This window comes from Hypanus sabinus, chromosome 8, assembly GCF_030144855.1.
Source record: "Hypanus sabinus isolate sHypSab1 chromosome 8, sHypSab1.hap1, whole genome shotgun sequence".
Lineage (NCBI taxonomy): Eukaryota > Metazoa > Chordata > Chondrichthyes > Myliobatiformes > Dasyatidae > Hypanus > Hypanus sabinus.
The window spans coordinates 85357859-85646216 of record NC_082713.1 but is presented as its reverse complement, the minus strand read 5'-3'; the positions used below and the strand labels follow the sequence as shown (position 1 = coordinate 85646216).

Sequence of the window (288358 nt, the reverse complement as noted above, 5' to 3'; positions counted from 1 at the left end):
GGAAAACCTCCAGCACGCATGGACTGCAGATCGTACACCACAGTTTCTATAGAGGAAAACCTCCAGCATGCATGGACTGGAGATCCTACACCACAGTTTCTATAGAGGAAAACCTCCAGCACGCATGGACTGGAGATCCTACACCACAGTTTCCATAGAGGAAAATCTCCTGCACGCACAGACTGGAGATACTACACCACAGTTTCTATAGAGGAAAATCTCCTGCACGCACGGACTGGAGATCCTACACCACAGTTTCTATAGAGGGAATCCTCCTGCACTCACGGACTGGAGATCCTACACCTCAGTTTCTATAGAGGAAAACCTCCAACAGGCATGTACTGGACATCCTACACCACAGTTTCTTTACAGGAAAACCTCCAGCACTCACGGACTGGAGATCCTACACCACAGTTTCTATGGTGGAAAACCTCCAACACGCATGGACTGGAGATCCTACACCACAGTTTCTATAGAGGAAATCCTCCTGCACGCATGGACTGGAGATCCTACACCACAGTTTCTATAGAGGAAAACCTCCAGCATAAATGGACTGGAGATCCTACACCACAGTTTCTATAGAGGAAAACCTCCAGCATACATGGACTGGAGATCCTACACCACAGTTTCTGTAGAGGTAAACCTCCAACACGCATGGACTGGTGATCCTGCACCACAGTTTCTATAGAGGAAAACAACCTGCACGCATGGACTGAAAATCCTGCACCACAGTTTCTATAGAGGAAAACCTCCAGCACACATGGACTGGAGATCCTACTCCTCAGTTTCTATAGCGGTAAAACCTACTGCACGCATGGACTGGAAATCCTAAACCTCTGTTTCAATAGAGGAAAACATCCAGCACGCATGGACTGGAGATACTACACCACAGTTTCTATAGAGTTAAACCCTCCTGCACACATGGACTGGAAATCCTACCCCAGTTTCTGTGGAAGAATACCTCCAACACGCATGGACTGGAAATCCTACACCACAGTTTCTATTGAGGAAAACCTCCAACACCCATGGACTGGACATCCTACACCACAGTTTCTATATTGGAAAACCTCCAACACCCATGGACTGGACATCCTACACCACAGTTTCTACAGAGGAAAACCTCCAATGCGCATGGACTGGAGATACTACACCACCGTTTCTATACAGGAAATCCTCCAGCACGCGTGGAATGGAGATCCTACACCACAGTTTCTATAGAGGAAAATCTCCTGCACGCACAGACTGGAGATCCTACACCACAGTTTCTATAGAGGAAAATCTCCTGCACGCACGGACTGGAGATCCTACACCACAGTTTCTATAGAGGGAATCCTCCTGCACTCACGGACTGGAGATCCTACACCTCAGTTTCTATAGAGGAAAACCTCCAACAGGCATGTACTGGACATCCTACACCACCGTTTCTTTACAGGAAAACCTCCACCACGCATGGACTGCCAATCCTACACCACAGTTTCTATACAGGAAAACCTTCAGCACGCATGGACTGGAGATCCTACAGCACAGTTTCTATAGAGGCAAAACCTCCAACACCCATGGACTGGACATCCTACACCACAGTTTCTACAGAGGAAAACCTCCAATGCGCATGGACTGGAGATACTACACCACAGTTTCTATACAGGAAATCCTCCAGCACGCGTGGAATGGAGATCCTACACCACAGTTTCTATAGATGAAAACCTCCACCACGCATGGACTGCCAATCGTACACCACAGTTTCTATACAGGAAAACCTTCAGCACGCATGGACTGGAGATCCTACAGCACAGTTTCTATAGAGGCAAAACCTCCTGCACGCATGGACTGGAAATACTACACCTCAGTTTCTATAGAGGAAAATCTCCAGCACGCATGGACAGCAGATCCTACACCACAGTTTCTCTGGAGGAATACCTCAAACACGCATGGACTGGAGGTCCTGCACCACAGTTTCTATAGCGGAAAACCTCCAGCACGCATGGACTGGAGATGCTACACCACAGTTTCTATACAGGAAAACCTCCAACACGCATGGACTGGAGATCCTACACCACAGTTTCTATAAAGGAAAACCTCCAGCACGCATTGTCTGGAAATCCTGCACCACAGTTTCTATAGCAGAAAACCTCCAGCACGCATGGACTGGAGATCCTGCACCACAGTTTCTATGGAGGAAACCGCCGGCACGCATGGACTGGAAATCCTACACCGCAGTTTCTATAAAGGAAAATCTCCAGCACGCATTGTCTGGAAATCCTACACCACAGTTTCTATAAAGGAAAATCTCCAGCACGCGTGGACTGGAGATCCTTTACCACAGTTTCTATAGAGGTAAAACCTCCTGCACGCATGGACTGGAGATCCTACACCACAGTTTCTATAGAGGAAAACCTCCAGCACGCATGGACTGGAGATCCTACACCACAGTTTCTATAGAGGAAAACCTCCAGCACGCATGGACTGGAGATCCTATACCACAGTTTCTATAGAGGTAAAACCTCCTGCACGCATTGACTGGAAATCCTACACAACAGTTTCAATAAAGGAAAATCTCCAGCACGCGTGGACTGGACATCCAACCCCACAGTTTCTATAGAGGAAAACCTCCAGCACGCATGGACTAGAGATCCTACACCACAGCTTCTATAGAGGAAAACCTCCTGCACTAACGGACTGGAGTTCCTACACCTCAGTTTCTATAGAGAAAAACCTCCAACAGGCATGGACTGGAGATCCTACACCACAGTTTGTATAGAGGAAAACCTCCAACAGGCATGGACTGGACATCCTACACCACAGTTTCTATAGCGGAAAACCTCCAGCACGCATGGACTGGAGATCCTACACCACAGTTTCTATAGAGGAAAACCTCCTGCACTCACGGACTGGAGATCCTACACCTCAGTTTCTATAGAGGAAAACCTCCAACAGGCATGTACTGGACATCCTACACCACCGTTTCTTTACAGGAAAACCTCCACCACGCATGGACTGCCAATCCTACACCACAGTTTCTATACAGGAAAACCTTCAGCACGCATGGACTGGAGATCCTACAGCACAGTTACTATAGAGGCAAAACCTCCTGCACGCATGGACTGGAAATACTACACCTCAGTTTCTATAGAGGAAAACCTCCAGCACGCATGGACAGCAGATCCTACACCACAGTTTCTCTGGAGGAATACCTCAAACACGCATGGACTGGAGGTCCTGCACCACAGTTTCTATAGCGGAAAACCTCCAGCACGCATGGACTGGAGATCCTACACCACAGTTTCTATAGAGGAAAACCGCCAACACGCATGGACTGGAGATCCTACACCACAGTTTCTATAAAGGAAAACCTCCAGCACGCATTGTCTGGAAATCCTGCACCACAGTTTCTATAGCGGAAAACCTCCAGCACGCATGGACTGGAAATCCTACACCACAGTTTCAATAGAGGGAAAACTCCAACCAGCATGGACTGGAAATCCTACAACACATTTTCTATAGAGGAAAACCTCCAACACGCATGGACTGGAGATCCTGCACCACAGTTTCTATGGAGGAAACCGCCGGCACGCATGGACTGGAAATCCTACACCGCAGTTTCCATAAAGGAAAATCTCCAGCACGCATTGTCTGGAAATCCTACACCACAGTTTCTATAAAGGAAAATCTCCAGCACGCGTGGACTGGAGATCCTTTACCACAGTTTCTATAGAGGTAAAACTTCCTGCACGCATGGACTGGAGATCCTACACCACAGATTCTATAGAGGAAAATCTACTGCACGCACGGACTGGAGATCCTACACCACAGTTTCTATAGAGGGAATCCTCCTGCACTCACGAACTGGAGATCCTACACCTCAGTTTCTATAGAGGAAAACCTCCAACAGGCATGTACTGGACATCCTACACCACAGTTTCTTTACAGGAAAACCTCCAGCACTCACGGACTGGAGATCCTACACCACAGTTTCTATGGTGGAAAACCTCCAACACGCATGGACTGGAGATCCTACACCACAGTTTCTATAGAGTAAATCCTCCTGCACGCATGGACTGGAGATCCTACACCACAGTTTCTATAGAGGAAAACCTCCAGCATAAATGGACTGGAGATCCTACACCACAGTTTCTATAGAGGAAAACCTCCAGCATACATGGACTGGAGATCCTACACCACAGTTTCTGTAGAGGTAAACCTCCAACACGCATGGACTGGTGATCCTACACCACAGTTTCTATAGAGGAAAACAACCTGCACGCATGGACTGAAAATCCTGTACCACAGTTTCTATAGAGGAAAACCTCCAGCACACATGGACTGGAGATCCTACTCCTCAGTTTCTATAGCGGTAAAACCTACTGCACGCATGGACTGGAAATCCTACACCTCTGTTTCAATAGAGGAAAACATCCAGCACGCATGGACTGGAGATACTACACCACAGTATCTATAGAGTTAAAACCTCCTGCACACATGGACTGGAAATCCTACCCCAGTTTCTGTGGAAGAATACCTCCAACACGCATGGACTGGAAATCCTACACCACAGTTTCTATTGAGGAAAACCTCCAACAGGCATGGACTGGAGATCCTACACCACAGTTTCTATAGCGGAAAACCTCCAACACCCATGGACTGGACATCCTACACCACAGTTTCTACAAAGGAAAACCTCCAATGCGCATGGACTGGAGATCCTACACCACAGTTTCTATAGAGGAAAAACTCCAACCAGCATGGACTGGAAATCCTACAACACATTTTCTATAGAGGAAAACCTCCAACACGCATGGACTGGACATGCTACAGCACAGTTTCTATAGAGGCAAAACCTCCTGCACGCATGGACTGGAAATACTACACCTCAGTTTCTATAGAGGAAAACCTCCAGCACGCATGGACAGCAGATCCTACACCACAGTTTCTCTGGAGGAATACCTCAAACACGCATGGACTGGAGGTCCTGCACCACAGTTTCTATAGCGGAAAACCTCCAGCACGCATGGACTGGAGATCCTACACCACAGTTTCTATAGAGGAAAAACTCCAACCAGCATGGACTGGAAATCCTACAACACATTTTCTATAGAGGAAAACCTCCAACACGCATGGACTGGAGATCCTGCACCACAGTTTCTATGGAGTAAACCGCCGGCACGCATGGACTGGAAATCCTACACCGCAGTTTCCATAAAGGAAAATCTCCAGCACGCATTGTCTGGAAATCCTACACCACAGTTTTTATAAAGGAAAATCTCCAGCACGCGTGGACTGGAGATCCTTTACCACAGTTTCTATAGAGGTAAAACATCCTGCACGCATGGACTGGAGATCCTACACCACAGATTCTATAGAGGAAAACCTCCAGCACGCATGGACTGGAGATCCTACACCACAGTTTCTATAGAGGAAAACCTCCAGCACGCATGGACTGGAGATCCTAAACCACAGTTTCTATAGAGGTAAAACCTCCTGCACGCATTGTCTGGAAATCCTACACCACAGTTTCAATAAAGGAAAACCTCCTGCACGCAGGGACTGGAGATCCTACACCACAGTTTCTATAGAGGGAAACCTCCTGCACTCACGGACTGGAGATCCTACACTTCAGTTTCTATAGAGGAAAACCTCCAACAGGCATGGACTGGTCATCCTACACCACAGTTTCTTTACAGGAAAACCTACAGCACTCACGGACTGGAGATCCTACACCACAGTTTCTATAGAGGAAAACATCCTGAACGCATGGACTGGAGATCCTACACCACAGTTTCTATAGAGGAAAACCTCCAGCATACATGGACTGGAGATCCTACACCACAGTTTCTATAGAGGAAAACCTCCAGCATACATGGACTGGAGATCCTACACCACAGTTTCTGTAGAGGTAAACCTCCAACACGCATGGACTGGTGATCCTACACCACAGTTTCTATAGAGGAAAACAACCTGCACGCATGGACTGAAAATCCTGCACCACAGTTTCTATAGAGGAAAACCTCCAGCACACATGGACTGGAGATCCTACTCCTCAGTTTCTATAGCGGTAAAACCTACTGCACGCATGGACTGGAAATCCTACACCTCTGTTTCAATAGAGGAAAACATACAGCACGCATGGACTGGAGATACTACACCACAGTTTCTATAGAGGTAAAACCTCCTGCACACATGGACTGGAAATCCTACACCTCAGTTTCTATAGAGGAAAACCTCCAGCACGCATGGACTGGAGATGCTACACCACAGTTTCTATACAGGAAAACCTCCAGCACGCGTGGACTAGAATTCCTACCCCAGTTTCTGTGGAGGAATACCTCCAACAGGCATGGACTGGAGATCCTACACCACAGTTTCTATAGCGGAAAACCTCCAACACCCATGGACTGGACATCCTACACCACAGTTTCTACAGAGGAAAACCTCCAATGCGCATGGACTGGAGAGACAACACCACAGTTTCTATACAGGAAATCCTCCAGCACGCGTTGAATGGAGATCCTACACCACAGTTTCTATAGACGAAAACCTCCACCACGCATGGACTGCCAATCCTACACCACAGTTTCTATACAGGAAAACCTTCAGCACGCATGGACTGGAGATCCTACACCACAGTTTCTATAGCGGAAAACCTCCAACACCCATGGACTGGACATCCTACACCACAGTTTCTACAGAGGAAAACCTCCAATGCGCATGGACAGCAGATCCTACACCACAGTTTCTCTGGAGGAATACCTCAAACACGCATGGACTGGAGGTCCTGCACCACAGTTTCTATAGCGGAAAACCTCCAGCACGCATGGACTGGAGATCCTACACCACAGTTTCTATAAAGGAAAACCTCCAGCACGCATTGTCTGGAAATCCTGCACCACAGTTTCTATAGCGGAAAACCTCCAGCACGCATGGACTGGAAATCCTACACCACAGTTTCTATAGAGGAAAAACTCCAACCAGCATGGACTGGAAATCCTACAACACATTTTCTATAGAGGAAAACCTCCAACACGCATGGACTGGAGATCCTGCACCACAGTTTCTATGGAGGAAACCGCCGGCACGCATGGACTGGAAATCCTACACCGCAGTTTCCATAAAGGAAAATCTCCAGCACGCATTGTCTGGAAATCCTACACCACAGTTTTTATAAAGGAAAATCTCCAGCACGCGTGGACTGGAGATCCTTTACCACAGTTTCTATAGAGGTAAAACATCCTGCACGCATGGACTGGAGATCCTACACCACAGATTCTATAGAGGAAAACCTCCAGCACGCATGGACTGGAGATCCTACACCACAGTTTCTATAGAGGTAAAACCTCCTGCACGCATTGTCTGGAAATCCTACACCACAGTTTCAATAAAGGAAAATCTCCAGCACGCGTGGACTGGAGATCCTTTACCACAGTTTCTATAGAGGTAAAACCTCCTGCGCTCATGGACTGGAGATCCTACACCACAGTTTCTATTGAGGAAATCCTCCTGCACGCATGGACTAGGGATCCTACACCACAGTTTCTATAGAGGAAAACCTCCAGCACGCATGGACTGGAGATCCTACACCACAGTTTAAGTGGAGGAATACCTCCAACACGCATGGACTCTAGATCCTACACCACAGTTTCTATGGAGGAAACCTCCTGCACGCATGGACTGGAGATCCTACGCCACAGTTTCTATACAGGAAAACCTCCAGCACTCGTGGTCTGGACATCCAACCCCACAGTTTCTATAGAGGAAAACCTCCAGCACTCGTGGTCTGGACATCCAACCCCACAGTTTCTATAGAGGAAAACCTCCAGCACGCATGGACTGGACATCGTACACCACAGTTTCTATAGAGGAAAACCTCCAGCACGCATGGACTGGAGATCCTACACCACAGTTTCTTTACAGGAAAACCTCCAGCACTCACGGACTGGAGATCCTACACCACAGTTTCTATGGTGGAAAACCTCCATCACGCATGGACTGGAGATCCTACACCACAGTTTCTATAGAGGAAAACCTCCTGAACGCATGGACTGGAGATCCTACACCACAGTTTCTATAGAGGAAAACCTCCAGCATACATGGACTGGAGATCCTACACCACAGTTTCTATAGAGGAAAACCTCCAGCATACATGGACTGGAGATCCTACACCACAGTTTCTGTAGAGGTAAACCTCCAACACGCATGGACTGGTGATCCTACACCACAGTTTCTATAGAGGAAAACAACCTGCACGCATGGACTGAAAATCCTGCACCACAGTTTCTATAGAGAAAAACCTCCAGCACACATGGACTGGAGATCCTACTCCTCAGTTTCTATAGCGGTAAAACCTACTGCACGCATGGACTGGAAATCCTACACCTCTGTTTCAATAGAGGAAAACATCCTGCACGCATGGACTGGAGATACTACACCACAGTTTCTATACAGGTAAAACCTCCTGCACACATGGACTGGAAATCCTACACATCAGTTTCTATAGAGGAAAACCTCCAGCACGCATGGACTGGAGATGCTACACCACAGTTTCTATACAGGAAAACCTCCAGCACGCGTGGACTAGAATTCCTACCCCAGTTTCTGTGGAGGAATACCTCCAACACGCATGGACTGGAAATCCTACACCACAGTTTCTATTGAGGAAAACCTCCAACAGGCATGGACTGGAGATCCTACACCACAGTCTCTATAGCGGAAAACCTCCAACACCCATGGACTGGACATCCTACACCACAGTTTCTACAGAGGAAAACCTCCAATGCGCATGGACTGGAGAGACAACACCACAGTTTCTATACAGGAAATCCTCCAGCACGCGTTGAATGGAGATCCTACACCACAGTTTCTATAGACGAAAACCTCCACCACGCATGGACTGCCAATCCTACACCACAGTTTCTATACAGGAAAACCTTCAGCACGCATGGACTGGAGATCCTACACCACAGTTTCTATAGCGGAAAACCTCCAACACCCATGGACTGGACATCCTACACCACAGTTTCTACAGAGGAAAACCTCCAATGCGCATGGACTGGAGATACTACACCACAGTTTCTATACAGGAAATCCTCCAGCACGCGTGGAATGGAGATCCTACACCACAGTTTCTATAGACGAAAACCTCCACCACGCATGGACTGCCAATCGTACACCACAGTTTCTATACAGGAAAACCTTCAGCACGCATGGACTGGAGATCCTACAGCACAGTTTCTATAGAGGCAAAACCTCCTGCACGCATGGACTGGAAATACTACACCTCAGTTTCTATAGAGGAAAACCTCCAGCACGCATGGACAGCAGATCCTACACCACAGTTTCTCTGGAGGAATACCTCAAACACGCATGGACTGGAGGTCCTGCACCACAGTTTCTATAGCGGAAAACCTCCAGCACGCATGGACTGGAGATGCTACACCACAGTTTCTATACAGGAAAACCTCCAACACGCATGGACTGGAGATCCTACACCACAGTTTCTATAAAGGAAAACCTCCAGCACGCATTGTCTGGAAATCCTGCACCACAGTTTCTATAGCAGAAAACCTCCAGCACGCATGGACTGGAGATCCTGCACCACAGTTTCTATGGAGGAAACCGCCGGCACGCATGGACTGGAAATCCTACACCGCAGTTTCTATAAAGGAAAATCTCCAGCACGCATTGTCTGGAAATCCTACACCACAGTTTCTATAAAGGAAAATCTCCAGCACGCGTGGACTGGAGATCCTTTACCACAGTTTCTATAGAGGTAAAACCTCCTGCACGCATGGACTGGAGATCCTACCCCACAGTTTCTATAGAGGAAAACCTCCAGCACGCATGGACTGGAGATCCTACACCACAGTTTCTATAGAGGAAAACCTCCAGCACGCATGGACTGGAGATCCTATACCACAGTTTCTATAGAGGTAAAACCTCCTGCACGCATTGACTGGAAATCCTACACAACAGTTTCAATAAAGGAAAATCTCCAGCACGCGTGGACTGGACATCCAACCCCACTGTTTCTATAGAGGAAAACCTCCAGCACGCATGGACTAGAGATCCTACACCACAGTTTCTATAGAGGAAAACCTCCTGCACTAACGGACTGGAGTTCCTACACCTCAGTTTCTATAGAGAAAAACCTCCAACAGGCATGGACTGGAGATCCTACACCACAGTTTGTATAGAGGAAAACCTCCAACAGGCATGGACTGGAGATCCTACACCACAGTTTCTGTGGATGAATACCTCCAACAAGCATGGACTTGAAATCCTACACCACAGTTTCTATAGAGGAAAATCTCCAGCACACATGCACTGGAGATCCTACACCACAGTTTCTATAGCGGAAAAACCTCCAGCACGCATGGACTGGAGATCCTACACCACAGTTTCTGTGGATGAATACCTCCAACACGCATGGACTTGAAATCCGACACCACAGTTTGTATAGAGGAAAATCTCCTGCACGCACAGACTGGAGATCCTACACCACAGTTTCTATAGAGGAAAATCTCCTGCACGCTCGGACTGGAGATCCTACACCAAATTTACTATAGAGGAAAACCTCCAGCACGCATGGACTGGAGATCCTACACCACAGTTTCTATAGAGGAAAACCTCCAGCACGCATGGACTGGAGATCCTACACCACAGTTTCTATAGAGGAAAACCTCCAGCATGCATGGACTGGAGATCCTACACCACAGTTTCTGTGGATGAATACCTCCAACAAGCATGGACTTGAAATCCTACACCACAGTTTCTATAGAGGAAAATCTCCAGGACACATGGACTGGAGATCCTACACCACAGTTTCTATAGAGGAAAACCTCCAGCACGCATGGACTGGAGATCCTACACCACAGTTTCTGTGGATGAATACCTCCAACACGCATGGACTTGAAATCCTACACCACAGTTTCTATAGCCGAAAACCTCCAACACCCATGGACTGGACATCCTACACCACAGTTTCTACAGAGGAAAACCTCCAATGCGCATGGACTGGAGATACTACACCACAGTTTCTATACAGGAAATCCTCCAGCATGCGTGGAATGGAGATCCTACACCACAGTTTCTATAGACGAAAACCTCCACCACGCATGGACTGCCAATCGTACACCACAGTTTCTATACAGGAAAACCTTCAGCACGCATGGACTGGAGATCCTACAGCACAGTTTCTATAGAGGCAAAACCTCCTGCACGCATGGACTGGAAATACTACACCTCAGTTTCTATAGAGGAAAACCTCCAGCACGCATGGACAGCAGATCCTACACCACAGTTTCTCTGGAGGAATACCTCAAACACGCATGGACTGGAGGTCCTGCACCACAGTTTCTATAGCGGAAAACCTCCAGCACGCATGGACTGGAGATGCTACACCACAGTTTCTATACAGGAAAACCTCCAACACGCATGGACTGGAGATCCTACACCACAGTTTCTATAAAGGAAAACCTCCAGCACGCATTGTCTGGAAATCCTGCACCACAGTTTCTATACAGGAAATCCTCCAGCACGCGTTGAATGGAGATCCTACACCACAGTTTCTATAGACGAAAACCTCCACCACGCATGGACTGCCAATCCTACACCACAGTTTCTATACAGGAAAACCTTCAGCACGCATGGACTGGAGATCCTACACCACAGTTTCTATAGCGGAAAACCTCCAACACCCATGGACTGGACATCCTACACCACAGTTTCTACAGAGGAAAACCTCCAATGCGCATGGACTGGAGATACTACACCACAGTTTCTATACAGGAAATCCTCCAGCACGCGTGGAATGGAGATCCTACACCACAGTTTCTATAGACGAAAACCTCCACCACGCATGGACTGCCAATCGTACACCACAGTTTCTATACAGGAAAACCTTCAGCACGCATGGACTGGAGATCCTACAGCACAGTTTCTATAGAGGCAAAACCTCCTGCACGCATGGACTGGAAATACTACACCTCAGTTTCTATAGAGGAAAACCTCCAGCACGCATGGACAGCAGATCCTACACCACAGTTTCTCTGGAGGAATACCTCAAACACGCATGGACTGGAGGTCCTGCACCACATTTTCTATAGCGGAAAACCTCCAGCACGCATGGACTGGAGATGCTACACCACAGTTTCTATACAGGAAAACCTCCAACACGCATGGACTGGAGATCCTACACCACAGTTTCTATAAAGGAAAACCTCCAGCACGCATTGTCTGGAAATCCTGCACCACAGTTTCTATAGCAGAAAACCTCCAGCACGCATGGACTGGAGATCCTGCACCACAGTTTCTATGGAGGAAACCGCCGGCACGCATGGACTGGAAATCCTACACCGCAGTTTCTATAAAGGAAAATCTCCAGCACGCATTGTCTGGAAATCCTACACCACAGTTTCTATAAAGGAAAATCTCCTGCACGCGTGGACTGGAGATCCTTTACCACAGTTTCTATAGAGGTAAAACCTCCTGCACGCATGGACTGGAGATCCTACCCCACAGTTTCTATAGAGGAAAACCTCCAGCACGCATGGACTGGAGATCCTACACCACAGTTTCTATAGAGGAAAACCTCCAGCACGCATGGACTGGAGATCCTATACCACAGTTTCTATAGAGGTAAAACCTCCTGCACGCATTGACTGGAAATCCTACACAACAGTTTCAATAAAGGAAAATCTCCAGCACGCGTGGACTGGACATCCAACCCCACTGTTTCTATAGAGGAAAACGTCCAGCACGCATGGACTAGAGATCCTACACCACAGTTTCTATAGAGGAAAACCTCCTGCACTAACGGACTGGAGTTCCTACACCTCAGTTTCTATAGAGAAAAACCTCCAACAGGCATGGACTGGAGATCCTACACCACAGTTTGTATAGAGGAAAACCTCCAACAGGCATGGACTGGAGATCCTACACCACAGTTTCTGTGGATGAATACCTCCAACAAGCATGGACTTGAAATCCTACACCACAGTTTCTATAGAGGAAAATCTCCAGCACACATGGACTGGAGATCCTACACCACAGTTTCTATAGCGGAAAAACCTCCAGCACGCATGGACTGGAGATCCTACACCACAGTTTCTGTGGATGAATACCTCCAACACGCATGGACTTGAAATCCTACACCACAGTTTGTATAGTGGAAAATCTGCTGCACGCACAGACTGGAGATCCTACACCACAGTTTCTATAGAGGAAAATCTCCTGCACGCTCGGACTGGAGATCCTACACCAAATTTACTATAGAGGAAAACCTCCAGCACGCATGGACTGGAGATCCTACACCACAGTTTCTATAGAGGAAAACCTCCAGCACGCATGGACTGGAGATCCTACACCACAGTTTCTATAGAGGAAAACCTCCAGCATGCATGGACTGGAGATCCTACACCACAGTTTCTGTGGATGAATACCTCCAACAAGCATGGACCTGAAATCCTACACCACAGTTTCTATAGAGGAAAATCTCCAGGACACATGGACTGGAGATCCTACACCACAGTTTCTATAGAGGAAAACCTCCAGCACGCATGGACTGGAGATCCTACACCACAGTTTCTGTGGATGAATACCTCCAACACGCATGGACTTGAAATCCTACACCACAGTTTCTATAGCCGAAAACCTCCAACACCCATGGACTGGACATCCTACACCACAGTTTCTACAGAGGAAAACCTCCAATGCGCATGGACTGGAGATACTACACCACAGTTTCTATACAGGAAATCCTCCAGCATGCGTGGAATGGAGATCCTACACCACAGTTTCTATAGACGAAAACCTCCACCACGCATGGACTGCCAATCGTACACCACAGTTTCTATACAGGAAAACCTTCAGCACGCATGGACTGGAGATCCTACAGCACAGTTTCTATAGAGGCAAAACCTCCTGCACGCATGGACTGGAAATACTACACCTCAGTTTCTATAGAGGAAAACCTCCAGCACGCATGGACAGCAGATCCTACACCACAGTTTCTCTGGAGGAATACCTCAAACACGCATGGACTGGAGGTCCTGCACCACAGTTTCTATAGCGGAAAACCTCCAGCACGCATGGACTGGAGATGCTACACCACAGTTTCTATACAGGAAAACCTCCAACACGCATGGACTGGAGATCCTACACCACAGTTTCTATAAAGGAAAACCTCCAGCACGCATTGTCTGGAAATCCTGCACCACAGTTTCTATAGCAGAAAACCTCCAGCACGCATGGACTGGAGATCCTGCACCACAGTTTCTATGGAGGAAACCGCCGGCACGCATGGACTGGAAATCCTACACCGCAGTTTCTATAAAGGAAAATCTCCAGCACACATTGTCTGGAAATCCTACACCACAGTTTCTATAAAGGAAAATCTCCAGCACGCGTGGACTGGAGATCCTTTACCACAGTTTCTATAGAGGTAAAACCTCCTGCACGCATGGACTGGAGATCCTACACCACAGTTTCTATAGAGGAAAACCTCCAGCACGCATGGACTGGAGATCCTACACCACAGTTTCTATAGAGGAAAACCTCCAGCACGCATGGACTGGAGATCCTATACCACAGTTTCTATAGAGGTAAAACCTCCTGCACGCATTGACTGGAAATCCTACACAACAGTTTCAATAAAGGAAAATCTCCAGCACGCGTGGACTGGACATCCAACCCCACTGTTTCTATAGAGGAAAACCTCCAGCACGCATGGACTAGAGATCCTACACCACAGTTTCTATAGAGGAAAACCTCCTGCACTAACGGACTGGAGTTCCTACACCTCAGTTTCTATAGAGAAAAACCTCCAACAGGCATGGACTGGAGATCCTACACCACAGTTTGTATAGAGGAAAACCTCCAACAGGCATGGACTGGAGATCCTACACCACAGTTTCTGTGGATGAATACCTCCAACAAGCATGGACTTGAAATCCTACACCACAGTTTCTATAGAGGAAAATCTCCAGCACACATGCACTGGAGATCCTACACCACAGTTTCTATAGCGGAAAAACCTCCAGCACGCATGGACTGGAGATCCTACACCACAGTTTCTGTGGATGAATACCTCCAACACGCATGGACTTGAAATCCTACACCACAGTTTGTATAGAGGAAAATCTCCTGCACGCACAGACTGGAGATCCTACACCACAGTTTCTATAGAGGAAAATCTCCTGCACGCTCGGACTGGAGATCCTACACCAAATTTACTATAGAGGAAAACCTCCAGCACGCATGGACTGGAGATCCTACACCACAGTTTCTATAGAGGAAAACCTCCAGCACGCATGGACTGGAGATCCTACACCACAGTTTCTATAGAGGAAAACCTCCAGCATGCATGGACTGGAGTTCCTACACCACAGTTTCTGTGGATGAATACCTCCAACAAGCATGGACTTGAAATCCTACACCACAGTTTCTATAGAGGAAAATCTCCAGGACACATGGACTGGAGATCCTACACCACAGTTTCTATAGAGGAAAACCTCCAGCACGCATGGACTGGAGATCCTACACCACAGTTTCTGTGGATGAATACCTCCAACACGCATGGACTTGAAATCCTACACCACAGTTTGTATAGAGGAAAATCTCCTGCACGCACAGACTGGAGATCCTACACCACAGTTGCTATAGAGGAAAATCTGCACGCACGGACTGGAGATCCTACACCACAGTTTCTATAGAGGAAAACCTCCTCAACTCACGGACCGGAGATCCTACACCTCAGTTTCTATAGAGGAAAACCTCCAACAGGCATGGACTGGTCATCCTACACCACAGTTTCTTTACAGGAAAACCTCCAGCACTCACGGACTGGAGATCCTACACCACAGTTTCTATAGAGGAAAACCTCCAACACGCATGGACTGGAGATCCTACACCACAGATTTTATAGAGGAAAACCTCCTGCACGCATGGACTGGAAATTCTATACCTCAGTTTCTATAGACGAAAACCTCCAGCACGCATGGACTGGAGATCCTACACCACAGTTTCTATACAGGAAAAACTCCAGCACGCATGGACTGCAAATCCTACACCACAGTTTCTATAGAGGAAAACCTCCAGCACGCATGGACTGGAGATCCTACACCACAGTTTCTATAGAGGAAAACCTCCTGCACGCATGGATTGGAAATCCTATACCTCAGTTTCTATAGACAAAAACCTCCAGCACGCATGGACTGGAGATCCTACACCACAGTTTCTATAGAGGTAAAACCTCCTGCACGCATTGTCTGGAAATCCTACACCACAGTTTCAATAAAGGAAAATCTCCAGCACGCGTGGACTGGAGATCCTTTACCACAGTTTCTATAGAGGTAAAACCTCCAGCACGCATGGACTGGAGATCCTACACCACAGTTTAAGTGGAGGAATACCTCCAACACGCATGGACTCTAGATCCTACACCACAGTTTCTATGGAGGAAACCTCCTGCACGCATGGACTGGAGATCCTACACCACAGTTTCTATACAGGAAACCCTCCAGTACGCGTGGACTGGAGATCCTACACCACAGTTTCTATACAGGAAAACCTCCAGCACTCGTGGTCTGGACATGCAACCCCACAGTTTCTATAGAGGAAAACCTCCAGCACGCATGGACTGGACATCGTACACCACAGTTTCTATAGAGGAAAACCTCCAGCACGCATGGACTGGAGATCCTACACCACAGTTTCTATAGAGGGAAACCTCCTGCACTCACGGACTGGAGATCCTACACTTCAGTTTCTATAGAGGAAAACGTCCAACAGGCATGGACTGGACATCCTACACCACAGTTTCTTTACAGGAAAACCTACAGCACTCACGGACTGGAGATCCTACACCACAGTTTCTATGGTGGAAAACCTCCATCACGCATGGACTGGAGATCCTACACCACAGTTTCTATAGAGGAAAACCTCCTGAACGCATGGACTGGAGATCCTACACCACAGTTTCTATAGAGGAAAACCTCCAGCGTACATGCCCTGGAGGTCCTACACCACAGTTTCAATAGAGGAAAACCTCCAGCATACATGGACTGGAGATCCTACACCACAGTTTCTGTACAGGTAAACCTCCAACACGCATGGACTGGTGATCCTACACCACAGTTTCTATAGAGGAAAACAACCTGCACGCATGGACTGAAAATCCTTCACCACAGTTTCTATAGAGGAAACCTCCAGCACACATGGACTGGAGATCCTACTCCTCAGTTTCTATAGCGGTAAAACCTACTGCACGCATGGACTGGAAATCCTACACCTCTGTTTCAATAGAGGAAAACCTCCAGCACGCATGGACTGGAGATGCTACACCACAGTTTCTATACAGGAAAACCTCCAGCACGCGTGGACTAGAATTCCTACCCCAGTTTCTGTGGAGGAATACCTCCAACACGCATGGACTGGAAATCGTACACCACAGTTTCTATTGAGGAAAACCTCCAACAGGCATGGACTGGAGATCCTACACCACAGTTTCTATAGCGGAAAACCTCCAACACCCATGGACTGGACATCCTACACCACAGTTTCTACAGAGGAAAACCTCCAATGCGCATTGACTGGAGAGACAACACCACAGTTTCTATACAGGAAATCCTCCAGCACGCATGGACAGCAGATCCTACACCACAGTTTCTCTGGAGGAATACCTCAAACACGCATGGACTGGAGGTCCTGCACCACAGTTTCTATAGCGGAAAACCTCCAGCACGCATGGACTGGAGATGCCACACCACAGTTTCTATAGAGGAAAACCTCCTCAACTCACGGACCGGAGATCCTACACCTCAGTTTCTATAGAGGAAAACCTCCAACAGGCATGGACTGGTCATCCTACACCACAGTTTCTTTACAGGAAAACCTCCAGCACTCACGGACTGGAGATCCTACACCACAGTTTCTATAGAGGAAAACCTCCAACACGCATGGACTGGAGATCCTACACCACAGATTTTATAGAGGAAAACCTCCTGCACGCATGGACTGGAAATTCTATACCTCAGTTTCTATAGACGAAAACCTCCAGCACGCATGGACTGGAGATCCTACACCACAGTTTCTATACAGGAAAAACTCCAGCACGCATGGACTGCAAATCCTACACCACAGTTTCTATAGAGGAAAACCTCCAGCACGCATGGACTGGAGATCCTACACCACAGTTTCTATAGAGGAAAACCTCCTGCACGCATGGATTGGAAATCCTATACCTCAGTTTCTATAGACAAAAACCTCCAGCACGCATGGACTGGAGATCCTACACCACAGTTTCTATAGAGGTAAAACCTCCTGCACGCATTGTCTGGAAATCCTACACCACAGTTTCAATAAAGGAAAATCTCCAGCACGCGTGGACTGGAGATCCTTTACCACAGTTTCTATAGAGGTAAAACCTCCAGCACGCATGGACTGGAGATCCTACACCACAGTTTAAGTGGAGGAATACCTCCAACACGCATGGACTCTAGATCCTACACCACAGTTTCTATGGAGGAAACCTCCTGCACGCATGGACTGGAGATCCTACACCACAGTTTCTATACAGGAAACCCTCCAGTACGCGTGGACTGGAGATCCTACACCACAGTTTCTATACAGGAAAACCTCCAGCACTCGTGGTCTGGACATGCAACCCCACAGTTTCTATAGAGGAAAACCTCCAGCACGCATGGACTGGACATCGTACACCACAGTTTCTATAGAGGAAAACCTCCAGCACGCATGGACTGGAGATCCTACACCACAGTTTCTATAGAGGGAAACCTCCTGCACTCACGGACTGGAGATCCTACACTTCAGTTTCTATAGAGGAAAACCTCCAACAGGCATGGACTGGACATCCTACACCACAGTTTCTTTACAGGAAAACCTACAGCACTCACGGACTGGAGATCCTACACCACAGTTTCTATGGTGGAAAACCTCCATCACGCATGGACTGGAGATCCTACACCACAGTTTCTATAGAGGAAAACCTCCAGCGTACATGGCCTGGAGGTCCTACACCACAGTTTCTATAGAGGAAAACCTCCAGCGTACATGGCCTGGAGGTCCTACACCACAGTTTCAATAGAGGAAAACCTCCAGCATACATGGACTGGAGATCCTACACCACAGTTTCTGTACAGGTAAACCTCCAACACGCATGGACTGGTGATCCTACACCACAGTTTCTATAGAGGAAAACAACCTGCACGCATGGACTGAAAATCCTTCACCACAGTTTCTATAGAGGAAACCTCCAGCACACATGGACTGGAGATCCTACTCCTCAGTTTCTATAGCGGTAAAACCTACTGCACGCATGGACTGGAAATCCTACACCTCTGTTTCAATAGAGGAAAACCTCCAGCACGCATGGACTGGAGATGCTACACCACAGTTTCTATACAGGAAAACCTCCAGCACGCGTGGACTAGAATTCCTACCCCAGTTTCTGTGGAGGAATACCTCCAACACGCATGGACTGGAAATCGTACACCACAGTTTCTATTGAGGAAAACCTCCAACAGGCATGGACTGGAGATCCTACACCACAGTTTCTATAGCGGAAAACCTCCAACACCCATGGACTGGACATCCTACACCACAGTTTCTACAGAGGAAAACCTCCAATGCGCATTGACTGGAGAGACAACACCACAGTTTCTATACAGGAAATCCTCCAGCACGCATGGACAGCAGATCCTACACCACAGTTTCTCTGGAGGAATACCTCAAACACGCATGGACTGGAGGTCCTGCACCACAGTTTCTATAGCGGAAAACCTCCAGCACGCATGGACTGGAGATGCTACACCACAGTTTCTATACAGGAAAACCTCCAACACGCATGGACTGGAGATCCTACACCACAGTTTCTATAAAGGAAAACCTCCAGCACGCATTGTCTGGAAATCCTGCACCACAGTTTCTATAGCAGAAAACCTCCAGCACGCATGGACTGGAGATCCTGCACCACAGTTTCTATGGAGGAAACCGCCGGCACGCATGGACTGGAAATCCTACACCGCAGTTTCTATAAAGGAAAATCTCCAGCACGCATTGTCTGGAAATCCTACACCACAGTTTCTATAAAGGAAAATCTCCAGCACGCGTGGACTGCAGATCCTTTACCACAGTTTCTATAGAGGTAAAACCTCCTGCACGCATGGACTGGAGATCCTACACCACAGTTTCGATAGAGGAAAACCTCCAGCACGCATGGACTGGAGATCCTACACCACAGTTTCTATAGAGGAAAACCTCCAGCACGCATGGACTGGAGATCCTATACCACAGTTTCTATAGAGGTAAAACCTCCTGCACGCATTGACTGGAAATCCTACACAACAGTTTCAATAAAGGAAAATCTCCAGCACGCGTGGACTGGACATCCAGCCCCACAGTTTCTATAGAGGAAAACCTCCAGCACGCATGGACTAGAGATCCTACACCACAGTTTCTATAGAGGAAAACCTCCTGCACTAACGGACTGGAGTTCCTACACCTCAGTTTCTATAGAGAAAAACCTCCAACACGCATGGACTGGAGATCCTACACCACAGTTTGTATAGAGGAAAACCTCCAACAGGCATGGACTGGACATCCTACACCACAGTTTCTATAGCGGAAAACCTCCAGCACGCATGGACTGGAGATCCTACACCACAGTTTCTATAGAGGAAAACCTCCAGCACGCATGGACTGGAGATCCTACACCACAGTTTCTATAGAGGAAAACCTCCAGCATGCATGGACTGGAGATCCTACACCACAGTTTCTGTGGATGAATACCTCCAACAAGCATGGACTTGAAATACTACACCACAGTTTCTATAGAGGAAAATCTCCAGCACACATGCACTGGAGATCCTACACCACAGTTTCTATAGCGGAAAAACCTCCAGCACGCATGGACTGGAGATCCTACACCACAGTTTCTGTGGATGAATACCTCCAACACGCATGGACTTGAAATCCTACACCACAGTTTGTATAGAGGAAAATCTCCTGCACGCACAGACTGGAGATCCTACACCACAGTTTCAATAGAGGAAAATCTCCTGCACGCTCGGACTGGAGATCCTACACCAAATTTACTATAGAGGAAAACCTCCAGCACGCATGGACTGGAGATCCTACACCACAGTTTCTATAGAGGAAAACCTCCAGCACGCATGGACTGGAGATCCTACACCACAGTTTCTATAGAGGAAAACCTCCAGCATGCATGGACTGGAGATCCTACACCACAGTTTCTGTGGATGAATACCTCCAACAAGCATGGACTTGAAATCCTACACCACAGTTTCTATAGAGGAAAATCTCCAGGACACATGGACTGGAGATCCTACACCACAGTTTCTATAGAGGAAAACCTCCAGCACGCATGGACTGGAGATCCTACACCACAGTTTCTGTGGATGAATACCTCCAACACGCATGGACTTGAAATCCTACACCACAGTTTGTATAGAGGAAAATCTCCTGCACGCACAGACTGGAGATCCTACACCACAGTTGCTATAGAGGAAAATCTCCTGCACGCACGGACTGGAGATCCTACACCACAGTTTCTATAGAGGAAAACCTCCTCAACTCACGGACCGGAGATCCTACACCTCAGTTTCTATAGAGGAAAACCTCCAACAGGCATGGACTGGTCATCCTACACCACAGTTTCATTACAGGAAAACCTCCAGCACTCACGGACTGGAGATCCTACACCACAGTTTCTATAGAGGATAACCTCCAACACGCATGGACTGGAGATCCTACACCACAGATTTTATAGAGGAAAACCTCCTGCACGCATGGACTGGAAATTCTATACCTCAGTTTCTATAGACGAAAACCTCCAGCACGCATGGACTGGAGATCCTACACCACAGTTTCTATACAGGAAAAACGCCAGCACGCATGGACTGCAAATCCTACACCACAGTTTCTATAGAGGAAAACCTCCAGCACGCATGGACTGGAGATCCTACACCACAGTTTCTATAGAGGAAAACCTCCTGCACGCATGGATTGGAAATCCTATACCTCAGTTTCTATAGACAAAAACCTCCAGCACGCATGGACTGGAGATCCTACACCACAGTTTCTATAGAGGTAAAACCTCCTGCACGCATTGTCTGGAAATCCTACACCACAGTTTCAATAAAGGAAAATCTCCAGCACGCGTGGACTGGAGATCCTTTACCACAGTTTCTATAGGGGTAAAACCTCCTGCACGCATGGACTGGAGATCCTACACCACAGTTTCTATAGAGGAAATCCTCCTGCACGCATGGACTAGAGATCCTACACCACAGTTTCTATAGAGGAAAACCTCCAGCACGCATGGACTGGAGATCCTACACCACAGTTTAAGTGGAGGAATACCTCCAACACGCATGGACTCTAGATCCTACACCACAGTTTCTATGGAGGAAACCTCCTGCACGCATGGACTGGAGATCCTACACCACAGTTTCTATACAGGAAACCCTCCAGTACGCGTGGACTGGAGATCCTACACCACAGTTTCTATACAGGAAAACCTCCAGCACTCGTGGTCTGGACATCCAACCCCACAGTTTCTATAGAGGAAATCCTCCTGCACGCATGGACTAGAGATCCTACACCACAGTTTCTATAGAGGAAAACCTCCAGCACGCATGGACTGGACATCGTACACCACAGTTTCTATAGAGGAAAACCTCCAGCACGCATGGACTGGAGATCCTACACCACAGTTTCTATAGAGGGAAACCTCCTGCACTCACGGACTGGAGATCCTACACTTCAGTTTCTATAGAGGAAAACCTCCAACAGGCATGGACTGGACATCCTACACCACAGTTTCTTTACAGGAAAACCTACAGCACTCACGGACTGGAGATCCTACACCACAGTTTCTATGGTGGAAAACCTCCATCACGCATGGACTGGAGATCCTACACCACAGTTTCTATAGAGGAAAACCTCCAGCGTACATGGCCTGGAGGTCCTACACCACAGTTTCTATAGAGGAAAACCTCCAGCATACATGGACTGGAGATCCTACACCACAGTTTCTGTACAGGTAAACCTCCAACACGCATGGACTGGTGATCCTACACCACAGTTTCTATAGAGGAAAACAACCTGCACGCATGGACTGAAAATCCTGCACCACAGTTTCTATAGAGGAAAACCTCCAGCACACATGGACTGGAGATCCTACTCCTCAGTTTCTATAGCGGTAAAACCTACTGCACGCATGGACTGGAAATCCTACACCTCTGTTTCAATAGAGGAAAACATACAGCACGCATGGACTGGAGATACTACACCACAGTTTCTATAGAGGTAAAACCTCCTGCACACATGGACTGGAAATCCTACACCTCAGTTTCTATAGAGGAAAACCTCCAGCACGCATGGACTGGAGATGCTACACCACTGTTTCTATACAGGAAAACCTCCAGCACGCGTGGACTAGAATTCCTACCCCAGTTTCTGTGGAGGAATACCTCCAGCACGCATGGACTGGAAATCGTACACCACAGTTTCTATTGAGGAAAACCTCCAACAGGCATGGACTGGAGATCCTACACCACAGTTTCTATAGCGGAAAACCTCCAACACCCATGGACTGGACATCCTACACCACAGTTTCTACAGAGGAAAACCTCCAATGCGCATTGACTGGAGAGTCAACACCACAGTTTCTATACAGGAAATCCTCCAGCACGCGTTGAATGGAGATCCTACACCACAGTTTCTATAGACGAAAACCTCCACCACGCATGGACTGCCAATCCTACACCACAGTTTCGATACAGGAAAACCTTCAGCACGCATGGACTGGAGATCCTACACCACAGTTTCTATAGCGGAAAACCTCCAACACCCATGGACTGGACATCCTACACCACAGTTTCTACAGAGGAAAACCTCCAATGCGCATTGTCTGGAGATACTACACCACAGTTTCTATACAGGAAATCCTCCAGCACGCGTGGAATGGAGATCCTACACCACAGTTTCTATAGAGGAAAACCTCCAGCATACATGGACTGGAGATCCTACACCACAGTTTCTGTAGAGGTAAACCTCCAACACGCATGGACTGGTGATCCTACACCACAGTTTCTATAGAGGAAAACAACCTGCACGCATGGACTGAAAATCCTGCACCACAGTTTCTATAGAGGAAAACCTCCAGCACACATGGACTGGAGATCCTACTCCTCAGTTTCTATAGCGGTAAAACCTACTGCACGCATGGACTGGAAATCCTACACCTCTGTTTCAATAGAGGAAAACATACAGCACGCATGGACTGGAGATACTACACCACAGTTTCTATAGAGGTAAAACCTCCTGCACACATGGACTGGAAATCCTACACCTCAGTTTCTATAGAGGAAAACCTCCAGCACGCATGGACTGGAGATGCTACACCACAGTTTCTATACAGGAAAACCTCCAGCACACGTGGACTAGAATTCCTACCCCAGTTTCTGTGGAGGAATACCTCCAGCACGCATGGACTGGAAATCGTACACCACAGTTTCTATTGAGGAAAACCTCCAACAGGCATGGACTGGAGATCCTACACCACAGTTTCTATAGCGGAAAACCTCCAACACCCATGGACTGGACATCCTACACCACAGTTTCTACAGAGGAAAACCTCCAATGCGCATTGACTGGAGAGTCAACACCACAGTTTCTATACAGGAAATCCTCCAGCACGCGTTGAATGGAGATCCTACACCACAGTTTCTATAGACGAAAACCTCCACCACGCATGGACTGCCAATCCTACACCACAGTTTCGATACAGGAAAACCTTCAGCACGCATGGACTGGAGATCCTACACCACAGTTTCTATAGCGGAAAACCTCCAACACCCATGGACTGGACATCCTACACCACAGTTTCTACAGAGGAAAACCTCCAATGCGCATTGTCTGGAGATCCTACACCACAGTTTCTGTACAGGTAAACCTCCAACACGCATGGACTGGTGATCCTATACCACAGTTTCTATAGAGGAAAACAACCTGCACGCATGGACTGAAAATCCTGCACCACAGTTTCTATAGAGGAAAACCTCCAGCACACATGGACTGGAGATCCTACTCCTCAGTTTCTATAGCGGTAAAACCTACTGCACGCATGGACTGGAAATCCTACACCTCTGTTTCAATAGAGGAAAACATCCAGCACGCATGGACTGGAGATACTACACCACAGTTTCTATAGAGGTAAAACCTCCTGCACACATGGACTGGAAATCCTACACCTCAGTTTCTATAGAGGAAAACCTCCAGCACGCATGGACTGGAGATGCTACACCACAGTTTCTATACAGGAAAACCTCCAGCACGCGTGGACTAGAATTCCTACCCCAGTTTCTGTGGAGGAATACCTCCAACACGCATGGACAGGAAATCGTACACCACAGTTTCTATTGAGGAAAACCTCCAACAGGCATGGACTGGAGATCCTACACCACAGTTTCTATAGCGGAAAACCTCCAACACCCATGGACTGGACATCCTACACCACAGTTTCTACAGAGGAAAACCTCCAATGCGCATGGACTGGAGAGACAACACCACAGTTTCTATACAGGAAGTCCTCCAGCACGCGTTGAATGGAGATCCTACACCACAGTTTCAATAGACGAAAACCTCCACCACGCATGGACTGCCAATCCTACACCACAGTTTCTATACAGGAAAACCTTCAGCACGCATGGACTGGAGATCCTACACCACAGTTTCTATAGCGGAAAACCTCCAACACCCATGGACTGGACATCCTACACCACAGTTTCTACAGAGGAAAACCTCCAATGCGCATGGACTGGAGATACTACACCACAGTTTCTATACAGGAAATCCTCCAGCACGCGTGGAATGGAGATCCTACACCACAGTTTCTATAGACGAAAACCTCCAATGCGCATTGTCTGGAGATACTACACCACAGTTTCTATACAGGAAATCCTCCAGCACGCGTGGAATGGAGATCCTACACCACAGTTTCTATAGAGGAAAACCTCCAGCATACATGGACTGGAGATCCTACACCACAGTTTCTGTAGAGGTAAACCTCCAACACGCATGGACTGGTGATCCTACACCACAGTTTCTATAGAGGAAAACAACCTGCACGCATGGACTGAAAATCCTGCACCACAGTTTCTATAGAGGAAAACCTCCAGCACACATGGACTGGAGATCCTACTCCTCAGTTTCTATAGCGGTAAAACCTACTGCACGCATGGACTGGAAATCCTACACCTCTGTTTCAATAGAGGAAAACATACAGCACGCATGGACTGGAGATACTACACCACAGTTTCTATAGAGGTAAAACCTCCTGCACACATGGACTGGAAATCCTACACCTCAGTTTCTATAGAGGAAAACCTCCAGCACGCATGGACTGGAGATGCTACACCACAGTTTCTATACAGGAAAACCTCCAGCACGCGTGGACTAGAATTCCTACCCCAGTTTCTGTGGAGGAATACCTCCAGCACGCATGGACTGGAAATCGTACACCACAGTTTCTATTGAGGAAAACCTCCAACAGGCATGGACTGGAGATCCTACACCACAGTTTCTATAGCGGAAAACCTCCAACACCCATGGACTGGACATCCTACACCACAGTTTCTACAGAGGAAAACCTCCAATGCGCATTGACTGGAGAGTCAACACCACAGTTTCTATACAGGAAATCCTCCAGCACGCGTTGAATGGAGATCCTACACCACAGTTTCTATAGACGAAAACCTCCACCACGCATGGACTGCCAATCCTACACCACAGTTTCGATACAGGAAAACCTTCAGCACGCATGGACTGGAGATCCTACACCACAGTTTCTATAGCGGAAAACCTCCAACACCCATGGACTGGACATCCTACACCACAGTTTCTACAGAGGAAAACCTCCAATGCGCATTGTCTGGAGATACTACACCACAGTTTCTATACAGGAAATCCTCCAGCACGCGTGGAATGGAGATCCTACACCACAGTTTCTATAGACGAAAACCTCCACCACGCATGGACTGCCAATCGTACACCACAGTTTCTATACAGGAAAACCTTCAGCACGCATGGACTGGAGATCCTACAGCACAGTTTCTATAGAGGAAAACCTCCAGCATACATGGACTGGAGATCCTACACCACAGTTTCTGTACAGGTAAACCTCCAACACGCATGGACTGGTGATCCTATACCACAGTTTCTATAGAGGAAAACAACCTGCACGCATGGACTGAAAATCCTGCACCACAGTTTCTATAGAGGAAAACCTCCAGCACACATGGACTGGAGATCCTACTCCTCAGTTTCTATAGCGGTAAAACCTACTGCACGCATGGACTGGAAATCCTACACCTCTGTTTCAATAGAGGAAAACATCCAGCACGCATGGACTGGAGATACTACACCACAGTTTCTATAGAGGTAAAACCTCCTGCACACATGGACTGGAAATCCTACACCTCAGTTTCTATAGAGGAAAACCTCCAGCACGCATGGACTGGAGATGCTACACCACAGTTTCTATACAGGAAAACCTCCAGCACGCGTGGACTAGAATTCCTACCCCAGTTTCTGTGGAGGAATACCTCCAACACGCATGGACAGGAAATCGTACACCACAGTTTCTATTGAGGAAAACCTCCAACAGGCATGGACTGGAGATCCTACACCACAGTTTCTATAGCGGAAAACCTCCAACACCCATGGACTGGACATCCTACACCACAGTTTCTACAGAGGAAAACCTCCAATGCGCATGGACTGGAGAGACAACACCACAGTTTCTATACAGGAAATCCTCCAGCACGCGTTGAATGGAGATCCTACACCACAGTTTCAATAGACGAAAACCTCCACCACGCATGGACTGCCAATCCTACACCACAGTTTCTATACAGGAAAACCTTCAGCACGCATGGACTGGAGATCCTACACCACAGTTTCTATAGCGGAAAACCTCCAACACCCATGGACTGGACATCCTACACCACAGTTTCTACAGAGGAAAACCTCCAATGCGCATGGACTGGAGATACTACACCACAGTTTCTATACAGGAAATCCTCCAGCACGCGTGGAATGGAGATCCTACACCACAGTTTCTATAGACGAAAACCTCCACCACGCATGGACTGCCAATCGTACACCACAGTTTCTATACAGGAAAACCTTCAGCACGCATGGACTGGAGATCCTACAGCACAGTTTCTATAGAGGCAAAACCTCCTGCACGCATAGACTGGAAATACTACACCTCAGTTTCTATAGAGGAAAACCTCCAGCACGCATGGACAGCAGATCCTACACCACAGTTTCTCTGGAGGAATACCTCAAACACGCATGGACTGGAGGTCCTGCACCACTGTTTCTATAGCGGAAAACCTCCAGCACGCATGGACTGGAGATGCTACACCACAGTTTCTATACAGGAAAACCTCCAACACGCATGGACTGGAGATCCTACAGCACAGTTTCTATAAAGGAAAACCTCCAGCACGCATTGTCTGGAAATCCTGCACCACAGTTTCTATAGCAGAAAACCTCCAGCACGCATGGACTGGAGATCCTGCACCACAGTTTCTATGGAGGAAACCGCCGGCACGCATGGACTGGAAATCCTACACCGCAGTTTCTATAAAGGAAAATCTCCAGCACGCATTGTCTGGAAATCCTACACCACAGTTTCTATAAAGGAAAATCTCCAGCACGCGTGGACTGGAGATCCTTTACCACAGTTTCTATAGAGGTAAAACCTCCTGCACGCATGGACTGGAGATCCTACACCACAGTTTCTATAGAGGAAAAGCTCCAGCACGCATGAACTGGAGATCCTACACCACAGTTTCTATAGAGGAAAACCTCCAGCACGCATGGACTGGAGATCCTATACCACAGTTTCTATAGAGGTAAAACCTCCTGCACGCATGGACTGGAGATCCTACACCACTGTTTCTATAGAGGAAAACCTCCAGCACGCATGGACTGGAGATCCTACACCACAGTTTCTGTGGAGGAATACCTCCAACACGCATGGACTCTAGATCCTACACCACAGTTTCTATGGAGGAAACCTCCTGCACGCATGGACTGGAGATCCTACACCACAGTTTCTATACTGGAAACCGTCCAGTACGCGTGGACTGGAGATCCTACACCACAGTTTCTATACAGGAAAACCTCCAGCACTCGTGGACTGGACATCCAACCCCACAGTTACTATAGAAGAAAACCTCCAGCACGCATGGACTGGAGATCGTACACCACAGCTTCTATAGAGGAAAACCTCCAGCACGCATGGACTGGAGATCCTACACCACAGTTTCTATAGAGGAAAACCTCCAGCACGCATGGACTAGAGATCCTACACCACAGTTTCTGTGGATGAATACCTCCAACACGCATGGACTTGAAATCCTACACCACAGTTTCTATAGAGGAAAACCTCCTGCACGCACGGACTGGAGATCCTACACCACAGTTTCTATAGAGGAAAACCTCCTGCACGCACGGACTGGAGATCCTACACCACAGTTTCTATAGAGGAAAACCTCCTGCACTAACGGACTGGAGTTCCTACACCTCAGTTTCTATAGAGAAAAACCTCCAACAGGCATGGACTGGAGATCCTACACCACAGTTTGTATAGAGGAAAACCTCCAACAGGCATGGACTGGACATCCTACACCACAGTTTCTATAGCGGAAAACCTCCAGCACGCATGGACTGGAGATCCTACACCACAGTTTCTATAGAGGAAAACCTCCAACAGGCATGGACTGGACATCCTACACCACAGTTTCTATACAGGAAAACCTCCAACACGCATGGACTGGAGATCCTACACCACAGTTTCTATAAAGGAAAACCTCCAGCACGCATTGTCTGGAAATCCTGCACCACAGTTTCTATAGCAGAAAACCTCCAGCACGCATGGACTGGAGATCCTGCACCATAGTTTCTATGGAGGAAACCGCCGGCACGCATGGACTGGAAATCCTACACCGCAGTTTCTATAAAGGAAAGTCTCCAGCACGCATTGTCTGGAAATCCTACACCACAGTTTCTATAAAGGAAAATCTCCAGCACGCGTGGACTGGAGATCCTTTACCACAGTTTCTATAGAGGTAAAACCTCCTGCACGCATGGACTGGAGATCCTACACCACAGTTTCTATAGAGGAAATGCTCCAGCACGCATGGACTGGAGATCCTACACAACAGTTTCAATAAAGGAAAATCTCCAGCACGTGTGGACTGGAGATCCTTTACCACAGTTTCTATAGAGGTAAAACCTCCTGCACGCATGGACTGGAGATCCTACACCACAGTTTCTATAGAGGAAATCCTCCAGCACGCATGGACTGGAGATCCTACACCACAGTTTCTATAGAGGAAAACCTCCAGCACGCATGGACTGGAGATCCCACACCACAGTTTCTGTGGAGGAATACCTCCAACACGCATGGACTCTAGATCCTACACCACAGTTTCTATGGAGGAAACCTCCTGCACGCATGGACTGGAGATCCTACACCACAGTTTCTATCCAGGAAACCCTCCAGTACGCGTGGACTGGAGATCCTACACCACAGTTTCTATACAGGAAAACCTCCAGCACTCGTGGACTGGACATCCAACCCCACAGTTTCTATAGAAGAAAACCTCCAGCACGCATGGACTGGAGATCGTACACCACAGTTTCTATAGAGGAAAACCTCCAGCACGCATGGACTGGAGATCCTACACCACAGTTTCTATAGAGGAAAACCTCCCGCACGCATGGACTAGAGATCCTACACCACAGTTTCTGTGGATGAATACCTCCAACACGCATGGACTTGAAATCCTACACCACAGTTTCTATAGAGGAAAACCTCCTGCACGCACGGACTGGAGATCCTACACCACAGTTTCTATAGAGGAAAACCTCCTGCACGCACGGACTGGAGATCCTACACCACAGTTTCTATAGAGGAAAACCTCCTGCACTAACGGACTGGAGTTCCTACACCTCAGTTTCTATAGAGAAAAACCTCCAACAGGCATGGACTGGAGATCCTACACCACAGTTTGTATAGAGGAAAACCTCCAACAGGCATGGACTGGACATCCTACATCACAGTTTCTATAGCGGAAAACCTCCAGCACGCATGGACTGGAGATCCTACACCACAGTTTCTATAGAGGAAAACCTCCAGCACGCATGGACTGGAGATCCTACACCACAGTTTCTATAGAGGAAAACCTCCAGCATGCATGGACTGGAGATCCTACACCACAGTTTCTGTGGATGAATACCTCCAACAAGCATGGACTTGAAATCCTACACCACAGTTTCTATAGAGGAAAATCTCCAGCACACATGGACTGGAGATCCTACACCACTGTTTCTATAGAGGAAAACCTCCAGCACGCATGGACTGGAGATCCTACACCACAGTTTCTGTGGATGAATACCTCCAACACGCATGGACTTGAAATCCTACACCACAGTTTGTATAGAGGAAAATCTCCTGCACGCACAGACTGGAGATCCTACACCACAGTTTCTGTGGATGAATACCTCCAACAAGCATGGACTTGAAATCCTACACCACAGTTTCTATAGAGGAATACCTCAAACACGCATGGACTGGAGGTCCTGCACCACTGTTTCTATAGAGGAAAACCTCCAACACGCATGGACTGGAGATCCTACACCACAGTTTCTATAAAGGAAAACCTCCAGCACGCATGGACTGGAGATCCTGCACCATAGTTTCTATGGAGGCAACCGCCGGCACGCATGGACTGGAAATCCTACACCGCAGTTTCTATAAAGGAAAATCTCCAGCACGCATTGTCTGGAAATCATACACCACAGTTTCTATAAAGGAAAATCTCCAGCACGCGTGGACTGGAGATCCTTTACCACAGTTTCTATAGAGGTAAAACCTCCTGCACGCATGGACTGGAGATCCTACACCACAGTTTCTATAGAGGAAAAGCTCCAGCAGGCATGGACTGGAGATCGTACACCACAGTTTCTATAGAGGAAAACCTCCAGCACGCATGGACTGGAGATCCTATACCACAGTTTCTATAGAGGTAAAACCTCCTGCACGCATTGACTGGAAATCCTACACAACAGTTTCAATAAAGGAAAATCTCCAGCACGCGGGGGCTGGAGATCCTTTACCACAGTTTCTATAGAGGTAAAACCTCCAGCACGCATGGACTGGAGATCCTACAACACAGTTTCTATAGAGGAAATCCTCCAGCACGCATGGACTGGAGATCCTACACCACAGTTTCTAAAGAGGAAAACCTCCAGCACGCATGGACTGGAGATCCTACACCACAGTTTCTGTGGAGGAATACCTCCAACACGCATGGACTCTAGATCCTACACCACAGTTTCTATGGAGGAAACCTCCTGCACGCATGGACTGGAGGTCCTACACCACAGTTTCTATACAGGAAACCCTCCAGTACGCGTGGACTGGAGATCCTACACGACAGTTTCTATACAGGAAAACCTCCAGCACTCGTGGACTGGAGATCCTACACCACAGTTTCTATAGAGGAAAACCTCCAGCACGCATGGACTAGAGATCCTACACCACAGTTTCTGTGGATGAATACCTCCAACACGCATGGACTTGAAATCCTACACCACAGTTTCTATAGAGGAAAACCTCCTGCACGCACGGACTGGAGATCCTACACCACAGTTTCTATAGAGGAAAACCTCCTGCACGCACGGACTGGAGATCCTACACCACAGTTTCTATAGAGGAAAACCTCCTGCACTAACGGACTGGAGTTCCTACACCTCAGTTTCTATAGAGAAAAACCTCCAACAGGCATGGACTGGAGATCCTACACCACAGTTTGTATAGAGGAAAACCTCCAACAGGCATGGACTGGACATCCTACATCACAGTTTCTATAGCGGAAAACCTCCAGCACGCATGGACTGGAGATCCTACACCACAGTTTCTATAGAGGAAAACCTCCAGCACGCATGGACTGGAGATCCTACACCACAGTTTCTATAGAGGAAAACCTCCAGCATGCATGGACTGGAGATCCTACACCACAGTTTCTGTGGATGAATACCTCCAACAAGCATGGACTTGAAATCCTACACCACAGTTTCTATATAGGAAAATCTCCAGCACACATGGACTGGAGATCCTACACCACTGTTTCTATAGAGGAAAACCTCCAGCACGCATGGACTGGAGATCCTACACCACAGTTTCTGTGGATGAATACCTCCAACACGCATGGACTTGAAATCCTACACCACAGTTTGTATAGAGGAAAATCTCCTGCACGCACAGACTGGAGATCCTACACCACAGTTTCTGTGGATGAATACCTCCAACAAGCATGGACTTCAAATCCTACACCACAGTTTCTATAGAGGAATACCTCAAACACGCATGGACTGGAGGTCCTGCACCACTGTTTCTATAGCGGAAAACCTCCAGCACGCATGGACTGGAGATGCTACACCACAGTTTCTATACAGGAAAACCTCCAACACGCATGGACTGGAGATCCTACACCACAGTTTCTATAAAGGAAAACCTCCAGCACGCATGGACTGGAGATCCTGCACCATAGTTTCTATGGAGGCAACCGCCGGCACGCATGGACTGGAAATCCTACACCGCAGTTTCTATAAAGGAAAATCTCCAGCACGCATTGTCTGGAAATCATACACCACAGTTTCTATAAAGGAAAATCTCCAGCACGCGTGGACTGGAGATCCTTTACCACAGTTTCTATAGAGGTAAAACCTCCTGCACGCATGGACTGGAGATCCTACACCACAGTTTCTATAGAGGAAAAGCTCCAGCAGGCATGGACTGGAGATCCTACACCACAGTTTCTATAGAGGAAAACCTCCAGCACGCATGGACTGGAGATCCTATACCACAGTTTCTATAGAGGTAAAACCTCCTGCACGCATTGACTGGAAATCCTACACAACAGTTTCAATAAAGGAAAATCTCCAGCACGCGTGGACTGGAGATCCTTTACCACAGTTTCTATAGAGGTAAAACCTCCAGCACGCATGGACTGGAGATCCTACAACACAGTTTCTATAGAGGAAATCCTCCAGCACGCATGGACTGGAGATCCTACACCACAGTTTCTATAGAGGAAAACCTCCAGCACGCATGGACTGGAGATCCTACACCACAGTTTCTGTGGAGGAATACCTCCAACACGCATGGACTCTAGATCCTACACCACAGTTTCTATGGAGGAAACCTCCTGCACGCATGGACTGGAGGTCCTACACCACAGTTTCTATACAGGAAACCCTCCAGTACGCGTGGACTGGAGATCCTACACGACAGTTTCTATACAGGAAAACCTCCAGCACTCGTGGACTGGAGATCCTACACCACAGTTTCTATAGAGGAAAACCTCCAGCACGCATGGACTAGAGATCCTACACCACAGTTTCTGTGGATGAATACCTCCAACACGCATGGACTAGAAATCCTACACCACAGTTTCTATAGAGGAAAACCTCCTGCACGCACGGACTGGAGATCCTACACCACAGTTTCTATAGAGGAAAACCTCCTGCACGCACGGACTGGAGATCCTACACCACAGTTTCTATAGAGGAAAACCTCCTGCACTAACGGACTGGAGTTCCTACACCTCAGTTTCTATAGAGAAAAACCTCCAACAGGCATGGACTGGAGATCCTACACCACAGTTTGTATAGAGGAAAACCTCCAACAGGCATGGACTGGACATCCTACACCACAGTTTCTATAGCGGAAAACCTCCAGCACGCATGGACTGGAGATCCTACACCACAGTTTCTATAGAGGAAAACCTCCAGCACGCATGGACTGGAGATCCTACACCACAGTTTCTGTGGTGGAATACCTCCAACACGCATGGACTCTAGATCCTACACCACAGTTTCTATGGAGGAAACCTCCTGCACGCATGGACTGGAGGTCCTACACCACAGTTTCTATACAGGAAACCCTCCAGTACGCGTGGACTGGAGATCCTACACGACAGTTTCTATACAGGAAAACCTCCAGCACTCGTGGACTGGAGATCCTACACCACAGTTTCTATAGAGGAAAACCTCCAACACGCATGGACTAGAGATCCTACACCACAGTTTCTGTGGATGAATACCTCCAACACGCATGGACTTGAAATCCTACAACACAGTTTCTATAGAGGAAAACCTCCTGCACGCACGGACTGGAGATCCTACACCACAGTTTCTATAGAGGAAAACCTCCTGCACGCACGGACTGGAGATCCTACACCACAGTTTCTATAGAGGAAAACCTCCTGCACTAACGGACTGGAGTTCCTACACCTCAGTTTCTATAGAGAAAAACCTCCAACAGGCATGGACTGGAGATCCTACACCACAGTTTGTATAGAGGAAAACCTCCAACAGGCATGGACTGGACATCCTACACCACAGTTTCTATAGCGGAAAACCTCCAGCACGCATGGACTGGAGATCCTACGCCACAGTTTCTATAGAGGAAAACCTCCAGCACGCATAGACTGGAGATCCTACACCACAGTTTCTATAGAGGAAAACCTCCAGCATGCATGGACTGGAGATCCTACACCACAGTTTCTGTGGATGAATACCTCCAACAAGCATGGACTTGAAATCCTACACCACAGTTTCTATAGAGGAAAATCTCCAGCACACATGGACGGGAGATCCTACACCACAGTTTCTATAGAGGAAAACCTCCAGCACGCATGGACTGGAGATCCTACACCACAGTTTCTGTGGATGAATACCTCCAACACGCATGGACTTGAAATCCTACACCACAGTTTGTATAGAGGAAAATCTCCTGCACGCACAGACAGGAGATCCTACACCACAGTTTCTATAGAGGAAAATCTCCTGCACGCTCGGACTGGAGATCCTACACCACATTTTCTATAGAGGAAAACCTCCAGCACGCATGGACTGGAGATCCTACACCACAGTTTCTATAGAGGAAAACCTCCAGCACGCATGGACTGGAGATCCTACACCACAGTTTCTATAGAGGAAAACCTCCAGCATGCATGGACTGGAGATCCTACACCACAGTTTCTGTGGATGAATACCTCCAACAAGCATGGACTTGAAATCCTACACCACAGTTTCTATAGAGGAAAATCTCCAGCACACATGGACTGGAGATCCTACACCACAGTTTCTATAGAGGAAAACCTCCAGCACGCATGGACTGGAGATCCTACACCACAGTTTCTGTGGATGAATACCTCCAACACGCATGGACTTGAAATCCTACACCACAGTTTGTATAGAGGAAAATCTCCTGCACGCACAGACTGGAGATCCTACACCACAGTTGCTATAGAGGAAAATCTCCTGCACGCACGGACTGGAGATCCTACACCACAGTTTCTATAGAGGAAAACCTCCTGCAATCACGGACCGGAGATCCTACACCTCAGTTTCTATAGAGGAAAACCTCCAACAGGCATGGACTGGTCATCCTACACCACAGTTTCTTTACAGGAAAACCTCCAGCACTCACGGACTGGAGATCCTACACCACAGTTTCTATAGAGGAATACCTCAAACACGCATGGACTGGAGGTCCTGCACCACTGTTTCTATAGCGGAAAACCTCCAGCACGCATGGACTGGAGATGCTACACCACAGTTTCTATACAGGAAAACCTCCAACACGCATGGACTGGAGATCCTACACCACAGTTTCTATAAAGGAAAACCTCCAGCACGCATTGTCTGGAAATCCTGCACCACAGTTTCTATAGCAGAAAACCTCCAGCACGCATGGACTGGAGATCCTGCACCATAGTTTCTATGTAGGCAACCGCCGGCACGCATGGACTGGAAATCCTACACCGCAGTTTCTATAAAAGAAAATCTCCAGCACGCATTGTCTGGAAATACTACACCACAGTTTCTATAAAGGAAAATCTCCAGCACGCGTGGACTGGAGATCCTACACCACAGTTTCTATAGAGGAAAAGCTCCAGCACGCATGGACTGGAGATCCTACACCACAGTTTCTATAGAGGAAAACCTCCAGCACGCATGGACTGGAGATCCTATACCACAGTTTCTATAGAGGTAAAACCTCCTGCACGCATTGACTGGAAATCCTACACCACAGTTTCTATAGAGGAAAACCTCCAGCACGCATGGACTGGAGATCCTACACCACAGTTTCTGTGGTGGAATACCTCCAACACGCATGGACTCTAGATCCTACACCACAGTTTCTATGGAGGAAACCTCCTGCACGCATGGACTGGAGGTCCTACACCACAGTTTCTATACAGGAAACCCTCCAGTACGCGTGGACTGGAGATCCTACACGACAGTTTCTATACAGGAAAACCTCCAGCACTCGTGGACTGGAGATCCTACACCACAGTTTCTATAGAGGAAAACCTCCAACACGCATGGACTAGAGATCCTACACCACAGTTTCTGTGGATGAATACCTCCAACACGCATGGACTTGAAATCCTACACCACAGTTTCTATAGAGGAAAACCTCCTGCACGCACGGACTGGAGATCCTACACCACAGTTTCTATAGAGGAAAACCTCCTGCACGCACGGACTGGAGATCCTACACCACAGTTTCTATAGAGGAAAACCTCCTGCACTAACGGACTGGAGTTCCTACACCTCAGTTTCTATAGAGAAAAACCTCCAACAGGCATGGACTGGAGATCCTACACCACAGTTTGTATAGAGGAAAACCTCCAACAGGCATGGACTGGACATCCTACACCACAGTTTCTATAGCGGAAAACCTCCAGCACGCATGGACTGGAGATCCTACGCCACAGTTTCTATAGAGGAAAACCTCCAGCACGCATAGACTGGAGATCCTACACCACAGTTTCTATAGAGGAAAACCTCCAGCATGCATGGACTGGAGATCCTACACCACAGTTTCTGTGGATGAATACCTCCAACAAGCATGGACTTGAAATCCTACACCACAGTTTCTATAGAGGAAAATCTCCAGCACACATGGACGGGAGATCCTACACCACAGTTTCTATAGAGGAAAACCTCCAGCACGCATGGACTGGAGATCCTACACCACAGTTTCTGTGGATGAATACCTCCAACACGCATGGACTTGAAATCCTACACCACAGTTTGTATAGAGGAAAATCTCCTGCACGCACAGACAGGAGATCCTACACCACAGTTTCTATAGAGGAAAATCTCCTGCACGCTCGGACTGGAGATCCTACACCACATTTTCTATAGAGGAAAACCTCCAGCACGCATGGACTGGAGATCCTACACCACAGTTTCTATAGAGGAAAACCTCCAGCACGCATGGACTGGAGATCCTACACCACAGTTTCTATAGAGGAAAACCTCCAGCATGCATGGACTGGAGATCCTACACCACAGTTTCTGTGGATGAATACCTCCAACAAGCATGGACTTGAAATCCTACACCACAGTTTCTATAGAGGAAAATCTCCAGCACACATGGACTGGAGATCCTACACCACAGTTTCTATAGAGGAAAACCTCCAGCACGCATGGACTGGAGATCCTACACCACAGTTTCTGTGGATGAATACCTCCAACACGCATGGACTTGAAATCCTACACCACAGTTTGTATAGAGGAAAATCTCCTGCACGCACAGACTGGAGATCCTACACCACAGTTGCTATAGAGGAAAATCTCCTGCACGCACGGACTGGAGATCCTACACCACAGTTTCTATAGAGGAAAACCTCCTGCAATCACGGACCGGAGATCCTACACCTCAGTTTCTATAGAGGAAAACCTCCAACAGGCATGGACTGGTCATCCTACACCACAGTTTCTTTACAGGAAAACCTCCAGCACTCACGGACTGGAGATCCTACACCACAGTTTCTATAGAGGAATACCTCAAACACGCATGGACTGGAGGTCCTGCACCACTGTTTCTATAGCGGAAAACCTCCAGCACGCATGGACTGGAGATGCTACACCACAGTTTCTATACAGGAAAACCTCCAACACGCATGGACTGGAGATCCTACACCACAGTTTCTATAAAGGAAAACCTCCAGCACGCATTGTCTGGAAATCCTGCACCACAGTTTCTATAGCAGAAAACCTCCAGCACGCATGGACTGGAGATCCTGCACCATAGTTTCTATGGAGGCAACCGCCGGCACGCATGGACTGGAAATCCTACACCGCAGTTTCTATAAAAGAAAATCTCCAGCACGCATTGTCTGGAAATCCTACACCACAGTTTCTATAAAGGAAAATCTCCAGCACGCGTGGACTGGAGATCCTTTACCACAGTTTCTATAGAGGTAAAACCTCCTGCACGCATGGACTGGAGATCCTACACCACAGTTTCTATAGAGGAAAAGCTCCAGCACGCATGGACTGGAGATCCTACACCACAGTTTCTATAGAGGAAAACCTCCAGCACGCATGGACTGGAGATCTTATACCACAGTTTCTATAGAGGTAAAACCTCCTGCACGCATTGACTGGAAATCCTACACAACAGTTTCAATAAAGGAAAATCTCCAGCACGCGTGGACTGGAGATCCTTTACCACAGTTTCTATACAGGTAAAACCTCCAGCACGCATGGACTGGAGATTCTACACCACAGTTTCTATAGAGGAAATCCTCCAGCACGCATGGACTGGAGATCCTACACCACAGTTTCTATAGAGGAAAACCTCCAGCACGCATGGACTGGAGATCCTACACCACAGTTTCTGTGGTGGAATACCTCCAACACGCATGGACTCTAGATCCTACACCACAGTTTCTATGGAGGAAACCTCCTGCACGCATGGACTGGAGGTCCTACACCACAGTTTCTATACAGGAAACCCTCCAGTACGCGTGGACTGGAGATCCTACACGACAGTTTCTATACAGGAAAACCTCCAGCACTCGTGGACTGGAGATCCTACACCACAGTTTCTATAGAGGAAAACCTCCAACACGCATGGACTAGAGATCCTACACCACAGTTTCTGTGGATGAATACCTCCAACACGCATGGACTTGAAATCCTACACCACAGTTTCTATAGAGGAAAACCTCCTGCACGCACGGACTGGAGATCCTACACCACAGTTTCTATAGAGGAAAATCTCCTGCACGCACGGACTGGAGATCCTACACCACAGTTTCTATAGAGGAAAACCTCCTGCAATCACGGACCGGAGATCCTACACCTCAGTTTCTATAGAGGAAAACCTCCAACAGGCATGGACTGGTCATCCTACACCACAGTTTCTTTACAGGAAAACCTCCAGCACTCACGGACAGGAGATCCTACACCACAGTTTCTATAGAGGAATACCTCAAACACGCATGGACTGGAGGTCCTGCACCACTGTTTCTATAGCGGAAAACCTCCAGCACGCATGGACTGGAGATGCTACACCACAGTTTCTATACAGGAAAACCTCCAACACGCATGGACTGGAGATCCTACACCACAGTTTCTATAAAGGAAAACCTCCAGCACGCATTGTCTGGAAATCCTGCACCACAGTTTCTATAGCAGAAAACCTCCAGCACGCATGGACTGGAGATCCTGCACCATAGTTTCTATGTAGGCAACCGCCGGCACGCATGGACTGGAAATCCTACACCGCAGTTTCTATAAAAGAAAATCTCCAGCACGCATTGTCTGGAAATACTACACCACAGTTTCTATAAAGGAAAATCTCCAGCACGCGTGGACTGGAGATCCTTTACCACAGTTTCTATAGAGGTAAAACCTCCTGCACGCATGGACTGGAGATCCTACACCACAGTTTCTATAGAGGAAAAGCTCCAGCACGCATGGACTGGAGATCCTACACCACAGTTTCTATAGAGGAAAACCTCCAGCACGCATGGACTGGAGATCCTATACCACAGTTTCTATAGAGGTAAAACCTCCTGCACGCATTGACTGGAAATCCTACACCACAGTTTCTATAGAGGAAAACCTCCAGCACGCATGGACTGGAGATCCTACACCACAGTTTCTGTGGTGGAATACCTCCAACACGCATGGACTCTAGATCCTACACCACAGTTTCTATGGAGGAAACCTCCTGCACGCATGGACTGGAGGTCCTACACCACAGTTTCTATACAGGAAACCCTCCAGTACGCGTGGACTGGAGATCCTACACGACAGTTTCTATACAGGAAAACCTCCAGCACTCGTGGACTGGAGATCCTACACCACAGTTTCTATAGAGGAAAACCTCCAACACGCATGGACTAGAGATCCTACACCACAGTTTCTGTGGATGAATACCTCCAACACGCATGGACTTGAAATCCTACACCACAGTTTCTATAGAGGAAAACCTCCTGCACGCACGGACTGGAGATCCTACACCACAGTTTCTATAGAGGAAAACCTCCTGCACGCACGGACTGGAGATCCTACACCACAGTTTCTATAGAGGAAAACCTCCTGCACTAACGGACTGGAGTTCCTACACCTCAGTTTCTATAGAGAAAAACCTCCAACAGGCATGGACTGGAGATCCTACACCACAGTTTGTATAGAGGAAAACCTCCAACAGGCATGGACTGGACATCCTACACCACAGTTTCTATAGCGTAAAACCTCCAGCACGCATGGACTGGAGATCCTACACCACAGTTACTATAGAGGAAAACCTCCAGCACGCATAGACTGGAGATCCTACACCACAGTTTCTATAGAGGAAAACCTCCAGCATGCATGGACTGGAGATCCTACACCACAGTTTCTGTGGATGAATACCTCCAACAAGCATGGACTTGAAATCCTACACCAAAGTTTCTATAGAGGAAAATCTCCAGCACACATGGACTGGAGATCCTACACCACAGTTTCTATAGAGGAAAACCTCCAGCACGCATGGACTGGAGATACTGCACCACAGTTTCTGTGGATGAATACCTCCAACACGCATGGACCTGAAATCCTACACCACAGTTTGTATAGAGGAAAATCTCCTCCACGCACAGACAGGAGATCCTACACCACAGTTTCTATAGAGGAAAATCTCCTGCACGCTCGGACTGGAGATCCTACACCACAGTTTCTATAGAGGAAAACCTCCAGCACGCATGGACTGGAGATCCTATACCACAGTTTCTATAGAGGTAAAACCTCCTGCACGCATTGACTGGAAATCCTACACAACAGTTTCAATAAAGGAAAACCTCCAGCACGCATGGACTGGAGATCCTACACCACAGTTTCTATAGAGGAAAACCTCCAGCATGCATGGACTGGAGATCCTACACCATAGTTTCTGTGGATGAATACCTCCAACAAGCATGGACTTGAAATCCTACACCACAGTTTCTATAGAGGAAAATCTCCAGCACACATGGACTGGAGATCCTACACCACAGTTTCTATAGAGGAAAACCTCCAGCACGCATGGACTGGAGATCCTACACCACAGTTTCTGTGGATGAATACCTCCAACACGCATGGACTTGAAATCCTACACCACAGTTTGTATAGAGGAAAATCTCCTGCACGCACAGACTGGAGATCCTACAATACAGTTGCTATAGAGGAAAATCTCCTGCACGCACGGACTGGAGATCCTACACCACAGTTTCTATAGAGGAAAACCTCCTGCAATCACGGACCGGAGATCCTACACCTCAGTTTCTATAGAGGAAAACCTCCAACAGGCATGGACTGGTCATCCTACACCACAGTTTCTTTACAGGAAAACCTCCAGCACTCACGGACTGGAGATCCTACACCACAGTTTCTATAGAGGAATACCTCAAACACGCATGGACTGGAGGTCCTGCACCACTGTTTCTATAGCGGAAAACCTCCAGCACGCATGGACTGGAGATGCTACACCACAGTTTCTATACAGGAAAACCTCCAACACGCATGGACTGGAGATCCTACACCACAGTTTCTATAAAGGAAAACCTCCAGCACGCATTGTCTGGAAATCCTGCACCACAGTTTCTATAGCAGAAAACCTCCAGCACGCATGGACTGGAGATCCTGCACCATAGTTTCTATGGAGGCAACCGCCGGCACGCATGGACTGGAAATCCTACACCGCAGTTTCTATAAAAGAAAATCTCCAGCACGCATTGTCTGGAAATCCTACACCACAGTTTCTTTAAAGGAAAATCTCCAGCACGCGTGGACTGGAGATCCTTTACCACAGTTTCTATAGAGGTAAAACCTCCTGCACGCATGGACTGGAGATCCTACACCACAGTTTCTATAGAGGAAAAGCTCCAGCACGCATGGACTGGAGATCCTACACCACAGTTTCTATAGAGGAAAACCTCCAGCACGCATGGACTGGAGATCCTATACCACAGTTTCTATAGAGGTAAAACCTCCTGCACGCATTGACTGGAAATCCTACACAACAGTTTCAATAAAGGAAAATCTCCAGCACGCGTGGACTGGAGATCCTTTACCACAGTTTCTATAGAGGTAAAACCTCCAGCACGCATGGACTGGAGATCCTACACCACAGTTTCTATAGAGGAAATCCTCCAGCACGCATGGACTGGAGATCCTACACCACAGTTTCTATAGAGGAAAACCTCCAGCACGCATGGACTGGAGATCCTACACCACAGTTTCTGTGGTGGAATACCTCCAACACGCATGGACTCTAGATCCTACACCACAGTTTCTATGGAGGAAACCTCCTGCACGCATGGACTGGAGGTCCTACACCACAGTTTCTATACAGGAAACCCTCCAGTACGCGTGGACTGGAGATCCTACACGACAGTTTCTATACAGGAAAACCTCCAGGACTCGTGGACTGGAGATCCTACACCACAGTTTCTATAGAGGAAAACCTCCAGCACGCATGGACTAGAGATCCTACACCACAGTTTCTATAGAGGAAAACCTCCAACAGGCTTGGACTGGACATCCTACACCACAGTTTTTAAAGAGGAAAACCTCCTGCACGCATGGACTGGAAATTCTATACCTCAGTTTCTATAGACGAAAACCTCCAGCACGCATGGACTGGAGATCCTACACCACAGTTTCTATACAGGAAAACCTCCAGCACGCATGGACTGCAAATCCTACACCACAGTTTCTATAGAGGAAAACCTCCAGCACGCATGGACTGGAGATCCTACACCACAGTTTCTATAGAGGAAAACCTCCAACAGGCTTGGACTGGACATCCTACACCACAGTTTTTAAAGAGGAAAACCTCCTGCACGCATGGACTGGAAATTCTATACCTCAGTTTCTATAGACGAAAACCTCCAGCACGCATGGACTGGAGATCCTACACCACAGTTTCTATACAGGAAAACCTCCAGCACGGATGGACTGCAAATCCTACACCACAGTTTCTATAGAGGAAAACCTCCAGCACGCATGGACTGGAGATCCTACACCACAGTTTCTATAGAGGAAAACCTCCTGCACGCATGGACTGGAAATCCTATACCTCAGTTTCTATAGACGAAACCCTCCAGCACGCATGGACTGGAGATGCTACACCACAGTTTCTATACAGGAAAACCTCCAGCACGCATGCACTGCAAATCCTACACCACTGTTTCTGTGGAGGAAAAGCTCCAGCACGCATGGACTGGAGATCCTACACCACAGTTTCTATACAGGAAAACCTCCAGCACGCATTGACTGCAAATCCTACACCACTGTTTCTGTAGAGGAAAAGCACCAGCACTCACGGACTGGAGATCCTACACCTCAGTTTCTATAGAGAAAAACTTCCAACAGGCATGAACTGGAGATCCTACACCGCAGTTTCTATAGAGGAAAACCTCCTGCACTCACGCACTGGAGATCCTACACCTCAGTTTCTATAGAGAAAAACTTCCAACAGGCATGAACTGGAGATCCTACACCGCAGTTTCTATAGAGGAAAACCTCCAACAGGCATGGACTGGACATCCTACACCACAGTTTCTTTACAGGAAAACCTCCAGCACTCACGGACTGGAGATCCTACACCACAGTTTCTATAGAGGAAAACCTCCAGCACGCATGGACTGGAGATCCTACACCACAGTTTTTATAGGGGAAAACCTCCTGTACGCAAGGACTAGAAATTCTATACCTCAGTTTCTATAGACGAAAACCTCCAGCACGCATGGACTGGAGATCCTACACCACAGTTTCTATACAGGAAAACCTCCAGCACTCACGGACTGCAAATCCTACACCACAGTTTCTATAGAGGAAAACCTCCAGCACGCACGGACTGGAGATTCTACACCACAGTTTCTATAGAGGAAAACCTCCAACAGGCTTGGACTGGACATCCTACACCACAGTTTTTAAAGAGGAAAACCTCCTGCACGCATGGACTGGAAATTCTATACCTCAGTTTCTATAGACGAAAACCTCCAGCACGCATGGACTGGAGATCCTACACCACAGTTTCTGTACAGGAAAACCTCCAGCACGCATGGACTGCAAATCCTACACCACAGTTTCTATAGAGGAAAACCTCCAGCACGCATGGACTGGAGATCCTACACCACAGTTTCTATAGAGGAAAACCTCCAACAGGCTTGGACTGGACATCCTACACCACAGTTTTTAAAGAGGAAAACCTCCTGCACGCATGGACTGGAAATTCTATACCTCAGTTTCTATAGACGAAAACCTCCAGCACGCATGGACTGGAGATCCTACACCACAGTTTCTATACAGGAAAACCTCCAGCACGCATGGACTGCAAATCCTACACCACAGTTTCTATAGAGGAAAACCTCCAGCACGCATGGACTGGAGATCCTACACCACAGTTTCTATAGAGGAAAACCTCCTGCACGCATGGACTGGAAATCCTATACCTCAGTTTCTATAGACGAAACCCTCCAGCACGCATGGACTGGAGATCCTACACCACAGTTTCTGTGGTGGAATACCTCCAACACGCATGGACTCTAGATCCTACACCACAGTTTCTATGGAGGAAACCTCCTGCACGCATGGACTGGAGGTCCTACACCACAGTTTCTATACAGGAAAACCTCCAGCACTCACGGACTGGAGATCCTACACCACAGTTTCTATAGAGGAAAACCTCCAGCACGCATGGACTGGAGATCCTACACCACAGTTTTTATAGGGGAAAACCTCCTGTACGCAAGGACTAGAAATTCTATACCTCAGTTTCTATAGACGAAAACCTCCAGCACGCATGGACTGGAGATCCTACACCACAGTTTCTATACAGGAAAACATCCAGCACGCATGGACTGCAAATCCTACACCACAGTTTCTATAGAGGAAAACCTCCAGCACGCATGGACTGGAGATCCTACACCACAGTTTCTATAGAGGAAAACCTCCACCACGCATGGACTGGAGATCCTACACCACAGTTTCTATAGAGGAAAACCTCCAGCATGCATGGACTGGTGATCCTACACCACAGTTTCTGTGGATGAATACCTCCAACAAGCATGGACTTGAAATCCTACACCACAGTTTCTATAGAGGAAAATCTCCAGCACACATGGACTGGAGATCCTACACCACAGTTTCTATAGAGGAAAACCTCCAGCACGCATGGACTGGAGATCCTACACCACAGTTTTTATAGGGGAAAACCTCCTGCACGCATGGACTGGAAATTCTATACCTCAGTTTCTATAGACGAAAACCTCCAGCACGCATGGACTGGAGATCCTACACCACAGTTTCTATACAGGAAAACCTCCAGCATGCATGGACTGCAAATCCTACACCACAGTTTCTATAGAGGAAAACCTCCAGCACGCACGGACTGGAGATTCTACACCACAGTTTCTATAGAGGAAAACCTCCAACAGGCTTGGACTGGACATCCTACACCACAGTTTTTAAAGAGGAAAACCTCCTGCACGCATGGACTGGAAATTCTATACCTCAGTTTCTATAGACGAAAACCTCCAGCACGCATGGACTGGAGATCCTACACCACAGTTTCTGTACAGGAAAACCTCCAGCACGCATGGACTGCAAATCCTACACCACAGTTTCTATAGAGGAAAACCTCCAGCACGCATGGACTGGAGATCCTACACCACAGTTTCTATAGAGGAAAACCTCCAACAGGCTTGGACTGGACATCCTACACCACAGTTTTTAAAGAGGAAAACCTCCTGCACGCATGGACTGGAAATTCTATACCTCAGTTTCTATAGACGAAAACCTCCAGCACGCATGGACTGGAGATCCTACACCACAGTTTCTATACAGGAAAACCTCCAGCACGCATGGACTGCAAATCCTACACCACAGTTTCTATAGAGGAAAACCTCCAGCACGCATGGACTGGAGATCCTACACCACAGTTTCTATAGAGGAAAACCTCCTGCACGCATGGACTGGAAATCCTATACCTCAGTTTCTATAGACGAAACCCTCCAGCACGCATGGACTGGAGAAGCTACACCACAGTTTCTATACAGGAAAACCTCCAGCACGCATGCACTGCAAATCCTACACCACTGTTTCTGTGGTGGAAAAGCTCCAGCACGCATGGACTGGAGATCCTACACCACAGTTTCTATAGAGGAAAACCTCCAGCACGCACGGACTGGAGATTCTACACCACAGTTTCTATAGAGGAAAACCTCCAACAGGCTTGGACTGGACATCCTACACCACAGTTTTTAAAGAGGAAAACCTCCTGCACGCATGGACTGGAAATTCTATACCTCAGTTTCTATAGACGAAAACCTCCAGCACGCATGGACTGGAGATCCTACACCACAGTTTCTGTACAGGAAAACCTCCAGCACGCATGGACTGCAAATCCTACACCACAGTTTCTATAGAGGAAAACCTCCAGCACGCATGGACTGGAGATCCTACACCACAGTTTCTATAGAGGAAAACCTCCAACAGGCTTGGACTGGACATCCTACACCACAGTTTTTAAAGAGGAAAACCTCCTGCACGCATGGACTGGAAATTCTATACCTCAGTTTCTATAGACGAAAACCTCCAGCACGCATGGACTGGAGATCCTACACCACAGTTTCTATACAGGAAAACCTCCAGCACGCATGGACTGCAAATCCTACACCACAGTTTCTATAGAGGAAAACCTCCAGCACGCATGGACTGGAGATCCTACACCACAGTTTCTATAGAGGAAAACCTCCTGCACGCATGGACTGGAAATCCTATACCTCAGTTTCTATAGACGAAACCCTCCAGCACGCATGGACTGGAGATCCTACACCACAGTTTCTGTGGTGGAATACCTCCAACACGCATGGACTCTAGATCCTACACCACAGTTTCTATGGAGGAAACCTCCTGCACGCATGGACTGGAGGTCCTACACCACAGTTTCTATACAGGAAAACCTCCAGCACTCACGGACTGGAGATCCTACACCACAGTTTCTATAGAGGAAAACCTCCAGCACGCATGGACTGGAGATCCTACACCACAGTTTTTATAGGGGAAAACCTCCTGTACGCAAGGACTAGAAATTCTATACCTCAGTTTCTATAGACGAAAACCTCCAGCACGCATGGACTGGAGATCCTACACCACAGTTTCTATACAGGAAAACATCCAGCACGCATGGACTGCAAATCCTACACCACAGTTTCTATAGAGGAAAACCTCCAGCACGCATGGACTGGAGATCCTACACCACAGTTTCTATAGAGGAAAACCTCCACCACGCATGGACTGGAGATCCTACACCACAGTTTCTATAGAGGAAAACCTCCAGCATGCATGGACTGGTGATCCTACACCACAGTTTCTGTGGATGAATACCTCCAACAAGCATGGACTTGAAATCCTACACCACAGTTTCTATAGAGGAAAATCTCCAGCACACATGGACTGGAGATCCTACACCACAGTTTCTATAGAGGAAAACCTCCAGCACGCATGGACTGGAGATCCTACACCACAGTTTTTATAGGGGAAAACCTCCTGCACGCATGGACTGGAAATTCTATACCTCAGTTTCTATAGACGAAAACCTCCAGCACGCATGGACTGGCGATCCTACACCACAGTTTCTATACAGGAAAACCTCCAGCATGCATGGACTGCAAATCCTACACCACAGTTTCTATAGAGGAAAACCTCCAGCACGCACGGACTGGAGATTCTACACCACAGTTTCTATAGAGGAAAACCTCCAACAGGCTTGGACTGGACATCCTACACCACAGTTTTTAAAGAGGAAAACCTCCTGCACGCATGGACTGGAAATTCTATACCTCAGTTTCTATAGACGAAAACCTCCAGCACGCATGGACTGGAGATCCTACACCACAGTTTCTGTACAGGAAAACCTCCAGCACGCATGGACTGCAAATCCTACACCACAGTTTCTATAGAGGAAAACCTCCAGCACGCATGGACTGGAGATCCTACACCACAGTTTCTATAGAGGAAAACCTCCAACAGGCTTGGACTGGACATCCTACACCACAGTTTTTAAAGAGGAAAACCTCCTGCACGCATGGACTGGAAATTCTATACCTCAGTTTCTATAGACGAAAACCTCCAGCACGCATGGACTGGAGATCCTACACCACAGTTTCTATACAGGAAAACCTCCAGCACGCATGGACTGCAAATCCTACACCACAGTTTCTATAGAGGAAAACCTCCAGCACGCATGGACTGGAGATCCTACACCACAGTTTCTATAGAGGAAAACCTCCTGCACGCATGGACTGGAAATCCTATACCTCAGTTTCTATAGACGAAACCCTCCAGCACGCATGGACTGGAGAAGCTACACCACAGTTTCTATACAGGAAAACCTCCAGCACGCATGCACTGCAAATCCTACACCACTGTTTCTGTGGTGGAAAAGCTCCAGCACGCATGGACTGGAGATCCTACACCACAGTTTCTATACAGGAAAACCTCCAGCACGCATGGACTGCAAATCCTACACCACTGTTTCTGTAGAGGAAAAGCTCCAGCACGCATGGACTGGAGATCCTACACCACAGTTTCTATGGAGGAAACCTCCAGCACGCATGGACTGGACATCCTACACCGCAGTTTCTATAGAGGAAAACCTCCTGCACTCACGGACTGGAGATCCTACACCTCAGTTTCTATAGAGAAAAACTTCCAACAGGCATGAACTGGAGATCCTACACCGCAGTTTCTATAGAGGAAAACCTCCTGCACTCACGGACTGGAGATCCTACACCTCAGTTTCTATAGAGAAAAACTTCCAACAGGCATGAACTGGAGATCCTAGACCGCAGTTTCTATAGAGGAAAACCTCCTGCACTCACGCACTGGAGATCCTACACCTCAGTTTCTATAGAGAAAAACTTCCAACAGGCATGAACTGGAGATCCTACACCGCAGTTTCTATAGAGGAAAACCTCCAACAGGCATGGACTGGACATCCTACACCACAGTTTCTTTACAGGAAAACCTCCAGCACTCACGGACTGGAGATCCTACACCACAGTTTCTATAGAGGAAAACCTCCAGCACGCATGGACTGGAGATCCTACACCACAGTTTTTATAGGGGAAAACCTCCTGTACGCAAGGACTGGAAATTCTGTACCTCAGTTTCTATAGACGAAAACCTCCAGCACGCATGGACTGGAGATCCTACACCACAGTTTCTATACAGGAAAACATCCAGCACGCATGGACTGCAAATCCTACACCACAGTTTCTATAGAGGAAAACCTCCAGCACGCATGGACTGGAGATCCTACACCACAGATTCTATAGAGGAAAACCTCCAGCACGCATGGACTGGAGATCCTACACCACAGTTTCTATAGAGGAAAACCTCCAGCATGCATGGACTGGAGATCCTACACCACAGTTTCTGTGGATGAATACCTCCAACAAGCATGGACTTGAAATCCTACACCACAGTTTCTATAGAGGAAAATCTCCAGCACACATGGACTGGAGATCCTACACCACAGTTTCTATAGAGGAAAACCTCCAGCACGCATGGACTGGAGATCCTACACCACAGTTTTTATAGGGGAAAACCTCCTGCACGCATGGACTGGAAATTCTATACCTCAGTTTCTATAGACGAAAACCTCCAGCACGCATGGACTGGAGATCCTACACCACAGTTTCTATACAGGAAAACCTCCAGCACGCATGGACTGCAAATCCTACACCACAGTTTCTATAGAGGAAAACCTCCAGCACGCATGGACTGGAGATCCTACACCACAGTTTCTATAGAGGAAAACCTCCTGCACGCATGGACTGGAAATCCTATACCTCAGTTTCTATAGACGAAAACCTCCAGCACGCATGGACTGGAGATGCTACACCACAGTTTCTATACAGGAAAACCTCCAGCACGCATGGACTGCAAATCCTACACCACTGTTTCTGTGGAGGAAAAGCTCCAGCACGCATGGACTGGAGATCCTACACCACAGTTTCTATACAGGAAAACCTCCAGCACGCATGGACTGCAAATCCTACACCACTGTTTCTGTAGAGGAAAAGCTCCAGCACGCATGGACTGGAGATCCTACACCACAGTTTCTATGGAGGAAACCTCCAGCACGCATGGACTGGACATCCTACGCCGCAGTTTCTATAGAGGAAAACCTCCTGCACTCACGGACTGGAGATCCTACACCTCAGTTTCTATAGAGAAAAACTTCCAACAGGCATGAACTGGAGATCCTACATCACAGTCTCTATAGAGGAAAACCTCCTGCACTCACGGACTGGAGATCCTACACCTCAGTTTCTATAGAGAAAATCTTCCAACAGGCATGAACTGGAGATCCTACACCGCAGTTTCTATAGAGGAAAACCTCCAACAGGCATGGACTGGACATCCTACACCACAGTTTCTTTACAGGAAAACCTCCAGCACTCACGGACTGGAGATCCTACACCACAGTTTCTATAGAGGAAAACCTCCAGCACGCATGGACTGGAGATCCTACACCACAGTTTTTATAGGGGAAAACCTCCTGCACGCATGGACTGGAAATTCTATACCTCAGTTTCTATAGACGAAAACCTCCAGCACGCATGGACTGGAGATCCTACACCACAGTTTCTATACAGGAAAACCTCCAGCACGCATGGACTGCAAATCCTACACCACAGTTTCTATAGAGGAAATCCTCCAGCACGCATGGACTGGAGATTCTACACCACAGTTTCTATAGAGGAAAACGTCCTGCACGCATGGACTGGAAATCCTATACCTCAGTTTCTATAGACGAAAACCTCCAGCACGCATGGACTGGAGATCCTACACCACAGTTTCTACACAGGAAAACCTCCAGCACGCATGGACTGGAGATCCTACACCACAGTTTCTATACAGGAAAACCTCCAGCACGCATGGACTGGAGATCCTACACCACTGTTTCTATACAGGAAATCCTCCAGCACTCATGGACTGCAAATCCTACACCACTGTTTCTGTAGAGGAAAAGCTCCAGCACGCATGGACTGGAGATCCTTTACCACAGTTTCTATAGAGGTAAAACCTCCTGCACGCATGGACTGGAGATCCTACACCACAGTTTCTATAGAGGAAAAGCTCCAGCACGCATGGACTGGAGATCCTACACCACAGTTTCTATAGAGGAAAACCTCCAGCACGCATGGACTGGAGATCCTATACCACAGTTTCTATAGAGGTAAAACCTCCTGCACGCATTGACTGGAAATCCTACACAACAGTTTCAATAAAGGAAAATCTCCAGCACGCGTGGACTGGAGATCCTTTACCACAGTTTCTATAGAGGTAAAACCTCCAGCACGCATGGACTGGAGATCCTACACCACAGTTTCTATAGAGGAAATCCTCCAGCACGCATGGACTGGAGATCCTACACCACAGTTTCTATAGAGGAAAACCTCCAGCACGCATGGACTGGAGATCCTACACCACAGTTTCTGTGGTGGAATACCTCCAACACGCATGGACTCTAGATCCTACACCACAGTTTCTATGGAGGAAACCTCCTGCACACATGGACTGGAGGTCCTACACCACAGTTTCTATACAGGAAACCCTCCAGTACGCGTGGACTGGAGATCCTACACGACAGTTTCTATACAGGAAAACCTCCAGGACTCGTGGACTGGAGATCCTACACCACAGTTTCTATAGAGGAAAACCTCCAGCACGCATGGACTACAGATCCTACACCACAGTTTCTATAGAGGAAAACCTCCAACAGGCTTGGACTGGACATCCTACACCACAGTTTTTAAAGAGGAAAACCTCCTGCACGCATGGACTGGAAATTCTATACCTCAGTTTCTATAGACGAAAACCTCCAGCACGCATGGACTGGAGATCCTACACCACAGTTTCTATACAGGAAAACCTCCAGCACGCATGGACTGCAAATCCTACACCACAGTTTCTATAGAGGAAAACCTCCAGCACGCATGGACTGGAGATCCTACACCACAGTTTCTATAGAGGAAAACCTCCAACAGGCTTGGACTGGACATCCTACACCACAGTTTTTAAAGAGGAAAACCTCCTGCACGCATGGACTGGAAATTCTATACCTCAGTTTCTATAGACGAAAACCTCCAGCACGCATGGACTGGAGATCCTACACCACAGTTTCTATACAGGAAAACCTCCAGCACGGATGGACTGCAAATCCTACACCACAGTTTCTATAGAGGAAAACCTCCAGCACGCATGGACTGGAGATCCTACACCACAGTTTCTATAGAGGAAAACCTCCTGCACGCATGGACTGGAAATCCTATACCTCAGTTTCTATAGACGAAACCCTCCAGCACGCATGGACTGGAGATGCTACACCACAGTTTCTATACAGGAAAACCTCCAGCACGCATGCACTGCAAATCCTACACCACTGTTTCTGTGGAGGAAAAGCTCCAGCACGCATGGACTGGAGATCCTACACCACAGTTTCTATACAGGAAAACCTCCAGCACGCATTGACTGCAAATCCTACACCACTGTTTCTGTAGAGGAAAAGCACCAGCACGCATGGACTGGAGATCCTACACCACAGTTTCTATGCAGGAAACCTCCAGCACGCATGGACTGGACATCCTACACCGCAGTTTCTATAGAGGAAAACCTCCTGCACTCACGGACTGGAGATCCTACACCTCAGTTTCTATAGAGAAAAACTTCCAACAGGCATGAACTGGAGATCCTACACCGCAGTTTCTATAGAGGAAAACCTCCTGCACTCACGCACTGGAGATCCTACACCTCAGTTTCTATAGAGAAAAACTTCCAACAGGCATGAACTGGAGATCCTACACCGCAGTTTCTATAGAGGAAAACCTCCAACAGGCATGGACTGGACATCCTACACCACAGTTTCTTTACAGGAAAACCTCCAGCACTCACGGACTGGAGATCCTACACCACAGTTTCTATAGAGGAAAACCTCCAGCACGCATGGACTGGAGATCCTACACCACAGTTTTTATAGGGGAAAACCTCCTGTACGCAAGGACTAGAAATTCTATACCTCAGTTTCTATAGACGAAAACCTCCAGCACGCATGGACTGGAGATCCTACACCACAGTTTCTATACAGGAAAACATCCAGCACGCATGGACTGCAAATCCTACACCACAGTTTCTATAGAGGAAAACCTCCAGCACGCATGGACTGGAGATCCTACACCACAGTTTCTATAGAGGAAAACCTCCACCACGCATGGACTGGAGATCCTACACCACAGTTTCTATAGAGGAAAACCTCCAGCATGCATGGACTGGTGATCCTACACCACAGTTTCTGTGGATGAATACCTCCAACAAGCATGGACTTGAAATCCTACACCACAGTTTCTATAGAGGAAAATCTCCAGCACACATGGACTGGAGATCCTACACCACAGTTTCTATAGAGGAAAACCTCCAGCACGCATGGACTGGAGATCCTACACCACAGTTTTTATAGGGGAAAACCTCCTGCACGCATGGACTGGAAATTCTATACCTCAGTTTCTATAGACGAAAACCTCCAGCACGCATGGACTGGAGATCCTACACCACAGTTTCTATACAGGAAAACCTCCAGCATGCATGGACTGCAAATCCTACACCACAGTTTCTATAGAGGAAAACCTCCAGCACGCACGGACTGGAGATTCTACACCACAGTTTCTATAGAGGAAAACCTCCAACAGGCTTGGACTGGACATCCTACACCACAGTTTTTAAAGAGGAAAACCTCCTGCACGCATGGACTGGAAATTCTATACCTCAGTTTCTATAGACGAAAACCTCCAGCACGCATGGACTGGAGATCCTACACCACAGTTTCTGTACAGGAAAACCTCCAGCACGCATGGACTGCAAATCCTACACCACAGTTTCTATAGAGGAAAACCTCCAGCACGCATGGACTGGAGATCCTACACCACAGTTTCTATAGAGGAAAACCTCCAACAGGCTTGGACTGGACATCCTACACCACAGTTTTTAAAGAGGAAAACCTCCTGCACGCATGGACTGGAAATTCTATACCTCAGTTTCTATAGACGAAAACCTCCAGCACGCATGGACTGGAGATCCTACACCACAGTTTCTATACAGGAAAACCTCCAGCACGCATGGACTGCAAATCCTACACAACAGTTTCTATAGAGGAAAACCTCCAGCACGCATGGACTGGAGATCCTACACCACAGTTTCTATAGAGGAAAACCTCCTGCACGCATGGACTGGAAATCCTATACCTCAGTTTCTATAGACGAAACCCTCCAGCACGCATGGACTGGAGAAGCTACACCACAGTTTCTATACAGGAAAACCTCCAGCACGCATGCACTGCAAATCCTACACCACTGTTTCTGTGGTGGAAAAGCTCCAGCACGCATGGACTGGAGATCCTACACCACAGTTTCTATACAGGAAAACCTCCAGCACGCATGGACTGCAAATCCTACACCACTGTTTCTGTAGAGGAAAAGCTCCAGCACGCATGGACTGGAGATCCTACACCACAGTTTCTATGGAGGAAACCTCCAGCACGCATGGACTGGACATCCTACACCGCAGTTTCTATAGAGGAAAACCTCCTGCACTCACGGACTGGAGATCCTACACCTCAGTTTCTATAGAGAAAAACTTCCAACAGGCATGAACTGGAGATCCTACACCGCAGTTTCTATAGAGGAAAACCTCCTGCACTCACGGACTGGAGATCCTACACCTCAGTTTCTATAGAGAAAAACTTCCAACAGGCATGAACTGGAGATCCTAGACCGCAGTTTCTATAGAGGAAAACCTCCTGCACTCACGCACTGGAGATCCTACACCTCAGTTTCTATAGAGAAAAACTTCCAACAGGCATGAACTGGAGATCCTACACCGCAGTTTCTATAGAGGAAAACCTCCAACAGGCATGGACTGGACATCCTACACCACAGTTTCTTTACAGGAAAACCTCCAGCACTCACGGACTGGAGATCCTACACCACAGTTTCTATAGAGGAAAACCTCCAGCACGCATGGACTGGAGATCCTACACCACAGTTTTTATAGGGGAAAACCTCCTGTACGCAAGGACTGGAAATTCTGTACCTCAGTTTCTATAGACGAAAACCTCCAGCACGCATGGACTGGAGATCCTACACCACAGTTTCTATACAGGAAAACATCCAGCACGCATGGACTGCAAATCCTACACCACAGTTTCTATAGAGGAAAACCTCCAGCACGCATGGACTGGAGATCCTACACCACAGATTCTATAGAGGAAAACCTCCAGCACGCATGGACTGGAGATCCTACACCACAGTTTCTATAGAGGAAAACCTCCAGCATGCATGGACTGGAGATCCTACACCACAGTTTCTGTGGATGAATACCTCCAACAAGCATGGACTTGAAATCCTACACCACAGTTTCTATAGAGGAAAATCTCCAGCACACATGGACTGGAGATCCTACACCACAGTTTCTATAGAGGAAAACCTCCAGCACGCATGGACTGGAGATCCTACACCACAGTTTTTATAGGGGAAAACCTCCTGCACGCATGGACTGGAAATTCTATACCTCAGTTTCTATAGACGAAAACCTCCCGCACGCATGGACTGGAGATCCTACACCACAGTTTCTATACAGGAAAACCTCCAGCACGCATGGACTGCAAATCCTACACCACAGTTTCTATAGAGGAAAACCTCCAGCACGCATGGACTGGAGATCCTACACCACAGTTTCTATAGAGGAAAACCTCCTGCACGCATGGACTGGAAATCCTATACCTCAGTTTCTATAGACGAAAACCTCCAGCACGCATGGACTGGAGATGCTACACCACAGTTTCTATACAGGAAAACCTCCAGCACGCATGGACTGCAAATCCTACACCACTGTTTCTGTGGAGGAAAAGCTCCAGCACGCATGGACTGGAGATCCTACACCACAGTTTCTATACAGGAAAACCTCCAGCACGCATGGACTGCAAATCCTACACCACTGTTTCTGTAGAGGAAAAGCTCCAGCACGCATGGACTGGAGATCCTACACCACAGTTTCTATGGAGGAAACCTCCAGCACGCATGGACTGGACATCCTACGCCGCAGTTTCTATAGAGGAAAACCTCCTGCACTCACGGACTGGAGATCCTACACCTCAGTTTCTATAGAGAAAAACTTCCAACAGGCATGAACTGGAGATCCTACATCACAGTCTCTATAGAGGAAAACCTCCTGCACTCACGGACTGGAGATCCTACACCTCAGTTTCTATAGAGAAAATCTTCCAACAGGCATGAACTGGAGATCCTACACCGCAGTTTCTATAGAGGAAAACCTCCAACAGGCATGGACTGGACATCCTACACCACAGTTTCTTTACAGGAAAACCTCCAGCACTCACGGACTGGAGATCCTACACCACAGTTTCTATAGAGGAAAACCTCCAGCACGCATGGACTGGAGATCCTACACCACAGTTTTTATAGGGGAAAACCTCCTGCACGCATGGACTGGAAATTCTATACCTCAGTTTCTATAGACGAAAACCTCCAGCACGCATGGACTGGAGATCCTACACCACAGTTTCTATACAGGAAAACCTCCAGCACGCATGGACTGCAAATCCTACACCACAGTTTCTATAGAGGAAATCCTCCAGCACGCATGGACTGGAGATTCTACACCACAGTTTCTATAGAGGAAAACGTCCTGCACGCATGGACTGGAAATCCTATACCTCAGTTTCTATAGACGAAAACCTCCAGCACGCATGGACTGGAGATCCTACACCACAGTTTCTACACAGGAAAACCTCCAGCACGCATGGACTGGAGATCCTACACCACAGTTTCTATACAGGAAAACCTCCAGCACGCATGGACTGGAGATCCTACACCACTGTTTCTATACAGGAAATCCTCCAGCACTCATGGACTGCAAATCCTACACCACTGTTTCTGTAGAGGAAAAGCTCCAGCACGCATGGACTGGAGATCCTACACCACAGTTTCTATGGAGGAAACCTCCAGCACGCATGGACTGGACATCCTACACCGCAGTTTCTATAAAGGAAAATCTCCAGCACGCATGGACTGGAGATCCTACACCACCGTTTCTATAGGGTAAAACCTCCTGCACGCATTGTCTGGAAATCCTGCACCTGAGTTTCTATAGCGGAAAATCTCCAGCACGCATGGACTGGAAATCCTACCCACAGTTTCTGTGGAGGAATACCTCCAACACGCATGGACTGGAGATCCTACACCACAGTTTCGATACAGGAAACCCTCCAGTACGCGTGGACTGGAGATCCTACACCACAGTTTCTATACAGGAATACCTCCAGCACGCAAATACTGCAAATCCTACACCACAGTTTCTGTAGAGGAAAACCTCCAGCTCCCGTGGACTGGACATCCAACCCCACAGTTTCTATAGAGGAAAACCTCCAGCACGCATGGACTGGAGATCCTACACCACAGTTTCTATAGAGGAAAACCTCCAGCACGCATGGACTGGAGATCCTACACCACAGTTTCTATAGAGGAAAACCTCCAGCACGCATGGACTGGAGATGCTACACCACAGTTTCTGTGGATGAATACCTCCAACACGCATGGACTTGAAATCCTACACCACAGTTTCTATAGAGGAAAACATCTTGCACGCACGGACTGGAGATCCTACACCACAGTTTCTACAGAGGAAAACCTCCTGCACGCACGGACAGGAGATCCTTCACCACAGTTTCTATAGAGAAAAACCTCCTGCACTCACGGACTGGAGATCCTACACCTCAGTTTCTATAGAGAAAAACCTCCAACAGGCATGGACTGGAGATCCTACACCACAGTTTCTATACAGGAAAACCTCCAGCACGCATGGACTGGAAATCCTATACCTCAGTTTCTATAGACGAAAACCTCCAGCACGCATGGACTGGAGATGCTACACCACAGTTTCTATACAGGAAAACCTCCAGCACGCATGGACTGCAAATCCTACACCACTGTTTCTGTGGAGGAAAAGCTCCAGCACGCATGGACTGGAGATCCTACACCACAGTTTCTATACAGGAAAACCTCCAGCACGCATGGACTGCAAATCCTACACCACTGTTTCTGTAGAGGAAAAGCTCCAGCACGCATGGACTGGAGATCCTACACCACAGTTTCTATGGAGGAAACCTCCAGCACGCATGGACTGGACATCCTACGCCGCAGTTTCTATAGAGGAAAACCTCCTGCACTCACGGACTGGAGATCCTACACCTCAGTTTCTATAGAGAAAAACTTCCAACAGGCATGAACTGGAGATCCTACATCACAGTCTCTATAGAGGAAAACCTCCTGCACTCACGGACTGGAGATCCTACACCTCAGTTTCTATAGAGAAAATCTTCCAACAGGCATGAACTGGAGATCCTACACCGCAGTTTCTATAGAGGAAAACCTCCAACAGGCATGGACTGGACATCCTACACCACAGTTTCTTTACAGGAAAACCTCCAGCACTCACGGACTGGAGATCCTACACCACAGTTTCTATACAGGAAAACCTCCAGCATGCATGGACTGCAAATCCTACACCACAGTTTCTATAGAGGAAAACCTCCAGCACGCACGGACTGGAGATTCTACACCACAGTTTCTATAGAGGAAAACCTCCAACAGGCTTGGACTGCAAATCCTACACCACAGTTTCTATAGAGGAAAACCTCCAGCACGCACGGACTGGAGATTCTACACCACAGTTTCTATAGAGGAAAACCTCCAACAGGCTTGGACTGGACATCCTACACCACAGTTTTTAAAGAGGAAAACCTCCTGCACGCATGGACTGGAAATTCTATACCTCAGTTTCTATAGACGAAAACCTCCAGCACGCATGGACTGGAGATCCTACACCACAGTTTCTGTACAGGAAAACCTCCAGCACGCATGGACTGCAAATCCTACACCACAGTTTCTATAGAGGAAAACCTCCAGCACGCATGGACTGGAGATCCTACACCACAGTTTCTATAGAGGAAAACCTCCAACAGGCTTGGACTGGACATCCTACACCACAGTTTTTAAAGAGGAAAACCTCCTGCACGCATGGACTGGAAATTCTATACCTCAGTTTCTATAGACGAAAACCTCCAGCACGCATGGACTGGAGATCCTACACCACAGTTTCTATACAGGAAAACCTCCAGCACGCATGGACTGCAAATCCTACACCACAGTTTCTATAGAGGAAAACCTCCAGCACGCATGGACTGGAGATCCTACACCACAGTTTCTATAGAGGAAAACCTCCTGCACGCATGGACTGGAAATCCTATACCTCAGTTTCTATAGACGAAAACCTCCAGCACGCATGGACTGGAGATGCTACACCACAGTTTCTATACAGGAAAACCTCCAGCAGGCATGGACTGCAAATCCTACACCACTGTTTCTGTGGAGGAAAAGCTCCAGCACGCATGGACTGGAGATCCTACACCACAGTTTCTATACAGGAAAACCTCCAGCACGCATGGACTGCAAATCCTACACCACTGTTTCTGTAGAGGAAAAGCTCCAGCACGCATGGACTGGAGATCCTACACCACAGTTTCTATGGAGGAAACCTCCAGCACGCATGGACTGGACATCCTACGCCGCAGTTTCTATAGAGGAAAACCTCCTGCACTCACGGACTGGAGATCCTACACCTCAGTTTCTATAGAGAAAAACTTCCAACAGGCATGAACTGGAGATCCTACATCACAGTCTCTATAGAGGAAAACCTCCTGCACTCACGGACTGGAGATCCTACACCTCAGTTTCTATAGAGAAAATCTTCCAACAGGCATGAACTGGAGATCCTACACCGCAGTTTCTATAGAGGAAAACCTCCAACAGGCATGGACTGGACATCCTACACCACAGTTTCTTTACAGGAAAACCTCCAGCACTCACGGACTGGAGATCCTACACCACAGTTTCTATAGAGGAAAACCTCCAGCACGCATGGACTGGAGATCCTACACCACAGTTTTTATAGGGGAAAACCTCCTGCACGCATGGACTGGAAATTCTATACCTCAGTTTCTATAGACGAAAACCTCCAGCACGCATGGACTGGAGATCCTACACCACAGTTTCTATACAGGAAAACCTCCAGCACGCATGGACTGCAAATCCTACACCACAGTTTCTATAGAGGAAATCCTCCAGCACGCATGGACTGGAGATTCTACACCACAGTTTCTATAGAGGAAAACGTCCTGCACGCATGGACTGGAAATCCTATACCTCAGTTTCTATAGACGAAAACCTCCAGCACGCATGGACTGGAGATCCTACACCACAGTTTCTACACAGGAAAACCTCCAGCACGCATGGACTGGAGATCCTACACCACAGTTTCTATACAGGAAAACCTCCAGCACGCATGGACTGGAGATCCTACACCACTGTTTCTATACAGGAAATCCTCCAGCACTCATGGACTGCAAATCCTACACCACTGTTTCTGTAGAGGAAAAGCTCCAGCACGCATGGACTGGAGATCCTACACCACAGTTTCTATGGAGGAAACCTCCAGCACGCATGGACTGGACATCCTACACCGCAGTTTCTATAAAGGAAAATCTCCAGCACGCATGGACTGGAGATCCTACACCACCGTTTCTATAGGGTAAAACCTCCTGCACGCATTGTCTGGAAATCCTGCACCTGAGTTTCTATAGCGGAAAATCTCCAGCACGCATGGACTGGAAATCCTACCCACAGTTTCTGTGGAGGAATACCTCCAACACGCATGGACTGGAGATCCTACACCACAGTTTCGATACAGGAAACCCTCCAGTACGCGTGGACTGGAGATCCTACACCACAGTTTCTATACAGGAATACCTCCAGCACGCAAATACTGCAAATCCTACACCACAGTTTCTGTAGAGGAAAACCTCCAGCTCCCGTGGACTGGACATCCAACCCCACAGTTTCTATAGAGGAAAACCTCCAGCACGCATGGACTGGAGATCCTACACCACAGTTTCTATAGAGGAAAACCTCCAGCACGCATGGACTGGAGATCCTACACCACAGTTTCTATAGAGGAAAACCTCCAGCACGCATGGACTGGAGATGCTACACCACAGTTTCTGTGGATGAATACCTCCAACACGCATGGACTTGAAATCCTACACCACAGTTTCTATAGAGGAAAACATCTTGCACGCACGGACTGGAGATCCTACACCACAGTTTCTACAGAGGAAAACCTCCTGCACGCACGGACAGGAGATCCTTCACCACAGTTTCTATAGAGAAAAACCTCCTGCACTCACGGACTGGAGATCCTACACCTCAGTTTCTATAGAGAAAAACCTCCAACAGGCATGGACTGGAGATCCTACACCACAGTTTCTATACAGGAAAACCTCCAGCACGCATGGACTGGAAATCCTATACCTCAGTTTCTATAGACGAAAACCTCCAGCACGCATGGACTGGAGATGCTACACCACAGTTTCTATACAGGAAAACCTCCAGCACGCATGGACTGCAAATCCTACACCACTGTTTCTGTGGAGGAAAAGCTCCAGCACGCATGGACTGGAGATCCTACACCACAGTTTCAATACAGGAAAACCTCCAGCACGCATGGACTGCAAATCCTACACCACTGTTTCTGTAGAGGAAAAGCTCCAGCACGCATGGACTGGAGATCCTACACCACAGTTTCTATGGAGGAAACCTCCAGCACGCATGGACTGGACATCCTACGCCGCAGTTTCTATAGAGGAAAACCTCCTGCACTCACGGACTGGAGATCCTACACCTCAGTTTCTATAGAGAAAAACTTCCAACAGGCATGAACTGGAGATCCTACATCACAGTCTCTATAGAGGAAAACCTCCTGCACTCACGGACTGGAGATCCTACACCTCAGTTTCTATAGAGAAAATCTTCCAACAGGCATGAACTGGAGATCCTACACCGCAGTTTCTATAGAGGAAAACCTCCAACAGGCATGGACTGGACATCCTACACCACAGTTTCTTTACAGGAAAACCTCCAGCACTCACGGACTGGAGATCCTACACCACAGTTTCTATAGAGGAAAACCTCCAGCACGCATGGACTGGAGATCCTACACCACAGTTTTTATAGGGGAAAACCTCCTGCACGCATGGACTGGAAATTCTATACCTCAGTTTCTATAGACGAAAACCTCCAGCACGCATGGACTGGAGATCCTACACCACAGTTTCTATACAGGAAAACCTCCAGCACGCATGGACTGCAAATCCTACACCACAGTTTCTATAAAGGAAATCCTCCAGCACGCATGGACTGGAGATTCTACACCACAGTTTCAATAGAGGAAAACGTCCTGCACGCATGGACTGGAAATCCTATACCTCAGTTTCTATAGACGAAAACCTCCAGCACGCATGGACTGGAGATCCTACACCACAGTTTCTACACAGGAAAACCTCCAGCACGCATGGACTGGAGATCCTACACCACAGTTTCTATACAGGAAAACCTCCAGCACGCATGGACTGGAGATCCTACACCACTGTTTCTATACAGGAAATCCTCCAGCACTCATGGACTGCAAATCCTACACCACTGTTTCTGTAGAGGAAAAGCTCCAGCACGCATGGACTGGAGATCCTACACCACAGTTTCTATGGAGGAAACCTCCAGCACGCATGGACTGGACATCCTACACCGCAGTTTCTATAAAGGAAAATCTCCAGCACGCATGGACTGGAGATCCTACACCACCGTTTCTATAGGGTAAAACCTCCTGCACGCATTGTCTGGAAATCCTGCACCTGAGTTTCTATAGCGGAAAATCTCCAGCACGCATGGACTGGAAATCCTACCCACAGTTTCTGTGGAGGAATACCTCCAACACGCATGGACTGGAGATCCTACACCACAGTTTCGATACAGGAAACCCTCCAGTACGCGTGGACTGGAGATCCTACACCACAGTTTCTATACAGGAATACCTCCAGCACGCAAATACTGCAAATCCTACACCACAGTTTCTGTAGAGGAAAACCTCCAGCTCTCGTGGACTGGACATCCAACCCCACAGTTTCTATAGAGGAAAACCTCCAGCACGCATGGACTGGAGATCCTACACCACAGTTTCTATAGAGGAAAACCTCCAGCACGCATGGACTGGAGATCCTACACCACAGTTTCTATAGAGGAAAACCTCCAGCACGCATGGACTGGAGATGCTACACCACAGTTTCTGTGGATGAATACCTCCAACACGCATGGACTTGAAATCCTACACCACAGTTTCTATAGAGGAAAACATCTTGCACGCACGGACTGGAGATCCTACACCACAGTTTCTACAGAGGAAAACCTCCTGCACGCACGGACAGGAGATCCTTCACCACAGTTTCTATAGAGAAAAACCTCCTGCACTCACGGACTGGAGATCCTACACCTCAGTTTCTATAGAGAAAAACCTCCAACAGGCATGGACTGGAGATCCTACACCACAGTTTGTATAGAGGAAAACCTCCAACAGGCATGGACTGGACATCGTACACCACAGTTTCTACAGAGGAAAATCTCCAGCACACATGGACTGGAGATCCAACCCCACAGTTTCTATAGAGGAAAACCTCCAGCACGCATGGACTGGAGATCCTACACCACAGTTTCTATAGAGGAAAACCTCCAGCACGCATGGACTGGAGATCCTACACCACAGTTTCTATAGAGGAAAACCTCCAGCACGCATGGACTGGAGATCCTACACCACAGTTTCTATAGAGGAAAACCTCCAGCATGCATGGACTGGAGATCCTACACCACAGTTTCTGTGGATTAATACCTCCAACAAGCATGGACTTGAAATCCTACACCACAGTTTCTATAGAGGAAAATCTCCAGCACACATTGACTGGAGATCCTACACCACAGTTTCTATAGAGGAAAACCTCCAGCACGCATGGACTGGAGATCCTACACCAGAGTTTCTGTGGATGAATACCTCCAAAACGCATGGACTTGAAATCCTACACCACAGTTTGTATAGAGGAAAATCTCCTGCACGCACAGACTGGAGGTCCTACACCAGAGTTTCTATAGAGGAAAATCTCTTGCACGCACGGACTGGAGATCCTACACCACAGTTTCTATAGAGGAAAACCTCCAGCACGCATGGACTGGAGATCCTACACCACAGTTTCTATAGAGGAAAACCTCCACCACGCATGCACTGGAGATCCTACACCACAGTTTCTTTAGAGGAAAACCTCCAGCATGCATGGACTGGAGATCCTACACCACAGTTTCTGTGGATGAATACCTCCAACAAGCATGGACTTCAAATCCTACACCACAGTTTCTATAGAGGAAAATCTCCAGCACACATGGACTGGAGATCCTACACCACAGTTTCTATAGAGGAATACCTCCAGCACGCATGGACTGAAGATCCAACACCACAGTTTCTGTGGATGAATACCTCCAACACGCATGGACTTGAAATCCTACACCACAGTTTGTATAGAGGAAAATCTCCTGCACCCACAGACTGGAGATCCTACACCACAGTTTCTATAGAGGAAAACCTCCTGCACGCATGGACTGGAGATCCTACACCACAGTTTCTGTGGATGAATACCTCCAACACGCATGGACTTGAAATCCTACACCACAGTTTCTATAGAGGAAAACCTCCTGCACGCATGGACTTGAAATCCTATACCTCAGTTTCTATAGACGAAAACCTCCAGCACGCATGGACTGGAGATCCTGCACCACAGTTTCTATACAGGAAAACCTCCAGCACGCATGGACTGCAAATCCTACACCACTGTTTCTGTGGAGGAATAGCTCCAGCACGCATGGACTGGAGATCCGACACCACAGTTTCTATACAGGAAAACCGCCAGCACGCATGGACTGCAAATCCTACACCACTGTTTCTGTAGAGGAAAAGCTCCAGCACGCATAGACTGGAGATCCTACACCACAGTTTCTATGGAGGAAACCTCCAGCACGCATGGACTGGACATCCTACACCGCAGTTTCTATAAAGGAAAATCTCCAGCACGCATGGACTGGAGATCCTACACCACCGTTTCAATAGGGTAAAACCTCCAGCACGCATTGTCTGGAAATCCTGCACCTGAGTTTCTATAGCGGAAAATCTCCAGCACGCATGGACTGGAAATCCTACCCCACAGTTTCTGTGGAGGAATACCTCCAACACGCATCGACTGGAGATCCTACACCACAGTTTCTATACAGGAAACCCTCCAGTACGCGTGGACTGGAGATCCTACACCACAGTTTCTATACAGGAAAACTTCCAGCACGCAAATACTGCAAATCCTACACCACAGTTTCTGTAGAGGAAAACCTCCAGCACTCGTGGACTGGACATCCAACCCCACAGTTTCTATAGAGGAAAACCTCCAGCACGCATGGACTGGAGATCCTACACCACAGTTTCTATAGAGGAAAACCTCCAGCACGCATGGACTGGAGATCCTACACCACAGTTTCTGTGGATGAATACCTCCAACACGCATGGACTTGAAATCCTACACCACAGTTTCTATAGAGGAAAACCTCCTGCACGCACGGACTGGAGATCCTACACCACAGTTTCTATAGAGGAAAACCTCCAGCACGCAAATACTGCAAATCCTACACCACAGTTTCTGTAGAGGAAAACCTCCAGCACTCGTGGACTGGACATCCAACCCCACAGTTTCTATAGAGGAAAACCTCCAGCACGCATGGACTGGAGATCCTACACCACAGTTTCTATAGAGGAAAACCTCCAGCACGCATGGACTGGAGATCCTACACCACAGTTTCTATAGAGGAAAACCTCCAGCACGCATGGACTGGAGATCCTACACCACAGTTTTTATAGAGGAAAACCTCCTGCACGCATGCACTGGAAATTCTATACCTCAGTTTCTATAGAGGAATACCTCCAGCACGCATGGACTGGAGATCCTACACCACAGTTTCTATACAGGAAAACCTCCAGCACGCATGGACTGCAAATCCTACACCACTATTTCTGTAGAGGAAAAGCTCCATCACGCATGGGCTGGAGATCCTACACCACAGTTTCTATACAGGAAAAACTCCAGCACGCATGGACTGCAAATCCTACACCACTGTTTCTGTAGAGGAAAAGCTCCAGCACGCATGGACTGGAGATCCTACACCACAGTTTCTATGGAGGAAACCTCCAGCACGCATGGACTGGACATCCTACACCGCAGTTTCTATAAAGGAAAATCTCCAGCACGCATGGACTGGAGATCCTACACCACCGTTTCAATAGGGTAAAACCTCCAGCACGCATTGTCTGGAAATCCTGCACCTGAGTTTCTATAGCGGTAAATCTCCAGCACGCATGGACTGGAGATCCTACACCACATTTTCTGTGGATGAATACCTCCAACAAGCATGGACTTGAAATCCTACACCACAGTTTCTATAGAGGAAAATCTCCAGCACACATGGACTAGAGATCCTACACCACAGTTTCGATAGAGGAAAACCTCCAGCACGCATGGACTGGAGATCCTACACCACAGTTTCTGTGGATGAATACCTCCAACACCCATGGACTTGAAATCCTACACCACAGTTTGTATAGAGGAAAATCTCCTGCACGCACAGACTGGAGATCCTACCCCACAGTTTCTATAGAGGAAAACCTCCAGCACGCATGGACTGGAGATCCTACACCACAGTTTCTGTGGATGAATACCTCCAATACGCATGGACTTGAAATCCTACACCACAGTTTGTATAGAGGAAAATATCCTGCACGCACAGACTGGAGATCCTACACCACTGCTTCTATAGAGGAAAACCTCCTGCACTCACGGACTGGAGATCCTACACCTCAGTTTCCATAGAGGGAAACCTCCTACAGGCCTGGACTGGACATCCTACACCACAGTTTCTTTACAGGAAAACCTCCAGCACTCACGGACTGGAGATCCTACACCACAGTTTCTATAGTGGAAAACCTCCAGCACGCATGGACTGGAGATCCTACACCACAGTTTTTATAGAGGGAAACCTCCTGCACGCATGGACTGGAAATTCTATACCTCAGTTTCTATAGACGAAAATCTCCAGCACGCATGGACTGGAGATCCTACACCACAGTTTCTATACAGGAAAACCTCCAGCACGCATGGATTGCAAATCCTACACCACAGTTTCTATAGAGGAAAACCTCCAGCACGCATGGACTGGAGATCCTACACCACATTTTCTATAGAGGAAAACCTCCTGCACGCATGGACTGGAAATCCTATACCTCAGTTTCTATAGACGAAAACCTCCAGCACGCATGGACTGGAGATCCTACACCACAGTTTCTATACAGGAAAACCTCCAGCACGCATGGACTGCAAATCCTACACCACTGTTTCTGTAGAGGAAAAGCTCCAGCACGCATGGACTGGAGATCCTACACCACAGTTTCTATACAGGAAAACCTCCACCACGCATGGACTGCAAATCCTACACCACTGTTTCTGTAGAGGAAAAGCTCCAGCACTCATGGACTGGAGATCCTACACCACAGTTTCTATGGAGGAAACCTCCAGCACGCATGGACTGGACATCCTACACCGCAGTTTCTATAAAGGAAAATCTCCAGCACGCATGGACTGGAGAACCTACACCACCGTTTCTATAGGGTAAAACCTCCAGCACGCATTGTCTGGAAATCCTGCACTTGAGTTTCTATAGCGGAAAATCTCCAGCACGCATGGACTGGAAATCCTACCCCACAGTTTCTGTGGTGGAATACCTCCAACACGCATGGACTCTAGATCCTTCACCACAGTTTCTATGGAGGAAACCTCCTGCACGCATGGACTGGAGATCCTACACCACAGTTTCTATACAGGAAACCCTCCAGTTCGCGTGGACTGGAGATCCTACACCACAGTTTCTATACAGGAAAACCTCCAGCACGCAAATACTGCAAATCCTACACCACAGTTTCTGTAGAGGAAAACCTCCAGCACTCGTGGACTGGAGATCCTACACCACAGTTTCTATAGAGGAAAACCTCCTGCACGCATGGACTGGAAATCCTATACCTCAGTTTCTATAGACGAAAACCTCCAGCACGCATGGACTGGAGATCCTACACCACAGTTTCTATACAGGAAAACCTCCAGCACGCATGGACTGCAAATCCTACACCACTGTTTCTGTAGAGGAAAAGCTCCAGCACGCATGGACTGGAGATCCTACACCACAGTTTCTATACAGGAAACCTCCAGCACGCATGGACTGGACATCCTACACCGCAGTTTCTATAAAGGAAAATCTCCAGCACGCATGGACTGGAGAACCTACACCACCGTTTCTATAGGGTAAAACCTCCAGCACGCATTGTCTGGAAATCCTGCACTTGAGTTTCTATAGCGGAAAATCTCCAGCACGCATGGACTGGAAATCCTACCCCACAGGTTCTGTGGTGGAATACCTCCAACACGCATGGACTCTAGATCCTACACCACAGTTTCTATGGAGGAAACCTCCTGCACGCATGGACTGGAGATCCTACACCACAGTTTCTATACAGGAAACCCTCCAGTTCGCGTGGACTGGAGATCCTACACCACAGTTTCTATACAGGAAAACCTCCATCACGCAAATACTGCAAATCCTACACCACAGTTTCTGTAGAGGAAAACCTCCAGCACTCGGGGACTGGAGATCCTACACCACAGTTTCTATAGAGGAAAACCTCCAGCACGCATGGACTGGAGATCCTACACCACAGTTTCTATAGAGGAAAACCTCCAGCACGCATGGACTGGAGATCCTACACCACAGTTTCTGTGGAGGAAAACCTCCAACACGCATGGACTGGAGATCCTACACCACAGTTTCTATACAGGGAACCCTCCAGTACGCGTGGACTGGAGATCCTACACCACAGTTTCTATACAGGAAAACCTCCAGCACGCAAATACTGCAAATCCTACACCACAGTTTCTGTAGAGGAAAACCTCCAGCACTCGTGGACTGGACATTCAACCCCACAGTTTCTATAGGGGAAAACCTCCAGCACGCATGGACTGGAGATCCTACACCACAATTTCTATAGAGGAAAACATCCAGCACGCATGGACTGGAGATCCTACACCACAGTTTCTATAGAGGAAAACCTCCAGCACGCATGGACTGGAGATCCTACACCACAGTTTCTGTGGATGAATACCTCCAACACGCATGGTCTTGAAATCCTACACCACAGTTTCTATAGAGGAAAACCTCCTGCATGCACGGACTGGAGATCCTACACCACAGTTTCTATGGGGGAAAACCTCCAGCACGCAAATACTGCAAATCCTACACCACAGTTTCTGTAGAGGAAAACCTCCAGCACTCGTGGACTGGACATCCAACCCCACAGTTTCTAAAGAGGAAAACCTCCAGCACGCATGGACTGGAGATCCTACACCACAGTTTCTATAGAGGAAAACATCCAGCACGCATGGACTGGAGATCCTACACCACAGTTTCTATAGAGGAAAACCTCCAGCACGCATGGACTGGAGATCCTACACCACAGTTTTTATAGAGGGAAACCTCCTGCACGCATGGACTGGAAATTCTATACCTCAGTTTCTATAGACGAAAATCTCCAGCACGCATGGACAGGAGATCCTACACCACAGTTTCTATACAGGAAAACCTCCAGCACGCATGGACTGCAAATCCTACACCACAGTTTCTATAGAGGTAAACCTCCAGCACGCATGGACTGGAGATCCTACACCACATTTTCTATAGAGGAAAACCTCCTGCACGCATGGACTGGAAATCCTATACCTCAGTTTCTATAGACGAAAACCTCCAGCACGCATGGACTGGAGATCCTACACCACAGTTTCTATACAGGAAAACCTCCAGCACGCATGGACTGCAAATCCTACACCACTGTTTCTGTAGAGGAAAAGCTCCAGCACGCATGGACTGGAGATCCTACACCACAGTTTCTATACAGGAAAACCTCCACCACGCATGGACTGCAAATCCTACACCACTGTTTCTGTAGAGGAAAAGCTCCAGCACTCATGGACTGGAGATCCTACACCACAGTTTCTATGGAGGAAACCTCCAGCACGCATGGACTGGACATCCTACACCGCAGTTTCTATAAAGGAAAATCTCCAGCACGCATGGACTGGAGAACCTACACCACCGTTTCTATAGGGTAAAACCTCCAGCACGCATTGTCTGGAAATCCTGCACTTGAGTTTCTATAGCGGAAAATCTCCAGCACGCATGGACTGGAAATCCTACCCACAGTTTCTGTGGTGGAATACCTCCAACACGCATGGACTCTAGATCCTTCACCACAGTTTCTATGGAGGAAACCTCCTTCACGCATGACTGGAGATCCTACACCACAGTTTCTATACAGGAAACCCTCCAGTTCGCGTGGACTGGAGATCCTACACCACAGTTTCTATACAGGAAAACCTCCAGCACGCATGGACTGCAAATCCTACACCACTGTTTCTGTAGAGGAAAAGCTCCAGCACGCATGGACTGGAGATCCTACACCACAGTTTCTATACAGGAAAACCTCCACCACGCATGGACTGCAAATCCTACACCACTGTTTCTGTAGAGGAAAAGCTCCAGCACTCATGGACTGGAGATCCTACACCACAGTTTCTATGCAGGAAACCTCCAGCACGCATGGACTGGACATCCTACACCGCAGTTTCTATAAAGGAAAATCTCCAGCACGCATGGACTGGAGAACCTACACCTCCGTTTCTATAGGGTAAAACCTCCAGCACGCATTGTCTGGAAATCCTGCACTTGAGTTTCTATAGCGGAAAATCTCCAGCACGCATGGACTGGAAATCCTACCCCACAGTTTCTGTGGTGGAATACCTCCAACACGCATGGACTCTAGATCCTACACCACAGTTTCTATGGAGGAAACCTCCTGCACGCATGGACTGGAGATCCTACACCACAGTTTCTATACAGGAAACCCTCCAGTTCGCGTGGACTGGAGATCCTACACCACAGTTTCTATACAGGAAACCCTCCAGCACGCAAATACTGCAAATCCTACACCACAGTTTCTGTAGAGGAAAACCTCCAGCACTCGTGGACTGGAGATCCTACACCACAGTTTCTATAGAGGAAAACCTCCAGCACGCATGGACTGGAGATCCTACACCACAGTTTCTATAGAGGAAAACCTCCAGCACGCATGGACTGGAGATCCTACACCACAGTTTCTGTGGAGGAATACCTCCAACACGCATGGACTGGAGATCCTACACCACAGTTTCTATACAGGGAACCCTCCAGTACTCGTGGACTGGAGATCCTACACCTCAGTTTCCATAGAGGAAAACCTCCTGCACTCACGGACTGGAGATCCTACACCTCAGTTTCCATAGAGGGAAACCTCCTACAGGCCTGGACTGGACATCCTACACCACAGTTTCTTTACAGGAAAACCTCCAGCACTCACGGACTGGAGATCCTACACCACAGTTTCTATAGAGGAAAACATCCAGCACGCATGGACTGGAGATCCTACACCACAGTTTTTATAGAGGGAAACCTCCTGCACGCATGGACTGGAAATTCTATACCTCAGTTTCTATAGACGAAAATCTCCAGCACGCATGGACTGGAGATCCTACACCACATTTTCTATAGAGGAAAACCTCCTGCACGCATGGACTGGAAATCCTATACCTCAGTTTCTAGACGAAAACCTCCAGCACGCATGGACTGGAGATCCTACACCACAGTTTCTATACAGGAAAACCTCCAGCACGCATGGACTGCAAATCCTACACCACTGTTTCTGTAGAGGAAAAGCTCCAGCACGCATGGACTGAGATCCTACACCACAGTTTCTATACAGGAAAACCTCCACCACGCATGGACTGCAAATCCTACACCACTGTTTCTGTAGAGGAAAAGCTCCAGCACTCATGGACTGGAGATCCTACACCACAGTTTCTATGGAGGAAACCTCCAGCACGCATGGACTGGACATCCTACACCGCAGTTTCTATAAAGGAAAATCTCCAGCACGCATGGACTGCAAATCCTACACCACCGTTTCTGTAGAGGAAAAGCTCCAGCACGCATGGACTGGAGATCCTACACCACAGTTTCTATACAGGAAAACCTCAACCACGCATGGACTGCAAATCCTACACCACTGTTTCTGTAGAGGAAAAGCTCCAGCACTCATGGACTGGAGATCCTACACCACCGTTTCTATAGGGTAAAACATCCAGCAGCATTGTCTGGAAATCCTGCACTTGAGTTTCTATAGCGGAAAATCTCCAGCACGCATGGACTGGAAATCCTACCCCACAGTTTCTGTGGTGGAATACCTCCAACACGCATGGACTCTAGATCCTACACCACAGTTTCTATGGAGGAAACCTCCTGCACGCATGGACTGGAGATCCTACACCACAGTTTCTATACAGGAAACCCTCCAGTTCGCGTGGACTGGAGATCCTACACCACAGTTTCTATACAGGAAATCCTCCAGCACGCAAATACTGCAAATCCTACACCACAGTTTCTGTAGAGGAAAACCTCCAGCACTCGTGGACTGGAGATCCTACACCACAGTTTCTATACAGGAAAACCTCCAGCACGCAAATACTGCAAATCCTACACCACAGTTTCTGTAGAGGAAAACCTCCAGCACTCGTGGACTGGAGATCCTACACCACAGTTTCTATGGAGGAAACCTCCAGCACGCATGGACTGGACATCCTACACCGCAGTTTCTATAAAGGAAAATCTCCAGCACGCATGGACTGGAGATCCTACACCACCTTTTCAATAGGGTAAAACCTCCAGCACGCATTGTCTGGAAATCCTGCACCTGAGTTTTATAGCGGAAAATTTCCAGCACGCATGGACTGGAGATCCTACACCACAGTTTCTATACAGGAAAACCTCCAGCACGCATGTACTGCAAATCCTACACCACTGTTTCTGTAGAGGAAAAGCTCCAGCACGAATGGACTGGAGATCCTACACCACAGTTTCTGTGGATGAATACCTCCAACAAGCATGGACTGGAGTTCCTACACCACAGTTTCTGTGGATGAATACCTCCAATACGCATGGACTTGAAATCCTACACCACAGTTTGTATAGAGGAAAATATCCTGCACGCACAGACTGGAGATCCTACACCACTGTTTCTATAGAGGAAAATCTCCGGCACGCACGGACTGGAGATCCTACACCACAGTTTCTATAGAGGAAAACCTCCTGCACTCACGGACTGGAGATCCTACACCTCAGTTTCCATAGAGGGAAACCTCCTACAGGCCTGGACTGGACATCCTACACCACAGTTTCTTTACAGGAAAACCTCCAGCACTCACGGACTGGAGATCCTACACCACAGTTTCTATAGAGGAAAACCTCCAGCACGCATGGACTGGAGATCCTACACCACAGTTTTTATAGAGGGAAACCTCCTGCACGCATGGACTGGAAATTCTATACCTCAGTTTCTATAGACGAAAATCTCCAGCACGCATGGACTGGAGATCCTACACCACATTTTCTATAGAGGAAAACCTCCTGCACGCATGGACTGGAAATCCTATACCTCAGTTTCTATAGACGAAAACCTCCAGCACGCATGGACTGGAGATCCTACACCACAGTTTCTATACAGGAAAACCTCCAGCATGCATGGACTGCAAATCCTACACCACTGTTTCTGTAGAGGAAAAGCTCCAGCACGCATGGACTGGAGATCCTACACCACAGTTTCTATACAGGAAAACCTCCACCACGCATGGACTGCAAATCCTACACCACTGTTTCTGTAGAGGAAAAGCTCCAGCACTCATGGACTGGAGATCCTACACCACAGTTTCTATGGAGGAAACCTCCAGCACGCATGGACTGGACATCCTACACCGCAGTTTCTATAAAGGAAAATCTCCAGCACGCATGGACTGCAAATCCTACACCACCGTTTCTGTAGAGGAAAAGCTCCAGCACGCATGGACTGGAGATCCTACACCACAGTTTCTATACAGGAAAACCTCAACCACGCATGGACTGCAAATCCTACACCACTGTTTCTGTAGAGGAAAAGCTCCAGCACTCATGGACTGGAGATCCTACACCAACGTTTCTATAGGGTAAAACATCCAGCACGCATTGTCTGGAAATCCTGCACTTGAGTTTCTATAGCGGAAAATCTCCAGCACGCATGGACTGGAAATCCTACCCCACAGTTTCTGTGGTGGAATACCTCCAACACGCATGGACTCTAGATCCTACACCACAGTTTCTATGGAGGAAACCTCCTGCACGCATGGACTGGAGATCCTACACCACAGTTTCTATACAGGAAACCCTCCAGTTCGCGTGGACTGGAGATCCTACACCACAGTTTCTATACAGGAAAACCTCCAGCACGCAAATACTGCAAATCCTACACCACAGTTTCTGTAGAGGAAAACCTCCAGCACTCGTGGACTGGAGATCCTACACCACAGTTTCTATACAGGAAAACCTCCAGCACGCAAATACTGCAAATCCTACACCACAGTTTCTGTAGAGGAAAACCTCCAGCACTCGTGGACTGGAGATCCTACACCACAGTTTCTATAGAGGAAAACCTCCAGCACGCATGGACTGGAGATCCTACACCACAGTTTCTATAGAGGAAAACCTCCAGCACGCATGGACTGGAGATCCTACACCACAGTTTCTGTGGAGGAATACCTCCAACACGCATGGACTGGAGATCCTACACCACAGTTTCTATACAGGAAACCCTCCAGTACGCGTGGACTGGAGATCCTACACCACAGTTTCTATACAGGAAAACATCCAGCACGCAAATACTGCAAATCCTACACCACAGTTTCTGTAGAGGAAAACCTCCAGCACTCGTGGACTGGACATTCAACCCCACAGTTTCTATAGGGGAAAACCTCCAGCACGCATGGACTGGAGATCCTACACCACAATTTCTATAGAGGTAAACCTCCAGCACGCATGGACTGGAGATCCTACACCACAGTTTCTATAGAGGAAAACCTCCAGCACGCATGGACTGGAGATCCTACACCACAGTTTCTGTGGATGAATACCTCCAACACGCATGGTCTTGAAATCCTACACCACAGTTTCTATAGAGGAAAACCGCCTGCATGCACGGACTGGAGATCCTACACCACAGTTTCTATGGAGGAAAACCTCCAGCACGCAAATACTGCAAATCCTACACCACAGTTTCTGTAGAGGAAAACCTCCAGCACTCGTGGCCTGGACATCCAACCCCACAGTTTCTATAGAGGAAAACCTCCAGCACGCATGGACTGGAGATCCTACACCACAGTTTCTATAGAGGAAAACCTCCAGCACCCATGGACTGGAGATCCTACACCACAGTTTCTATAGAGGAAATCCTCCAGCACGCATGGACTGGAGATCCTACACCACAGTTTTTATAGAGGAAAACCTCCTGCACGCATGCACAGGAAATTCTATACCTCAGTTTCTATAGACGAAAACCTCCAGCACGCATGGACTGGAGATCCTACACCACAGTTTCTATAGAGGAAAACCTCCAGCACGCATGGACTGGAGATCCTACACCACAGTTTTTATAGAGGAAAACCTACTGCACGCATGCACTGGAAATTCTATACCTCAGTTTCCATAGACGAAAACCTCCAGCACGCATGGACTGGATATCCTACACCACAGTTTCTATACAGGAAAACCTCCAGCACGCATGGACTGCAAATCCTACACCACTATTTCTGTAGAGGAAAAGCTCCAGCACGCATGGACTGGAGATCCTACACCACAGTTTCTATACAGGAAAACCTCCAGAACGCATGGACTGCAAATCCTACACCACTGTTTCTGTAGAGGAAAAGCTCCAGCACGCATGGACTGGAGATCCTACACCACAGTTTCTATGGAGGAAACCTCCAGCACGCATGGACTGGACATCCTACACCGCAGTTTCTATAAAGGAAAATCTCCAGCACGCATGGACTGGAGATCCTACACCACCTTTTCAATAGGGTAAAACCTCCAGCACGCATTGTCTGGAAATCCTGCACCTGAGTTTTATAGCGGAAAATCTCCAGCACGCATGGACTGGAAATCCTACCCCACAGTTTCTGTGGAGGAATACCTCCAACACGCATGGACTCTAGATCCAACACCACAGTTTCTATGGAGGAAACCTCCTGCACGCATGGACTGGAGTTCCTACACCACAGTTTCTATACAGGAAAACCTCCAGCACGCAAATACTGCAAATCCTACACCACAGTTTCTGTAGAGGAAAACCTCCAGCAATCGTGGACTGGACATCCAAACCCACAGTTTCTATAGAGGAAAACCTCCAGCACGCATGGACTGGAGATCCTACACCACAGTTTCTATAGAGGAAAACCTCCAGCACGCATGTACTGGAGATCCTACACCACAGTTTCTATAGAGGAAAGCCTTCAGCACGCAAGGACTGGAGATCCTACACCACAGTTTCTGTGGATGAATACCTCCAACTCGCATGGACTTGAAATCCTACACCACAGTTTCTATAGAGGAAAACCTCCTGCACGCACGGACTGGAGATCCTACACCACAGTTTCTATAGAGGAAAACCTCCTGCACGCACGGACTGGAGATCCTACACCACAGTTTCAATAGAGGAAAACCTCTAGCATGCATGGACTGGATATCCTACACCACAGTTTCTGTGGATGAATACCTCCAACAAGCATGGACTTGAAATCCTACACCACAGTTTCTATAGAGGAAAATCTCCAGCACACATGGACTGGAGATCCTACACCACAGTTTCTATAGAGGAAAACCTCCAGCACGCATGGTCTGGAGATCCTACACCACAGTTTCTGTGGATGAATACCTCCAACACGCATGGACTTGAAATCCTACACCACAGTTTGTATAGAGGAAAATCTCCTGCACGCACAGACTGGAGATCCTACACCAAAGTTTCTATAGAGGAAAACCTCCAGCACGCATGGACTGGAGATCCTACACCACAGTTTTTATAGGGGAAAACCTCCTGTACGCATGGACTGGAAATTCTATACCTCTGTTTCTATAGACGAAAACCTCCAGCACGCATGGACTGGATATCCTACACCACAGTTTCTATACAGGAAATCATCCAGCACGCATGGACTGCAAATCCTACACCACAGTTTCTATAGAGGAAAACCTCCAGCACGCATGGACTGGAGATCCTACACCACAGTTTCTATAGAGGAAAACCTCCACCACGCATGGTCTGGAGATCGTACACCACAGTTTCTATACAGGAAAACCTCCAGCACGCAAGGACTGGAGATCCTACACCACAGTTTCTGTGGATGAATACCTCCAACTCGCATGGACTTGAAATCCTACACCACAGTTTCTATAGAGGAAAACCTCCTGCACGCACGGACTGGAGATCCTACACCACAGTTTCTATAGAGGAAAACCTCCTGCACGCACGGACTGGAGATCCTACACCACAGTTTCTATACAGGAAAACCTCCAGCATGCATGGACTGCAAATCCTACACCACAGTTTCTATAGAGGAAAACCTCCAGCACGCATGGACTGGAGATTCTACACCACAGTTTCTATAGAGGAAAATCTCCAGCACACATGGACTGGAGATCCTACACCACAGTTTCTATAGAGGAAAACCTCCAGCACGCATGGACTGGAGATCCTACACCACAGTTTCTGTGGATGAATACCTCCAACACGCATGGACTTGAAATCCTACACCACAGTTTCTATAGAGGAAAATCTCCAGCACACATGGACTGGAGATCCTACACCACAGTTTCTATAGAGGAAAACCTCCAGCACGCATGGTCTGGAGATCCTACACCACAGTTTCTGTGAATGAATACCTCCAACACGCATGGACTTGAAATCCTACACCACAGTTTGTATAGAGGAAAATCTCCTGCACGCACAGACTGGAGATCCTACACCAAAGTTTCTATAGAGGAAAACCTCCAGCACGCATGGACTGGAGATCCTACACCACAGTTTTTATAGGGGAAAACCTCCTGTACGCATGGACTGGAAATTCTATACCTCTGTTTCTATAGACGAAAACCTCCAGCACGCATGGACTGGATATCCTACACCACAGTTTCTATACAGGAAATCATCCAGCACGCATGGACTGCAAATCCTACACCACAGTTTCTATAGAGGAAAACCTCCAGCACGCATGGACTGGAGATCCTACACCACAGTTTCTATAGAGGAAAACCTCCACCACGCATGGTCTGGAGATCGTACACCACAGTTTCTATACAGGAAAACCTCCAGCACGCAAGGACTGGAGATCCTACACCACAGTTTCTGTGGATGAATACCTCCAACTCGCATGGACTTGAAATCCTACACCACAGTTTCTATAGAGGAAAACCTCCTGCACGCACGGACTGGAGATCCTACACCACAGTTTCTATAGAGGAAAACCTCCTGCACGCACGGACTGGAGATCCTACACCACAGTTTCTATACAGGAAAACCTCCAGCATGCATGGACTGCAAATCCTACACCACAGTTTCTATAGAGGAAAACCTCCAGCACGCATGGACTGGAGATTCTACACCACAGTTTCTATAGAGGAAAATCTCCAGCACACATGGACTGGAGATCCTACACCACAGTTTCTATAGAGGAAAACCTCCAGCACGCATGGACTGGAGATCCTACACCACAGTTTCTGTGGATGAATACCTCCAACACGCATGGACTTGAAATCCTACACCACAGTTTGTATAGAGGAAAATCTCCTGCACGCACGGACTGGAGATCCTACACCACAGTTTTTATAGAGGGAAACCTCCTGCACGCATGGACTGGAAATTCTATACCTCAGTTTCTATAGACGAAAATCTCCTGCACGCATGGACTGGAGATCCTACACCTCAGTTTCTATACAGGAAAACCTCCAGCACGCATGGACTGCAAATCCTACACCACAGTTTCTATAGAGGAAAACCTCCAGCACGCATGGACTGGAGATCCTACACCACAGTTTCTCTAGAGGAAAACCTCCTGCACGCATGGACTGGAAATCCTATACCTCAGTTTCTATAGACGAAAACCTCCAGCACGCATGGACTGGAGATCCTACACCACAGTTTCTATACAGGAAAACCTCCAGCACGCATGGACTGCAAATCCTACACCACTGTTTCTGTAGAGGAAAAGCTCCAGCACGCATGGACTGGAGATCCTACACCACAGTTTCTATACAGGAAAACCTCCACCACGCATGGACTGCAAATCCTACACCACTGTTTCTGTAGAGGAAAAGCTCCAGCACTCATGGACTGGAGATCCTACACCACAGTTTCTATGGAGGAAACCTCCAGCACGCATGGACTGGACATCCTACACCGCAGTTTCTATAAAGGAAAATCTCCAGCACGCATGGACTGGAGATCCTACACCACCGCTTCTATAGGGTAAAACCTCCAGCACGCATTGTCTGGAAATCCTGCACTTGAGTTTCTATAGCGGAAAATCTCCAGCACGCATGGACTGGAAATCCTACCCCACAGTTTCTGTGGAGGAATACCTCCAACACGCATGGACTCTAGACCCTACACCACAGTTTCTATGGAGGAAACCTCCTGCACGCATGGACTGGAGATCCTACACCACAGTTTCTATACAGGATACCCTCCAGTTCACGTGGACTGGAGATCCTACACCACAGTTTCTGTACAGGAAAACCTCCAGCACGCAAATACTGCAAATCCTACACCACAGTTTCTGTAGAGGAAAACCTCCAGCACTCGTGGACTGGAGATCCTACACCACAGTTTCTATAGAGGAAAACCTCCAGCACGCATGGACTGGAGATCCTACACCACAGTTTCTATAGAGGAAAACCTCCAGCACGCATGGACTGGAGATCCTACACCACAGTTTCTGTGGATGAATACCTCCAACACGCATGGACTTGAAATCCTACACCACTTTTTCTATAGAGGAAAACCTCCTGCACGCATGGACTGGAGATCCTACACCACAGTTTCTATAGAGGAAAACCTCCTGCACTCACGGACTGGAGATCCTACACCTCAGTTTCCATAGAGGGAAACCTCCTACAGGCCTGGACTGGACATCCTACACCACAGTTTCTTTACAGGAAAACCTCCAGCACTCACGGACTGGAGATCCTACACCACAGTTTCTATAGAGGAAAACCTCCAGCACGCATGGACTGGAGATCCTACACCACAGTTTCTATAGAGGAAAACCTCCAGCACGCATGGACTGGAGATCCTACACCACAGTTTCTATAGAGGAAAACCTCCAGCACGCATGGACTGGAGATCCTACACCACAGTTTTTATAGAGGAAAACCTGCTGCACGCATGCACTGGAAATTCTATACCTCAGTTTCTATAGACGAAAACCTCCAGCACGCATGGACTGGAGATCCTACACCACAGTTTCTATACAGGAAAACCTCCAGCACGCATGGACTGCAAATCCTACACCACTATTTCTGTAGAGGAAAAGCTCCAGCACGCATGGACTGGAGATCCTACACCACAGTTTCTATACAGGAAAACCTCCAGCACTCATGGACTGGAGATCCTACACCACAGTTTCTATGGAGGAAACCTCCAGCACGCATGGACTGGACATCCTACACCGCAGTTTCTATAAAGGAAAATCTCCAGCACGCATGGACTGGAGATCCTACACCACCGCTTCTATAGGGTAAAACCTCCAGCACGCATTGTCTGGAAATCCTGCACTTGAGTTTCTATAGCGGAAAATCTCCAGCACGCATGGACTGGAAATCCTACCCCACAGTTTCTGTGGAGGAATACCTCCAACACGCATGGACTCTAGACCCTACACCGCAGTTTCTATGGAGGAAACCTCCTGCACGCATGGACTGGAGATCCTACACCACAGTTTCTATACAGGATACCCTCCAGTTCACGTGGACTGGAGATCCTACACCACAGTTTCTGTACAGGAAAACCTCCAGCACGCAAATACTGCAAATCCTACACCACAGTTTCTGTAGAGGAAAACCTCCAGCACTCGTGGACTGGAGATCCTACACCACAGTTTCTATAGAGGAAAACCTCCAGCACGCATGGACTGGAGATCCTACACCACAGTTTCTATAGAGGAAAACCTCCAGCACGCATGGACTGGAGATCCTACACCACAGTTTCTGTGGATGAATACCTCCAACACGCATGGACTTGAAATCCTACACCACTTTTTCTATAGAGGAAAACCTCCTGCACGCATGGACTGGAGATCCTACACCACAGTTTCTATAGAGGAAAACCTCCTGCACTCACGGACTGGAGATCCTACACCTCAGTTTCCATAGAGGGAAACCTCCTACAGGCCTGGACTGGACATCCTACACCACAGTTTCTTTACAGGAAAACCTCCAGCACTCACGGACTGGAGATCCTACACCACAGTTTCTATAGAGGAAAACCTCCAGCACGCATGGACTGGAGATCCTACACCACAGTTTCTATAGAGGAAAACCTCCAGCACGCATGGACTGGAGATCCTACACCACAGTTTCTATAGAGGAAAACCTCCAGCACGCATGGACTGGAGATCCTACACCACAGTTTTTATAGAGGAAAACCTGCTGCACGCATGCACTGGAAATTCTATACCTCAGTTTCTATAGACGAAAACCTCCAGCACGCATGGACTGGAGATCCTACACCACAGTTTCTATACAGGAAAACCTCCAGCACGCATGGACTGCAAATCCTACACCACTATTTCTGTAGAGGAAAAGCTCCAGCACGCATGGACTGGAGATCCTACACCACAGTTTCTATACAGGAAAACCTCCAGCACTCATGGACTGGAGATCCTACACCACAGTTTCTATGGAGGAAACCTCCAGCACGCATGGACTGGACATCCTACACCGCAGTTTCTATAAAGGAAAATCTCCAGCACGCATGGACTGGAGATCCTACACCACCGCTTCTATAGGGTAAAACCTCCAGCACGCATTGTCTGGAAATCCTGCACTTGAGTTTCTATAGCGGAAAATCTCCAGCACGCATGGACTGGAAATCCTACCCCACAGTTTCTGTGGAGGAATACCTCCAACACGCATGGACTCTAGACCCTACACCGCAGTTTCTATGGAGGAAACCTCCTGCACGCATGGACTGGAGATCCTACACCACAGTTTCTATACAGGATACCCTCCAGTTCACGTGGACTGGAGATCCTACACCACAGTTTCTGTACAGGAAAACCTCCAGCACGCAAATACTGCAAATCCTACACCACAGTTTCTGTAGAGGAAAACCTCCAGCACTCGTGGACTGGAGATCCTACACCACAGTTTCTATAGAGGAAAACCTCCAGCACGCATGGACTGGAGATCCTACACCACAGTTTCTATAGAGGAAAACCTCCAGCACGCATGGACTGGAGATCCTACACCACAGTTTCTGTGGATGAATACCTCCAACACGCATGGACTTGAAATCCTACACCACTTTTTCTATAGAGGAAAACCTCCTGCACGCATGGACTGGAGATCCTACACCACAGTTTCTATAGAGGAAAACCTCCTGCACTCACGGACTGGAGATCCTACACCTCAGTTTCCATAGAGGGAAACCTCCTACAGGCCTGGACTGGACATCCTACACCACAGTTTCTTTACAGGAAAACCTCCAGCACTCACGGACTGGAGATCCTACACCACAGTTTCTATAGAGGAAAACCTCCAGCACGCATGGACTGGAGATCCTACACCACAGTTTCTATAGAGGAAAACCTCCAGCACGCATGGACTGGAGATCCTACACCACAGTTTCTATAGAGGAAAACCTCCAGCACGCATGGACTGGAGATCCTACACCACAGTTTTTATAGAGGAAAACCTGCTGCACGCATGCACTGGAAATTCTATACCTCAGTTTCTATAGACGAAAACCTCCAGCACGCATGGACTGGAGATCCTACACCACAGTTTCTATACAGGAAAACCTCCAGCACGCATGGACTGCAAATCCTACACCACTATTTCTGTAGAGGAAAAGCTCCAGCACGCATGGACTGGAGATCCTACACCACAGTTTCTATACAGGAAAACCTCCAGCACGCATGGACTGCAACTCCTACACGACTGTTTCTGTAGAGGAAAAGCTCCAGCACGCATGGACTGGAGATCCTACACCACAGTTTCTATGGAGTAAACCTCCAGCACGCATGGACTGGACATCCTACACCACAGATTCTATAAAGGAAAATCTCCAGCACGCATGGACTAGAGATCCTACACCACAGTTTCTGTACAGGAAAACCTCCAGCACGCAAATACTGCAAATCCTACACCACAGTTTCTGTAGAGGAAAACCTCCAGCACTCGTGGACTGGAGGTCCTACACCACAGTTTCTATAGAGGAAAACCTCCAGCACGCATGGACTGGAGATCCTACACCACAGTTTCTATAGAGGAAAACCTCCAGCACGCATGGACTGGAGATCCTACACCACAGTTTCTGTGGATGAATACCTCCAACACGCATGGACTTGAAATCCTACACCACTTTTTCTATAGAGGAAAACCTCCTGCACGCATGGACTGGAGATCCTACACCACAGTTTCTATAGAGGAAAACCTCCTGCACTCACGGACTGGAGATCCTACACCTCAGTTTCCATAGAGGGAAACCTCCTACAGGCCTGGACTGGACATCCTACACCACAGTTTCTTTACAGGAAAACCTCCAGCACTCACGGACTGGAGATCCTACACCACAGTTTCTATAGAGGAAAACCTCCAGCACGCATGGACTGGAGATCCTACACCACAGTTTCTATAGAGGAAAACCTCCAGCACGCATGGACTGGAGATCCTACACCACAGTTTCTATAGAGGAAAACCTCCAGCACGCATGGACTGGAGATCCTACACCACAGTTTTTATAGAGGAAAACCTGCTGCACGCATGCACTGGAAATTCTATACCTCAGTTTCTATAGACGAAAACCTCCAGCACGCATGGACTGGAGATCCTACACCACAGTTTCTATACAGGAAAACCTCCAGCACGCATGGACTGCAAATCCTACACCACTATTTCTGTAGAGGAAAAGCTCCAGCACGCATGGACTGGAGATCCTACACCACAGTTTCTATACAGGAAAACCTCCAGCACGCATGGACTGCAACTCCTACACGACTGTTTCTGTAGAGGAAAAGCTCCAGCACGCATGGACTGGAGATCCTACACCACAGTTTCTATGGAGTAAACCTCCAGCACGCATGGACTGGACATCCTACACCACAGATTCTATAAAGGAAAATCTCCAGCACGCATTGTCTGGAAATCCTGCACCTGAGTTTCTATAGCGGAAAATCTCCAGCACGCATGGACTGGAAATCCTACCCCACAGTTTCTGTGGAGGAATACCTCCAACACGCATGGACTCTAGATCCTACACCACAGTTTCTATGGAGGAAACCTCCTGCACGCATGGACTGGAGATCCTACACCACAGTTTCTATACAGGAAACCCTCCAGTACGCGTGGACTGGAGATCCTACACCACAGTTTCTATACAGGAAAACCTCCAGCACGCAAATACTGCAAATCCTACACCACAGTTTCTGTAGAGGAAAACCTCCAGCACTCGTGGACTGGACATCCAACCCCACAGTTTCTATAGAGGAAAACCTCCAGCACGCATGGACTGGAGATCCTACACCACAGTTTCTATAGAGGAAAACCTCCAGCACGCATGGACTGGAGATCCTACACCACAGTTTCTATAGAGAAAAACCTCCAGCACGCAAGGACTGGAGATCCTACACCACAGTTTCTGTGGATGAATACCTCCAACACGCATGGACTTGAAATCCTACACCACAGTTTCTATAGAGGAAAACCTCCTGCACTCACGGACTGGAGATCCTACACCTCAGTTTCTATAGAGAAAAACCTCCAACAGGCATGGACTGGAGATCCTACACCACAGTTTCTACAGAGTAAAATCTCCAGCACACATGGACTGGAGATCCAACCCCACAGTTTCTATAGAGGAAAACCTCCAGCACGCATGGACTGGAGATCCTACACCACAGTTTCTATAGCGGAAAACCTCCAGCACGCATGGACTGGAGATCCTACACCACAGTTTCTATAGTGGAAAACCTCCAGCACGCATGGACTGGAGATCCTACACCACAGTTTCTGTATTGGAAAACCTCCAGCTCGAATGGACTGGAAATCCTACACCACAGTTTCTATAGAGGAAAACCTCCTGCACGCATGGACAGCAAATCCTACACCACAGTCTCTATCAAGGATTCCTCCAGCACGCATGGACTGGAGATCCTACACAACAGTGTCTATAGAGGAAAACCTCCAGCAAGCATGGACTGGAGATCCTACACCACAGTTTCTAGAGAGGAAAACCTCCAGCACGCATGGACTGGAGATCCTACACCACAGTTTCTCTAGAGGAAAACCTCCTGCACGCATGGACTGGAAATCCTATACCTCAGTTTCTATAGACGAAAACCTCCAGCACGCATGGACTGGAGATCCTACACCACAGTTTCTATACAGGAAAACCTCCAGCACGCATGGACTGCAAATCCTACACCACTGTTTCTGTAGAGGAAAAGCTCCAGCACGCATGGACTGGAGATCCTACACCACAGTTTCTATACAGGAAAACCTCCACCACGCATGGACTGCAAATCCTACACCACTGTTTCTGTAGAGGAAAAGCTCCAGCACTCATGGACTGGAGATCCTACACCACAGTTTCTATGGAGGAAACCTCCAGCACGCATGGACTGGACATCCTACACCGCAGTTTGTATAAAGGAAAATCTCCAGCACGCATGGACTGGAGATCCTACACCACCGCTTCTATAGGGTAAAACCTCCAGCACGCATTGTCTGGAAATCCGGCACTTGAGTTTCTATAGCGGAAAATCTCCAGCACGCATGGACTGGAAATCCTACCCCACAGTTTCTGTGGATGAATACCTCCAACACGCATGGACTCTAGACCCTACACCACAGTTTCTATGGAGGAAACCTCCTGCACGCATGGACTGGAGATCCTACACCACAGTTTCTATACAGGATACCCTCCAGTTCACGTGGACTGGAGATCCTACACCACAGTTTCTGTACAGGAAAACCTCCAGCACGCAAATACTGCAAATCCTACACCACAGTTTCTGTAGAGGAAAACCTCCAGCACTCGTGGACTGGAGATCCTACACCACAGTTTCTATAGAGGAAAACCTCCAGCACGCATGGACTGGAGATCCTACACCACAGTTTCTATAGAGGAAAACCTCCAGCACGCATGGACTGGAGATCCTACACCACAGTTTCTGTGGATGAATACCTCCAACACGCATGGACTTGAAATCCTACACCACAGTTTCTATAGAGGAAAACCTCCTGCACGCATGGACTGGAGATCCTACACCACAGTTTCTATAGAGGAAAACCTCCTGCACGCAGGGACTGGAGATCCTACACCACAGTTTCTATAGAGGAAAACCTCCTGCACTCACGGACTGGAGATCCTACACCTCAGTTTCTATAGAGAAAAACCTCCAACCGGCATGGACTGGAGATCCTACACCACAGTTTCTATAGAGGAAAACCTCCAGCACGCAAATACTGCAAATCCTACTCCACAGTTTCTGTAGGGGAAAACCTCCAGCACTCGTAGACTGGACATCCAACCCCACAGTTTCTATAGAGGAAAACCTCCAGCACGCATGGACTGGAGATCCTACACCACAGTTTCTATAGAGGAAAACCTCCAGCACGCATGGACTGGAGATCCTACACCACAGTTTCTATAGAGGAAAACCTCCAGCACGCATGGACTGGAGATCCTACACCACAGTTTTTATAGAGGAAAACCTGCTGCACGCATGCACTGGAAATTCTATTCCTCAGTTTCTATAGACGAAAACCTCCAGCACGCATGGACTGGAGATCCTACACCACAGTTTCTATACAGGAAAACCTCCAGCACGCATGGACTGCAAATCCTACACCACTATTTCTGTAGAGGAAAAGCTCCAGCACGCATGGACTGGAGATCCTACACCACAGTTTCTATACAGGAAAACCTCCAGCACGCATGGACTGCAACTCCTACACCACTGTTTCTGTAGAGGAAAAGCTCCAGCACGCATGGTCTGGAGATCCTACACCACAGTTTCTATGGAGGAAACCTCCAGCACGCATGGACTGGACATCCTACACCACAGATTCTATAAAGGAAAATCTCCAGCACGCATTGTCTGGAAATCCTGCACCTGAGTTTCTATAGCGGAAAATCTCCAGCACGCATGGACTGGAAATCCTACCCCACAGTTTCTGTGGAGGAATACCTCCAACACGCATGGACTCTAGATCCTACACCACAGTTTCTATGGAGGAAACCTCCTGCACGCATGGACTGGAGATCCTACACCACAGTTTCTATACAGGAAACCCTCCAGTACGCGTGGACTGGAGATCCTACACCACAGTTTCTATACAGGAAAACCTCCAGCACGCAAATACTGCAAATCCTAAACCACAGTTTCTGTAGAGGAAAACCTCCAGCACTCGTGGACTGGACATCCAACCCCACAGTTTCTATAGAGGAAAACCTCCAGCACGCATGGACTGGAGATCCTACACCACAGTTTCTATAGAGGAAAACCTCCAGCACGCATGGACTGGAGATCCTACACCACAGTTTCTATAGAGGAAAACCTCCAGCACGCAAGGACTGGAGATCCTACACCACAGTTTCTGTGGATGAATACCTCCAACACGCATGGACTTGAAATCCTACACCACAGTTTCTATAGAGGAAAACCTCCTGCACTCACGGACTGGAGATCCTACACCTCAGTTTCTATAGAGAAAAACCTCCAACAGGCATGGACTGGAGATCCTACACCACAGTTTCTACAGAGGAAAATCTCCAGCACACATGGACTGGAGATCCAACCCCACAGTTTCTATAGAGGAAAACCTCCAGCACGCATGGACTGGAGATCCTACACCACAGTTTCTATAGCGGAAAACCTCCAGCAGGCATGGACTGGAGATCCTACACCACAGTTTCTATAGTGGAAAACCTCCAGCACGCATGGACTGGAGATCCTACACCACAGTTTCTGTGTTGGAAAACCTCCAGCTCGAATGGACTGGAAATCCTACACCACAGTTTCTATAGAGGAAAACCTCCTGCACGCATGGACAGCAAATCCTACACCACAGTCTCTATCAAGGATTCCTCCAGCACGCATGGACTGGAGATCCTACACAACAGTGTCTATAGAGGAAAACCTCCAGCAAGCATGGACTGGAGATCCTACACCACAGTTTCTAGAGAGGAAAACCTCCAACAAGCATGGACTGGAGATCCTACACCACAGTTTCTATAGAGGAATCCTCCAGCACACATGGACCAGAAATCCTACACAACAGTGTCTATAAAGGAAAACCTCCAATGAGTGGCAAGAACTTCATGACCTCCAGATCATTCTGGAGAAGGAGAATTTTCTAGATAGTAGTTTCAGGGATGTAGTTACGCCAAAGGTTCAGCGCACAGTTAATTGGGTTACCGTCAGGTGAGTGAAGCTGAAAGGGCAGGCAGAGCAGGGCTTCCCTCAACAACTAGTATACCGATCTGTCTACTGTTGGGGCTCATGACTTACCTGGGACAAGCTGCGGCAGCCGGATCTGTGGCACTGGGTCTGGTTCTGCAGTGCAGAAGGGAGGAAGAAGCGGAGAGCAGTAGTGATAGGCCACTTGATAGTTAGAGGTACAGACTGGAGGTTTTGTGCTCGTGACAGAAACTCCTGGATGGTTTGCTGCCTCCCGGATGCCAGGATCAGGGATGTCTCTGATTGCATACACAGCATTTTGAAATGGGAGGGTGAGCAGCCAGATGTCATGGTACACATCGGTACCAATGACGTAGGAAGAAAGAGTGAGGAGGTCCTGAAGAGTGAGTGTTGAGAGCTTTGTAGGATGTTTAAAAAGCAGGTCCTCGAGGGTGGTAATCTCAGGATTACTACCTGTGCCACGTGTCAGTGAGGGTAAGAGTAGGATGCTCTGGAGGATGAACACATGGCTCAGGAACTGTTGTAGGGGCACGGTTTCAGATTTCAGGATCATTGGGATCTCTTCTAGGGCAGGTGGGACCTGTACTAGAGAGACAGGTTACAACTGAACTACAGGGGGACCAATATCCTTGCAGGGAGGTTTGTTGGTGCTACTTGTGGGGGGACCGGGGCGGTTAAACTAGATTTGCATGGGGATGGGAACCAGTGTACCAGAGTAGATAGTCGAGTGGGCATGAAAATAAATGATGTTAAAGGTTCATGCAAAGTCACAAGTAGAAGGGTTGTGTGTGGTGATAATAATCTTCTGAGATGTGTCTATTTCAATGTGAGGATTATTGGGTGTAAGGCTGATGAGCAGAGGGCATGGATTGACAAGTGGAATTATGACATTGTAGCCGTTAGTGAAACTTGGCTACAGGAGGGTCCTATCAAGGGCAGATGGGAGACAACAATATTTAAAGGGGGTTCCTTATGTCTGGTCTATTCTGCAATTTAGTTTTCATTGCATTATTTGCAGAAAACCCCGCTTCGCAGAGATATGATGTTGGAAATGGAAGCATCATTTTCAGTGCTTTCGTGGCTATCTCAGGATGTTCAGCCTTGACTTTGATCCAGAATGCTGGCAGAGATGTTATGTCAAACATACTTTTCAGCCCACCGTCATTTGCAAGCTCCAGGAGTTGATCTTCCTCTAGTGCTGACATGGATGATTCATGCGGGGACATTCACAAATGGGTCACGGACCCATTCCTTTGCACGTCTTGGGTCATTTGCAATTGGGAAGTAACGCTCGAATTCTGTCAACAGCGGAGATAGGTGATCGCGCACCAGCTGTGAGAAGGACAGTGCAGTCTCCGTCTCTCCCAAAGTCCCAGCTAATGTTGGGAACATGTCAAATATGCCCCTATCCACTCGCCATCCCCACAGTTCCAGTTTGGCTTTGAAAGCAGACACTTTATCTGCCAACTTGAAGACCGTTGTCATCCTCCCCTGAAGTGACAAATTGAGTTCATTGAGCAGGTTGACAAGCGGGTTTTGCTATCCACTCCTTGTCACTGAAGTGTGCTGCCAGTGGTGACTCTTTTCCTGAAAGAAATCTCTGTAGCAGCTCTCATAACTCAAAAACCCTGGCCAGGGCTCTCCCCACAGGCTGGAGGATCTCCAACCTAAGTTATACTCCAACACAGAACATAGGCTGGTGGTTCTCTAACTCAGGTTATTGATATGAGGACCACCTCCACTGGTTATGGACAGGAATCCGTATACCAAAGGATATAGCCTGGAGTTCCTCCACTACATGTTATTGACTAGAAATTCTCCACCATCTGTTATATAGAGTGGCTTGTCTACTGCGGGTTATAGACTAGCAGCCCTCCACCACAGGTCATAGACTAGGGGGCCTAATTCCATTGTACAAGTGGAACTCATTCAACACTCTTTGATTGAAGCTGCAGTTTCACTTCCTTTTCAATGGATATTCATTTTCAGAAATATTTCTGCACTGCAGATCAAACACATTCCAGTACACTGAAAAGTGCCCTGTTCTTCTCCAAAGAAACATTGTGGGGTTTACCAATATAGAGAAGGTGGGTCAAGTGGCCTCCTTCTGGCTCATAAACTTTCTATAATTTTCTGTAAGCATAATGGCCAAATGATAACACAAATAGAAGGGGTTTTCCTTGAAGTTTCATCAGAAGGACATCACATTTAACAGTGCAATGATTCCCTTGGTGGGTCAGAGAAATGGCAGACAGAGATTAATGAAGCCAAGTGTAAAATGGTTCACTTTGGGAGATCAAATGTAAAAGGAAAGTACAGAGTTAACACCAGGACTCTCAACAATATTGATGAAAAAAGGGATCTTGAGTTCCACATGCACGGCTCCCTGAAAGTGCCTGCATGGGCTGATAGGGTCGTAAAGATGCAAATGTCATTGAGTCTGAGAATCAGGGAGTTACTTTGTTTTTTTAATTAATTGCTTTAGGCTGCATTAGGTATATTGCATTTGTTTCTGGTCACCCCATTGTAGGAAAGATGTGGAGGCTTTGAAGAGGCAGGAGAGGTTTACCAAGAAGCTGCCTGGGATAGAGGGCATGTGCTACAAGGAGAGGTTAGATTAACATGGTGCAGTGAAGGTTGAGAGGAGACCTGATGGAAGCTTAAATGACTATTTGAGGCCTAGACAGAATAGACCATCCCCAGAATAGAAGTGTCTAATACTAGAAAGCGTTCTTTGCAGGTGAAAGTGGTAAATCAGAGATGTGCTTTTACACAAACCATGGTGGGTGTTTGGAATGTGCTTCCAGAGTTAGCGGTGGAGACAAACGTGATCGAGTCATTTAGGCATCTCTTGGATCAGTAGATATATGGACATTGTGCAGATAAAAAGGATTGGTTCAGTTATGTGTTTAATTCAAGTCAAGTCAACTTTTATTGTCATTTTGACCATAACTGCTGGTACAGTGCATAGTAAAAATGAGACAGCGTTTTTCAGGACCCTGGTGTTACATGACACAGTACAAAAACTAGACTGAACTACGTAATAAAAAAAAACAGAGAAAGCTACACTAGACTACAGACCTACACTGGACTGCATAAAGTGCACAAAAACAGTGCAGGCATTACAATAAATAATAAACAGGGCAGTAGGGCAAGGTGTCAGTCCAGGCTTCGGGTATTGAGGAGTCTGATAGCTTGGGGGAAGAAACTGTTACATAGTCTGGTCGTGAGAGCCCGAATGCTTTGGAGCCTTTTCTTAGATGGCAAGAGGGAGAAGAGATTGTATGAGGGGTGCATGGGGTCCTTCATAATGCTGTTTCCTTTGCGGACGCAGTGTGTAGTGTAAATGTCCGTGATGGCAGGAAGAGAGACCCCGATGATCTTCTCAGCTGACCTCACTATCCGCTGCAGGGTCTTGCGATCCGAGATGGTGCAATTTCTGAACCAGGCAGTGATTCAGCTGCTCAGGATGCTCTCACTACAACCCCTGTAGTATGTGATGAGGATGGGGGGTGGGAGGTGGACTTTCCTCAGCCTTCGCAAAAAGTAGAGATGCTGCTGTGCTTTCTTTGCTATGGAGCTGGTGTTGAGGGACCAGGTGAGATTCTCCGTCAGATGAACACCAAGAAATTTGGTGCTCTTTACGATCTTTACCAAGGAGCCGTCGATGTTCAGTGGGGAGTGGTCACTCCGTGCCCTCCTGAAGTCAACAACCATCTCCTTTGTTTTGTTCACATTAAGAGACAGGTTGTTGGCTGGTTTAATTCGTTCAGAACAACATGATGAGACAAAAGGCCTTTTCCCATGTTGTACTCTTTATGTTCTATGTTCTATGAGGCAAAGAAATCAGTATTAGAACATATTGTCTAAAACAATGACTTCAGAATACATAATTAATCCTCAGTATCAAAGCTCCAACATTGAAGCTATTTCCAAGTTTATGACAATTAACATCTCAGTTGTAATCACTGTGTTGACCTTGTTACCCTTATCAATCTAAATCCTAAATTTTAATAGTTACAGCTGAGCTCCAGCCACAACGTTTTCTTTTGGAGGCAGGGTTAGTTGGATAGAGAGTTCCATTTACCAGTATTCTTTAAGTGGAGCAGTGCCCTCACACACAACTTAAATCTTCATCTTCCTTACACCCCACCTTCCCCGAGCACCCCAACCCTTCTTTCTCCTTTGGCACCACCAAGCCTCTTCCTCCCTCTGATCCCCATTGTAATCCTTGCCTTTTCTTCACCATTCCCTTCAACTGCCCCTTTGGGAGGCAGAATGTCCTGTCCTCAGCGAGGGTCTTAGCTTTGTCTCCCTTCCCCCTCACCTCAGTGAGTTCCACACCTGCCACAATGTCGAAATCATCTGTGCTTCCATCTCCAAGCCGACTTCTTTGTCAAACGTTCCATGCCCCGCACTGATAAACCCATTCTTCCGTCTTCAACCCTCCTCCGTCTTGGACACCCCACTCTGGCTCTTTACCTGTTCTGGATCTTTTCATCTCAAACTGCTCGACTTCTCAAACCTTACCATCTTGGAGCACACTGCTCTACTCACTCTCCATACCAATCCCAACCTTATCATCAAACCCACAGATAATGGGGGTGTTGTTGTAGTGAGGCACACTGACCTCTCCCTTAATGAGGTCAGGCGGCAACTCTCAGACACCTCCTCATACCTACCCCTTGAAGCAGACCTCATTTTGAACCATCAGAAACTGTCTCCGACACCATCACTGACCTCATCAACTCTACAGAACTCCAATCTACTGCCACCAAACTTATGGTTCCATTACCCCACACTGCTCGCTTCTACCTCTGACCCAAGATCCATAAACCCAACTCTCTGGGTAGGTCCACTGTCTCTGCCTCTTCCTGCCCCACTGAACTCGTGTCTCCATACCTTGACTCCATTCTATCCCACTTGGTTCACTCCTTCCCACCGACATTCCTAACATGTCTTATATTCTCAATCTCCTCAGTAACTCAATTCCCTGACCCTGACCACCTTGCTTTCACCAGGATGTCCAGTCCCCATATACTTTTACCCCCGTCAAGAAGGCTTCAAAATTCTTTGCTTCCATCTTAACAAAAGAACCAATCAATTCCGCTCCACCACCTGCCTCATCCATCTTGCAGAAACGTCCTCACACTCAACAAATTTTCCTTTTGCACCTCCCACTTTCTCCAGGCTCGATGGGCACCTGCATAGGCCCCAGCTATGCCTGTCTCTTTGTTGGCTACATAGAACAGTCCAAGTTCGAAGCCTTTGCTGGTAATATTCCCCAATTCTTCCTTCACTATACTTTATTAACTTTGCCTCTAACCTCCACCCTGCCCTTAAGTTCACTTAGTCCATTTCTGACATTTACCACCCCTTTCTTGATCTCTCTCTGTCTCCATGTTGGTTGAAGATGCTGTCAACCAACATTTTCTATAAACCTACCAATCCCCATGGTTATCTTGACTATAAACCTTCCACCCTTTCTCCTGTAAAAATGTTACTCTCTTTTCAAAATTCCTTCACCTCTGCCACATCTGTTCCCAGGATGAAGCTTTCCTTTCCAGGGCATCAGAGGTGTCTCCTTTCTTCAAAAATGGGGATTCCCCTTTTCCCACCTCTGCTTTCTGAAGGGATCACTCCCTCTGCAATTCTCTTGTCCATTTGTCCCTCCCCTCTAATCTCCTTCCCAGCACTTATCCCTGCAAGCAGCCTAAATGTTACACCTGCCCATTTGCCTCCATTCAGAGCCCCAAACAGTCCTTCCAGGTGAGGCAAGACTGCACCTGCCAATTTGCTGGGGTCTTCTATTGTATCTGGGTTCCTGATGCAGACTTCTCTACAGTGGTGAGACCTGTCGTAAATTGGGGGACTGCTTCATCCAGCACCTCCGTTCCATTTGCCAAAAGAAAAACTTCCCAGTGGCCAAACATTTTAATTCTAATATCCATTCCTATTCCAGCATGTCAGCCCACAGCCTCCTCTTATGCCACGATGAGGCTACCTTCAGGTTGGAGGAACAACATCTTATATTCTGTCTGAGAAGCCTCCAACCTGATGACATAAGCATCAATTTCTCCTTCCAGTAATTGTTTTCCCTCCCCTTCCCCTCTTCTTCAATGCCACGCTCTGGCCTTTTTTCTCTTTCACCTGCCTATCCCTGCCCCTGAATCCCCTTCTCCTTCCCTCTCTCCTGTGGTCCACTCTCCTCCCCATCAGATTCCTTCTTCCCCAGCCCTTTACCTTTCCTACTCAACTGGCTATCCTCCTTTCCCTACCCCCACCTTCTTGGCATTTTCCCCTTCCATTTCGGGCGTCTCGGCCTGAAACATCGGCTGTTTATTCATTTCCATAGATGCTCCCTGACCTGCTGAGTTCCTCCAGCACTTTGTATGTAAATCTAACGTTAGGGCTGTGAACCAGACACCATTTATTCCAAATTTCAGGGATAGCTTTCCCCTTCTCATTCCTTTGTTTCCATCTCTTTTAATTACTCTCAACACCACAATTAGATCACCTCAATTTTGTATACTTTTCTCCATCCACAGAAGGTGAACATTATAAGCAATGCCAACATCAGAAATGGGAAAGTATAGCACAGAAACAGGCCCTCAGACCAAGAATGTCCGTGCCAACCATGATGCCAAATTTAACCTGCATATCATCCATTACCCGGCATATTCATGTACACTATTATTGTGTCTGCTTCCTCCACTAGCCTTGGCAGCCCATTCTAGGCACCCAACACTGTGTGAAAACTTGCCCTCTATGTCTTCTTTAAACGCCTTCCCTAGTATTTAGCATTTATGCCCCAGGGAAAAAAATCTGACAGCCTACCCTATCTATACCTCAAATTCCTCATCCATCTCTAATTGCCCTGAAATGTGGAGGCAATTAAGAGCCAACCCTGTCCTGCATGAGGGAAATGTTGACAGTTCCTCTCCTACCGTACCACTGCTCAACCTGCTAAGATCCTCCAGCAGTTTTTTTTCTCTGCTAAGAGTCAACCATTTTGATGGATTGGATGTCATCAGCAGGCCAGTCCTGGTAGGATGGGAGATTCCTTTCCTGAAAAATATTAGCAAAGCAGGCAGATTTTTTGTTAATATGGTAGTTTATAAGACAACAAGACATAGGAGCAGAATTAGACCATTCAGCCCATCAAATCTACTCCACTAATCAATTATGGATAATTTATTTTCCCTTTCAACCTCATACTCCCATAACCTTTGATGCTGTTGTTGATCTATCAACTTCCACTTTAAATATTTTCAATGAGTTGGCCTCCACAGCCACCTCCACAGATTCACCACCTACTGGCAAAAGGAATTCCTCCTCATCGCCTTCTATTCCGAGGCTGTGTGCTCTCTGATCCTAGATTCTCTCACTATTTGAAATACCCTCTCCTTTTAACTTCTGTCTAGGCTTTTCTATATTAAGTTGGTTTCAGTGAGATGCCCACTCATTATTCTAAACTCTAATGAATCAGACTCAGAGCCATTTACTACAACTCACACATTAACCATTTCATTCTCATGAACCTCGTTTGGATCCTCTCCAAAACGATCACATTCTTTCTGAGATGTTGGACACAAAACTGCTCATAATTCTCCATTTTTCCTGACTAATGCCATATAAAGCATCAGCATTACATCCTTGCTTTTATATTCTACTCCACTTGAAATGAATTTGCCTGCCATCCTTACCATCAACTAAATCAGCAACTTAACCTTTAGCTTTTGTGATTATTGTCACAGAATTTAATTTTTAATTGCAGATTTATTTCAAGGATGAAGTTTAAATTCTCCACTTGCCACGGTGGATTTCAACTAAAGTTTCTGGGTCAACATATCAAAAACCAGTCCAGTAAGCAAACCTTCTGTTCCATAGTGGAACCATTCCTTTGGGTTCCATGGCCAGCTGATAGGTTAGATGGACGTGTGGAGGGAAGCTGGATACAAACTGGGCCAGTAAGCTGAAGGAGCTTTCAAAGGGAAGTGGATTATGAAGGAACATATCAACAGAGAAATAAGTTTTGCTTTAATGTGTGGAGGGATAAATGGGCTGCCGTAAAGTTCCCATTGTGATGTGCATTTTTCAGGCTGCAGTGAAGTATTTAGTCACAGCACCAAATTTCAGTTTACAAACAGTTATTTTTCTTTCCCAGCAATGCTTCAAAGAATGCACACAGAACACTAGGAAAACTGCATTGAGTCCTAGAAAAAAGTTATCATTAATCCCCTTCACTCATACCTACTTTGTTAATGTGTCAGTCCAACATTGTTTCACAGTTTCTATTACCTTTAAGAGGCAGATCTTCTTAATAAGACCTGGATATTGTTGGAGGATGGCTTCTCAAAGAAAAGCAGCCCCACCAACACCGGCAGCACCTCCACCAGACCCAGAAGCACTACCAGCACCAGCAGCACCAGAAACACCAACAGAACCACCAACCAGCAGCACCAGAAATACCAACTAAACCACGAACCAGCAGCACCAGCAGCACCAGAAACACCAACAGAACCACGAACCAGCAGCACCAGCAGAACTGGTGGCACTGCAGGTAGTTGATGCATCACAGGAGGGGGAAAGCCTACCCTGTGATGCATTAACCAACCTACTGAGCAGCAGTGGTAGCAGAGTCATTAGTAAGGAGATCTGACAGGTGCTTCTGTGACCGTGAGTAAGACTCCAGAGTGGTCTGTTGCCAGGCTCAGGATTATCTCTGATCGGGTACAGAACACACTGAAAGAGGGAGAACAAGCAAAGGTCAAAGTATTTATTGGTATTAATAACAATAGGAAGAAGGAAAAGGTCCAGCAAAGTAGGTTTAGAAAGTTAGGCTCTCTAAGCTCATAATCTCAAGATTACTCCCGGTGCCTCTTGCTAGTGAGTAGAAATAGAAGAGTAGGACAGGTGAATGTGTAAGTAAAGATCTGGTGCACTTACAGAGAAGTGCAGTGCAGGAGCAAAGGAACAACATAGGGCTACAGTAAGGACATTTGAGATCGACAGTTGTATGAGAGGTCTGTTGAAGAATCTGAAAATTCTACTCTGCAGGATAGAATAGAATTTGTCCTTGAGTCCAGTGGTAGAACAGAAGAGGGGGGCAGAGAGAATGAATGGAGTGGGAGTCCATGGCTATGTCCTTGGCTATGTTGGCTGCTTTCCAGTGCCACTGGGAAGTACAGACAGAGTCAATGGTTTACAGGATGGACTGGCCTATGTCCACAACGCTGCCATTTCTTGTGGCCTTGAGCACAACAGTTGCTACAACAAAATTATGAGGGTTATTAATCAGGTAAATAGAAACATAGAAACATAGAAAACCTACAGCACAATACAGGCCCTTTGGCCCACAAAGTTGTGCCAAACATGCCCCTACCTTAGAAATTACTAAGCTTACCTATAGCCCTCTATTTTACTAATCTCCATGTACCTATCCAAAAGTCTCCTAAAAGACCCCAAACATCCCCTCTGTACCTACTCCCCAGCACCTTAAACCTGTGTCCTCTTGCAGCAACCATTTCAGCCCTGGGAAAAATCCTCTGACTATCCACATGATAGTCAAAATGCTACACACTTTTTTCCAGTGAGATCAGGTGAGACTAGAACTGAGGGGGAGCTCCTTCATTCAGATGGTGGAGCAAGTGTGGAACGAGATGCCAGCATAAGTGGTGGATGTGAGTTCAATTTCAGCATTTGAGAGGTGTTTGGATAGGTATATGGATATGAAGAGTATGGGAGGCTATGGTCCAGGTGCTGGTCAGGGGAACTAGGCAAAATAACAGTTTGGCATGGACTATGAGCTGAAAGGCCGGCTTCTGAGCTGCCATCCCCTATGACTCTACGATAAGGTGTGATGAATCCAGACAGAATGCAGCCATAAGAATTAATTACTCACCTCCTTAGGCCACAAACTTATCTATCAACCCTGATGAGTTATTAACTTCAAACTTTCTGCTCAAAGATCACTCAAAGTGTTGCCCTGCATGTGCATGTAACGAGAGCTGTATAACTCATTCTACCTTAGGCCACAGACTTATCAATCACCCCTCGTAAGCAAATTGTCTCTCATATATTGGAAAGCAATATGCCTGTCGATGGTTGCCTAGGTTGAAATGTCTTTGAATGTTGTGGATTCGTAGAGAGAACAGCACACTGAGTCCACCAAACACCTTTATTACATTTCTCCTACTCAAATCTATTTTATCAACATCCCTTATGCTACTGAAAGTGAGTTGCTGTTTCAGCAGCTTACACTGAGGAGAAACAGCTCTCTAAGTCACCTTGGACCTGCTCACAACCATTACTCCCTTACTCCCGGCTGATGAAACAGGACCCTAAAGTCACAGCCTGAAGATGTTGTTTGCCTAATTTGCATGATTGCTATATATGCACCAAGATCAGAACCAGAAAACAAATGGGCATTTCTCTCCAGCCTTGACCTTTCCCACCAACCTGGATTCACCTATCACCTACCAGTAGCCGCTTTCCCCTTGCCCCACATTTTTATTCAGGCAGCTGTCCCAGTCCTGAAGAAGGGTCTCAGATTGAAACACCGGCTCTACTCTTTTCCATAGAAGCTGCCTGACCTACTGAGCTCCTCCAGCATTTTCTGTGTGTTGCTTTGGATTTCTAGCATCTGCAGATTTTCTCTTGTTAGGAATTCTCCTAAAACAAACTAAAACAGGCAATCTGTTTTTCTACTCAGATAACCCTGCAATCTAAGAAGAATAAATTGCTCATGCATTGAAAATGTTCTGCTATTTACCCTGAAGATATTTTGTGAATCATTACAGACAAACTGCATATTACAGAATGGCAGGCCTTTCTGCTGATGTACTGTATGCCATCCAATTTATTACTGGCTGTCTTTCAGATGAGATCTGAAGCCAATTGTATCTGTACTCTCACATAATGCAAATGATCCCAGTGTACCACTCAAAAAGGAATGGGAGAGGCTCCCTGTCTTCTTGTCAACAGTTATCCTGTAACCAAGCTGTAAACTAACTTCTCATGTCACTATTTCATTGCTGTTTGTGGAAGCTTCCTTTCCATTACCTACCTTAATTGAGGAGATTGAGAGGGGATCTGATTGAAACGTTTAAAGGATTTGATAGGATTGAGGCAGGAAATATGTTCCAGATGTTGGGAGAGTCCAGTACCAGAGGGCATGGATTGAGAATAAGAGGTCAGTTATTTAAAACAGAGTTGAGGAAAAACTTCTTCTCCCAGAGAATTGTGGAGGTGTGGAATGCACTGCCTCGGAAGACGGTGGAGGCCAATTCTCTGGATGCTTTCAAGAAGGAGCTAAATAGATATCTGATGGATAGGGGAATCAAGGGATATGGGGACAAGGCATGGACTGGGTATTGATATTGAATGATCAGCCATGATCTCAGAATGGCGGTGCAGACTCGAGGGGCTGAATGGTCTACTTCTGCACCTATTGTCTATTGTCTATAGGTGCTTAGCATACAGGCATAAAAATGAGAAGCAAGAATAGATGTTTGACCCCTTCAGTCTGCTCTGGCATTTAGTAACATTATGGCCAATCTGACTGTAACCTCCGCTTTGAGCTCCTGTCTACAACCCATAACCTGTCACCTCCTTGATTATAAAATATTGATATATCATGACCTTAAAAATATTCAAAGACTCGGCATTCGCCATTCTTTGGGAGAGTTCCAAAGACTCAAAACCCTCTGAGAGAAAAAAATCATCTTAATGGTGCCTAAAACAGATGAGCCTTTTGTTTAAACATGGTGACCCTCAGTTCTGAATCCCCTCACATGTGGAAACATCTCCACATGTCATGACCACTTCAGAGTCTTATATGATTTGATCAATTCACTTCTCACTTTTTTAAACTTCAACAGATGCAAGCCTAGCCTGTCCAAGTTTTCTTCCTGAGATGATCCACCCATTCCAGGAACTAGGGAATTTAGTAAGCCTTCCCTGAATTGCTTACAATGCATTTACATCCTTTCTTAAACAAGGAGACCAGCCCTGCACACATTATTCAAACTATGCTCTAATGTCCTGCATAATGAAGCAAGACCTTACAACTTATGTGTTCACTTTCCCTTGCAATAAACAGTAAAATTCTGTTAGCTTTCCCAATGATATATTCTAGCTGCATATCATCCTTCAGGAACCATGCACTCAAACACTCGAATCACTCCACATCTCAAGGGTCCAGCTATTTCTCACCATTTAGACACTGGGCTTCACTTAGTTCCCTGTCAAAATCAAGGTTCAAGATGCAAGATTGTTTAATATCATTCCTGTACACAAGTGGAAATGAGAATGAAATAATTGCTCCTCTCGATCTGATGCAGCATAAAAAAGCACCAAAGGTAAAGAACACAATAATAATTTTAAAACACAATAAATATAAGTACTTATGATTGCTGATAGATTGAATGTTTGTCCTTAAAATGACACTAGGCACAGGAGTGACTGCACGTAAGGAAATAATAAAGTCGTGGTGGTGGGGAGCACAGTGGGGCGGTTTAGTGTGTGGATGTGTTGATCACCCATTCTGCTTGAGGAAAGTTACTGTTTCTGAGTCTGATGCCCTGGTGTGGATGCTAAGTAGCTTCCTCCCTAATTAAAGTGAGACAAAGAATACATTGGTAGGCTGTAATCCTTCATGATGTTACCATAAGACCATAAGATATAGGAGTAGAATTAAGCCATTTGGCCCATCGAGTCTACTCCACCATTTCATCATGGCTGATCCATTTCCCATTCAGCCTCAGTCTCCTGCCTTCCCCTTGTAACCCTGCATGCCCTGACCTATCAAGAACCTATCAACCTCTGCCTTAAATATACCCAATAACTTCCCTCTACAGCAGCCTGTAGCAATGAATTCTACAGATTCACCGCTCACTGGCTAAAGAAGTTCCTCATCATCCCTCTAGGGATGTCCCTCTATTTTGAGGCTGTGTCCTCTGGTCCAAGACTCCCCCATCATAGGAAACCTCCTCTCCACATCCATACTATTAACTCCTTTCAACATTCAATTTGCTTCAATAAAATCCCCTCATTCTTCTGAATTCCTGTAAGAACAGGCCCAGAGCCATCAAACACTCTTCATATCATAAGCCTATCAATCCCAGAGTCATTTCCTTGAACTTCTTCTGAACTTCCCCAATGTCAGCACATCCTTTCTTAGATAAGGGGACCAAAACTGCACACAATACTCCAAGCGAGGCCTTATCAGAGCCTTTGTTTTTATACCCTCGTCCTCTTGAAATGAACACTAACATCACATTTGCATTCCTTACCAATGACTCAACCTGCAAAATAACCTTTAGTGAATCCAGCACAAGGACTTCCAAGTCTCTTTGCACCTCAGATTTTTGAATTTTCTCTCATTTAGAAAATAGTCTGTACTTTCATTTCTTTTACCAAAGTGCATGACCATGCATTTCTTGACACTGTATTCCATTAGCCACTTCTCTGCCCATTCTCTTAATCTATCTAAGCTCTTGTGTAACTTCTCTGCTTCCTCAACACTGCCCCTTCACCTATCTTTGTATCATCTGCAGACTTGGCCATAAAGCCATCAATACCATCATCCAATAGAAAAGGCACCCATCATCCAGAAAAGGCACCCTTTATTCCTACACTTTACCTCCTGTCAAGCAACAAATGCACTATCCATACTAATATTTTTCCTGTAATACTGTGGGCTATTAACTTGTTAAGCAGCTTCATGTGTGGCACGTTGTCAAAGGCCTTGTGAACATCCAAGTGCCCAACATCCATAGACTCTCCTTTATCTATCCTGTTTCTTATTTCTTCAAAGAATTCCGAAAGATTTTCCCTTGAGGAAATCATGCTGACTTTAGTCTATTTTATCATATGCCCCCAAGTGCCCCAAAACCACATCAATAAGAATTGACTCCAACATCTTCCCAACTACTGATGTCAGACTAACTGGTCTATAATTTCCTTTTTTCTGGCTCATTCTGTTCTTGAAGAGTGAAGTGACATTTACAATATTCCAGGCCTCCAGAACCATGCTAGAATCAATTAATTCCTGAAAGATCATCAATAATGTCTCCACAATCTCTTCAGCTACCTCCTTCAGGACCCTGGTGTGTAGACCATCTGCTGTGTAATGCACAACACCCAATACAGAATAGCTGATCCCCTAGTAGGCTCAACCACAAGCTGTTCTAAAAAGCCATCTCATAGGCACTCTAGAAATTCCCCTGCTGGGATCCAATACCAAGCTGGTACTCCCGATCTGCCTGCATATTGAGATCCCCCATGACTATTGTAACATTGTTCTTTTGACATGCATTTCCTTTCTTCCATTGTAATTTGGAGACCACATTAACTATTCAGGGGCCTGTGTATAACTCCACGCAGGATCTTTTTATCCTTGCAGTTTCTTAGCTCTATTCACAATTCTACACTTTCTGATCCCATGTCAGCTCTTTCTAAGGACTTGATTTCAGTTTTCACCAACAGAGCCATACTATCCCATCCGCCTCCCTGTCATAACTTTCAATGCAATGTGCATCCTTGAATGTTAAGCTCCCAGCTATAACCTTTTCTCTGTTTAAGTTTATTGATGCCCACAATGACATACATGCAAACTTGTAACTGTGCTGCCAGTTCATCTACCTTATTCTGTATACTGAATGCATTCAAATACAACACATTCAGTCCTGTATTCATCACTGATTTTGATTTTGTCCCTCTTTTACGCTGCAACTCATCCCACTGACTGCAAATTTGACCTATCATCAGCCTCTCCTTACAAGCAGTCTCACTACACACTGCCTTGTTTGTAACCCAACTATGCCATCCTCAGCTCCATCACTCCGATCCCCATCCCCCAGCTAAATTAGTTTAAATTCTCCCGAACAACTCTAACAAACATGCTCACAAGAACATTGGCCCCCCCTTGGGTTTAGAAGAAACCCATCTCTGTACCATCCTCAGAAGAGGTCCCAGTGAACTAGAAATCCAACCACTGCTTCCTGCACCGCTTCCTCAGCCATGCATTTATCTGCCAAATGGTTGAATTCTTACCCTCACTGGTGCGTGGCGCAGGCAGAATCCAGAGATTACTACCCTGGAGGTCCTGCCTGTCAGTTTCCTTGTTATTGGTCCTTTTCTGGCACTTTTTTCAATACAGTATATGTCCTTGATGGTGAGTCAGCTAGTGCCAGTGTCTGTTGCCCAATTTTGACTACCAAGTAGCAGTTTCTATACCAAGAAGTGATCAACAATTGCACAGTTTCTGACATGCATCAGAATTTTTTTGTTTCATACCCTCCTTATCGTCTCCATAACTTGCTTTCCTATCTAGCTCTGGGTCATCAATAAATTTAGGAATTATACCTTCACTGGCTTCATCTGGGTCACTTATGTAAATTGTATAAAATTCAGATCCCAATGTCAATCCCTGTGGCATATCATTCACTCCATCTTTTCAATCATTAAAGACCTGTTCATACCTACTCTCTGTTTCAGCCAGACAGTTTTCGATCCTTGCCAAAGTGTTTCCTTCCTTTTACTTCCCACAATAACCTCAGATGTGGCCTACTAAAACCTCAGTCTAGTATGTCTACTGGTTCCCATTTATTCACAGCACGTTGCTGTTTTCAAAGACTTGCAATATATTGGTCACAAGTGATTTTATTTTCATAAAATAATGCTGATTTTAGCTGATCACTGTGAATTTAGAAAAACATCTTCAATAATAGTCTCAAAGATTTTTCCCATCACAGAAGGTAGGTGAACAGGCTCACAGTATCCGACTTTATCCCTGTCTTTGTTTTTCTATTTTTCAGTCTGTTGGAACTTTCCCCTGATCCAGAGAATTTCAGAAGATTAAAACCAACACATCACTATATCAACAGCAATTCTTTTCATAGCCCAGCACAAAGCCCTCCAGCACCCCGACTCCCATTCAGTCTGCAGATCTAACAATTTATTTTGTTAAGCATTTTTCAAATGAGTGGAGAATTATAGAGTCACGGAGCAACACTCTGAGGAAGGAGGCCCATCAGCATACCAAGTCATTGCTGACCATTCGCATCAATCCTATATGAATTCCAACTCCAATCTCCCCGTATTCTCAAAAGAACAGAGATCTGAAAAAGAAGAGGACTTAGAGCAGCCATAATCAACATAAGTGATGGAGTACTGAGGGGCCAGATGGCCTCCACCTGCCACTATCTCCTTGTGTTTTTTGTGATAATACCACACACCTATACACTAGGGGCAACTTTCAGTGATAACTGCAAGCAGACTTTTTCCACTGAGGTTGGGTAGGATGACAACAGAGGTCATGGGTTAAGGGTGGAAGATGAAAAGTTTAAAAGGAACACGAGTGGAAGCTTTCTCACTCAGAGGGTCATGAGAGTGTGGAACAAGCTGCCAGTGCAAAGTGGTATGTGCAAGCTTATTTTCAATGTTTCAGAGAAGTTTGGATCGGTACGTGGATGGCAGGGGTATGGAGGGCTGTGGTCCAGCTACAGGCCAGTGGGAGTAGGCAGGTTAAATGGCCAAGCACAGCCTAGATAGGCTGAAGGATCTGTTTCTGTGACCAATTAATCAGCTTTGAGACGTGGGATGAAACCTACATGGTCACAGAAGAATGCACAAACTCCATACAGACAACATGGGCGTCAGGACTGAACACAGATCTTTGTCCCCAGAAAGCACTTTGCATTCACATTGGATGCCAAAGATAGCAGTTCTCTCAGTTGAATGTATGCAATCCATAGTTCAATTCAGAGGATAGTGCACCTCTTCGCCTGGCAGCATTTATCCCATAACCAGCAGCAAAGCTTTAAATTATCTTTCCTGAATTCCTGCCTCCCTTCCAATCCCCTTCATGGCTACATCTGGGATATTTCTTACATCCTCAGTAGGGAGACTGATCCAAAGTAAGTGTTAAATTTATCCAGCATCCTTCCCATTTAATTCCACAGATTCACTTTCTACAAGATCAGGGCTCACTTTATGAATCTTAAATAAGCACACAGATGTTGGAAATCTGAAATAAAAGATAAAAAGCTGGTACATTGGCAGGTCAAGCAGAACATTTGGGAAAGAAACAATTAAAGCATTAGGTTCAATAGGTGTTCTGAAATGCTGATCATTTCAACTTCCAAAGATGATGCAAGTCTTTCCAGCACTTTCTATTTTCGTCTTACTTTGTGAATGGAACTCTCACTGTAAGGTATTGTTTTATATTTCTGGCTTGTTTTACATCATTTTTTTTTCCTTATTAACCTTTTAATCATTCTAAGCTGCTTTTCACCATCTGTTCAATTTTCTGAGCTGATCTTGTCTGACAATTACATGCTTTTCTTTCAGTTTTTTTTATCAAGATCAATTGTGAACAATAGCCAGATCAGAAATGCTGATCAAGTCAACCAGTTCCCAAGGAGAACTCTGATAGACCAATCAGATGGTACACTGCTGCTCAGTGATAGAACAAAAAAAATCATACGTACAATTAAGAAACATTTAAAAATAGTAGAAATACTGTAGTCATTATGATGATGATGAAGTCTGTTGGAGAGAAACATTTATACACATGCTGTCCTCCATAATTCAGAGAGATTGAAGGATAAGGTTACAGGGTGACAAAACATGACAGGAGCACTTGGAACTAAAGACTAATCCCTACCAGGAGAAAACAGCAGCTGATCTTTCCGCACCGTTCTCCAGCAGTTTAAGGACTAAGTCCAGCCAGAACATAACTCACAAGTGGTCTTGAAAGTCAGGTATTAACCCTATCTACCAATAAACAAGCATTGCCATCCTGGTCCCCTTCATGATAGCTTATGTAAAAGCATGTGACTTCCCTCCCCGACCCATCGTCACAGATGTTTCTAACCAGCACAGTTTGAAAACATATTTAACTTTATTTAGTTTACCATGAATAGTGGGCCCTGCCTTTACAAATGTTTCTTCTTATTAGAAGCAATTTATTATGTGTACTAATAAAAATTCCCTCGGTTGCATGCCATGGCATCACAACTGCCTGATTCTTTCACCTGATTTGTTAGCTAGGTACTTTGGAACATCCTGCACATTGCTAAAGAAATGCAAAGCTTTACCATCATGCATCAATACCCTCACACATGAATTATTATCATTTGTAGTAAGCCAGAATTGCTAAATAATGGTTAGTGCCTCTCTGACCATTTCCTACATAGAAGCAAATAATTGTTGTCAGAATCTGCTTCAGTCAGCTTTTGAGTACAAATCCATACTAAGGAAAGAAGAGTCATAGAGTCATTGGCCCATCTAGTCTGTGCTGAACTATTATTCTGCCTAGTCCAGTCAACCTGCACCCAGACCATTGCCCTCCATACCCTCCCATCCATGTACTTAACCAAATTTCTCTAAAAACGTTGAAATCAAGCCCACAACCACCACTTCCACTGGCAGCTCCCTCTCACCACCCTCCAAGTGAAAAAGATCCCCTCATGATCCCTTTAAACATATCACCTTTCACCCTTAACCTATGACATCTAATTCTAGTCTCATACAACCTCAGTGGAAAAAGCTTGTTTCTATTTACCTGTCTATACACCTCATAAATTTGTACACCTCTAACAAATCTCCTCTCATTCTCCTACGCTCCAAGGAATAAAGTCTGAACCTATTCAGCCTTTTCCTGTAATGCAGGTCCTCAAGTCCAGCAACATACTTGCAAATTTTCTCAGCGTTCTTTCAATCTTATTGATATCGTTTCTGTCGATAGAGGATGCGAATTAAATTATTTATTTAGAGGTACAGCATGGAAAAGGGCCTTCCAGCCCAATAAGATGTGCCACCCAGTAACCGACTGATTTAACCCCAGCCTAATCACGGGCAATTTACAATGACCAATTAACAAAACAATTAGTACATCTTTGGACTATGGGAGGAAACCAGAGCACCCGGAGGAAACCCATGTGCTTCACGGGGAGAACATACAAACTTCTTACAGATGGCACTGGAATTGAACTCTGAACTTTGGGATGAATCCAGCTGTAATAGCGCCACGCAACCGCTCTGCTGCCATGGCACCCAAAACACTCCAAATTAGGGCTCAAAAGTGGAATCTTTGAAGGTTATGATGAGATTTTACAAAGCTGATTCTAATTAACCTTTGCTTTGAAGGAAGTGTCAAAAGTGAAAAGATAAAAGAACTGGAAGCAGAACTTTAAGAAACAAAGTAACATCCTTCACATCTGCCAAAGCCTCCCTTCAGCTCTTGACCCCTCAAAGGTTGTTTATTATTATCCAGTTTAATTTATTTTCCACTTACTGTGGTTTTTATTTTCAAGACATTCATTATGTAATTCTTCAAAGGGTTATCACAAACACCGCCAACTTTTTCCTCCAGAAGTATAGCTGATAAGACAGTTAATCTCTAGGCAACATTTGTGAATGCCAGATCTGGGCCCACCTTTTCCCAGATTATTTTGGTGATCTTGATTCACTCTATATTGATTATCTTATAAGCAACATTCACGGTGCCCTTGTCCTTAATATTAATATCTACTGACATATCTCTCCAGTGAGTATAACCCCTAAATTCATAATTCTTTGTCCTTTGGCCAAAAATAATTCGTGATGCCTTTGAGGAAACAAGGTATATGGACCTGATCCAAAACTGCTCACTTTGCTTCAGTTGAAGTCTTACCTCTTTAGTGATAGCTATTGAATCAAGGTCCTCACCTGCCATAGCATCCATAACATCTGGCATGTTAGACATGTCCTCCACCATGAAGATCGACACAAAATGATCATTCAAAGCCTCTGCTATTTTCTCATTATCCAACATCAATTCCCACTTCTTGACCTCCATGGGACCCACGTTCACTTTAGCCACCCTTTTCTGCTTTTCTGCTTTTCTGCTAATTATAAAAACTTCTACAATCCATTTTTATATTTTGTGCTAGTTATTTTCATAATCTAGCTTCCCCTTCTTTATTGCTTGCTTAATGGTTCTTTGTTGCTTTTTAAAGTTCTCCCAATCTTCCAGTTTCCCACTACTCTTAGTGCCTTCTTTTATTTCCTTAGTTATCCAAGGCTGGGTCTTCCCACCTTTCCTGTTCTTGCTTTCAACTGGAATATACCTTTGTTGAGCACTGTGAAAAATCTCTTTGAAAGTCTTCCACAGTTCCTCAACTGTCCCACCATATAGCCTCTGCTCCCAGTCTACACTGGCCAAATCCTCCCTCATCCCATTGTAGTCTCCATTGTTCAGGCATAATACATCGGTTTGAGATTGAACTATTGCACCCACCATTTGTATGAGAAACTCAGTCATACTGTGATCACTCTTTCCAAGAGAATCCCTATGACTGATCACCAATTTTTGCACAGGACCAGATCTAAGATAACACGTTCTCCTGTAGGTTTACTAAAATGTTGTTCAAGAAATCCATCATAGATGTATTCTATGAAGTCCTCCTCAGGAATGCCTCAACCAACTTGATTCACCCAATCTATGTGCAAGTTAAAATCCCCATGATAACGGCTGTTCCATTCTTACATGCCTCAGATATTTCTCTGTTTATTGCCTGTACCACTGTAACGTTATTATTTGGTGGCTGATAGACAACTCCTACCAGTGATTTTTTTCCCTTTAGTATTTCTAGTCTCTACCCAGATGGATTCAACATTCTGCTCCTTAAATCTTATATTGTCTCTCACTAACACCCTGACCTCATCTATAATAAAGAGCACTACCCACCTCCCTTACCTTCCTGCCTATCCCTCCATATTACCTGATATCCTTGGATATTTAATTCCCAATCCTGTCTACCCTGCAACCACATTTCTGCAATGACCACTAAATCATACCACTTTGTCCTGATTTGTGCCACAATTTCACTGACCTTGTTTCAAATACTACGGACATTCAGATAAAGTGCCCTTACCCTCATTGTGCTTTTAAAATATTGAAATCTTTTACTCTTTTGCACTTGACTTTTCTTCATTCCAGAATTACTTTTCTCTTTTTTATCTTTTGCTTTTTCTTTATCTTGTTGTGCACTGGAGAGTGTATTGACTGGCAGCACCACTATGGAAACACTAATGCCCTTGAATGAAAAATCCTACAAGAAGTAGTGGATAAAGGGTAAAGCACTCCCCACAATTGAGTGCATCTGCACGGAGAACTGTCACAGGAATGCAGTATTCATCATCAGGGTCCCCAGCTCCCAGGTCATACTCACTTCTCACAGCTGCCATCACGAAGAAGGTACAGGAGCTTCAAGACTCACACCATCAGGTTCAGGAACAGTTAGTATCCATCAGCCATTAGGTTCTTGAACCAAAAGGGAATGACTTCACTCATTTTCACTTGCCCCATCATTGAAATGTTCCTGCAGCCTATGAATTCTCTTTCAAGGACTCTTCATTTCATGTTCTTGATATTTATTCCTTATTTATTTATTGTTATTATTTCTTTCCTTTTGTATCTGCACTTTTTATTATTATTTTGTTGTCTTTAAATTAGTAGAGCCAGAAGGGGCCATGAGAAGGATTAAGGAAAACCCTAAGGCATTCTACAAGTATGTGAAGAGCAAGAGGATAACAGGTGAAAGAATAGGACTTATCAAGTGTGACAGTGAGAACGTGTGTATGGAACCGGAGGAAATAGCAGAGGTACTTAATGAATACTTTACTTCAGTATTCACTACGGAAAAGGATCTTGGTGACTATAGTGATGATTTGCAGCAGACTGAAAAGCTTGAGCATGTAGATATTAAGAAAGTGGATGTGCTGGAGCTTTTGGAAAGCATCAAGTTGGATAAATCGCTGGGACCGGATGAGACGTACCCTAGGCTACTGTGGGAGGCGAGGGAGAAGATTGCTGAGCCTCTGGCGATAATCTTTGCATCATCAATGAGGACAGGAGAGGTTCTGGAGGATTGGAGGGTTGTGGATGTTGTTCCTTTATTCAAGAAAGGGAGTAAGGATAGCCCAGGAAATTATAGACCAGTGAGTCTTACCTCAGTGGTTGGTAAGTTGATGGAGAAGATCCTGAGAGGCAGGATTTATGAACATTTGCAGAGGTATAATATGATTAGAAACAGTCAGCATGGCTTTGTCAAGGGCAGGTCATACCTTATGAGCCTGATTGAATTTTTTGTGGATGTGACTAAACACATTGATGAAGGAAGAGCAGTAGATGTAGTGTCTATGGATTTCAGCAAGGCTTATTGAGAAAGTAAAGAGGCATGGGATCCAAAGGGACATTACTTTGTGGATCCAGAACTGGCTTGCCCACAGAAGGCAAAGAGTGGTTGTAGATGGGTCATATTCTGCATGGAGGTCAGTGGCAAGTGGTGTGACTCAGAGATTTGTTCTGGGACCCTTACTCTTCATGATTTTTATAAATGACCTGGATGAGGAAGTGGAGTGATGGGTCAGTAAATTTGCTGATTACACAAAGGTTAGAGGTGTTGTGGATAGTATGGAGGGCTGTCAGAGGTTACAGTGGGACATTGATAGGATGCAAAACTGGGCTGAGAAGTGGCAGATGGAGTTCAACCCAGATAAGTGTGAAGTGGTTCATTTTGGTAGGTCAAATATGATGACAGAATATAGTTTTAATGTGGAGGATCAGAGGGATCTTGGGGTCCGAGTCCATAGGACACTCAAAGCAGCTGCGCAGGTTGACTCTATGGTTAAGAAGGCATATGGCATATGGCATATGGCACATTGGCCTTCATCAATCGTGGAATTGAAATTAGGAGCTGAGAGGTAATGCTGCAGTTATATAGGACCCTGGTCAGACCCCACTTGGAGTACTGTGCTCAGTTCTGGTCACCTCACTACAGGAAGGATGTGGAAGCCATAGAAAGGGTACAGAGGAGATTTACAAGGATGTTGCTTGGATTGGGGAGCATGTCTTATGAGAATAGGTTGAGTGAACTCGGCCTTTTCTCCTTGGAGTGACTGAGGATGAGAGGTGACCTGATGGAGGTGTACAAGATGATGAGGGGTATTCAGTGGATAGTCAGAGGCATTTTCCCAGGGCTGAAATGGTTGCCACAAGAGGACACAGGTTTAAGGTGCTGGGGGGTAGGTACAGAGGAGATATCAGGGGTAAGGTTTTTACTCAGACAGTGGTGAGTGCGTGGAATGGGCTGCCAGCAACGGTGACAGAGGCGGGCCTGTAAAGAGACTTTTATATAGGTACATGGAGCTTAGTAAATTAGAGGGCAAAAGGCAAGCCTAGTAATTGCTAAGGTAGGGGCATGTTCGGCACAACTTTGTGAGCCAAAGGGCCTGTATTGTGCTGTAGGTTTTCTGTGTTTCTATTTTTTGCACACTGGTTGAATGCCCAAGTTGGTGCAGTCTTTCATTGATTCCATTATGGTTATTATTATATTTTGGATTTATTGAGTATGCCTGCAAGAAAATGAAACTCAGGGTTGCATGTGGTGACATATATGTACTTTGATAATAAATTTTCTTTGAACTTTGATAGCAGCCATGACAAAATGGCAGTGCAGACTCAACGGGCCAAATGATCCTATGTCTTATGGTCTTATACCAATGCCAGTTTTGGTTCATTTCCCTCAATCTATTGAAATCACTTGCTCTCTTGCTCTGTAGCATAATTCATGTGATTTGGAAATAAATACAATTGAAAAGTAAACTCTTGTTGTTTTCTAAATCAGTAATGATTTAATGGTAAGTGGTAAGTAATGGTAAGTAATAATGGTAAGTGAGAAAGTGACTTAATGCTAAGCTCTATGAAAGACAAACATGACCAAATACAAATGGGGAAACAAGTCTTATGGTTAATTTCATTCAACAGAAATTTATTAAAGAATTCCACATGCAACAACATAGAAAGAAAACCCAAGGAAAATCAAATTTGTAAATCAATAATCAATCTAGCCTCTCCAGTTCCCCTCCTGATCATAACATCAAAAGGTTGGATGCTCTTTCTCAAATATGGCCTCTTTCCTGAATTCGTCAGATAGCCAACATCACCGCAGCATGTTCTATCAACACTTTAAAACCTGCCTTTAACTTTCACCAATATTTCCTTGTAAAATGAACTCTCTTGCTTAGAAGATAGTGGGAAGCAAAGAGATGGCTGTCATTCTGAGGCTCTGGCATCTTTTCATGTTGTAAACAGGGCTGCACATTAATAAACACATGTTGAATGCAGCTTGAGATTAGAAATTGAAAGTTAGGTTGGAGTTGTTGGTTAAGAATCTATGTGAAAGAACTCTTGGGCCTGGTTACTTTTTATTGACGATTTAACCATATTTTGAATACCCGTGTCTCTATCTCATTTTTCTTTGTGTTGTATAAGGCTTCTTTACCTTCCTTTCCTCTTTGCCAGAAGGACCTGTTACAATACTGTACTTCTAAGTAAATACATTTACTAGAATTTTTTGAAGGTGTAACTGTTGGAATAGATAGGAGGGAGAACCAGGGGCTATGGTATGATTGGACAGCTTGCAACACAGTCTGGTATCAGATTAGTGTGCACAATTAAAGCACATAGGTTTGAGGATAATTGTAGAAAATGGAGATCTAGTTGCCAGACATGATCAAATAGTATAAATAAGCAGGTCCTTTTCCAAGTAGCTGTCTTTAACTCAAAGTCGAGTTTATTGCCATATGCATTTTTGCATGTATGCAAAAGCCAGTAAAATGCTTACTTAACAACAGCATCACAGGCACATAGCATTAGATATTAAAATTCACAAGAAAAACATAAACACGAATTGTACAGAATTCTAAAAGAAAGACACAATTAGAACAAAAGAAAAGATCCATTGCAGTGCAATGTGGCCTAAGTCGTCATAGATGTTACTGTAGGATTAGTGCCAAAACCTTAGATGAGGTAATGTCATTAATACCTTCAGCTTTAAGGGCAGCACAAAGCTAGGTGGAACAGTAATCTATGAGGAGGACACCAAGCCTATACAGTGATTTATATTTAGATGAGTAGATGGGTAAATGCATATCAAATGCACTATAATATGGATAAATCTCAGCCATGTTGACGCCACAAAGGGGAAGGCAGGCCAGACCTCGAGGGTTGTGTGCAGGTTTGGTCTCTTTATCTGAGGAGGGAGCTCAATGGACTATTTCCTAGGAGGACAGAATTATCTGAGGGACTGGGCTTACGTTCCTAGAGTTTAAAAGAATGAAAGAGACATGAGCACAGGGTCCTGATGGTGGAGAAGTCCAAAATCAGGAGTCACAGCCTCAGAATACAGAAAAGGCCACTTACTAATGAAATGAGGAGAAGATATTCCACAGAGTGATGAACGTATAGAATTCTCTTCCACAGGGAGCAGTTGAGTTCAATCCATTCCAGGAGGAGTTTGAAGTGAAAGGGTATAAGCTTACAGCAGGACCAGGATGATCAGCCCTGGTTCTACTGAGTGACAAAGAGGGCTCCCAGGGTCAAATGGCCCCCTGCTGCTTCTACTTTAAATGCTTCTGTATCTCATTTTGCTGGTGGCAGTTGATAATTAAAAGTACTGGTGGAGCACAAGCCTGTTGCAAATGCATCCACCAATAATCTGTCACTGACACAGTCACTCTTGATCAACCCTCTTCCATGCTACTTTGGTAATATTCAATCATTACTTTCCTGTGGAAATCCTGTTCTGCTCCGATTAAATATCTGGTCAGTTCAGAATGAATGATCTACCATGGGCTTCCATTTCAACAGACCATTTCATCTGTGGGGAGAGAGGGGATATAAATTAAAAGCTAAGCACTCATAAATGGGATTAAGTCTATGTCCACTCTTAGTGTATTGATGGTGAAGTAATTTCACTCCCCTGTCAAACCCTAGTACCTTGTGTTATGCTCTGCTGGTAGGCAAGTTTGTTTGTCTTCATGCAACAGCAGCCTGTGCAGCTTTGTGCTATTTTACTTCCTGATCGTGTTGTTGAAGAGGCTTTTAGATTCACACTTTAATATGAATACACTTGTAGCAGACTAAGTCAAGGCAGACACAAGAAATACTGCTGACACTGGAAGTCTAGATAAAATGCTGCAAGAACTCAATGGGCTTGATGAAGGATCTTGGCCTAAAACAGTAACTGTTCATTTTCATCCTGACCCGCAGAGCGCTGACAGAAATTTGTGCATGTTGTTGAGCCAAAGCAGTGATTAGCCATCACAAATGAAACTTAAAACCTATTGTGGTGCTGTTGAATTACAAGTATTGGTTGGACTTCGCAGGACCATGACCTACTGACCCCTAATGGTCAATTGACAAACCTCTAAATTATTTAGGCATTTCCAACATTTATTAATGCAATTTTCTCTCGCTGTAACATGACCACAGCAATTTAACTCCCAAAGTTCTCCTTTCCAAGGTGGCACATAACTCTCACGGCCATGACAGCTACCTTTATCATACAACCTACTTTGAAATTGACATACAGACACCTTTATTCAATAAGCATTATCTTTACATTTGGTTAATAATCAGTTTTTGCACCTTTTATTCTTTATTTTATGAGTAATGATACTTAAAGTATTATAAACCTTGAGAGTGTAATCCAGGTCTTAATTGTATGCTTCATATGCTGAAGTTGGAAGCAATCACTGATCTTGGAACCACAGCCATCATTATACCTACCTATAAATGCTATTGAATATCTGGAGACGTTCCTTTCTCTGTTTCAATGGTAACTTGTAGTATTTATCAGTATTTATTCTACATTCCATGTGGAGTCAGAATGCCTGTCTACTAGTTATGCCCCTCAAGATCTCAACTCAAGTGTGTTTATATTTCCCTTAAAAAGTTGACTCTTCTCCCTCATGTAACTCGGTTTTTCACCAAAACATCATTATAATCTGAGAAGTAAAAGCCAGAGAAAGCCAATGAGACTTCTGTGCCATTCCACCACTCTTTTACATCAGTGCCACTTTGGGAGAGTCAGGTTCATGGAAACAGGCTCTTCAGCTGAACTATTCAGGCAGGCAGACCGGTCCCCGGGTTCAAGCAGGCAGGTCCTCGAGGTTCAGGCAGGTAGACCGGTCCCCGGGGTTCAGGCACGCAGACCGGTCCCCGGGGTTCAGGCAGGCAGGAAGACTGGTCCCTGGGGTTCAGGCAGGCAGGAAGACCGGTCCCCGGGGTTCAGGCAGGTAGACCGGTCCCCGGGGTTCAGGCAGGTAGACAGGTCCCTGGGGTTCAGGCAGGAAGACCGGTCCCCGGGGTTCAGGCAGGCAGGAAGACCGGTCCCCGGGGTTCAGGCAGGTAGACAGGTCCCCGGGGTTCAGGCAGGCAGACCGTTCCCAGGGTTCAGGCAGGCAGGTAGACCGGTCCCCGGGGTTCAGGCAGGAAGACCGGTCTCCGGGGTTTGGGCAGGCAGACCGTTCCCCGGGGTTCAGGCAAGCAGGCCGGTCCCCGGGGTTCAGGCAGGCAGGCCGGTCCCCGGGGTTCAGGCAGGCAGGCCGGTCCCCGGGGTTCAGGCAGGTAGACCGGTCTCCAGGGTTCAGGCAGACAGACAGGTCCCTGGGGTTCAGGCAGACAGACAGGTCCCTGGGGTTCAGGCAGGAAGACCGGTCCCCGGGGTTCAGGCAGGCAGGTAGACAGGTCCCCGGGGTTCAGGCAGGCAGACCGTTCCCGGGGTTCAGGCAGGCAGGTAGACCGGTCCCCGGGGTTCAGGCAGGCAGTCCGTTCCCGGGGTTCAGGCAGGCAGGTAGACCGGTCCCCGGGATTCAGGCAGGTAGACCGGTCCCCGGGGTTCAGGCAGGTAGACCGGTCCCCGGTGTTCAGGCAGACAGGTAGACAGGTCCCCGGGGTTCAGGCAGGCAGGCAGACTGGTCCCCGGGGTTCAGGCAGGCAGGTAGACAGGTCCCCGGGGTTCAGGCAGGTAGACCGGTCCCCGGGGTTCAGGCAGGCAGACCGGTCCCCGGGGTTCAGGCAGGCAGACCGTTCCCGGGGTTCAGGCAGGCAGGTAGACCGGTCCCCGGGGTTCAGGCAGGCAGACCGTTCCCGGGGTTCAGGCAGGTAGACAGGTCCCCGGGATTCAGGCAGGTAGACCGGTCCCCGGGGTTCAGGCAGGTAGACCGGTCCCCGGGGTTCAGGCAGGCAGGTAGACAGGTCCCTGGGGTTCAGGCAGGTAGACCGGTCCCCGGGGTTCAGGCAGGCAGGTAGACAGGTCCCCGGGGTTCAGGCAAGTAGACCGGTCCCCGGGGTTCAGGCAGGCAGACCGGTCCCCGGGGTTCAGGCAGGAAGACCGGTCCCCGGGGTTCAGGCAGGCAGACCGTTCCCGGGGTTCAGGCAGGCAGACTGGTCCCCAGGGTTCAGGCAGGCAGGTAGACCGGTCCCCGGGGTTCAGGCAGGCAGACCGGTCCCCGGGGTTCAGGCAGGTAGACCGGTCCCCGGGGTTCAGGCAGGTAGACCGGTCCCCGGGGTTCAGGCAGGCAGACCGTTCCCGGGGTTCAGGCAGGTAGACAGGTCCCCGGGATTCAGGCAGGTAGACAGGTCCCCGGGGTTCAGGCAGGCAGACCGTTCCCGGGGTTCAGGCAGGCAAACCGTTCCCGGGATTCAGGCAGGCAGGCCGGTCCCCGGGGTTCAGGCGGGTAGACCGGTCCCCGGGGTTCAGGCAGGCAGGTAGACCGGTCCCCAGGGTTCAGGCAGGTAGACAGGTCCCCGGGGTTCAGGCAGGCAGACCGGTCCCGGGGTTCAGGCAGGCAGACCGGTCCCGGGGTTTAGGCAGGTAGACCGATCCCCGGGGTTCAGGCAGGCAGACAGGTCCCCGGGGTTCAGGCAGGTAGACCGTTCCCGGGGTTCAGGCAGGTAGACCGGTCCCCGGGGTTCAGGCAGGCAGACCGGTCCCGGGGTTCAGGCAGGCAGACCGGTCCCGGGGTTCAGGCAGGCAGACCGGTCCCGGGGTTTAGGCAGGTAGACCGGTCCCCGGGGTTCAGGCAGGCAGACAGGTCCCCGGGGTTCAGGCAGGTAGACCGTTCCCGGGGTTCAGGCAGGTAGACCGGTCCCCGGGGTTCAGGCAGGTAGACCGGTCCCCGGGGTTCAGGCAGGCAGACCGGTCCCGGGGTTCAGGCAGGCAGACCGGTCCCGGGGTTCAGGCAGGCAGACCGGTCCCGGGGTTTAGGCAGGTAGACCGGTCCCCGGGGTTCAGGCAGGCAGACAGGTCCCCGGGGTTCAGGCAGGTAGACCGTTCCCGGGGTTCAGGCAGGTAGACCGGTCCCCGGGGTTCAGGCAGGTAGACCGGTCCCCGGGGTTCAGGCAGGCAGGTAGACCGGTCCCCGGGGTTCAGGCAGGCAGACAGGTCCCCGGGGTTCAGGCAGGTAGACCGTTCCCGGGGTTCAGGCAGGTAGACCGTTCCCGGGGTTCAGGCAGGCAGGTAGAGCGGAGTGGGTTCCCAAAGTTCCAGTTAGGTAGGCAGGCTCCTGGGGTTCAGGCAGACAGACAGGTTTAGGTGGCGATAGGCTAGTGCAGAGCCCTCCCTGGGCGGGCCGCATGTATCCCAGGTAGGGGCACCTCCCAGGCGGAAACACCGGAGGCCTGGGCACGACGCAGACCCCTAGGCGGTTGTGGGCACTATCCCAGAGTTCGAGCGGAAGAGAAGGAGGGGGCAGAACCCTTACCAGGCCACGGTGGTTCGGCCGGATCCACCCGACAGAGGCAAGGGATAGGGGCAGGCAGAACCCCCGCCGGGCCACGGCTCATCAGCCGGAACCGCCCGACGGAGGCAAGGGATAGGAGCAGGCAGAACCACTGCTGGGCCACAGCAGGTCAGCCAAAAGCACCCAACAGAGGCAAGGGATAGGAACGGGCATAGGTCCAGGTGGACCAACACAACAGCCATGACAACGGGAAATTCGGAAACGGCCGGCAGACAGCGCAACTGCGCGAAAACAAAACCGAGCGGAGAAGCGGGACCAGTGCATGGGAAGAAAGGTGGGGGAGCGGACCAACCTGGCAGAGAAGCATGATGAAGAATAGGTCTGAGCCCAGGTGGGATAACAGAATGCAGAGATGAGTTCAGAGCCAGCAGGGAAACAGAACAATACAACCACCCATCTGGTCCCAGTTCCAAGGCCCCTTATAAACACCTGCAGCTCAATGAGTTACAGGTGTGTCTCCTTGAACCAGGAGGGTCCTAACTAGATCACGGGTGACAGGAGGGACAACTGCAGGACCCAGAGTCCGGAGCCCTTGGACCGGATCAAAACCCGGAACGTAGTTCTGGATCGGACCCTGACAGTTCAGATGTCTTATAAACATTGTAATTGCAGCCACATCTTTTAGTAGCTCATTCCATGTACAGCCAATCCTCTGAGGTACCCCTCGGGTAAGTCTTACCATCTGAATTATTAACTGTCTTCTCCAGAGTAAGAGGACCAGAGCAGATGTCATCTCATTGGCCCTTCACTCAACCCTGGAACATCTAGCCAGCAAAAATGCATACATCAGGATGCTATTTCTCGACTACAGTTCAGCAATCAATACCTTAAGACCATAAGACATAGGAGCAGACTTAGGCCATTCACCCCATCGATTCTGCTCCGCCATTCCATCATGGCTGATCACAGTTCCCACACAACCCCACATACCTGCCTTCTCGCCATATCCTTTGATGCCCTGACCAATCAGGAAGCAATCTACTACTACCTTAAATATACCCACAGACTTGGCCTCCAACGCAGTCTATGGCCGAGAATTCCACAGATTCACTACTCTCTGGCTGAAAAAAACCTCCTTACCTCTCTTCTAAAACATTGCCCCTCCAGTTATGGACACCCCCACCATGGGAAACATCTTCTCCATGTCGATCTTCTCTAGTCCCTTCAACATCATCCCTTCAACATGAATCAATAAGCTTCAAGAATGAGGTTTTATGGGTGGAATTGAGGAATAAGAAAGCTATGGCCAGGCTAATGACTACTCAACAGATCACAGGATTTAGAAGAACAAATTTGTAGAGAGATTGCAGACTGTTACAAGAAACATGAGATTGTGACAGGTTATATTAACTTTCCACATATCGACTGTGACTTGCAAAGGGCTAGTGTTCGTCAAAAATGAAATTTTCAGAGTACAGAACTTGTATGTGCCAATCACAATAAAAGGCAAGGATAACAGGATTAGGGAACCTTGGGTTTCAAGAGATATTGAGACCCTGGTTAAGAAAAAAATTGATGTAAAGCAGGGACAGGCAGGTAGGAACAAGTGAGTTACATGAGGAGTATAAGAAATGCAAGAGAACACTTAAGAAAGGAATCAGGAGGGCTAAAAGATGGTATGAGGTTGATCTAGCAGACAAGCTGAAGGAGTATCCTAAGAGTTTCTATAGATATGTTAAGAACAAACAGATTGCAAGGGACAAAATTGATCAGAATGGTAATCTATGCATAAAGCCTAAAGAGAGAGGAGAGATCTTAAATGGACATTTTACATCTATTCTTATTCAGGAGATGAACACAGAGTCTATAGATGTGAGGCAAGTCACTGGCAAGGTCAGGGACCCTCTACAGATTACACAGGAGGAGATGTTTGCTGTTTCGAGGCAAATCGGGGAAGGCAAGTCGTAAAACCATAAAACACAGAAGCAGAATTAGGCCATTTAGACCATCAAGCCAGTTCCACCATTCCATCATGGCTGATCCTCTTTTTTCCCATCCTCAGCCCCAATCCTCAGCTTTCTCCCCATTACCTTTGACTCTGGGACCAATCAAGAACTGATCAACCTTCACTTTAAATACACCCAATGACCTGCTTTCCACAGCTGCCTGTGGTAACAAATTCCACAGATTCACAGCTCTCTTGCTAAAGAAATTTCTCTGCTTCTCTGTTTTAAATTCTTGCTCCTGTATCCTGGGCTGTGCCTCTTGTCCTGGGTTCCCCCAGCATGGGAAACATCCTTTCCACTTCTTCTCTGTCTAGGCGTTCCAACATTTGAAAGGCTTCAATGAGATCCCCCCTCATCCTTCTAAATTCCAGTGAATACAGACCAGAGCCATCAAACGTTCCTTATGTATTAACCCTTTCATTCCTGGAATCATCCTATGAACATCCTCTGAATCTTTTCCAATGCCAGCACAACTTTTTTCAGATGACAAGCCCAAAACTGTTCACAATACTCAAGGTGAGGCCTCACCAGTGTCTTATAAATCATCAGTATCACATCAGCTCTTATATTCCAGACCACTTTGAAATGAATGCTAACATTGCATTTGCCTTCCTCATCACTGACTCTACCTTCAAGTTAACCTTTAGGGTGTCCTGCACAAGGACTCCCAAGTCCTTTTGCAACTCAGATTTTTGGACTTTCTCCCCAATAAGAAAATAGTCTGTGCATTTATTTCTTCTACCAAAGTGCATGGGCATGCATTTTCCAACATTGTATTTCGTTTCCCACTTTCTAACCATTCTTCTAAGCTGTCTAAGTCCTTCTGCAGCCTTCCTGTTTCCTCAACACTACCTGCCTCTCCACCAGTCTTTCATTTACCTGCAAACTTGGCAACAAAACCATCTATTCCATTACCTAAATCATTGACATACAGTATAAAAAGAAGCGGTCCCAACACCAACTCCTGCAGAACACTACTAGTCACTGGCAGCCAACTAGAAAAGGATCCTTTTATTCCCACATGCTGCCTCTTACCAATCAGCCAATGCTCTAACCATGTTAGTGACTTTCCTGTAATACCATGGGCTCTTAACTTGCAAAGCAGCCTCATGTGTGACTCTTGTCAAAAGTCTTCTGAAAATCCAAATATACAACATCCCCTGCTTCCACTTTATCCATCCTACTTGTAATGTGCTCAAAGAATTCCAATAGTTTTGTCAGGCAAGATTTTCCCTTAAGGAAACCATTCTGACTTTGTCCTATCTTGTCCTGTGTCACCAAATACTCCATAATCTCATCCTTAACAATTGACTTCAACATCTACCCAACCACTGAGTTCAGGCTAACTGGTCTATAATTTTCTTTCTGCTGCCTTCCTCCTTCCTTAAAGAGTGCAATTTTCCAGTCCTCTGGTCCAATGATGCTTTAAAGATCATTACTAATGCCTCCACAATCTCTACTGCTACCTCTTTCAGAATCCTACGGTCTTTCAGCTTTTTGAGCACCTTTTCCCTTGTTAATAGTAACTGTCCTCACACCCTTCATCAACTGGCACACTGTTAGTGTCTTCCACAGTGAGGACTGGTCCTATATCCACTATCATTTATTTTTTCTTTACTTGCAAACTCTTTTTCTATCCACCTTGATATTGTTTGCAAGCTTGCTTTCATATTCCATCTTTTCTCTCCTAATGAGTCTTTTAGTTGCTTTCTGTAGGTTTTTAAAAGCTTCCCAATCCTCAGTCTTCCTGCTAACTTTTCCTTTGTTGTATTAACTTTGTATTAATATTAACATTGCTTTTGTGTTAACTTTGACTTCCCTTGTCAGCCCAGTTGTATTATTTTGCCATTTGAGTATTTCTTTGTTTTTAACATACATCTATCCTGCATCTTCCTCATTTATCCCAAAAACTCAAGCCATCAGGGTCCTTTCTACCTTTGCAGTTTCTTAACTCAACCTACCAAGATTCAACATCTTGTGATCCTATGTCACATCTTTTTACTGATTTGATGTCATTCTTTACCTGTAGAGCCACGCCTACCTTCCTATCCCTCCGATACAATGTGTAAACTTGGACGTTCATCTCCCAACTACAACCATCCTTCAGCCACGATTCAGTGAAGGCCACAACATCATACCTGACAATCTGTGACAGTGCAACACAATCATCCACCTTATTCCTTATACTCCATACATTGAGATTTAACACTTTGAGTACTGTATTTGCTACCCTTTTTTGATTCTGCATCCCTACTGCACTGATACTCACCCTGCTGGCTGCCATTTTGTCCTATCATCTGCCTGTCCTTCCTGACAGTCTGACCGCACGCTATCTTTGCTTTTTTTTTTACCATCCCTCCTATCCTGAGTCCCTTCACTCCAGTTCCCATCCCCTGGCCAGCTCTAACAAACCTGCCTGCAAAAATATTGGTTCCCTTCAGATCCAGGTGCAACCCATCCCTTTTGTATAGGTCATACCTCCCCACAGGAGGGATCGCAATGATCCAAGAACCTGAAGCCCTGTCCTCTCAATCATGCATTTATCTACCAAATCATCCTGTTTCTGCCCTCAGCAGCATGTAACACAGGTAGCAATCCAGAAATTGCTACCATGGAGATTCTGCCTCACACAGTTCTGCCTAGCTGTTTAAATTCTCTCTTCAGGATCTCCTTGCTTTTCTTTCCTATGTATATGTACCAAGACATCTGGCTGATCTCCCTCCCCATCTAAAATGCTGTGACACAATCTAAGATCTTGGCACCTGGGAGGCCTGACAAGGTGTTCCCTTGGACCCTGCAGGAGGCGAAGAGCAGAAATTGCCAGGACCCTAGCAGAGGTACTTAGATCATCCTTATTGACAGGCAAGGTCCCAGATGATTGGAGGATAGCTAATATTGGTCTACTGTTTAAAAAGGCTCTAAGAAAAATACAGGAAGTTATAGGCCAGTGAGCCCGACATCAGTAATGGGAAAGTTAATGTAAGTTGTTTGAAGGGAACTGATATATGAGCATTGGGATGACAGGGCTTGATTAGGGATAGTCAGCATGGATTTGTGTGTGGTAGGTCATATCTAAACAAATTTATAGAGTTTTTTGAGGATGTTACCAGGAAAGTTGATGAAGGCAAGGCAGTGGATGTTGTCTATATAGACTTTAGCAAAGCATTTGACAAGGTCCCACACCAGACACTCAGCATTGAAGATGAAATGGTAAATTGGATTAGACATTGGCTTTGTGGAAGAAGTCAGACAGTGGTGGTAGATGGTTGCCTCTCTGACTGGAGGCCTGTGACTAACAGAGTGCCTCAGGGATCAGTACTGGGTCTGTTGTTTTTTCTCATGTTTATCAACACTCTGGATGATAATCTGGTTAACAGGATCAGCAAGTATGTGGATGATACCAAGAATGGGAGAATAGTGGACACAGAGAGGAAAACTATTAAAGGTTGCAGTGGAATCTGGGCCAGCTGGAAAAATAGGCTGAAAAATGGCAGATGAAATTTAATGCAGACAAGTGCAGACAATGCAGACCATCCAGGGTAGGTCTTACACAGTGAGTGGTAGGACACTGAGGAGTGCAGTAGAACAAAAGAATCTGTGAATTCAGGTCCATAGTTAATTGAAAGTGGCATCACAGGTAGATAGGATCGTAAAGAAAGCTTTTGGTGCATCAGCCTTAATAAATCAAAGTGTTGAATTCAGAAGATGGATATTATATTGAAATTCTATAAGACATTGGTGAGGCCTAGATGGGAGTATTGTGTGCAGTTCTGATCACCTACCTACAAGAACGATGTGCAGTTCTATCTACAGTTCTACCTACAGGAAGGATGTAAATAAGGTTGAAGGAGTACAGAGAAAATTTCCAAGGATGTTTCCGGGTCTGGAGGACCTGAGTTGAAAGGAAAGATTGAATAGGTTAGGACTTCATTCCCTGGAATATAAAGGTTGATGGGGATTTAATAGAGTTATATGAAACTATGAGGGGTACAGAAAGGGCAAATGAAAGCAGGCTTTTGACACAAAGCTTTGGTGACACTACATCTAGAGGTCATGCGTAAGTGTGAGAGGTGAAATGTTTAAGGGGAACTTGGGGGGAAATTTCTTCACTCAGAGTGTAGAATGAGTGTGGAATGAGATGTTGTGGATATGATTTCAAATTCAACATTTAAGAGAAATTTGGATAGGTACATCAATGTATGGAGGGCAATGTTCCAGATTTATGTTGAAGGAAGTTGGCAGTTTAACTGGTTCAGCGTGGACAAGATGGGCCAAAGGGCCTGTTTCTGTGCTGTAGCTTTGACTCTATGCCCTTGACCTCAATACGCTTTTGGCAATTGGATCCTTAATTTCCTCACTTGCACACCCAAGTCATTTCAGATTGACAACAACATTTCCTCCACCATCTCCATCAGCCAGACTAGTGCTGTTAAAATTCCCTCTTACACAATGTCAACAAGACTAAGGAGCAGATTATTGACTTCAAGAGGAGGAAACCAAAGGTCCATGAGCCAGTCCTCTTCAGAGGATCAGAAGTGTAGTTCGGCAACTTTAAATTCTTCAGAGTTATTAGTTCAGAAGACATGTCCCATGCCCAGCACATGTGCAATTATGAAGAAAGCACAGCAGTGCCTCTACTTCCTCAGACGTTCGTGAAGATTCAGTATGATATCTAAAACTTTGACAAACTTCATGTATAATGAAGAAAATATTGATGGAGCACATCTACACAAAACATTGTTGCAGGAAAGCAGCATCCATCATCAGGGACCCCACCACTCAAGACATCTCAATGCCACCATCAACAAGAAGGTACAGGAGCCTCAGGACTGACACCAGCAGTTTCAAGAACAGTTATTACATCTCAGCTATTAGATTCTTGGAGATAGCTTCACTCAACTTTCTTTGCCCCATTATTGAAATGTTCCCACAACTTATTGACTCAAGTTCAAGGACTTTTCATCTCATGTTCTCAATATTTATTGCTTATTTACTTCTTCTTCTTCTTCTTCTTCTTCTTCTTCTTCTTCTTCTTCTTCTTATTATTATTATTATTATTATTATTATTATTATTATTATTTGTTTCTTTTTGTATTTGCACAGTTACTTCATCTTTTGTACACTGGTTAAATACCCAAGTTGGTGTGGTCTTTCATTAGTTATTTTATGGTTATTATTCTATTATGGATTTATTGAGTATGCCTCCAAGAAAATGAATCTCATGGTTGTATATTTTGGTATATATGTACTTCAATAATAAATTTACTTTGAACTGTGAATTAAACATATGTGCTTTATCTTTAGGCTACCCTACACTTGGCCAAAGTCTGATAATTCACCTTTTATAGGACCCTGATGATGTTTTCCACCTCTATTCTTCCCTATGCTCTCTCTCTATTTCTTGAATCCCTTAATACTTAAGACTTCATAGTCCTATTAGCTACAGAATTCTAATGATTCACTACCTGTGAGTGTAAAAAATTCTTCTTAGCTCTCTTTTTCGTGACCAATTCCATAACATCCAGTTTCAGATGAGGGCAATACCATCCCTGGATCTGCCCTGTCAAGTCCTCTAAGAATGATGGTTGTTTCAATGAGACCACCACTCATTTTTCTGAACTCCGGAGAGTGTAGGTAAAATCTGCATGACTTCTTCTCATAATCCAGCTTATGAGTCTTCACCACAGCATACCTATCCTTTGTTAGAGAGGCCAGGTATACAGTGAACTCAAGGTGTAAGATGACCCTTTATAATTGGAACAAGACATCTCAGCTGCTGTACTCAGACCTCTTGCAATAAAGGTCAATATACAGTTTGCCTTGTTGACTGCTTGTTTCACCTGGTCAGTAACTTTCTAAGATTACGTACAAGAATTGCCAAATCTCTCAGAATACCAAGACCTTTCAAAGTCTCCCTATTTAGAACAAGATGTACAAACAAGCTGGATGAACTCAGCAGGTCAGGCAGCATCTGTTGAAATGAGCAGTCAACGGATGCTGCCCGACCTGCTGAGTTCATCCAGCTGGTTTGTATGTCGTGATTTGACCACAGCATCTGCAGCATACTTTGTGCTCCCTATTTAAAAATAGTATCCTGCCCTTCCATTTTTTTCCACTAATCAAGAAGATCTCATAGTTTTCCATACTATGTTCCATCCATCATATCCTTGTCTGTTCATATGTTTTCTGCATCTCTCCATTGTCCTCACAGCCAATTCTGAACCTATGACTCTATGACACAGTGACACTGTGTCATCAAGAAACTTGGATATATCACTGTTGATCCAGTTATCCACAGTGCCAGCTGTTGATGCCCCAACACTAATCCCTGCAAAAACTCTTCTGGAGGAACTCAATGCTTCAACAGCATTTATACACTCTATGGCTAGTTTTAGTCTCTTCTGTACACCTGCTCATTCATGCAAATATCTAATCTGTGACAGCAATTCAGTGCATAAATGCATGCAGACATGATCAAGATGTTCATTTGTTGTTCAGACCAAACAACAGAATGGAGAAGAAATGTGATCTAAGTGACTTTGATCATGGAATGATTATTGGTGCCAGGCGGGTTGGTTCCTGTATCTCAGGAGCTGCTGATCTTCTAGGATTTTCACGAACAACAGTCTCTAGAATTTACAGAGAACAGTGCAATAAACAAAAGAAGTAGAGTGAGTGGCAGTTCTGTGAGTGAAAACACAGAATGAGAGAGATCAGAGGAGAATGGCCAGACTGGTTCAAGCTGACAGAAAGGTGACAGTAACTCAAATAACCACCTGTGCAATGGTGGTGTATAGAAGAGCACAAGACATTGAATTTTGACTGGATGAGCTACAGCAGCAGCAGACCGCATACACACACACTTTACCGGAGGTATCTCGTAAAGTGACCACCCTGACTGTAGTGGAGAAGGAATTATCAATTGTCAGTCTGACAATTTTTCCACCTTCCCCCTCCCCAACTTGACCCACTGAGTTCCTTCTGCAGATTGTTTGTTACTCCTGAATCCACACCTGCAGTCCCTTCCATGCAACACAGCCCTTCCTAACACAAGAATAATCTACTCTCTGTTTACGGCATGTGAACAAGTACTCAAAGCACACCAAAAAAAATTCACCTAATTTTGTGTTATCTAAGTTTAATACTCTATAATCACTTGCATATAGCTTCTTATCAATAACCTCCTTAAAATTTATGTACATCAATTGGTTCATCCTATCCATCCTTTTAGTTAGCGCCTCAAAAATTCCAACAGATTTGTCAAAAAATGTCTCCCTTCCAAAAATGTATCTTGAATTTCCCCAATCCTATAATTATTTTCCATATATCCTGTTATGATTTCCTTGATAATAGGTTTCAGCATTTTCTGTTCTACTGATGTCAGATAAATTTGTTTGTATTTGTCTGTATAAACTTGTAAATTTTCCTAGCTTTCTCTTTCCCACCTTTCTTGAATTGTAACATTACATTTGTTAACTTGTAAACTGCAGGAACGTTTATAGGACCTATGGAATTTTGAAAGGTGACAGTTACTATCTCTGAAGACAGCTCCCTCAAAACCTTGTGATGGAGAGCATCAGCTCCTAACCCACCGAGATCATATCCTTGTTTCTGTATTTCAGAGGGTGTTCTTCGACATGAACCGCTGAAGGTTAACACACAAGCAATCAAGAAGCCAATAATATGTTGATCTTCACTGCTGGAGGGTTTGAGTACAAGGGAAGAAGGTGCTTTACTACAATTATATGGCACCCTGCTGAGTCCACATGTGGAATACACATAGTCTACCAAAGGAAGGATATACATGCAATAGTGGGAATGCAACCAAGGTTCACTAAGTTAATTACTGGGATGGAATATTTTTCTTATGACACAGTTTTGGACATTTTTGTAAATGCGCTTTTAAAGACACACTAGAGGGATAATGGATGGGTATTATTGGCCTAAAAAAGATATTAATGGAAAGATAACTTTCAGCACCTAAAAAGAGCCGTTAACCAGAAAAATAAATGGCTAAGAACATCCGTACTGTACAGTTATCACAGAGCCTTCCTGCAGCTGCAAGCTTCTTACACCCACTGTATGTGCCACTGCTTCTTAGGTGCTATTTGCAGAACCAAAGCACTCAATTTAGGTTGTGTTTTATGTTTATCTTAACACCTCAGCAGCAACTTGGTGCTGCTATAGTGGTCTCTCGCTGCTCCCGAGGGAAGATACTTGAGTTCGACTGATCTCTCTCTCCCTTGGTCCTGTTGATAGGCGGAGCAAGGATTAAGTGATGCGAATTGTAGATTTGGACTCCAATTCAAGTTTATCTTGTTCTAGCTGTGGTCATTCTTTTTTGTTCCTACTTTTCAGCGATTTTTGAATCATGGTGGCCTGTGGTTAATGAACACTGAGCTGAACTGAACTGAAAGATGCCTTTTGATTTTGCACTTCACTTGCTGTGTGTTCGCTTGGTTTTCTTGTTGCCATTTGTGTGATTAATTTGCATGTGGGGGGTGAAGGGGGGTTTGATGTCTGTTTTTAAAGGGGCAGGTTCTATGGTTCTTCTTTGATTCGTGACTGTCTGAAGGAAGACAAATTTCGAGGTTGCATACGGGATACATACTTCAATCATAAATGTATTCTGAATCTTGAATTTCATTTAAGGGATACAGCTCCAAGGCAGATAAAGGAATTTGAAGCATGGGCCATTGTAGAGCCAAGCAGCTCAGAAACGGCTCACCATGTCTTTGTAGACCATCACGTACCCTCTGTATTTGTGGTGAACTACATATACCTGTCTGGACACACCCCCTGCTGACTGCTCCTGTGGCTCCTCCCACAGACACCTGTATAAAGGCGATCAAGGCCTGAGCCCGGCCTCTCAGTCTCCAGGATGTAGTATGGTGGTCACTCACTGCTTGTTCCTTCTTCCAGTAAATAAAAGCCGATATCTCGCCTTTACGTCTCAGAGTGAGTTATTGATGGTGCATCAGTACTGTTCCCGTTTGCATGTTTTTGGTCCATCGCCACCTGTACCTTGGTGATTCAAGTGCTCATTTTGAAAGCTGTGAGCATTACTGGTTTACGCAATATGATAACTCATCAAGAAACAGCAAAGAACAGAGAAACAAGGATTTCACAGGTTACAGATGCTGGGTTCTGGAGCAACAAACAATCTCCTGGAGGAGCTCAGCAGGTTGAGCAGCATCTGTTAGGGTAAAGGAATTGTTGATGTTCCTGATGCAGGATTTCAACTTAAAACATCAATAATCCCTTTCCCTTGACAGCTGCTATTCAGCACACTATGTTCCTCCAGCAGATTGTTGCCAATGATCTCTCTGGGGTCTGCTAGGATTTTCACAGAAAACTAATAAATTTTGTCTTTATTTTACCCAATCTGAGAATGTACAAAATTATTAGACTTCACCTAATTGGATTTGAATGCATGAGCACTATGGTAATCTTATTTAATGTTGGAGTAGGAACAAGGGGCTAAATGGATCAGAGAATCTGAGTCTAACTGGAACTTGATTCTCTTATAAACTTGTGTTCAGTTCGTATGAAAGCATCTCAGTATAATTGGGATTAGTCAGATACAAGTAGTGTGGGACATTCCTAATCTCCATCAACTCTTTAATTAACTTTTACTTCCAGAACTGCCAAATATTATTCAATGATCAGCATTATCATCTTGTTAATACATTGATACCCCAAAAGCTAATACATTTCTATGACTTGGTTAAAAGTTAAATCTGTTGCCCCTTTTTACAGCAGAAAATAATTTCATGAGAGATGTAGCAATTATTTTCTCTCACAAGAAAATGTTGACTTTGTTATTATTTAACAACTTCATTTGATTACATGAAACTGGCTTTTAAATTGTTTTATTTACAATGCCTGGTCATCATTAATTATTACCTTTACTCAAACTGAGCTTCATTTGAAAAGCACCAGCCTGAAAGGAACACCCTTGCTGGGAAGGAAATTATCAGTGCTGCAAATTACCATTAAGCAGTTAAGCTGATGGTACATTGATGCTGGTATGTAATGAAGTCATTACCCTGTGTAAAAAGAGAACACCAAGAGAAAATCATGTCATTGCAGATACTGTAAGCACAATAAAACATTAGATGCACTTGTTTAAATTGTGTCAGGGAATATTTTGAACATTGAAAGGGAAATGAGCGCTGAGCTCATATCACCAGAAACCATTAAGTGTTTTAAAATGATGTTACCAAGATTTTTGCAAATTGCATTCTGAAACATTAGGGACAACCATGCTGAGATGGAATTTGCAGTAGTTATTCCTTGGTTTAATATTATCAGGTAAAACTACAGGGGCACGACCATGATGTCCGGAGTTTTCTTTAAATTTCTCATGGAAGTTCTGACATTTACAGGCCATTAACAAAGCAGGGTTTGCCTGTGCAATTGCCTCTCCTTTGCGTCATCAAGAATACCTATTTAGGGAGCTAATTGAAAAGGACATCTTTTGAGAAGAATTATGATCAGAGGTTGGCCTACCCTGTGTTATAATGAGAAGTAGATATACCTAAAATGTTAAAGAGTATATTAAAACTTATATTTGATCACATATGGGAGTTATCATATATAGGATCCTCTAAAGTTGCTAAGGTGAGAAAGTAAATGCATAATTTTACAGAACAGCGTGCATACAATATGAAAGAAATGCTAGATGTTTGACCAAGGCTTACACAAACAAAATGTATGAAATATAGATCTCAACTTTTTATATTGTCTTTCATCACTGGAGGATGACACAAATACCTGTAGAGCCAAGAATAATTTTGAAGTAATTTTATATGAGAAATCTGACAGGCATTTGGGACAGAAAGATGCCAGAAATAGCCTTGTCGGTGTTCTTTGTGGCAAGAATTGACAGAAGAGTGGAGATCTATGGTTATAGTTTAGTGGTGGCATTTTTGTTTGATGCAGAAAGTTCTGAGTTCAAGGGCCACACCAAAGATTTCACAACCTTAATCAGTCTGATGTAGTAATGAGCACGTGAGATTGCTGCCTTTCAGGTGAAAAGCTCAACTAAAACCCTCCCTGAAGATGCACTGGAGAATTCTCCACAGTTCTCCAACCAATAGTTCCCTACACCTCCACCCACCCACTCAGCCAGATGGACAGACAACACAGGCAAATGCCTGCTGTGGAGGAAGGGCATATCACAGTATTATTACTCTGTGTCCTATTCTAACCACAGATAGCATTGTTGTCTCTCAGGTTCTGAGCCTGTGCACAAACTGTACTTTCTCCCTGTGACCTTGTGGATTTACCCTGAATGCTTCAGTTTTCTCCCTCAGTTAGGCAACTTGATCGGCACAGACAAGATGGGCTGATGGGTCGGTTTCCAGGCTGTATAACTCTAGGCAATGCTGCTTGGGGAGGATTAATTGCCTGTTATAATAAACCCTTAGTGGAGGTGAGTTACAAGGGAATGAAATGAGGAGCAATAAATGATGGGGATACAAGAGAAGAAATGGGATTACAGCAAATGATCATCAGGCAGGGATGTGATAAACCAAATGGCCTGTTTCCGTGTTTTCTACATCCATAAGCTTTATAACAAGATATTAAAATGAAATGACGTCCAAGACAAATGAAGGATGAAAGGCTAAAATAATAAACGTTATTAATCAAATTCAGTCAATCATTACAATTGTAGGAATGTTGACTATTCTACCATTTAGCTTCATTTATAGTTATGTTGTACTTACTGATTCCACAGGATCTTTTATTAAGATTTCAACTGTCAACACCAATATTACATATGTTATTAAATAGAATGTATCAGGTCCACTATCTAAATTCATTTATCCTTTTTTTACAAATAACTCCTAGTTTGCTAAGTTGGACTGCATGATCTCAATACTAATGGGGTCTAGCTGCAAAATCAGTGGGAATTTTGAGGCAGAGAAATACACCCTCAACAATCACAAAACATCTAAGTAGTACTTGAATCACCTAGGCATAGACCTAATACAGATACATGGGATTAGTGTAGTAGATACAATGGCAACATGCATGTGATGGGCTGAATGGCCCATTTCTGTGCTATAAAACAGTAAGACTTCAAAGAAAGAGGTTATGGCTTCTCTATATACTATGGAGTTTTAGCTCCAGAAGTTACACGTTTTATCTTTCATGGCTTCAATATGAGCTTGGAGCACTGTAGGACACACTAAAGAACAAGTGAGGAGCCCCAACATGACAGAGGAAGCTCAATTGTCAGAGGCCTTACCCAGGAAGACGTCTGATCCAGGGTTTCAACCGTGTCAGATCTGAGGGGGTTAACATCTCTGAATATCTAAGGTGAGCTGTTATTATTATGGGGGAGCCCTTGTTTCAGAAGCAGGTTGGAATGAGGTTTGGAGTTTAAACGTCTCTCCTCTTGGCTTAGAAGTGATGTTGCAGATGCTCTTTAACCCTGAGTTGTTATATTTTACAAAGCCAAGGATATCCCACCAGCCACTGTTAAACTATTGGCTGTACAGTAGCAGAAAATGCTGAAAATACTCAGCAGGTCAGGCAGCATCTAAGGAAAGGGAAACAAAGTTACAATTTCATGTCAAAGACATCAAAACTGGCAAAAATGAGAAAACAGGACAGCTCTAAGTTGCACAGAGGAGTGGGGAGTGGAAAAGACAGAGAGAATATCTGAGATAATGTGAAATATTCTCTTCTGATCCTATATATGGCTCGGTTTTTAACTGCCTCCTCTGTTCTGGGGCAATTAGGGATGGACAGTGCCACATATGTCAAATTCAACTCACAAAGCAGGTAAATTCCTGCACACACTGATTCAAATCCACGTCCTGAGGTCAGGGTGAAAATTTATTCTTCTGATCACACAGATGTAATATCTCTCTCAGCTGACAACCTCTTAGTTACTTCTTGATGTTTGGACCCTCATGTTTGGCATCACTTACCAAGCAAACCTAACTGTATATTGCATCACAGTATATTAGAATTAGTATCTTCAATGAATTGTAACCAGTGGGTGCAGTTAATGCAAACTATATATTCAAGGCTGATGTTTGAAGTAGTTCTGAGAAGGACAAAATCCCAATGAGTCAAATTCACACATCCAGGTCATTTATAATCTCTCTCCCAGCCTTACCTCTCCGCAGCAAAAATTCTTCTTTGGTGATATATTTCAGCAAAACAAATGAAAATTAAGCACTTCCAGTCCTTTATAGATGAGCATAAGAAGTGGTCAGCTGACCACCAGCAGTCCCATGCCTGAAGGCACAGATAGAATTATTCCCGAAAGCTGCAATACAATCCCAGTGCCCAGGATTGTCACTTCCAACAAGTCTGTAAAAGACACAGTGTACGGAAATCAAAAATTTAGTAGCCAGACTCATAAGATGACAAAGGTCATGTCCCAAAGAAGAAAAACAGCAACCCGCTCTCTGGCTAACTATTTTCATTATTTCCATTGAAGTTAGCAAGGAAGTTACTACCCTGAATGTTCTTCCCTAATAATAACAGTTTTACGGTGATTAAAATAATAGCAACTTCCAGTCTCGATATAAATGTAGTTGAACAGAATTACTTAGTAAATCCTTAGAAGAAAATTTAATTTTTGAAGGATTTTAAAGCATCACATTATTTTTGTTATATTTCATACTTCTAGCTGCGCTTTCCTCTAATATAACCATATAACAATTACAGCACAGAAACAGGCCATCTCGGCCCTTCTAGTCCATGCCAAATGCTTACTCTCACCTAGACCCACTGACCCGCACTCAGCCCATAACCCTTCATTCCCTTCCTGTCCATATACCTATCCAATTTTACTTAAATGACAACACCGAAACTGCCTCTACCACTTCTACTGGAAGCTTGTTCCACACTGCTACCACTCTCTGAGTAAAGAAATTCCCCCTCATGTTGCCCTTAAACTTTTGCCCCCTAATTCTCAACTCATTTCCTCTTGATTGAATCTCCCCTACTGTATATGCCCAATCTTTGCTTCACTTCCCGTATGATGATCCATTTATTGTTTAGCATCCCTCAGTGAGCCTATTTCAATCCAATTGGTTGAAGAGCCTTCTTGCTGCTTGACCTGCTTGCTCAGGTAAACTGGAGAGGTTATGAATTGGGTATGTAATTAGCTGAAAAGCACTCAAACAGTTCTAAGCAATAGTAGCTGAAGTAACTAAAGTCATTTATTCATTATTTATCACAAAATACAAACTATTGTGTTCCAGAATAAACCAACTGCTAATAAGGTATAAAATTATCTAAAAACCTCTTCATTCTCCTAATTTCTAATTGTGTTTATATAGACCATTGACCTCTGCAGCTCTGCCAAGCACCCAGGCTACGATTCCCTTGCATATCTATCTTGCTTTGTGTTGAGCTGGGAAGAGAGAAAAGCAACAAAGAAATTCTAATCCCTTAATCGAAATTTTCAAATTAAACTATTGTGATTTATTGCTGAAAACTTCCAGCTGTTTTCAATTCAAAACCAAAGCCAGAGTACATTTCTTATCATAGTATGTATACAGTATACAAGCAACACACACATCCCATCGCCTTTTCCCTCTCTCACCTTATCTCCTTGCCTGCCCATCGCTTCCCTCTGGCACTCCTCCCCCCTTTTCTTTATTCCATGGCCTTCTGTCCTCTGTCTTCAGACCCCCCCCCCCCTTCTCCAACCCAGTGTCTCTTTCAACAATCATCTTCCTAGCACTTTACTTCACCCCCACCCCTCCTGGTTTCACTGTCACTCTGTGTTTCACCCTCCCCTGCCCCCACCTTTTAACTCTACTCCTCACCTTTTTTTCTCTATTCCTGCTGAAGGGTCTCAGCCTGAAACATCGACTGTACTCTTTTCCAAAGATGCTGCCTGGCCTGCATTTTGTGTGTTGCTCGGATTTCCAGCACCTGCAGATTTTCTCTTGTTTGTGAAGCAGTATACAACCGTGAGATTGGTCTTCCCCACAGACAGCTGTGAAACAAAGTAAACCATGGAACCCATTCGAAGAAAAACCATCAAACCACTCCTCCCCACGTGCAAAAAAAACAAATTCCACATTCAGCAATAACAAACAAGGCAGGGGAGCAGGGATGACTGGAAGAATTGGATCAGCCCATGATTGAATGGCAGAGCAGACTCGATGAGCCAAATTGCCTACTTCTGCTTCGATATCTTATGGTCTTAAGATTGACATGAATGATAATAGTTATCAGAAAATATGTAAGAAATCAAAACTACTTCAATGTGCAATGCACCTGTTGAATTAATGTTAAAGTTTGGACTGTCTGATATCAATGGAAAGAAAGAGAGCAAACATATATCCACAGCACTTGTCAAGTAATTCCAATGAACAACATGATTTTCAAATCTAGACAAGCCAAAATACAAGAAAGCTTGGAACCAATTAGTACTGGAAAAAGATAAATCATACAAATGAAGAACAGAAATACTCCAAAAACTCCCTTTCCACTAGCCTTTGAGGAAGAGACTCTTGACCTTCCTAAGAAGAAAACGTTTTATCTATCTTTGCCTAAACCAGGGGTTCCCAACTTTTTTAGTGCCATAGACCCCTATCATTACACGAGGGGTCTGTGGGCCCCAGTTTGGGAACCCCTGGTGCCAATAAGTGACAACTCTTTCTGTGCAACTTCAATGGGAGTCATCAAACATTTCCATTTAGGACTACTACAGCTGAAATCCACAGTCAGAGCAATGAGAACTTCAGTGAGCAATATTGTTGCAAGACAGTTAAAAAATCAATTGATTCTCAAAATCAGCAGACCCTGGACTGCAGATTCAGAACGTAAGTGCAGTTCTTCTTTAAATGGGGAAGGTGCGCTGGGCTACAAGTATAGTTGAAGTGCAAAGGACCCTCCGCTCCCAACTATCCTGCTGGTGAATGTACAGTCTCTGGAAAATAAGATTGAAGACCACAGGAACTGCTGTATACATGCTTTGCATCACAGAAACAGGTCTATCTCCTGCCATTTCGGACACGGTGCTGCAGCCTGAGGGTTTCCCTATCCACCATGAAGACGGGTCACCTTTGGAATCTTCTAAAGGTGGAGCATGCTTTATGATTAACTCATCGAGGTGCACAGTCATGGTGGTTCTTTCTCAATCCTGCTCACCCCACCTGTAACATCCAATTTACCAGCTGAGGGAGTTTTCGCTGTCACTCTGGTAGTGGTGTACATTCCACCTCTGGCCAACATCAGGAAGTACTAGGAGGAGCTGAACATTATGATCAGCAATCACAAAATAGCGCACCATGATGCCTTCCTAACACTGCGAGGGACTTCAACCAACTGACTTGATGAAGCCTCTGAACTAGTAGTATTGGAGTATAAAAGTTGCATTGTTTGCTGTGTAACCAAAACTATGTAGTCAGCTTTGAGTTTGCTATTTGCTATGCATGTATCCAATTTAGTAGGAGAATGAAATCTTAAGAATGTAGAAGACAATGGTGTGTTAATAGGAGGTAGCTAAAAAATATAGATTAGCAACACAAGGAAATCTGCAGATGCTGGAAATTCAAACAACAACACACACAAAATGCTGGTGGAACACAGCAGGCCAGGCAGCATCGATAGGGAGAAGCACTGTCGAAGTTTCGGGCCAAGACCCTTCATCAGGACTAACCGAAAGGAAAGGTAGTAAGAGATTTGAAAGTAGAGAGGGGGAGGGGGAAATGCGAAATGATAGGAGTAGACCGGAGGGGGTGGGATGAAGCTAAGAGCTGGAAAAGTGATTGGCGAAAGTGATACAGAGCTGGAGAAGGGAAAGGATCATGGGACGGGAGGCCTCAGGAGAAAGGAAGGAGGGGGGAGAATACCAGAGGGAGATGGAGAACAGGCAAACAACTAAGTATGTCAGGGATGGGGTAAGAAGGGGAGGAGGAGCATTAACGGAAGTTAGAGAAGTCAATGTTCATGCCATCAGGTTGGAGGCTACCCAGCCGGTATATAAGGTGTTGTTCCTCCAACCTGAGTTTGGACCTTGTATACCTTATATAACTCTTTATATACCGGCTGGGTAGCCTCCAACCTGATGGTATGAACATTGACTTCTCTAACTTCCGTTAATGCCCCTCCTCCCCTTCTTACCCCATCCCTGACATATTAAGTTGTTTGCCTGTTCGCCATCTCCCTCTGGTGCTCCCCCCACCCCCGCTTTCTTTCTCCTGAGGCCTCCCGTCCCATGATCCTTTCCCTTCTCCAGCTCGGTATCACTTTCGCCAATCACCTTTCCAGCTCTTAGCTTCATCCCACCCCCTCCGGTCTACTCCTATCATTTCGCATTTCCCCCTCCCCCCTCTACTTTGAAATCTCTTACTATCTTTCCTTTCGGTTAGTCCTGACGAAGGGTCTCGGCCCAAAACGTCGACAGTGCTCCTCCCTATCGATGCTGCCTGGCCTGCTGTGTTCTACCAGCATTTTGAGATGTAGATTAGAACATGATTAAGTCAATGGGTAGAAACAATAGTGGCGGACGTACTTGTGATACGCAACTGTAGACCGATTGGATGTGCTAATGCAACTAAACCAGGAGATTGCTATAAAAAATGCTATGTCCAAGGATCGGTGGGCAATCAGCGACTAGCTCAATGACTGTCTCAGCTTTGATTTGCAAATTAAAGTTTAACACTTCTTGAAGAATCTTCTGCATCTCCTGGTCGTTTGTGGGGCACGAGAAACCACGACAGTAGCAATATCTCACCTTTAGAACCAGAGGAGACCACACACTTGACCACTGTAATACCACCATCAAGAACTCTTACCATGCCATCTAACAGCCACACTTTGGAAAGTCTGATTACTTGTCTGTACTTGTAATCCCAGCATAAAGGCAGAGACTAAGGACCACAGGGCCAAGAAGGCATGGTCAACAGAGTCAGATAAACATTCACAGGACTGCTTTGAGTCAGTTGACTGGACAATATTCTAGGATTCATCTTTGAATCTGAATGAATAGACAATAGTTTTCAACAATTTCATCAAGACCTATGTGGATGAGTATATGCCTTCAAGAACGTGCCAGACAAACCCAAACTATGAAATTCATAGTCTGCTGATTGCTAGAACTATGGCATTCAAGACCAATGATCCAAAATTATACCAGAATTCCAGGTATGCCCTACAGAAGACTATTTTAAAAATAAAAAAACAAATCCAATTGAAGTTAGAGATCCAATCAGATGCACATCAGCTTTGGTGGGGTTTGCAGGCCATTATTTTCTACAAGGTAAACCTAACATCATGAATGGCTGTGATGATCCACTCCCCGATGAGTTCAACATCTTTTATGCATGCTTTGAAAGGGAGAATAAATCCTCACCTACAGCATCTGATGACCATGTATCTCAGGGGCCAACATCAGAACGTCTTTCAGGAGGGTAAACACTCACATAGCAGCAGACTCTGATAGTGTACATGGTAGGGCACTTAAAACTTGTGCCAAACAACTGGCGGGATTGATCAAGGAATCTTCAATCACCAACTTCGTGAAGTCCTATGTGAAGGATAGTTCTGGTTTAAGATGGCACTGCAGAAGATGTGTGATGGCTTACTGGCAAGATTATCGACTAAAACCATTACTTATAACACCTTTTATGAAGCAAATTGTGGTGAATCATCACCGCAGACAGTGAGGAGGCAGGCGGAGGTGTGGCTGGTCTGGGGGATGAATCATAGTGGAGCATTGCGAGGTGCAATATATTCAGGCCGCTGGGCTCGTAGTCAGAGTTGGTGATATCGCTGCCGGAGATGGAATGAGCATTTTGGAGAGGAGTCAGTGTAGACGAGTTTGGATGTCCATCCACCAAGGCTGTGAATTGATCTGGCTGCTCTGTGTTTCTGCCCCACTGGTGTGAAAACTGGGACCAGAGTTTGGCTTGGGCCTGCTCTGGCTGCTCCGGGAGCTGGTCTGGGACTCAGTCTAGTTTGGGATGCTGTTGGCTTGTTTCTACTGTTTGTACATTTTTTTTTCTGCGCAGTGGATTTTTGTTTTTATATTTGTTTTTTGGTAATTGGGTTATTTGAGTTTCTTGCATTGTGATGCCTATAAGCAGACAAATTTCAAGCTGCATAATTTATAATAAATGTGTAATTTGATAATAAATGTGCTTTGAACCTCACTGCTGTAGTCAAAGGTTCCCACCTGCTTCAAAAAGGTGACCATCATAGCACTGCCCAAGAAGAGCAGGCTGAACTGCCTCAACAGCTATCACCCAGTTGCACTCACATCTATTGTGATGAAGTGCTTTGGGAGGCTGAACTTGGCCAGAAACAATTCCTGCCGAGCCAAAGACCTGGACCAGGACTGTAATTTGCCAATTGCCACAACAGCTCTACAGTAGATGCAGTCTCACTGGCTCTCCACTCAGCCTTGGATCACTTGGACAATAGTATTACCTACGTATGCTGCTTTTTATTGATTACAACTCAGCATTTAATACAATCATACCCTTCGATCTAATCAACAAGCTCCAAACCCTGGGCTTCGGTACCTCCTCTACAACTAGATCCTTAACTTCCTCATTGGGAGACCACAGTCAGTACGGATGGGAAACAATATCTCTCCCTCACTGAAAGCCAACACTGGTGAACCACAGGGATGTGTGCTTTGCCCACTGCTCTACTCTCTCTACACTCATGACTGGGTGGCTAGACACAAATCAAATGTCATCTATAAATTTGCCAATGACACCACCATTATTGGCAGAATTTCAGATGGTGATGAGATTTAAATGAGATCGATCAGCTGAATGAATGGTGTCACAGCAACAACCTTGCACTCAATGTCAGTAAGACCAAAGAATTGATTGTGGACTTCAGGAAGGGGAAATCGAGGGAACACACACCAGCCCTCATCAAGGGATCAGAAGTGGAAAGGGTGAGCAGTTTCAAGTTGCTGGGTGTCAACATCTCTGGAGATCTATCCTGGGCCCAACTTATTGATGAAATTACAAAGAAGGCATGACACAGAGACTATATTTCATTAGCAGTTTGAGGAGACTTGGTATGTCAGCAAAGATTGTTGCAAGTTTCTATAGATGTACTGTGGAGAGCAGTCTAACTGGCTGCATCACTGTCTGGTGGGGTGGGGTGGGGGCCACTGCATAGGATCAGAAAAAGCTGCAGAAAGTTGTAAACTCAGACAGCTCCCACAGCATCGAGGGTACTATCAAAAGTTGATTCCTCAAAAAGGAGACATCCATCAGTTAGGACCCTCATCACCCATCATATCTTCTAATTGCCACCATTATGGAAGAGGCCACAGAGGTGCACAAGCCTGACACTCGGCTTCTCAGGAACAGCTTCTTCCCCTCCACCACTAGATTTCTGAATGCCCAACGGACACCTATACTGTTATTTTCTTTCCTTCTATCTCTGTTATGTGTATATATTTCATATTGTCATTTATATTTCTTTTATTTTTATATATTGCAATGTACTGCCACTGGACAACAACAAATTTCATCTCATATGCCAGTGATATTAAGCCTGACTCACAGTCTGATTCTGATTATTTTTAAAGAGTGACTTCCAATATCCCACAACCATCTTGACAGTCACCCTCTGCAGACCTCTCAGGAGCTTTTGATGAGGTCACGACAATGAGACAATGACCATTCTATGTGCTTTAAGAAAATTGATTGATTAATAAATGCAATGCTTTACATGGCGAGAGAAACACAGGATTGCTTCAAAGTAAGATTACTACTTACCTTATAAAGTCTTCCTGGCTGCACAAACTTTTCCATCCAGTTTTGGTGTGGCATCATTGACAAACTCAGATGCCCATCTCTCAACACCCTTAAAAGAATATAAATGGGCCAGAAACTTCAGATGCAGGATATCTGAAATACTCAGCATAAAATGCCATGAACACCCAGCATGCCAGGCAGCATTTGTGGAGAAAGGTTGTTGGCTGAAAAATCTTTCTACAAATGCTGCCTGATCTGTTGAATATTTCTAGCACTTTCTGCTTAGCCCTGATCTGTTGAATATTTCTAGCACTTTCTGCTTAGCTGTAAAAGGCCTTTTAAGAACATTAGACTACAAAGAGTTTCCTTTCTGAATACTTTTGAGTGTGTCTTGTGGATTTTGGGCTACAGATGATGAAAATCACTAAGAAGCATTCCTATCATGCAGTATTTTATTGACATTGCCTATATTTGTTATCAATTCATAATTGAAGTCAATTAAATGTTGCCCATAATGTAAGCTGAAAAGTTTTCTATCTTGTCCAGGTATACCTGGGCATGCTTAGGCAGAGCTGATGCTGCATGACAGGACAGGTTTTAGAAAGGCTATAAAAGAATCATGCACAAACCATTCTATGCGTTTCGTTTACATGTATATCGGATTGAGGTCATGCCATGCGCATAGCATATTGTGTGTACTCATTATAGAAAGGTAATTGTATTTTCAGGAATATTTGTGACAGCAAAATGTATCACCAGTAATGCAACATCTGTAGCGATGTGCTACTCCTCTTATTAAGAAACCAATGAGATCTACTTTGGGTGTCAAACTGGCAACCAAGCCTGGGCTCCTCACATTTGTTGCACAACATACACTGTCGATCTTGAAGCTTGGCTCAGGAGCACGCAGAAGTCCCGATGATATGCTGAAAGCAGAAGGACCATGTGACAGACTGCAACTCCTGACTGGCCAGTGTATTTGGTTTATCTGCTAAAAGCAAGAAATCTATTGAATACCCCAATCTCCCTTCAGCCATGTGACCTGTGTGCTGTATGACGATAATCTTTCAGTATTGAAGCCACCGTTGAGATGGAGTCAGGAGGAGGCAGATGTACAAGCCTGGAGTGGAAAACAACACTGATACTGATACTGGTTTTGAACCCCTAATGTTGAGTGAGACTCATCTGATAACTCAATCTGAGTTCAATTTCCTGGTCAAAGGCAAAAGCAGAATTGCTGGGTTCAAGACTGCAAGGACGGAATCTGCAGTCATCAGACCCAAGCATTTCCGTAAAGGATTTCGATATTTGAGACAGATGATTCCCAGAATAACTGATGTCAAGATTAAGGAAGGCATTTTTGTTCATCCACAGTTCAAACTGGTCATCAATGACGGGCAATTTGAAGAACTTCAGTGGGACTGGAGAAAATCACATGGAAGTCATTCAGGATGTTGTTGAAAATTTTCTTGGCAACCACAGAGCACCAAACTATGTGCAGCTGGTTGGCAACATGCTTGAAGAATACAAACCTATGAAGTGCAACAGGTCACGAAAGATTCATTTTCTGCATTCCCATTTAATCCCTGCAAATCAGTAAAGAGCATGGTGAAAGGTTTCAATAGAACATTATGGTCAAGGAGAAATGGTATCAGGGCAACTGGAATCCATCAATGCAACGCACAGAAAACGCTGGAGGAACTCAGCAGGCCGAGCAGCATGAATAGAAAAGAGTAAACAATTGATGTTTCACTGGGGCTCAGCCGAAAATGTCAACTCTTTACTTTTTTCAAAAGATGCTACCTGACCTGCTGAGTTCCTCCAGCATTTTGTGCGTGTTGCCGAGATTTCCTTCATCTTTGGAATCCATCAATGATAATTGCTTAAGAAAGAAATCTCAGACAGTGGGTAGAAATGAAAATCATCAACAAAACATTCTTAGTTTAGTTGAACTATTACAATGTGTCAGCATTGTTATGCAATTAAACACATTATATTCAGTATAAGTTAATTTCTTGTTTCTCCATATTCCTACATGATACAAGTAGTCTGAAATTATATTATTATTCAGCTTCAAGCAATCTATCACAACTATAAAAAAATTTCTGAGGAAGCAACACTTTCTAAAAAATTTGCTGTCCAGTGTAATCATTAGGATTTGATACTCAGAGATACGTATAAACTGCTCAAATTGATGTTAAAGAATAATAATTAAAAGATGGAAAATAAATATCACATTAAAACTAACAAAAAAAGCAACAAACTTTTTTTTTAATTCCTATTTTGACCTTTGGGTAATTTACAGACAATGGTGTGATAATCAATTTCTCCATTTTCAGGTAACCCATTCCTGTTGTGTTCCTTTCCCACTCCCATTATCTCTCTCACTTTGTTCATCTGTTCCATCTCTCCCTTTCCTTCATCACCGAGATGTGACCATCTATCAACTTGGATTTCCTCTCCCCGGTTAACTTTTCCTCGGCCCTCTCCACCTGGCTCTATCTGCCCATCATCTCTTCCTTATCTTGTTCCACATATCACCTACCTATCTCCACCCGCCACCCTCTCCCCCCCCCACTCAGATCCAGCTGCCTATCTTTTTCTCCTTGTTTTTCCACTATCACCCACCAACCTCTGTCTTATTATTCCCACTTCCCCTCCTCCATGTGGTTTCATCTCCCCATCAACAATCCCCTTCAACATGACCACCTACCAACTTCTCTCACTTTTTTTAATAATTTCTATCACTCCCCTGCACTCTCATGCAGAATCTTGGCCTGAAACATCAAACATGCTTTCAGACTACATCTCCACAGCTGTAGTCTGACCCAAAATCTTTTGTCACCCTCGACTGTCAATCATTTCCTAATAGAACTGCATCTACCTATTTGTGTCAACAAATCTTGCGTGATTTTTTTTTACTTGAATAAATTTTCTTTCAGTCTTCTTTGCTTCATGAAGAACAATTCCATCTTCTCCAGCTCAGCTAAATAGCTGACACTGTCACTTTCTGGAATCACTGCCAAATATACCTTCTTCAGGACCTTCATATCCTTCCAAAGTAGAGTGACTTGACAAGGTCCATACACCATTGGTGGTCTAATAAGTCCATAAGATAAGTTCAACATAACACTTTACTTATTGCACTCTTCGCCTCTAGTTAGGAAACTCAGATTCATACACTTCATTAATCATTCTTGCTAATTACTACCTCTAAAGATTTATACAGCTGGAAACCAGACCCCTCCCTTCCTGCACTTACCAAATGTGACATTTGGTCTATAATAGTTGTTCTCATTCTTAGTACCAAAATATATTGCTTCCTGCTTTACCTTCTGCTTGTTTAACCATTTATCTAGCCCCTCGAAAAGTTGCAAGGTATTATTATAAGAACCCACCTTTCTGGTTTATTGAGTCTCTTCAGAGGACATTCTTGCTCTAGAATTAGAGTCATAAGTTAATACCTGGAACGTGCCCTTCTGTCTAACTCTCTATATTGACCATAATGGCCACCAAAATAGTCCCATTTGCTTACATTTGGGCAAATCCCTCCTCTTCATTCCCTCTGTACACCACCTGTCCATTACCTCCAAACCCCTCCTCTCTATTCCTTTCAAACCTCTCCTCTCCATTCCCTCCAAAACCCTCCTCTCCATTCCCTCCAAATCCCTCCTCTCCATTCCCTCCACACCCCTCCTCTCCATTACCTCCAAACCCCTCCTCTCTATTCCCTTCAAACTCCTCCTCTCCATTTCCTCCAAACCCCTCCTCTCCATTCCCTCCAAATCCCTCCTCTCCATTCCCTCCGCACCCCTCCTCTCCATTACCTCCAAACCCCTCCTCTCTATTCCCTTCAAACTCCTCCTCTCCATTTCCTCCAAACCCCTCCTCTCCATTACCTCCAAACTCCTCATCTCCATTCCCTCCAAACCCTTCATTCTTTCCAAACCCCTCCTCTCCATTCCCTCTGTACCCCTCGCCTATCCAAATGTTTTTGAGGGTTGCCTTTGTACCTGTTTTGAACACTTTCTCTGGCAGCTCATTCAAAATACTAAAATCCTTTCCTTGAAGAAACTGTCCCTCAGGTCCTTTTTACATCCTTCTCTTCTCCTTTTAAACCCATGCTCACTAGTTTTTAATTCCTCCTTCCTGTACATTCACTTTATTTGGAAAACTGAGTAAGGATGAACGACTTGCTTCTCTTAACCTATCTGGCATATTAAGTCCAAGATGGTTTTCAAAGTAATCCCACTAAACATATTCCCCCACTTATTTTCTTTGACATGCCTATCAACTTCTCTCGACGCTGGTCCCATCCACCTACAACTGGGGTCATGTTGCAGTGGCCGTTCACAACCAGAGCGCAGATTTTTAGGAGGTGGGAGAAATGAGTCATCCGGGAAAACACACTTGATTACAAGGAGGGCAAGCAAACTCTGCACAGAAAGCATTGGAGGCCAAGATCAATCCATTCTGCTGTCCTAAAATGACATTAAGTTGAAATACTGAAATATCTGAAACACATTTCTGCTGTATTCAAGATTTACTTTGAATGAATTTAATTTGCCCTAACAGAACTAGACTGCCAGCCCATGAATCATGGATCCCAGCCTCAGCATTACCAGTCCAAGAGTGAAGCTCTCTGTCAGAAAGACTGAAGTTGCTTTTAATAAAGATGTTCAACCCATTAATGAATTAATATGTTAGAGCACACTTTTGGAAAGTGTAACTTCATCAGCTGAGGCTTATAAACAAAGTGCAGTAAATAAATGCTTTCCTCGGTGGAGTTAAGTGTATTCGTTTTTTATATCTATTTGTCGATGTTTTAATCAAAACACAAAACAGCAGAACACAGGAACAGGCCCTTCATCTGATCTTGTCAGTACCAAACATGGTGCCATTCCAACTAATCCCTCTGCCTGCACGAGGTCTGCATTCCCTCCACTCATGCATCAATTTAAACTGCTACATTAATTTTACCTACATTAATCATTAATATATATCACCCCAACTATGGAGATTGCAGCAGTGCTCTTTGCAGAACATCACTGGTCATGAACTTCCAGCTAAAGTAACAGCATTTCAACCAACCCTTATTCTCTATCTTTTGTGTCCTCTTAAAGCCTCAATATTCTTTCCATAGTGTAGTGATTAGAATTGCAGACAGTGCTGCAAATGTGGTCTGACCAAAGTTTCATACCATAGAGCCATAGAACATTACAGCACAGAAACAGGCTTTTTGGCCCTTCTTGGCTGTGCCGAACCATTTTCCTGCCTAGTTTCACTGACCTGCACCTGGGCCATATCTCTCCAAACCCCTCTCATCCATGTACCTGTCCAGGTTTTCCTTAAATGTCAAAAGTGAGCCCGCATTCACCACTTGATCTGGCAACTCATTCCACACTCCCACCACTCTCTGCATGAAGAAGCTCCCCCTAATGTTCCCTTTAAACTTTTCCCCCTTCACCCTTAACCCATGTCCTCTGGTTTTTTTCTCCCCTGGAAAAAGCTTGCTTGCATTCACTCTATCTATACCCATCAAAATTTTATACACCTCTATCAAATCACCCCTCATTCTCCTACGCCCTAGGGAATAAAATCCTAACCTATTCAACCTTTCTCTGTAACTCAGTTTCTCAAGTCCCGGCAACATCCTTGTAAAGCTTATCTGCACTCTTTCAACCTTATTAATATTCTTCCTGTAATTAGGTGACCAAAACTGCACACAATACTCCAAATTCGGTCTCACCAATGTCTTATACAACCTCACCATTACATTCCAACTCTTATACTCATTACTTTGATTTATAAAGGCCAATGTACCAAAAGCTCTCTTCACAACCCTATCTACTTGTGACACCGCTTTTAGGGAATTATATATCTGTACTCCCAGATCCCTCTGTTCTACTGCACTCCTCCGTGTCCTACCATTTACCTTGCATGTTCTACCTTGGTTTGACTTTCTAAAGTGCAATACCTCACACTTGTCTGCATTAAACTCCATCTGCCATTTTTCTGCCCATTCTTCCAACTGGTCCAAATCCCTCTGCAAGCTTTGAAAACTTTCTCACTATCCACTACACCTCCAATCTTTGTATCATCAGCAAATTTGCTGATCCAATTTGCCACATTATCATCCAGATCATCGATATAGATGACAAATAACAATGGACCCAGCGCTGATCCCTGTGGAACACCACTAGTCACAGGCCTCCACTCAGAGTAGCAATCCTCCACTACCACTCTCTGGCTTCTTCCTTTGAGCCAATGTCTAATCCAATTTACTACCTCTCCATGTATACCTAGCGACTGAATCTTCCTAACTAACCTCCCATGTGGGACCATATCAAAGGCCTTACTGAAGTCCATGTATACAACATCCACTGCCTTCCCTTCATCCACTTTCCTGGTAACTTCCTCAAAAACCTCTAATAGATTGGATAACCATTGCCTACCACGCACGAAGCCATGCTGACTGTTTCTAATAAGTCCCTGTCTATCCAAATACTTGTAGATCCTATCTCTTAGTATCCCTTCCAATAACTTACCTACTACCGATGTCAAACTTACCAGCCTATAATTTCCCAGCTTACTTTTTGAGCCTTTTTTAAACAATGGAACAACATGAGCTATCCTCCAATCCTCCGGCACCTGACCCGTGGATATCGACATTTTAAATATTTCTGCCAGGGCCCTTGCAATTTCAACACTAGTCTCCTTCAAGGTCTGAGGAAATACCCTGTCAGGTCCTGGGGATTTATCTACTCTGATTTACCTCAAGATAGCAAGCACCTCCTCCTCTATAATCTGTATAAGTTCCATGACCTCCCTACTTGTTTGCCTTGTTTCCGTAGAATCCATTCCAGTTTCCTTAGTAAATACGGACGCAAAAGACCCATTTAATATCTCTCCCATTTCTTTTGGTTCTATACATAGCCAAACACTCTGATCTTCAAGAGGACCAATTTTATCCTTACTATGCTTTTGCTCTTAACATATCTGTAGAAGCTCTTCGGATTATCCTTCACCCTGACTGCCAAAGCAACCTCATGTCTTCTTTTAACCCTCCTGATTTCTTTCTTAAGTATTTTCTTACACTTCTTATACTCCTCAAGCATCTTATTTCCTCCCTGTTGCCTATACATATTATACATCTCTCTCTTCTTCTTTATTAGAATTCCAGTATCCCTTGAGAACCAAGGTTCCTTATTCTTATTCGTTTTGCGTTTAACCCTGACAGGAACATACAAACTCTGCACTCTCAAAATTTCTCCTTTGAAGGCCTCCCACTTACCAATCACATCCTTGCCAGAGAACAACCTGTCCCAATCTACGCTTTTTAGATCCTTTCTCATTTCTTCAAATTTGGCCTTTTTCCAGTTTAGAACTTCAACCCAAGGACCAGATCTATCTTTATCCATGATCAAGTTGAAACTAATGACGTTATGATCACTGGAACCAGAGTGTTCCCCTACACACACTTCCGTCACCTGCCCTAACTCGTTTCCTAATAGGAGATCTAATATTGCATCCTCCCTAGTTGGTACATCTATATATTGATTTAGAAAACTTTCCTGAACACATTTCACAAACTCTAACCCATCTAGAACTTTAACAGTATAGGAGTCCCAATCAATGTGTGGAAAATTAAAATCCCTTATAATCACAACTTTCTGCCTCCTGCAGTTGTCTGTTATCTCTCTGCAGATTTGCTCCTCCAATTCTCGCTGACTATTGGGTGGTCTATAATACAACCCTATTAATGTGGTCATGTAGTGGTGTGCTACATGTAGCGCTGAAATAACGACACAGAGTTGGTAAACTGCAGTTAAAGAAGATTTTATTCGAATTTCGCGGCTTCACTTTAATGCCTCCCTGATCCCACCATCCCCGGGCGCAGATGCTGTAGGAGGCACGTATTCACAGTCCCGCGCGAGCTTTTCCCTTTGTTGGTGAAGCAGACCTGGTGCCCTTTTGGGACTGGCCTTTGTGCCGGCGTGCTGGCTATTTGTGAGCCGGTTCGAGTGAGCTAGGAAGTGGGTCGCCACAGTCATACCTTTCCTGTTTCTCAGGTCCACCCATATGGCCTCAGTAGACAAGCCCTTTAATCTTTCCTGCCGAAGCACTGCAGTAATATTTTCCCTGACTAGCAAAGCCACCCCTCCACCCTTCATCCCTCTGCCTCTATCACGTCTGAAACATCGGAACCCTGGAACATTGAGCTGCCAGTCCTGCCCCTCCTGTCGCCAAGTTTCAGTAATGGCTATGATGTCATAATTCCACGTGTCAATCCAGGCCCTCAGCTCTTCTGCCTTTCCCACAATACTCCTCACATTGAAATATACACACCTCAGAAGATTATTACCACCACACACAACCTTACTATTTATGACTTTGCATGAACTACTAACATCATTTATTTTTACCCCCGTTCCACTATCTACTTCGTTCCCATCCTCCTGCAAATCTAGTTTAAACATACAACTACAATATGAATTCCCTACTTTTATATTCAACACCACAAAGTTCCTCTGTGCATCAGTCCTCCAAGAGTCCTGCCATTTACTGTATTCTTTCCTCGTGTGTCTGGCCTTCCAAGTATACAAGCAAATTATATAACTACTGTTTCATATTTCAGCATATTTTGAATATGAATAGATTTATGCAAATATCCACAGTGAAATCCGAGAAGTTCTGAAACAAAAATATAAACTCCTACTTTCTTAAGGAATAGAGAATCAAATTAACACCAGAGAGTCTGCAGACACTGGAAATTCAGAGCAACACACACAAGATGCTGGAGGAACTCAGTAGGTCTGCCAGCATTTATGCAAATAAATTAACAGTCAACATTTCAGTCTGATACCTTTCATCAAGATTGGAAAGGAAAGAGGAAGATGCCAAAAATGAAAGGTCGGGAAGGAAAAGCAGGACTATTTAGAAGGTGATAGGTGAAACCAGGTGGGTGAGAAAGGTAAAGGGCTAGAGAAGAAGGAATCTGATAGGAGAGAAGAGTGGACAATGGAAGAGAACAAAGAAGGAGGGACACCAGGGCTCAATGATGACAGGTGGAGAGAAGAGGTAAGAGGCCAGAGTGTGGAATAAAAGAAGAGGGAAAGGGGAGGGGAAAAATTAGCAGAAGGAGAAATCAATGTTCATGCCATCAGGTTGGAGGATACCTGGAGGAATATCAGGTGTTGCTCTTCCACCCTGAGAGCTGTCTCATTGTGGCACAAGAGGAGGCTGGCCACTGGGAAATTCCACCTGGCAGATAGAGCAGAAGTGTTTAACAAAGCGGTTCCCTAATTTATGTCGAGCTTCACCAATATGCAGGAGCCACATCGAGAGCACCACATATAATAGACGACCCCAACAGATTTGCATGTGAAGTATTGCCCCACCTAGAAGGATTGTTTGGGGCCCTGAATGGAGGTAAGGAGGAGGTGAATGGGCAGTGTAGGATTTCTGTTGCTTTCAGGAATAAGCGTCAGAGGGAAGATTATTGTGGAAGAATGAATAGACTAAGGAATCATGGAAAATGGAGGGTGGAGGGGAAGGTAAATATGTGTTTGGTTGTAATATCTCATTGAAGTTGCAGCGAATGCAGAGCCTCATGGGGTGGTAGGTGAGGACAAGGGGATGGGAGGATGGGATGACAGCGGATGCCTGGGATGGAGGAGATGCAGATGAGGCGAGGGCAGCATCAATGGTGGAGGAAGGAAAACCCTGTTCGATGAAGAAGGAGGACAATGTCAAATGTCCTACAATGGAAATCTCATCCTGGGAACAGATGCAGTGGAGATGAAGGAACTGAGAAAAGGGAATAGCATTTTTACAGGAGACAGGTGGGAAGAGGTAGAGTCGAGATTGCTGTATCAAATTAATCATTTAGCATTCAAATCAAATTTACAGGTAGGTTTCATTATTACAAGTAAGGCCCTGTATGTTTATTCTCCTTCTGAAGCTGAAAGATATGATCTGTCAAAATGTTTTAAAAAGGTGGTGTTCTTCTTGAAGTAGAATGGTACAATGTTGATGTTGGGTCACATTTGCTGTCTGTCTCAGCATTAAATCTGCTGAATCATTAAAATGTGTGCAACCTGAAATAACCAGAGAAAGTTATGTCTTAACAGTATGCACACACAATGATCTGACACTTAATGTCAGTCAGTCACTGTGGTACTGAAAATTAAATATTAAAACTATAAAGTATATTTTAGTGCTTCAAAAATGTCCAGTGCAGCTTAAGAAGGGCTGTCAATCTGAATTGTGAAGTAGCAGAGAGAGGGGACTCCATGGTGTGAACTCCATGTTCAGAACCTGTTCTGAACAGTTCTGGCGGATATACTTAATTATATAGATCTCCCAGTTTGGACTCATCTCTATTTTTACAGTCACATTTGTATAAATTAAAAAGTGGTGATTTGAGCTCCAGTAGATAAGAAGTCCTCACTTTCAAGGCCTCTTCATCTCGTTTTAATGGCATAGTTTTAAGGTGCTTGGAAGTAGGTACAGAGGAGATGTCGGGGGTAATTTTTTTACGCAGAGAGTGGTGAGTGTGTGAAATGGGCTTTCAGCGACGGTTGTGGAGGTGGATACAATAGTGTCTTTTAAAAGGATCCTGAACAGGTACATGGAGCTCAGAAAAATAGAGGGCTATGGGTAACCCGAGGTAATTTCTAAAGTAAGCACATGTTCGGCACAGCATTGTGGGCCGAAGGGCCTGTATTGTGCTGTAGGTTTTCTATGTTTCTATGTTTTCTATGATACAATTCGTTACAGTATTATGGAAGTATGATAAATGTTCTCCTACTTATTCTTAAGCATTCTTAAGTCAGAGGGTGAACAGCCAGAAGTCATGGTCCGAGTAGGTACCAATGACATGGGTAGGGTGAGTGACGGGGTTCTGCATAGGAAATTCAGGGGGTTAGGTGCTAAGTTAAAGGACAGAATTTCAAGGGTTGTGATCTCAGGATTGCTACTTGTGTCATGTACTAGTGAGGCCAGAACTAGGAAGATTATACAGTTCAACATGTGACTAAGGAGTTGGTGTAGGAGGGAGGGCATAAGATGTTTGGATCATTGGGGTCTCTTCCTGGGAAGGTGGGACCTGCACAGGTGAGACAGTTTGCACCTGAACTGGAGGGGGACTAATATTCCAGTGAGAAGGTTTGTTAATGCTGCACATTAACAAAGGGGGATGGGAACCAGAGTGCCAGAACAGTTAGTGGAGAGGTTGTGGAGGCAGATGTTGGTAAGACCTCGGACAAAGTCATGAATCAAAATGTTCAGCAAGGTATAACTAGAGTCCTGAGCTGCGTATATTTAGGATCATAATAGAAGTATCATAGAAAAAACAGATGCTAATGCTGAAGATGAGGTGGTTGGTTTACAATCAGAGGAAATGTGTAGCGAGCAGAGGCTGTTGATAGGGAAAAATGGTAGTCGACAGGATGAGTTGCATGTAAAAGGCGGACAAAATCGAAAAGAGTGAATACAGGTCTGAAAGTGTTTAACTTGAATGTGCACAGTAGATGAACTTGCAGCACAGTTGCAGGTTGGCAGGTATGATGTTGTAGGCATCATTGAAAAAGAATTATAGCTAAGAATTTAATATCCAAGGAGACACATCGTATTGAAATGACAGGCAGGAAGGCAAGAGAAAGCAGTGTTGCTCTGTTGGTAACAAATGAAAGCCGACTATTAGAAAGAGATGACATAGGGTCAGAAGGTGTTGAATCATTGTAGATAGAGCAAAAGAACTTCAAGGGTAAGATGACCCTGATGGAAATTATATACAGACCCCGAACAGTAATAAGGATGTGTCTACAAATTACAACAGGAGATGGAAAGTGCATGCCAAAAGGGCACTATTACAATAATCATGGGGGATTGCAATATGCAGGTAGATTGGAAAAATCAGGTTGGTATTGGATTCCTTAAGATAACTTAAGGTAAAAGAAGGTAGATTCTCTACCCAATGAAGCAGTGAATATATTTAAGACAAGTTTGGACAGATTTTTGCATAGTAGGGGAATTAAGGGTTATGGGGAAAAGGCAGGTAGGTAGAAATGATTCCATGGTTAGAACAGCCATGATCTTATTGAATGGTGGTGTAGGCTCAATGGACTAGATGGCCGACTCCTGCTTCTATTTCTTATGTTTTTATATTCTTATAGTATGATCAAATTCACTCCGATATTTGCAGAGAAGCTGAATTTAGATGTATCAGTATTACAGTGGAGTAATGGGAATTACAGAGGCATGAGAGTGGAGCTGGAGAATTGATTAGAGAAGTACACTGGCAGAGATGACAGCAGAGCAGCCATGGGCGAAATTTCTGGTAGCAATTTGGGAGGCACAGGGTATTTAGATCCCAATGAGGAAGAAATACCCTGAAGGAAAGATGACACAACCATGACTAACAAGAGAAGTCAAAGCCAACATAAAAGTCAAGGAGAGGGCATATAATAGAAGGAAAATTAGTGGGAAGTTAGAGGATTAGGAAGCTTTTAAAAACCAACAGAAGGCAACTAAAAAAGTCATCAAGAAGGTAAAGATGGGATACAAGAGTAAGGTAGCCAATAATATTAAATAGGATACCAAAGTTTCTTCAGATACAAAAAGTGTAAAAGAGAGGTGAAAGTTGATAACGGACAACTGGAAAATGATATTGGAGGGGTAGTAATGGGGGACAAGAGAAACAGCATTTGAACTGAATAAGTATTTTACACTGTGGAAGATGCTAGCACTATGGTGGGAGTTCGAGGTGTCAGGGAAGTGTGTGAATTTACCATTACTAGAGAGAAGGTTCTTGGGAAACTGGAAGGACTGATGATTGATGAGTATGCTGGACCAGATGGTGTACATCCCAGGGCTCTGAAAGAGGTGGCTGAAGAGATTGAGGAGGCATTGGTAATGATCTTTCAAGAATCACTAGATTCTGGAATGGTTCTGGAAGACCGGAAAATTGCAAATGTCACTCCACTCTTCAAGAAGGGAAAATGGCAGAAGAAAGGAAACCATTAGTCAGTTAGTCTGACTGGTTGAGAAGATCTTGGAGTCAATTATTAAGGATGAGGTCCAGGGTATTTGAAAGCACATGATAAAATTGTCCATAGTCAGCATGGTTTCCTCACGGCAAAATCTTGCCTGACAAATCTGTTGGAATTCTTTAAAGAAATAACAAGCAGGATAGACATAGGAGAATTGGTTGAAGTTGTGTACTTGGATTTTCAGAAAGCCTTTGACAAGATCCCACACATGAAGCTGCTTAACAAGTTATGAGCCCATGGTGTTACAGGAGAGATTCTAGCATGGATACAGCAGTGGCTGATTGACAGGAGGCAAAGATTAAGAATTGGCCACTTGCATCAACTTTAATCAGTCTCCGTAACTCCATCCTGTAAAGGTCTCAGTTGATTCTGGATGGTCAAGGACTTACTTCAGAAGTTTCCATTGTCAAATAGGAATCTAAACCCCTTGCTTCACCCAGGATAAAAGAAACCATCAAATTGGTGATGTCCAAGCTACCATATGACCTGTCATATGAAAGGGAGCATGAGGAAATGAGATGAAATTAGCAAGTTTGTGATAAATTATTGGATGCATTATTAATGAGTATTTTAAGAAAATTGTTGGAACTAAAAAAAATGTAATATTTGCAGACACATTAACTGAATATCAATAGAACAAAATATAATCACCCTATTACATTTCTATAGAATCTAGCATTTCTTTTAAGCCACCTGTATATATACAATGCAATCAGAATCAGGTTTATTGTCACCGACATATGACGTGAAATTTGTTAATTTTGCAGCAGCAGTTCAATGCAATACATAATCTAGCAGAGAGAACAAAATAACTAAAATAAAAAAATAATAAATAAACAAGTAAATCAATTATATATATTGAATAGATTTTTAAAAATATGCAAAAACAGAAAAACTCTATATTTTAAAAAAAGTAAGATACAGTAGTGTCCAAATATTCAATGTCCATTTAGGAATCAGATGCAGAGGGGAAGAAACTGTTTCTGAATCACTGTGTGTGTACCATCAAGCTTCTGTACCTCCTACCTGACGGTAACAGCAAGAAAAGGGCATGCCCTGGGTGCCGGACATTTTTAATAATGGACACTGCCTTTCTGAGACACCGCTCCCTAAAGATGTCCTGGGTACTTTGTAGGCTAGTGCCCAAGATGGAGCTGACTAGATTTACAACCTTCTTCAGCTTCTTTCAGTCCTGTGCAGTTGCCCCTCCATACCAGACGGTGATGCAGCCTGACAGAATGGTCTCCACGATACAACTATAAAAGTTTTTGAGTGTATCTGTTGACATGCCAAATCTCTTCAAACTTCTGGTGAAGTATAGCTGCTGTCTTGCTGCCTTTGTAACTACATCAATATGTTGGGACCAGGTTACACCCAGGAACTTGAAGCTGCTCACTCTCTCTACTGATCCCTCTATGAGGATTGGTAAGTGTTCCTTCATCTTACAGTTCCTGAAGTTCCACAATCAGCTCTTTCGTCTTACTGACATTGAGTGCCAGGTTGTTGCTGCTGCACCATTCCACTGGTTGGCATATCTCACTCCTGTACGCCCTCTCATCACCACCTGAGATTTTACCAATAATGGTTATATCATCAGCAAATTTATAGATGGTATTTGAGCTATGCCTAATCACACAGTCATGTGGATATAGAGAGTAGAGCAGTGGGCTAAGCACACACCGCTAAGGTGCACCAGTGTTGATAGTCAGCGAGGAGGATGTGTTATCACCAATCCACACAGACTGTGGTCTTCCGGTTAGGAAGTTGAGGATCCAATTACAGAAGTAGGCCCAGATTCTGCAACTTCTCAATCAGGCTTGTGGGAATGATGGTATTAAATGCTGTGCTATAGTCGATGAACATCCTGACATAGGTGTTTGTGTTGTCTAGGTGGTCTAAAACCGTGTGGGAGCCATTGAGATTGCGTCTGCCGTTGACCTATTGTGGCAATAGGCAAATTGCAACAGGTCCAGGTCCTTGCTGAGGCAGGAGTTCAGTCTAGTCATGACTAACCTCTCAAAGCATTTCATCACTGTCGATGTGAGTGCTACCAGGTGATATTCATTAAGGCAGCCCACATTATTCTTCTTTGGCACTGATATAATTGTTGCCTGTTTGAAGCGAGTGAAATAATTATGTTTATTATTATTTTTGTAAGAATTTCTATCTACTCAAACGTCTGCTGTTTGGTAAACTTTCCTTTAAGATCATAAGACATAGGAGTAGAATTAGGCCATTCAGCCCATCAAGTGTTTTCCATCATTCCATCATGGCTGATAAATCTACCAGGACTCACTTGTCCAGTGGATGTAAGCTCACCTTATAATAATCAAAACAAAGCTTTTGTTTTAACATGATTGCAATTGCTAATTGTGTTGGTGCATGGCCAAGTGGTTAAGGCGTTCATCTAGTGATCTGAAGGTCACTAGTTTGAGCCTTGTCTGAGGCTGCATATGTGTCCTTGAGCAAGGCACTTAACCACACATTGCTCTGCGACGACACCGGTGCCAAGCTGTATGGGTCTTAATGCCCTTCCCTTGGACAACATTGGTGGTGTGGAGGGGAGACTTGCAGCTTGGGCAACTGCTGGTCTTCCATAAAAAAAACCTTGCCCAGGCTTGCACCCTGGAAACTTTCCAAGGGGCAAATCCATGGTCTATCGAGCCTAATGGAGGCCTACACACTACACACAATTGCTAATGAATATTTTTTCACATCATAAGAATCAGTAGATTTTATGAAGCCAATAAACTATATTGCCCAATATATTGTAATACAGCTCTTAGTTATTTATGTGTTATGTCAAAATGAGTAAGTAGTCCAAATACAAATAGATACCTTCCAAATTGAAAATGAATGCAGAAACCATGAAATGTGGTATCAAAACTACCAATTCAGATTATTTTAAATTGTCATCAATCTGCTTGGTACGTTGTATTGTTTGTGAACTTAATAGTGGAGAGTGGGGTCTCAGTGACACTAGTACCTTTGCATTTGGGACAGATGATTAGGCACATTCTTGAAGATGGGCATTAGATTGTACTTGTACTTCGCTACTTCTCAGTAGAGTTGTTCATTGTACATTTCTTCCTTATCATTGTCCAGCCAATGTGTTGTGACTGCGCATACATGGCAGGCCTTGATTCCTGATTTATAATTTGTATACTTAGTGTAACTGTTCATTGGTATCCTGGGCGTCCCAGTCTGGAGGCTACATTAATTGCTGGGGAGCGTGTAAGTGATGATGTTCCAATGTGTCTACCATACTTGTCCTTCTTAGCAGTGGATTTGGGAGACATTTAAGATCACTGATGCAGTTTGGATATGACAGCCGGCCCTGAATGACACTAGTACATTTGTAGAATGTCCACCTTGCCAGAAGGAGAAATTATAAAGTGGATAGATCACCAATCAAGTGGCTTCTTTGTCAAGCTTCTTAATGTAATGGGAGTTGCTCTACCCAGATAGGAACTCTTCTCTTTCTTGACCTATAGAAAGGCCTTAGCATGCCCAAAGACAAGTCAATATTGTAGGACACCCAGCCACTCACCTAATTTTTTATGCATATGATTGGCTCAGTGATGCTAGTACCTTTGCATCTGAGACAGGTGATAAGGCACATTCTTGAAGATGGGCATTTAGATTGTACTTGTGTGCCAAGAATACTACTAGCTACTTTTCAGGAGAGTTGTTCAATTTTGTCACGTGCATGCGTGGACTTTGTGAATGAGAAATTGTACATGGAATTGGGCAGTAAGTGATTAATAGCTATTATCCTTCATTCTGGTCTAATGATGCAAAAAACGTCTTTAATGAGGCAATTCTACCAGATTTTCCCAAGGACTGCCCTGAGAAAATGTTTTGATGTTTTGGCACTGGGATGATTGCCAAACAACAACTGCAGATCTCTTTATTTGTTGACTTTTGTCTTTGAAAACTTTTCTGCTTGCTGCTTATTGACTTCCTTAAGTTTCAAGTAAGAATGCACACAGGTTGACCACACAGGCCCTGCACAGTCACTTATGCTAATCCTATATTATCCCAGTTTTTATTCCTCCCCCATTCCAATTGAGGCCCCTCCCCCCCCCACCAATCCTACCACTCACATATAAGCAGGGACAACCCCAGTGATCAACTAACCCATTGACTTACACTTCTGTGGCATGTGGGGAAGCCAGAGCACCCAGAGTAAAGCCAAACAGTTACTGGGAGCACATGCACACTCCACACTCCACACAGATGGCCCCAGAGATCAAAGTTGAACCGGGGTCTCTGATGCCATCAGGCAGCAGCTCTACCAGCCAAACCACTATTTTAATCCAAGTTTGTACCTAGAATCCTACTTTATTTTCCCCACATTCCTGCACACTCTCAGGTTCTTCCAAGAATTCAACTCTTGAATAGATGTTTTGACAAGGTTTGAAATCAAGCTGAAACCTAACCTGAGGATGAGTGATCAGATTATTGGTGATCAGGTGGTGGTGTTAATTAGTCCAATCTTGACATATTTTGTTGCTGTGAACAGGAAATATTTTTAATTACCTCTGATAGATGCTATTAATGTAACTGTACTGCAACAGCTTGGCTTGAAGCTGGCTCTAAGCACACTTTGAGCTGGAGTGTTTCTATCACACTATTACAGCCTTTGCTGATTCCTGCACCCTTCATCATTTCCTGGTATTACATGATCAGGTGAAGACCATTTTCTGTGACAGTGACGATCTCAGCCATTTTGAGCTGTAATTGATGCCAAATGATTCAGTCTTGTCTTTGACCAATTGTGTGCTGGGCCCTGCCATCACTGGAGAGGGATTTGCTCTTGGAGCCCAGCGCTGCTGCTGTTAGCAGCGTTACTATGCAATGCTACTCCTGACTGGATGTGTGTTTGTGTATCTTTGTGTGTGTGGGTCTGTCTGTCTATGTATTTATGTGTGTGTTTATGTGTTTGTTTGTGTGTGGGTGTTTATATATTTGGGTGTGTGTGTGTGTGTGTGTGTGTGTGTGCATGGGGGGGTAGGGGGCTGGTAGTTGGGTGTCAGGAGAAGTAAAATGGGGCTTCACAAGTCAGTCACATAAGGAGTTTCTGTGGATGACCCTGTACTTGACAAACATGTCTTGCAGTTGCTTCCATAAGAGCTTTTCCCTCCCTCAACTGATATTGTCTCCATCCAATATCAGATGCCAAGTTGGATAATATGCATGATACTGTATTTTTGATCTGCTTCAGAGTGAAGATGAAAAAGAAAAGCCTGGGTTTTAAATAGTACACCAAAAATAGGCACAGTTGTTATTGGAATGAAATGTGAAACAAAGGCACATCAGTCTTCCTCATCAATGATTAATTTGAGCCAGCTGTCAGCATGATATTTTCTTTGGTGACATGGAGAAAAACAACAGAAAAGTGATTGTTCCAATTGCAGGAGCCATTTCTCTAAATGAATCTATCATGATTTGGTTTGAAAACTTAACCCTAGCCATACAGTGATATCATTTCTAGCCCTTCCTTCAACATAAATCCAATGTTCTTTACAAAGCAGTCCTCTAAAGGTATTATATTAATTCAGCTCTAACATATTTTAGAGCACAGGGGCAATCACCAGTTCAAGTCTGTAAATTTAAGATGCAAGTTGATTTAACAAAGTCATGCTATTTTATCTAGAAGAGTCACTAAGATTAATCCAATTACCAAATCAAAAATAACTTCAGACATGAATTTAAGCACATCTTTGGCTTGAAAAAAATATTTGTAAAGTTTGCTTTTAATTAAGTTAGCATCATTAAATGATAACAATTTGGCATTCATCAACAATCAGAATGTACTTACTGTAAATCTAAAGATGCTTTCAACTTTAATGAATAGATTTTATAAATAGTAAAATGTTAACTTGTAAATCTTTTCCCACTTTATTAATTTGTTCCTACAAACTGCAGTGCATATTTCACAGTAATGCCTTATATTTTAGCCTGATATTTAAAAGATTTAATCATTGGTCTAATGTAAACTCAAAATGATTAATATGGCTCAATGCATCTTCAGCCAAAATATATCTTTAAAAATCTACTGACTTCATATAGTGAAGCATTTGTATTAATGTGAAAGAATTAAAGATTTGACTTTGTTCTAATTTCTTTAATAAAACAATTACATGAACATCCATTCTGAACAAATCAGTTGCTTTATTCAAACAATTTGGTCCACTATATCAGAAAAAAAAAATCACAATTATCTATTTCTGATGGCATGTTACAAACACTTGGCCAAAACAAACACCATTAGTTAACGGATGTTGATGCCTGAACAGAGTAATGGGAATGGACGGTAAATATTATCGCCACATCTCCAGAAATGATAGCCAGCCCCAGAGTTTCAAATCAAATACCTGGTCCTGAAGTAAAACGGTGGAGAGACTGGAGAATGAAGAAAACTATCGTTTGATTTTGTCGCCCTGTCCACTTCTGCATGATTTTATAGGAGCTGGCAATGGGATATGTTCGCTAAAGGCGGACCCGTATAAATTCTCTTTCGGGAGGTCAATACGGGAAAGAATGGAGCCAGCAGACTTCGAAATCTAAGCGCAAAAATAAGAAGGATTGAGGTCATGTTATCCAGGATCGTGGAAAGGACAAGCTCAGCTCTGTGGTCGGGTTCAGGATAATTACGCAATTAATAAGCTTCCATTCCATTCTCAAATCAATGAATCGGTGTTATCGCATTACAAGTATCGGTAATTCACTTTCAAGCTCCTCTTCCAGCTCCACGGGCATGGGTACTCTGAGCCCTTTGCGCCACCACCTCCTAAGGCAACAGGTCCCAGCAGGTTTACAGTGACCACCTCCGCTCACCACTACCGAAAAGAAAGGAGGTGCCAGCGGTCGGAAAGAGGGCAAATGAATCCGTCCACTTTCAACTCCTGCTAGATAGAACACTGAGTTGCTCAAGATTAGTTAATTATATTTAAGTTTATCATTATATTTCAAGGGGAAAGAAAGTAAATAGGAGATAGCTAAGCTCTGAAAACAGATTAGACGGACTCTTTCCAACTGAACATCTCTTTGTCCTCAGTGAAGGGAAAGACACATCTGCAAAGCCCGCCAGAGGTGCAACAGATATATACTTTATGCAAGCTCTGATGTCTTTGCGTTTATTATTGCGCTGTATTTCGCAATCATTCTAGTTCCAAACCTCACTACCCAGCGAGTTTAATTTAAAGCGATGCGTCTGAAATGTTTGATGTACTTAGTAAGTGTGGTACAACAGTCACTTGAAGATTCAAGATTGTTTATCATTCCTCAATACCTGAGAACAAAACGATTATTAATCCAGGTCCGATGCAGCATAAAAACACAATAAATATAAATATGAAAGAAATCCTGAAAAACACCATGTACTGTTGGGTGTGGCCGTACAAACATGAGATTAGTTTATACACGTAGACTGAGGTGTGGACCGTAAGCGTAAGGCGGCGGTGCATGGGAGGGTGAAGGGTGCTGAGGGATATGGAGAGGAGTAGCTGATGCGGTGACTTAACAGTGAAGGAAGGGCACGACTAAAACAAGGCTTCAGTCTCCTTTCTGTGCAAGATAAACTTAATCGTCAATGTCCAATTTACTCGCATTCCATCTTTTAGGAATACAACTCCAAACTGCTCAATTCATTCATCAAGAGTTGATAGGAATACAACTCAAACTGCTCGATTCGTTCATTAAGAGTTGATAGGAATACAACTCCAAACTGTTCAATTCATTCATCAAGAGTTGATAGGAATACAACTCCAAACTGTTCAATTCATTCATCAAGAGTTGATAGGAATACAACTCCAAACTGTTCCACTCATTCATTAAGAGTTGATTGGAATACAACTCCAAACTCTTCAATTCGTTGATTAAGGGTTGATACTTGAATGTAGATTTTCTGAGTACTTACAATATCTTTACTAGTTAATAACTCCGGCACAAATCAACATACATAAAATTATTACTGAGGAGATTTCAGAGACACAATAGGAGCTAAATCTTGTATGATTCAAATATGTATCCACTTTTGATTTTTTTAAATATGTAGTGCCTAAATTGACTTTGTAGTGTGCTTCTTATATAAAACTGAGTTCAAAGTACAAACGTTTGTACATCTGGCTTAACAAAGTGTCCTTTTATTGCAGATGGAAATTTCCACATTCCTCTTTGTAATTTAATTTAAACAAACCAATCTATTCCAGCATAGTTTTAAGTTTAAAAAATATTTCTCAAACAGTCAACTGATTGTGATATTAAATGTTTTACTTTACAACTTGACCTTGAACCAAAAACAAATTCTAGTCTCTACAATATATCCAAATTTATCGTTTATTGATTAACCTAATGCATGGAACCACAGTTTTATTTTAGTTAGTGATATAAGTGTCAAATTACAAAATATTCAAATATTTTAGCTGAATACCGATTGCTTCATGGTAAATTTTCTGAGTCTTCTCGCAGGACATCAGTTCACCTATTTTGCCCGTTAGTGATGTGTTAGCTTATTGAGTGAGTAACAGAACCAAACTCTTACAAAGCCTGTCTTTCAAAGAAAATGTAACATTTGCGGGGAATCTTTTGAGAGAGTTGCCTAGGTGTTATCAGCAGTTGCAACATAAAGGTGCAATACAAAACGTAGAAAAGAATCGATGTACTTTCACTATCGGGGGCAAAAAGGGAATTGTTTAAAATTTAGGATTAAGTTCCTTCCTGAGTTTGCCCAAAGGATTAAAGTAAAAAGGTGATTGTCATTTCCCCTAGCGGGTTTGGGCTATCATTCGGTTGATCCCCAGCATTTAAAAGGGTTTTTTCCATGAACAGTGTAAACCGAATTCACTGCCTGGAGGGTTAACGACGGACGCATAACCTGTCTAATTTATGAAACCGCTGGTTAATAAATATGGAAGAAAACTATAATTAGATATATTGCCTATGACAATGTAAGCACAACCCTTGACCGCAAAAGAAGTTGTTCATTTGTTGGTACTGTATACAGTAGAGAATGGACGATAAAGTTTGTGGTTAGCTTCTGGAATCCATCATTGTATTTCAAAGCTAGGCTTTCTCCATCTCATTCGAATTTTTGCCCGCCCCCCCCAAAAAAAAACACATTTCTTGCTTCACAAGTTAAAGTGTAACAGAATATTTGACTCCGTTTTCGTTTCAAAACTCTCGGCTAAATGGAGCAAAGATATCAATCGGAATCAGCAATATTGGGATTTCAAACCAAAATTCTGAGTAAGCTATTTCAAAATCGTTCTTCCCAAAAGTGAAACGTGCCTTTGTTATTTCGGGACCATAAGAACGCAGAGGAACGAGAGCGATATCTACACGGATACTAATTAATACCCAGTACCTGAGATGATTATATTGGAGTATTCAGCCCTTGGCAGAACTGATGTTACTGGGCACTAGGCATGCCGTTATAAGCACCTTGCTTGTGCCGACTGCCAACGTTGCCAAAATACTCGAACTCTGTGTAGCTTCTGGAGTCGAGAACTGGTCTTTAATCACGCAATTTTAGAAGTATGAACACATGCAAATTAGATGTTATTTTCTATACACTTGGTTCTGAGGAACATTGTGCATCACCCAAATATAGGTCCAAACAAGAAAAATCTCAAGTAGGTTGTGACAGCCATTTCTAAATGGCGGATCAAACTTCCGATCTCGGAGTATTTTCTAGACAAGAGAGTAGTTAGGAATGATACCCTGCTATAGTGCACAAGTAGTGCACTGTATAATATAGATTATGGTTTTGAAATAGTTAATAACTAATGGTGCAAAACAACAAAATATTTGTAATAGCTTTAATGAAAAGGTGCACTTCGCTTCTTTAGATCCTGTCTATATGTTTATATATGTTACGGCCGTTTAGACCTTAAAGGTTGAAATGATGGCGTTTTCCATTTTGATATTAGAGCAGTGAACCGTGCTTACACTTTGCCGTGAAATAAATTTAATTCAATCTATTAAAAATTTTGATTAGCGAGTATCTATTCCCACCTCAATAAGGGAAAGGAGATGGTATTTCTAGATTTTAATTGTAAGTTGTAAGAAGCTGTTGTTAATATTATTTTGAAAACTTATGTACGTTAAAGTATTCTGATATGAAAAGCAATGCAAGACAATGACTTAGAAACCCTTCCTTTACAGAAGAAAATGCAGCAATCAGCGGCGGTTGCCAGCTCTGTTACCGGCCGGCGTTCTGTGGAAACCGCCCCGACCATTCCGATAAAAGACACCTATTAGAAAGTTGGCTGCGTACTTATCAACAGACGTGCTGCCTGTTCCAGAGAGGAGGCGGGGGTCTCCGTGTCTCTGCATAAACACAAAACTATCGCTGGACCTAACCAATTCTTTGAAATTCCTAAAGCAAAACAAAAAAAAGAAAACTAAAAGAAAAACAGAAAATGCTGGCAATACTCAGCAGGTCAGGCAGCAACTGTGGAAACAGAAACAAGAAACATTTCAAGTGACCTTTCACCTCACTTGTTCTGAGCGTGTGGTATCGATTCCATCAAAACAGAATTATTTTTAAAATCAAAACTAATTTAATAAGCTATCGAGTTAGGTGTGAGAAAATTGTTAAACGCAAGGTGGTGGGAAAACTGAGAACTCGTTTCCATTATCTCTCAATTTGCTGTTACGTGAGTCCGGATTTAGATTTGCAGAATGCGAGCGCCGATTTCCAACAGCGGTGGGCTGATTTGAAACTTCGTAGAACTTTTTTTTTAAGCTTCCTGCAGTTACTCTGAAATTGGACGTTTGGAGAGATTTGCACAAAATGATTTTTTGTTTAAACCTGCAAGAACCCACAGAGTCAAAAGCTGAATCTAGGCCTCTGGCACCAATTTTTAGAACGGCGAGAGTGGCAAGAGCGTTGCCCGACAACGTGTGCATTAGATCGCCCACCCGTGATTAACTCCTTCCTCGCCAGTGCTTAGATTTTGTTCCGAAACAAAGCTCTTGTTGTGCTGAAATTTAGTTCACAGATCACTGGCAAGAGTGTGATAGAAGAAGACGAATATAAGAACTTGAACTACGATCTACTTTAAAAACAAAATCATGGCAATATTTCCGAAAGAGAAAGCATTTTAAATTCCCTCCGGACATAAAGGTAGGGTAAAGCCGTGTATTCCCATCGCTAAACATAAAAGTTTATGTTCCTTCACTTGCTCTGGAATAAGATAAATGAAGCAACAATTCCGTTTCTCTTTGCACCGTGCTCTATTTCCGTCCCGTCCTGTCAGTGTCCGTTTAACATTCATTAGGTCCAAGCCAGCGCCGCTGAGTGCATCTATTCGGTGCTGTCCAGTTGCTGTATCTTTCCCCGCAGTCGTTGTGATACAGCGGGACACAGCTTTTATTTCGGAGTCATCTTATTTACACACCTGCACCCCGACCGACATCAGTCCTAATCTATACAAAATAATATCACTTCACAGCCGGTCTTCGCCCAAAGCTCCTTCCACTATTTCTCATCTAGCGATATGTTTATGCAAGTGAATTATTGAAATTAAAATAAAATTGATTATAACTAAACATTAATATTTTGAAATGGGTAGATTCTGTCGTGAACTTGAATAGGAGCGGAACGGACCAGACCGAATAGGCAAGACATACCAAAGGATTGTATCCTATCTATCATGTGCATCAATTGTTCGAAGCCTTTTAAAACCTGACATGATATTTAATTGTGTTTTCTTTTCCTCAACTCTACCCTAGTTTTTATCTCTGAGATAGGCAGCCAGACTCCGACCATTGCCACAGCTTCTCGTACACAAAACGTATATATTTGTTCCGTATTATAAACATACATAGATCAACACATATACATTATACACATCTGTAGATCCAAAACGAGAGTGCTGAGCGCCAAGGAAATATGAAATGCAAGCTACAAGCCTTTGCCAAACGCCCATTTAAGCCTCAAAAAAATAGAACTGTTTGAACGGAAACAGTGGCACAACGATATGTTCCAATTTTTGAACAGCGTGAGTATTCTAGAGGATAGGGGAGAGCTGTGTACATTACAGCGAATAACAAATGGATTTTTTTAAGTGTCTAAGCCCAAAACAATTAAGAATACGTGTTTATTGTTTCACGCGTGGAATATCTTAAACAATCAAACTGGTTGTAAATCAAACAGCTGTAAATCAAGCTGGTAGCATTTCAGCTAAAACATAACTGAAATTTAGCATGTTAGTCTCCACGACTTCTCTAACCTGCTGGAAGTACAGAGAATTCCACCGGTACCTATCAAAACCGATCAGGATGCTAACACCAACAACTGAAACTTACAAGTCTGTTTTCATAAATTTTAAGTCGTTCCTCGATAAATTTCAAAGTAAATGAAGCAAAGTCACTCGAACCAATTGATTTCAGATATTTTCGAGCACGCTGCTTAGGTTAGGGAGAGACATCCTAAAACTTTCACATTGAATTTCTTCATGGATTCGGGCTGCTTGATAATGGAACGAACCCTCGAGTAACTAACTGTATATAATTAGGCAATCTGGAAATTGTAATGGTGCTTACAAAGAAAAAGGATTATCAAAATTGGGATTTCTTCAAAAAATTAAGCAGTGGACGTTCATAAAGAAGCACAAAATTGTCGTTTGACTATGTTGCCAGGAAAAGATAAAGGTGCTAAATTGACTGTTTTGAATACGTACAGTCTCTCTCAGCAAGAGCACACATACCAAGCAAAAATAAATTGACTTGTGCTAATTCAAAACACATCATACTTCAGAACTTAGTATCCTCGCAAAAGCCAATATGGTTTTTTTTCCGCCTCTTCATCCCACGGTATCTTCACGTTTAAAACGGCCCCGGGACGGGCACTAATAGATTACTCCTCACTGGGAGAAAATGTTACACGGTGGCTTGTATCCGTCTAAGATCTGGGTGGACATCGGATTAACGGGCAAGTGATCAACATTCACAATTGGTAGAGAGTTCAATTAAAATCGAAACTAAATTCGTGGGGGCTGAAATACGAGAAGGCGCCTCTTCTTTATTATTATTAAGTGTGTGGACTTAGGCAGGATCTGCGGGCTACAAGTACTCAGAGGCAGGTGAAGTTCCAGCTAAAAGGTCGTGACACTGATTGGCAGTTCGTGTACTGGGTTTTATGGTGTTTTACCTCATTGACACTACTGCAAATCCAACCAAAAATAAAATACCTCTGTGGCAGAAAATTCAACATTTGTCTGTAGACCGACCCATTTATTACTAAATATGAAACATTTGTTGTAAATGTATTTCCTCCGATTAACAGTAACCCAGTACCAGCCTTCAGTTCGCTCACTCCTTCTCCCATGTCCGGCCAGTCTACTTGTTTGAATTGGGCTCTTTTATTCTCCTCCTTGGATATATGGTATAATGTGACCACTGTTCCCTCTTTTATTTCTCTCTCTATGGTAACCAAGATCATCGGCGCAAAAATGTGTCTATGAATAAGGGAATCAGCATAAAAGGCCGTCTGAGAGCCGCATCTGTTACACTTGGAAAGTTAGCGCCTGTTAGTCTAACATGAAAGAAGCCAAGAGGGAGATTCCAGCATCAGCCCTTTTAAAAAACACACCACTGATAAGGTGACAAATCGAACTAAAACAACTAACCGTAAATTCAACTTCAGCATCTAGTATGATCTTCTAACCTTTGTATGCTACACTTGACGAAAAACATTATAAATTAAAATTACGACGTACAGAGGTCAGATATTAGACTGTTCATCAAATTAAACGTATTTTCCATGATGTTTTACTGTCAATTGTTGACAGGTTTATTTCAGCCGCTGCTACGCTTAGGTAGATGGGTTTGAAGTCTCCGATGCTTAGGTTACTTCAGAAAAGAAATCCTTTAGAAAGATTAGGCCAGCACTGTTTCACTCTTTTGTCTTGACCTTGAAAGTGACAAGTGAAATTAGTCGGGATTTTGCCCCCAACGGGAAAAGAAAGCCCGTTTAGTATCGCAGGTCGCCCAAACTTTTCTGAAACAAAATGGGCTCCTGGCTTTCAAAGCATACCTCCTGTTTCCACTCCGAGTTCTGGGGGCGGTGGACAGATGCGGACCGCAAAGCAACGCAAGTACGAGACGTCCTATGTACTAACCGGGCATACTGGTCCATGCCGTCAGAATTGCCCACGCCACGTTGTTTGCTGCATTGTTCGCCTTTCAATACGAGCCATTAGAAGTATTAATTCTCGGCCACAGTCCAAAAGTGAACATTGTATATTAAATTTGTTGAATACCTTTGCTTTCTCGGCCAATGACACGGCAGCTGCGATATTAAAAGATGCAAAAATAAAATCTGCTTCGTGAAAAAATGACGTTGCTAACACATTACAGAACTGTGTATTTCAAAATACGAAAATGAGAGCATACCGGGCTAAGGCCGCTTTGCAGAGCTAAGAGCCAGCTGTGGTGGGGAAAGCTCACCTATTACCGTCCCGTAGTCCCTTCGAAATTCTAGTACAGCTGAATTTTGAGAAACTGTTGTTGGCAATGGCTAACAGCTTCTCCCGGCCTCCCTTTATTTTGCCCTAAATATATGAAAATGTATGCAAATTTAAATCAATCTTAACCTAGGATCTCTCGTTGAATTTAATGGAATTTCAAACCAATAGCTGAATTCTGAAGCCGCTATTCCAATGTAAAATGTAATTATTCCGCGTACCCACATCTCAGAATATCTATAAAATGCTCTCATCATTTCTGATCAGACTCCCAAGGAATAAGGGACCTAACGAACGAGATTTCGGCCCTATGAAACTAATTTCTTTCTCTCAGTGCTCTACCGATCTGTTCCCTTTGAAAATATTTATTGATCTAAGTAATTACAGAAGGGCCCGCAGTTAAGTTCGCAGCAGCCTGGGTCCAGAGTTACTTACTCGACGTTGTACACACACGCACACAAATATCCACATAATTTACATTTTCAATAAGCAGGCGACAGCGTGTCCTTAATTATGTATGTTTTAATGAATAGACACTAGCAGCGAAAAGTTGCTAAAAAGGCTGCATTCGAACATACATGAAATCAAGCTGCAACTCCATGCACATCGAAAATAGTTTACGGTTGTCGTTAACTCGTGATCAATAATTATAATCTGAGTATGAAATAACCAGCCTGGTTGCTTGCAGCATGATCAATTATTATGAAGTTTTAGATTTATTTTATTGACAGCACAAAAAACTCTCAACTTTTCAGAAAGATTGCTGCTGCGAGCTTTCTAGGAGACCAAGTGGGTGGGGGTAGGGCACTGAGATTCGAGTCAAAACTTGCTGGCATGCAGGGGGCAGAGTGTGTGCGTACTCTGCTCCAGCAAGAGTTAACCATCAGGCGTGGGTGCGGGAGGTGGGAGCTGTCAGTTACCCTGTGGGGAGCCAATGGGCTCCGGCCTTTGATTGACTTCCTCGTTGGGTTCCCCCACGCTCGAGGTTTGGAGTTCAATGAAACAAAATGCAAAAATGAGGAGTGTGGCTCCACCTCTAGCCTCACGATTGGTCGAGAACGCCGTGACGCCAATGCCTTAAGGCGGCCAGGAACCCCAGCGTGGCTTGCAATTGGTCCTAAGAGGTGCCAGTCATTGACCTCCCTGCTGACCTGCTTTACCTAAGCTTTGTTGTCAAAGAGCGAAGCTGTTCCCGTAGGCAGGTTATTATTACTGAGGGATTCGTGGAGCCATGGCCACGGCAGCCTCCAACCTCTACATGCCGAGCAGTAGTATCCTCACATCCAACTCCATCGTCCCCACCGACTCATCGAGCATGCAGCAGGCGGGCACCTTCCGGGGCCCCCAGAAACTCATCCAAAGTGACTATCTGCAAGGACTGCCCAGCAACGGGCACCCCCTCTCTCACCAGTGGGTGACGGCTTTACCTGAAGGCAGCCCGTGGTCCGCGGCCATTTCTCCAAGTCCCCTGAGCCAGCAAGACGTGAAGCCTGGCAGGGAAGATCTTCACGCTGGCGCCAGTCTGCACCACCGCTCTGCGCACATTGCCCATCACTCTCCGCATACCAACCACCCGAGCGCATGGGGCACGGCCGCGTCTCACAACTCGTCCATCACCTCGGTCGGGCAGCCTCTCAGTATCTATTCCCAACCCGCCTTCACAGTCAACGGCATGTTGGAGCACGTCGGGCCGCCGCCACCGTCTGCAACCGTTGGCCAGTCAATGCACCCGGGTCTGAGGGACAGCGCCGAGCACGGGGAGCTGGCACACCACCACTGCCACGACCACTCAGACGAGGAAACCCCCACATCTGATGAGCTGGAACAATTTGCAAAGCAGTTCAAACAGAGGCGGATTAAACTGGGTTTCACCCAGGCAGATGTGGGACTGGCACTGGGAACCTTGTACGGAAACGTCTTCTCACAGACAACCATCTGCAGGTTCGAAGCCCTGCAGCTCAGTTTTAAGAACATGTGCAAACTCAAGCCCCTGTTGAACAAGTGGCTGGAGGAAGCAGACTCTACCACGGGCAGTCCAACCAGCATCGACAAGATAGCGGCTCAGGGCAGGAAACGAAAGAAGCGGACTTCCATAGAGGTGAGTGTGAAAGGTGCGCTAGAGACCCATTTCCTCAAATGTCCCAAACCTGCGGCCCAAGAAATTTCAAGTCTAGCCGACAGTTTGCAGTTAGAAAAAGAAGTTGTTCGGGTCTGGTTTTGTAACAGAAGACAGAAAGAAAAAAGAATGACCCCGCCTGGGGTACATCAACAGGACGAAGTGTTTTCGCATAGTGTTGATTCAGAGACGCCGTCACATCACGATCTTTAACAAGGACCCATGGCAGTGGTCACTGCTGGCACTCGCCTGATCCCGGACTGAGAAAGCGATGGGAAACGCCTTCCCCCCATCCCCCTCTTCTTCCTAAATTATATATTTGACTATCATATTGAGGGAGGAGGCAGGAGAAAAGTTATATATCAGAGAAAAAGAAGTCAGCAAGCAGGCAGTATTCGTAAAACGTGTACAGTTAGCAGTCGTGTTGACATTTTCCGCATCTGTGGTGAAGAGAGCGAAATCGAGGACATGGTTTTACCGCAAGGGTGGTCAATTGTTTCATTCAGACAAGGATTGCAGTCCGACTGTGTGCCTAACACCTAACAGCGCCTTGTTATCTCGACTATATCAGGTGAATTTGTTCTTATGGACGGTGTCACTCTTTTCTCCCTCCCCCGCAATCTTTGTTTTAGTACCTGGTTACGAGCCTGCACTCTTATCCCCATCCTGAAACGACCCACGGGAAACAAGGACAGACTCTTTGACCAGGAATCTGCGTTAAGATAAAAAATAAGATAAAACCTGAATATTTCGAGGTTTGTTTTTCTAAATTATCCACTCCAAATAAATAAGACTTGCCCAAAGTTTTGTTTAAAATATTTTTCTTTCAACTCTTTCTCTGTGGAGTCCCGGTTAAACAAAACATTGACACTGCCGGCTGGAACAGAAAACTATGTAAAAGGACAGGCATTTTCATAATTAGCATTATCTTACATTACCGGCCACCGGATCCGCCGATGGGAGTTTTAAAACAAGTTCTCTAAAAGTTGCCATTTTTAGAAAGGGGGAGGTGAGGGGAAAAACTCTTTTTAAATTTAAAAAGAAAATGACGGATCAGTTACCGATCCGAAATATAAAATATTTTCTTTAAATGTTTCTTTTTTCAACAATTATATTTGGAGGCTGCGAACAGTAATTTATTTTCCTCAAATTTTGTATTATGTTTTTAAAAGACAGAATCACACGTTAAAAAGCAGTAAAATGTTTGTTGGTTAATAAATTATATATTTGATGTCAGATTTGATTGTAACCCGATCTAAGTTTGTGATTTGGTGACGACAATTTCATTTTGGTGTACAGAAAATCAAATCTGTTCAAATAAATTTGCTATTAAAAGGATATTGTGTTTGGAGTTGTATCTAATTGTGAGCGGAGAATTCGTACGTCAAAGCGCTCTCTTAAATTTAACGTAATTTCAAAGCGGTTTGTTTTGTGCATTTGTTTACAAACCCAGAGAGATAAAAGTAAGGGAAAATAAAATCGGGGGGAACACAGCGACTAAACTAGATTTCAGAATACGATTCGGTTCTATTTTTATCTCTGTTAGATTGATTGAGGTCAGTCTGATCAGTATCCCGTTTTAATTGTAGTCATACTCGCCAGCAAAAAGCAGACAGATGAGGATTAGTAACGCTGTTATTTAAATAGTTTCTCATTCGATTCTTAGCATTGCACTTTATTTTCAATTGGAGACTACGCAGTGTGTTAAACACATGTCCTTAAATTTGTGGCTGATCTGGGCACTTTTAAGTATAATTTTAAGTTCTATTAAATTCGAATTTACCATCAGGAGCCTATAAACCATTCAATGAGAAAAAATGTTTTAGCGCGTTTCATATTTGAGAAGACGAATCTAATCTCTGGTAGATAAAATGTTACCTTCCGCTCTACCTAATCTCCAGCAATCCTGCTCCGAGGCCTTTGGTCTCTCTTCCAGGACTAAATTTCTTCAGTCTTTTATTTTGTCTCCAAACACCGGACAAGCAACGGGTGGAACGGTGCGGAAAATAAACAGTTCCCCTCCAAATCTACACCATTTATTTCACCATTAGGATACAGCTTTGGGATATGGATTAAAATGGCAACGAAAGGGAGAAATAACCAGTGAAAGAAAGAACGGGAGATTTCTAAGAGCAATGCGCGTGCTAACATAGTTTAGTGTTCAATGCACAATTCAGTTTCATTCTTCCACGCGATCTGCCATGATCTGAAAACTTGGTTTCATTGAACTATTGCTTGGGACATCATTTAAGGATAAATTTTTAAAATTAATTATATAATCCGCATTCAGAAGAAATGGATATGATGTAATCACTTGTATCATTGTTAAACTGAATCCATTTATAATACAAAACCGTCGCACTCGTCAGAAACATGCCTAAACTGTAACAAAAGATTTTATTAACGGGATGCGCAGAGAGAAAGAAAACACCCAGTGAAAGATTCTTGAGTACTCAAATTAGGTTTCGAATGAGCCTAGTGGGTTTACAGAGATTAATTCTTTCCTTGAGCAGTGCATCTGTACAGAGAACAATAATCGCTACATTTTCTCGTTTCAATTTAGAAACCTGGTTTCCTGTAATCCAGTCGTATTTACATTTTTCTCAAAACACTTACCCTACCAATGAGGCTTCGGAGCCAGATTTGCAGTTCAAAGTTTAACATTCGCTTTCACTGATTATGCAGTCGAGGGTAACTGCACAGGAAAACACGCTTCTCTCCTCCCCACAGAACCTTCAATGAAATATACCCTGGGTCGGAACGGACCAAATGAATTAGTGCAAGGGGAATGGAATTTTAATACCGGTACCGACCTGTAACATGTGGATTTAGATTTGATACATCCATCTACTTCATGATGTATAAAAATGTTTGAGGATAGACGATGACATATGTACATTACGTGTCGTTTGCAGTGTTCTGATATATACGAACAATTGCCAATCATGGTTGTACAATCAGCAGTGATACAGCAATATTTAATTTATGCTGCGCTGGATTTAAGTAAGGTTTTGATTCATCTTCGATTTTGTTTAGCTCATTTGTACGGTTGTGTGAAAATTAGAGAAACAAAATCCAGGCAAAAAAAAACCAGTAGAAATTAATTACATTTGTTTAGATTGTTTATTTAAATATCTAAAGAAATGAACGCCCTATTATTGTATGAGTATTTTTACGTGTATTTTGCGTGAGGAAAAATGTGTATTTCGCATGGCTCTGATTTGTGATCAGCCTGGTGTAGTTTGTCCAGCTGGCGCTGAAGAATTGACAGGGATTTCCCGAATGATTAAAATCGTGGATGCTGTAATGTTATCGATTTTTTTCTTCCACAACACACGCGCGCATAAGAAGCATGGAGTTACTGACTTTAAAGTGTTTCCATTGGATAAAATAATTAGGCGATTTGTTTGCGAGCTGGGTGTGTAACAGATTGCTGATTGAATGATTTGTAAATTTGACAAGTCTAACTAGGGAGTAGAAACTGGGGCTGTTGTAAAGGACTCGCGCGCGAGTGTGTTGTGCTTTCTTATTAAGATTGCTGGAGTTTTTTTTTATTATTTCAACAAATTGATCTCCAAAATAGAGATTTTTACTTCGCATTGGAAACTTCTATGGAGATTTCTTCCTCTTCCCTGTCCTTCTTTTGAAATGGACTTTTAAAAGATTACTAACCATAGAAGTATTGAGTACGCCCGCAGGAAAACGAATCTCAGGGCTGTACTTGAAGAAATATTTGTACTTTGGTAATAAATTTACTATGAACTTTGAACTTTGAACTTTAACTATTCGACGTTCAAACTGTTTATTCTTGTTGCTGCTTCGCTACCCTTGAGCTGAACATTGTATCTCCGTCCGGGTGCGAGGGGCCAGCGTTTGAAGACACCTCCCACAGACTGAGATGACACAGTTCGTATTAGTCACCGTGAGATTTCAACTTGGAGCCGCAGAGGATGTCTTCGGGAACTTGGGAGGATTTTTTGAATGGACAGTTAAATTCAATGCATGTATTGTAAAGCAAATAAGGGCTTCAGATGGTTAGATGCGAGCAAGTGCTGAGAGATTTAAAGTAGGCTTTTCCTCTGGGTTTTTAAAGGCAAATTACAATAACTTTTCTCCGAAAGAATGCAATTCGTTGCCAAGTTTTCTGGCACTCAGGTCGTTCGGCAAATCAAGTCTGTAACATTCCATCTCACTCAGCAGCGGGAGAGGGAAGTTCTCCCCTGTAAAGTGGATGATATCACCGCAGGTGCACTGAAAGAAAAAATGCAGTTTGAGTTCCCACGAGACTTTGGCTCCTAAACAAAACGGCCGTTTGCCGGTAGCGGACGATCAGCTGGAAGGTGAGGGGTTTATCGCAACGGCGTATTAACTGGAGTCTGCACAGAAGCGAGCCCTCTTCTGGAAAGCCTGCTCAGGACGATAGAAGTTACTACTCTAACTATTTAGATCAGACCAGAGGATAACATTCCTCTGATCCATTGACGTAGGCACAAAAGCACAAAATGGTGATCTTTACCGCGTTAACTTACCGGCGTAAAAATATCGGCACGTGGAATTTTATCAATCCAATAGGTGAAATGGCTGATGTTACCACTTTTGTTAATAAGAGTAAATACAGGAATCTTTAGAGATAGGTTGGACCCTCAGCAAGGACACTTTATAAAGTTTAATACAAGAGTACTTCATCGTATGAATTGCGTTATTATTTTAACCAATTTTATTCTGCATTTTGAAAAGAAACTATGCAGTAATGGCCAATGGATGCTGTTTGTAATATAACTCGTGCAATATAGCAATTTATTTAAACTTCAGTGTGAAGCTGTAAAAGTATGTAATTTTGTAGGCGTGAGGTAACTGACTAAAGATGATCTATCAATAGGACACGGAATCACAAAGTGCTGAAGGAACGCAGCAGGTCAGACACTGTTCTCATCTCCAGACAGGCATACTTCACTCCAGTTATTCAACTCCTCGAAGACATTTGCTTTTCTGTCTTTTTTTTACTCCGCAGGGAAAGCTAGACACTCGCAGAACGGCGACTGACCTGAACACTAACTCCATGACGTCCTACACCGATGCTGTTTCCACGATTATTTTCTGTTTCCAGATTTCCATCATCTTCAAAATGTCGCCCGTGTCTTCAGTTTTCTTTAAGATTATTTTCTGAATATAGTGGAGTTTGGTTAAGAACAGGCAGGTGACAAGAAATGTCCCACAACATCCATGCCAAGTAGTAAGGAGACCAAAGTACAGCCCAAGGTGTGAAACCTGCTGTTCCGACCTCTCTGCTGTTGGCACCTGGTACTGTACAAATCGGCCCTGTCAAAACCACCCATGTGGGGGGGAGACCCTCATGATAGGTTGATTAAATGCCTCTCGATGTAAAAAAAAACATGTTAAAAGCATCACCATTTAATTTTGTTACATATTCGTTCGCTATAATCATCAGTGGCACTGAAAGAATTAACGAGATTATTTCACCAGACTCTGCTAACTTCTGTTTCATCTAGCAATTACATACTAAGAATTTTGCAAATTTTGGAATCAGAGCCTTTCACACCAGTTGCTATAGGATAATATTTTCCATTAGCTGCTTTTTGATTTGATTTCAGTTCACAAAATATTTGTGTCAGATCCCATAAGGCTTCCTTTTTGCACACATTGGGGTAACAAATAAAAGTTCCTGTGCTTGGATTTTTGTTTGTGCAGCTTGTTGAAATGTAATCCTTGACTCTGTCAGCACAGAAGAAAATCATTAGCAATAACTTGGCAATACGTATTTTTTCAAAAACCTTGGTATACCATGCATATTTTCTTAATATGCAAATACCCGAATTCAATTTGCTCTTTTTTTTCTATTTAGTGAGTAAAATTGAGCCACATTCTCCAAGGCTCATAGTTAATATTTTCCAATGAAAACTTGTCTTTGTTTTGAAAAAAATTCAGATCCTCATTTAAGATTACTTGCACCTTTTACACTCAATATATCGTGAGATATTTAACTGCCATTGCAGTGATTTTTCAGAGCCAGGAATTTGAGTAGGCCATCTGGCTCTTAAGCTTGTTCTGAAATTGGATAAGAAGAAGGCAGATCTAATTTGCCTCAAGACCACTTTCTTACTCAGTCCTCATACCCTTTGACTTCCTTGTCATTCAAACGTCTTGTTAATCCCCACCTTAAAATACATTGTGTCCTTCCACAGCTATGACAGAGAATTCTAAAGAATCATGATTAGGAGAGAGAAAGAAATTCTTCCTCAATTCCATCTTAAATTGATGACTCCATACTCTGAAACTGGGCTCCATAGTTATGAGTACAACACCTCAGCCCAGCTCATCTAAACTGATCCTTTTTGCCTGCATTTTGCCCATCACGATAAAACTTTCCAGTCTATGTGTCTTTTAAACATTGTTATTGTGTTTGCCACCACCACTTCCTCAGGCAGCTCATTCAATCTACATAACACCCTCTGAGTGGGTAAGATGCCCCTTGGTTCACTTTTAAATCATTCTCCTTTCACCTTAAACATATGGCTTCTAGTTCTCGATTCCCCAACTCTGGGATAAATATACTTTGCATTCACCCTGTCATGATATCTCATGTGCCATTCATGCCCTATAACGACATCCCTTAATCTCCTGTCCTCCAAGAAGTAATGTCCTAGGTTGCACAAACTCTCCGTATAAATCAGGCCTTTAAGTCCTGGCAACATTCTTGTTAATTTTCTTTCCATTCTTTCCAACTTAACAAAGTGACCAAAAACTATGCATAATGCTTCAGGTGGAGTCTCATTTGTTCTAGATATGTGCTCACCAAGAAGGATATTCCCTCCGCATCCACCTTGCATAATTCCATAAGATCACCCTTCGTCTTCTATATTTCATGAGTACAGGCCTAACTTCAACTTTCCTTTGGACGTAAATGCTGTCGTCACAGGAGTCAGTCCATTGGAGATGTTGTGCAGTAACTCCAAAGCAATTGCATTCTTTCTTAAGTACAAAGATCAAAGTTGTACTACTCTCAGCTTTTTTTGGGATCCATTCCAGAATGAATCATGGAAATTGTAAATAGCATTTCTTCCCTGCTGACTGAAGAAGATTATCTTGCAGGAGTTATTCACAGAGTTGAATGACATTTGTAGTTGCTGTTAGATTTGTGTTCGATTTCCTCACCTGGTGTGCACAAAGGTAGAGGCACCAACCTTGGGCTCTTGGTGGGACTTTGAGTCCTTTGCTAGCTGCAGATACCTGGTGCTTTTCAGCACTTCACTCAAAAACTTGCATGCATCTAGAAACAACATTCCTTTCCTCACTAATAGAAGTTCAAAAATCACATCAAACCATGTCAATAGTTACAAAGCCTGTAGGCATCAGGAGGTGTTAGAGTAATACTGTACTAGTCGATGCTGACTATGAATTTGGGAAACTATGGAAGTTAAAGGTTGGCTGCATTGCACCAACTCCTTATAATGATTCATCAAAATGGCTCCATTGCAAAAAACACCAACATTCCATGAGTTTTCCTGATTATGGTAACCCTTTGTTTATTCCCATTTCAAGAAAACTGAGCCCTTTATGCTATAAAACCCATCTCATTCTGTTTAAATAATCACTTAATTGTTCAGACCAAATGGATAACCTCATAGGTTCCAGTGGTATACTTTATTTGCCAAATTGTTGCCTAGTCTCACAATCTATCAATATCCCTTTGGAAGCACTTAGTGTACTCCACAAGTCTTGCAAACCTACGCATCTTCACATCCTCAGTAAATTTGATAACAGTAATTTTAGTCCCTTCATCCATGTCATACAGATTGTAAGTGTTTAAGGCCAGCACTGATCCTAGTTCCATCCTAGTGATTACTGATTTCCAATCCAAGTTTGACCCATTAATCACAATTCTCTGTTTTCTGTTACTTGGTCATTTCTTTCAACCCCATATGCCCTTGTCTTGTTTATTTATGCAATACAATATTAAATTCCTTCTGAAAATCCAAAATAAACTATATCTACCTGTTCCCCTTTATCCATAGCATTTGATGCATCCTCAAAAAACTCTAGCACATTCATCAAACATCATTTCTCCTTTGTTAAACCACATTGACGCTGCTTGATTGTTCTATTAAATTCTGAATGTTCTATTATCTCCTTAAAATGGATTCCAATATTTTCCCAGCAACACGTATTAAGATAAATAAACTAAAGTTTTCTCCTTTCTGTCTCCCTCCTTCTTGATATATATTTGCAGTTTTTCAGACAAGCATACTTTATTGATCCCGAGGAAAATTGGGTTTTGTTACAGTCGCACCAACCAAGAATAGTGTAGAAATATAGCAAGATTCCTGTGATGTCTCCAGAATTCAAGGAATTTTGAGGGAATGTAACCAAGTCCTTTAAGACCTAAAGGAGACAGGCCTCCAGGTACAAAGGATTTGTTGGCTTTTGGCCCCAGTAGTTTGTCCAGTATATTTGTTTTCAAGTGCTAGAAATAGCTTTATGTTCATCAGGCTCTTAATTATCTATTATTATTTGAATATTTTTAGTCTCTTCTATCATGTATAAAAAGCAAACATTAGAACCATTTTGCTATTTTCCATCACTAAACCCCAGTTTCATCCTCTTGGGAGCCAACATTTACTTTAGTTAGTGTTTTCCTTTTTTATATACTTATAGAAGCTCTTATTGCATGTTTTTATATAAATTGGTTTCAATATTATTTGCATTCGTTATCATTTAATCCTTAGTCATCCTTTTGCTGGTTTCTAAAATTTCCCAATTCTCTGTCCTACTGTTAGTCTATGCAACACTGTATTTAAAGTATATTCAGTGGTTATGTAAACTCACTAACGACATATAATTTTATATCCACATGACTCTGTTATTCTTTTATAAATTTTGTGAACTGGAAGTAGAACATAGTCATGAGATTTCTGCTGATGCAGCATATACTCCACAAGCTAAATATATGATTTAAGAACAAGTTATTCCAACACATCTGCGTGTGACTAACTTGAAAAATCTAAAATTAAGGCTAAACTTTGATGTTGTTTAAGAAAAAATGTTATTTCAGTTAAACCTCATTAATTACATACTCACAATAATCCATTTCAAATATATTCTGTATAACTTCACAATGTACAAGGGGTGATTGATAAGTTCATGGCCTAAGGTCGAAGGAGTCAATTTTAGAAAACCGAGTACATTTATTTTTCAACATAGTCCTCTCCTACATTTACACACTTAGTCCAGCGGTCGTGGAGCATGTGGATCTTGGACCTCCAGAAAGTGTCCACAGATGGGTGATAAGTTTGTGACCTAAGGTAGAAGGACATGAGTTATACAGCTCTCGTTACATGCAGTTCAGCTATTTCAGTGATTGAGCAGAAAGTTTAAAGTTAATAACTCATCTCCTTCTATCTTAGGCCACGAACTTATCAATCGCCCCTGCTGTGGACACTTTCTGGAGGTCCAAGATCCATATGCTCCACAACCACTGAACTAAGTGTGTACATGTAGGAGGGGACTATGTTGAAAAATAATTGTGCTAGGTTTCTAAAACTGACTCCTTCTACCTTAGGCCACGAAGTTATCAAGCTTGTAAAATTATCTTCTAAGCTGGTGACTAACAAACAGGGCCACTATTCTATGTTGGAATATATTAAATTATATATGCTTACATACTATATTATATAATAATATATTGGTATATAGTTTATATATCAGAAAAATACATTTATCAAGAAAACTTTAAAATAAGTAAAGAATGGAATATTATGTAACTGCAGAACTTTCAGATTTGTAAATAGGCTAAGATAAGAAATCTTTGTGTTAAATGTTGACTGATCACATGCATTTAGTACCAATTGTTACTGCAAATATATAAAGGTAAAAAAATGTGGATACTGCAAGACCAATATCAATTTTGAAACAAAGATGAAGTTGATGGCAATCTAGAAGATGATGCACCTTTAACGTGGTAACCTAGAGTGAATTGAAATTGGACATATTTTACAAATATCTTACAAACCCTTTATATGCCAACTTCATCTGGTTATAGCAGTTTATTCCACAATTGTTGCTTCTCAGGTGCATATTAAATATTTATGAAAAGTTTATTTGTTCAATACATTAGTTTTCCATAATCTGATGAAATAACTTTTCTTCATTTCTAAAAACTAATGTCAGTTAAATTGCACATAAAGCTATTTAAATAAAATAAAAATCTATCTGCTTCAATATTACCCTTAAAAGAAAGGAAATCTGGTCTCCTTAGTTGACCTGGGTTATATAGGTATGACTCCAGATCAAATGTGTGATTGACTCTTAATTGTTCTCTGATTGAGTCTTAATTAGGCACTTAATGGTCGATCCATTCAGTTATATTTAAATTTCGGCACATGCGAGCCTTGCTATTGACATTGATATTCCATAAAATAGTTACTGAAGTTACTGTTATTTAAAAAATAGGTTAATGTTTTTACAGAATTGTCTGTAAAGATTTGTATGTCATTAACAATATCTGATTGCACTGTCTGAAATGCAAAGAAAAGAACAGTCCATTTTATGTATCCTTTTGTTCAGATAATTGCCAAATATGTACACAGTATTGACAGAAAGATGATAACTAACATGACTGAAACTGAATTCTGTTCTTGTCTTGGTACCTGATGATAAAACAAGTCTCAATATCAGCACATTTTAATGTGATAGCAACACTTTGCTTTCTCATGCTATTCCAATTAATCCCTTTACTCTGATATAAAATATAATTATGATTCCATTCCAAATTTCTGTTGAGGAAAATTAAGCATTTTGTCAATGGTTTTACTTTAAATCACTGTGTTAATCTATCAGGTTTGCTTTCTTTTTATTTTTATCACTACTTCTTTAATTTATTTATTTATTGTATTTAATTATCAGATTTCGTTATCTCTCAATTATCATGCATTGCGTTGTACTGTTGCCGCAAAGTTAACAAATTTCTCGACATACGCCAGTGAGAATAAACCTGATCCTGATTTATGTAATGCATTTTGTCGCAAAATTTCAATGTTTTATTTTTCAAATATAGTAAAAATTATTGTGAAGGGAAACAACATTGAAATATAGAGGGAAGAAAATGATCAAGTACAGTTTAGAGAACAAACAGCAAAGAGTGAGGAAAAATAACAGGCGTAAATAACCCTATGAAACGTAATTAGGTTTGGCATCCTGATTAGTAGGTGTATGTACATGAAGGGGATTTCACAGAGACAATACATTATTATTTGACTATACCTAACCAACAGACTCTTTTCTTAATATTCATGTCTTCATCTCAGTGAAACTCTCCAAACTTGCTTTCCATTCTTCATTTCTGGATGATAAACATTGATCCTGGCTTCTCCATGCAGGTTTCAGCCAGGTTTTATGAGGGTTTTTTTGGATCAGCTGGTTTAACTTTTGCCATAATGTAAACCATATACAGTATCTATTAAACAAAAGAATAAACAGGAAATTGTACTGCATGACTTTCGGCACAATGATTAACTCACTTGAACAAAAGAATGCGATGCTTACCAGTGTTCACTATTGCTTATTACTTCCAAACTGTACATAGATTTCCTTTTAAAAATCATTTTAGTTTTAGACCACCATTCTTTGCAACAAAACGGTTTCATTCGAAAAATACTTTTGAAAGTCTTTTAAGAAAGTGGAACTGGCAACATACTCAAAAATATTCAAATTGATCAAAAGAATTTTGTTAGGTGCAGGTATCAAGGGATGTAGGGGTAAGGCGAGTAAATTGGGTTGCAATGCAAATCCTGTGCCTTTGTTCCTAATCACTTTCATATTCACAAAAATGTAACATACGCCAGCCAGTACTGTGGCTCATTCCAGGAAACACATATGATAGTGCAATCATTTTGAAACATTATTTAAATGAGGTCTGTATAAGCACTTTTGCTGTCAAACACATTATTTAACCATTTGATTGAGGCCTTCTTCAATATTAGGAGAACTATTGTTTTTCTTTCACGCAAGAGTAAAAGGATATTATGAGTTTGTTCCAGTGCAGGTTTAATATTATTACAGGCAAGCTAAAAGTTTAAACAATGATTTCCTCGATTCATTGTGGAATAGTTTCTTTACGGAATAATTGGAACATTTTAGCTTCCTTAATAAGTAAAAACTAACTATGGTAAAAATTTCAAACTGTTTATTCAAGGTAAGGCAGCATAAAACCCCAGCTAAATGAAATAATAAGTGGTACAATGTCAAAGTCAGTAGAGCCATTGATTCACAGTGCCAAAGATCCAAGTCCAGTCCTAACCCTGGGTGCTCTCTGCATGGATATTTCACATTTCACCTGTGACTGCATGGGTTTACTGTAGGTGCATTGGTTTTCTCTTGCCGCCCAAACATCAGAGAAGTACAGAGAATAAAAAGGTATTTTTGTAATGGAGTAGGAACCAGGAGATATTTCTTATCCCTCCTACTGCTCTTTAATTTCGCACCTTAATTCCTAACTTTTTTAGTTTTTCTCTCCACAATGCTGCCTGACTTGCTGAATATTTTCTGTTTATTTTAGATTAGACTGTCCAGTAATATCTATCAAGCAAAACTCGTTGTTTTTTCGATGGTACTCAAATTAGTAGTAAATATGACACATTTTGGCAGCACATCTGCAGAATGCTAACAAATTCTATGCAAGACCATCTGAATTATTTTATAGTTAGAACTTAAAATGATCACTGTATGGAAAAGTGGGAAATTGTTCTTCACAATTAGAATCTTAAATAAAGTAGGAAATTTTGAAATCACGGTTAAGATTCCACATATTGCTGCAAGCACAATTGACAAGATTGTCAATTTTACATTTGAAGTATATAGAACTATTCAGATCTTCAAAAGACTGCAACTGAAGTGTTTATATTCAACATATGGAAACCAAAGAATTTATCAGTTTTATCAGATAATGGAGAGACTTCTTGGTGCAAGGTGACTGATTACTTTAATTATGATAAAGATTTTGAAAGATTAGATCCCTGATATCATTGAATTCAGTTATTAACTAGGCTAATTATGTGAAGGACTCAATAAACAAAATAATTATCAACTTATTAATTTGCCATGTATAAAAGTGTAATCAATCTATATAAATGAAAACCAATAAATAATATATTATATACATTTCATATATTGCCCATTTATAGAATTTATTAATTCTTGGCAATATCACCATCCCTACTTAGCCTTCCTTGATTACATGAAGAAAAATATTATGTTGATGTGGAAAGTCCTGGCATTAAATGAATTTTATTACTCTTAATTTTATCTTACGGTAAATGTGCAACAAATAAGCAATCATATTAAAGTACATTTAAAAATGTTAAATAAAATGATTAAAATGAGGAATTATATTGTATAAGGTGATATATTAAAATAAAACTCCACTTTGATGATTTTTCCTGTTTACTTTAATTCAGTTGAAGAAATTGAGAAGAAGTGGTAACAAGCAAATGATGACATGGTGCCCATTTCGTTTTTCTTCGCAATAGGTTTGGTTCTCTTTAATATTATTCAATTCTCTCAATCTTCAAAGAGCATTTGCCTAATTTTGCTTGTGATTTGGAACAGCTTCCAAATGATGATATTTTTGGAAAGAATTATGAATCTTTCAAGGCTCAAAAAAACATTTTAAGTAGTGCTCTGAGCCACATTTCTTCTGCTTCTGCATGTTGAAGTCTGAATGAACCAAATCCAAAAATTTTAATATGATCTTTTAACAATTACTTGGCCACAAATATTTTTCTTAGCCACTCAATAAATTGTTGGAATTTAAGCAAGTTTATAAAAACAATTGGATCATTAAAACTAGTTGTACAATAAAATGATTATAAATTACTCCCCAGCCATTAACAAGTTATTTACATGATTTTGTGTGCTAATCTGCGGTGACCAAGATAAACTGTACTGAATGCAATATAATATACATGACAGGATAAGTTAAATAACGAAGAAATAGTTCACACACGCTATGCTTACAAGTGCAATTCATCTGGAGTGGAGTTCAATGTAACAAAATCAAACAGTTTGATTCCAAAGCAGATCTGAGAAATTGAGCTTTGAGTTTGATAAATAATTAATTTAATTGAACTATATTGACCTATAAGCAAAAGAATGAGAGAAGCCTTGGATAAATATTATCAATATTAGTAAAATTTCAAAATGTTAAAGATTCACAGGTGTGATAATAACATTAAAAGGCTGAAACTGTTCAGATTGTGAAGGAAAAGATTATATCGAATGGACAAAACTGGGGAACCATAAAATTGTCATAATTGTTGACCCTATAGTTGAAAATGGAGAATTTGCAACATAAATCCTTAACAATCATTTCAATGTAGTCTTCTGTGCTATTTTATGAATCAATGCTTTGATTGTTAAAAAAACACAAATAATATACTCTCACTTCTCACACATAGTTTATTCTCAGAAATCTGTCCTGAAAATGAACAGTTATAGATTTTTTTATGTTTCTTCAACAAGATAGCAGGAATAGCAAATTGGTTAAAAGAAATTTGATTTTAATTGAAGCTCATATCCATAACAAACAATCCAATATGTCTGACTTCCACTGCTTGTGGCCTTCTGGAGATAGTTTAGTGACATGAAATGAGTCAACAAAAATGGATTCAGTGTGTCTGAAGATCTGCCTGAAAGGGTAGTCGAGGCAGAAACTCTCGCCATGTTTAAAAGGAGGTGGCAATAAAGAACTGAGCACCATTGATTTGATTGCACTGCCTCAACAATATGGGCATGTAGGGAGAATGGACTTCTCCTGTGATGTAACTGTCAATGAGTCAATGTTTTCATACATGCCAGTAATAATTATACAATTTATATAGTTTAGCATTGACACATTTTACAGTAAATGTCTGAAATTCGGGTTGTTATATACAGTATATATTTTGCAGTTGATCAAAGGCTTATAGGATCCATATTTAATATTTATTTATGGATATATTCAAGCAGGGTCTGCACTTCTTCAGCTTTAGAGAACCTTCAGTTACATCACTGTTGATGGTTATTGTTTGCAAAGAAGGCACCTAGGGAACATTCAAATGGATAGGAGTCAAGGGAAGATTATGGGACAGTCTCTGCTTTGGAACACACTTTCAAACAGAACGATATAGGTACATCACAGCTGCTACACAGTGACCATTAAAGTATCTCTTCGCACCCAGCACGTGTAGACCTCGCAGCTGCTTTCCAACTTGTGAATTTTAACAATTCTGTAAGGATCAGGATACCTAAAACGATGAGATGATGCATAATTTCATAAATGTCATATAATACAATTGTATCCATTCTCCCTACATGTCCATATTAGCTAAAGCCTTGCTATCAAACCAATAGCACTACCTGCATTAGGTAGATTTAGTCAGCTGTCTTTTTAATTGACTAGTTGTTAACTGGCCATCATCTATCCATCAGGGGAGAGATTTGAGGCAATCTCAGTCAGGTAAGATTACAGTGATAGATGTGAAAGTTTATTTATTTAGAGGTACAATGTGGAATCGGCCCTTCAAGCCACGCTGCCAAGCAACCCCTGATTTAACCCTACCCTAACCACGAGACAATTTGCAATGACCAACTAACCTAGCAACCAGTATGCCTTTGGACTGTGGGAAGAAACACCCAGAGAAAACCTGTGCATTCCACGGGGAGGATGTAGAGGATGAACACCAATGGCCTAGGCTGTAATAGCATCGTGTGAGATTCTTGCACATGAAGGGATTGCTCTAAATCTCTCCTCCCAAGACTGTAATGACACCACATTTGATCTGATTTCATTTGACAACCATAAAAGATCAGTTGACGTTAACTACTGTTTGATTTCTAACATCTGCGGTCTTTCTTGTGTCTTTGTTTTTATTGTAGTGTTATATTTGGCATAAAAACAACATGTCAAATTTCACAGACTTCGACGGGAAATTCCAGTACAGAAGCAGAAGATATTAATGCTTCAAGCATTGCATTATCCCATCCTTCTAATGATTTCTCCAAATTTCCATTCTCCCTCGTCTGCTTTCCTTTGAAGTCATCTGGATAAGTCACCTCAAATATTCCATAAAGTAGCAAGTTCCACATTCCAACAACACAAATTAATTTCCTCTGCAATAAAATCAGTAAATGCTGGAAATACTCGGCAGGTCAAGCAGCATCTCTAGAGGGAGAAATAGAGTAAAAATTTCTGGTTAAGGACTCTTCATCAGAACAAGAAAGAAGTGAGTAAGCAGCTGTATTTTAAAATTTCCTCAATTTCTTGTTAAACTTGTCAGTGACTTATATTAGCCTTTCCACATGTATACGTATGTTCTCCACATGCACCTTATGAAATAATGTTATACTTTAGAACCTGGATTCTATCAGTTCTTTACCTTCTCCTCTCTGGAGGAAAGTGCCTGAAACTGTAGAGTTTTTCCTGGAATCTCTCAATCTGTCTGAGGTCACACTCATAAACTGAAGCTTTTTTTAAAACTTGATTTCAAGTCTCCAAATAAGCTTCCTACATTTAAACTTATGCTCAGCTTCACCTCTTATGTATTATTGGACGAGCATAAAGCAGATATTTGTTTAGCCCCAAATCAATAACCCTTTTAGTTCTAAAATCCCTCCAGCACTTGTGTCTGCTTTATATCCAGTCCACTCCCAATTAACCAATTAGCACCTTGTTAACTCCAGGCTACAACAAGCTATTAGGTATTTACATTCCGCGATAATCATCAGACCCCCAAGCCCTGTGCTTCCAATTTCCATGCATAAGGCCTGCACTTTATCTTGCAGGGCTGAAGTTCCCTGAAACTTCTACATAGAAGGCCCAAGTAGTTAGTTCATATAAAATAGAGATAACATTCAACTTCCATTAATATTGTACTTGTTATTTTCTATTACCTCAATTTTACAACATAAAGTTGTAAAGTCATTGCAACAACTTTTTAAAAGTTTACCAATATTATTTACATAAAAGCAAATGACAGAGAATCATATTACTCTGGGTCTCTGTGGATTATGCCATATATATAACATTCTGTCATTAAGTAGGTGACCAATGAATGAGAAGCATTAAATGCAACTCAAATATATGTTAAAGTGTGCATATTAAATTCAATCATTGTCAGAAATTTCTCAGATAGGAAAATTCAACTTGAAGTCAATGGATAAAACAGATAAATTAGTGATTTTGCAGCAATTCAACACACTGTAGTTGTGTTAAATAATAATGGAAAATGCCAGATTGTAATGAGGGCAAATTAATACCATACTGAAAAAGACAAAACAATTTCGGCCTGTTTCTTGTAACATTCTTGAATGTACCTTTCCGTCTTTGGTTTGGGTTAAATGCAGCTCAAAACAGATGTTGTCTCTCAAACACACCAAGTTTAGGTGGGATAGAATCTATTCTGTTTAAGACTCATTGCTGTTGGGAATTTGTGTAGAAACACTACTACATTGTCAACATTAGGGAGAGCAGGGTGGGTGGCCCCACAGGTAGAAAATGAAATGTGACATAGGATCAGAAGATGTAGAATCCTTGTGAATAGAGCTCAGAAACTGCAAGGGTGAAAAGATACCAATGGGAGTTACATACAGGCCTCCCAATAGTAGCCAGGATGTAGGCACAAATTACAATGGGAGATAGAAAAGGCATGTTAGAGCAATACTGCAATAATCATGGGGGATTTCAGTATGCAGGTAGATCAGGACACTTGGTTGGTGCTGGATCCCAGGAGAAGGAATTTGTAGAATGCCTATGAGTTGGTGTTCAGAGCTTGTGGTTGAGCCCACTTGGGAAAAGGCAATTATGGATTGGGAGTGATGTAATGACCCTGATTTGATTAGGAAGCACTGATAATAATGTGATAGTATTCACCCTGCAGTTTGAAAAAGAGAAGCCAAAATCAGATTCATCGATATTATATAGGAATAAAGGGAATTACAAAAGCTTGAGAGAGGAGCTGGCCAAAATTGATTGGCATGGGATATTAGCAGGGATGATGGCAGAACAGCAATGAATGATGATTTTGGAAGAAATTCAGAAGACACAGGAAAGATACATCCAAAAAAAGAAGAATATTCAAAGATGGCTGACAAGGGAAGTCAAGGACAGCTTAAAAGCACAAGAGAGAACACATGATATAGCAAAAATTTATGGGAAAGTAAAGGATTGGGAAGCTTTTAAAAATCAGTAGAAAGCAATGAAAAAGCCATAGAAAGAAAAGATGAAATATGAAGGCAGGCTAGTCAACAATATAAAAGAGAACATCAAAACCTTTTTCCAGATATATAAGAAGTAAAAGAAAGATGAAAGTGGATATCAGACTCCTGGAAAGGTAGTGATGGATGTCAAAGAAATGGTGAAAGAACTTAATAAGTATTTTGCATCAGTAATCAGCTTGGAAGACAACTAGCAGAATGTTAGAAATGCGAGAGTGTTGGGCCAGGGGAGAGTGCTGTTGCTATTTCTAAGGAGAAAGTGCTTGGGAAGATAAAAAGTCTAAAGGTAGATGAGTCACCTGGGCCTGGACCAGGTGGACTCCACCCCAGGGATCTGAAGGAGGTAGCTGAAAAGTTCGTTGAGGCATTAGTAATGATCTTTCAAAAATCACTAGGTTCTGGAATGGTTCCTGAGGATTGGAAAACTGCAAATGTCATTCCAATCTTTAAGAAGGGAGGGAGGCAGAAGAAAGGAAATTATAGACCAGTTAGCCTGACTTCAGTGGTTGGAAAGATGATGTAGTCTATTATTAAGGATGACGTTTCGAGATACTCAGAAGCACATGATAAAGTAGGCCAAAGTCATCATGGTTTTCAAAATGGGAAATTTTGCCTGATAATTCTGTTGGAATTCTTTGAGTAAATAACAGGCAGGATACACAAAGGAGGGTCAGTGGATGTTGTTTACTTGGATTTGAATTGAATTTACTTTATTTCTTACATCCTTCACATGATTGAGGAGTAAAAATCTTCATGTTATGTCTCCATCTGAATGTGCAATTTATAGTCATTTGTAATAGTATGTACAACAGGTCAGTCAGTATAGCATAGAAATACAATTGTATCAGTGTAAATTAATCAGTCTGACGGTCTGGTGGAAGAAGCTGTCCCGGAGCCTGTTGGTCCTGGCTTTAACGCTGTGGTACCATTTCCCAGATGGTGGCAGCTGAAACAGTTTGTTGTTGGGGTGACTCGGGTCCCCAATGATCCTTTGAGTCCTTTTTACACTCCTGTCTCTGTAAATGTCCTGAATAGTGGGAAGTTCATGTCCACAGATGTGCTGGGCTGTCCACACCACTCTCTGCAGAGACCTGTGATTGAGGGAAGCGCAGTTCCCATATCAAGCAGTGATACAGCAAGCCAGGATGCTCTGAATTGTGCCTCTGTGGGAAGTCCTTAGGATTTGGGGATTCATTCTAAACTCTTAACACCTGCCTATGATCTGACAGGAAGTCCAGGATCCACTACACAGGGCAGGGTGAAGGCCAAGGTCTCTGAGCTTCTTGTTGAGCCTGGAGGGAATTATGGTGTTGAATGCTGAACTGTAGTCCAAGAACAGCATTCTCACATAAACATCCCTCTTCTCCAAATGTTCAAGGACGGTATGTCGAGCTGTGGCTATTGCATCGTTTGTTGATCGGTTGTGTTGGTAGGTGAATTGTAGGGGGTCCAGTGTGGGTGGTAGCATGCTGCAGATGTAGTCCTTGACCAGCCTCACATAGCATTTCCTTATTATTGAGGTGAGTGTAGTAGGATGCCAGTCATTCAGACATGTTACCTTGGTCTTTTTAGGTACAGGAGCAATGGTGGATGTTTTGAAGCAGGAGGGCACTCTACACTGGGAGAGGAAGAGATTAAAAAAGTCTGTAAACACACCTGCCCGTTGTGCCACACACACTTTGAGTGCCCGCCCTGGGATGCCAACCAGTCCCACAGCCTTGCGACTGTCCACTTGTTGGAAACACCTGCATACTTCAGCCTCAGAGATTACCAAGGTCCAGGTCGCATCAGTAGCTCTCCCCAGAGGCTCAGTGTTAGCAAAATCAAACCGAGCATAAAAAAGATTTAGCTCATCTGGGAGAAAGGCAGCACTACTGCATTTTGCTTTGAAGTCTATGTGCAGACCTTGCCAAAAGCTGCGTGTGTTGTTGGTGGAGAGTTGTGTCTGGATCTTGTCCCTGGTTTGTCGTTTTGCTGCCTTGATGACTTTGCATAGATCATAACCGCAATTCTTGAGTTCCTGGTGGTTACCGGTGGCGAAAGCTCTGTCATATGGTAAGTGAGCTTGGGGCTGTTGATCCAGGGTTTCTGGATTGGATAGACCCTGACCAATTTCTGGGGGACAACATCCTCAATGCACTTCTAGTTGAAGCTCGTGACCACTTTCATAAATTCGGAGACATCCTCATCATGAAAGACATTCCAGTTGATGTCATCAAAGCAGTCCTGTAGCATGGAGACTGAAGGTATATGAATGGGGTTGAGTGGGATTAAAAAAAAAGCTATGATGGAATGGTAAAGCAGACTTGATGCACAGAATGGCCTAATTCTGCTCCTACATCTTAAGGTCTTATTATTGTAGTGCCTGCACTTCATTGGATTAAAGATAACTGTGATATCCGAGGGTGTGAAGGGTGACCCCTCACTTGAGCTAATTGTCTAGGCTTGTGCTTTAATCTCACAAGTGGTTAGAATCCAAGAAAGCAAAATTTCCTCCACATTTTGAACTAATTGGCACTAAATGAATATACAATTGTTCTCTGCCTGTGTATATTTTTGCAACTGTACTTTGTTCTGTAAATATTGTTTAATAACCTACAATCTAGCACTATTCTTCTCGATAGATGCAGATTGGCATGATTAAACTGTGTATTACTCATTATGTTTAATCAGCAGAAAATTACTGGGTAAAATTTATTTTTGATATTGCAAAACCAGGAGGTCAATTTGCAAATCATGGAGCTTCAATATAATTCTTGGATCAGATAAGGTAAAAATTTAGGCATCAAACAGATTCCTTTTAGTTCTGAATGAGATACCACTTAAATATTTGTATTTTACTCTGGACACCACCTACAAATGTCATGGAAGACCATTTTTATGTTTCTGACATAATTTGAAGTTGGTAGATTTATCTTGTGTATAGCCTATCTCATCTTCTGTTTCATTACACACACCACTACCTCCATAACTTGAGAAAGATGTTCTTGGATTTCACTAAACTTCCTCTTATCAAACACTTGGCTTCTTTCAAAATGTGTGGATTTGGAAAATTATGCACATGCCTATTCTAAAAATCTAATAAAGATCTTCATTTAATTTTTAAAATGCATTGAGCTCTCTTTGATTTAAAGCCCTACAAGAGCTAAAACATTTTTCCAGCCTACTGATAGTTGCCTGACCTAGAGCAAATTCTACAGAAGCACAACAAAGTAATGTGAGACATGGTTCAACAGCTTTCCAGTGTGAGAGAACAGGACACAATTCACCTGGTTCAATATCTTCTAGTGGATCTCAGTGGTTGTTTTACTGTCCAAATGGATTTTTGTCACGAACACAACTTGGGTAAAAATGGATTTTGCCAATTGTTAAAGATTCTTGGCTCTGGTATTTGTTTATCATATCAATTGGTGTTTCTGGAAAGAAGAGTGAAAAGCTCAAATACATTGTGAAATATTTACTCTCCTGCTCATTTATGTTAGTAAGCAGCAAGGAAAACTTATATGATATTTTATTTTCACATAGCAGCCATAAGCAGTGTTGGCAGCTTAAAACCACATTACAATTTGAACATTAAATTATTGTTGCTGATTAGTATAGGTTGGATATAAATACTTAACTCTGTTTAGCTTAATATTTTTAAGAATACCAAAATGTATTGTTGGTTTAATTGGGACATTAAATTTTGTTGTTAGTTGATAGATTTATTACTTCTGTGTTACTGTAATCTGAAAGCTCTAATGGGAAAACTTTCAGCATTGTCTGGTCCCAGCATAAAACAGAAATTAATATATGAAGGAAAGTTCGATTTACCATGCTGTTTGCATGTCTGGGTACATTTTTCTATCATCACACCAGGAGTACATTTTTGAATGCCTGCCACAGCTTCTCTATCAACAACCTTTTTGTAATCAGGCCTCAGTTTGAGTTTATTGCGTGCCATAGTTAATATAAATATGTCAACTCCTGGATGTGAACAATCACTGCATACACCATAGTTGCCATAAAGTACTCAGCTATATTTCATTCTACAGGAAATTTAACAGACCCTGACTCCTAATTTCTCCATATTCAATATAAATATTGTTTAGAAATAGTTCTTACATTGCAAATCTTGCTGCAGCAAATTTTAATTATAACAAGGTTCTGCCTTCCTAAAAGTATAAAATTAAATCAAAGATGGCAAAGATCATTCAGTCCATCAACAGTCCTCCTACATAACTGGACCATCTCAAGATTCAACAGCAGTAGGAAGCATAGAAAATTAATTACAGAATCATAAATGTTTGGTATAAATTATATTTTCTTGTGCCCCCTTTGTATAATTTAAGTTGGCTTTCTTTAGCTGTACAGATTGAGTGACATTGAGGTAAGTTTCACCTAAGGCTGGTCAGTAATTAACAAAGGTTTGCTTTGAATTCCTTGTTTCTGTACATTAGTTATTAATTCTTTGTCAACTTCTTTTATCAAGCCTAATCTATATCCACCCATAGAACTCTCAGTTTTGCACCCTTTTAAAATTTATTATTTAGCCTATGTTGTTTATTCTCTCTACCAAATTTCGTCAGTTTATTAAACTTTGGCTGGCTGGGTCACATTGGTGGAAAGAGAAACAAGTGACATTTCAAGAATGGGATCTTTGGTCAGAACTGGAATGAAGTAGTTCAACACCTCATCAAAGGCTAGAAGGAAAGAGAAACTGCAAAATTCTTTTCCAATTCTAACAAATGATCTCAGACTGAAACAAACTTTTTCTCTTTACTTAAATGCTGCCTGCTCTGCTGTGTGCTTCCAGAATTTTTGGTTTTTAATTTAAATATAGTTTTCTCATCATGGTTATAAATGTTATTCCTCATTTATCTTCATATCTAGAAGACATTAATTGCTTTATTAAAATGTTCAGCACTAATTGATATTGAAATGTTCCATCACTGGATAAGAGCAGACTACAACACCCCTTGAGTCTTCTCCAGCATTCAACAACATCAGGCCAAGTCTTAACCACGGCATTACACGAGAAATCTGGGGAGGTACATAGATGGGAGAGGTATGAAGGGCTATGGTCCACATGCAGGTTAATGGGACCATACAGATTATTAGATTAGCATGGACTAAAAGGGCCAAAGGGCCTGTTTCTGTGCTGTAGTGTTCTGTGACTCTATACATGATTACCCATTGAAGGAAGGATATTGTTGCAATATAATTGTTGCAATGGACGTTCATTATGTGACGGAGGACGTCTTTCTAGCAACACACACAAAATGCTGGAGAAATTCAGCAGGCCAGGTAGCATCTAGGGAAAAGAGTACTGTCGCCATTTCAGCCTGAGACCCTTCACCAGGACTGGAAAGCTGAGGAGTCAGAGTAAGGAATTGGAGAGAGGGGAAGAAGAACCATAAGGTGATAGGTGAAACCAGGGAGAGGTGAAGCAAACACCTGGGAAGTTGACTGGTGAAAGAGATATGGGGCTGGAAAAGGGGGAATCTGACAGGAGAAAACAAAAGGCCATGGAAGAAATCAAAGGGGGAGGAGCACCAGGGGGCGGTGATAGGCAGGTAAGGAGATAGGTGAGAGGGTAGTGGGAATGAGGAATGGTGAATTGGGGAGGGGACGTTACCGGAAGTTTGAGATATCGATGTTCATGCATCAGTTTGGAGACAACCCAGATGGAATATAAGGTGTTGCTCCTCTAATCTGCGTGTGCCATGACATGTCAGAATGAGAGTGGGAAGTGGAATTGACCTTTTCTCCAATCCTCAGAGGACCCCAGGTACTCACGATCAATCAGGGGTGTATCTACAGAAAATAGTGCCTAAGGCAAGCACTGAAATTGTGACCCTGTCCAAATTTCTGACACCCATCATTTAGATAACATTACAATAAAATCAGCTCAAAAATACAAGTCAAGCTCGTTAATCTTTTAATTAATTATGGCACTACATGAAAATTGTAACTTGCACCTTCCTTGCTTTCCATGATGCAAATTGGTCTACGATGTGATCAAAGTCAATTTTTTCAGTTTCTTCTTCTACACTCAGCAGAGCAAGATCACAGAGCCTGCCTTCACCCATGGAGGCTCTCAAACATGAAAGTATTAGTCTTAACTTGCTGAATGATCTCTCACAGCTGGCGATGGAAACTGAGATGGTTTGCATTATCTGAACAGCAATACATAGACTGGGGAAGACGCTCTCATCTCCATGCTGAACAATAAATTCAAGAAGCTCTTCAGGTCTTGATATTTTCATGTTGACCCACCTTGATAGCAACATTCTGCAATCCAAAATTTCTTCATATAGCTGCTGTCCCTCAACATCAGAACTGTACAATTCACCCAAATTTTTGCACTTCTTCTTTAGGTCATTACTGTCGGCACCGTAACACAGTCCCTCGACATCGAGAAGGAACCCAAACTTGGTGTCAGTGTCATGCAAACGAGTGAACCTTTCATCCTTTTCTCTGTGAAGATGGTTGAATGTTCCCTTCATGACTCTTTCCATTTCCTCCTTAGCTGTTAACCCAGCGTATCTCGAGTTCTCATCAGCCATTCGTTTCTTTCGTCTCTGATGTCTTTCAACTTCAATATTCCATTCTTGACAGAGACTGACTACTTCTTCGAGTGAGTCACTGACCAACACTTCTCTTTCATCATAAAAATGATCTCGGAGGGCTTTCAAATCCAGGGCAGCGTCGTGGAAGTTGATGCTAGGATCCTGCAGTCTCTTTTAAATATGGTCAATATGAATGAGTACTTTGTTCCAAAATCCTAGCAAAATCAGAAAATCATAGCTCAACATACGGTTGGACAGCTGCCTTGCGTCACTTCTTGTTTCACTGGTCTCATTTTCATTGTCTACCACGTCCTGGAGAACTTGAAGTATCTCCTCAAGGTACTTGTTGATGGGCTTCACTGTTTCTGTCCTTGCATTCCATCTGGTTTTGGACTCTGACTTAACAACCACAGGCATGGTGTTTTTGAGTTTTTCCCAGCACTGTGTTGAACAAGAGAAAAACACATAGAGAGCTTCGATGGTTCCAAAAAACATGACCATCATTGTATTCTGCTTGGCTGCATGTACACACATTAAGTTGAGTGAGTGATTGCCGCTATTCACAAGCACTGCCAGGTTGCTTTTCTCACTTATTCTTTGATGAACACCACTTCTGTGTCCAGCCATCACAGCAGCGTTGTCACAGCACTGTGACTGACAATCTTGTAGCTCCATTTCATTCTACTCTAGCTGTTTCAAGATGCCTTCAACCAAGCTCTCAGCATCCTTCTGGCTTACCTGGATAAAACTAAGGAAGGACTCTCTAACACGGACTGTTTTCCTCTCAAAGTCAACTTCCACATACCTCATACTTCTGACAGCTGCTCACAGTGTGCCTGATCAGGAGTCAAGTCGAACATGAGACAATAGAACTTGGCTTTACGAATGCTTCTCAGTAAACTCTGGCGAACAGTGGATGCCATCATGTGGATGAATTCATTCTGGATACGCAGTGAAAGATAAGCTATGGATCCAGGATGACTTTCCAAATGAGTGAGGTGTTCTTTTATGACAGGGTCAAAGATGGCCAGTAGTTTCAGTAAGTCAAGGAACTTTCCCACATTGGAGTCATCGTCTAGCTGAAGTGACTCACTGTTCCCTCGCAAAGCCAGGTTCTGAGTCGCAAGGAGTTTTATGCAGTGAAGGATTCTTGTCAAGCTATCACGCCACTTTTGCTTTTCCTTCTCAATCTGTGACTGAAATACTGCGTCAATAACTCCTCTGTTTCCAGCTAAATTTCTTTCTATTTCTTTCCACTGTGTGAAGCATTCCCGATGATTCTTGGCATTTTCATGAACACTAATCCTTTCAGGTGCTTTCCACTGGTTGAATCCACTTTCCTGCTCCAATGAGGATTGATGGTCTGACCGGGAATAGAGAAGACAACAGATACAAAATACAGACTTTTTAGAAGGGGAATAGACCAGCCATGAGCGAGTCACTTCCTCACCACGACCCTCTTGAACCAAGTTTTGTTCATTGAGCGGGTATTTGATGGTAAGAAAGGCCCCTCACTATTCTAGAAATACGTGTTAGGCAAAATTGCTTTTCCTGTATCCTTGTTGAACTTCAGAAGTCCAATGTCATGCTGTTCAATCACTTCTGGTATGACAGTTCAACGCTCTTTGACACCATCCAGTTCACTGGGTTCAGTGTCATCAGGTTCAATGTCATCAAATTAAATCTAGTCAATAAACTCAACATCAACATCACCACCATCGTCTTCCCCTGCTGTCATGTCCATGTTCTCTGTGGCAGCCTCAGTCTTAATCTTGTCATACTCAGATTTATCTGATTTGACTTCCTCCTTGGCTTGTGACACATTTGTACTTGACCCACCTTCAAGTACACTAACAAACTTGTAGCAGGTGCTGGCGACTCCATGGAACGTGTTGAACTACTTGTTCCGAGCTTTTCAAAGAAGGGCACGAAGAACTTGCTCGACTTCTTGGCTTCCTCCGCCACCAACTTTAGTTTCTTCCGTCCTTCAGCTCCACTTTCCTTCTTCTTTGTGAAGAAACATTTCATGGTCTTCTTACACAATGCTCTGAAATAAGGCCATCCTAGTGCTTCTCACCCATGATAATCAAAACAGATCATACATCTGAAGGAAATTCTTTTTTCACTATCCGAGGATGGCTTGTCTGACTTTAATAGAACGTGCTCATGGTGCCCAGGGCACGTACCTTAGATACGCCACTGCGTTCAACTGACTGCTCCTCCTGCCCTCTGAGGACATTGTCCTTTCATGTGAGATGAATATTTTGGGCCCAAGTACTCTAGCTATTAAAATAATTGTGAGAGGTAGTTACACTGCTACAGAAGCCTGCACAGTGAGGGTTCAGAAGTATGAGACATGAAGTCCCACACCACCAGGTTCAGATGCAGCTACAACCCTATAACAACCAGGATATTGAACCCATCTGCACAGCCACAAAACCTGCCTGAGAAATGGAATACTATGGACCACCTCATGCACCACCTTGGACTTACCTCTGATTGTGTGTGGTTTTTCTTGCACTAAGGTCTTATTTTGCACAGGTCTCTTCACTGTTACAATTTATACTGTGTGTTGTACATATGGTGCATAGTTCCCTGAAGGTGGAATCTCATGTGGATAGGGTGGTGAAGAAAGCTTTTGGTAAGCTGGCCTTTATAAATCAGAGCATTGAGTATAGGAGTTGGGATGTAATGTTAAAATTGTACAAGGTATTGGTAAGGCCGAATTTGGAATATTGTGTACAGTTCTGGTCACCAAATTATAGGAAGGATGTCAACAAAATAGAAAGAGTACAGAGAAGGTTTACTAGAATGTTACCTGGGTTTCAGCACCTAAGTTACAGAGAAAGGTTGAGCAAGTTAGGTCTTTATTCTTTGGAGCATAGAAGGTTGAGAGGGGACTTGATAGAGGTATTTAAAGTTATGAGGAGGATAGATAGAGTTGACGTGGATAAGCTTTTTCCATTGAGAGTAGGGGAGATTCAAACAATAGGACATGAGTTGAGAGTTAGGGGGCAAAAGTTTAGGGGTAACACTAGGGGGAACTTCTTTACTCAGAGAGTGGTAGCTGTGTGGAACGAGCTTCCAGTAGAAGTGGTGGAGGCAGGTTCGGTATTGTCATTTAAAAATAAATGGGATAGGTATATGGACAGGAAAGGAATGGAGGGTTATGGGCTGAGTGCGGGTCGGTGGGACTAGGTGAGAGTAAGCGTTCATCAGGGACTAGAAGGGCCGAGATGGCCTGTTTCCGTGCTGTGATTGTTATATGGTTGTGTGATGGTGCTGCAAGCAAGGCTTCCACTATACCTGTATCTCACCATACTTGTGCATCTGACAATAAACTCAATTTAACTGAAAATATAAAATTATTAGAAAGCTTGACAAGATAGATCCATGGACGAAGTTTCTCTTGGCTGGAGCCTCCAAAACCAGGAGTCACATTCTCAATATAAATGGTCATTCATTGACAACTGAGATTTGAAGAAATGTCATCATCCAAGAAGAGGTGAATTTTTCGAATGTACTAAATGTGGAAGCCCAAAGCCTTGAGTATGTTCCAGAGAGATGTTTCAATGTTAAAGAAATCAAGGGATAGGAGAGGGGAGTACAGGAGAATGGAACAGGAATAAAAAATAAGCCATGATCTTGAATGAAAGTGCAGGCATAGGGGATTGAATGGCTTACTATTGGTTCTATACCTTAACTTTTTAACCTTGTGTTCTTTTGAGCTCTGTCAGAGGGAAAATTAAGCTGTCTTTTCCAAAATGGAAAATCACTCCAGCGGGAGGTCCTCTCACTCTGAGATTACCCTGCCCCCAGAAAGGTTTAATCACATCTGCCAGTAAGGTCACTTTGCATTGGCACCGGATGCATGGCATGATGTGAGAACACAACAGCTCATCACTAAAGGAGTCATCTGCAAGAACTACTCCACCTTCTTGTGTACATTGATTAAAAAATAAAGTCATACAGACATTTGCTCTCCTCCAAATCTGCAAAGTTGACATCTTACGACAAATAATTGGATTTTTACCCTGCTCTGCTGGGTGAGAAGCTGACAGTGATGCAGGTAGATGCTTCCCTGGTGTCATGGATTATTGATTACCTGACTGGCAGACCACAGTACGTGCGCTTGCAACACTGTGTGTCAGACAGAGTGGTCAGCAGCACTGGGGCTCCACAGGGGACTGTCCTGTCCTGTCTCCCTTTCTCTTCACCATCTACACCTCGGACTTCAACTACAACACAGAGTCTTGCCATCTTCAGAAGTTTTCTGATGACTCTGCCATAGTTGGATGCATCAGCAAGGGAGATGAGGCTGAGTAAGGGCTACGGTGGGAAACTTTGTCACATGGTGCGAGCAGAATCATCTGCAGCCTAATGTGAAAAAGACTAAGGAGCTGGTGGTGGACCTGAGGAGGGCTAAGGCACCGGTGACCCCTGCTTCCATCCAAGAGGTCAGTGTGGACATGGTGGAGGGTTACAAATACCCGGGGATACGAGTGGACAATAAACTGGACTGGTCAAAGAACACTGAGGCTGTCTACAAGAAGGGGCTGTCTACACCGTCTCTATTTCCTGAGGAGACTGAGGTCCTTTAACATCTGCCGGACGATGCTGAGGATGTTCTACGAGGCTGTGGTGGCCAGTGCTATTATGTTTGCTGTTGTGTGCTGGGGTAGCAGGCTGAGGGTAGCAGATACCAACAAAATCACCAAACTCATTCGTAAGGCCAGTGATGTTGTGGGGGTGGAACTGGACTCTCTGATGGTGGTGTCTGAAAAGAGGATGCTATCCAAGTTGCATGCCATCTTGGACAACGACTCCCATCCACTCCATAATGTACTGGTTAGGCACAGGAGTACATTCAGCCAGAGACTCATTCCACCGAGAAACAACACTGAGTGTCATAGGAAGTCATTCCTGCCTGTGGCCATCACACTTTACAACTCCTCCCCCAGAATGTCAGACACCCTGAGCCAATAGGCTGGTCCTGGACTTATTTCCACTTGGCATGATTAACTTATCATTATTTAATTATTTATGGTTTTATATTGCTATATTTCTACACTATTCTTGGTTGGTGCGGCTGTAACAAAACACAATTTCCCTCGGGATCAATAAAGTATGTCTGTCTGTCTGTCTGGCTGTTTATAACAACCTGTTTTCTTTCCAACCAGAATCCATATTTATAAGGAAAATTGCTTCTTTGTAAAATAAGTTGCTCCAGCTCGACTGTGGTAACAACTTGGAGGACACTGGTAAGAACCACACCTGAAAGATGGCTGTGACTTCATTTCAAGGGGTTATGTCTAGTCCCATTTTGTTGCACATTATGGAGATTAGGTTCTCCGATTTCATCAAAACAACGGCCTGTCACCTTAGGTAGAAGAATGTGCATGAATGTTAGAATGAAACAGCAGATCACTGTTGTGACAATCATCTCCACAGAGATTCAGCACAAGGACTGCATGATTAACTAAACATCGTGATTGTTATTTGCATCCACTGATTTATAACCACACACTTGGTTCATCACTCTAAAGTGCAGTGATATTGTATATTGGTAAGAGTTGCACAGCAGAATACAGCCATAGTCATCAGCATGTAAACAGGCTCTTCACCCCATTAAGTCCATGTTGATCACACAGCAACCACTAACACCACTTCCCTAACTCTCATCAACTCCCTCCCTCCCCATCACCTATATGCTGGAGCCCATTTACAGTGGTCCATTAATCTACCCAACTGTCTGACTTTGAGGTTGGGGAGAGACAGGGTCACCTGAACAAAAGCCACGTGGTCTCAGTGTAAGCTCCACCCAGCTCCAGAGGTCAGGATCGAACATTGGGCCCTGGCACTGTGAATCGCTAGCTCCACTGGTCATGACACCACTGGGGCAATGTCCTGTTGCCTGGAGAAGATCATAGCCCAAATGTGCTGTAAATACAAAAAAAAATTGATTAATGTCATTGTTCTTGTTATTCCCACCAAGGATTGACTTTCTACTGGTGTTGGCACTCCAGCTGCCAACTCCACAGATCTGGTGTGAATGCTGGGAACAACAGCTTCAACAGATGTGGAAAGCCTTCTGGAGACACAGGAAACTCCAGATGCTGCAATCTGGAGCAAAAAAACAATCGATCAAACAAACAAAAAAAAAGAAAGATTTTCTCTTCTTTTCTAACAATTGCAAGTTTAAAAAAACGTATTGTGGCGACCCACTTCCTAGCGCACTCGAACCGGCTCACAAATAGCCAGCGCGCCGGCACAAAGGCCAAGTCCGCAATAAAGGGAAAAAGCCTGCGGGGGATTGTGGGTAGGTGTCCCTTACAGCATCCGCGCCCAGGGAGGGCGAGATGAGGGAGGCTTTAAAGCAAGGCTGTGAAGTTCGAATAAAATCTTCTTTAATTGCAGTTTACCGACTCCGTGTTGTTATTTTAGCGCTGCGTGTAGCACACTGCTACAATTGGTGACCACGACGGCCCAAACGATATTTGGGCCAAAGATGACAGACGCCGCATCTGTTCATGCGGTTTCGTTGAAACTGCCAAGTTTCTGGACGCTGCGACCTCACCTATGGTTCCAGCAAGCAGAAGCCCCATTCCACGTTCGGCAGATAACCTCAGAGGACACACGTTACTACTACGTGGTGAGCTCCCTCGACCAGGACACAGCGGCCCAGGTTGCGGAGTTCGTACAATCTCCCCCGACGGACGGCTAGTACACGGAATTCAAAGCCCTGCTCCTAAGGACTTTTGGACTCTCACGGCGCGAGCAAGCTGCCCGTTTACTGCACCTGGATGACTTGGGAGACAGACCTCCATCGGCTTTAAGAAATGAGATGTTGTCTCTCGCCGACGGACACACACCCTGCCTCATGTTTGAGCAGGCATTCCTGGAGCAGCTGCCCGAGGACATACGCCTGCTGCTGTCTGACATGGATTTCAGTGACCCCCGGAAGGTGGCAGCCCGGGCCCACTTGCTGTGGAACGCCAAGAAGGTGAGTGGGGCATCTGTTGCACAGATCACCAGGCCACGCTCCCAGCAGCAAACCAGTCCAGGCCCGGCCGCAGAGCCCGCTAACCCCAGAGGCAGGGGTGGGGAGCCCAATGAACAATGGTGTTTCTACCACCAGCGGTGGGGTGCAGAAGCCCGCCGTTGTCGCCCGCCCTGCCAGTTTCCAGGAAATGCCAGGGCCAGCCACCGTTGATGGCTATGTCAGCTGGCCATCAGGATAGCCTCCTGTATGTGTGGGACCAGCGGTCGGGACGCCACTTTTTGGTCAACACCGGTGCCGAGATCAGCATCTTACCTCCGACGAGTTACGACACCCGCAACAGGGCACTGGCTCCCACCCTGAGGTCTGCGAACGGCAGCACAGTAAGGACCTATGGCACCCGTACAGTGCAGCTACAGTTCGGCTCCAGCCAGTTCACGTGGGACTTCACACTGGTCGCCGTAGCCCAACCGCTTCTGGGTGCGGATTTTTTGCGTGCTCACAGCCTACTGGTCGACCTCCCCAGGAAGAGACTGGTACACGCCGAGACCTTTCAGACGTTCTCCCTGGGTGCAGCCCAGTTGCCAGCCCCTCACCGCGACTCCATCACGCTGTCTGACAACGACTTCACCAGGGTCCTGGCGGATTTCCCATCAGTACTGGCACCGCAGTTCACGGCGGCCATGCCCCGACACGGCGTACAGCACCACATCCCGACCCAGGGACCACCCCTCCACGCCCGTGCTCGGCGGCTTCCCCCAGACAAGCTCCGACTGGCGATGGAGGAGTTCAAGAGGATGGAGGAATTGGGGATCATCCGGCGGTCCGACAGCCCATGGGCCTCCCCCCTGCACATGGTGCCCAAAGCAACAGGGGGCTGGAGACCATGCGGCGACTACCGCAGGCTGAACGAGGCTACCACACCGGACTGCTACCCTGTGCCGCATATTCAGGACTTTGCAGCAAACCTGCACAGCGCACGGATCTTCTCCAAGGTAGACCTCGTCTGAGGATACCATTAAATCCCGATGCATCCGGACGACGTCCCCAAAACGGCTCTCATCACCCCGTTCGGCCTTTTCGAGTTCCTCCGCATGCCGTTCGGCCTGAAGAATGCCGCACAGACGTTCCAGCGGTTAATGGACGCGGTGGGACGGGACCTGGACTTCGCTTTCATTTATTTGGATGACATCCTCATAGCCAGCAGCAGTCGTCAGGAGCATCTGTCCCACCTCCGTCAACTCTGCGCCCGACTGAGTGAGTACGGTCTTACAATCAACCCGGCCAAATGCCAGTTCGGGCTCGATACCATTGACTTCCTGGGCCACAGGATTACTAAAGACGGGGTAACCCCTCTGCCCGCTAAGGTAGATGCGGTCCGCCATTTCCCCCGACCCACCACAATCAAAGGCCTTCAGGAATTCATAGATATGGTCAATTTCTACCACCACTTTCTCCCTTCAGCTGCCCGAATCATGCGCCCCCTGTTCGCCCTGCTGTCAGGTCCGGGCAAGGACATTACCTGGGACGAGGAGTCTGCCGCCGCTTTCATTCAAATGAAGGAAGCCTTGGCGAACGCCGAGATGCTAGTACATCCCAGAATGGACGTCCCTACCGCCCTCACAGTGGACGCATCAAACACGGCAGTCGGTGGGGTGCTGGAACAACTCATTGAGGGTCGCTGGCAACCCCTGGTGTTTTTCAGCAAACACCTACAGCCACCCGATCTCAAATACAGTGCTTTCGACCGGGAACTGTTGGCGCTATACCTGGCAATCCGGCATTTCAGGTACTTCCTAGAAGGTCGGCCCTTCACCGCGTTCACGGACCACAAACCGCTTACCTTTGCGTTTACGTAAGCATCCGACCCCTGGTCGTCCCGCCAGCAACGCCATCTGTCCTACATCTCTGAATACACGACGGATGTCCGGCATGTCTCGAGTAAGGACAATGTCGTGGCGGACGCGCTCTCTCGCCCTAACATTCATGCCCTTTCCCAATGGGTAGACTTTGAGGCACTGGCAGAGGTGCAGCAGGCAGACGAGGAGATCCCGAGTTACAGAACCGCAGTCTCCGGTTTGCAGCTCCGGGACCTCCCCGTAGGCCCAGGTGAGAGGATCCAACTCTGTGATGTCACCACTGGCCAGCCCAGTCCCGTCATCCCGGCACCTTGGCGGCAACACGTTTTCGACTCCATTCATAACTTGGCGCACCCCTCCATCCGGACAACCGTCCAGATGGTCTCCAGCAGATTTATTTGGCACGGACTCCGCAAGCAGGTCAGTGAATTGGCCAGAACGTGCATGCACTGCCAGATGGCCAAGGTGCAGCGGCACACCAAAGCTCTGCCGCAGCAGTTCCACCCCACCCACTGGCATTTCGACCACATTCATGTGGATATTGTGGGCCCCCGGCCAGTGTCGCATGGAGCGTGGCACCTCCTGACTATCGTAGACCGGTTCACAAGATGGCCAGAGGCGATCCCGCTCACCGACACCACCTCCGAATCTTGCGCCCGGGCACTGATCGTCACCTGGGTGTCCCGCTTTGGTGTACCGGCCCACATTACCTCCGACAGAGGCGCCCAGTTCACCTCCAGCCCGTGGTCAGCTATGGCCAGCCTTTTGGGGACTCAGCTGCACCACACCACTGCCTACCACCCACAGTCCAACGGACTGGTGGAGCGTTTCCACCGTCACCTGAAGTCGGCCCTCATGGCCTGCCTGCGAGGAGCCAACTGGGCGGACGAGCTTCCCTGGGTCCTACTCGGCATCCGCACAGAACCCAAGGACGACCTGCATGCCTCGTCGGCCGAGTTGGTATACGGCGCGCCCCTGGTCATCCCCGGGGAGTTCATACCAGCCCCAAGGAGGCAAGAGGAAGAACCCGCAGCAGTCCTGGGCAGACTACGCGAGAGGCTCGGCAACCTGGCCCCCATACCCACTTCGCAGCATGGGCAGAGCCCGACCTGCGTACCCAAAGACCTGTAGAACTGTAAGTTTGTGTTTGTACGAAGGGGCAGGCATCGGCCACCACTGCAACGGCCCTACGAGGGGCTGTTTACGGTGCTCAGGAACAATGGGTCCACGTTCGTGCTGGACGTTGGGGGGAGAGAGGAGGTTTTCACGGTGGACCGACTCAAACCGGCCCATGTGGACCTGGCGCAACCGGCCGAGTTTCCGGCACCGCGGCGCAGAGGCCGTCCTCCCAAACCAGGGCTGGCCCAGACTGTGGACATTGGGGGGTGTATCGCCAATTCTGGGGGGGGGGGGGGGGTTAAGTGGCGACCTACTTCCTAGCGCACTCGAACCAGCTCACAAATAGCCAGCGCGCAGGCACAAAGGCCAGGTCTGCAACAAAGGGAAAAAGCCTGCGGGGGTTTGTGAGTACGTGTCCCTTACAGCATCCACACCCAGGGAGGGCGGGATGAGGGAGGCTTTAAAGCAAGGCTGTGAAGTTCGAATAAAATCATCTTTAATTGCAGTTTACTGACTCCATGTCGTTATGTTAGCGCTGCGTGTAGCACACCGCTACAGTATCATTAATACTCTTGTTTCATTTGATATTTTAGTAGAAGTCAATCCAATGGGCTTAGAATTTATTAAATCCAGCATTTTATGTTTTTATATCCTTCATACACTCCATGTTCTATCTTCCTTGTTCCTAATGCCCTACGTTCCTCAATATTTGCTCTAATTTCTAATCACTATAAGATTCGGTGTAACATGATAACAGGTAAGTCATTTAAAACTGAGGTGCATAGGAGGATCTCTGACATTCTCTACACAGAGAACTGTTTAAGAGGAATATGTGTTTGAAAGTTTATGGTACAGTGGACTACAGCACTGAGGGAGCCGAGTGGGAGCTGAGCCCTGAAGAGGATCATCCACAATCATCTTGAAGGGTGGTGCAAGACTGAGGAGCTGAACAGCCTACTCCTGATCCTATTTTCTTGTGGCCTGAGCCTCACCAAGGTCTACAGAACATGTAAGGGTGGCCACATGTGTTCACTGATACCAGAACCTGAGCCACTCAAATGTCTCCTTCATTAACTTGAAAAGGGTACACAAATAATTCCTGCAAGTCCAGGATCTGGAGCCAAGGAAAACTTAAACAACATTCATTTAACCTAAAACATTTGCCAATAAAGGCAACATTTTTGAGAAATTCACACAACTTGTGAATATTTGGTTTGAGTGACTATCAACCAGCCTCAAGCAATGTGACCTGTAACCAACCATTTTATTGTGACTGCAACACAAACTATAAAGCAGGTTTAAGTTAAGTTCATTGTCAACAACTTGCATGATGTGCCAAAAGTCTGAAAAGCCAATACTAAGTTAAATTTAAATCTGTTTTGTTTTTGTCACTCTGCATTAAAGCAGCAGATGGAAGTACAATGTCAATCATTGTCTCAAAAATTCCATCAATTTTGTTACACTAAGCAAGGTTTATCAGTCTTGTGTTCACATGTATACATACATGTGCTCATCTGGCTCCTTCTGTTGGCTATTCTCTCCAATAAAAACTAGTTATGACTTTGAACACTTTTGATTAAATACTGTATCCACAAGCAACCCTGAGCCTTTTATTAGTGGAATTATATTGTTTTCATTTTAACAGCAGTCATGATCCACAAGGTAAAATTTAGCAGCTTTAAAATTTGTTTCACATGATCCTTTCAAACTGGCATTTTGCTTATATCTGTATGTGATAGTAGTTAGTTTCCAAGAAGAATAGAAACTACCAGCAAGCAATCACATTGATGATTTTTATCTGCAATATCAAGTTGATAATGAGATGGTAACACCATTGAATGGCAAGAGCAGGTGGTTAAACCCCTTAATGGAATTCTAATGCAGGGATTTGACCCAAAAGGACAATAATTTCTTTTCTCCCACAGATGCTGCTCTGAGTTACTCCATCAGGCCATTTGTTGCTTCATATCCCACCTGGAACTGACTATTGATTGGTATATGTGTGACACAAACATTATTTGTCACTGATTAACACACACCTCTGTATTCTCACAACCTGCTATGTGCTACTGACACTGCTTTGTTTCCTGAAGAATTGTGAACAGAATTGAACATTGTGCACTCATCAGCAAACATCCTCATTTCCCACTTTTCCTTTCAGGAAACTCTTCAATAAAGCAGCTGAAGGCAATGAGGATTGCCCTGGCCCACTCCTGCAGCAGAGTCCTGCCGTTGGGGTGATTGACTTTCAACACCCACAAACACCTTCTGTGTTTCTCTCCAACCGTTGGAGTATTTACCTCTTATGTCCATTAACTCTAGTTTTACTAGGGCTCATTAATGCCACACTCAGTCAAACTCTGCCTTGATGTCAAGGGCAGTCACTCTCACCTCTCCTCACTCTGGGTTTATCTCTGTTCCACATCTGGAAAAAGGCTTTGATGAAATCTGGAGCCAAGCAGTGCCTGTGAATTCAAACTGAGCATTGGTAGCAAATTGCACCATTTGGAGGTGATTAAGGGTAAACTATTGGGTGATAATTAGCCAGCTTGCATCAGTCCTGCAGTTTTCACATTGACAGACAGATGCCAGTGTTGTAACTGTGTCCTGGTAGTTGACTGCAGATGGTATTCATTCCAAAATGTCTTCAGGACCAGAGCTGAGGAGATTTGATGTTTCCATATATGATATGGAGTAAATTGAACTCAAAATTGAAATTAAAGACTGGCTTTTGAGATGGTAGGTATCAAAGAAGTTATAAAGGATCATTAATTTGACACCTTGGGCTGAGGGTGTCCTTGTTGCAATGGATCTGCTCAGAATCTCAGTAAAACATTTCTGAAGGCGTCTTAGCAGGACGAGCAAAAGTCAAACATATACTGCACAAGTACATGCAGGGGCAAAGATAAATTCACCGGCAGCAGCATAACTGCCAGTAGACGTGATGGGGCCAAGTTGGTTGATTTTTTTGTGTTCATTCACTTGTTATTGCCTATGTACCGCACTTAATGAAAAATGCATGGGGTTAATCAGCTTCTGCTTCTTGTGCTTTATGATCACTGGGAACATTTCACTTATGTGTAATCTAAATCCATTTTAGCAGAGCTGTACACATTGGACAGGCCATTTGGTCCATGATGTTATGCCAATCTTGGTGCAAATTTGTACTAAAATCCCTCCTCCAATGTATCATCCGTGTCCCTCCGGAATGGATATTCATGTCTCTATTAAAAGTCCAACAAACTGCCGGACTCCATTACTACCAATGGTAATCCCTTCCAGGCCCCTAGAGCTCTCTGAACAAAACCTTGCCCCTCATGTCACTTTTAATCTTGCTCCCTCGAATTTAAAAGCATATCCTCTGTTGTTTATTATTTCTATTCTAGGGAAAAGATTCCAACTGTCTACCCTATCTATGTCTTTCCTAATTTAAAAAAGATTCTATCAGGTCTTCACTCAGCCTCCAACACTCTAGGGAGAACAGTTCAAATTGTTTCAGCCTCTCATATTGTTTAATTCAGGCAGCACCCTGGTAACTCTCTTGTAATCCTCTCCACATCCTTCCTATAATGGGATGAGTAGAACTACACATAATACTCCAATTGCGGTTTGACTAAAGTTTTTTTATAGCCACAACATGACTTCCTTACTCTTATGCTCAATGGTCACATGACTTTTCTATAATCTTACCTACATCTCACTTGTGTGAGATCTTATCTGCTTGTGTAGCCACTGTCAGCGAACCATAGACCACAAGTTCTTTAGTACCTCAATGCTGTTAATGAGCCCACCATTAATTGTATATTTTCTCCTTTCATTTGATCTCCTAATCTTACATTAGTGCAGATTAAACTCTGCCACTTCTCTGCATCCCCCTGTATTCTTCGATAGTCCTTTACGCTGTCTACAGTGGCACCTGTGACTGTGGAAGTGGTATTCCTAAAAAAAGTATTTCATTCTTTCTCTTTATTAGCCATGTAGTATCAAAATAAGTTATCAACACATTTACTAGATCAGTAACCTCATTATTTTATCTGGACATGCTTAAGGACTTAGTGATTGGGGGTAATGTTTGAAAGTTTGTGAATGAAAACATATAACCCTTTGAATCAGAATCAAGTTTATATCACCGGCATGTGAACTGAAATTTGTTAACTTAGCAGCAGCAGTTCAATGCAATACATAATCTAGAAGAAGAAATAATAAATAAATAATAATAATAAATAAATTTACAGTATACATATATTAAATAGATTAAAATCATGCAAAAACAGAAATAATGTACATTAAAAACTGAGGTGGGGTTCATGAGTTCAATGCCCATTTAGGAATCGGATGGCAGAGGGGAAGAAGCTGTTCCTCAATTGCTGAGTGTGTGCCTTCAGGCTTCTCTACCTCCCACCTGATGGTAACAGTGAGAAAAGTGATTCTGACTTGCAGAGAAAATGTATGTTGGTCAGGAGTGTGGTGTGTTTTGGATAGGGTGACTTTGATGGCCAATATGATTCACCTTGGACAGTATTATTTACAAGAAAATTGCTTGAGTTTCAACTGAAAAAAATAACATTAATATTCAAAGTGTTTTGTGTCCAGCTCACCCTGCACTGATCATTGTCTGTCAATTCTACCCTCCTTTCAGTTGGGGAGTTGGTGAGGGTGATAAGTTGCATAGGCAATAGCAGAGACTGTAGGGGTAAAACTCATCACTCTTTCCCCACAACCCTTAATCCAATAAGAAACCCCTAATACCTATCAAGGAATTATCAATCTCAGCTTTAAATACACCCAAACCTGGCTTCCAACAGCCCTCTGTGGCAATGAATTCCAGAGATTCATCACCCTCTTGCAGTAGAAATCCCTCCTTATCTCTGATTTAAAGACTTTCTTTATTCAGACTCTCCCACTATTGAAAATATCTTCTCCAATCCATTCTATCCAGTTTTTTTCAGTATCCAGTAGGTTTCAATCAAAAACCTCCTAATTTTTATGAACTCAACCCCATCAAGTTCAAGGACAGAGACATTACACATTTCTCCTATATTAAATCGTATTCTGTCTGTCACTCTCCCATTTATCCAAGTTAAAAACATAGAAACATAGAAAACCTAGAGCACTATACAGGCCCTTCGGCTCACAAAGCTGTGCCGAACATGTCCTTACCCGAGAAATTACCTAGGGTTACCCGTAGCCCTCTATTTTTCTGAACTCCAAATACCTGTCCAGGAGTCTCTTCAAAGACCCTATTGTTTCCGCCTCCACAACTGTCGCCGGCAGCCCATTCCACGCACTCACCACTCTCTGTGTAAAAATCTTACCCTTGACATCTCCTCTGTACCTACTTCCAAGCACCTTAAAACTGTGCTCTTTCATGAAAGCCATTTCACCCTTGGTAAAAAGCCTCTGACTTTCCAATTGATCAATGCCTCTCATTATCTTATACACCTCTATCAGGTCACATCTCATCCTCCGTCGCTCCAAGGGAAAAAGGCCAAATTCATTCCATCTATCCTCATAAGGCATGCTCCCCAATCCAAGCAACATCCTTGTAAATCTCCTCTACACACTTTCTAAGATTCCCACATCCTTCCTATAGTGAGGCGATCCGAAATGAGCACAGTACTCCAAGTGAGGTCTGACCAGGGTCCTATATAGCTGCAACATTACCTCTTGGCTCCTAAACTCAATCCCATGGTTCATGAAGGCCAATGCACCATTTGTTTTCAGAACCACAGAGTCAACCTGCGCAACAGTCTTGAGTGTCCTATGGACTCAGACCACAAGATCCCTCTGATCCTCCACACTGCCTAGAGTCTTACCATTAATACTATATTCTGTCATCATAATTGACCTACCAAAATGAACCACTTCACACTTACCTGGGTTGAACTCCATCTGCCACTTCTCAACCCAGTTTTGCATCCTATCAATGCCCTGCTGTTACCTCTGACAGCCCTCCACACTATCCACAACACCCCCAACCTTTGTGTCATCAGCAAATTTACTAACACAACCCTCCACTTCTTCATCCAGGTCATTTATAAAAATCATGAAGAGTAGGGGTCCCAGAACAGATCCCTGAGGCACACCACTTGTGAATATGCAGAATATGATCCGTCTATAACCACTCTTTGCTTTCTGTGGGCAAGCCAGTTCTGGATCCACAAAGCAATGTCCCCTTGAATCCCAAGCCTCCTTGCTTTCTCAATAAGCCTTGCATGGGGTACCTTATCAAATGCCCTGCTGAAATCCATACACACTACATCTACTGCTCTACCTTCATCAATGTGTTTAGTTACATCCTCAAAAAATTCAATCAGGCTTGTAAGGCATGACCTTTCTTTGACAAAGCCATGCTGACTGTTTCTAATCATATTATACCTCTCCAAATGTTCATAAATCCTGCCTCTCAGGATCTTCTCCATCAACTTACCAATCACTGAAGTAAGATTCGCTGGTCTATAATTTCCTGGGCTATCTCTACTCCCTACCTCTGCAACACTACCTGTTCCTTTACTAATCTTGGTATTCATCTGTAACAATCATGAGTTCCAGTTTTTCCTGAAAGCCTCACACTCATGTCACTAGACTTGCAAACATTTCTCCTGTCTACGCTTGTTGCCTCAGGAGAGGGATGTAGCTGAGAGACAATAGCCAGTGGGTGATAGTAGAGACAAATAAGAAGAGAGAAAAGTGGGGCGGGGGCAGATGGAGTAAGGAAGTGGTGGGTAGAGGTACAGAGAGAGGCTAGAGAGTGTTAAACAGAGATACAAGAGTCTGTAGATGACAAAATCTGACAAGTAAGGAAGATGATAAGTGAAACCAGAGAAGGGAAGGATGATGGGCAGATGGAACCAGCTGTGAGAGAACCTGGATGAATCAGGAGAAAGAATTACAGGGGATGTGGGTTACCTGATACTACAGAATTCAGTGTACATGTTGTTGCCTTGTAGACTACTCAGGAAGAATACTGAGACCAACAGGTCTCAGGAAGGCTACTCAGTACTGCAGTAAGAGAAATGTGGAAAGAGCAAGAGGGAGAGAGAGTCCAAAGAATGAGAAGTGAGAAGCGTGAAGTTTGAGGTTAATATCAGCCAGGGTTAGAACAGAGGGTTAATAGGAGTAGAAGCGATACAGGGAAATGGGAGAAGGGGTCAGAAAAGGGAGTTTTAAAAAAGTGGAAGGAGATTTAAAAAAAGTCAGGAAATGTGAGAGGTGATCAAGAAAGAGGAGAGAGTCAAGAAATACTAAAACGATTCAGGAAGAAAGTGCGTCAACAAAGGAAAGAGAGATTCAGTCAGCAAAGGGAGATTCGGTCAGGAAAGAGATTCAGTCAGGAAGGGGAGATTCGGTCAGGAAAGGGAGGGGATGGTAAGGGAAGGAAAGGATGGTCAGGACAGCATCAAGTGTTTATACAGTGAATTTTCCAGTAACCAGTGAACACTACTTTTGTATGTTGGATTCTGGAAACAACAGGAGCAGGAGCTTGATGTTGAGGGAGACCCCCTCAGTGCCAGTAATGCAATGAGCTTCATACAAGAAAGTACGTTCAAGGTCAGTTTTTCTCCATGCTTTCTTTTCTTAGACAAGGACACCTATTTTGCATTATATTTGTGTGTCATTTTAAGCAGCCTTTATATCTCCTATTCAGACCAGCATGAAATTGCTTCCAAATTTCCAATATAAGGTAACAAGGGTATAAAAGAAGGAAGATGGCTGTTCAACATATTAGTGAGCAAAGCTTTGAGCAATTTCAAGTCCATTACATTAACTTCTCTCTAATAATCTCACACTTGGTTAGTAATCATTTAATTTTATAGCCCAGATAAGCTTTATGTGAATTATTCCCTGGAAACATTTTTGTTTTCTTCAATTTGACATCTGGCAAGATTAAAAAGATTTGATTGACTTCAATTTTGCCCTAGGGTGGTAGTACAAACGGGACTTCAACAACAAGAGTTGATTTGTCAACTGAACTCTGCTTGTTTTTATTAAAATCCCTTTCAGAAACATAATAACTATCATTTATGAGCAATAATAGATCACATTAAAAAACAGACACAGCTGCTGTATTGAAAAAGAGAACATCAAGCCATTTTATACTAATACCCACATTCATCAAGGGAAGCTAAGACATGGCCTTAAGAGCTAAATTGGGTTGTTTTGATTTCCCAGACTATACATTCAAAGTTGTTGATACACAACTGAAACGAGAACAAAAGTATTCCTAGTGGCCCATTCTCAGCTGGGTTGGAACAGGCATCACAGGGTATAACAAGTCCATGCTAGAGACTGGGTCTCTGCCCTTTGTATATGAAATTTGTGTCCATTTGACACTTCAATTACAAAACTATTTTCCATAATAACACATAGTGCCAGGCTATGTACATCTACAGGTGGCCTGGAGGGAGCACTGGATCAACAAAGCAAGTTCGAAAGATTATGGCCTGAATGCAAAGCCAGGGGATGAACAGTGTAGCCCAGATTCCTTGTTAAAGTTGTAAAAGTCATCCTTGTAAAAGTCATCCTTGCCCTAATACTTCCTTGGCCTCACTCCTGGCTCTCCACTCCTTAGTGATAGCTTACCACAATGACTTGTTGCCTCCTTCCAAATCGCTAATCCCAACAGGTCTTCTTCAGAGCTTGAGTTTCCTCCACAGCTCCAGCATTTCCTTTCCCTTTCACTTTCCAAATCAGCAAAGACTCAGTGACTGCAATAAATTGCTTGTTCCAGAGTTTTATCCAGGGGTGTCAAAGCAACAAAGTACCACACCTGCCTGACCTAACCACAAGATCTAGTGGAAATAAAATGCAACTAGAAAATAATAGTCTGGAAAAAGATTTTGCAGCATTACAGCCTAAAAGAGAAAACTGAGGAGAATGTTGAAGCAATGGGAGTTGATTCTGTTTCCACCCTAAACTCTTCTGATTGCTGCAGTGGCCATTTACCTCATGTGCAAAAGGAAAAGAGGCAAACTATCTTCTATTTCCAATATTTCCCATACAACCCTCTGCCTCAGTCCTGCCAACTGGCATTATAAAATGGCACAGTTAGTAGCCATTAGTGGAATTATAAAATGGCACTGTTAGTATCCAAATGATGTACAGCGACTTTCAGTGCAAGGTGATTTGTGGAAAGCAACTGACAGAAAGCTTTAGGGTATGCACAGGAGTTAAACAGGGATGTATCCTATCACATTTATTCTTCATTTTAGCAATGGATTGGCTTATGAGGGAAACAATCACAGAAAAGAAACAGGGTATTCAATGGACACTTACCTTGAAGACCTAGTTTGTGCTGACGATATCAGTCTGCTAGCAAGTCGTCATTGTGACATCCAGGAGAAATCAGACAGACTTAGATCGTATGCATTGTAACTTAGGATGTACATTCAAGTGAGAAAAACAAAGATCATGAAGATAAATGCCTCCAACCAGTAATCATCAATAATCAGCAAGTAGAAGAGGTAGATGAGTTCACGCACCTTGGGAGTAAAGTCAGCACTGATGGAGGTAGTGGTAAGGACGTATTAGCAAGACTATCTGAAGCAAATCAAGCTTTTGGCAGCCTCAATGCAGTTTGGAAATCCACACAACTCAAACTTAACACCAAAATCAGAATTTGTAAAAGCAACGTCCTAAGCATGCTACTTTATGGAAGTGAATGTTGGAAGATGACAAAAGACATCTGCAAGGAACTTGACACGTTCCAGACAAAATGTCTACAACATATCAAGAAGATCTTCTGGCCCGAGAAAATCAGAAACCAAGACTTGCTTACATCTGGCAATATGGAATCAATCTCAGTTTGTGTGAAAAGAAGATGATGGAGATGGCTAGGCATATAATGAGAATGCCAAATGATCAACCAGCAAAAGTAGCACTGAGGTGAGCCCCACAGAGAAAGTGAAGTAGGGGCAGGCCTAAAATGACGTGGCAAAGATCTGTGGAAGCAGAACTGAAAGAAGTCGGCATGAACTGGGTAACGGCGAGCAGCAGAGCGAAAGACCGGCAGAAATGGAAGACCCTTGTGGAGGCCCCATGTGACACCTTGGCACTGAGGGTCCAGACAACAACGACAGTTAGTAGCACATCTAATTTTAAAGAATGCTAGATTGTGTCCAGTTCCATAAATCTGAATATGGCCAGAATGATGATGTCCTGGTCATGTTAATGTACAGGACTGGGAGAGCAAAGAAACAGCGCCCACCTCTGCATTCAGGATGCTGGTAGCAGAACATTTTTCTGTGGATTGAAAATGGACACTAGTGGATTTGTGGCAAGTATAAACTCTCTCCCATACCAGTACTGGTTAAAATGTTTTACACCACAAACCAGATTCAAGGCCTTTCTGAAAAGCAAATATCCACAGATACTGGAAGCATGAAATAAAATCAGAATATTCCGAGGATACTCAAGCAGGTCATGCAGCATCTGTGGAGGGGAAATAGAGAAACATAAATGCTGACAAACTAACTGTTCCTCTTTCCACAGATGCTTCTGATCCTTTTAGTGTTAGAATTACTGATTTTGTGATACAGTACGTGAAACATTAACTCAGCTTCTCTCACTACATAAGTTGCCTGACCTTGTGAGTGTCCATAACGTTTAGTGTTTATGTATCAGAGTCCTTTTTCTTCCGGGTGAATCATTCTTATCCATCAAGTGCAGATTATCTGGGTGCAACTAGTTCTCCCTCTAAGAACTAATAAAGAAAAATGGTATTTCCCTCTGGTTTCTAGATCATTGGTCAGGGCATTGAGTGTAATAGTTGGGAAGTCATGTTGCAGCTTTACATATAAAGCTTTGGTCAGGCCACATTTGTGCACAGTTCTGTTCCCCTCATTACAGGAAGCCAGTGGAAGCCTAGGATGGGTTGCAGAAGAGGCCACCAGAATGCTGTTGGATTGGAGCTCAATAGCTATAAGAAGAAATTGGACGAACTTGGATTGTTTTCTCTGGAGTGTCCGAGGCTGAGGAGCAACCTGGTAGAAGTTTATAAGCTGCGCTACAAGAGCATAATGGTTAACGCAGTGCTATTACAGCTTAGGGTGATGGAGTTCAGAGTCCAATTCCAGCACTGTCCTCCCTGCAAACATGTGGGGTTCCTCTGGTTTCCTTCCACATTCTAAAGATGTACTGGTTGCTAGGTTAATTGGTCATTGTAAATTGTCCTGTGATTAGGTTAGTGTTAAATAGTGGGTCATTGGGCCGCAAGGTCCTGTTCTGCACCGATTCTCTAAATAAATACATAAAATTGATGTAGACTTGGTAGGAAGTTAAAGTCCATTTCCTGGCCAAAAATGTCAAAGACTACAGGGCAGAGATTTAAAAAGTGTGGGAAACCATTAAAGGAGGATAGTGAGGCAAGTATTTTACATAGGGAGTGGTAGGTACTTGGAATGTGCTACTGGGGAGGAGATGGAAGCAAATACAATAGCAATATTTAAGAAAGATTTAGACAGGTGCATAAATGGGCAGAGATCAGGGAGATGTAAAACATGTGCAGGCTGGATGGGTTTACTTTGGATTGGTACCATTATTGGCACAACATTGTGAGTTGAAGATCTGTTCCTGTTCTGTACTGTTCTATGTTATACATGTCTTGTACTTGCTTGTATAATGGAAAGGACAAATACCCTGTGCTGGAACAAAAGTCTCTGTTGTTTCATTATACCAACGATACATTTCTATTTTCTTGGAGCTGATTTGAACAAGGATTAATAATTGCTTACGGGAGTAGGGGGCTGACCTTTATCTGGATTCATTGAGGTCAGCTCATTTAAATAATTATCTCTGTGCCTTTTCTACAACTGTGGGCAGGGATTAGAGAGGGCAGTTCATCTTGGTTTCTTTTTGTCCGCTGTTGTAATGGAGTCTTGTCAAGGCTTAGAATGCTAGTCAACCAGAATGCTGGAAATTAGATCTACAGTATATCTGGGACAGAATGTTCATCAATGCTGATTCCATCATGAGGAAATGATTGTATATGCCTTGCATATAGAAAGACTACTAACATTGAAAATAAATCTAATTTGTTGCCAAGGCATACATCCATGTGATTTGACTAACTTTTGCAGATATAAATAAAGAGATACCAACTGGTGTACCATATCTTTTAAAAGAGGCACTTGAAAGTGTTACTGCAAAATTAGGGAAACTTTATTCACATAGATAGTAGGTGAGTTAAAAGAGACAAACTAGAAAGAAGGAATAAATGGGTCAGTTCTAGTTTGTGACTTATGAGGCTCTGAAAGTTAGAGGATTGGCACTTCAGCCATTCACAATTTTTATTAATGCCTTGGATGAAAAGAGAGTGAAATGTATCTTGGTGTGCTAATGGCAAGTAAACTGTAGAGAAGGCATAGAGAACCTTCCAATGAATGTGAGCAGGTTTTATCAAGTGAGCAAGAAGACAGGAGACGGAACATTATGGGGGAAAATGCCAATGCACTTTGGTGGGAGAAATACTCTCCAAAGGGTCTGAGGTGAGTCATAACCAGAATCAGGATCAATATCATAAACACAAAAAAATCTGCAGATGCTGGAAATCCAAAACAATTCTGCAGATGCTGTCCCAAAGAAGGATCACAGCCTGAAACATCCACTGCTGCCTGACCTGCTGAGTTCTTTCAGCAATTTTTTTGTGTGGGTTCAATATACTGGCAGTGCTTTAGTGAAAATCCATGTAAAATCCATCTTTGGCTGTACAATGATCATTGAAAAGTGATAAGGTCATAGGACCCCTGCTAGTTTTAAAAGTTTCAAAAGCCAAGATAGGTTTTGTTATGTTTGTAACTCCAAAACATAAAACAAATTGAAAGAAAAACACAGGGAGACCAGTAAAATGGGTACACTCCATTTCTTTACTTTAGCGAGGCAGACTTATGACGTGGTAGCATAAGGATGTATGGCTTTCACATATTTTTACATACAACCATCATGAATTATATAAATAACAAAGAATGTTTACTCAAACTATACAGACACACACACACACACACACACACACACACACACACAGTATACTATACAATCATACAATGCAATATCACTATACACATTTACAGCAGTGTGAATTTTAAATAGTCCCATTCAGGTGTAAAGATTTAATCAGAGTGGAGGATTGCTTACCTTTGTGGGATAATGTCGTTCTTGACGGGGGTGGAGGAGTCACTCTGTTTGAAAGGTGAGTACTTGTGTCTCTGAAACAATCTCAGGTTTGGGGGCTTCTGTGTGCTCAGAGGACTCTGGGACTGCAGGAACTGGTTCCGACAGCTCTGGATACCTTTCTTCTGGACGTGCTGGCATCCGGAATAATGCACGGCAAGCTGCTCGATCTGCTGATCTATCCCAGGCCTCCAGTCAGAACTCCCAGCCAACACTTTCATTTTGACCACGTCTAGATGACTGATATGTAGCTCTTCCAACACTTCAGCCCTCAGCTTGGATGGTACAACATCTCTCAATCCTCACATTAGGCAACCTCCATCAAAGGCAAGTTTATCTCAGCACTGGTAAAAATGAGGGAACTGGGATTTCTGCTGCATACCCCAGAGGATTTGGTGGCCATGTAGGCCTGAGACAGTGAAAGGTCTATTCTGCTTTCCCTTTAGATTATCTCTGCCGCTTTCAATTTGCAATAGGGAGAATTAGTCAAGAAGACTGATTACATTAATTAGTAATGACAGCATTTCCAAGATTAGTCAGCCTTCTGAATTCAGTCTTGTAAGTGTGTCCTCTAAGAAACAGAGCCCATGTCTGCATTCATGCTGCAGGTAGTGCAAAACTTTTCTGTGGATTGAAAATGGGCACTAGTGGTTGATGATCAGTAACAAGTGTAAACTCTCTCCTGGTTGAAATGTTTTATGCCACAAACCAGACTCAAGGCCTTTCTGTCAATCTGTGTAACTTTTCTCTGCAACAATAAGGGAGGGTGTTCATTCGTAACATGTGACGTGACTGCACCTATCCCATAAGGAGAGGCGTCACGGGCAAGCTTCACTGGACGATGTGGATCATAATGTGAGCATACAGTGTCTGACACCATTTCCATCTCACACTGCTTTGTCCATTGTCATTTCTTCCTGATCTGCAGTAATGAGTTCAAGGTAGAGCACTGTAGCCGGGTTTGACAAGAACTTCTTTCAGTAATTGACAAATCCTAAAAAGAAACACAATGGTGATGTGTCCTTTGGCCTTGGGGCATCCACCACTGCCTGAATTTTCTCAGCCCATTTGTGTAATCATGCATCAATAGTGTGACCACACTAAGTGATGCTTGGTTTAAAAAATTCATTTTTGTTGTGTCACTCATAATCTTCTAATCTTGTTAACACTGTCTTGAGAACTTGGAGATGTTCCTTGTCATCGTCACCAGTAACGATGATGTCATCCAGGTAACACTGAGTGCCTGGGCAGCCCGACTGCACCTGGTCCGTAGCTTTCTGACAGAGTGCTTGCGCAAACGCTACTCCAAAAATAAGCCTCTTTTAACAATCAAGTTCTTTGTGAGTGTTCATGGTGAGAAACACTTCAGACTCTTTTTCCATCTCCATCTGTAGGTGAGCCACTTTGCTGAAGCATTGCCCTCCAGAAAGGTTTGCAAAGATATTCTCTGTCCTGGGCAGAAAGTATTGATCTACTTTCAGTAATAGGTTGATGGGGACCTTAAAGTCACCACAGATCCTGACAGACCCATTCTTCTTGGCTACTGGGACCACTAGAGTTGCCCATGGACTCCAGTCAAACTTGGAAAGAATTCCTTCAGTCTCCATGTGATCTAACACACTGGCTACAATATCACAGACGGTATCGAGACCTGGATGGGCTTTGTAAAACTTGACTGTGGTATTTTCATTTAACATTATTTTACCCTTGATATGTTTCAGTTTTCCAGTGTCATCTTTGAACACTGTTGTGACATCGTCCAGTACCTTTCTTAATTCACTTTCAATTGACTCTATTGCAGGGAATGTGGCATGCAAACTCTGGATGGATCTCCAATAGTTGCAGTTGTCTCACCCAATCATGACCCAGAGTGCAGATCCTCCTGTTTTTACTACATAGAAACCCAATGTGGCCAGTCGGTTATTGTATATTACTTTTACAAATGTCATTCCCATAGGAATGATCTTTTCTCCAGTATAAGTTCTTAGTTGGATTTCTGCAAGCTTCAGTCAGTATCTTTGAAATACTGTTCAGACTCATTTTCTGGAATGACTGAAATAGCCAAGTGAGTGTCAAGTTTAATTTTAATGAATTTATTAAAATTCATTAAATTATGAATATTTTAATTCATTCATAATGTAAGCCATATTGCTTGTCTATTGTTAGTTTCACATTATAAATCTCAAGGCTACCTAGTCCTGTGTGACTCAGATCATTATCAGATTTTTCATCAAGAGCATGCAGATTAGTGCTCTTTTTGAAACTGCAACTTGACGTTTTATCTTTATTTCTTCCCTGTGCAGTCCATTTATTTTTGTCTGCCCAACATGATCTTTATATGTGTCCCACTTCGTTGCACTTTCTGAAAGTTTTGCCTTTAAATTTGCCTTTAAATCTGGTATAGAGCTCCTGTTCAAGCAGGCAGGTTTCTGTTTCGACATTGCAATTTTGTTTATGCTTACTCTCACTCCTGACTGCACCTCAATTGCATCTCCGGCTTTTAAGTGCGAGTTGTTCTTCAGTTAGGAACCATTTTTGAATGCTATCTGGTAAGATTCCACAAACTAAATGGTCTCAGTACACCTTTAAGCCCATTACCAAACGGAGAATGCTCAGGCAATCTCTTCAGTTCAGCCATGTAGACTGAAACAGACTCCCCTTCCTTTTCAAGTAAGCTTTTCAAAATATTCTTGTTTTACTTGCATGATATCAGTAATGCTCATTTCATCAGGTTTGGCTGGAGCAATTAAACTTCTAAGCAAACTGTAAGCACTTCCAATTCCACTTATTACACTCAGCAAAACTGGTAATCGCTTTGCATTGGCTATTTCAATTGCTTCAAAGTACTGCTCAATTTGTCTCTTGTGCAGTCAAATGCATCTATCTGTCCAATGTAGCCAGGCATTTTTGCATTTTTAAAATTTATTATTATTATCACCCTGTACTCACTGTTTATAAACCCATGAATTTGTCCATTTTCTGCCCTTTTTTAAATGGACCATTTCTGTCCCCTCACAAGTGCTGTGCTGTTTTTTTTCACTTAACTGATTCTCGTTGTGCATTTTTTAAACTTAAACATCTCACTGAGCTTTAACAGGTAGGTAGTCATCTTGGGTTCATTTTAATTCTTAGTCATCACCACTGTTTTATTTTGTAACTCCATATAACTAATTGAAAGAAAAGCCTGGTGAGACCTGGAGAGCGTGTACATTTCCTTTCTTTAATGCACTTATTACTTGCTGGCATGTTGACCTTTGCCATTCACGTACTTTTACATACAACTTATCATGAATTATGTAAACAACAAAGAATGCTTAATCAAAGCAATATATTTACCAATTTACTCAAATATTACCGAAATATTAAATACATAACAGGTTTATTTAAAAGTAAACATTTTACAAGGCAAATCAAGATGCCTGGTTCTAATGGGGAAGCCATAAGAATAAAAAATATTATAGGATGTGTTGCCATTAAAACAAGGAGATTGCTACAAATGAGGAATATTCTCAAATCTGGATTAGACCTCATATATGGTTGGGCTGAACAATTGTGGGGAGGGGTAATAAGAGTGGACTGAAAAACAAGACAACATATTTACCTGAAAATTCTGTTTCTATTTACCATTTTTGGTGAAGCAGACTTGTAAAATATGGATATGCATTTGACTGCACTGGTTGTGCAATGGGCCTTCTGCTATTAACTTTATGTTTGAATTTGAATTTGGTCACTGTTCTGACTGAGCACAGATAAGCTGGTTAAAATATAACTTCAGTGACTTGTAGCAATGTAAACATTAATTTTCATCGTTGATGTTGTCAATTACTTTCAAAGAAATATATAAACAAAAGAGTCAGACGGGTGGAATGGAAGTTTTATTGCTCTATTGTTCAGCAAGTGAGAAAAGATCCACTATTCACTTGGCATGGTGTTGGAAATAGTCAATATTGACCACTACAGCATTAAATGACTTTCTCCACTCATGAACTTTAAACCAAGCAGGGAGCTAGGGAAAGGAGCAAAACTGTGGGATCGAGTTAACTTTCATCCTTCTCATTAGAAGTGTTTAGTTCACAAGTGTAGAAAACCTTTCAAGAAAACCAATAAGACCATTCACAAATTCACTTGTAACTGCGTTGTAAAAATGCCATTTTGATAATTTTTCTTTAAGTTTTGATTTCACAGTGAGTCTGGTCCAACTTCTCACACATTAGTGCTTTCTGGAACAGATATGAATATTCTGTGACTATCAAATTTTAGAGAGAAACTTTACTATATGGAAACTGGTTCAAGTTAGGTAGATGGGATGGTGAAGAAAGCATAAAGCCAGTTTGCATTCATAGGTTGGGGCATGGAATATAAAAGTTGGGTTGTTGTTTAGCAACTTTACAAGATAGTAGTTAGACCACACTTGGAGTACTGTGTGCAGTTCTGATTGTCACACCAAGAAAGGACATGGTTGCACTGTAGTGAATGCAGAGTAGATTGCTTGGACTGGAAGACTTTAGTTATGGGGGAAGTTTGGATAGGCTGAGTTTGACTTTCTTGGAGCAAGCGAGGCTGAGGGTGACCTGATAGAGGTATATACAAATTATAAGAGGCATGGACAGGGGAGATAATCAGAATATTTTTCCAATGGTAAGGATATTTTTTAAAAAAGAGAGAATGTACTTATGATGAGGAATGGGTTTTTAATGGGGATTTGAGGAGAAAACTTTTTACATAGAGAGAAGATAATATCTGGAAGTTACTCCCTAAGAACATGATGGAGATGGTTTCAACGGCTAAATTTAAGAGATGTCGAGACTGCACGCGAGTAGGCAAGGCGTACAAGAACATGAAGCAAATGTAGGCAATTGGGATTTGTGTAGCTGGGCTTGGTATGAATGTGATGAGCCAAAGAGCCTGTTTCGCTCCTGAACAACTCTATGACTCTATGATTCTCAGTTTATTTGTGATTAAAAATAACTTCAGGTTTTTCATCATTTTTCAGTAGGACTAAAATTAAGTAAAGTGTTGTATAAATGTGACTTTTACTCCTCCTACAAACTCAGTTAACTTTACATTTTACTGAATTGCAATTTATTTTCCATGACTTTCGTCAGTGTCATTTGGCCATTTATTGATGAAGTAACTTGTGCTGATCAGCAGCTGAAGAGATGTGGTGGTCCCACGTGACCAAAGCCAAATTGATTATGGTTATGTCTTAGTTTTCAGAAAGTGGACGCCCATCTGTTGGCGTGAGAAATATGTGAAACTTTCTCTCACAGTTGGTGCATATTAACTGTCATGAAGCATTGTCACTGACTATGGTTTATGGAATGCTATCAATGAACAAATTTCACCTATGGTCAATCCTTCAGAATTTTGGAATTCAAAATCACTAGGGGTAAAATAGGTTATAAAGTACTCCGAATACATGAAAGGAATTGGTTGATTTACTAAGACATACTTTGATCCAATGAAACTGGCAGAGGGTAGCATTTTTACAGAACTGCCCAATGAAGTACGAAAAATGATGGAAACGATAAATGTTGTGGGGATGAGCAGGGCACCTGTGCTGAACAGAGAGACAAAGTCTGATGTATGTGGACTGCACATTTGGTTATTTAAAGATGTGGCTAATAAAAACTGCTGTCTATCTTTAGGAAGTGAATAATCTGTCAGGTGTATTTGAAGACAAGAATAAAATTAAGGCATGTTTACTATAGGATTTTGCCAAAGCCTAAACTTCTTTTCCCAGTTATGAACTGCATTTTGTTTGAACAAAGAGATACATCCTAATCATAACAAAGATATTTGTCATGATTATCACAAATGGCTCTGTACTTTTGAAAACAAATTATGGAATCTTTTATGGAGTCTTTGCAACTTTTAAGAGTGGGAACTATGTTTTTCACATTTCATGGGCACTTTAATTTTATGCTCTGGGACTATTCAACTTGTCAATAGCTGCATTATTTCACAAAATATACCTTTGAGCATGACCGACTTTCATCATGCTGTATTGAAAGAGTGTTACTGAAAGAAATGAGCCATTTAGAATTAAAGCTGATCCACCTTGAGTTAAGCAAATTTCCACTGAGCACTTCAGTCTATTACTGACAGTTGTCAAGTAACTTTACTGTAAGAGATGAGGTATATTTTGGGGGGTACACTTAATTGCAATGCACATTGGTACATTTCTTGAATTTAAATTGTCAATCCTTGTGTTCAAACCTGTCTTCACCTCTGCAATCTCCCACAGCCCTCTTTGGTTCTGATGCATGTCCACTCTCCCCAAGTTCTGAATCCAAATGTGAACTGAGACTTGCTTATCCTTACAATTCACTATAGCTAGATATATTTCAGATGTAGGTTCAGGATTTGGAATACCTTTCCTAAATCTCATTGAATTTTGCTCTATTTCCTCCTTTAAGACTTTCTTACCATCTATCTCTCTGACCAAGATTTGGTCATCTGCCCTATTTTCCTCTGATATGGCTCAATGTCAGATTTAATTTCATACTCTTGTGAACTGAGAACTAATTATCTGACGTTATAAATCACTCATCACCCAGATGGTAAAGAAGTAGTAGTAATTGGGACATTTTGTAATATTAGAATGCTATATAAGGCACGATTTGTTATTGTTGATGGTGATATGTGCCAACATTACAATATTTCAAAATGTTATAAATACACAAACACAACACTAGCTATACAGAATGCACAATCTTGTGAATCTGTTGTATGATTTTAATAAGTGGGAATACAAAAATGATAACTGTATTGTTCATTCTTGTAAAGAAACAACCAAGGAGCAAAATATGTGGGTTCTTCTACACCCATGGTTTTGAGATATAGTATTTCAATAGGATATCCAGGTTACTTTAGGCAATGGATACTTTTCAACCCACTACCACCTCAACCTTTTATAATATCAACCATAGCATCTTCTATTCCAGTCTGCAGCATTTTGACTTCCACATCTCATCTTAGCAATCACTTCATGCTCTTCATCATCCTTTGTACAAATGCCCTGAACTTGCATTTTACTGCTCTCCTTTCTGTATCCTCAAGTTATCTGGGAGTTTAAGCTAATTTGAATAACTCATTAAGATGTTGTTTTTCCCTTTTCAGATGAAAGATCTAGGATTGTGGTAAAAGGAGAACGTTTACATAGATAGAATTATAAACTTAAAAGCTTCTTGAAGTACAAGGTTCATTGGAACTCCATTGTAATCTAAGCCCAAAGGAAGTCAAACATAAACATTCCTGAATCTGTCACTCCTAAATTAAGTATAAACTCAAAACAGAAAAAATTATGCCTCTCAGTTTTCATCTGTGAACGTCCAGTGAAATGCCGCTCACATTCTAATAAATGTGGATCAGATCCCATTTCTGTGATTAAATATTTAACACGCTGACTCATCTTGTCACAGCATCACATTGTTGAAATAAATGCAAGGAGTTCTGATGAAGGGTCTGATGAAATGTTCACAGTTTTTAAGACCATGAGACATAGGAGTAGAATTAGGCCATTTGACCCATCGAGTCTGCTCCACCATTTCATCATGGCTGGTCCAATTTTCCTCTCAACCCCAGTCTCCTGCCTTCTCCTGTATCCCTTCATGCCCTGACCAATCAAGAATTTATCAACCTGAGCCTTAAATATACATAAAGCTTTAGCCTCCACAGCTGCCTGTGGCAAAGAATTCCACAGATTCATCACTCTCTTGCTAAATAAATTCCTACTCATCTCCATTCCAAAAGGAAGCCCCTTTAGTCTGAGGCTGTGTCCTCAGGTCTTAGACATCCATCATAAGAAACTGTTCTACAACTTATCTACCTTATTCTGTGTACTGCAATGCATTTAAGTGTAAAACCTTCAGTCCTGTATTCACTCTTTTTGATTTTGTCCACCTTTTACATTGCAGCTCATCCTGTCGACTACAGTTTTGCACTATCAACAGCCCCGCCTCACTACACATTGCCTCTGTTTGTAAACCAGCTACCTCATCTGCATTATCATCCGCCTTTCCTACGATACTTCTTGCATTGAAATATACAGTACGCAGCTCAGGAGACTAGTCGCACCATGCTTAGCCTTTTGATTCCTAGCTTTGTCTCAGGTCTTACCAACGTCCGTCTCCACATCTGCTCCACTAACTGTTCTGACACTTTGGTTCCCATCCCCCTGCAACTCTAGTTTAAACTCTATTGAGCAGAATTAACAAACCTTCCTGCTGGAATGTTAGTCCCCCTCCAGTTCAGGTGCAAATTATCCCATCCATACAGGTCCCAACTTCCCTGGAAGAGAGCTGAACGATCCAAAAACCTTATGCCCTCCCTCCTACACCAACTCCTTAACCATGTATTAAATTGTATAATCTTCCTAGCTCTGGCCTCACTAGCAAATGTCACAGGTAGCAATCCTGAGACCACAACCCTGGAGGTCCTGCCCTTTAATTTAGCATCTGACACCCTGAACTCCCTATGCAGAACCTCATCACTCGTCCTACCCGTGTCATTGGTACCTACATTTCTTAGTCCAATGATGGCCTGCTTAGTATTCTCTTATACATTCTGTGCTTGTCCATAATTCCAGCATCTGCAGGCTTTTATTATTTTTAATCATATTTCTGGCTTTATTCGACAGCATGTAAACCAATAAGCCAATTAATGTTCCATTCTTGGTGAATGGGATATCACTAATCATTAGTCCCCAAATATGCTGTTTGCTTCAACCTAAGATGCTAAAGCTAAAGAAGCTGGGAGACACAATAGTTTGACATGTTGCCAGGCTCCAGTCAGTTCCATGGGATTTGGGAGATCTGTTCTATGTATAATAATGTGACTGACTAATACTCCATGTAGATATAAACTTGTGTCATAAAAATATTTATAAAACCTCCAATGCTCTCTTTGTGAAGTTTGCATATACATTCTGTGACTGTGGGATTTCCTGAGGGCGTTCCGGTTTCCACCCACATCCCAAAGCTGTGCGAATTGATTGACTGATATAAATTTCCCCTAATGTGCAGGTGAGCAATAAAATCTCACGGGAGTTGATAGGAATTTGGGAAAATAAATAACGGCATTGGTGTAAAATTAGTGAAAATAGTTGTTTAAGGGTAAACCTAGACTTGGTGGACCAAAGGGTCAGTTTCTGAGCTTTATCAGTCAGTGACTTGATGTACTAATGTCTGAGAAAAACCCCATGGTTGGAATTTAGCTTGTGAAGATTGGTGCACCTTAGTTGCTGGCTCTGGAAACCCAGTTCATTTCAAGCTTCAGCACACAGATCTTTCTTTGTTCAAGTAGTTTGTGATATCAAATATTCACTATTTCTTACTCATTAATTGTTATCACGAAATCAACACCCTAGATATCAGTTGTCCTGATTTCAGACCCTGAGGGAGGAGCTATGTATTCTCTAGGAAGGATAAGCACTTAGGATCATCTAGAAAATTAAATTTTCCAAATACAATTGTGCTTCATTTGATGTGAAGTCAGTATTGTAAGAATAGACAATGTTTTTGTAATGAGAGATCAGGACTGCACAATACTCTAAATGTAGCTTAACTGAAGTAAAGCTGCAACTGTAATGCCCTGACCAATGACCTAGAAATCTCCGGGATAAAGACCGTTTCTCTTTCTTTATTAGTAACTAGAATTGATCCCAGGGCAATGGTGCGTTATTCTTGCAAGATGAGGGGTTAGACTGACTAAATGCAAGTGGACTTTTTCCACTGAGGTTGGGTGGGACTACGACCAGAGGTCATGGGTCAAAGGTAAGAAGTTTAAAAAGAACTTGAGGAGAAACTTCTTCATACAGAGGGCCGTGAGGGTGTGGAACAAGCTGCCAGCACAAGAGGTGCATGCAAGCTTGGTTTCTAAGTTTAAGAGAAGTTTGGATGGATAGCTGGATAGCAGAGGTATGGAGGGCTATGGTCCCAGTGCAGGTCGATAAGAATAGGCAGTTTAAGTGGTTTCAGCTTGGAGTAGATGGACTGAAGGGCCTGTTTCGTGCTGTACTTTTCTAAGACTATGTGGGAGATCTGGGAGATTTTTATCATAAGAGAGTTCTATTCAAGAGTCTTATAACAGTAGGTTTAGAAACTGTCCTTGAGCCTAGCAGTGTGTGTTCTAGGTCTTTTGTATTTTTTGCATGATAGGAGAAGGAAAGAGGATTTGACTGGGGTGAGGGTTCCTCAATTATGTTGTCAGCAGGAAGTGCAAAGTGGTCATGCTATTCAAATAAGCCAAACACTATTGAAGGGAGGGGTAGGAGAGACGGCACTGAATGTGCCCTGTGCATTTTCCAAATACGGCCATTTAGGTCAACTGTTACTGACATTAAGTTGATGCCATAATGCACACTTACTCCACTCTTCAATCCCACAGGCAGAAGTTGTCATGGTCTGGTCCGTGATGTCCACGTTCCGGTTTACAGTCCAGTCCATGGACTCCGGACTCTGGGTCTTCTGGATGTCCGTTGTTTCAGTTGGACTTAATCACAGGCACCTGATTCTCATATTGGGGCTGGAATATAAGTGGCCCTGGGTTCGAGTGTGATTGCTGGTTCGTCTTGTCAATATCCCCTCCTTGCCTCTGTGGGCTAAGTCAGGCTGTTACCCTATGGTGGAATCTGTCCCTTCCTGTCCTTGCCTCTGTTGGGTAAGTCAGGCTGTCTTTGCTGTTACACTGAGGCTGGACTGTTCCCTTCCTTCCCTCTGAAGCCTGGCCTGTAGCCCTGCCGGCTACCCACACCTGTAACCCTGCGGGCCAACCTCGCCTGTGTCCTTGCCTGTATCGCCATCAAGTTCAGCTGCCAGAGTGAGACCGGAGCCTTGCCACGCCAACAGAAGGAACTATCTATCGTTGAGCTTGGAACTGTCTCTTTGTGCCCCTGTGTTAGTGTCCCTGTATGAGTCCTGGCCCCATGTCCTGTCCCCAAGAGGGGCCCTGACTCTGTGTAAAGCCCTGGCCCTACATCCTGTTCCCAAGGAGGGGTCCGGGCTCTGTGTTCTGTGTTCCTATGCTCCAGTCCCGCGCTCGGAGTCCCCGGGCTCGGAGTCCTCGTGCTCCGGGAGTCCCAGGCTCTGAATCCCCGTGCTCCGGTTCCGGGCTCGGAGTCCCCGTGCTCCGGTCCCGGGCTCTGTGGAGGTTCCAGTCTATGTCCAAGTCCAAGTCGTAGTCTAGGCCCTGAGTCCTGGTCTCATCCAGCGCCTGTGTCCGTGTCCAGCTACTCCTGTCCTCACCTCAACCTAGGCTCGGAGTTCCTGCCCTCCCTCGATCCAGACTAAGTCTGAGCTTTGTGTCGTCGTCATCCAGCCCTGGAGTTCCGCATCCTGCCCCCACATCCAGTCCTGCTGCCTTGCCAAGTCTGGAATCCGAGCCCAAGTCAAGACACAGGTTCCGGGTTCCTGTCCAGTCTCTGGCTCAGTGTACTTGCCCAGGTTCCTAGTTCCTAGTTCCCCATCCAGGTCCCACCTTCCGATTCTTGTCCTAGCCCATGCACTGTCTCCTAGTCTTGTCCAGCGTTGTTTCTCCCCCACTTGCCTTGCTTTCTGACACACCAGGTCTGACTTTCCCTAGCACTTCAGTGTCTGTGTCTTGCATTTGGGTCTGTTCCCAACGCCCACCTTATGACAGAAATGGTGTTTGCCTTGTATGCAACAATTGCTGGAGATATGAACCCACAGTTTTCCAATTCCAAAGGGTGACAGAGGGTGCTCTTCTTGCAAGAAGAGGGAGATCTGGAAGACCTCTTGTGTCCCTGATTGCAAACTCTGCAAGAAGTGCATCTGGATGGACCATGTAAGGGAACTGGAGCTGGAGCTGGATGACCTTTGGCTCTTATGGGAGAATGAGGAGATGATAGATAGGAGCTCCAGGAAGGCAGCCACACCTGAGTTGCAGGAGGCAGGTAGCTGGGGACTGTCAGAAGAGAGAGAGGGAATAGGCTGACAGTGCAGAGTACCCCTGAGATTGTTCCCCTCATTGAAAGAGACTGTGAGGAAGGATAGGTAGAAGATAGGACATAAATGCAGTCAGCTGGATGGGTTAAACTGTGTCACTTTAGTATGAGAAGTATCAGGAACAAGGGTGATGAACTTTGAGCGTGGGACGGTACATGGAACTGCAATGTGGTGGCCATTTCAGACATGGCTGCTGGATATACCAAGGTTTAGATGTTTTAAAAAGGACAGGGAGGGCTGTAAAAGGAGTGAGGGAGTGGCATGGCCAATTGGGGATAGTATCACAGCTGCAGAAAGGGAAGACATTGTGCAGAGATTGTCTCCTGAGTCAATGTGGGTGGAAGTCAGATCCAAGAAGGGAGCAATCACTCTGTTGGGAGTATTCGATAGATTCTCAACAGCAACAGAAATCCAGAGGACCATTGCAGGAGGCATATTTTGCAAAGGTCCAAAAATAACATGGTTGCTGTCATGGGTGACTTCATCTTCCCTAATATTGATTACACCTCCATAGTGCAAATAGTTTAGATGGGGCAGAATTTATTAGTTATGTCCAGGAAGTATTCCTGCCACAATATGTGGACAGGGATACTGGAGGAGAGGCCATATTGGATCTGGTATGAGACAATGAACCGAGTCAGGTAACAGATCTCTCAGTGGGTGAGTGTTTTGGAGACAGTGACCACAACTTCCTGATCTTTACCGTAGTCTTGAATAGGTAGAGAAGCAGACAGTATGCCTAATGCGAGAAAGCAAATTTTTAAGGTGATTAAAGGAAAGTATAGAGAGCATGTCTGAGATAGGTTTTTTTCACACAGAGAGTGGTGGGTGTGTGGAATGAACTGGGTGGTGGTCGAGGTAGATACATTATTGACATCTAAGGGGCACTTAGATCGGGATATGGATGAAAGAAAAATTGAGAGAGGTGTTAGAATGTCTTTGGGGTAGATTAAAAGGTTGGCCTATCATCGTGGGTCAAAGAGTCTGGACTGTACTGTACTCTACTGATCTTTGTTCTGTGTTCTATGGCAATGTTTGTAAAATCATTTCTCCAGATCTAACCAACCTTAAGCACAACCTGTAATTTATTTATTTATTTACTGATATACTGCAAATTAGGCCCTTCTGGCCTTTTGAGCAGTGCTGCCCCAACAACCTCCAACAACCCCCAATGAAACCCTAACCTAATCACAGGGCAATTGACAATGACCAATTAACCCACCTTTGGACTGTAGGACAGAAGTGGACCTAAGGGAAAACTCCTTATGGGAAGAATGTACAGACTCCTTACAGAGGATGCTGGGATTGAACTCTGAACTCTGATGTGCTCTGTAATGGCATCGTGTGAACTGCTGTGCCCAATTCTAACATTCTAACAACCACTATGCTTGTTTCCTATCCTCTGTTCCCCTCCAGGGACCCCTGACATCTACTCTCTTATGGAGCCCAGACAGCACAAAACTCGCTCCAGTGATCACTGGCCATATTCTTTAACCCCTCCTCCTCAACTTGTGTTCTATTATTTACGTGAATGAATCCCCCAGCTGCTTATTTTCCCAATAGTCAGCCATCGATCAGCCTGTCAATCAATCTGAAAGTCAAGCAGGAAACCTACTGAAAAAATGTAAAAGCATACTTGGGTGTACCTCCTGCAGGAAGACTATATTTAAAAGTTTACTCTTTGGAAATCCAAACCTAATTCTATTAAACTTTCAGGCCAATTACTTTGATCAATAAGTTCAGAACATCAAGCCTTTTATTTTATTTGTTACTTGTTTTTTTGCCGACCCTGTTCCTCAACAGCACAACCACAACCTGTGTGTGATTCAGCAGTTTAATCATTTTGAATTTATGTAGCTACGTTCCCTGCTATGCCTCTGAGATTAGTGCTGTACTAATTACAGTTACCTCATTAAAATCTAAAACACAGCCTCAGTCTACTCACATTCCAAATTCAGGAGGGATGTCGTCTGTGTAGACTAGGCAATAGACAGTGTCAATTTTGTACTGTTAAATCTCCTTCTGGACTCTGGGGTCCAAATTTCAAAATATTTGCAAGAAAAAGCATAAAGTTGTCACATCTCCTATTGGACTGTGCCAGGGATAGGATTACAACTCTTCTTGTAAATCCATTACTTCTATGAAATGGGATAATACTATAACTTTATAGCTAATTAATGATGAGACTATATGTTAATTACATAAATCCAGCCTGGGCCCATCCTTATAATGAACAGCTGATAGGAGAAGCTAAAAACTAATTGGTGAGTTACATAATGCACAAGTTAATGGTGATAGTTATCAGTGCATACATTTCCACAGGCATCAACCCTCCCAAAATACTGATGTCCCCTCAACATCAATTCATTGATGGGTTTTTTTAAAGAGCAGTAATTCCTTCCCACTTTCTGAAGCTGCTGAAGTAACTGGTTGAAAAAATTTCTATAATAAAGCTAAGATTTTTGACCATGGATAATTGATCCCAAATTTGATGGGCAACTCCACAATACTCTGTAAAATAACCCATGTCTCTCTTTCTACTTTTCCTTTGGGATGGTCACTGTAAGAATTTGATTACTACTACTTATACTCCACAATCCAATTCTTCTGGAGTCTGTGACTGATTTATATGTCCAGGTTTAATTTTAAACCATAAGATACAGGAGCAGAATTAGGCCATTTGGCCCATTGTGACTGCTCTGCCATTTCATCATGGCAGATCCAATTTTCCTCTCAGCCCCAACCTCCTGCCTTCCCCACTTGCCCAGGCCAATCAAGAATCTATCATCCTCTGCCTCCACAGCTGCCCATGGCAAAGAATTCCACAGATCCAGCACTCCCTGGCTAAAAAAATTCCTCCTCATCTCCATTCTAAAAGGATGTCCCTCTATTGTGAAGATTACAATGAGAAATGACAGGACTTTATTGATGAACTAAGGTGTGTGAAGAAGAATATGGAAGGATGAAAAAACTGCAGATCTGCAATTAGCTGGCTTGAAAGTTTAACTACACAGTTAGGTACCAGTTTGCTGTAAAATACTACCACAATTATACTTCTGCTGCGTTCATTTCTCATTGGGACTCGTTGAAAGAGGTCTTGCATGAAATTTGCCAATGCTATTAATTTAATGCCATAACTTGTTGAGCAGAACAATGAAACAGGCATTGGAGAATCAGCAACTGGGTTTGTAATTTGTCAGATTAATATAATTGCAAAATATCTGCAAACTTGGAAACCAGTTTGTTGGTTCTCTACCACTGGTTCTGTAGTTTGACAGGAAAAGCGGAATAATACAAAAGGATAAAGGATCAAACTGTTATTCTCTTTTTGCCTTTAATTTCATTTCATTTTTTATAAATACTTAATATAATTTATAGTTTTTAATTATTATGTATTGCAACGTACTGGTGCCACAAAACAATGAATTTCAACAACATACACCAGTGATATTAAACCTGATTCTGATTCCATAGAACCATAGAACAGTACAGCACAGTACCGGTCCTTCAGTCCTCCATGTTGTGCCGACCCATATAATCCTTTAAAAAAAAGTACTAAACATCCATTTTTCTTTCATCCATGTGCCTGTCCAAGAGGCTCTTAAATACCCCTAATGTTTTAGCCTCCACCACCATCCCTGGCAAGTCATTCCAGGCACTCACAACCCTCTGTGTAAAAAACTTACCCCTGATGTCTCCCCTAAACTTCCCTCCCTTAATTTTGTACATATGCCCTCTGGTGTTTGCTATTGGTGCCCCGGGAAACAGGTACTGACTATCCACCCTATAATGCCTCTCATATTCTTGTAGACCTCTATCAAGTCCCCTCTCATTCTTCTACGCTCCAAAGAGAAAAGTCCCAGCTCTGCTAACCTTGCTTCATATGACTTGTTCTCCAAACCAGGCAACATCCTGGTAAACCTCCTCTGCACCCTCTCCATAGCTTCCACATCCTTCCTATAATGAGGTGACCAGAATTGAACACAATAAGTGCGGTCTCACCAGAGATTTGTAGTGTTGCAACATGACCTCTCTATTCTTGAACTCAATCCCCCTGTTAATGAAGCCTAGCATCCCATAGGTCTTCTTAACTACCCTATCAACCTGTGCAGTGACCTTGAGGGATGTATGGATTTGAACCCCACACTCTTAAGTAACTGACCATTAATCCTGTACTCAGTCTTCTGGTTTGTCCTTCCAAAATGCATCACCTCACACTTGTCCGGATTGAACTCCATCTGCCATTTTTCTGCCCAACTCTGCAGCCTGTCTATATCCTCTTGTAACCTTCGACAACCTACAGCTCTATCCACAACTCCTCCAATCTTCGTGTCATCCGCAAACTTACTCACCCATCCTTCCGCCTCTACATCCAGGTCATTTATAAAAATCACAAATAGCAGGGGTCCCAGGACAGATCCCTACGACACTCCACTAGTCACTGACCTGTGGGCAGAATACTTTCCTTCCACAACTACACTCCGCTATTATTATAATGATAAAATATATTATTATTCCGATATTATAAATTGATTTAAGGGATGTGGCATCACTGGAAGGCCTGTATTTATTGTCAACTCTGAACTGGGCTTGAGAATGTGGTGGAGAGGTATTTCACAAATTGCCGCTGCCTGTCTAATAAAGGTACTGCTGTAGCGGTGTGCTACACGCAGCACTAAAATTACGACACGGAGTCGGTAACTGCAGTCGAAGGAAAAAACTTTATTCGAAATCTTCAGCCTCACTTTTAAGCCTCCCTCAACCTGCCTCCCGTGGCGCAGAGGCTCCAAAGCTCTGTGCTCGCAAACCCCCATAGGCTATCTAATTGTGAGTCAGTTCGGATGTGTCAGGAAATGGGTCGCCACACTGCTATGACATTGTTGAGTTGGGTCCCAGAATATAAATCAAGTGGTGTTGAAGTATTGCCAATATATCCATTTGCCCCCATGAAGACCATCCCTCTCTGCCTTGCCAATGAAGTGCCTATTTTAATAGGTATCTTGATGAAGGGTTTCTGTTCAAAACTTCGACTGTTTATTTCCCTCCATAGGTCCTACCTGGCATGCTGAGTTCCTCCAGCATTCTGTGTGTTTCTCTGGATTTCCAGCAACAGCAGAATCTCTTGGGCTTTTTAAATGTCTGTTAAATGTAGTAATTGTATCAGATTCCATCCTCTCATCGGGGAATCAGTTCCAGATATCAGCCACCCTGCGTGTAAAATATTTCCTTAAGATCCTTTTAAAACTCCTTCCTTTCTCTTACTAAGGACACCATTACTAAGAATGCAGTTTTGGAGGCAAATGTTAAAACAGGTTTCTTTTTGGGGAAATCTTGACTGATAAACCTATTGGAACTCTTTGAGGAAGTAAAGGAGAAGAATCCGTGAGTGCTTGGATTTTCTAAGGCCTTTAACAAGGTGCCACACGTGAGGATTTTAAACAAATTAGGAGCCCTTGAAGTTATAGAATATGAATTGGTACAGATAGAAGCTTGGATCACTGACAGAGGAAAAGACAGGGAATAAAGCGGGCCTTTTCTGTTTGGCTGCCGTGACTAGTGATAGTTCCACAGGGGTTGGTGTTGGGACTTCTTTTTTTCACATTATATGTCAATAATTTGGTTGATGCAATTAATGGCATTGTGGCAAAGTCTGAGGCTGATGCAAAGATACACGGAGGCATAGGTAGCATTGAGGAAGCAGGCGGTCTGCGAAAGGACAGACAGGTTAGGAGAATAGCCAAAGAAAACTGGAATACTGCACTTGGAAGTTTACAGCCATGTAATTTAGTAAAAGGAGAAAAGGACTATTTTCTATGGGTAGAAAATTCAGGAATCAGAGGCACAAAGAGAATTTGGAGTCCTTGTGTAGGATTCCGTAAAGGTTAACTTGCAGGTTGAGTCAATAATTAGGAAGGAAAATACAATGTTAGCATTCATTTCACAAGGACTAAAATACAAAAGCAAATATGTAAATTCTGAGGCCTTATGAAGCATTGGTCAAACCATCTTTGGAGTATTGTGAGCAGTTTTGGCCCCAAATATTAGGTTCAATGTGCTGGTGTTGGAGAAGAACCAGAGGAACTTTATGAGAATGATGCCAAATATGAAGAGGTTAATGTATGAGGAGTGGAGCCTATACTCACAGAAGTTTAGAAGGATGATGGTGGTTCTCATTTAGACGCACCAAATATTAAAAGGCCTGGATGGAGAAGATGTAGAAATGATGCTTCCAGTAGTGGGAAAGTCTAGGACCAGAGGCCACAGCCTCAAAACCAAAGGACATCCTTAGAGATGTGGAGAAGCTTCTTTAGCTAGAGAGTGATGTATCTGTGGAATTCATTGTTACAGATGATTGAGTATAATTAAAGCAGAGATTTGTTTGTTGCTCCGGACTTCCAGCATCTACGGTCTCTCTTGTGGATCCTGTCAACCGTCAGACCGATTTCAGTGCTTGAGAAGTGATCAGCGTTATTACCAGTCAAACATGTGTAAATAGCAGTTGATCAGAATCAGAACTATGCTTCTTGTCACTAACATTAGTTGTGAAATGTGTTGTTTTGTGGCAGCAGAGCAACAATTTAGGTTACAAAATAAATCAAAAATAGATAGATAGAGGTAGTGTTAATGGGTTCATGGACTGTTCGGAAATCTGATAGCAGGGGTGAAGAAGCTGGTCCTAAAGTGTTGTGTATAGGTCTTCAGGCTCCTGTACATCCTCCCCGAAGGCGGTAATAAGAAGAGGGCATGTCCAGATGGTAAGGGTCAGAATGATTGATGCCATTTTCCTGATGGAATGATGGACTTCTCTACTTTCTGAGGAGGCTGAAGAGAGCTGGGTGTGTGTGTGTGTGTGTGTGTGTGTGTGTGTGTGTGTGTGTGTGTGTGTGTGTGTGTGTGTGTGTGTGTGTGTGTGTGTGTGCGTGCGTGTGTGTGTGTGTGTGTGTGTGTGTGTGTGTGTGTGTGTGTGTGTGTGTATGTGTGTGTGTGTGTGTATAAAGGTGCCAGAAAAAGGGTAAAGCTGCAAAGCAGTGGAGGTTTAAGGGTTTAAGTCTGGAGTTTTCCTTCTCCTAGACGAGCTGCCAACCATGGCAGGTGAGCTCCATCTGCCTGAAGCAACAGGTCTTAAGGCCTGTTGTCCCTTTGTCCCTTCTCCTGTCAGTAGAAACAGTTCCACCGGGCTCAGTAGCTAAGCCAGGAGTTGAACTTAGTTGTCAGTGGCTATTTGAGATGCAATTGGGAGCACCTAATAGGTAGTGGAGCTTGTCCCCACTACTACTCTAGTCTTAACAACCTTAAGAACCCAGAGACCTTGGTTTTCTACATCTATGCCCACTTCCTTCAGATGCGCAGTAACGAGCTGCACAATCCAAAAACTGCAATGTGTTGGACAGGAAGGCTCTACAATAGGTAGTCAAACTGTCCGATGCATCACCGGCACCAGCGTATCCACTACCAAGGAGCTGTATACAGAAAGGTGCTGGAGGAGGGCCAGTAACATCATGAAAGATCCCACCCCCCCCCCCCCCACTCATAGACAGTTTGTCCCACTCCCATCAGGGAGGAGGCTATGTAACATCCATGCCAAGACCACCCGACTGAAAAGCAGTTACTTTCCCCAAATAGTTACCTCCACTCATTAACCCACTACTTTATCATTTCCTGTCAGAGTCATCTTATGTACCGACACTCTGTGCTGGTGTCATTTTATGGACGTATAATCAATCTATGCATACAAGCTATCTTAAATATTTAAATGTATTGTGTTGAATATTACTATTATTATTGTTATCCTCCTTATCTTTCTGTGTTTCTTTTTGTGCTCATCGGATCCAGAGTAACTATTATTTTGTTCTCCTTTACGCTTCTGTGCTGGAAATAACAGTCAACAATCTTGAATTGTTGAATTACATAGAACCTTACCAAAGCGATTTGAAAGTCCCCTTACACCTCATTGGCTGCATTACCCTTTTCAACATTAATCTGTTATCTCATTAAAATATTCTGTTGACTTGGTTCAACATAATTTGCCTTTAAAAAATCTGTATTGTTGGCAACAATGCTGAATCAGAAACAAACTAGACCAGCACATGCACAACACTCTTTTTGTCTTTTTCAGTACTTCTCAGGTCACTTTATTGTGAAATAAGCAGTTCTATAGAAATGAAAGAAATGGCACAATTAACACACGAGTTCCCATAAATAGCACATGATAATGACCATGTAAAAAAAAATAGTTAAGACCAAAATTAGGCCATTGAAGACATAAACGGGTGAATTTATTATGGGGAACAAGGAAATAGCAGATGAGCTGAACAGGTACTTTGGATCTGTCTTCACTAGGGAAGACACAAACTATCTCCCAGATGTAATAGTGGCCAAAGGAACTAGGGTAAAGGATGAACTGAAAGAAATTTATATTAGACAAGAAACGGTGTTGGATAGACTGTTGAGTCTGAAGGCTGATAAGTCCCCGGGACCTGATGGTCTGCATCCCAGGGTACTTAAAGAGGTGGCTCTAGAAATCATGGACACATGTTTCCAATGTTCTATAGATTCAGGAACAGTTCCTGCTGATTGGAGGCTGGCTAATGTAGTCCCACTTTTCAAGAAAGGAGGGAGAGAGAAAACAAGGAATTATAGACCGGTTAGCCTGACGTCAGTGGTGGGAAAGATGCTGGAGTCAATTATAAAAGAGGAAATTACGACACATTTGGATAGCAGTAGAAGGATCAGTCCGAGTCAGCATGGATTTATGAAGGGAAAATCATGCTTGACTAATCTTCTGGAGTTTTTTGAGGATGTAACTATGAAAATGGACAAGGGAGAGCCAGTAGATGTAGTGTACCTGGACTTACAGAAAGCCTTTGACAAAGTCCCACATAGGAGATTAGTGGGCAAAATTAGTGCACATGGTATTGGGGGCAGAGTACTGACATGGATTGAAAATTGGCTGGCTGACAGGAAACAAGGAGTAGTGATTAACAGGTCCCTTTCGGAATGGCAGGCTGTGACCAGTGGGGTACCGCAAGGTTCGGTTCTGGGACCGCAGCTGTTTACAATATTCATTAATGATTTAGATGAAGGGATTAAAAGTAACATTAGCAAATTTGCTGATGACACAAAGCTGGGTGGCAGTGTGAAATGTCAGGAGGATGTTATGAGAATGCAGGGTGACTTGGACAGGTTGGGTGAGTGGGCAAATGTTATGGCAGATGCAGTTTAATGTGGATAAGCGTGAGGTTATCCACTTTGGTGGCAAGAACAGGAAGACAGATTACTATCTAAATGGAGTCAAGTTAGGAAACGGGGAAGTACAACGAGATCTAGGTGGTCTTGTACATCAGTCAATGAAAGCAAGCATGCAGGTACAGCAGGCAGTGAAGAAAGCTGATGGCATGCTGGCTTTTATAACAAGAGGAATTGAGTATACAAGTATTGAGTACACCTTCTAGCAGCTGTACAGGGCCCTGGTGAGACCCCACCTGGAGTATTGTGTGCAGTTTTGGTCTCAAAAATTTGAGGAAGGACATTCTTGCTATTGAGGGAGTGCAGCGTAGGTTCACAAGGTTAATTCACGGAATGGCGGGACTGTCATATGTTGAAAGATTGGAGCGACTGGGCTTGTATACACTGGAATTTAGAAGGTTGAGAGGGGATCTGATTGAAACATATAAGATTATAAAGGGATTGGACATGCTGGAGGCAGGAAGCATGTTCCCGCTGATGGGTGAGTCCAGAACTAGAGGCCACAGTTTAAGAATAAGGGGTAGGCCATTTAGAACAGAGATGCAGAAAAACTTTTTCACCCAGAGAGTGGTGGATATGTGGAATGCTCTGCCCCAGAAGGCAGTGGAGGCCAAGTCTCTGGATGCATTCAAGAGAGAGTTAGATAGAGCTCTTATAGATAGCAGGGTCAAGGAATATGGGGAGAGGGCAGGAACGGGGTACTGATTGTGTATGCCATGATCACAGTCAATGGCGGTGCTGGCTAGAAGGGCCAAATGGCCTACTCTTGCACCTACTGTCTATTGTCTATTGTCTATTGTAAGCTCCCCTTGAACTTGTGGCATAAGTGCCATGATCTACTCATTACTATTTTAAGTAGTGCATGTGTTTTATATCCCACTGAAATCGCGGATGACTCTTCAGGCTAAGATCCATGTAAAAGACTTATCTCTGGTATTGGGGCTAGAATGTCACCCTGGATTTTTGTGCTTAAAATTTGGAATGAGACTTTCTGACTCAGAGATGAGAATGGTGCTGACTGAGCTACAGTTAGTACAGTTAATGTCATGTTACAGTTAATGCACTGCAGTGTAACAGGGGCGATTACCTTTCAGAAGTACTGAACTGGTGCAAAATGTATGAAATGAGTCTTTTTTGAGGTTGTTAATCCATTTGACTAGGTGTGAACTATTGTGCAAATTCAAAATCAAAGGAGATATCTTGAATACTTTTCCTTCAATTTCTCACTGGCAATGCATTTTGTCTTGGAAGGAGATGCAAATTATATTAACATTGTCATTAGCACCCTCCTATTGTTGGTATGTGAATAAAGTGGCAATCTCCATTTATTGTAATAGTTAGCAGCATTTAAGTATTAAACATTAATGTATGTAAATGAGTTGGTAGATATGGTCAACTGATGGTATTAATAATTGAAGTTACAATAATATTTCAAATGTGTCACCATAATTCAGCATTACCCAGCTATTTGTAATTTAATTTTTAAATTAATTGTTTGAGATTAATATAAAGTTGGTTGGACTGGGTTACAATTAGACTCTTTATATGGGTGAGAAATTAACAGATCTGTTGGATATGTTAAAAGTCCTATTAATTTAGCCTTTTGAGTTGCTGCCACATGATTGGCTGATTAAATATTTGCATTGACTAGAAAGTGTACAGGTGTACCTAATAAAGTGGCATCTGAATGTAAATGAGGTAGATTTTGCTACAGTTCTCTCCAACAGTTTTATGTGAGGAGGCTGAATGATCTCCAGGATGTTAACTCTGAATGGAGAGATATTGGAAGTGGAGTACAGCCATAGGAGCAGAATCAGGCCATTTATCCCACTGAGTCTGCCTGCCTTTCAATCATAAATTATTTATTTTTCCCTCCCCACCCCATCCACCTGGCTTCTTCTTGCAACTTTGACAATATAAGTCAAGAACCTATCAGTATATCAATACCTATTTATCTATGGAGGGAAATGGACAATTGCCATTTCAAGCTGAGGCACTTCTGAATGAGTGACAGGAGCTTCGCAAAAGCCTGCCCAGTCAATTTTATTCTAGTTTCTACCCCTCAAACATGGACAAAATGATCTACTTCTGAAGATAAAATACACATCAAGACTAAACCTAAGTTAATGAGGAAAAATGCAAGGTCTTGTTTTAAAAAGATCAAATATTTAGAAGATTCATGAGCCTTGAAATTCAAACAGGAGGTGTGGCAAAGGAGCATGGAACTGAACTGTAGCACAATTGGTAGCTGAGAACAGTTTACACAAGATGAATGGCCTAATTTTTTTTTGCCAAGACCACAGGAGGGAGGTTGGGGAGGAGGGTGGGTATGGCATTGGTTATGTCATGGCATACAACAGTCCAACAACAACCGTCTCCTGAAGCAGCCACTCTATTTTGCTTTTGGAGACTGTAGGTGTTGGAACCTGGAAGTACACAGAAACTGCTGAAAGAACTCTGCAGGTTGAGCAGCATCGGCAGGAGGAAAGGAACCATTGATGTTTCAGGCTGAAACCCTGCATCATGACTGAGAGTAGAGAAGTGCAATGGTCGTCAAAGTGAAAAGGGGAGATGATGCAAGAAAGGATTATGAGATGATTGGTGATCTGAGGAGGGGTGTAAAATATTCAGACAGGTAGTTCCATGAGAGGGTGGCAGGTGGATAATACATGGAACAAACAAAGAGAGAAAGGAAAAAGAAAGAAAAACAGATGGAACAGTGGGGTGTAGAGGAGTGCTGGAGGGAATTCAGCAGGATCACCAGTGCTGGCTCAGATCAGTAAAGGAGATGAAAATGGGAACCATTAGGAGGTGATGGGAGAGGTAACTGCCAGTTGCAACCAGATGGTTGGCAGAGGGGGAAGAGCATACAAGTGAAGGATAGACTGTCAAGAGTGAATAGAGAAAAGCTGGACGATAAGAGGATTAGTGGAAGGGAAGAAAGGAAAAAGTGTGGAGGGGTAACTAAATTGGAAAACTCAATATGCATTACCATTGGGTGGTTTCACCTCTAGTTTGTGTGGGCTTCTTTCTGGCAGCCAGTCTCCTCAGTATCCCTTCATGCCACTCCCCTTCTTCTCTTTATGATGGCCATTCACATCTTGAATCTCACTTCTAACACAGGGTTTCTTTCCTCCCACTGACGCTGCTTGACCCACTGAGTTCTCCTGGTAGATATTGTGCTTTTCTGATTTCTGTCATGTAGAGGAAAGGAATTCAAGGATGTGCTTAAGGCATCTATAAAAAATAAATTACATTCTTTTGACTCCTGCGAATCTTTGACTTTGAGGGGTCAAATTGGAGAAGGAGTACTCAAAATGATTTAGAGATCCACATGACCATGTTTCAGAGCACACAGAGGTCCTATGTAAATGGTAGAAGGAGCAGACCTCTTCCAAAACCATCCACCCACCTGCTCCATCATGCATTTCCCATCCCTTCTCTAGAAGAGCCCATAGTTATATCAACTTCATTAGCCTCTGTTAGAACCTACAAACCAGGGAAGAAGTTATCCTTGATTTGGAGGGACAGGCCAAGAATTGGAACTGCACAGACAATACTATTGATATTCCTTCTCGAGGAGAGGAGCATTCTCATTCTCTCTCTCATTAAGCAGAGAGCAACAGCAAGCACAGACGTACTGCACAAACTGAAGATGAGTCTTTCTGAAGTTTAGTCAGTGTTAGAAGGTACAGAGTCTATTTGTCTATCTGGATCTTATAGTCAACTCAAAGAGTTGTCACTACCTGAATGTATTAATAGGGCATTGCCAGAGTTTAACTCTGGTCACAAAGAAAGTTCACATATTCCTAACTTGAAGCAACCCTCCCTATCTTACAGATTTTATCCAACACACTAATGGTTATATGTCTTTTGGGGTCAAAGCCTTTACCTTGATCCAAAAATATGTAACTATCCAGTGTGGTTTTAGTGGGAGATTGGCAGGAATCTTTCTTTATTCTGGGATCCTGCTAATCTCCTGTTTTTTCATCACTTGCTGCAGCCCCACCATCTCTTCAGAATAAGAGCATAGCTCTTTCCCACCATGCCAGCCACATTCAAGATCAAAGTTCAAAATAAATTTATTATCAAAGTACATATATGTCACTGTATACAATCCTGAGATTCATTTTCTTGTGGGCATACTGAATAAATCCATAGAATGATAACCATAACAATCAAATGCAAGGGAAGAGGATGAGCAAGAGGTGAGGTGCAAGGCAAAGAGGAGGTAGTCAGTGAAAAAGGGAAGGAAGAAGCCCGCAGTGGTGATGAAGAGAGCTGTGTTCTGGATTCTGAAAATCCCTGTGGATCTCATTCTGCTGGAGGAAGGTTTCCATGAAGACGCAATCCATGTACTAATGTTATGACTTTGGCAATAATCAGACAAGAATGATGATAACCAGTTTCACCTTGCCTCTCACTAGTTTCTGGCATTGACAGTCCCCTAGATTTCCATTGCCAATAAATATCTTGCAGAATTCATCCACAGGGTACACACAGAGTCTTCACTGAGAGTATTCTTCGTTTGTGAGTGTGAATGCAGTTTCACCGACTCTCTATGCCACTCCTTACTTGCACAAGTTTATGTCATACTGAATGCAGCAGATGTCTACATCTTTTCCCCAGCCACTTCACCTCTTCCTTCACTTTGGCATGGTGGGAAAGAGCTCTGTTCTGATTATGAAGAGATGGTGGGACTACAGCACATGGTGACAACATAGATGATTGGCAGCATCCTGAACTGAGAAGGGCATCTGTGAGTAAAAGTTCTGACCCCTGAAAATGTATAACTCCTCAGTGTGATGGCTGACAAACAAAAAAAGTGGAAGAACTCAGCAGGTCATGCCAATATGTCAATTGTTTATTTCCTCCATAGATGCTGCTTGACCTGCTGAGTTCCTCTATTATTCTGTGGGTGTTACTCCAGATTTCGAGCATCTGCAGAATCTCTTGTGCCTCGTATCCTGGCTGAAACCTTCCAGACAAGAAAGGTTGCCACAGATTTTAAAGCGTCACGTGGACATTTTTGATGCACTTCATTGACTATACCACAGTCTGTCTCTTCATGTTGCCAAGTCACTGATAGTGGTCATCCCAATGTCCCCATTGGATCCAAGTAATGAAAGTTAGAACCAAACAAATCACCTTGTTGTACATTCACTGAGGACTAGATGTGTACAATCATTGTGCATCGCCTCAGTAACTTCTGTGAAGTGCACTAGTTGTGAATGGTTGTTCTCTCAGGTAGAGTAGATTGCAGAAGCCATGCAGGAAATCACAAAGAGCCCAGGGCCTCAATTCCTCCCTTTAGACTGTACTTTCATGCCATGTACCTCGCATGACCAGTCATTTGAGACAGACGGGTTCATAGTGGTTCCAAGATCTCTATGACGTACAGTACCACTTGCTGAAGCTTGGCAGCATCAGAGACTTTTTTCCCCTTGGCTACTAGCTGCCTGACAGAAAATATAAGTACCCCTGTTTCTGAAGATGCTTTCTAATTATCAGTATCCACAGGATTTTGCTCTTACAAAAAACTTCTCATCATTAGCAATATTTAAACTGATATAGCATTCACTGGACATAGCTAAACAATCAAAATTACTATGTTATTGATCAAGTTAACATGGAAACATTTGAGGACATGTCATTAAAAAGTGAGAAAAATATAATTTTCCACCACCACTGCTGACTTTGAATGGTTATCATATAGAAATGACAAACACTGAGAAGTGACTCAAGGGAAGGCTGATGAAAACATCATGTTTTGCACACAACTGTAATGCAATGACATCTTCATTTTAAAATGTCTTCTCTCTATATGTTCCACATTAATTCATTATCTATGCTGCTCACTCCATTAATTCTGCTAGTGTTATTACCAGAGTGTTGATGCACATTTCTGGAGCTGTGACAAGCATTTTGAAAGCTAATCTGACAGCTAATGACTTCATTAAGTGCTGGATACTAATTGGTTTACATCAGGGGCCTTCAAGTAATTGGTGTAAATAAATTAGCACCTGAGCATTAATAACCCTAGCCACCCATTTAAATCAATAATGCAGGTTGCTCCTTTTTGAGCTGAAAGCAGCAATAGATGGACCATATACCAGCAGAATAAGCAATTAAAACACCATGCAGGCAGCCAAAAGGGAAATTCAACCAGGTTGGAAAAGAATGTCAGTTTTGTTTATAAATTCTATATTGTTTTAATTTGATAAGTATTAAATTTAAAACAATCTGAATTGGATAAGAGATTTATGTGAACAAAATGTCAAAGAGGTGTCAATTGACTTCTGAAGCTTTACAAAAGAAAATATGAGATTGGGCATTTTCTGCTATTAAGTGACAAAACGTAGAAATTTGACGAGTAACCTATTTTACCTATTGTGCGTAATTTTGAGTTTGGCTTGTGGTGTCACTGTAAAATTAAAGCATTGCTTTTGTTGATGAAAGGCAAGCCTTCATAACGTGCACATTGCTCTGACAGGTCACCGTGAGATATTCACACTGTTGTTTCTTGAAAGCAAGCAAAAAATAAATAAACTGGAAGAACGAACATTATTTTTTTCCATAAAATAAATAAGAGCTGCTGACCTTCAAGAAAATGTCCCACCCCTTATGGTCATCAAAGGTTTCAATTGGCAGGAATTCCAAAGTAACGTCATAGGAACATGGTCATTGGTTAAAAGAAAGGGCAGGCCATGCAACCAGAGGTATCCACTTCTCAAAACCAAATAAGCAAATGTCTTATTGAACCAGACAAATCAATGTTCATCCCTGAAGTAAATGTGTGCACCCAAAGCGAGAGCCAGCTGTAATAATCCAGTAATGTTCTTTCTTGTTGTTGAGGAATCATTTGTTTTCGCATAGTGCTGAGGAATTGCCCAAGTTACTTGCGGTGCTGCGAAATCTGCTTTGACTTATTCCCTCCATTGGGGAGTTCAAGACCACATAACTACAGGTCTTTTTAATTAAACATATTGAAGAATATTTTTATGTTCTCCCATGATGGGTTCACTAAACATAAATGTGGTACAACTACATAAAACACATGGTGCATTTTATGACTTTCAATCGTATACTTTGTGCTAATATACACCACAAACAAAACTCCTAAGAGAGCAAAAGGGTGGCATCAGTTCTCATGTAGAGCTTGACCAATGCCTTTTCTACAAAATTAATACACAGACACAATATTCAGAGGGACACCATACAGCGAAAGAAGTCTGAAGAGCAAGAACAAGCCTTAGACCTGGGATGTCTAAAGAGATTGTCAATTAATTATGGGTTTGTTCTAAACCCCAACTCAGTGGTGAAGGTGAATATAGAATGCTGTCAAAGTCTTTTGGAATGGGTTTCAATGAAGCTTGTAAGGCAGACCATAGAAGTTTTACGAGTGGTCTACTAGTGCTTGAGCAGGACCAGTTGGAGATAGATAAAGACACAATGTCCAGACCAGGAGAAGGAGAGTTCTGACTAGGTAGGAAGACCAAATATTCTTCTCCACAATCTCCATCAGCACAGGAGCACCACAGGGATGTGTACTTAGGTCCCTTGCTCTACTCACTTTACACCTATGACTGTGTGGCTAGGTACAGTTCCAACACCATAAACAACTCTGTAGGTGACACCACTGTTGTGAGCTTCATAAAGGGGTGATGAATTAGCATAGAGAAGGGAGACTGAAAATTTGGCTGAGTGATGTTATACCAACAACTTCTCACTCAATGTCACTAAGACCTAGGAACTGATAGCAGACTTCAGGAAAGAGAAACCAGAGGTCCATAAGTCAGTAATCATTGGAGGATCAAAGGTGGAGAGGGTCAGTAACTTTAAATTCCTGGGTGTCACTATCTTGGAGGACTTGTCCCAGACCTATCATATAAATATAATTATACAGAAAGCACGACAGCACCATTACTTTCTCAGGTGTCTGTCATCAAAAACCTTGGGGAACTCTGTGGTGGAAAGTTTGCTAACTGGCTGCATTATGGCTGGTATGGGAACACCAATATCTTTGAGTGTAGAATCCTACAAAAGTTATTGCATTCAGCCCAGTACATCACAGGTAAAGCCCTCCCAATCATTCAGCATATCTACATGAAATGTTGCCATAGAAAAGCAGCATCCATCATCAAAGATCCTCACCACCCAGGCCATGCTCTTTTCTCACTGCTGCCATCAGGTAGAAGGTACAAGTGCCTTAAGACTCATACTATCAGGTTCAAGAACAGTTACCACCCCTCAACAATCAGGCTCTTGAACAAAACAGGATAACTACACTCATTTGATGACCATTTCATCTTGTTATTTCATGCTCGTTACTTGTTGCTTTTTCTTTATTCATGGAATTTGCACAGTTTGTTTACAGCTTACAGTTCCTGATGTTTACAGTTTACATATCCTGTTCTATAGATTTGCTAGATATGCCTGCAGAGGAAGAACCTCAGCTTGTATGTGGTGACATGTATGTACTCTGCCAATGGATCTGTGGCAGAATGCCTTTTCATATCTTAACTTTTCTCCTCATCTGGCCCTAACCCACCTGGACAAAAAAGACACATACGTTCGGATGCTATTCATAGACTTCCATTCAGCATTCAACACAATCATCCCTCAGAAACTGATTGGAAAGCTGAGCCTACTGGGCCTGAACACCTCCCTCTGCAGCTGGATCCTAGACTTCCTGACAGGGAGACCTCAGTCAGTCTGGATCGGAGGCAGCATCTCCAACACCATCACACTGAGCACGGGTGCTCCCCAGGGCTGTGTGCTCAGTCCACTGCTGTTCACTCTGCTGACCCACGACTGTGCTGCAACACACAGCTCAAACCACATCATTGAGTTCGCTGATGACATGACTGTGGTGGGTCTCATCAGCAAGAACAACAAGTCAGCTTATAGAAAGGAGGTGCAGCAGCTTACGGACTGGTGCAGAGCCAACAACCTGTCTCTGAATGTGAACAAAACGAAAGAGACAGTTGTTGACTTCTGGAGAGCATGGAGCGACCACTCCCCAGTAAACAACGACGGCTCCTCAGTAAAGATCGTTAAGAGCACCAAATTTCTTGGTGTTCACCTGATGGAGAATCTCACCTGGTCCCTCAACATCAGCTCCATAGCAAAGAAAGCCCAGCAGCATCTCTACTTTCTGCGAAGGCTGAGGAAAGTCCATCTCCCATCCCCCATCCTCATCGCATTCTACAGGGGCTGTACTGAGAGCATCCTGAGCAGATGCATCACTGCCTGGTTCAGAATTGCACCATCTTGGATCGCAAGACCCTGCAGCGGATAGTGAGGTCAGCTGAGAAGATCATCGGGGTCTCTCTTCCCACCATCACGGACATTTACACTACACGCTGCATCCGCAGAGCAAACAGCATTATGAAGGACCCCATGCACCCCTCATACAAACTCTTCTCCCTCCTGCCGTCTGGAAAAAGGCACCGAAGCATTCGGGCTCTCACAACCAGACTATGTAACGGTTTCTTCCCCCAAGCTATCAGACTCCTCAATACCCAGAGCCTGGACTGACACCTTACTGCCCTATTGTCCTATTTATTATTTATTGTGTAAAGGGGGTATCTTCTTTTTCATTGTTACTGTGTATGTTACTCAGAATGGCTGTTTTGTTAAAAGTAGGAACTTTTTTGTTGTGAGAGAGTGCTGGAAACTTGTTTGGGTTAAAATTTACTGATAAGGAGAATTGTATTCTTTTGTTAACCAATTGGGATTAATGTTGTTCTTTCTTCTGAGTCTGTAAACTATTGTTGGCGGGCTTTTGGGAGATCGGCGCGAGGGGGTGAGAGAGAGAGGACATGAGACTGTAAACTGGGCGAGGAACGGACCTCAAGTGGGGGGGTCCAAGGCCAGGAGGTACCCCGAGGAGAGGAGACGAAGATAGATGTGTTTGGTTGACTACTTCGGATGGTCCTGAGCTGTGAGTCGAGGAGTTCGGAGGGGGTCGAATGGTGGCCAGAAGACTTCAATAATTGAGCTCCAACGGTTGTGCACGAAGTGGTTTGGACTTTGATAAGTTTGGTGCCTTTTGCTTTTTTCTTTTTCTTTCATATATATTGTATTGTCTAGTACTCTTTTAGTTTTAGTAAACTCTTTAAAGTGTATTCCGTAACGATATCTGGTGTGAGTTCGATATTGTGTGTGTACACGCAGCATAACCTTGATTCCCACAGCCCCTGCGTGTACGGGAGGTGGGTTGGTGAGTGGCTGGATCTCCTTTTCCCCTAGACATATACCAGCCTGTAGGGTAAGTGTTACATTTGTGGGGGCTCATCCGGGATCTGAACCCGGGACCTCTCGCACCCCAAGCGAGAATCATACCCCTAGACCAAACAATATATATGAAAGAAAAAGAAAAAAGCAAAAGGCGCCAAGCTTATCAAAGTCCAAACCACTTCGTGCACAACCGTTGGAGCTCAATTATTGAAGTCTTCTGGCCACCATTCGACCCCCTCCGAACTCCTCGACTCGCAGCTCAGGACTATCCAAAGTGGTCAACCAAACACATCTATCTTCATCTCCTCTCCTCGGGGTACCTCCTGGCCTCGGACCCCCCCCCCCCCAACGCTTGAGGTCCGTATGTCCATTAAGCCATATGTGCTGCACACGGTTGCCAGCCGAGAGGGTCTAGGGGCTGTTCTATATCAGGAGCATGGCAAAGCATTGAGACTGGTAGCATTTGTCAGCCAAAGCTTGTCGCCCTCTGAGAGAAACTATCCCACTCACAAGTTGGAGTTCCTGGCGCTGAAGTGGGCGGTGGTGGACAAGCTGAGCAATTACCTGTACGGAGCCAAGTTTGAGGTGAGAACGGATAACAATCCTCTCACTTATATCCTGACTTCGGCTAAGCTGGTTGCCACAGGACATCGGTGGCTGGCGGCCTTGTCGGTATATGAGTTCAGCCTCAGGTACCGCCCAGGAAGCAAGAATGTTGATGCGGATGCTTTGTCAAGTCGGGAAACAGGGGAACAGGAGAAGGACAAGGAGTGGGAGAGTGTCCCTGCCCCTGGAGTGAAGGCGATGTGTCAGTTTGCTATCACCATGAAGGCCGAGGGAAGAGGAAGGCTGGAGCGAGCTGTGGACCATTTGGGGGTTTATGACGATGCCATACCCCTAGCTTACTGTGACCTGACCGCACTGCGGACTGTTGCCAGAACTGAGTCCAGGGGAAGTGGCAGCTGGTCAGCATGATGACCCGGGTCTTGGTACTGTGTGGAGAGTGGTAGAGAAGGGGGAGGTGGAGTTGGCTGATAAGGTGAAACACCCGTCCATGCCTCTGTTATTGAAGGAGTGGCCTCGGTTAAAGTTAAAGAACTAAATCTTGTACCGGGTAACGGCGCCTCCGGACCAACCCCGCCGTTGGCAACTGGTCCTGCCAGAGAAGTATCGGCAGACTGTACTCCAGGCCTTACATGATGATTCTGGACACTTGGGGGTGGAAAAGACCTATGGATTACTCAAAGACTGGTTCTACTGGCCCCGGATGAGGATGCAGTCGTTGCATCGGGGGGAAGACCCTGCCAGCGTTGGCGGCTCCACTGTCGCACTTGCAGAGCACGGGACCTCTGGACTTGGTATGTATGGATTTTCTGTCGATTGAGCCTGACACCAACAACACCATGAATATCATAGTCGTCACCAATCATTACACTCGCTATGCTCAGGCATTTCCCACTAAGGATCAAAAGGTGACGACAGTGACGAAGGTGTTATGGGAGAAATATTTTGTTCATTACGGCCTTCCCAGGCGAATCCATAGTGATGGGGGCAGGACTTTGAGAGCCGCCATATCCATGAATTACTGACTATGCTTAGGGTTGAGAAATCCAGGACTACCCCTTATCACCCACAGGGTGATCCTCAGCCAGAGAGGTTCAACAGGACTCTGTTGGATATGCTTGGGACACTGGAGATTGGGCAGAAAAGTAAGTGGAGTCATCATATTGGACAATTGGTTCACTGTTGCAATTGTACTCGCAATGATGCTACAGGGTACTCGCCCTATTAACTGATGTTCGGGTGGGAAGCGAGGTTGCCCATTGACGTGTGTTTTGGGGTCGAAGTGTGTGAATTACCCAGGAAGCCCTATCTAAAGTATGTGTCCGACATGAAGAGGGAGTTGCAGAGGGCGTATGAGTTGGCCGAGGTGGCGGCTACCAAACAAAATCAGAGGAATAAGATGCGGTATGACCAAAAGGTGAAGCTTGTCCAATTATTGCCGGGCGACCGGGTCCTTTTACGGAATTTAGGACTCCCCGGTAAGCACAAGTTGGCAGATCGATGGGCGGCCAGCCCCTATGTAATAGAGAGCCAGATGCCGAATTTACCAGTTTACCGGGTGAAACCTGAGGATGGGAATGGGCCTATCAGGGTACTCCATAGGAATCACCTGCTGCCACTGGGCCAAGCGGTGTGGGTGGACAAGGAGCCAGAGTGGGAGGTTGCGCCTAGTACAAGGACACTGCGAGGGCACGGAGCGAGGGAAGAGGCCGCTGCTGAAGAGCGGGGACTGGTCCTTAACCCTGGAATGGATACCGATTCGGAAGGTGACGACTCAGATGAGTGGCCCCTGTTCCCATTCGCTGGTGCTCCAGTACCAGAAGAGGAGGCTCCTGGCCCTTCCCCTACTGAGTTGGGAGAGAGGAGGGAAGGTAGTGAGGGTCAGATGGAGAGGCAGCCAGCGTTGGGGGGAGAGAGGTGGAACCCGAGCATGAGCCGGAGGGATCTCAGGTGATGGAGGACCCCCGTGAGGGAGAGGGTGAGGGTCTGTCAGGTAGACCTGGGGTGTCCGAGGCAGTGGGTTCGCAGGTGAAGAGGGAGCCCAGTGAGGCAGAGGGGTCGGCAGAAGGGGTACGGAGATCTCAGAGAAGTAGGTGCCCCCCGGAGTGGTTGACATATGTGGTACCAGGAGAACCGAGTGTGATTTCTACTGCTCTGGGTAGTTATGTCGCTGCTTTCTGCACCTGGGTTGGGTTTTATGTGTTGCAAGAAGCTTTGGGGAACTCTGGTAATGCCATGAGGACATGACTTTTGTTTGATGGGGGGAGAGTGTAAAGGGGGTATCTTCTTTTTCATTGTTACTGTGCATATTACTCAGAATGGCTTCTTTGTTTTGTTAAAAGTAGGAATTTTTTTTGTTGTGAGAGAGTGCTGGAAGCTTGTTTGGGTTAAAATTTACTGATAAGGAGAATTGTATTCTTTTGTTAACCAATTGGGATTAATGTTGTTCTTTCTTCTGAGTCTGTAAACTATTGTTGGCGGGCTTTTGGGAGATCGGCGCGAGGGGGTGAGAGAGAGAGAGAACACGAGACTGTAAACTGGGCAAGGAACGGACCTCAAGCGGGGGGGTCCAAGGCCAGGAGGTACCCCGAGGAGAGGAGACGAAGATAGATGTGCTTGGTTGACTACTTCGGATGGTCCTGAGCTGCAAGTCGAGGAGTTTGGAGGGGGTCGAATGGTGGCCAGAAGACTTCAATAATTGAGCTCCAACGGTTGTGCATGAAGTGGTTTGGACTTTGATAAGTTTGGTGCCTTTTGCTTTTTTCTTTTTCTTTCATATATATTGTATTGTCTAGTACTCTTTTAGTTTTAGTAAACTCTTTAAAGTGTATTCCGTAACGATATCTGGTGTGAGTTCGATATTGTGTGTGTACGCGCAGCATAACCTTGATTCCCACAGCCCCTGCGTGTACGGGAGGTGGGTTGGTGAGTGGCTGGATCTCCTTTTCCCCTAGACATATACCAGCCTGTTGGGTAAGTGTTACAATTGTAACACCTGCACTGTTTTGTGCAATTTATGCAGTCCTGGGTAGGTCTGTAGTCTAGTGTAGCTTACGTAGTTCAGTCTAGTTTTTGTACTGTGTCATGTAACACCATGGTTCTGAAAAACGTTGTCTCATTTTTACTATGTACTGTACCAGCAGTTATGGTCGAAATGACAATAAAAATGACTTGACTTGACTCAAATAAGGACAAACTTGTTAGTCTCTGTATCAATGAAATGAAGATACTGTAGATGACATATTGTGGTTTGCACCTCACCTTTGCATGCACAATGTCATGGATTCTTTTTAACAGAGGGAAGATTACCTCCCCTTTCAATAGGGCTTAATGGAATCAATTGTAACTTGAAAATGGATCTGGTGCTTTCCAGGAGTATTTGACAAATGAACTCTTCCAGCTGGGTACAGGTATTGATTTTAACCGATGTTTCAATGACAGACTCTGCCATCTTCATTAGGGATGAGGCCTGGGCATCTAGTCTGGTGGTATTTATACCCCCATCATCCATTCCCCCCCCCCCACCGATTGTTTATCACATATTCAATCAGGTCTCTGATAACCCACCTTGTTTACAATAAAATTCTAGTTCTTGCTTACTTTGGCTACAAGGTGAAGGAAATCAAACGAGCCCTTCAAAGGACTGATGGAAACTTAACAACAAGGAACCTGTCTTCCCTATACTTCCAAATTTTCTGGAAGGATCCTGAAGAAATACTGGATTAATATCCACAAACCTGTAAGCAAAGCTCAAATCAGAGCTTATAAGGGTCAACAATGACAGGACAGGACAGCTGGCTTTTACAGGATTCCCTGTGAATGCGGACCAGTCGAAAACGGCCATACAGGACACACAGTGGAAACCCACAGGAGATGTTTCCATTTGGGTTACCTGAAGAAAGACATGGCCATTGGATTAATTCACTGATACAAAACCAGTGTGCCATGCCAATGGGTTTTGGGACGGCCTGGTGAAGGAAGCCATTGAAATCAAACTAGCAGAAAAGATTTCAACAAAGACGAATGCTAAGTTAATAAATTTCATGAAACATGCCAGTGATAATAAGCCTGATTCTGATTCTGGGGTAAGAATTGGAATTTGTTAAAAATGGGCTAAAATTGATACCTGTACCTGGCTAGAAACCTGAGAAGAGTTTATTCATTAATAGTAGCTTAATAGAAATCACTGTAACAGTACTGCATAACATCTTTGTTTGAGAAAGACAGCATGTGGGTCTGCGTGTTTGTTGCTGTCCGTATATGCATAGTCTGTGAAGAACATTTAATAAGCTTAGACACAATGTCCAGAGCTTTTCTTGGTTCCTTTGTATTACTCTGTGAATTCTCCATGTTACTCCACAGGACACCAACACAGGCAATGAGGGTGCAATGAAATAGAATTAAAGCTGCCTAAACTAATGAAGTTGTTGAATTTTGTGAACACAGTTTCCTCATGCTAATACAATCAATTGGTAAATTCAGAACAACTATCAGTAACTTCAACATGAAGTCTTGAAGCAATTGGACTTGAGTTCAGATGAGCACAGAAGAAATAAAGGGCGGTGCGAGCTGATCGTCGAATCAAAGCACTGAAACCACAGGTATATGGTGACAACTCAGCCTCCAACCAGCTACTTCTCAACCTTGGTGTATGTCCACTTCAGTTCTTATGTAGAATGGTGGAGATCTTCCTCAGGACAAGTAGTAATGTTGAAATCCTAAGCAAGGGCTAAGCATAGCCATAACAGCAGCATAGAGAACCAACCTTACAAACAGAGAGGCTGTGATACATTTTTCACTTTGGTAAACTTCCTCACACCATGATACACAGGTCTTGTACTCACTCAGGACACTGCAGAATGATGTTAATCCTGCACCTTCAGAGATGATAGAAAGATACAAATTCAGGACCTGACACCAGGCAGAGATTACATATCTTCTTATTAATTTTGAAGATCTTTTAAATCTGTATACTTGGTACATTGCTGAAACAAGCATGGTGGTCACATATACTGTATGTGCAACTTAACAGAGTTGAAAATTTGGTCAACGTTATTGAACTAGTGAGTTCATGCATGTGAAATCACACATTAAAGGAGGTTGCTTTCAAACATGTGAAAATTTTTTGACAGGATGCATCATGTCAGTGTGAGATTGAGTCACATGTGAGTTTGGTGTGGAAGGCGAGACAAGAAGAAAAGTTGTAATGAAATACACCAGTCAATAGACAATAGACAATAGGGGCAGAAGTAGACCATTCGGCCCTTCAAGCCTGCACCGCCATTTTGAGATCATGGCTGATCAATTACTATCAATACCCAGTTCCTGCCTTGTCCCCATATCCCTTGATTCCCCTAACCATAAGATACCTATCTAGCTCCTTCTTGAAAGCATCCAGAGAATTGGCCTCCACTGCCTTCCGAGGCAGTGCATTCCAGACCCCCACAACTCTCTGGGAGAAGAAGTTTTTCCTTAACTCTGTCCTAAATTACCTACCCCTTATTCTCAAACCATGCCCTCTGGTACTGGACTCTCCCAGCATCTGGAACATATTTCCTGCCTCTATCTTGTCCAATCCCTTAATAATCTTATATGTTTCAATCAGATCCCCTCTCAATCTCCTTAATTCCAGCATGTACAAGCCCAGTCTCTCTAACCTCTCTGAGTAAGACAGTCCAGACATCCCAGGAATTAACCTCGTGAATCTACGCTGCACTTCCTCTACAGCCAGGATGTCCTTCCTTAACCCTGGAGACCAAAACTATACACAATACTCCAGGTGTGGTCTCACCAGGGCTCTGTACAAATGCAAGAGGATTTCCTTGCTCTTGTACTCAATTCCCTTTGTAATAAAGGCCAACATTCCATTAGCCTTCTTCACTGCCTGCTGCACTTGCTCATTCACCTTCAGTGACTGATGAACAAGGACTCCGAGATCTCTTTGTATTTCTCCCTTACCCAACTCTACACCATTCAGATAATAATCTGCCTTCCTGTTCTTACTCCCAAAGTGGATAACCTCACACTTATTCACATTAAATGCCATCTGCCAAGTATCTGCCCATTCACTCAGCCTATCCAAGTCACCCTGAATTCTCCTAACATCCTCATCACATGTCACACTGCCACCCAGCTTAGTATCGTCAGAAAATTTGCTGATGTTATTTTTTTATGCCTTCATCCAAATCATTAACGTAAATGGTAAACAGCTGTGGTCCCAATACCGAGCCCTGTGGCACCCCACTAGTCACCACCTGCCATTCCGAGAAACACCCATTCACCGCTACCCTTTGCTTTCTATCTGCCAACCAGTTTTCTATCCATGTCAATGCCTTCCCCCCAATGCCCTGAGCTTTAATTTTACCCACCAATCTCCTATGTGGGACCTTATCAAATGCCTTCTGAAAATCGAATTACACTACATCCACTGGATCTCCCCTGTCTAACTTCCTGGTTACATCCTCGAAAAACTCCAACAGATTAGTCAAGCATGATTTACCCTTGGTAAATCCGTGCTGGCTCGGCCCAATCCTATCACTGCTATCTAAATATGCCACTATTTCATCTTTAATATTGGACTCTAGCATCTTTCCCACCACTGATGTCAGGCAGGCAGGTCGATAGTTCTCTGTTTTCTCCCTCCCTCCTTTCTTAAAAAGTGGGATAACATTAGCCATTCTCCAATCCTTAGGAACTGATCCTGAGTCTAAGGAACATTGGAAAATGATTACCAATGCATCCACAATTTCCAGGGCCACCTCCTTTAGTACCCTAGGGTGCAGACCATCTGGACCTGGGGATTTGTCACCCTTCAGTCCCATCAGTCTACTCATCACCGTTTCCTTCCTAATGTCAATCTGTTTCATTTCCTCTGTTACCCTATGTCCTTGGCCCATCCATACATCTGGGAGATTGCTTGTGTCTTCCTTAGTGAAAACAGATCTAAAGTACTCATTAAATTCTTCTGCCGTTTCTCTGTTTCCCATAATAATTTCATCCAATTCATTCTTCAAGGGCCCAACATTGTTCTTAACTATCTTCTTTCTCTTCACATACCTAAAAAAGCTTTTGCTATCTTCCTTTATATTCCTGGTTAGCTTGCGTTCGTACCTCATTTTTTCTCCCCGTATTGTCTTTTTAGTTAAGTTCTGTTATTCCTTAAAAACTTCCAGTTTAAAGATCTCTTTCATGAAAACTTTGCCAATCTTTCATATGCTATAAAACAGAGTCTGGTACAATGGTCACCTCTATCTATGTCTTTGGTGGGTCGTATTAATGTTGTTAAAATGTATGTTCTCCCCAAATTTTTATACCTATTTCAATCTATCCCAATTTTTATTCCTAAATCTTTTTTTGATTCCTTAGACTCTATTATTTTGTCATATCTGTGGCAGAATAAGCGCTCTAGAATTAATAAAATCCATCTCCAAAAATCTAAAAAAGAGGGTGGCATGGCTTTACCTAACTTTCGTTTATATTATTGGGCAGCTAATATACGTTGTGCTACCTTTTGGTCTTTCTTCCATGGCCAACCCGAGTGCCCTAACTGGGTGGCGATGGAGTTGAGCTCCACTAAAGAATTATCTATCTCTGCACTTCTTGGCTCTGCACTCCCTAGTAGTCTGCCCAGATCAATAGCTAATCCTCTTGTTAGACACACTTTGCATATATGGGCTCAGTTCAGGAAATGCTATGGTTTCCAGGGGTTTTCCGTTTCCAACCCTGTTGCTCATAATCACCTTTTTTTACCTACTACATACGATTCAGCATTCCAGGTTTGGTATAGGAAGGGCATTAGGCATTTTGAAGATCTTTTCATTGATAATCGCTTTGCTTCTTTTCAGCAGCTCTCTGTTAAGTTCAATCTGCCCAATGCTCATTTTTTCAGATATCTCCAAATCCGACACTTTATTGCTCCTTTAATTCCTAACTTTCCTGAAATGCCTGTGAAAAATGCTATGGACCTATTTCTTTCCATGAATCCACTAGATAAAGGCTTAATATCAATCATCCGAGATAAACTAGCAGCCTTACGACGGGCCCCTATGGATAAAATCAAAATGGCCTGGGAGCAGGATTTAAATATCTCCTTATCTGAGGAGAGCTGGGATTCAGTTCTCAAATCGGTTAACTCAACCTCTCTTTGTGCTCGCCACTGCCTTTTACAGTTTAAGATTGTTCATAGAGCCCATATGACTAAATCTAAACTATCTCGATTCTACCCTGACATTAGTCCGCTCTGTGATAAATGCAAGAGGGGCGTGGCCTCTCTCATCCATATGTACTGGTTCTGTCCTAGCTTGGAGAAATTCTGGAAAGATGTCTTCACTACGTTATCGTGTATTCTGAATCAGCACCTAGAACCAAGCCCCTTAATTGCTCTGTTCGGTTTTTGGGGCGAGACAGATTTATGTCTGGGTCCGACCAAATGCCGAATATTATCCTTTGCCTCTCTCCTGGCTAGACACTTGATCCTCCTCAGATGGAGAGATGCTGCCCCGCCCACTCATGCTCAATGGCTTAACGACATCATGGCCTGCTTGGACCTCGAAAATATTCAGTTCTCAATTCAGATTTAAAGTTCCATAAGGTCTGGGGACCTTTTATCGAGTACTTTCATAACCTTCCTCTTGACTAGGGTTTTCTTTTCTTTTCGGTCCCTTGCTTTCAGCTCCCTTTTTTTTCTGGTAGAAGGCATTATTATCCTCTGTTGCTGAGTGTATTCACAGTCTGGGAGCTTGGCTGTCCTGACTTATACTCTCTATATTGTGTTGTGGTTTGTCTGGAGTTGCTGTTGTTTTTTCTTGTGTTGTGGGGCTTGGGGAGGACATTAAGCTTACGTCTTTAATTTAGGTGCTTTTTTGTTAAATTCTCTTCCTTTGTAGCATATTGTTATTGTATGCTTAATTTTGCATTGTTTTAATGTTCCTCATTGGGATTTGGGGTTTTTAAATTTGTAAAATGTTTTGAAAAACTAATAAAAAAATTTAAAAAAAACTTCCCAATCATCTGTCCTCCCACTCACCTTAGCTCTATCATATTTTCTTTTTTTTAATGCTATGCAATCTCTGACTTCCTTTGTCAACCACTGTGGCCCCTTTCCCCCCCTTTGAATCCTTCCTTCTCTGGGGGATGAACTGATTTTGCACCTTGTGCATTGTTCTCAAGAATACCTGCCAATGCTGTTCCACTGTCTTTTCTGCTAGGCTATCCGTCCAGTCAACTTCGGCCAGTTCCTCCCTCATGGCTCCATAGTTTCCCCTGTTCAACTGCAACACTGACACCTCTGAGCTGCCCTTATCCTTCTCAAATTGCAGATAAAACCTTATCATATTATGATCACTACCTCCTAATGGCTCCTTTACTTCAAGATCGCTTGTCAAATCCTGTTCATTACATAACACTAAATCCAGAATAGCCTTGTCCCTGGTCGGCTCTCGTACAAGCTGTTCCAAGAATGCATCCCGTAGGCACTCTACAAACTCCCTATCCTGTGGTCCAGCACCAACCTGATTCTCCCAGTTCACCTGCATGTTGAAATCCCCCATAACTACTGCAACATTACCTTTACCACATGCCAATGTTAACTTCCTATTCAAATTGCACCCAATATCCATGCTACTGTTTGGTGGCCTGTAGACAACACCCATTTGGGTCCTTTTGCCCTTACTGTTCCTCAGTTCTATCCACACAGATTCTACTTCTCCTGACCCTATGACCCCCTTGCAAAGGACTGAATCTCATTCCTCACCAACAGGGCCACCCCACCCCCTTTGCCCACATTGCTGTCCCTACGATAGCATGTATACCCTATGATAGCATGTATTCATTTCCCAGGTCTGATCTCCCTGCAGCCATGTCTCCGTTATCCCAACATCATAGTTACCCATTCGCATCTGGGCTTCAAGCTCATCCGCCTTATTTCTGACACTTCGTGCATTCAGATATAGAATTTCTAACCCATTTCTCCTCTCTCTGTTTGATTCACTGCCTATTGTGCTTAACCCAGCTCCCCGAACTTCCATCGGGCAATACTCCCCTAGAATTTTGTTGACCTTCCTAAATTTACTTATTCTTTCAACACAGTCCAAGAGATATGAAACATTTCAGCTGCAGTAAGAAAGTACAGTAGACATCATTTGGCAAACCAGAATAACATCGCCAAAAGAGGTTCTCAATACAAGGGTATTACTTAAACAGAAAGTCACAAAGCAGAACAGCATTGTGAAGAGCATAAATCAAATACACTGCTTTTTGATTTGCCTAACTCCCACTGCCTGTAGCAAAGTGATTATCTCCTTTTTTGTTTGTTAAACTCTCAATTGATGAACCATCTAGGACATCCTGCCTCACTAATGAAGCAATGGACTCTGTGGTTTCTATTCAATGCCACTTTACAGCCCCCATCGTGCCCAAAAATTCCATACCAAGGAACGTTGCCCAGCCCTGCCTTTTTCTCTACAGAGCATAGCCTCATTTCCTCAGGTATTAACTAATGCCCTCAGTTCACTTGCTTTACTTGTTAGACACTGTTTGAGTACAGTTGCACTTCAGTCCTGTGTTCCTGTGTAGCCTGCTTTGGTTTTGGTTCCATATTCGTGACCACTGTACTACTATACTGTGCCCCACTGCGCCAACAAATTATTTCAAACCCACCGCAGCAAACGTCTCTGTTGGAAATGCTGAGGTTTAAGTACAACCCATCAATTTTGTACATACCCCATCTTTCCTGGAATCAAAAGCTCTTCTTTCTACACCTTCACTTTAGCCTGACCTACTCATCTGATCTATCTTCCTGGTCCTGTACTTACTAGCTCACGGTACTGGAATTAATTTGCAGATTACAACTTTTGATGTTGCACTCTTTAATCCTTGATCATAAGTTTAGGATCTCCTCCCTCATTTTACCAATGACTCTTTACCCTTTCCCTTTAGAATGTTCTTCCAGCTGTTTCCTGATATCTTTAATCCTGGCTCAAGGAGGTCAAAACATGATGATGAGTGCAAGAGACACCTGTCTAGTTTCCTCACTCCTCATTACTGTTCTTCACTCTTGCTCTTCTCCCCTCATGCCACTGAGCCAACCACTGCCATGATCTTGGCTCCGGCTACACTCACAAAAGATACACTCGCCCCAAAATCCACCAATCCCTCACACCCACTGATATCCAGAATGGGATAAGATACATTTTGAGGTCTCCCTATCTAGCTGACTACATTGCTTCCTCCATCCAGTGACATCCATTCCCTCTCTGACTACATAGCTTCCTCCATCCAGTGACATCCATTCCCTCTCTGACTACATTGCTTCCTCCATCCAGTGACATCCATTCCCTCTCTGACTACATTCCATCTGCTCTGGAGTGAACACCACTAAATTTGTGCTGTCTCACAGCCTCAAGCAAGCCGCCAGCCAACACTCAAGCTCCAGAACTCAGCACACAAGCTGGCAAACCATTGGGACTTCCTGCAGATGTGGTCACCTCGCCCACAAGGATTGTCCAGGTCCCTGCCATGCTTTTAAGTAAAAATAGTCAATTTATTTAAAATATAATTCAGTTAGAAAAGCATTACCCTTGACATTACCAGTTATTTTCATCCTTCAATTAAAGAATGCTGATTGTACCACTACTAATCATATTGTCATTCAGCACAGAAACAGGCCATTCAGCCATCTGGTCCATGACTCACATCTAAATGAGTCCCATTGTCCATATCCCTCTAAACATTTCATATTCATGTACTGTACCTATCAAAGTTTCTTTTCAAAGTTCTTAATATACCTACCTCAGCCACATCCTCTGGAAGCTCGTTCCATATTGTGGCTCTGCTCTGGGTGAAAATTTGCCCTTTGAGTTTCTTTTAAATCACCTTAAAAGCATCTGATAGAGGTGTATAAGATGTAGAAAAGAAACATAGAAAACCTACAGCACAATACAGGCCCTTCGGCCCACAAAGTTGTGCCGAACATGTCCCTACCTTAGAAATTACTAGGCTTACCTATAGCCCTCTATTTTACTAAGCTCCATGTACCTATCCAAAAGTCTCCTAAAAGACCCTATCGTATCCGCCTCCACCACCGTTGTTAGCAGCCCATTCCACACACTCACCACTCTCTGTGTAAAAACATACCCCTGTCATCTCCTCTGTACCTACTCCCCAGCACCTTAAACCATTGTCCTCTTGTGACAACCATTTCAGCCCTGGGAAAAAGCCTCTGATTATCCACACGATCAATGCCTCTCATCATCTTACACACCTCTGTCAGGTCACCGCTCATCCTCTGTCACTCCAAGGAGAAAAGGCGGAGTTCACTCAACCTATTCTCATAAGGCATGCTCCCCAATCCAGGCAGCATCCTTGCAAATCTCCTCTGCACACTATGGCTTCCACATCCTTCTTGTAGTGAGTATGAGGCATTTTCAGAGTGGACAAGCAATATCTTTTTCTCAGGGTTGAAATGTCTCTAATATTAGAGGAATGCATGTAAGGTGACAGTGGTAAGTTCAAAGGAGATACGAGGGGCATGATGTTTTATGCAGAGAGTGATGGGTAACTGGAATTCACTGCCCAGGGTGTGGTAGAGGCAGAAACATTAGGAATGTTTAAGAAATAGACTATGAATGTGAGGGAAATGGAAGAATGTGGATATTGTGTAGGTGGAAGGAATTAGTTTAGTTAATCATTTGATTACTAATTTAATTAGTTTGGCATAACATTGTGGGTCAAAGGGGCTGTTTTTGTGTTGTACTGTTCTACCTTCCATGTTCCATTCTCTCTTGTTCTAGATTCCTCAGCACTGGGTAAAAGTCTTCACACTCATGCAATCTACACTACCACTACGTCGGCATCGGGCACAATGACGGACTCTCCACGCCTCCCTTTCCCTCATCACTGTGTTCAGTTCATCTACGTTAGCTGTGCCACTATCTACGCTACTCATTATTTCATGCATTTCTATAAGATCATGCCTCATTTTCCAATGTTCTGGTCCCATCCTGCTCAACTTCTCTCCATAACTCAGTCCCTCAAGTCCCAGCAACATGCTCATAATGTCCATTGTCTCCGCCTACTTCTGTCCCATTGAACTCTCATCCGAATACCTCGACTAAATTCTGTCCCACTGGTTCTGACCCTTACCACTCCATCCAGAACACTTCACATGTTCTTGATTTTCTCAACAATTTTCAATTCACTGGCCCTGAATGTCTCATTTTCACTATGAGTGTCCAGTCCCTGTACACTGCTGTGCCCCATTAAGCAGGCCTTGAAGCTCTCCACTTCATTCTCAGCAAAAGACCCAGCCGGTTCCCCTCCACAACTACCCTCCTCCGTCTAGAAGAGCTGGTCCTCATCTCAACAATTTCTTCTTCGGCTCCTGCTTTCTCCAGACTCAAGGGTAGTCATGGGTCCCAGCTATGCCAGCCGTTTCATCAGCTACATAGAGCAGCCCACATTCAAAGCTTTCCCAGTGATGCTCCCAACTCTTCCTCCACCACATTGAGAATTGTGCTGGTGTACCCACTGCATGCACCCGTGCTGAGATCAATTTTATCAACTTTGCCTCTACCTTCCACCCTGCTCTTACAGACAGACAGACATACTTTATTGATCCCGAGGGAAATTGGGTTTCGTTACAGTTGCACCAACCAAGGATAGAGTAGAAATATAACAAAATAAAACCAGAAATAATTATATAATAAGTACATAATGCCAAGTGGAAATAAGTCCAGGACCAGCCTATTGGCTCAGGGTGTCTGACACTCTGAGGGAGGAGTTGTAAAGTTTGATGGCCACAGGCAGGAATGACTTCCTATGACGCTCAGTGTTGCATCTCAGTGGAATGAGTCTCTGGGTCTCAGGTGCACCTCCTTAAGCCAAGATGATCCTATTTGGGCTTAAGAGTGAAAGGAGACCCGGAGTCCAGTGTCCGCGGACCAGATCAAGACCCGGAATGCGGGCTCCGGACCAGAACAGTCTCTGCCTGTACTCAGGGAGTAGAAGTACAGCTAGGTGATCAGACTTCCCAAAGTGAGGGTGTGGAATAGCATGGTGGGCATTTTTGATGGTGTTGTTTCCTCTGGTGTTGCAAGTGATCTGTTGATGGTAGTTGCTTAGTGACTTTTTCAGACTGGCCTTGTTAAAATCTCCCAAAACGATGGTGAAGGCATTGGGGTGTGCCATTTCATGCATGTTGATCCCATTACTCAGAGCATCTGAAACATGCTTGACATTGGCCTGAGGTGGAATGTAAACTGCTAACAGAATGACTCCAGAGAACAGCAATTGCAGATAAAAAGGACGGCACTTTACTGCTAGATATTCCAGGCCTGGTGAGCAGAATTGGGACAGCGCTGTTGATTCCTGTGATGATGATGAATGTGAACACCTGAGCCTCTGGATGCGTGATAGAGCTCAGGATCATTTTTGTTATGACTGTTCTTCCAGAGGAAAGGTACCGAAAAATGATCTGCAGGATTGGTAGTTTCAAACTGAGCATTTTTGAAGCAAGATGGGCCAAAGATTGCTTCACATCCATTTATGTCTTGAACACCTCTCTCATATCTGCCTCCACCTCCACTGCAGATGGCACATTCCAGGCAACCACCACGATCTGTGTAAACATTTTGCCCCACTCATCTCCTTTTAATTTACACCCTCTCACCTTAATTGCATGCTCTCTGGTATTAAATATTTCAACCCCAGGGAAAATATACCAGCTGAATACTCTATTTATGCCTCTGATAATTTGTAAACCTCCCTCAGGTCTCCTTTCAGCCCCCGTTGCTCTAGAGAAAGCAACCTGTATGTCCAGCCTCTCCTTATTGCACATGCACTAGGCAACGTCTTGGTAAACCTCTTCCCCACAAATCTCCAAAGCCTGTGTATCTCGTCTACAACAGGGTGACTGGAAATGAATACAATACTCCAGGTGTAGTCCAACTAAAATTTTATAAAGCTGGAACATAACTTCCTGACTCTTGAACTCGGTTCCTCGACTAATAAAAGCAAGCATGCCATAAGCCTCCTTTTTTACCCTATCAACCTAAGTAGCCACTTTCACAGAGTTATAGACTTTGTGACCATTACAATTGATCTCGCAAAATGCCCCCATTTATCTGCTCCCATCATCCCTCCTCCTTTAATTCCTCCCACTCTGTCGCACCTACAACAGTGGAACACTGGAATATTGTGTTGCCAGTCCTGCCCCTCCTCCAACCAATGTCTATGATATCATAATTCCATGTACAGAATACCTTGGGATTCTCCTTAATACTAACTTGGAAGAACTTCTCATGGTTCCTCCTGCCTCTCCTGATTGCCTCTTGAGTTCTTTTCTGGCTTATTTATAATCTTCAAGGACACCTTCCACTATTACACATCCTGACTTTACCCTTCCTTATGAAGCCTCATAGTTAGCCACTAACCTGGCTGCTGCTGCTGACCGCTGATCCTTTCCCCCAGCAGTATCCAGAGTATCAATATTGTTGCTGAGAGGAATGGACAGAGAGGTATCCTGCACTATCTGTCTCTTCCTCTTACCTCTTCTGGTGCTCATCCAACTATCTGCAGCCACCTCACTAAATCTCTTGTATACGATTCTCTCAGAATTCCAGACAATCCTAAATATGTCCAACTCCAGCTCCAGTCCCGTCACACAGGCAGTCAGGTGCTGTAACCGGACACAATTCCTGAAGGTGAAACTATCTGGGAGACTGGCAAACTTGCTTATCCCACACACTCTACAGAAGGAGCATATCACTGCCCTGGCTGATACCCCAGCTACTCTAATCGGAGCAAAATTCCAGGGAAAACCTTACCCACACCTATCTACTTAGCTTCCTCTCACCAAATCCTCAGTATTTATACTCAACTGCCGCAGTTACAACTCAAAGACGGCCACTCCCACAAATGACTGTTCATAAAAGGCCACTCCTCTGGGGCTAGCTTTCATTCTATACCTGGAAAAATAAACAACTGGACAAACCGGTTCTGAACTGAGCAACTACTTCCCCCCTCCCCACTTCTTTGACTGCTGCAAATGGAACTGCTGATACTAATATAAAAAACATTTTATCATACTTCTCCATTGTCGTTCTTGCCCCACGGATACATATGGCCCACGGTGCTTGGCAGCTCAACACTGAACACAACAAGCAACGAAACAATAACAGCAAAACAGGTCCCGGTCTTCCCTCCCACCTCCTCACACGCATGGCCAAACTTCCAATCCCAAGACACGCCTCCGAACCGCCAGTCTCCAGGCCTTGACCATTGGGATTCAACATATGTACAGAGTGCTTTAGGGTTTTCCTTAATCCTACTCGACAAGGCTTCTCAGCTTCCCTTCCAGCTCTCCTAAATCCTCTCGAGCTGCTTCCTGGCTACCTTATATCTCTCATGAGCCTAGTCTGATCCTTGCTTCCAAAACGTCAAGTATGCTCCTTTCTTCCTCTTGACTACATGGTCTATATCTCTTGTTAACCATGGTCCCTTCACCCTACCATCCTCTCCTTGCCTCAATGGGAAAATAACCTGTCCAGAACCCCGAGCAACTGCTTCCGAAACAACCTCCAAATTTCCATTGTGCATTTCCTGAGTACATCTGTTCCCAATTTACACTCCCAAGTTCCTGCCTCTTAGCATCATGATCCACACTCCCCCGATTAAATACCATGAACTTATGCTGGAAGAAGTTTTCTGTGAAAGTTAAATCTAGAAATACTGCTCCTTCTCTCAGACACATTCACAGATACACATGCCATGAAAATTAACTTTTTACAGTAAAACAGGACATTACAAGACAATGAGATAAGGAGAAATATAAGGTAACAAAGATAAATTAATAAATTATACAGAAAAATGTGTGCAAATGAACAATATAAACATAATGATATTAGTACAGGCATGGATTTGTGAAAGGAAAATCATGTCTGACGAATCTTATAGAATTTTTTGAAGATGTAACTAGTAGAGTGGATAGGGGAGAGCCAGTGGATGTGGTATATTTAGATTTTCAAAAGGCTTTTGACAAGGTCCCACACAGGAGATTAGTGTGCAAACTTAAAGCACACAGTATTGGGGGTATGGTATTGATGTGGATAAAGAATTGGTTGGCAGACAGGAAAGAGTGGGAGTAAACGGGACCTTTTCAGAATGGCAGGCAGTGACTAGTGGTGTACCGCAAGGCTCAGTGCTGGGACCCCAGTTGTTTACAATATATATTAGATTTAGACAAGGGAATTAAATGCAGCATCTCCAAGTTTGCGGATGACACGAAGCTGGGTGGCGGTGTTAGCTGTGAGGAGGATGCTAAGAGGATGCAGGGTGACTTGGATAGGTTAGGTGAGTGGGCAAATTCATGGCAGATACAATTTAATGTGGATAAATGTGAGGTTATCCACTTTTATAGCAGCAATGATTTAAGTTTCTTGCTGTCACTAGCAAGTATTAGAATCTACAGGTTAAGGTTTCACTTCGGCGGAAGGTGATCATGTCAGGAAGGCTGTTTGTCTGTGATCAGATCTCAACAAGCTGCCCACTAGACAAACTCTAACTTTAACTGCCATGGATATTGATCAAGTAAATGCACCACCTGATCCCATTGCATTTCCTTGAATGAAGAGTGCCTGATGGAGATGCCCATCTGATGCATTACTGGAGAAATAGGACAATTTGGGCAGCAGAGCAGAATTAGGACATTCAGCCCATCAAGCTTGTGCTGCCACCTGATCATGGCTAATCCATTTCCTTCTCAACCCTGTTCTCCTGGTTCTCCCTGTAACCTTTCACATCTGTTTTATCAGGAATCTACCAACTTCCGCCTTCAATACACTCAACGACTTGACCTCCACAGCTGCCTGTGGCATCAAATTCTGCAGATTCACCACCCTCTGGCGAAAGAAATTCCTCCTCATTTCCATTGTAGTCCTAGGTACACCCCCCCCCCAGAGGAAACATCCTCTCTATATCTAGTCTATCTAGACCTTTCAACATTCAATAGGTTTCAATGAGAGTTCCTCTCATTCTTAAATTTCAGCAAGTACAGTTCCAGAGCCATCAAGTGTTCCTCATATGATAAGCCTTTCATACTGAGAATTATTTCTATGAGCCTCCTTTGAACCTTCTCCAGTGTCAAAACTGCTCACTATACTCCAAGCGAAGCCTCATGAGTGCCTTATAAAGCCTCAACAATATATTCTTGTCCTCTCAAAATGAATACCAAGATTGCGTTTGCCTTCCTCACCACCGACTCAAACTGCAAGTTAACCTATTGGGAATCCCACATGAAGACTCCAAAGTCCATTTGCACCCCAGATTTTTGAATTTTCTTCCTGTTAAGAAAAGAGTCTACACATATATCCCATATATAATTGTGATGAGCTATTGCTGGAAGCTGCTATCCAACTTATATTTCACTTCATCTTGAACAGAAGGGGGGGGGGTCATTTTTACCCTACTGACAATTTTATTGACAGCTTGCTAGCCTGCTGAGCCAGTATGTCTGCCAAGTATAGTCCTAATGGGAAAAATGGTGTCTGCTGAAGATCAGGCAGCAAGAACAGGATAATCCCTAATGCACAGTGACCTCCACTGGCTTGGAGGAGAAATATCAGTTAAATATGACCACATGCAGCACTTTAACAACATTGTATGCTGGCAGCTTCACCAGTTACCTTTCCTGAAAGTTCTGGGCCATTAGCTATTGGCCTTAGCAAGCAATGTAATAGGTAGATTATGTTTGTTTTCTCTCATGGGCCCAGAGAATGAGGTGCTAGTCATTTTGTCTTTAGATATTACTCTTCAAAATTACACTCATTTTAAGCCCTTTAAAACACACAGTTCCAAACCTGAAACTAATTTAAAGCCTCAGTGAAAACAGGAATGTCTGTACTTGTGTAACCCTCTGACTGTGGGCTCGTAATGAATACTGTGAATACAAGCTAACAACAACATAATTCGACAATGCACAAGGAAAAACGATGAAAAGGCCATTTCCAATAAGTAAACACATATGATTTGGGTAAACGCAAACATGCAAGAACGGATGTCCCTTTAAGTGAAAGTAGGACTGTTATTTATGAATACACCCATGCAAATTTATTGTTTGCCAGGAAGCAATAATTTAACTCACACCAGTATAAACTTAAATTGAAATTTTATTGACAAACTATTTTAAACTATAACAAACACAATAATACTATGTAATACAAACTAAAGAAAAGGGCCCATTATATATATAAAAATATTAGTCTATATTGTGCACATAATCGCTGGAGCTCATTGTTACATAATCAATCCAGTTTGCTTCACTTCATTTACTAACAATACTGAAAACGCAATCTAAGTGAAACAAATAAATACAGTTGGCCCTCCTTATCTGCAGATTCCACATGCACGGATTCAATCAACCATGGATCGGGAAAACCCGGAAGTTCTCTCTCCAGCACTCATTGTTTGAGCATGTACAGACTATTTTTTCTTGTCATTATTCCTTAAGCGATACAGTATAACAACTATTTAGACAGACATACTTTATTGATCCTGAGGGAAATTGGGTTTTGTTACAGTTGCACCAACAAAGAATAGTGTAGAAATATAGCAATATAAAACCATAAATAATTAAATAATAATAAGTAAATCATGTCAAATTGAAATAAGTCCAAGACCAGCCTATTGGCTCAGGGTGTCTGACAGTCCGAGGGAGGAGTTGTAAAGTTTGATGGCCACAGACAGGAATGACTTCCTATGACGCTCAGTGTCACATCTCGGTGGAATGAGTCTCTGGCTGAATGTACTCCTGTGCCTAAACAGTATATCATGGACTGGATGGGAGACATTGTCCAAGATGGCATGCAACTTGGACAGCATCTTGGATAGCATTTACTTTGTATGGGGTATTATAAGTAATCCAAAGATGATCTTAAACTACCGGCAGTCCCCTGGTTATGAACAAGTACCGTTTCTGAGTCCATCTTTAAGTCAGATTTGAAGTCGGAACAGGTACATCCAGTATTATTTAGCGTTCGTTAGTCAAATGTTTGTCTTAGTATATAGTGTATATTTTAACTTTCCATGCATATAAAACACTTAAGAAATGTATGTATTTCAATAATTAAACCACTGCATTGCTTAGTAATAATTGTAGCTTTCATCGGGGCAGGACCTTTCACATACTCCATTAAAATTGTTCTGATCGTTGTAGCCTAACGCTTTTCCAATGACTGATGGGGTTTCACCTCTTTCTGATCGCTTTATTACTTCCACTTTATTTTCAATCATGATCGTCGATATTTTCATGAACATAAACACTGCGGATTCAGAGCTGTGCAGCTGGGTCATAATGTCCACCACACTAAGACAGGTTAAATAAGGTCCGGGGTTCCGCTGGGTACTAAAGACCACCACACTGATACATGTTAAATAAGCAACTTGAGCGTCCGCATTTTTTGGTATCCGTGGGGGGTCCCGGAACCAATCCCCCGTGGATAACGAGGGCCGACTGTATCCACACAACGTCCAAGGACAAAGCATTTAACATTCTCCAAGATCACGTGATAACTAGCTAATTAAAAGTTATCTGCACATTCTCTGTGAGACTAAAGTCTGCGTGAGGATTTTTCAACAGCAGTATCATTCCTTGCTAATGAGTTTATGGTCTTCGGCCTTGTTTGTTGTCTGTTTCCATTTTCCTTCTTCCCTCAAAACTCCTGCACTCTCTCCAGAAAAATGGTGACCCCACCCATCCCCATATCCCTCTAGAATGTTCCAGGGCATCTTATTGGACAAATAGTTAACAAGCCAAATCCTAACCCAACTTAATCAATTGAATTATTATTTTAAACAGTAAAAAATAAAGAAACACCTGATTGTATGATGTAATTTCATGAACACATTGTATTTTGAGAAAATCTGCAGAAAATAAAATACCCATCAGCATAGTGTATTAATACGTGGACTTAAACCAGGGTATTACAGTTGGAAGGGAGAAATGAAGAAAATCAAGTATTGTACTTTCTCCAATGTGGAACCTTTTGCCAGAGTGTTAAACTGCAGAGAGACCTGCTGCAGATTTCTGGTTTTGCTCACATCATTGATGCATAACGTAAAACCATTTTTGTCTTTTACTCTTCCCTTATTGGGTGCCTGATGCATGTAGAAACCCATCTCCATAGCTGTTCAGTGACTCTAATTTAAATGAAACTACAGTGGAAGAATCAGCATTTACCCTGTGGATGCATTTATACAAGCCTTAAGAACAAAAAGGCCTGTAGAGTTTCAGTTGGCACAGCCTCAGCCTTAGGGATTTGCAAGTGGGCGCAGTCATGGGGCTGGAATTTAACTACCAGAAGCCATGTTGGTTGTCAGAACAGATCAGCAACATTTCCCACTGTTTGGTTGTTATCAGATCCCTATCCCTTTCCTCTCTGTAAAGCTATTAATTTGAACATTTATATTTTGAATGCTTTGACTGAGTCCATATTCACTGATCAGTGAATTCCTTAAGGTAACAGCTTAAAATGCGAATTAATTACTCTAAGCTATACTTAGCCTTAGGCTTCTTCAAAACATAATCATCCCTGCAGGGTGTCTAGTGATTTTGCATAATGAATTCAGTTTGGATCATGGAACAAATCTCTCTCTCACACACACACACACACACACACATACAAAACCATATAGTGCACACATATGGATATTTCTACAAAGAGTTAAGTGAGGAGTAAGAGGTTTTAAGGGGATCTGAGGAAGAATTTTTTCACCTAGTGTGGTAGGAATCCAAAAAGCGCTGTCCAGGAAGGTGATGCAAGCTGGTACTCTCACAATGTTTAAGGAGAATCTGAATGAGACTTGAATCACCAAAACATAGCAGTCCACAAAGAATTAGGTAAATAGAATTACTCTAAATACTGGCATAGCCGTTGTGGGTCCTAGGTTCTGATTCAATGTTGTATGAACTATCTTCTGTGTTTTGTTAACACCAAGCTTTGTAAATTAGTCTCAATCTGTGTTCCTGCCACAATAAATTCCTGGCCATATTATCCAGATTACTGTTTCATATCATGACAATGCAGCAAGAACCATAGTTGCACATGAACTCCTCTGTGGTAAATTGCATTCGATGCTCAAAACTCACACAGGGAAAAAACATTGTCGGCTGTGACTGTCCTTACTGACCAACAGGACTGGGGAAAACACATGACCGTTCCACTGAAGACTTGCTCATTTTTTAGTGGCACTGGAATTGTCCTAGTACTTGTGAAGTAGCACTGACCTCCTGATTTCAGTTCCATTAGAACAACTCCACCACTGAGTACTTAAATATAATTGGCATAGGGCCATAAATACAAGTTAATGTGCTTCATTCATGGCTTTGATAGCATTACAACTGTCCTGTTGTGTGTGGTTTAAACCCAAGTCCCTGGATCTCTGGGGTAGTTGCTCTGCTAGCTGAGCCACTGTGACACACAATTGAGAAAAAAATATATTAGTGTGGGAGTTAATTGACAAGAGAACACACCACACATTGAGAAAGAAAGAAGAACAGGGATATCAGAGGAAGAGACATGAAGAAATGTATTATTAATAAAACCGATTGAGATTGAGTCTCCAAGACAAAGCTACTGAAGCAGTAATATCAGTTGTATCTTGACCAACAGTATCTGATCATATGAAAATCCAACAAACCATAGGAAGCTGAAAAGTGGACAAACTGCACATCATTTGATGGCAAAGGTAAGAGGCACCACACAGCTTTCATCCATCCTGGATGAGCAGCCCTCTGTGACACTTGGCATCAGTTTTCCAAGGTGAACAGAATGGGGCTGGCAAACAGAACTCGAGTGTATATTTGCTCTGAGACAAAGAAGGCTACCTTCTGACTACATGTAGGAATTTACTCTGAATAAAATTAAAGCTAATGGTGATATAGAAAAGTCAATTCAATTGCAATGGCGTTTTGAAGGCTGAAAGACTACAGCAATTAATGGCTTGAACATATAAAGCACATCACTCAGTAAAGGGACATCATTGGGACAAAACAGCGACAGATCTTTCCCCAAAGCAAAGGCATCCAAAACTAGGTTCATGATAAGGGGAGGAGGTTAAGAGAAGATCTAGCAAAGGTTTTTTTCCAGGTGATTTCAAATTGGAACAAACAAGTGAGGGTACACAGGGGTGAAATGCTGGCTCAGTCCAAACCCCTGGTGCTGTTAGTGTAGAGCATATGTTCTCCCAGTGACTGCCTGGACTTCCAACAGGCATTCCTGTTTCCTCCCGTGTCCCATTGAGATGCAGGTTGATATTTTAATTGGCTGTTCTAAAGTGTGGGCATGAGTGCTGGAAGCTGGAGGAGTGTATGGGAATGTAGGGAGAACAGACATGAAATTAACCTAGGATTGGTGTAAATGAGGGCTTGATGCCTGGTGCAGACTTGCTGGAGCAGGGGACCTGTTTCTGTGCTGTATAACATTATAAAGACACAGGAAAAGGGGAGGAACCTGGATCAGGAAATGCTATACCGTGGTATCCTCTGGGACAGTCAAAGACATTGTTATAACCAGCTTTCCATAAGCTGTTTCAGCCAGCTAACACATCTGTTTTACCTGAGGTCCTCTCAGAGTGTCACATGGGTTTGCTAGTTAAGAGAAAGCTCTAGTGCATGGGTTCACAACCTGGGGTGCATGGATCCCTTGGTTAATGCTAAGGTTCCATGCTATAAAAAAGTTTGGGAACCCCTGCTCTAGAGGAAAGGGGAAATGTTGGAAACACTCGTACAGGTCAGACCAGCACCCGTAGGAACAGAAACAGTCATCCTTTAACTCTGTTTTCCTTGCCACAGTTGATGCCTGACTTTCTGAAAGTCACATTTACTTAATGCTTTTGCTTCAGATTGCCAACACCTGTATCTTGTCTTTGAATTTCAAGCTCCACAAATAGTTGGGGTTTACAAAACTTAGAGTCTCAATATCGTACATTGCCAACACATTCCTGCACAAACAGACCTCCATGCTGTTTGAAGGCACCTCTATGGTGTTGCTGGAAGTTGTTGATGTGCTAGAGGCAGTGCAGGGAGTGAGCCTCCTTGCTGTCTCACAGACACACACCTTCATGTCCCTGTGGTTGAGATCAAGTGGCAACATTAATTTTCCACCTCGGATTCCAGAACGGGCCACAGAGCATGATGGAGAGACAGTGGGACGAGACGGCATTGTGATTGTCCTCAAACAGAACATGCATATCCGCACAAATTGTGTGAAGTTTAGTGCTCTAACAATGCAGCCTTGAAATGGACGGAGCTGCTAACCTTCACACCTCACACATCAACGTTTACACAAACCATTCAAAGCACTTATCACACATTCATCCTCAGCAAGTATGCCGTGGCCGTGGCAGACACACCATGACAGTAGTCTACATCGGCAGTGTTAACTGTTCCTCTTTCCACAGCTGTTGCCTGACCTGCTCTGTGCTTCCAGCATTTTCTGTTCTGATGTCATAGCTCTCAGATATTTGACCCTTTCCTTGAAGAATGGTGGTGGCCTTCCTGTCACAAACCACAGGTTCGGCAGCACAGCAAATATGGCCATTGCGCTCGTGAATTTGCACATGCCAGCTAATTATTGTGATGGTATTGAACTCATTCTTTTCATCATAGTGCTTGTCAGACTTGAGCAAAGCACAGCAACATTTCGCTGCCTGCTTGCACTTGGCCTTGCCTGAGAAACTGGACTGTCAAGTCAACCGACTCTGAAGACTAGCGGTGTTCATTTTATATTTAGTTATACTTTCAGCGGCAGTGTTGGCGTCATTTTCCATTCGAGGCCCCATTTGGCCTAGAGTTTATTGTTTCCTTTTCTCTGTTGACTCTGTTCACATTAAAGTCTGGGAACTATCGACCCACTTCACTGTCTCTCACTCCTCACTTGGGCCATATCCGAATCGGGTGACAGCAAGTTTCAACCACACAAAGATGGACCCAGCAGAGAGAGAGAGCAGCTGACCTTGGCCATGAGATTCATTGGTTAAGTAGGAGACAACCTACTGACAATGGGATCAGATCTGAGTGAAATTACGGAAGCAATGAGGCAGATAACACCGTACCGACAAGCCTAGTCTCATCAGGGGGAACAGATACCATCCCTAACCGCAACAGTTGAACAGCTCACCGCAGACAATCAGAGTTAGGTGTCTGCAATTTCCACTCTCTTGGCTGCTGTCCACAAGCTCACTGTGGACAACCAGCATCAGCTGACAGCCACTAATGTTCTCGCCAGCGCTATTCAGCATCCTCTGCCCACGTCAGTTCTATACCCAACATCTCACAGGTCCTTCTTTCCTGCTGCTCTGACAATCTCTGCTACCAATACTCCCACTTCCATGCCCGGACTCAAACTAATTCCCACTTTCGGACCCCCACAAAATCCTGCATCCATACAGGAACCGAGTATTCTACCACCAGGCAGACATTCTGGTGGTTCTATTACCCAATGTGAGCTGACATTCCAAGCCCAGCCTGGTCATTTTTGCGATGATGTGGACTTTATTTAGGACTTCATTCCCTGGAGCGTAGAAGAATGAGGGGTGATTTGATAGAGGTATATAAAATTATGATGGGTATAGATAGAGTGAATGCAAGCAGGCTTTTTCCACTGAGGCCAGGGGAGAAAAAAAAAACAGAAGTCATGGGTTAAGGGTGAAGGGGGAAAAGTTTAAAGGGAACATTAGGAGAGCTTCTTCACACAGAGAGTGGTGGAAGTGTGGAATGAGCTGCCAGATGAAGTGGTAAATGAGGGTTCACTTTTAACATTTAAGAAAAACTTGGACAGGTACATGGATGAGAGGTGTATGGAGGGATATAGGCCAGGTGAGGGCAGTGGGACTAGGCAGAAAAATGGTTTGGCACAGCCAAGAAGGGCCAAATGGCCTGTTTCTGTGCTGTAATGTTCGTGTTGGTGATGATGTGCAAAAACCGGTGTACATGGTCAATCTTCTTGACGGACCTCCACTCAGCCTGTTCACCGCTTTACAGGAGCAAGGACACCCACAGCCCAGTCATTCTGACATTTTGTGACAGGGTCAAGGAGGGTTTTTGATCTTCCAGGGGTCAGGAGGCTGCCCACCAACCCTTGTACCTGTGCCAAGGCAGAGGAATGGTGAGAGCCTATGCAGTTAAATTCCGTACCCTTGCAGTAGGGACGGGATGGAATGAGAGATCGGTCATCACTGCCTTCCAGCGTGGACTGAACACAGGGGTCCTGCATGAGATTGCTGACTGGGACGAGCAGGATAGTCTGGATGACCTGATTAATCTGGTTATTCGAGTTGACGACCGGGTAACTGAGTGACACAGGGAAAGGATGTTTCAAACCTCCTTCGCACCGCCAGATCGCCGCCTTTCCTCGCCCTCTCCTCCTCCTTCACCTGATCACCATCGTTCCTCGCCCTCTCCCTCTCCCTCACCACCCAGCACCCAGCCCACGGAGGAGCCTATGCAAGTGGGGTGCATGCGCCTGTCCCAGGAGGAATGAGAGTGGCGCTGGAGTACAGATTCCTGCCTCTACTGTGGTGATCCAGGACACTTCCAAGTGTCCAGTGGAAGAGAATACCCGTCAGCAGGGAGGGGAATCCTGATGGGTTGGTCCTCTCTTCAGTCAGCTTCCCCTGAATTCTGTAATGCTCGCAGCTTCCCTGTCATGGAGGTCACAGACCCATGAGCTTTAGGCGTTTATTGACTCCGGTGCAGCCGGGAATCTCATGGACATCTCTCTCACTCAAAGATGGGAGTACCAACTCAGGAATTAGAGAAAAGATCAACGTCAAGGCACTAGGTGGTCATCCTCTGGGAACTGACCAGATACAACTTTCCACCCAACCCCTCCAACTGGTGCTCGAGGTTCAACCATCATGAAGAAATATCTTTCTATCTGGTTAATTCACCTGAACTGCCACTGGTCCTTGGTCTCCTCTGGTTATCCCGACATAATCCACGGATCGATTGGTCCCTGAAGGTACTCCAAGAGTAGCGACCGGCATGCCTGTCCACCTGTTTGGGTACAGCTCAAGCTCCATTCCATTAATCCCCTCCTGTGTCAGCTAAGGATGTGGACCTGTCTGGGAGTCCGGCTGAATATGCAGATCTCCTTGAGGTTTTCAGTAAAAGAAAGGCCACCACCCTGCCCCCACACCAGATATATGACTGTGCCATAGACCTCCTACCTGGCACTAGTCCTCCCCAGAGCCTCTCTTGTCCTGAAACAGTGGCCATGGAGGAATACATCAAGGAGGCATTGAGCACGGAGTTTATCCATCCATCAACATCGCTGGCAGGAGCAGGCTTCTTTTTGGTGAGCAAGAAAATGAGAAGCTCGATTATCAACTCCTGTAAAGAACCGCTACCCTCTTCCCTTGCTGGCATCTGCATTTGAACATCTTCAGGGAGCAACCATATTTTCCAAAATTGATCTGTGCAATACTTACAATGCTCAGGGCCATGTTGAACTGGATTGTGTTTGTGACATCCTTGTCTATTCCCACTCTCATTAGGAGCACATCCAGCATGTCCAGAGAGTTCTCAGACGGCTTCTTCCAGCTTCATCCGGAATTTTGGCTCTATCGCAGCTCCAATTAATGCCCTCACCAAGAAGACCTCGGCAGGATTCCACTGGACGGACGATGCCAATGAAGCATTTTCCGAGCTGAAGCGACGTTTCACCACTGACCCGCTGCTGCAACACCCAGACCCGTCTCAGCCATTCATCGTCGCGGTTGATGTCCTCTCTCAGCGCTCGTCTGCGGATCGCCGGCTGCACCCTTGTGTCTTTCCTTCCCGTCGCTTGACTCCGGACGAGAGGAATTACGATGTTGGAAACCGGGAGCTTCTGGCTGTCAAGGAGGCCCTGGAGGAATGGCGACACTGGCTGGAGGGGGCAGAGCATCCATTCCTGGTCTGGACACATCACAAGAATCTCTCCTAAATTCAGGATACTAAGAGACTCAACTCTTCTCAAGCCTGGCGAGCTCTCTTCTTCACATGTTCATCTTCATCCGGCAGCAAGAATACAGAGGCCAACGCTCTCTCCTGGCAGTTCGACGGATCTGAGAACAATGCCGATCCAGAGCCCATTCTTCCTCGCTCGTGTATCGCTACTCCAGTGATCTGGGGACTAGACGCAGAGGTGAGGGCCACCCAACAATCAGATCAAGGCCAGATGGGGGACCTCCCAAGTGGCTGTTTTTCCCTGCTGCGGTGCGTTCCAAAATGTTGGAATGGGGTCACTCCCGCTGGACAACCGGGAATTCAACAGACTTGGGAGTTTACGATGAGACCACTTTGGTGGCCATCTATGTCCCAGGATGTCCACGTCTTTGTATCTGCCTGTCCCACCTGCGCTCTACTCGGCAGCGTCCTGCGGGTCTGTTATGTCCACTGCTTGTGCCCCATTGCCCCTGGTCCGACCTCTCAGTAGATTTCATCACTGGGCTGCCCTCGTCTAATGGAAACACCACCATTTTGGTTGTTGTGGATCGATTGTCCAAGGCTGCCCACTTCATTGCCGTCGCCAAGCTCCCATCGGCTCGTGAGACTGCCACACGCATGGTTCAACATGTGTTCAGGCTCCAATGCTTTCCTCAAGACATAGTGTCTGATCTTGGACCACAGTTCACTTCCTGCTTCTGGAAGGCTTTCTGCTCTCTTGTGGGAGCCACGGCCAGCCTCTCTTCTGGATTCCACCCCCAATCTAATGGACAGACTGAGAGGGTGAACCAGGAGTTGGAGACAACCCTGTGCTGTCTTGCCTCTTCCAACCCCACGTCCTGGAGCTCCCAATTGGTTTGGGCAGAGATTGGCTACAATAACCTCCACTCCTCCTCCACCGATATGTCTCCCTTTGAATGCCAGAAGGGATACCAGCACCTGCTCTTCCCTGATCAGGAGATTGACGTAGGAGTTCCTGCTGCTGATCAGCTGATCCAGCGCTACAAGCACCTGGAGACGAGCTAGGGCTTCTCTGTTGCACGCCCAGAAACAGCATTCCCGGCAAGCTGATCCGCTCCATTGACAGGTAAGTCCATTCAAGCCAGGAGAGGAGGTCTGGTTGGCATCAAGGGATCTTCCCCCGAAAGTCGACAACAGGAAATTGGCACCGTGCTATGTGGGACCATTTGTGGTGGAAAAGGCTGTCAACAAGGTGTCCTATAGATTGTGTCTACCAGCATCACGGAAGATCCACCCAGTATTCTATATTTCCCAGCTCAAGCAAGTTACTACCTCTCCCCTGGCCTTAGTCACCAGTCACTCCACCTCCCCCTCCTCCCCACCTGGTAGTTGGTTTCCTTGTCTGTATGGTGCAGTGCCTCCTGGCATCTCGCCGGGTACGTGGTAAGGTCCAGTACTTTCTGGACTGGAAAGGGTATGGTCCAGAAGAATGTACTTGGATCCCGGCGAAGGACATTTTGGACAAATCACTCATGTGGCACCTCAGAGACTGTGCCTGTGGAGGGGAACCCTGTCAGAATCATGGATTTGGCAGCAGAGCAGATACAGCAATAGCTCTCGTGAGTATGCATGTGTCAGCTAATTATTATTTCATTATGATGGTATTTAGCTCCATTCTTTCCATCATAGTGCTTGTCAAGACTTGAGCAAAGCACAGCAACATTTTGCTACCTGCTTGCATTCGGCCTTGCCTGACAAAATGGACTGTCAAGCTAACTGACTCTGACAAAGTGGTTCATTTTGGTAGGTCAAATATGATGAGCCATCTCGGCCCTTCTAGTCTATGCTGAACATTTACCCTCACCTAGTCCCACCTACCTGCACTCAGCCCATAACCCTCCATTCCTTTCCTGTCCATATACCTATCCAATTTTACTTTAAATGACAATACTGAACCTGCCTCTACCACTTCTACTGGAAGCTCATTTCATGCAGCTACCACTCTTCCCCCTCGTGTTACCCTTAAACTTTTGCCCCCTAACTCTCAACTCATGTCCTCTTGTTTGAATCTCCCCTACTCTCAATGGAAAAAGCCTATCCACATCAACTCTATCTATCCCCCTCAGAATTTTAAATACCTCTATCAAGTCCCCCCCTCAATCTTCTACACTCCAAAGAATAAAGACCCAACTTGTTCAACCTTTCTCTGTAACTTAGGTGCTGAAACGCAGGTAGCATTCTAGTAAATCTTCTCTGTACTCTCTCCATTTTGTTGACATCTTTCCTATAATTTGGTGACCAGAACTGTACACAATACTCCAAATTCGGCCTTACCAATACCTTGTACAATTTTAGCATTACATCCCAACTCCTATACTCAATGTTCTGATTTATAAAGACCAACATACCAAAAGCTTCCTTCACCACCCTATCCACATGAGATTCCACCTTCAGGGAACTATGCACCATTATTCCAAGATCACTCTGTTCTACTGCATTCTTCAATGCCCTACCATTTACCATCTATGTCCTATTTGGATTATTCCTACCAAAATGTAGCACCTCACACTTATCAGCATTAAACTCCATCTGCCATCGTTCAGCCCACTCTTCTAACTGGCCTAAATCTCTCTGCAAGCTTTGAAAACCTACTTCATTATCCACAACGCCACCAACCTTAGTATCATCTGCAAACTTACTAATCCAATTTAGTCAGAAGTTCTCTGCCCAACCAATTAGACTAAGGTAACAGGTAACCTGAGTGATAGAAGTCACAGCTGAAGGTTTCTAACCTTCCCATACCTGTCTTTTGTGTTTGTCATCATCTTTGTTGTGTATTCCATATTTCAATATTATGGAGCAATCTTGTATGTGTGTATATCTATTGTTTGATTAAGAATTCTTGTTCATTTATATGTAATTACAAATTTTATGTAAAATTACACTAATTGCATTGCTATCATGCTACCATTTGATATGCATGCGTCTTGCTTAAAGTAAAGACAAAACCAGACCTGCATTTCACATTGTTCTGTGTTCCTTTGAATTAGGAAGTTACAAAACATGACATTGGTGATGAGGTTCTTTTAAAACAAACCCAATACAGCTACTGACCTGCCAAGGTGGCAGCCAGATGTTTGAATTAAAATAAAACATAGTGAGAGTAACATCAAAATAGAGCAGCACGTACTCTTTGGAAGGGAAGACACGAGCGAGTTTAAAAGAAAAGGCCATTATTGGAAGAATTCAGGATTCATAAAGTGCGAGTACCTGCAGATAATAATCGTTATAAAAATCTGAAATGGCTACCTCAGAAATATTGATGAGTTTGATTATGCAACAGATAATTGGATCATGAATACCGAACCATTGGAAGCAAATGAAATAGCCAATGAGAAGCAAGTGTCAATTTTGCTGAATGCACTGGGTATAAAGGCATACAGTTTGCTTCGAAATTTGACTGCTCCAACAAAACCATCAGAAATAAGCTTTGCTGCTGATGTAAGAACACTTAAAACCAAATCCAGAGGAAGGGGAGTCCATTTCAGCATATGCAGCTAAACAGAAGAGATTTTCTGAGCATTGGCAATTCCAAAATGGCCCAGGTTATATACCAGGTAATCATTTAGTCTGTAGAATCTTGAGAGGAAGGAATCAAAAATAGTTCCTCTTATTTATTTCCAGCATCTGCAGATTCCCTCGTGTTGAGCAGTGGAAATTGCTGTTTCAATGGAAACCACAGACTGAGACACAATCCAGTTGTAGTCAGGAGCAAAAGTGAGCATGAGCAAAATTGCAATGCCAATACAGAAACCTGCCTGATCAAACAAATAGTGTAACTGTTGTGTCAGGAGCCCACATACGCCAGACCAATGCAGATTTAAAAGCAAAACTTGCAGAAAATGCAACAAAGTAGGACACATAAAAAGAGCATGTTGGGCAGACAAAAATAAGTGGAAAAAGCTAAAAAGTGGAGTTGCAGTTTCAGAAAGGGCACTAATCTACATGCTGTTGATGAAAACTGATCATGATGAGAGTGGCACAGGATGTTGCAGCATTGAAATTTACAGAATAAAAATTAACAATAGACAAGCAATATGGCTTATGCCAGAAATGATCAGCAAATTAATGAAAATGGAATTAGACACTGGTTCAACTGTTTCTGTAATTCTGCAGAATTTTTGAATAGTATTTCAAGAATACCAAATTGAAGCTTGCAGCACTCATAATGGTGAAAATATAACTCCTGTGGTAATGATGTTCGTGGAAGTGAAACACAACAAGCAATGAGCCACATTGAGCTTATATATGATAAAAACAGAAGGACCAGCATTGTGGAGACATGACCAGCTGAGACAATTACAACTAGATTGGAGATTCATCCACCATTTGCAAGCCACATTCCCTGCAATGAAGCCAACTGAAAGTAAATTAAGATGATGCCACAACTGTCTCCGTGCTGAACACCATGAACCAGTGCCCAACAGAGGACAAGCAGGTGTTGATGCCATCCTCTGTGCTTCTGGTTGGAAAGTATATTGGACCAAGGAAGGACCATGCTGATCGGAGTGATCATGAAAGTGACAAAAGCAGTGGTCCAGCTGCGAATTTTTTCATCAACAATGTATCTGAGAAAGATTCTGATATGTTAATCAGGCAATTTGCAAAATGCGGCTTGACTTTAAGCTGCAACAGAGTTCAGGGAGCTTCAGGAAAGTTGCAAGCTTTAGGCTTTTGTGAGTATAAAGAACCAGAATCTACTCTGTGTGCATTAGGGTTATTATATGAACTCCAAATGGGAGACTAAAAGCTGCTTGTAAAAGTAGATGCAAAGACCAAAGCCCAGCGAGAAGAATGGAAAGACAAAAAGAAAGGGGTGAATGAAGATACAAAAACAGAGGATTCGTCTGATGATGTTGTGGATGCGGAAACCAAAAGGGGGAATCAGATCATAAAGGGAGCAATAGAAGGATTATTAAAAGAATACTTTAGTGAACTAAATGATCAAGTTGCAAAAATGAGAAGAACAAGGAAGAAAGAGATGGAGAGAAGGAATGTGAGAAGAAAAGAAAGGGATTGAAATAAATCCAGAGAGAGACAAGGAGAAGAAAGGTGTCCAGAGGTGTCTGTGTGGCTAGGCATAGCTCAGATACCATCTATAAATTTGCTGATGATACAACCATTATTGGTAGAATCTCAGGTGGTGATGAGAGGGCACACAGGAGTGAGATATGCCAACCAGTGGAGTGGTGCTGCAGCAACAACCTGGCACTCAATGTCAGTAAGATGAAAGAGCTGATTGTGGACTTCCAGAAAGGTCAGAGGTAGGAACACTCCAATCCTCATAGAGGGATCAGAAGTGGAGAGAGTGGGGGGATGTCACATAATGACAGAGGATCGAGACGTGGAAATCCAGCTCTCCTGTAAAAAAACAGTAAAATAATGTTTAAGCGAAGAAAAGTTAGTAAATACCTTTTAAAAATTACTTACAAACGACTCAGGATTGTCTTAAGATATGCCTCCTAAACAGAAGCGGAAGAAAACTACTACTTTGAAGAAAACACAAGTTGGAAAAGAATCAAGGCCGGCTGCCATGAAAGAGCCTCGGGCTCAATTGCATTTTACCTCCGGCGATACAGAACAGGAAACTATGGCAACATCAACCATTTCCAAAAAAAAAGAGCAACAGGAATTGCGCATGCATGAAGGAAGGGACATGCACAAACACGAGCAACCCAAACTACAAATCCCAGCTATGATCGGAACTGAAAGTGAAAGTGAATATGAGGTGGAATCAGATTCTCTGGATAAATCAGACGAAGATGATGAGACAAACAAAGAAGAGCAACAGGAAGAGGTTGGAGATGATATTGGAGACATAAAAAAACTTTGGTGCAAATAATGTTTAAATTAAAAGCATTAAAAGTAATAAAAAAGATATTAACAATATGAAGATTATGTTTGATAAAATGATGAAAAGACAGGACAAAATGGACAAGAAAATTAAAAACTTGGAAGAAACAACTGGAGACACCATTGATAGAGTGAATAAAATGGAAGATAATATTTCTGCCTGGACATCAGAAAGAAAACGGTTGTTGGAAAAAGTGGATGTACTTGAAAATTTTAGCAGACGAAATAATACTAAGATTGTTGGACTTAAAGAAGGTATAGAGGGAGAGGATCCAATAAATTTTTTTTCAAAAATGTATTCCGGAAATTTTGGAAATGGAAGAAGGAACCCAGTTAATTGAAATTGAAAGGGCTCACGGAGCCTTAAGACCAAGACCTCAAGTTGATCAAAACTCACAATCAATCTTGATAAAATGCTTAAGATATCAAGATAATGAAAAGATCCTGAAGGCGGCTGCCCAACGTGCCAGAAAGAGAAACGGGCCATTGATGATAGAAGGGAAAATAGTTCTTTTCTATCCTGATATAAGTTATGACCTTTTGAAGAGAAAGAAGGAATTTAACCCAGTGAAAAAAGTTTTATGGGAAAAAGGGTTATAAATTTATATTGTGCCACCCGGCAACCCTGATAATTTTTTTAGATGACAGAAAAAAATGATTTTTTACTTTAAAAGTGAAACGGATTAAAGATGAAGACAGGGACAGTGAATGGAGTTGATGGATGTTTAAGGACAGAAGAATATTTAAATATGTTCTTAATTATATGATACGGGGGAGAAAGGTAAAAATTTGAGAAATATTAATCGAGAGTAGTGATATTATTTTTTCCTTACATATATATTTTATTATGTTACGGGGGAGCTGGGAGAACTTCGGATTGATTACTATGGGACTCACATGTGTAATCATGGCAATTGCCATGACCCGCACAATGGAGGGGGGTGATGTTGTGGTTTTTTTTATTCACAACATTAGTAGGGGGGTATTTTCTTATTTTTTTCTTTATAATCTATTTTTCTTTTATCTTTCTTTCTTTGCCTGGACAATCGGGGGGGGGGGGGGGGGGAGAGACACATAGCAACATGAAAAATTTTAAAAAGATTCCCCAAGGTACTATGAAAGTTGAAAGGTTAGGTATTACTATAGATTGGAGTAACCCTGTTAAAAATAATGACTAATTTACTGAATCTTTTAACTTTTAATGTTAATGGACTTAATGGACCAGTGAAAAGAAAAAGAATTTCAACATACATTAAGAAAATGAAAATAGATATAGCTTTTTTACAAGAAACACACTTAACAGAGATAGAACATCAGAAATTAAAGAGAGATTGGGTCGGAAATGTTATTGCAGCTTCATTTAATTCAAAGGCGAGGGGTGTTGTAATTTTGGTTAATAAAACTTTACCAATTAAAATACAAAATGTATTAATTGATTCTGCAGGGAGATATTGCGGCGATCCCCTTCCCAGCGCACTCGAACCGGCTCACAAAGTGGCGCGCGCCGGCATAGAGGCCGGTCCCAAAAAGGGCGCCAAGCCTGCTTCACCAGCAAGGGGAAAAGCCCGCGCGTGGGACGGGACTGTGAATACACATGACCTACAGCATTCCCGCCTGGGGAGGGCGGGATCAGGAAGGCTTTAAAGCGAGGCCGCAGTTTGAATAAATCTCTTTTGCAACTGCAGCTCACCGACTCGTGTCATTTATTGCAGCGCTGTGTGTAGCACACCACTACAATATATAATTACACATTGTCAAATCTTTTCAGAACTATGGACTCTTATGCATATTTATGCACCAAATGAAAATGATGTAAAATTTATACGAGGCCTTTTTGAATTTGGCTGACGCACATGACAAAATATTAATAGGTGGAGATTTTAATTTTTGTCTAGACCCAGTTTTAGATAGATCAACAAAGGTTGTTACAAAATCAAATGTAGCAAAATTAACTTTATCATTGATGAAAGATTTAAATTTGGTTGTTATATGGAGAAGAATTATCCAAAAGAAAGAGTTTGCTCATTTTATTCAAATAGACATAAAACTTATTCAAAGATAGATTTTTTCCTATTATCAATGAATATTCAAGACAGAGTGAAAAACATGGAATATAAAGCAAGAATATTGTCAGATCATTCCCCCTTGACAATGACAATGATAATGATGGATAAAGAGGAATCGACTTACAGATGGAGATTTAATTCAATATTATTAAAACATCAAGATTTTTGTGATTTCATGAAAAAGCAGATTCAGTTTTTTTAGATATAAATTTACATTCAGTTAATGATAAATTTATAGTATGGGAAGCAATGAAGGCATATTTGAGAGG

The 288358-nt window shown here is 43.9% G+C and overlaps 1 protein-coding gene and 1 long non-coding RNA gene across 7 annotated transcripts; one reads left to right on the top strand and one right to left on the bottom strand.

Annotated features, from left to right (window-relative positions):
- Positions 1-134089: 134089 nt before the first annotated feature.
- Positions 134090-170288, bottom strand: LOC132398281 (uncharacterized). Its single transcript, XR_009513603.1, has 4 exons — positions 170006-170288; positions 136635-136807; positions 134969-135165; positions 134090-134383 (listed from the first exon to the last, which is right to left on the bottom strand). It is a non-coding gene; the product is annotated as an uncharacterized LOC132398281 (long non-coding RNA).
- Positions 170289-170865: 577 nt separating this feature from the next.
- On the top strand, positions 170866-287483 carry LOC132398280 (POU domain, class 3, transcription factor 4-like). 6 transcript variants are annotated; one of them, XR_009513602.1, is made up of 4 exons: positions 170876-172174; positions 185662-185733; positions 188120-188466; positions 192029-194155. XR_009513602.1 is itself a non-coding variant. In XM_059977473.1 (3 exons), the coding sequence occupies exons 1-2, from the start codon at positions 171308-171310 to the stop codon at positions 185731-185733; spliced, it is 939 nt and encodes a 312-aa protein (XP_059833456.1). In that variant the 5' UTR covers positions 170876-171307; the 3' UTR covers positions 287468-287483. The 6 variants fall into 6 exon arrangements, 5 of the variants coding, with proteins under 5 accessions (XP_059833453.1, XP_059833454.1, XP_059833456.1 ...); XM_059977473.1 differs by lacking the exons at positions 188120-188466; positions 192029-194155 and adding an exon at positions 287468-287483; XM_059977472.1 differs by lacking the exon at positions 188120-188466.
- The last annotated feature ends 875 nt before the right edge of the window (positions 287484-288358 follow it).

Bases quoted from the DNA above. Each gene is read 5' to 3' on its own strand.
- LOC132398280 (XM_059977469.1), top strand. From the start codon at position 171,308: ATGGCCACGGCAGCCTCCAACCTCTACATGCCGAGCAGTAGTATCCTC.